Consider the following 288,358-nt stretch of genomic DNA (forward strand, 5'->3'; position numbering starts at 1 on the left):
CTTAGCATTTTGCAGAATGGAGAAAAGAAGCCCTTGGGGAAAAAAGTCTCTAAATTGTGTTTTTTTTCTTCTAAAATACAGGAATATGAACAGGAATTTATAACCTTGAGTATTTACATAAATGCTCTGTCGATTGGCTATGACAAAGTCTTTTCCTAACTGGTTTGTATTAGGCAATGTGATAGGAATGTCTTATCAGAGTCCTCATAAATAAATTTCTTTGCTCATAAATCTCTGCTTTTCTAATTTTCTTTAGCAGATTGAGAAACCGCTTTCTCTTCTGTACATTCTTTCCTAAATGGGAACCCTGTGGATCATTCAGATCTACCCTCTTTTTATCAAACAGAAATGTAAAATCACAGTGCTTTCAACCTTAAACCCAATTGGAGCTATTCAACTAGAGTAGCCCCAATGCTGCAATGGGAATTACATAAGTATTGATTTAGCATTGAGCAGTTGATTCAGAGTCTGCCTTAATTAGAATTGGACCTGGGATGTAACAAATGCTTATAGCTAAATGCAAAATTGTATAGAAAGACCAATTGCTCAATTAGTTTCAATGCTATAATGGGATTTGCATGTGTGTTGTCTCACCATTTAGCAGTTGATTCTGAAAGTCTATCCAGTTCAGATTATTCACTGGACATAACAATTGCCTATATCTCAATGAAACATTTTGTAGAAAGACTGTATTCGATACTGGAAGAGAAGAGTATAAACATTAATATAGCCTTTACAAAGAAAGAAACCCCCAATGTAAACTGAAGAAATTACAGTCAGTTCTCTGCATTCTGAATTCACAAATTCAACCATCCATGGTTTAAAAAATATTTTTAAAGAATCCAAAAATAAAACTTTTTTGCTATTTTATGTAAGAGATATAATTTTTCTATGCCATTGTACATGATGGGAGTTGAGTGTCCATGGATTTTGATATCCACAACACTTCGACTTCACTTAACGCATGGAGCCTCGCCGGAAATAGATTGACGTTGTGTGATGGGAGCCGGTGGGCTCTGGGCCTTAAGTGAAGTCGAAGTGTCATAGGACAAGCAATTTTGCCCATCTGATGAGGTCACAAGTTTCATTTGTAATAAAAACATACGTAATTCAATTCCGCCCATATGAAATCATGTTTCTTCATCAAAACAGGTAAAGTAAACCCCCCTGATCTGACCTTGATGGTTCTCAAAGCTATAAAAAGAACTATTTATTAAATCCCCGGGATCAGTGATATAACACTATCGCTATGCCTAATTACTAGGCTCTGGTGTGATATTACCTTCACAAGTTAGTTAGTCATACTTTTTAAATGTAGCCTTTCTGGCTGGTCTATTAACATGAAAGATGCATCATACCCAGAACATAAGAACTTAATCTTCAGTGACACAGATTGTTATTTTCATTTTTAAACACTTTGTTTTTTCTATAAATCTCTGCTAGCATTGAGATGCTCAAATGATTGTCTAGAATGGGTTTTGGATATGCTGTTGTACAGAAACATATGACCCCATATCATAACTGCTTCATTAGATAACTATAGACAACAGAAAATTCATGAATATTCTTAGCATACAAAGATTATAAAAAAAGGTGGGGAACTTAAGGGAGTCAAGGAGTTGTGTTGGTCTCTGCAAAATTCCATAGAGCCAGCGTCCTCCTCCACCCCATTCCTTCCTATATTACTCATAAAACACACCTCCAGCACTTCTACTACAATGCAACAAAAAAGTAGTCAGTGTCCCTCAACCCACATTTTCTTTTATGATTGGCTGCAATTCCCCAGAAACATGGTATACAATGTTCATTCATCCTATTTGCAGGTGGGATACAGACACATGAGCTGTAAATACAAAAATATTGAAAGGACATGTTTCTCAAGTGATAATTACTGTACATCCTGTGTTGGTTGAAATAGCCACTGCAGATCGGTTTTCTCATGGCCTTTATATCATATGAATGATGGCAACAACAGTCACAATGGGATACAAAGAGTCTATAATGTGTTAGAAGCCACTCAAACAGTGAATGAAATTCAATGAAACATATGGATGAGTGGATGGAGTAATTTAATGAAGCTAGATGCAAAAGAGGCAGAGGCAGAGTATAGAGAGGTAGGCATCAGTAAATGAACTTAGTTTAGATCATAATGGTTACATTTTAACGGGATCAGTAGATATAAAGTGCCCATGGGTGAGCACAACAAGCATATGCAGACAGAAATTGATAGCTAGGATATGTGTATTATGTGTCTTCAAGTAACCTGCTGACCTTTGGCAATCCCATAATTCATCTGGCAATTGATAGGGTCACCATAAATGTACAAGCAATTTGAAAGCACACACACTCCATCAGGATTGTTTCTCAGGGAGCTTCCAGACAGCCTTATAATCTGGGACAAATAAGTGGGGCAAAAAATTACGATACCTGACAGAAAGTCGAAACACTGAGTTGTCAGTCCCAATAAATGACCCCCCGGCACATATGTTTGTAGCGGATTTTAGAAATCTGCAAGATTTATGGGGGACATCCACTGGAAGTTTATTTTTAATTTTTTTAATTGACGCTCTGAGATGTGCTGGACCTCATAAGCACTGATGTGGATATCTGAATGAGCATATATGTAAATTTCTTGCCATTATCTCTCTTCACCCTCCTGTTTTACTTTTTTCCTCTTGAATATTATTATTATTGACACAACGACATTGTATGACACACCAAACAAGATAGATATGCTGGATTTCGTATCACAAAATCACAAGTTGAACATTTCCCAAGTGTTTAGGACTGTGTGATGTATTTTCGGATGATGCACGCAGATACCAATAAAGTGGCCTTTTGCAGTTGGCAGATCATAATTTTGTCAATGTCTATTATTTCCAAATGCGGGCTGAGATCTTTTGGCACGGCACCCAATGTACCTATCACCACCGGGACCACCTGTACTGGTTTCTGCCAGAGTCTTTGAAGTTCGATCTTGAGGTCCTGATAGCGGCTTGAGTTTTTCCTGTTGTTTTTCGTCAATGCGACTGTCACCTGGGATGGCAACATCAATGATCCAAACCTTTTTCTTTTCCACAACTGTGATGTCTGGTGTGTTGTTTTCCAGAACTTTGTCAGTTTGGATCCGGAAGTCCCACAATATCTTTGCGTGTTCATTTTCCACGACCTTTGCAGGTTTGTGATCCCACCAGTTCTTTACTGCTGGGAGGTGGTACTTGAGGCATAAGTTCCAATGAATCATTTGAGCCACAGAGTTGTGCCTCTGTTTGTAGTCTGTCTGTGCGATTTTCTTACAGCAGCTGAGGATATGATCAATCAGCTTCCTTGCACAGTCTGCATTTTGGGTCATCAGCTGTTTTTTCAATCTTGGCCTTAATTGCCTTTTTTTCTGATGGCTTGCTCCTGGGCTGCAAGGATCAGGCCTTCAAAAGATTTTTAGAAGGAAAGACTATTTCAACGTGAGGGTTTCAATTTGACTATTATAAATTTTAATTTTCACCACTTTTTTAACTTCCTTCTGTAAAAAAAAGTCATGATGAAGAAAAAAAAAAAGAACTACAGTTCACAATTGCTGGTGGCTTGTGAACAGGTTGTGAAACAGTGAAAATAAGCAGATAATTCAGGTGTATTTCAAGGGATTCTGGACGTTGTTCAAAATAGAAAACTGAACATATTTATGGAGAAATTGTTATATTCCTGGGAATATCTGAATAAGCATGGAGATCTCTGGGATATCTTACTGGAGTGCTTTACTGGAAAAGCAGGGAGCTAGACTGTTTAAATTGATGACCTCTGGAACAATAGATAGTATAATTAGAACAGGATGGACTCAACACTGGTATTTTCATTAAGACATCCTAGTCTATTTAATTGTAGAAATGCTCTGACTCACTGCCTGCATATTATAATTTATTATGCTTTATTTTATTTAATAAAAGAACATTCCTAAAATAAAAAAGTGATACAACAGACCATAGGATAATTCTGCCTGAAATGCAGACATTTATATTCTACCATCTAAGGAAATACATTAAAAATATTCTTAATGTACTAAAAAGCAAAAATATACTATTCTAGGAGTAAGAACATGATTTATTACTAGCCTTAATGAAATATAGACTTATCATAAATGCACATTATATTATTCTTCTATATCTCTCTGCTAACCAAATGATGACATACTGCTTGGAAATCCTGACTATTAGTATTTCTACTACCGTACTATTATTATTATTATTTTATTTTCCAACTGTTGTACTGGAACAACAATGATTGTTTAGTTTAACTATAACAGTTTTTGGCAATTCTTTGTTAGAACATTACCAATGTCAGCTGCCTCTAACCTAGCGATTTTATTCGAAGTGTTTAATGCCAGTGCTAATGCTTTTTGCTTTTGCTTTTTGGTGTGTTTCTTTGCCAAGTACTTTTGCATTTTTATATCGCCAATTGTTCAGATTTTTTTTCTTTTTTATATAAATATGGACATTTTAGCTTTGTTTTTGGTTTTTGGTTTTTTCTCTCTCTCTCTTTTTGATCCTTTTTAAATCTCAGTTTTCCTACTTTCTATGCAATCAAATGTTCTCACTCTTTCGATGCTAATTTACTCTATCTTATAAGGTAAAACTTCAATAAAAATATATTTAAAAAATTAAAAAATAAAGAGCCAAATGAAAAAGTCATTTAAAGATAACTTTAAAAAGTACTTGGGAAAATGTTACTAGGTATGTTAATAGCATGACTACATCCCACTCATACTACCTTTGGAAATGTAATTTACTTACACTATTATTGCAGAAAGAAAAGACAGCCTCACTGCAGGTAATTATGAAAAATAATAATAATAATAATAATAATAATAATAATAATAATAATAATAATAATACCCCACTTTATCTCTCCTGCAGGAGACTCAAAGTGGCTCAATATAAAAACATCAGCATATAATTTAAAATATACAAATATGCAAACCTGTTTCTCTTTGGAGTCACTTGCCTGCCATGCTGGGGCCCACTGTGTAAATTCAAGCTCTGTTTAATGTCAAAAATATGAGAACAAAGGAATAGTTGCAGAGAGTTCTCATGGGAACTGCTTTCCAATTCTGCATCCATTGTGTCACTGTCACGTATTTTCCTTGACTGAAGGAATATACAGTGGTGTGAATATGCACATTTTTGGACTAAAACCAGATTGTAAATGCACCTTTTTAACACGTGTTGTTCAGCTGTTAAAACAATCCAGTGTGCATTTTCAGCAAATATCATTAAGCCACCCCCCACCCTTTTTATTCTGGTTTCCTTGCATTTTAGGACATGTATAGAAGGGCCCTCAGTTACTCACATGAATACAAGACACCCTGGATAAATTCACTAGGCTCTTTAAAATATATCTCTATATCTATTTGTCTTCTCATATTGTAGTAGGAAACATCTAGCCTTTTAGACATTGGTAGGCCAGTCAGCATTGTTAAAGTAAAGAATGCTGGAAGTTGCAGTTCAGCATCACTGGAAGTCAAATGATTTACTCTCATTCTAATGAGCAATGAACACATATGAATATTTTGGATGTGAGGGTGATCTGGCTGCGACATCTGTCACCCCATTGATCGCCAGGGTTGATTCGGCTGATCTGGCTGGCTAGGCGGGTGTCCCCTTCCTCCCTCACCGCTCCATGTGCATCCCTCCCAAAGCTACGCGCTCGGTGGAAGAGGACGACGTCCCAGGTATAGAAGGAGTGTACTTGCAAGGCCCTAAAGTTGACAAACAAGATTATAAGTATCGGGCGTTCGCAGACGACGTGATATGCATTATAGAAAATCCAATCCAGAATATTAAAAATTGGCTTTCGAAAATTGAAGATTATGGAAAGGTGGCCGGCCTTAGAATCAACACAAAGAAAACAATGATCCTTACCAAAAATATGTCAAAAAAGAAACAGAAAGAGCTATACGATATCTCAGGGTTAAAAACAGTGTCCAAATTAAAATACTTAGGGATCTGGCTATCAGCGAAAAATAATCAATTATTAGATTTAAATTACATTGAGAAATGGAAAGAAATTCGAAGGGATCTGGAAAAATGGAAAAATCTAAATGTCTCTCTAATGGGAAGAATAGCAATAATTAAGATGAATGTCCTGCCAAAGTTACTTTACCTATTCCAAAACCTACCAATTATAAGGAGTCCCAAGATATTCAAAGATTGGCAAAAAGACATTACAAAATTTATTTGGAGAGGCAAAAAACCCAGGATCAAATTTAGCACAATGATTGCACCGAAAACGCAGGGAGGTTTTGGCCTCCCGAATCTAAAACTTTACCATGATGCTAGTGCTCTTCTTTGGATAAAAGAGTGGATCAAATTGGGAAAAAATAAAATTTTGAATTTGGAAGGCCATGAATTAAAGAAAGGTTGGCATGGATATTTATGGTATGGTAAAATGAAAATTGACAAACAATTTGGCAACCACTTTATTAGATCTGTTTTATTGAGAACATGGGAAAAATATAAACCCCGCTTCTACACTAAAACACCACTATGGCTATCCCCGATTGAAGCTGATCATAGAAGGCTATTAGGTTGGCGGACTTGGCCGACCTATAGCCAATTGTTAATTATGGCAAAGGATAAATCCAACCCCCCCAAAGTAAAAGAATTAGCTGAAATACAAAAACTGAACAAAAATGTGTCCTGGTACCAATTTTTCCAAATTAATGAGGCATATAAAAGAGACAAAATAGTCGGATTTGATCAAGAACAAGGTTTTTGGGATAAACTTATCCACGTGGAGAGGAAGAATATATCCATACTGTATAATAAACTACTGTCCTGGGAAATTGAAACAGATTTAATAACTAATTCTATGATATTATGGGCCAGGAACATAAACAGACCCATTCAATTGTGCGAATGGGAGTCGATTTGGAATAAAAAAATAAAATATACGTACTCAGTAGATATGAAAGAAAATTGGCTTAAGCTTATTCATAGATGGTACTTAACACCTAAGAAAATAGGGCATATGTATAAGGACGCAAATAATAAATGCTGGAGGTGTAAAGCCCAAATAGGATCCTATTTCCACATGTGGTGGAAGTGTAGGAAACTAGATAATTTTTGGACTACAATCCTGGAAGAGAGTAATGACATATTAAAGACGAAATTTGTGAAAAGGCCGGAACTACTTTTGCTAGGTTTATATGACCCCGAGGACAGAATCGACACTAATACCGACAAACTTTTCACCTTTTTCATCACCGCAGCAAGGCTCCTGATTGCAAGACTCTGGAAGTCAACGCAAGTACCGTCAAAAGAACAGTGGCTGGAAAAAGTGATGGAAATCAAGAATATGGACCAACTATCCTTCTGGATCAAAAGAAATAATGGCACCCCACTAAAGGCTACTGACTGGTCTAATTTTGAGGAATACTTAAAGAGAAAACTACAAAAGAATTAAGGACTGAAGTAATGGACTTAGTGAGCATAATTGGAAGTCGAAATATCACCTCCCCATCCCCCCTCTGCCCAACCCCCCTACCCCCCCCTTTTTTTTTTTTTAATGTCCCACATCCCCCCCCCTTTTTTTCCTGATTGCACCCTTACCCCAATCTGTGTATGTGTCACCACAAACCCCACCCCTACCCCTATAGTTAATTCTTGTTTGTCTGTGTACCTCGTGTTGAAAGAAATCTCAATAAAAAGTACTTGCAAAAAAAAGGAGTGTACCGAGGTCTCCAGTCTTCGGTCCCGGGTATACGATAGCTGCGCTCCCCTGTTAGAACCTCCAAACAAGCTCAAGGTCCATTTGTAGGAGAACGTAGGGTAGTCATAGGAATATTTCAAAAGAATTTTTAACTTCACATGTTAATGTATTTTAAAAACATCTTCAATCCTGCAATAGCCATGTATAAATATGTGAGGGGAAGTCATAGGGATGAGGAAGTAGGCTTGTTTTCTGCTGCCCTGGAGACTAGGATGCAGAACAATGACTTCAAACTACAGGAAAGGAGATTCTATCTGAACAGTAGGAAGAACTTCCTCACTGTGAGAGAGAGCTGTTCAGCAGTGGAACTCTCTGCCCCAGTGTGTGGTAGAGTCTCCTTCTTTGGAGGCTTTTAATCAGAGGCTGGATGGCCATCTGTGGGAGGTGCTTTGAATGAGATTTTCCTGCTTCTTGGCAGGGGGTTGGATTGGATGGCCCATCAAGGTCTCTTCCAACTCTATGATTCTATGATTCTATAATACACAATTGTTTAGCATCAATTTCAGTAGGCTCCACATAGTTTAGCATTGGGCTTATGCACTAGTGAACAAAAGAAATAAAAAGGACAAAATTTTTAGCAATGCTATTTTATAGTTCTGGCATATGCATTATCTGCTATCACCTGTTCTTGCTTTTAGCCAAATCCCACTCTCCTCCTCCAATGTGCTTACTCCAGTCTCACACTACTCTCCTTCTTTTATCCAGTCTTCTTTTGAATGCAAGTCCATCCTGCAAATTTCTCCATACCCCCTAATAATTCTTGGCATCAACACAAGTTACTATGGCTTGCTGTCCATACACACTAAATCTGCATACACAAATCCAGCTTTTATTTTTAAATTCCAAAAAGCAAATCTCGATTTTGCTATTCTATATAGGGGACACCACAGTATATAATGAAACTTGAGTATTCATTGGATTTTGGTATCCATGGGGGAACCTGGAACCAAACCCTAGTGGATGTTAGGGCCCTACTGCATTATAAAAATCTTCATACTATTTCACTTCAATATCATTTTACATATTGGTGTTGTTGGGGAGGATAGGAACCATACTGCATATGAATTCAGTCCCTTTTTTTTGTGCCACAGCTCTGCTGAAAATGGCTGCAATTGGCCATATTCAGGGATATGTCAGTATAGTTGAAAGCTATCTCCTTACTGTTGGTTGCATTGAGGTTGCAATTAAGAGGATTAAAACCCCATCCCGCACCCATATTAAAACTCTTAACTGGAACCCTCAAATGTTTTTTTTTAAAAAACAAGCAAAATTGCTGGAGGGAAGGAGTATGGTATTCCAGCGGAGTTTTTCCAGCAGTCTTGTAGATAAGATACAATCAGGGGTGTTGAGGCTCCTTTCTGGCACTGATCACAGCAGAAGTCTGGCAGGTACATGAAATATGTTTAAACTTTTTTCCTTTGACATCTAGCTACCTCCTGCTCCAAATTCATTGCCGAAGAGCAATCATGAGTGCTAAATATGACTGAAGGAGTGGACCCTGATAAATTAACACAGGCAAGCTGCAGGTTTCAGGAATCTGGGTTGATGGTCTAGACATTTTGCAGGCCCCTGTTATCAGTTATCTAGAAAGTTGTATTTTCTTTATCTGTAGTAGAGCTGTGAAAATAAATGAGTAAATCCCAACAGCCACTCAACAGAGATTCATTTCAGCACTTCATTCTTGATGAATGTAAGGAATGTCCAAATAAACTATAGCTTTTAGTAGTTTATGCCCAAATACACTCCAGCCTCCAGTAGTGGAGAAAGGTTATTCTAGGTTCCCAGCTTTTTTGCTTCTTGTGTTCTACCAGAAACTCAGTCAGAAGAAAGCTTAATCCAGTTAAAAACTCCTTAGGAAAAGGAAATGCACATTGCCTCCAGCTTGTCGATAATTTTGAAACCAACACTATTGGGCTATTCAAAAAGAAAGATGCTTCAGAACATTTCCAGTCCAAGCTTCTTCAGGGAATTCCAGAACAACATGTCTCGTTACAACCACAAGTGTGCAGCATGTCAGTGTCCAGCCAAAAATGCAACTGAAGGATAAATTACATGGGGCTGAGAACTGTGTTTGCAATTGCCATCATGAGACATGAGTGGGGAGGTAGGACCCAACCCTCTCTTCTGGAGGAAACAGTTCTGAGCTGCAAAAAGATTGCTCCCAATATGTCTCTCTACTAAGGCATCAGATAATGCAAGGACAACCTGATATAAATTCATAGACTTAAGCACTGGGATGGCAGGAAGATTTTCTTTCCCTTTCACAATACAGTGTTCTCTCACTTATCGCGGGGGTTATGTTCCAGGACCATCCGCAATAAGTGAAAATCTGTGAAGTAGGGATGCTATATTTGTATTGTTTACAATCTCACTGGCGAGTAGCATCTCTGTTTCCTCCTCGCCTCTCAAGCATGCCTTGTGTTGTGAATGAGTCTTCTGAGGCTGTGAGTGATAATGGAGGGATCAGGAGAGGAAGGAAGAACCCTCGCGAGGAGGGCTCGCTGGAAGATTTATACAGGAAGAGAATCAGGGAGATTGATGAGGAGTCTTCCAAGGAAGATTCATGTGGGGACTTGGGAGGGGATCTTGAGCTGGAAATGGATGCTGAGGAACCAGTGGTGACGGAGGAAGTTGGCATAGATTGGGCACAGGCTCCGGAGGATCTTGGGGAGGAATCTGGGTCCATGGATGCTGTAAATGCTGGAGAGGCTTGGGTATCTTCAGAAGCAGATCCCACATGGTCTGCCTGGAGGAATGAGGGTAGTTCCACAGGTGTGGATAGAGTTGGGTGTGGGCAGGATGATCTTGATTCTGATGAGAAGTTTGGGACTCCTGATCCAAGGGCGTTGGCTGTTTGGAGCTCAGATTCTGATGAGGAGTTTGGGACACCTGATCCTAGGGCATTAGAGGTTTGGACACCCAAGGAAACCTAACTAAATTGGGGATGTTTGGTCATTATGCTTTGCATGTGGCAAGGTGTTGCTGGGCGCCATTGGGTTTCCTGTACGTGATTCTGAAGACTGGCTTGGGAACAGCAACAGATCTGCTGTTCGCCTCCGTTGTCTTGGCTCTTTGTGCCATTTCATGACGTGGACCTTCTTGTGATGACTTTACCCTTTGGACCTTGGACTGGAACTCAACTCGTCTTATCTCTTCGCTCCCAAACTCGGCTTGGTGTCATTCCCGTCTCTGTGGCTGTCTACTGTTGCTGACTACTGGCTTTGTTTCCGACCCTGACGCGTTCTCCTTATCCCGACTTCGTTACAGCGTTCTGCTCCTTTAATTCCTGGCTCGGCGTTTGTCTCTGCAGCGGTTTGCCGCTAACTCTACAGTGTTTTCCAGTTTCGCTTGTTTTTGCCGCTCACAGCAAAGAGATTTTTAGCCCGGTTTGGGTTTTTGTTTCAGTTTGGAATCGCTGTTGTACTTCTGGGTTTTGGGAAAGTTTTTGGGGCTTCATAACTGTTTGCTTTTGTTTGTTTTGTCATTTTAAGCCCGTTTTGAGCTTTTGGGCTGAGTTCAAGTACTCTGTTAAATCCGGATTATATCTCTGGTTAATCCGGATTATATACCAATTAATGCTTTTGGCGTTTTTCCTGCTTTGACTGCCTAATAACACTGGAGATTAAGTGTTTCAAGTTTCTGTTAATTTACTGAACTATTTTTGGACTATTACTTTAGTAAACTATATTTTGGCTCTCAGTTGGCGTCTGACCTTTAACACCTTGTGAGGCGAAAACAAAGCTGCTTCAGTCTCCTTTTCTCTCCCTTTGGCTACTCTTTCTTTCCTTCCTTAGGAAGGAAGTAGAAAGAGGGATTTATAATATTATTTTATGATTTATACTATTATTTTAGTGTTTATTAAAAAACCGCAAAACAGAGAATCCACGAAAAGTGAACCATGAAGTAGCGATGGCTTTATTGAAACTCCAGTTTCAGAGGAAGGCCTTTAATATATTGATTTGTATTTTCAGCAGATAAAGATTGTATCTATTGTATTCTCTTTAAGAGACAAACCATCTTGAGCAGGCCATGCAAGTGATCTGGAATAAACTGGGTTTTTTTGGGTGGTTTTTTTTTGCAAACTGTATTTATTAATTGTATATAGTACTACTCACTTACTTACTTTGGCAATCCCTCGTTGTCCAAATATGACCTTCTAAACATAGGATCTTGGTGGTGGGTCCATAGGTGATTAGACAGCGTGGCCAGTGCAGCGGATTTGATGGCAGAGAATCATCGCTTCAGTGCTGGTGGTCTTTGCAGGATTTTTTGGAGGCTGATCAAATTATTTCAGGAGTTGAGTGTGACATCTATTGAGACAGTCCACGTTTCACAGACGTATAATAGGGGTGGGAGAACAATGGCTTTATAAACAAGCACCTTGGTATCCGTACGGATGTCCCGATCCTCAAACACTCTCTGCTTCATTCAGAAAAATGCTGCACTTACAGAGCTCAGGCGGTGTTTTTCCAGAAATTAAACTGTTTAAGCAGAACCATGAGGAAATCAGTCTGGTTCTGAATTGTGGCCAACTAGGAATTATTGATATCTGTGAAATTTTTTCTTCTTCAAAAATTGCCAAGAAAACTGTAAGTTTTGAATTTTGAAGGCACAAGTGGGAACTCTCTCAAAGCAGCTTACAACACAATGTTGTAAAAATAAACCAGAAAAAAGAATGAAATATAATTCCCAAGTGTAATTAATTGAAGTCTACAATCAAGACAAAAAAAATAATACTGTACCAAAGTTTAATGTGCCTTTGCATTAAGTTGAAGAGCTAATGGCAGTTTCCTGCATAGCTTTTTATTGCCAAGAATGTAGGCAGGGACATTGCTACAAAATGGTAAAATCAAGGTTGGCTTTTGGATTTTTTTAAACTGGAAGGTGGTTGGACCCATGGATACAGAATCCATGGATACGAATGTTTGCCTGAGCATGTATCTCTCCATGGGTGTGTTTACACGTGTGTATGAATGAAAAAGGATGAAGAAACAGCTGGTCTCATCTCAGAGGAGGGAGGAAAATGTGGTGTTCTGCAAAAGGGAATGCACTCTGTGTTGTTGAAGGCTTTCATGGCCGGAATAACTGTGTTGTTGAGAGTTTTCTGGCCTGTCTGGCCATGTTCCAGAAGCATTCTCTCCTGACATTTCACCCACATCTGTGGCAGGCATTCTCAGAAGTTGTGAGGTTTGTTAGAAACTAGGCAAGTGGGGTTTATATATCTGTTAAAAGTCCAGGGTGCGAGAAAGGACTCTTGTCTGTCATACATGTGTGTATGAATGAAGAAGGATGAAGAAACAGCTGTTCTCATCTCAGAGGAGGGAGGAAAATGTGGTGTTCTGCAAAAGGGAATGCACTCTGTGTTGTTGAAGGCTTTCATGGCCAGAATCACTGGGTTGCTGTGAGTCTTTCGGGCTATATGGCCATGTTCCAGAAACTTTCTCTCCTGACGTTTCGCCCACATCTGTGGCAGGCATCCTCAGAGGTTGTGAGGATGCCTCCCACAGATATGGGCAAAACGTCAGGAGGGAAAGCTTTTGGAACATGGCCAACAGCCTGAAAGACTCACAGCAACCCAGAACTCTTGTTTGTTTCAGGCAAGTGTGAATGTTGCACTTGATCACCTTGATTAGCATTGAATGGCTTTTCAGCTTCAAAGCTTGGCTGCTTTCTGCTTGAGGGAATCCTTTGATGGGAAGTGTTAGCTGGCTCTGATTGATTTATGTCTGGAATTTCCCTGTCTTCTGAGTGTTGTTCTTTATTTACTGTTCTGATTTTAGAGATGTTTTAAATACTAGTAGCCAAATTTTGTTCATTTTCGTGGTTTCCTCCTTTCTGTTGAAATTGTCCACATGCTTGTGGATTTCAGTGGCTTCTGTGTAGTCTGACATGTTGGTTTTTAGAGTGGTCCAGCATTTCTGTGTTCTCAAATAATATGCTGTGTCCAGGTTGGTTCAAGTGCTCTGCTATGCTTGACTTCTCTGGTTCAGTTAGTCTGCAGTGCCTTCCATGTTCCTTGATTCGTGTTTAATGGTCCCTATGTAGACTTGTCCACAGCTGCATAGTATACGGCTGTGGACAATGATCTTTCAGCTTCAAAGCTTGGTTGCTTCCTGCCTGAGGGAATCCTTTGTTGGAAGGTGATTGGCTGGCCCTGATTTTTTCTTGTCTGGAGTTCCCCTGTTTTAAGAGTGTTGTTCTTTATTTACTTTCCAGATTTTAAAGTTTTTCTTAATACTGGTCGCCAGATTTTGTTTGTTTTCATGGTTTTCTACTTTCTGTTGAAATTGTTCACATGCTTGTGGATTTCAATGGCTTCTCTGTGTATTCTGCCAGGCAGAATGCAACAAGGCTTTGAAGTTGCAAGGCTATTCACTAATCAGGGTGGCCAATTGCAACATTCACTCTTGCCTCAGAGTTCTTTCTCCCACCCTGGACATTCCACGGATATATTAGCCCCAATTGCCTAGTTTCCAACAAACCTCACAACCTCTGAGGATACCTGCCAGAGATGTGGGCGAAACATCAGGAGAAAATTTTTCTGGAACATGGGCCGGAAAACTCACAGCAAACCAGGAATGAACTCTTGTCTTCCTTCCCTTGGAAGCCCAAGGCCGCTGCATTTTCCTCTTGGTACAATATCCACCAAGTATACACTTTCAGCGCCTTCCAAGGAAGGAGCGCTTTGGAAGGGACGCAAAGGAGCCACTTCTGCCCTTTTACTGACAGAAGACTCAACAAATCGCCACAGCTGGCCCCATCCATCCAAGCCGCCTCTTCCGGAAGCCCCGCCCCGTTCCCCGGAAGTGGGCTAGAAGGTCGAGCCGGCTAAGATGGCGGCGCCCAAGCGGGCGCGTTGAGGGAAGGAAGGGCAAGTGCGGCGGCAGGCCTCGGTCTCCGCCGCGAACCGAGCCGGTGAGTCCCTGCTCCTTCGGGCTTCTCCGGGGAGGCGCAGACGGAGAGCCGGGCGGAAAGCGGAGGAGGCTGCCTTCGTGCCCGCCACTGTGTGGAACGCTTGAAGGACAGCCCAGGGGATCTTCCTCTGCTTCTGCTTCACGGGCTCGTCGTCGTGCGAGTAAAAAGGGATGAGGCGAAGAAGACGTTGAAATAAGTGACCGCTTCAACGCGAGCGTATGCTACCAGCGGACTGGCCTTCACTCAGACATGTCAGGCAGGGAATTCCTCCTTCGGGTGCAGCACCTCTCCTAGGTAACGGCCTGTGCGCCTTCAAGCCGCCTGGGGATTTACAGCGACCCCCAAGTCCTGAGGGCTTGAGCACACTAGAGTTTGGATCCACTTAAAATCCACTTTAAGAAGGGGCCTTTAAACAGCCCAGCCAGACAGGTCCTGGGCCTCACTAAACTACAAACCCCAGAATTCTGCAGGAGGCAGAAACGGGATTTAAAGGCTCACTCTGCTAAGGTTCCAAGACCAGAGGAAATCTGGTGCCTATAGGGTGCAGTATTTAGGCATATCTGTAGGTCATGGTGTGAGGAATAATTGCATATGTTATATAAGGTTCCACGATCATAATGTATTTTATCTCTACACTGAATTTTTCCTCTTCTGCCCCTTCTGTTTTTCTCTTTTGTGGAGGTTGAAAAGTGCAGTTAGCAAGTTGGCATTCAAAGGGATCTTGTGGCACCTTTGACGCTCAGAGAAAGAAGTTAGTAGCACCAACTTTCATGGACATAAGACTATAGGCCAGGCATGGGCAAATTTTTTTGCCTTGTGGCTGTGTTGTGAGCCTGGACAGGAGGGCTGGGAGGGAGAGGGGCTGTTTGCATGCAGGGCAAGATGGGCCTGCAAGTGGTAGAGAGAGGGAGGGGCCAGGGCGGGGCCTGGGTTATCCTCAGGTTGCCCTCCTATGCACAGCGACTGCCCCAGTCCTCCTCCCCTGGTCCTCGGGCTGTCCTCTTGGCATTATGCCAGGAGAAGGATGAGACATGTGGCAACTGAGAGTGCTCCAGAAGGCTCTCAGCCACTACGTGCCTTCCTTGAGCTGTCCTCCTGGCATAAGGATGGGGCTTCTCGCATGGCGGCTAAAATCGCTCCAAAGGGCTCTCAACTGCTGCGTGCCTTCCTCTCCTGTCTTTTTGGCATTAGGATGCAGTGGGCTACTGTGTCCTTATGCCAAGAGGATAGGGAAAAGGAGGAGGGCCTGAGTAAGCTCCCAGGAGGCCGCATCCGGCCACAGGCCTTAGTTTGCCCATGCCTGCTATAGGCGGTTCCCAAGTTACAAACAAAATAGGTTCTGTAGGTTTGCTCTTAAGTTGAATTTGTATGTATGTTGGAACAGGTTCATTTTAAGTAACTCCAGCCACTTTAAAACCTAGAAAACATACAAGCATTAAATTAGAATTAAACATTGAAACTATTAAAATAGCAAGTTATTGGAAAAGGGAAGTAAATATACAAATTAAAGAATGGTGAAAGGAATTATGGAAACTGGCAATAAATGATAAGTTGACATGTACGGTAAGTTAAAGGTTAAGAAAGGAATATGGAGTAAAAATGATTTTGATTATATCTGGGGAAAATGTATCGAAAGAGGATTTAAAAAGAAGGATGGAAAGTTACCTCCACAAGAAGAAATTAAATTTTGGACAGATAATATAAAAAGAAGTGGCTCAGGGGGAGGGGGGCATGGAGGTGAATCATAGAAATGCATAGTGATAAGAGTGACATTTACAGTAGATCTAATGAGATTAGTGGGGAAAAGATTGAGTGTCTTGGATATTATATGTTTGCTGTATTATAAAGGTATTTATTTTATGAAAATAAAAAATAAAAGAAACTATTAAAAATAAACAGTTAAAACCATTGGAACCAATTAATAACCAATTCAGATAGCTAAAACACTCAATGTTATAGAATCATGGAAGTTGTAGTTTTACAAGGTCTTTAGTCTTTCCGAATATAGCTGGTGCCTCACCAAGCTACAGTTATTAGGATTCAAAAGCATTGAGCCATGGATGTTAACGTGGAGTCAAACTGTATTCATTCTATTGTGTAGATGCACCCTATGTGGAATTTTAAAGGAAAAATTGGAGTTGGATCTGGCAGTGTATAGGAAGCCATTGTTTAGTGGCTTTCCATGTAGAAGATCATACATACGTTCAGTCCCTGACATTTCCAGTTACAGTAAAGAGATCAATAGTTTGGTTGTCAGTAATTTAATTGGACTGAAGAACGTGGAAGCCGGATTGTGAGAGGTTTTGCAAAAAAGGGTGTTAATAAAAAAACTGGCATACTCCACGATTTCACAGAAACAGGACAGAAGGAAAATTGCCCTCATATAATCCAGTATTGCTGTCAAACCTCTACCCTAGCACAGGAGTCCTCTAACTATTTAAGCAGAGGAATGGTTCACGGTTCCTCAGACTGTTGGGGAGCCGGACTATAGTTTGAAGAGAAAAACCCCAATGAATCCCTATGCACACTGCACATATCTTATTTGTAGTGCAAAAAAACATGATAGAACAATATAATATTTAAAATGAAAACAATTTTATTCAATATAATCTTAATAGTAATTCAGTGGGAAGACTGGGCCTGCTTTTGGCTAATGAGATAGTCAAGTTAATTAGGATTGTTGTTGTGTGCCTTCCAAGTCATTACAAATTTAGGACAGCCCCAAGTCTAAAGTTTAGATCTTGAAGGGTCACAACCAGCCCACAGGCCTTTGTTTGGGGACCCCTGCTCTAATAATTCTGAATAGAATTGTCCTTGTTGAGCATCGCATTTGTTAATGATTATCAGTTCTTTTTGTCTCTTTAGGAAGAGAATAGAAAAATATTAGCAGTCATAACATTTACCATTAATCACGGTCCTATCAATGCTGGTGTTTTGTGCTATGTGGGACTGTGGGGTGGGAATGAGAAAAAAGACAGAGCTAGGGAGGGGTTGCAGAGGTGGGCAGAACCACCAAAACCATTTTCAAATTTTTTTGCAGTAATTCAAAATAAGAGATCATAGTAATGTAAACACACATAGTTGGAAGGGGTCACAAAGGCCATCTAGTTCAATCTCTTCATAGTTGTGAATGAGGCAGGACACTCACAACTAAAACATCCCTCACCCCACAAGATTCTGTTTAAAAACACATATGCTAAAATAACTTAAAATACTTTGAAACAATTTTGACCTCATTTTAAAAAAGAATCTTCAACTATTTTTCCTCAGAATATGCTTTGGACTAACATGAAAAAAGGAAATAAGGAGAACATTCAGTTGGAAGGAATATCACAGGGCATCTAGTTCAATAACCAGCTGTAATGCAGAAAATCCATAGCAAAAATAATTCTTTGTGTTCCAACAATGCAACTGAAGTTATGAAGTGAAATCAATAAAGGTGCATACTTTAATATTAAATGTGTTAATTACTCCCCACTTTTATGCTGGCTATCTTTTAAAAACCTATATATGGGAGTGTCTGTAGAGAGTCTATTCCTTCTCCTCTGGGGAGTAACATTTTATCCATAAATGGAGTTCTTAGACCCCATCTACACTGACCATTTAATGTAGTTCAAAGCTAGCCTCAAACTGTCATGGCCAGACAACAAACTCCCACAAAAGCATGTTAAAAAAACCTTAATGTCCATCAGTTCTCTGTAATTTGGGTCATCATCTCCTGGTCTCAACTGGTTCCAGGATTTCCTATATAATCACCTGCACAGCTCTTCAATAATTGATTTCAAACTTCATTAAATGGTCAGTGTAGATCAGGCATGGGCAGACTTTCTAACTTGGGGGCTGCATGACGGGCCAGAGCAAGGTGGGTGGGTCAGGAGGGAGGGGGTTCTCCCCAAGTCCCCTTCCTGCTCTTTCTTCCCCTTCCCCTTCTCTTTTGGAGGCAGAAAGTGAAGGAAAGACAGGAAATGTTTGGATCCCAAAAGGGTTGGTCTTTGTCAGGATGAGATGATGGACAGGAGAGAAAAGTGCATCCATGAGACCCCGTATTGCCTATTCCTAATATAGAATCCTAGAGCTGGAAGAGACCCCCAGGGGCTATCCAGTCCAACCCCCTGCCATCCAGGAAGGCACAGTCAAACCTCTCTGGATAGACAGCCTCTGCGGAAAAGCCTCCTGAGAAGTAGACTCTGGGGCAGCCTATACCACTCTCCAGCAAGTTCTTCCTAATCTTTTCAATCAAATCTCTTTCCCTGCCATTTGAAACCATTTCTTCCTTGTGCATTGGTCTCTAGAACAGCAGAAAGTCAGTTTTGTCCCTCCCTCCCTCCTCCTCAATAGGGCACCCTTTGAAATCTTGAACCATGGTTCTCATGTTCCCTCTCAACCATCTCTTCTCCCAGCAGAACATCCCCCTGGAGGACAGGAGGAAGGAAAAAGAGAAGGAAGGAAGAAAAGGAGGAAAAGAAGGGTGGAAGGGAATGGAGGGGCGGGAGGGAGGAAAGAGGGAAGGAAGGAAAGACAAAAGGAAAGGAAGGAAGGGAGAAAAGGAAGGAGGGAGCAAAGAGGGAAGGAATGAAGGAAGAAAGGGTAGAAGGGAATGGAAGGAGGGAGGGAGGAAAGAGGGAAGGAAGGAAAGACAAAAGGGTGGAAGGGAAGGATGGAAGGAAAAAGGGAGGGAAGGAAAGAAGGGAAGGATGAAAGGAGGAAGAAAAGAGGGGAAGGATAGGATAGCATAGGATGGTGAGAGAGAAGAGGGCCTGGACTCCACCTGAGCTGTCAGGTGAGCCTGGGATTGGGCCTGTTCAGCCTTTGATTGTCCCTCCACCTGACCTATTAGAGGAATCTGGATTGGGGCCTAGTAGGATTCCCATGCAGCCAGAGTTGGATGAAGCTGCTGTTCCTGGCCAGCCGGTTTGTCCCTGAGGATTCTGGGAACAAGTATACAGTGGTTTCAAGCAGGCAGCTTGAACTGCATTCCTTGGGAGAGTCAAGGTTGAACTATCCCTTGCTAGATGGGCATTTCAGTGGTGATAAGACTAATGAAGTTGACAGAAAGAAAGCTATATGTCAACAGAGACAAGAAAGGGGTTTTTTGAGCAGAAACATAAGGCTGTTAATGATAAAAGGTTTTGAGCAAACTTCCCACGGAAAGCGGCCTTGATTTCAGCTTTAAGAGAGATTTTCAGAGGTGATAACTTTGCTCATCGAGTGTGGTTCCTGTTCATGGACTCATAGGATCTTGTTTCATATTCCTGTGGATTTTCATGCCAAATTCCTGTAGTCTTGTATCTTGAGTTTTGTTCCAGTCCTTTTGGATTATCCAGTCATTGTTCCTGAAAGTTTTGCAGTTTGGATTCCTTGTTCCAGTCAAAGACCCTGTTATTTGTTCAAATTCTGATCCTGTTCCTTGGCCTAATTTTGATACCTTGTTGAAGTTTATTTTTGTGTTTTATTTTCATGGACCCTTGCTTCAAAACTCTCAAGTATCTTGTACTTGGTGGACTAAAACCTTGTTTCATTAACTTTGATTTGCTATTGCTTAAATATATTCTTCAATAAGAAACTTGCTTTGTTTATCGTCTGGGACTCCAGCATGGTTTTGAGGTGTCTCTGCAGTCTAAGGGTGCAACAGGACCTGAGAAAAGAGCCCAAGGGGCCGCATGCGGCCCCCGGACCTGGGTTTACCCATACCTGGCATAGATGGAGTCATTGGTTATCCTTTCTGTCCTGTTCCCCAACTATTTGGTTTACAGTTCAGTTTTAGCTGTATTTGGGCTTGGAAATGTCTTGCATGTTTCTGTTACTCAAGTTCCATTTACACTGTTAAATGAATACAGTTCGATAATACTTGAACTGCCATGGCTCAGTGTTGAGGAATCAAGTGTTTTTTTCTGGCTAGGACATGGAAGCATTTTGTGAGTTCTGCCTCACTGGGAAATGGAAACCAGTTGACCTAATAAAAAAGCACCTCATTTGCAAAAGTAAACAAGATTGGAGTCAGTGAGATATAGGAAAATGCAGACAATCAGATGACTCTTTCACTAAGAAAGTAACAAGATACTGAGTTGAGATTCAATATATTAGAATTTAGGTTGCATGAAATTTAGAGACACTAACCTCTGTAATAATTATTTGCAAACATTGTTTTTTCCTAGATTACCCCTTAAATTTTCTTGGCTTAATGATTCATTTCCTACGGAAATATACCACCTAGCAATTGCTAGGTCAAGTTTGGCAACTCTAGTGATATCAAAAAAAACTTTTGGGTCCTGGAAGGTATGAAACACCTTTTCAGTATAATGTCTCTCCTGCTCTCTTTATTTTATGCATGTTTTCTTCAAAACAGGCGAGGCACACACATATTCATTTCACCATATTCCTGAAATTAAAGTTATAATACTGAAAAAAATAACATAGAATCATAGAATTGTAGAGTTGGAAGAGTCCTCATGGGCCATCCAGTCCAACCCCCTGCAAGAAGCAGGAAAATCTCATTCAAAGCATCCCCGACAGATGGCCATCCAGCCTCTGCTTAAAAGCCTCCAAAGAAGGAGTCTCCACCATAGTCTGGGACAGAGAGTTCCACTGCCGAACAGCTCTCACAGTCTTCCTGCTGTTCAGATGGAATCTCTTTTCCTGTAGTTTGAAGCCATTGTTCTGCGTCCTAATCTCCAGGGCAGCAGCAAACAAGCTTGCTCCCTTCTCCCTATGACTTCCCCTTACATATTTGTATATGGCTATCATGTCTCCTCTCAGCCTTCTCTTCTGCAGGCTAAACATACCCAGCTCTTTAAGCCGCTCCTCATAGGGTTTGTTCTCCAGATCCTTGATCATTTTGTCACCCTCCTCTGGATGCTTTCCAGCTTGACAACATCTCCCTTCAACTGTGGTGCCCAGAATTGGACACAGTATTCCAGGTTGGCCTGACCAAGGCAGAATAGAGGGGGAGCATGACTTCCTTGGATCTAGACGCTATACTCCTATTTATGCAGGCCAGAATCCCATTGGCTTTTTTCGCCGCCGCATCACATTGTAGGCTCATGTTTAACTTGTTGTCCACGAGGACTCCAAGATCTTTTTCACACGTACTGCTGTCTAGCCAGGCATCGTCCCCCATTCTGTATCTTTGCATTTCATTTTTTTCTGCTAAAGTGAAGTATCTTGCATTTGTCCCTGTTGAACTTGTTAGTTTCGGCCCATCTCTCTAATCTGTTAAGATCATTTTGAATTCTGCTCCTGTCTTCTGGAGTGTTAGCTATCCCTCCCAGTTTGGTGTCGTCTGCAAACTTGATGATTGTGCCTTCTAACCCTTCGTCTAAGTCGTTAATAAAGATGTTGAACTGAACCGGGCCCAGGACGGAACCATGCTGCACTCCACTCGTGACTTCTTTCCAAGATGAAGAAGATGCATTGGTGAGCACCCTTTGGGTTCGTTCACTTAACCAATTACAGATCCACCTAACTGTAGTTTTGCCTAGCCCACATTTGACTAGCTTGTTTGTCAGAAGGTCATGGGGGACCTTGTCGAAGGCCTTACTGAAATCCAGATAGGCTACATCCACCACATTCCCTGTATCTACCCAGCTTGTAACTTTATCAAAAAAAGAGATCAAATTAGTCTGGCATGATTTGTTTTTGGTAAATCCGTGTTGATGACCGCATTTGTTTCTAAGTGTTTGCAGACCACTTCTTTAATGATCTTTTCCAGAATCTTGCCTGGTATCGACGTGAGGCTAACCGGACGGTAATTGTTTGGGTCGTCCTTTTTTCCCTTTTTGAAGATAGGGACCACATTCGCCCTCCTCCAATCTGCTGTGACTTCTCCCGTTCTCCAAGAACTCTCAAAAATGATTGCTAGTGGTTCCGAAATAACTTCCGCTAGTTCCTTCAATGCTCTTGGGTGTAATTGATCCAGCCCTGGAGACTTGAATTAATTTAGAGCAGCCAGGTATTCCTGGATGACTTCTTTCCCTATTTGGGGTTGGATTTTTCCCAATCCTTCATCCACTCCATCTTGCTGAGGTTGAGGCTGGCTTTCCTTTTGTGAGAAGACTGAGGCAAAGAAGGCATTAAATAATTCTGCCTTTTCCCTATCCCCTCTCAGAATTTCCCCATCTTCTCCTCGCAGAGGCCCTATCGCCTCCTTGTTCTTCCTTTTCCTACCGACGTAAGCAAAGAAGCCCTTTTTATTGTTTTTAATGTCTCTGGCAAGCCTGAGCTCGTTTTGCGCTTTAGCCTTGCGAACCTTTTCCCTACAGGAGTTGGCTATTCGTTTGAATTCTTCTTTGACGATTTCTCTCTTTTTCCACTTCTTGTTCATGTCTTTTTTGAGTCTTAGACCAGTTAGAAGTTCTTTGGACATCCATTCTGGCTTCTTTGCACTAGTCATATTTTTTTTATTCTTTGTTGGCACTGTTTGCATTTGCACCTTGAATATTTCACTTTTGAAAAACTCCCATCCATCCTTGACTCCCTTGTCTTTTAATATTGGCGTCCATGGAATGCCACTCAGTATTTCCTTCATTTTTTGGAAGTCAGTTCTCCTAAAGTCCAGAATGCGGGTTTGACTTTTTTTCGTTTCGGCCTTCCTTTGTATTGTAAACTGCAGGAGCACATGGTCACTTGCCCCTAAGGATCCAACCACTTCAACTGCATTGATCTGGTCCTCTGCGTTTGTTAGGATGAGGTCAAGAGTAGCCGATCCCCTTGTTGCCTCTTCTACCTTCTGGACCATAAAATTGTCTGCAAGGCAAGTGAGGAATTTGTTGGACTTTGTACTCTTGGCCGAGTTTGTTTTCCAGCAGATAATCAGGATAGTTGAAATCACCCATGACTACTAAATCTCTTCTTTGTGCCTGTTTGGTCAGCTGCTGACAGAACGCTTCATCAAGTTCTTCATCCTCCTTCGGAGGTCTGTAGTAGACACCCACGACGAGATCATTTTGAGTCCCGGTTCCCTTGATTCTTATCCAGATGTTTTCAAGTTGGTTTCCCGGATTGCCGTCTTGCATCTCTTCTGCAACGTAAATGTTTTTGACATATAGGGCTACTCCCCCTCCTTTCCCCTTTGTTCTGTTTCTGTGAAAAAGGTTATAACCTCAATGGCTATATTCCAGTGATGGGTGTCATCCCACCATGTTTCAGTGATGCCTATGACATGATGCCTGAAAGTTGTGGAGTTTGTCTTGTGTATTCCCCATGCTCTGTGCATTAGTGTAAAGACATGTAAGCCCCTGGGAGCTTCCCCTGAGCTGTTCCTTTGGGATTATTGTGTTCTTGGTAATTGGTTCTTGTTGTGTTTGTGCAACCTTCCATGTAGCCTTATGGCGATTCACTGTGGTCATGGGTAAAATACTGTTTGCAAGGCTATTGTCCCCCTCCCCCGGCTGACCTTGTTTAAAGTGCGCCTGATGAAGTTTGCTGGTCTGTGAGCAAAAAGGTGTTTTCCTACTTGTGTGAGATGCACCCCATCCCTTGCCAGTAGGCCTTCCTCCTCGAAAAGCAGGCCATGGTCAAGGAAGCCAAAACGTTCCTCCTGAAACCATTTTCTGAGCCAGTTATTGACCTGTACTATTTTTCTGGCCCTTGCAGGGCCACATCGTACAACAGAAGAGAAGGGATGAAAAGACCACATGTACATTACTTTGTTTTAGCTTTGTTCCACGAGCTTGAAAACCATTTGTGATCTTTTGAAAGGTATGCCTAGCCATATCTTTGGTTCCTACATGAATCATCATGAGGGGGGGGAGGGTGATGGGGCTTTAGGAGCCTGGTGAGCCTCTGAGTAACATGGTGTATTTTTGCCCCCGGGAGGCAGCATGTTTCTCGAGCCATCCCATCCTGTCTGGAAATGATGGCTTCTGTTCCTTTAAGGAGGGAGTCGCCTACTACCAAGACCTGTTTCCTTTGAGGACTGACAGGGTCTCTTTTGTGCAAGATAGTGTGTAGGTCTGCTGAAAAGTGTTCCTGTTGAAGTGGGTTGTGTAGGTGTAAAGTGTTGTCCTTCTTCTCAACTTCCCCAGTGCATTCGTCAATGACAATTCATTGAGATGCATCAAAGAGCCCATCCCTCTCCCAAGGATGTTCCTGTTGCTCCTGGTCTACGATTGGGGATGGAACATCTGCATGATTGTGTAAGTGTGAATGTGTCACGACCCAGGCTGCAGAGCACCAATAACCATACACAGAGGCCAGAATCTATCTAATATCTTTATTAAGGAAATATGTAAAGTCAATAAAAGTAAATGTAGAATATAGTTCAGAAGAAGACCTTTCAGGAAAGGTCAAATATAGAACAGGAAAACAATGTCCAATATGAAATAGTAAGGTCCAAAGTTGTAATCCAGTAACCGAAACACTCACTTGCCAAGCAAAGTGAGGGGAGATGACAAGGTCCTTTAGTCCATGAAACTTAGGCAAGGCAAGGAAATAACTTGATTCTTGGTACACAAAGCTTGATTCAAGGCAACAAGGAACGTGGAGCAAGGACAGGATCCGTGGTAAATTCGTGGTGAGGTCCAAAAACAAGGCAAGGTCCGTGGAGCAAGGCAAGGTCCTGGGAAACAAGGCAGGGCTGGAAACAGGAACAAGAACTCGACCGCGGGAGTAGCGTAGTCCACACACAACCTACTCCCGTAGCTGACGAATTGACTCCGCAAGACTCCTTCGTGGGCAAAACACCTAAGTAGGGTCTCGGTTTCCCGCCAAGAGCAGATTCTCTGGGGAACCAGAAGCGAAAGCCATTCTCTGGGTCCAGATGCATGACTCCCTAAAGTTTCTCATGGAAAGCAGGCTAATCAACCATTTGTTTGGCCGCGATTCTCAGGCTTCTGCGATTAGCCTGTTGAGCTCCTCTCTGTTGTTGACAATAATCACGGCGAGAAAAAGGGGGAGATTTTGGCTCAGGGCTTGTTTGGCAAACTTCTGGAAGGCAAATCTCCTGCAGGTGCAAGGGTTCCAGTTCTGGCTGAGAAAGTTCCAATTCTGACTGAAACGGAGGAAAACCTAAGTTTTCCTCCTCATCTGTCACAACAGTGTTAGGGACGGGACTACATGGCCCATGAGACATCACAGAATGTGGTAATGCATTGTCCCCATCAGGGCAATCCCCCACGCATTGATCAAGAGTGGCCCACTGAGCGGTATCTAAGTAACTGTGGTCCTCCAAAAGATGTGTTTCCTGATCAGATGTTAGTGGTGTAAGAATTTAGAATTTGTTGTGTAAGTCAAGCTGAGCAGAAGAATTCTGTGGAGGCTGCCTGGTCCTTTGTCTCTTTCTACGAGTGACCTCCTTCCAAGCCTGAGGGTTGCCTATATTTGAGTTGATCTCCCCATATAGTTCCTTATCATGGTAGTGTTGGTGTGATGCAGGTGGCGTATCTAGAACAGTGTGTTGTGCCATGTCCAAGAAGAGCTCGAGTTCCTGAATGTCCTTAAGGGTCTTAATACGGTCCTCGAGTTGTTGGATTCTCTGTTCCATCAGAATCATCTGTTTACACTTGGTGCAGATGTAGTTGAATAGTTGTTGTGCAAAGAAGCGAAACATGCAACAACTTGTGCATGCGATGGCACGTTTTTGCTTTTGTTCCATCTCTTGGTGAGTGAAGTTACCAAGCAGGATCCTTATAGTGTGCGTTATTGGCAGACTGCTATCCACCTCCCTGTGTATGTGTTTTTAATGTGGTTTTTTTAATTGATTGTACTGTAACTGTGTTAGTGTAGGCGTGGTTTCACGCGCGCCTCCTCACTTCTGTGTGAACCCACTGCCACTTGAGTTCAGCCTCTTGCTCAGAAAGCTTCAACAGGAAGGCAGCAATCAGTCAAAACAATAGCCTTTCAAAACAATAGCAGAGCAGCAAAGAGTCAAGCACACGGCTTCCTAATGGAGTCTCAGAAAAGAGTCAATCACACAGCTTCCCAGTGCAATCCAAGGAAAGAGTCAACACAAACTAAGCTTTTAAATGCAATCTCAGACAGGGCCTACCTAAAGCAAGGAGCAAAGCAAAGCATCCTTTCTGAAGAATGTAGAGAAAAGTTTAAAAGCCCAATCCTATGCCAAGTTAGATGTGTTAAATTTATAGGCCTGGATACATAAAACCTGATAGGCTTTGGTTTATTGGAAATGGATGCAGTTGATAAACCTAGGCATTTGCTTGTGAAGATGGAACTTTCTTTTTTAAAAATCACAATTAGAATCTACTAGCCTGTTGTTTTGTTGTTGAAACTATTACTGTTTGCACTAACCACCTGGGGCCTACTTGATTTAAAGGGTAATGTGTGTCTCTTGCAGTACCATAATTAATGTTTGATTTAGAAAGAAGTTGACTTCAAATCTATAACTAAATTCATAGTTGTGGTGCTTGAAAATGCTAAAGAAATAGCCATTGGGATAGAATCTATAACAATAAAAGTGAATATGTGGGTCTGTCAGGGCCATAGCTGCAAAGCAATGAAATGAAGGCATCTGAAACCTGGTACTGATACTAGAGATGTGGTATCTGGGGGTTTGATTTATAAAGCACACAAATTAATGTGTGCAGATAGATCTGGAGTCTCCATCACTATCTTTATTCATTTAAGTTTTCATTCCAACACATAGATTTGCAGTGCATATAGTCGAAGCAGTAAGGAGTAGTCCAAGCAACACTGCCCTGTTTCTGCCCTCATAACATATTGTAAAAATGCATCATGATAGGGGAGCATGGCCAGTTTTGCCACTCGGGTATTATAAGGACTACTTTAACCTGTGAGTATTTGGGTACTTTGACAAGTATTAAAAATAAAGTGCATATTTTCTTTAGTTGACATTGCCACTTCAAACATCAGATGTCAACTCCTGCAAATATTTTAGCTAAAATTTATTGATGATTGAAGAGGAATAAAAATATTTTCCCACTATTACCGCTTTTATGAATGCTTAGAATGTCAATTTCCCTGAACTTGTTTTTGTTCTGATTACAAGCCAAAGGTGTTGCTAGCTTTTTAGTACCTAAAAAGTTTTATTAGTTAAATAATTTGTGTTCTTTTGAGGTAATATGATAGCTCATGTTAAAACTAATGCATATTTATAGTTTCTGAGCAACTTACACCAAGAAGCAAACATTCTTCTTAAATAGGTGAATGGCTTGTTCTAGAGATAGAAACTCCTTTTTAGTGTGGGTTTAATACAATTATGGTGTATCGACTTGAACAACTGAAGCACGTAGACCAGACTCATAAATATTGCTTGGGTGTTTTTCTTTATTGTCATGAGACTTTTTACTGTGACAATTAAAAATGAAGTTTTATGGCTGTCTTATATTATAGCTAGTAGTTTTTAAGATCAGTAATAAACATACATTGCAGCTGGTGCAAAAGAAATACCCTCAACAACTTTCCTAATGCAAATGTTCAACTCTGGTGCTACTTTTATGAGCAATACCTAGTTTTAAGTAAATATTCCATCTTGTTGCTATTCGTCTAGTTATAAACAGTTTTATAGCCAATGGCAGTAGCAAGAGTGGAAAAGATTAGATTGATGGGTTGTTTGAAAGGAAAAACTGAATGATTTTCCTTTGGATTTTGCAATATGTTGACTACATTTCTTCCTTATGCTTTCTCCTGCTTTCTGTCATTCTTTTGCTGGTGAAATTAGGAATGTACTAGCATTGCTTCTAATGATTATAGTAAATTTGGCTACTTTTTTTCATTTGTAGGAATAGCTTCCTAATACCACAAAGAAAAAAAGCCATGCAGCAAGTGCCATGCAAGTTTGCGTGCTTCTTAAGAGCCACCAAAGGAAAGAGGGTTACATTTCAGCAGTTAAACTTCCTCAAGCGTATGGTAAGTGAGTCTAGCATATATATATGCTGTACCAGAAGATAGTGTGGTCAGAGTATCCTTTAACCTAAATACTTGGAACCTGAAGTGGATTTTGGAAATTTTTGAATTTGGAATGCCTGCATACACATACATAATGAGATATCATGTTAATGGAAAGAAAGTCTAAACAAAAAATTCATTTATGTTTCCTGTGTACCTTATACACATAGCCTGAAGATAATTTTATACAGTATTTTAAATAATTTTATGCATGAACCAGAAACGCCAGAAGGCACTATCTCAGTCATGAGTGTGGAAAATTTTGGATTTTTAAATTTCAAAGGATCCATTAGGGTGGACTTGATCACATCTGCCCACAGATCTGTATGTTACAAGCTGAAAATCGCATCAAGGGTATAACCTGCCAAATGAGTTTGTCCTGAAACCAGTTGAGATAGGCCCATGTTTGTCATGAATATCATGAACTTCCAAGCTATACCTGACAAACAGGTCTCCAGTGGTATGCTGAAGTTACGCAGAAGCAAAAGTCTGGGTGACTCCAACTATACCTCTGAGCCAAGTTCCGTGAACTTGGCCAGGGAGTCTTTTAGGCAGCGGGGTGAACAGTACAGTGAATCCCTAGTCTATCACTGGTTTTCAGACTTGAGTGCACACCCTCAATGTGATTCAGCTCCCTAGTAGGTTGTCTGGCCAGGTTAAGATGCCCTTTATAGACCACAGCTACCTCCCCCAACGTTCCCTTAACTGCGCACTGATACAGTACCCGGCTGGGAGGGCCTGGGCTCAGGTTGGAGCACTATCATCTCCTAGCCAAGTTTCAGTGGGGCATGCCAGGCCAGCTCCCTCATCTATATATATAAAAAGGTAAAGTTATTTGGGCCATGACTATAACAACACAACTTTATGCCCCAGATCCACCAAACTTGACAACACAATGCAAAAGCCTTGCCTCAAGGTTCGTACCACCAAAAAATAAATAAATCTGGAACCAAATCCAGCCCCCAAAAAAGCCCAAAAAAGCCCAAAAACCTCAAAAATTGAACAGCGCCTGCGCCAGACACAACATGGCGTGCGCTCAACACACACACCACCCTTCACCCTCAACGGCCATCCCTCCATTCCCGCCGCCGGCGCCATTGACCTCAATACCCCCAAACTTGCCTGCCAGAGGAAACAAAAAAACGCAGTCGTGAGGAAAGGCACTGGCTCCTCTGGCCTGGTTTCACGAGGAGGACTCAATTGCCAATGGCCTGGCCCTTCCCACCATGGTCTGGCCCTTCCTGCTGCTGCCAAGCCCTTCCCACCGCGGCCTAGCCCTTTTTGCCGCGCCCTGGGCCTTGCCACTGCGGCCTGGGCCTTGCTGCCATGCACCCCGCGTGGCCTGGCCCCACCCCCTACCTTTGCCCCGCAAAAACATAAATAAAAATAACAAAATACACAAATAAAAAAATACCACTACAATTTAGAAACCACACCACCACACTTCTCCACACCAACGCATAAAGAACAACATTTTCAAAACAGGTCTACCACCGATACAAAACAATCAGTCCCACTTAACACCTCACAACAAAGGATTACCCCAGGCAGGAATCAGCCAGGCTTCGAGCATACAAAGCATGACACAATCAGTGCCACCTAACACCACCCAACAAAGGATTCCACCAGGCAGGAATCAACCACGGTTTGGAGCTACAAGAGACGAAACAATCAGGGCCAGCTAACACCTCCAAACACATGAATTCCCCAGGCACAGAGCACCCAGGCTTTCAGATTACAACGCTATTTAATACAAATCAAAAGGACTAATAACACCATTCAGACCTGCCGCACCGACACTATTCATTGCAATCCAGGTCACCAAGCAAGGACTTCCAGAACAACAAAACGGCCAGGCTTTCAGGAACCAAGGCTATTCACTGCTATTCCACCTAGCCAACAAATCACTCCAATGAGCCACAGCAACGCGTGGCTGGGAAAAGCTAGTCTTTGATAAGATCATAGATGATATGAGTCTTATTTTTCACTGACCTGGCATTACGTAAGAGCAAGGTGAGATTTCGTGCGCTGTCTGGCTCACTCTCCAAGTTCTTCAGGCTGGCAGGGTGCCTGGAAGGTGAGATAAGTACAATACAGTCTCACTTATCCAACATAAACGGGCTGGCAGAATGTTGGATAAGTGAAAATGTTGGATAATAAGGAGGAATTAAGGAAAAGCCTATTAGACATCAAATTACATTATGATTTTACATATTAAGCACCAAAACATCATGTCTTACAAGAAATAGACAAAAAAAGCAGTTCAATACACTGTAACGTTATGTAGTAATTACTGTATTTATCAATTTAGCATCAAAACATTTCAATGTATTGAAAACATTGACAACAAAAACATTGACTACTAAAAGGCAAACTGCGTTGGATAATACAGAACGTTGGATAAGCAAGACTCTACTGTATTAAACACCTTTTTCTCTTTCCTGCCATCACCATATCTCCCTCAGCCCTGTATGACTTGTATTGCCACTCTAGGTTCTATTTACATTGAATTTAAAAATAATAATAAAAGGCAAAAGAGGCGTAAAAATAAAAACACAAAAGACAAATTATGTGACATTAATTTAACAACACTTAACATGTAGTTGTAAAGAACCGTGTTCACTGTGCTGGTGCAGCTGGTCTCAGGCAGAGGTTCTTATAGTCCTGAAGGCAGGCAGCAGGAATGCTGGTGTAGATGTTTTTACCATACATGACTCAAATGTAGCTGGCAAGCTTTAACGGGATCATTATTTGTTATATATTTATTATAGCTTCTGTTATTATGTTGCTTTTTTTGGCTTTGGCTAAGGTATTGTGAATGGAATCAGTATGCATTCCTTCATATTTTTTATTTCATCTTAAAACATCAAATTGTAAGATATTTCTTCACGAATATTATATAGTATAAATGTGTTAAAATAGTTTCAAAAATGAAACCAGTGTCTGGATTTTATTGAGTAGTACCATTTAAATTAGTCTTTATATCAGGTTTATATCATTATAACATCTGAAGAGCTTCTCAATACACATTCCTGCTTAAAAAGAATGGTTTTAAAAAGAATCAGAATCAATGTTAATTAGGAGTAATGGCAACTCTAATAGAAAACATCTGAAGAGTATCATCGATCTGTGTTTTCTTTATTTGTTGTTTTCAATAGCTATATTTTTCACAGGTTTGATTTTTTAAAACTTTTCTGTAATTTTAGCTATATTTCTTTTATCTGTTGCAAGTCACCTTGAATGTCACATTGGGAAACCACCATGATATAAATATAGTTATAAATAATATCACAATTATATGAGAAAAGACTGATGTGATATGAAGACTGATTGCAAATAATACTAGTGCGGGAATTCATTAATTTAAGTGGGATTTCACTTAAAATAGTCATAGTTATTCTATTATTTCTCCTCCTCTCCCAGTATGTAATAGAACATAACAAAGCACTCTGTCAGCGAGCAAAACTGAAGCCGGAATCAACAGCGCCTCCTTACTTTGAAGGCCAACATTCAGTTCCAGAAAAGACGGTTAACCATGCGGTGAGATCGGTTTCTCCTCTTCTTCCCCCTTTATCTGAGAAACCAACAGTGAATGAATCTGAAGCATTGCCCATGGCAATTCCAAATAGTACAGAAAAAACAGTTGTGTCCATTTCTCAGGAAGAAAAACAATGGAAAGAGATGAAACTACAGTTGGATACTTTACCAGGCGTTTTGGCACGTTTGTCCAAAATCAAACTTACAGGTATTATTAGGTTTTCGATTTTCTCCCTCCAAATTAAGTTTACAAGTTTCATATGTCTGTTCTGCCTTTTAATACTGTTTTGATTTTTTTATGGATTTCCATTTTTACTAGTTTTCTTAGTTCATTGGGGTTACTTTTTCTAAGTATGTTTGGGATTTCTTTAGCCCTAAAGTCATTTGCCAGGATTAGCTTGTTACATTGATAAGTGTAGTGATAGAAAATCATTTTTGATATTTGGGGAAAAGGACTTATCTCCAGGAAATTCACACTTAAACATACCAACAAACTGCTTTCACTTCATATAGAATACCAGTGTACAAATTTATATTTGTATATAGTATACATGGATCTTTAACATGCATTAATTAATGAGTAATAAAGGGATCCTTTTATGCATTTAATTTGGGTTGGTAAGGTGCAGGCTGCACAGATTCTTTGTCCTATTTAAATTGCACCTTCCTTGTCCAACTTTCTCCTTAGCTGTTATTTCCCTTTAGTTGTTCTCTTCTGCCTGTTATTTCTAGCAGGTATGTGGTTAGGAGGTAGGAGGGCAGCAGAAGAACAAGGTGGTAAAGCCTATCAGATGTATCTTGCCCGGCACCTTCCAAGCTCTGGGTTTGAGGGAATCTACAAGCTGAAATCTGGCAGCCTGACATGTGATATTTCAGTCCATAATTTCATTAGTGAGTGGAAGGATGTGGCGTATAGATAAGACATCTATTAAAGTTAATTAAATAAATATAGTACAAGAGGATGAGTGGGTCTAGATTCCAGGTCAGTCTGAGAAGATTGTTGGTCGAGATGCAAATTCCAACACTTGTTGAATGACCGACTGAAAATGAAATAAAACAATAATGATTTAAACTTAAGAATTCAGTAAGTTAAATAGACAGTACTTTACCCTGGAAAAATGTTTTGAACACCAATTACTTTGCAAAGTCTATGCTTCTCAAAAAGAGAGTTCAACAGCATCCCTTTATAAAAACAAAGAAGAAATAGTGTGTTTACTTTGGTATGATTGTATACTTTCTCTGCTGTTCATATATCCTGTGAGATGACTATATACTGTTCCTTTAATTTATTTCTTACTCATTTTTCTTCTGTCACAGTTATTTTTAAGCATTTTCCCCTCATTCCAAACTATCAACATGTGCATCTTTGGTCCATGTTTGTTCATTGATAAAGTAGTCACTTGAAAAAGAAAAGTGGGGTCATGAAAGTGTATATTATCACACACACACACACACACACACCCATCTTTTCCTGTTAGTTTAGAGGAGTGTACAGTAATTAGAAAGATAATCCATCATTATAATAGTTCTCAGTGTTTCCCGCAATTCAGAACTTGTGTAAACAAATTCCTAGTAGTGGCTAAATAATCCAGTCATGCTTAGGCGCACTAGGATAAAGCAGGTTCAGAGGTGAGGAATAGAGCATCACAAATGCAATATGTAAAATGTGGGTCTCCAGTAACATTATCTTGCCCTGAAGCACTTCCCCATGTTCTGTCGTAACTCTAGCCTTCAACAGGTTTAAGAGAAAAGTCTATATTGAGACCCCTTTATAGTAGTCCAATCTAAAAAGCATGTGTGGACCTTTGAGGCTGAATTTGAGATAGGCCCTTAAAACGTTAAACAAAAAACATAATGCTGAGACGACATTCTTGACAACAAGAACTTTGTTTTATGAGTGTGGGATACTGGACAAAGTTAATTTCAGTTCAATAAATGAGAATGTGCTACCGCTTCTTTTAATGGGAACTTGATAAGTTGCAATGAAATGAGGGGCTGAAATTAATCTGGAGAAATCAATGGAGACTTTAATTAGAACACTGTCTTTAGTGTGCTAGAATTTCTTTTGAGGGTCATTGTAATGATAATGTTATACAGATTGCTCCTCCCCTCCCCTCCTATAAATGAGCTTGTGTTCTGCTATAATAAATGAGTTTAAAGTATTCTTTCTGATAAGTTTAATTAAACTTTCTTACCAGAATGTTAAAGACATTTGCCCTTGCTAATGGAACCCTAACCTGTCTAACTAATGGAAAGGGATCTTGTAGCACCTTGGAGAGTAATTGAGAGAACAAATTTGGTAGCATAAACTTTCTTAGACTTCGGCCCTATCTACACTAACCATTTAATGTTGTTCGAAGCTAGCATCAATCTGTGGCAGCCAGACAAGAAAATTCCACAAAAATGCACTAAAGAAGACCCTGAATGCACATTGGTGCTCTGTGGTTTGTGTCATCACCATCCAGATCTCATACTGGTTCCATGGTTTCCTATGTAATCATATGCGGAGCGAGACTATTAATACTGCATTAGATGGCCAGTGTAATCCCTAATAATAATAATAATAATAATAATAATAATAATATACTTTTATTTCTTACTTGCCTCTCCTTATGGCTCGAGGCGGGTCAGAGCACAGTCAAAATACACACACATTGCAAACATTCTATAAACATATTAAAATGTAGTTCTTTAAAATCTGTAAATCTGCTTCCTCAGATTTGATCTACGAAAGCTTATTCTGTTAACTTTTCTTTCAGTCTATAGGGTGCTATAATACCCCTTTACATACTGTCTTTTATTTCTAACTAATTAAAAATCAAGAAGGAAGGTTGGAAAATTTATAGTATATATTTTACTACGTGCTTTCTTCAATATCAACCTTCAACATTTATGTATCATACTTTCATTTGTCATAAGGATAAAAAGGTGAACAAGAAAGTTGTAAAAGCAGCATGGGCATGCTGCTAGCTTTGGTCTTTAATTTTAGGAGGTGAACCTCATTGTCCAGAAAAGATTGTTAATTCATATTATGTGAATTGTCAAATTCGTATAGTCACATGTCAGTAGAATATCTGTAATTGCCCATAGAAACAGTCTCTAGACCCAGATTGAATTGGAGGAGGGTTTTTATACCATCATCTTCATATTTTAAGTAGAATATATTGGGAGTGGCTATCTACTCTTCATTTTTTTACTGTTTCCACAAAGAGAAGTGGTGGTAGAGAGCTGTGGATTTGTGACCAATTTGCCATTTTAACTTTGTAATTAATATGTAGTTGTTACAATTACAAAATTATACATATTCATTACCCTGAATGTTGAAATATCTTTTTTTTATTGCAGCCCTGGTTGTAAGCACTGCCTCAGCTGGATTTGCAATGGCACCAGTGCCCTTTGACCTAACCTGTTTCCTGCTTGCCTCCCTTGGAACAGGACTGTCTTCATGTGCTGCTAATGCCATCAACCAGGTTGGTGTTTTATCATTAGTGTCTCCTCAAACATTAGTGTCATATAAAAAACTAGCTGTATCCGGCCATGCGTTGCTGTGGTTTCTAGGAATGCTTTGTTGGCCAGGTGGAATAGCAGTGAATAGCCTTGCAGCCTCAAAGCCTGGCTGTTTTCTTCTTATGGGAATCCTTGTTTGGTTAGCTGGAATACAAAGGAATAGGCTTGCTGCTTGGAAGGCTGGGTACTAGAATTGTAGTGAATAGACTCACTACTTCAAAGCCTGGCTGCTTGCTACCTAGGGGAATCTTTGTTTGGTCAGCTTCAATAGTACAGTGTAGTATCGCTGCTTCAAAGCCTGGCCGCCTTCTGCCAAGGTTAATCCTTTGTTGGTCTGGTTGAATTGCACTAAATAGCCTTGCAGCTTCAATGCCTGGCTGTGTTATGCTTAGGGAAATCCTTGTTTCGCGAGCTGGAGTAGCACCCTCAATCAAAGAGCTGCTTTGAAGCCTGGCTACTTCCTTTGCAGGGAAATGCTTGTTTGGCCAGCTTGAATTGCACTGAATAGTCTTGCAGCTTAGAAGCCTGGCCGCTTTCTACATAGGTCATCCTTGCTAGGCCAGGTTGAATGGGATGGAGAAGCCTCGTGGCTTCAAAGCCTGGGGGTTTTCTGCCTAGGGGAAATCTTGGTTGGCCAGGTTGAATAATACTGAATTAGCCTTCTGCTTGCAAGCCTGGCGGCTTTCTATCTTGTGGAATCCTTGGTTGACCAGGTTGAATAGCAGTGAGTAGTCTCGGTGTGGTAAGTATGAATGCTGCAGTTAATAATCTTGATTAGCATTTAATGGCTTTGCAGTTTCAATGCCTGGCTGCTTCCTTCCTGTGGGAATCCTTTGTTGGGAGGTTTTAGCTGACTCTGATTGTTTCCTTTCTAGAAATTCCATTTTCCCTGTTTTCAGAGTGATGCTCTTTATTTACTGTCCTGATTTCAGAGATTATATTGTTCTGTATTATTATATACACAGTAATCTATATATAAAAGAGTAATGGAATCCTGGCGACCGCCAAAACAACAAAACTAAACACTCCACAACCTCGAAAATTGACAACACAACCCATCATCCACGCCTCTAGGTTGATACAACAAAAAGAAAAGAAAAATAAAGTCCTAATTAGAGGGAGAGGAATAATTGTTTTTATCCAATTGCTGCCAGTTAGAAGGCTAAGCTCTGCCCACTTGGTCTCCTAGCAACCCACTCAGCCCAGGGGACAGGCAGAGTTAGGCCTCTTCCTCACTGCCTATAAAATACAGATTATCAGATTTTAACAGGATTAGATGGCAGTGTAGACTCAAGGCCCTTCCACACAGCTATATAACCCTATATATAAGCTATATAATATACATCTTATATTATCTTATATTATCTGCTTTAACTGGATTATCTGGACTCCACACCTTTACCCTTTACCTTAACTACCACCAATTCCTCAATACTTTATTTCCTATACCACCAGACTTCGCCACAGCAACGCGTGGCCGGGCACAGCTAGTTATTATATATTATATTTATAATCTTATATTACCTGCTTAGAATTGGGTTATATGAGGCCCCTTCTACACAGCTGTATAAAATCCACACTGAACTGGATTATATGACAGTGTGGGCTCAAGATAATCCAGTTCAGAGCTGATACTGTGGATTATGTGCCTTGGCATTCTGGGTTTATTTATTTTGTGTCAAAAACATTGCACAACAAATACATTTCAAAATGATGGGGGGGAAAAGGAAATCACAAGCAACTAAATAGTTTTGGACCAAAAGCGGGCAACAGCAACCGCATTGTCCGTAGCTTTAAACAACTCCTCCTCCGTACATGAGGCAGGGCATTGTGGGCAAGCATACATATGCGGAGTTGTTTGTTCTGCTCCACAGTCACACAAGGTGGAGGATTCCTCCAGGTAGTGCCACCTTGCCAAGTTGTCTTTTGATCTTCCCACTCCGCTTCTCAGTCTGTTTAGGGACTTCCAAGTTGCCCATTCTTGGTTTGCCCCTGGAGGAAGACCCTCGTGGGGAGTCATCCAGTTAGAATTGCCAGGTTTAGCTGCCCAGAGGGACATCCTTGCTGCTGTTGGAGGAACATCAAGAGGAGTGGTGGTTCTCATGAAGCCCTTCCTTGATTTGAGTCTGGTGGGAGGAGGCTGATAGTCATGCAGTGGGTGGCTTTTACAATGTTCGACCTTTTTTCTCTCGCAGTTAGCAGCAACTTCCCATCGCACGTCAGGAGGGGCAATGCCAGCTAACTTGTAGAGTTTATCAACACGTGTAGGTTTAAGGCATCCTGTGATGATTCTGCATGTTTCATTCAGTGCTATGTCCACCTGCTTCGCATGGGCAGACTTGTGCCAAACAGGACAGGCTGCAGTTGAGAAAGACAAGGCCAAGGCTGATGTTCTTATTACTTGTGGGTCTGCACCCCATGCGCTGCCAGTCAGTTTCCTCAGGAGGTTGTTGCGTGCAGCTACTTTGTGCTTGGTGTTCATGCAGTTCTGGGTTATATAGCTGTATGGAAGGGCCTTGTGTCTACACTGCCATATAATTCAGTTCAAATCAGATAATCAGTATTTTATAGGCAGTGTGGATGAGGCCTAAGTGAACTTTGCACCATTGTGGTTGAGGGGATTGCTAGGAAACGAAGTGGGCCTAAAGGCAGTGGGGCCTACCTTTCTGACTGACAGCCGGGGGAGAACAGCTCTTCCTCATCCTCTGTAATTTGGACTATTTTTCAAGGTTTTTTTAATTGAAAAACATAGACTGAATGACTATGTCTTTTGTGGCCAAATTTGGTGTGATTTGGTTCAGTGGTTTTGTTGTTTACTTCATGGGAAAAACGCACGTTACATTTATATATATATACTAGCTGTGCCCGGCCACGCGTTGCTGTGGCAAAGTGGTGGTGGTATTGGTTAAAAATTGTTGTGTAATTTTTATTTGACGTTATTTGCAATTTTTTATTAATTTTATTGTAAGTTATATTTTTAATTATTATATTTTATTATTTTCTTGTATTATTTTTAGTTATTTTCTGTTATTATAGTATTTTATTGTATTAATTTTTTAGTGTTTTTTATTATTTTTTATTGGGTTGCTAGGAGACCAAGTTGGAGGAGCTTAGCCTTCTAACTGGCAGCAATTGGATAAAAGCAATTATTCTCTCTCTCTAATTAGGACTTTATTTTTCTTTTCTTTTTGTTGTATCAACCTAGAGGCGTGGATGATGGGTTGTGTTGTCAAATTTCGAGGTTGGGGGGCCTGTAGTTTTGTTGTTTTGTGGGTCGCCGTGATGCCATCACTCTTTTATATATATAGACTAGCTGTGCCCGGCCACGCATTGCTGTGGCAAAGTGGTGGTGGTATTGGTTAAAAATAGTTGTGGAATTTTTATTTGATGTTATTTGTATTTTTAAATTAATTTTTATGTTTTTTATTTATTATATTTTATTATTTTCTTTTATTATTTTTAGTTATTTTGTGTTATTATAGTATTTTATTGTATTAATGTTTTAGTGTTTTTAATTATTTTTAGTGTTTTTAATTATTTTTATTGTATTATTTGTATGTATTTTATTTTTTATTATTTTATTATTATTTGTTTGTATTATTATTTGTATGTATTATATCTTATTATTTGATTATATTATTTTTATTTATGTTTGTTTAATAGTATTATGGTATTTATTTTTTATGTTTTTTTTGTATTTATTTTATTATTTTTGTTTGTCTTTGTATTGGGTTGCTCTGAGTTCTGTGGTCTGACTGGTCATGTTCGAAATGTATTCTCTCCTGATGTTTCGCCTGCATGTATGGCAGGTATCCTGAGAGGTTGTGAAATGTGTTGTAACGAAAGTAAGTGGGATTTATATATCTGTGGAATGGCCAGGGTGGAAGAAAGAACTGTTGTCTGCTTTAGGCAAGTGTGAATATTGGAATTGGCACTGAATAGCCTTGTAGCTTCAAAGCCTGGATGGTTCCTGCCTGCCTGGAATGAACAAAATGTGGTTCCCAGTATTAAAAAAAATCTGTGAAATCAGGACAGTTAACTAAAGAACAGCACTGAGCAATCAGGGAATTGCAGAAATGATGTACTGAGGGCCAGCTAACATTTCCCAACAAAGGATTCCTCTCCGAAGCAAGAAGTAGGCAGGCCTTGAAGGTGCAAGGGCATTCAATGGCAATCAAGGTGGCCAAGTGGAACATTCACAGTCGCCTGAAACAGATAAGAGTTGTCCCATCCTGGATATTACTGCTGAGATAGAAATAAACATCCCACTTGTGTGTTTTCAAACAGATCTCATAATCTCTGAGGATGCCTGGCATAGACATGGATGGCCGTTTGGCAGCAGATAGGGTCGTGAGGGAATGTGATGTTTAATAGGCTTTTCCTGAATCTCTTCTTATCCAACATATTCACTTATGCAACGTTATGCCAGCCTGTTTATGTTGGATAAGTGAGACTCTACTATATATTAATAATCTTATATTATCTGCTTAGAACTGGATTATATGAGGCCCCTTCTACACAGCTGTATAAAATGCACACTGAAGTGGATTATATGGCAGTGTGGACTCAAGATAATCAAGTTCAAAGCAGATAATATAAGGTTATAAATGGGTTATATAGCTGTGTGGAAATGTACTTGAGTGTACACTGCCATATAATCCAGTTCAAATCAGATAATCTGTGGAAGAGGCCTAAGTAAGGCCTAACTGTGCCTGTCCCCTGGGCTGAGTGGGTTGCTAGGAGACCAAGTGGGCGGAGCTTAGCCTTCTGACTGTCTGCAATTGGATAAAAACATTCCTTTTCTTCTAATTAGGACTTTTTCTTTTCTTTTTGTTGTCGGCACCTAGGGGCAAGGATTTTGGGTCGTGTTGCCAAGTTTCGTGTGTTTGGGTCATGTAGTTGCGTTGTTGTCCATTTTGCCAGTTTTTTCGGTTTTGTGGCTCCGGATTGTGTTTTTGTGGTGTGATTGTGTTGTAAGAACCGTGAGGCAAGGCTTTTGCGTTGTGTTGCCAAGTTTCATATTTCTGGGGCGTTTAGTTGTGTTGTTATAGTCACAGAACAAACAACTTTACCCTTTTATATATATAGCTAGATAACAACAACAACAACTGTCTGTGTTTCGTGATAAATCAGGAAATGGGCACATAGCTTAGCATGTTTGTGTGGGAATTGGAGTTGAATTAGCATTCAGACCTTGTCATAGTTGTATAAGGTGTACACTTGAAAATACACTTCAGACTTCCGGTGTGTGGAATATGGCGGGGAGTCGGGTCCTTCGAGCTCTTCGGTAAGGACCAGCCTAAGAACAGCGGTTGGGTAGAGCTTTGGCTCCCTCTCCTTTGTGGATCGATACAAGGAGACAGCGTATCCCACGGCACCCCCCGAAGGTCTACAGTGGGGTTCCCCCCTCAAGGGAGATCCTCCAGTAAGACCCGGGACTAGGGAGCCACAGGGAAAGGCGAACCGCGATTAGGCGAGCCGGCTTGCACCTTGTGAAGGGCGGCGCGGTACTCTCCCCAGCCTCACACACATCAAAACTTAAGAATTGGAGAAGAGAGAAAGAGAGACTAGAGGAAGAAGGAACTGCACTGACGGGTAAGAAACATCGTTTGACTATACTACATTACATTATTTGGAAATAAAACTAATGAGACTAAATCTGGAGCATTGAGGAAGAAAGAGAAAATAAGAAATAAGAAAATAGGAGTGGCGGGAATGCCGGAGGCTCGTTGGGGATAGAGGAGCAAGAGAAAAAGAAGAAAGAGGTCTAACAACTCAATTAAAGAGAATCCTGGACTTGGGAAAGAAACATTTTAATAATAACAGGACAATAAAGAATAAGTACCCGAGTTGAGAAAGAGTTGGCTGGGCGGTTTAAAGCCTAACTTAAAAGTTTGGAGCAACTAACGGTTGAAGGTATCTAAATTATTAAATTATTTGTAAAGACACTAAAAACCGGAGGATCAATAACTTTATAAAACAGACAAAATATACAAAATATACAAAGGGAAAGAGAACGAAAATGGCGACGACAACCCACTGACCTTGGAAACGCTGTTCCTGGAAAGATAAGATAAGGAGAGACTCGGAGGGAGGGTTTGTCGAACGGCGGCTTGGAAAGTGGAGAAAAGACAAAGAGACGAGAGAGGGAGGAGTACTGTTACACCCCGCGAGGGGAGGAGAAGAGCGAGAGGACTGGAGGAAAACGGAAACAGAAAGGAAAGATAGGAAGGCAACCCCCCGGAGGAAGGATTGTGTGGTCAGAAACAAACAACAATAAAGACAATAACATTACAACTAAACAGAGCAAAGAATCAGGAAGTTTGTTGAAGTGAGGGAAAGGAAGAGCAGCAAAGGAAAGACTAACAAACTCCCAGAGAGGGGAGAGGGGGCTGTGATAAAGAACGGAGGAGGCAAAGCCAGGGCTGCGAGAAGGTGCAGAGGTCGTTGCATCTGTCATCCCCAGGGAATCAGACTAGAGAGGGGAGAGGCAGTAAAACATTTATCTTAAGGAGATAATTCTGGAAAGCAATTTATTGGAGAAGTTAAATAAAGTTCAAATAAAGTTTCAAATAAAGTTCAAATAAAGTTTCAAATAAAGAGATCCAGACTCCTGAATCTACTGAGAAGGCAAATTAAATCAAAGAGAAAATGGCATATAAATTAAGAGACAGAGACAATAAAGAACCTAAGTTACAGCAAAAAAGGTCATCCATTTCGGAGGAGCCTAGCATAAGAGACATGACGGATTCAATTCTGAAAGAACTGCAGAGAATGCAAGAGAAGCAGGACGCCTATCAAAAGTTAGCACAAGAACAAATGTTAGATTTTAAGAAGGAAATCAAAGAAGAGTTAAGAACAATGAAGCAGGAAATAGGGACAATAAATCAAGAATTAAAAGATTTAAAACAAGAGAAGGCTGAAATCAGAAACTCACAGGACAAATTACGTAAGGAAGTACAACAGTTGGATTCGGAGACGGGCAAAATCAAATCAAGACAAGAACAGTTTGAGGCAAAAGAGCTAGAATACCAACTAAGATTTCGCAACGTTTGGGAGGAGGGGAAGGAAAATATAAGAAGAATCATAATTGAAATCATAGCAAACATCCTAAATTGTTCAACGGACGAAGCGGAAGATAGAACGGATAGAATCTATAGAATAAATACAAATTATGCAAAAAAGAACAAGACACCAAGAGACGTAATAGTGAACTTCACAAAAAAGATATACAGGGATGAAATTTTAAAAATAAATAACATGAAATTAACATCCTTCAAAGGAGAGAAAATAGTGATTTTGAAAGAATATCCGACGGAGACCCTCAACAGAAGAAGAAAATATCAATTCCTAGCAGATGAATTAAAAAAGCATAAAATAAGATTCAGATGGGAAAAGACAGAGGGGTTAATGACCACATATAAGGGAGAGAAATATTGGATTACATCAGAGGCGAAAGCAAAAAACTTTTATAAAAAATTGAAGAAAGAATTAGAAGAGGAAGAGAAATCGGAGGAAGAGGAATACTCAAAAAACTTTAGACCTTGTACAGAGATATTTAAAAAGAAGACAGACGACCAATACTTCCCAGAACACCGCACTAATGTAAAGAAAGACCAAACTACTCAGGAGGAGGAGGAGGAGGAAGGCAGGACAGAAGAAGAGGATTTAGAGGAGGAGGATAACCATATAACACTCTCTGAAAAGGAAGAAGAGACAATGGAAGGTGGAAAAAGAGAAGAAATACTATGAGAAGACACCTAAAGATTTATTGTTGTAATGTGAATGGACTAAACTCCCCCCAAAAAAGAAATAAAATTTATAACCCCCTTAAAAAATCAGATTATGACATAATATCTTTCCAGGAGACACATATAAGGCGGGACCAAGCAGAACTTCTATCGCAACCAAAATTAGGTAAGGAATTTTATTCTTCAGACATACAAAAAAAAAGAGGAGTAGTAACTTATGTTAGCCCCAAATTAGAAGCTCAACAATCTTTTAAAGATACGGAGGGTAGAATACTGGGAATTATTATTAACACTGAAAATTTAAGAATATTAGTGATAAATATTTACGCTCCAAATGAGCCTAAATCCAAATTTGTGAAAAAACTGAAGGAATTAATACAAGATAAGGAATTTGACAAGATAATTTTAATGGGAGATTTCAATGGGGTGATGAACTGTGAAATTGATAGAAATCCGGGGAGAAACAGCAGGGACAAGAAATTTAAAGGACTCTTATCAAAGGACTTCAGAAATTTTAAAGAAGAGTACGATTTAGATGATGTGTGGAGGACACACCATGGTGAGGAAAAAGATTATACCTTCTACTCAGCAAAAAATAAAAGCTGGTCCCGCATAGATATGGTATGGACCTCCAAATCCCTTTCCCCCCTAGTTCAAAATATTAAGATACTACCAAGGACAGATACAGATCATAACCCCATAGAGGTAATATTAAATAAGAAGGAAAAACACTGGAGATGGAAATTGGACAGTAACCTTCTGAAAAGGAAAGAAGATATAGAAAAAAATAGGGCTCTTCTGGAAGAATTTTTTAAAATAAATGATAACCAAGAAACACCCCTCCACATGGTATGGGATGCCAGCAAGGCTACTATGAGAGGCTACCTAATAGAACAGGGAATTTGGAAAAAAAGAGAAAAACAAAAACAAATTAAAATAATAATGGAAGAAATAGCAAAAATTGAAAAAGAACTTAAAAGGAAACCTAGGGACTCAAACTTGTTGCTAAGATTAGAGATGACACAAAAAAAGAGAGAATACTTTGAATTAGAAGAGAGAGCCAAGCAAATGAACTACATTAAACAGACCCATTTTGAATCGGCAAACAAACCAGGTAGATGGCTATCTAGGAAATTAAGGAAAAGGAAAGAAGCAACATACATAAAAAGAATAAAAACAGGGGGAAAATACCATTATCTGGAGGAAGATATCTTAAAACAATTTGCACAATACTATAAACTATTATATGGGAAAGACCCGATAGAAAAAGAAAAGATAACCGGTTATCTAGGGAAGTTAAAATTACAAAAAATCACAGAAAAGGAGAGAGAAGATCTCAATAAAGAAATTTCTAAAAAAGAAATTCAAGCAGCAATTAGGAAACTAGACAGCTCAAAATCGCCAGGCCCAGATGGCCTGACGGCAATTTACTATAAGGTATTCGAGGGAGAGTTAACACCATATCTGCTCAAAATAATGAATGAAATAAGAGAAAAAGGAAAGATGCCAAACTCATGGAAGGAGGCCCTGATCACCGTAATACATAAGGAAAACTCTGACCCAGAAGATATAAAAAATTATAGACCTATATCGTTATTGAATGTAGATTACAAAATTTTTTCCAATATAATTGCAGAAAGATTAAAAATATTTTTAAAAAAATGGATAAAGGAAGAGCAATCCGGCTTCCTACCAAATAGAAACATCAAAGATAATATAAGACTAGTAGTAGATTTATTAGAATATTATGAATCTCAAAATCAACAGGAGATATTACTCCTGGCCGTGGACGCCGAGAAGGCTTTCGACAGGGTAAACTGGGACTATTTTAAATTGTTAATACAAGAACTCGATATGGGCTATCACCTTCAAAACTCAATTGAGGCCATATATCAGAGACAAAAAGCAAAAATCATGGTAAACGGGAAGGTAACAGAAGAGTTGGAAATTGGAAAGGGAACACGGCAGGGGTGTCCCCTGTCGCCCCTAATCTTTATAATGACCCTAGAGACCCTATTAATTAATATAAGATCGAATGAGGAACTACAAGGAACAACCATCCAAGGAGTACAATATAAGATACAAGCATACGCAGACGACATTATTTGTTTTATAGGAGACCCAGCAAAGAAGGGAGAAAAATGGATTTCGATTATCAAAGAATATGGAGAAGTCGCAGGCTTAATGATTAACATGAATAAAACAAAGGCCCTGGCAAAAAATATTAATAAGGCAAAACAGAAGTTGATATCAGAAAAATTAGGCATTGAAATAACACCCAAAATTAAATACCTGGGAATATACATCTCTTCAAAAAACTCCCAATTATTAAAAAACAATTACGAAAAAACCTGGAAAAATATAAAAATGGATTTAGAAAATTGGAATAACTTAAAAATCTCCCTAATGGGTAGAATTTCAGCGGTAAAAATGAGTATCCTACCGAAAATGTTATTTCTATTCCAATGTCTGCCTATATTAAGAAGCCAGAAAATTTTTACAACATGGAATAAAGATTTGAGTAGATTTATTTGGCAGGGTAAAAAACCCCGAATAAAAAGGATTAATTTAATTGACGATAAAAGAAGAGGCGGCTTCGCAATGCCTGATTTGAAGACTTATTACGAAGCTTGCAACCTAATTTGGATAAAGGATTGGATACAACTGGAAAATAAAAGAATTCTGACAGTAGAGGGTTTTGATTTAAGAGTAGGCTGGCATTCATATTTATGGTATGACAAAATTAAAATAGAAAAAAACTTTGGCAATCATTTTATTAGATCGACACTTATAAAAACGTGGGATAAATATAAATTAAGAATGTACAATAAAACCCCGATATGGATTTCACCCATAGAGGCAGTCCAGAGAAGACTCCTAGGTTGGTCACAATGGCCTAATTACGAAACATTAATAAAATTACATGGATCGGAGCTTAGATTAAAATCCCAGGAGGAATTGAAAGCAGAAAATTTAAATATAACATGGTTACAATATGGCCAACTGAAGGAATATTATAAAAAAGACAAAGTGAAAGGATTTATGGGGAAAAATAATCTATGGGATAGAATTTTATTTACAACAGGCCGCCTAATTTCAAAAATTTATAGGATATTACTGGAATGGAATACAGAGATAGAACACGTAAAAAACAATATGAGTAAATGGGCCAAAGATATAGGAAGACCCATTCAAATGGAGGAGTGGGAAGCGTGCTGGGGAAGGAAACTAAAATATACCTACGCATATCAATTAAAAGAGAACTGGATGAAGATGTTCTACCGATGGTACCTCACCCCTAAAAAATTAGGAATAATTAACAAAACTAAGAATGGTAAGTGCTGGAAATGTGGAGTAAAAGAAGGAACATTCATCCATACATGGTGGGAATGCAAAAAAGCGAGAGAATACTGGTCTAAAATACATGAAATTATACAAAAAATGATGAATACTAAAATTAGGAAAACTCCAGAACTCTACCTATTAGGAATATTCAATGAACCCCGAAACCCAAATGAGGAAAAATTAATGATATACTTAACCACCTCGGCTAGATTAACATACGCTAGATATTGGCGACAAGAAACAATCCCTAAGAATGAGGAATGGTTAATCAAAGTGGTGGAAATAAAAAATATGGATAGATTGACTTACTTAATGGCAAGGAATCAGGGCAGATCAAGGAAAGAAACGGACTGGCGAGGAATAGAAAAATATCTAGAGGCCAATCTGACTACAAAAAAGAGCTCTAAACAAACGAATAATTAAAAGATTATATAAGAACTAAATAAGTACATATTTATATATACATAGGTAAATATACAAGGAATTAAAATGAATAAATAAGGGTACAAATAAACAAAAGAAATGGATATAGATTAAAGATTTACCAAAAAGAGATAGGAATTATTAGATTTGAAAATAAACTAGGAACTCGGCACCCCACCCAGTGAGGTGGAAACCAAAGCACCAACAGCAAAGAAGCAAGTGAAGAGAAGATGGATGAGTTTTCAAAAGGAGAAAAGAAGCTTTACCGTCGGGAGCAGTGGAAGTCGACTCCCCCCCCCTCACTCCCTATCCCCCCCCATTCCCCCCCCCCAACTGTGTGTATTTATTCGTTTTTTTTTTTTTTTTACTACCACTATTTATTAAACTCACGTTTTTTTTTTGTTTTGTTTTTCTTTTGTTTTTTTTTTTGTTTGTTTTTTTTTTTTCTTTTTCCCTCTATGTATATGGTGTTTTCTTTCCTTTCATGTACATGTGCAAAACTCAATAAAAATATTTTTAAAACAAAAATAAAACGAAAATACACTTCAGGCCTTTTTCTGAATAGCCTTACATTTCCTGTGCTACATTGGCTGAATTACTGTTCCATGTACGGTGTTCACAACGTAATGTAATGTCACTATAACTTATACCCATATCTCCTGATTTCAGTAGTAGCTGAAGAAGGCTTAAAATCACAAAGCATCAAATGTACACTTTTTCCTCAGGAAATGTCATAAAGCTATGTATGCACAAACTCATGCAAAAAAACCCCCAAAGAGTTTTGATACTAAATGTTTAAAATAGAAGTAGTTTACTCATTGTTAACTTTTGTTAGGACCCCAACATTATTGTTGTTGCATTGCATTGTGGGGTTTTTTGAATGGCAGGCAGCTTCCCAGAATTAGCTGTTGGGGCAACAACTAATGAGTCCAACATTATTGGCCTCATTCAAATATAACAGTACAAAACAACAGTATATAGTTTTGTGAATTCCATATGAGCTTCATGTTGCGCTTACCTCCTTTAGTGCAGTCAGAAGAAGAAAATCAGAAGCAGTCTCTTCAGTCTTTAACTAAATATAGCTTACAGTTCAATCTAAAGCCAGATAAACTTTAGTTAATCTTAATTAGATTTTGTGAAGCTGTCTTGTTGTAATATACCATAATTAAAGTTTAGTATAGTTAGGATTGCATCAAAGTGTTAAATTGTAGTTGATTGAAATCAGAAATGAAAGTTTAATGTATTCTTCTTGTGATCATGCTGGGGAGCAGCCGGGTGAATTTGCAAACTTGAGTTCTGCACAAATTCTCTGATATAAAGGGAAAACAGTTTATCAGAGTGTACAGGTTATGTCACTTTGTGCAGATTGCTATGACTTGTGGTTTTAATTATTAGTATTGTGTCCTTTTGCGACATACCGTTTATAGTCAGGAACATTATGTCTTCTTGAAAAGCTCAACTTCAGCTAAGGGCAAATGAGGTTATAATATAGAACTGTGTGATTGAATAGATAATGCAGAGAACTGCAGGGCAGTTTCTGATGATCAAGTATCAGTTGCATATTTGTGACAAGAACAGTTGAAGCTCGGTCAGTAGTGAACTATATTTTTCTAAAATGAGAGAATATTTAATATTCCAATCAGCTTTCAAAATCTCTGGTTTCTTTGTCCACAGATTCAACCAGCCATGGCTCGTTTTTATTTATTTTTTTAATTTTTGCCATACACTGGGCACACTAGACTATATACTCTGCCTCCCAGCATTTGACAGCACCTCAGACTCTCTCAGCCTTTTATAGAAGAGATGCCATTTTATTATGCCTTTGCACATAATGGAACTTAAACATTCATGGGTTTTGATATATACAAGATGTTCTGGAATCAAACACCAGCTGATACAGAAGGTCTACTGTACTTCATGAGTTTCATTTTTACTGTAAAGCATTTGTGGCATCAGGAATTCTGCATCTTTTTTATGGCTGTTTTATATGTGTCTTCAAATTGACTTGGCTTTTGGTAACCATATCCTAGTGTTTTCTTGGCAAGATTTGCTTAAAGGCGTTTTGCTCTTGCCTTCTGATGCTAAGGGAGGGTGATTGGGCCAAGCCATCACATGAGTCCCCGTGATGAACAAGGTTCAGGCCCCTTCTATACTGCCATATAATCCAGATTATCAAAGCAGATAATCCACATTATCTGCTTTGAACTGGATTATATGAGTCTACGCTGCCGTATAATCCAGTTCAAAGCAGATAATCTGGGTTTTATGTAGCAGTCTAGTAGGGGCCTCAGAGTCCTAGTTCAAAGCTCAGCCTCTATGCCTTAATGCCTCTTGAACAGTCTGTTGATGGTGAAGTAGAGAGAGATGTACCTCTGTTATATAGGATTTACTGAAAATCAACAGCATCAATACCGTAGCCCCTTCCCCCCAGCAATTGTAAGGAATAGTGTTTCTGGTACTGGAGACAATATGTAGCCATTTTTAGTAACCATTGAGTTTCATATTATAGATTTACAGCCCTCCGTATCCATGGACTGCACCCACAGATTCAATCATCCATGGCTTGAAAATATTTTTTTAAATCCCAAAAAGAAATTCTGATTTTTTTGCATGTTACATAAGGGACACCATTTTATTACATCATTGTATATAATGGGACTTAAACATCCATTGATTTTGGTATCTACAGGGGGTCCTGGAAACAAATTCCACTAGTTAGTAAGGGTCCATTGTAATATGTGTCTATGTAATGCAGGGGTGGGACTTCTGCAGTTCTCCCCTTGTTTTTGGATTGTATATCACATTAGGTTGATTTGATAGTCGTTGTAGATTCACAACATCTAGAGGAATATGAGATTTCTGTCCCTGGTGTTATATAAAGTAGTTTTTCTTGATCATGTGCATCAGGAAAAAAAATCTAAATGATAAATTATCTATACTTGAATTTTATAGGACCCCACACACACAGAAATTGGAAATGAAAATTGAAATCTTGCCGCATAAAAATTTGTCTCCCATAGGCAGTCCATTTTTTGTTTAGTTGCAATCATTTTTTCAACCTGCTTTTAGTTTAGTTAAATGCACATTTATATTTGTAAATCTGTTCTCTGAAAATCAAGGTTTTGTAGTATGCTGTCAGATCTTTATGTGGAAAAATATCATTTGTTAAGAGTTCAGAAATGTTAACCTTTGATTTATGACACTGCCATGCAGATAAAACTTGTAATATTGTTTACAACAAGATCCACAACATTGAAATGTTAAAAGATTGCTTGTACTTCTTAAGTCATGTGTATTCTTCTAAGGCTGTGAAATGGTTCAAAGAGGGAGAAGGTTGTAAAGATGAAAGCAGGGTGTTTTAGAATGGTTTCAATTTAGAAGTTGAAAGATAAACTGACAAGGTTGGGTTTGACTGATAGTACCTTGAAAAAGGAGCAGATGGCATTGTGTATCTCATGCTGAACATATAAAACCTACAGTGGAAATGAAAGAAATCTTTGTTACACAGGTAAGAAGGGTTGGTTGGATTGTTCATTTTGGAATTCATTTTATGATGTTTGTCCGACTAGTTGATCATGTTGAATATCTGTCACATCTGGGCTTTTTGCATTGCATTAAAGAATATTGGTTAGTTTTTCTATATCATACAATATTGTCTTTTAACTACAAAGTCAGAGGAAGGATTGGATATGGTTACTTTCATGGAGGATTCCAAGTTCTTCTACATTGCATAAGTAAGAGTCATATTTAGTCGCACCAAGGATCTGTCTAATCTAATATCCTATCTAGACAGTTGCACATCCCTACTTAAAACATTTGATTATTTTGTTGCTTTGCTCTAACTCTTAGTTCTCAAATATCTTTTCTGATATGTAGCGACTTGAACAGTGTATTCCATTAGTACACTGTATATTGGATTTCCCATTTTATTCAGGTATGATTACATCAGAGATTTGGAAATGTATTATGACAGTGGCAGTTTTATTTCTAGTTCTTTCCAGTTCTTTCATGGATGCAGATTGCCTCTAGACAAGCAATGCCACAAAGAGGTGATTCAGAGGGTGGTGCTCATTCTTGGTTTTGCCTCTGACCACCTGGCTGATAGGGGCTAGGAAAAATGAGAGAGAGTTATATGTGCATGGTATGGTTTTGGTTTCCTATTGGAAAAGGGCCAGCAGAGCACGAGACTAGTGAAAACTGAAGGAGCCTCTTACTGGATTTCATCTTTATCAGTCCATACCAGCTGAAGTGTTGGAAAGTACAGTCTACACAGCTAAACACATTGTATTAATCAGGAAGGAATGGATCACTCTGTTGCTTTCTGTCTTCAAGAAGTCATGGGAGGAGATTTTCCTTCACTGTCACCTGTTTTTTGCTTTCTGAATAAAATAAAATAAAATAAATCCACCTTGCAATTCCCAAAATTAAAGGGATCCTTCAATGTGAGAGTTTTTGGGTGATATTTTGCTCCCTGCCACCAAATGGATAAAGGGTTTTCTTGACCCTGGTGAAAGTAATCATGAATGTCGCATGAGGAGACAGTACACTTGACTTCTGTATAGCACACTTCAAGATTAGCACCTGATGCATCTCTGCCTGTCTTTCTCTGAAGTTTTCTTTTGTTTTGACTGAGTAGACAGCCTGCAGCAGGCAGTGCTTCCTTTCATCTTTCTCTGATGATCAAAAGATTGCCAAGTGATGGTTATTAAAACCTGGTGTTTAAGCTTTGTCAGTGCAAAGCTGTCAGTGTAGGAGGCAGCCAATGATGTAATTTACAGTACATAATAAATATCTGGATAGTACAACACTGGAAGTCTATCTTCCTACTCAGAAATGTTCTGATATATGTTGCTTTGATATTTTAACTGCTTGGCAACCTTCATTAGTGGTTACTGTGAGTATTATAAGTTATGGTTGGTAGGATGATTCATAATTGTAACTCCCCTAGATCAAATGAACACAAGAAATCCTTAATATTGAGGAGGAATGGCTCAGCCAAAGATGGTATATTTCATGAGAAGTGAAAATGATGAGCACTTAGAGACCCAATCTCCAGAAGAACAATGAATTTTAAACACAGAGGTCATCTTTCCAAAGCATAAATTATTTGACCCCTGACTGAAACTTGATAAAGGATCTTCAGTAGAATGTTATAAATTATTGTTTGCTGTTGGTGTCTTATATTATAACCATAACCAATGGTGAATATGCTACATAAGAAATCACAAAGGTGGGAGACACTTTGTAACACATGGACTGTGTTCATACATTATACTCTGAATTAAATGTCTCAATATGACTAATTTTAAAATGTCTTTTTTTTAGCTTGGAGACAAATAAAAGAAAGTTACAGTTCATTCTCTATTTCAGAATTGACTTTAGTTGCTCTTGTCGTGTTTGTAAAAGTGAAATGCAACAGTGTGGAGCAATGTTCAGCTTCTATTTGGCTCCCAAAGTTCATCTTGCAACCCTGTGTCTCCCAGATTTATTTTTAAGCAAGTTTTGAGCCTTTATTGTAAGTAATAATTTTGAATGCAGAATATGAGAAGACTCACTGCCAAAGAAATTGTCCTGCCCTATAATATGTAAAATACATTACCCTTTTTTGTAATGTGTTCAATTAATTAAGAACATTCCTGGGCCAAATGTCATAGTTCAGGTACAGATTCATCATTTTTTATTTGTACGAAGAACTTTGAAGCTCTTATTAAAGCTTGCCTGGGATCTGATGGAGAGTTTCCTGGTATTTTTGGGCGAATAAAGCAGGACTGTATCGAAGTTCTCTCTCTATTATTTATTTCGATAGTAGTCTGTAAAATTGCTCCATGGGGCCCATATGCAGACGGGAGATATGGTGTTATGTCAGGATAAAAACAGTTTATGAGAGCTTCATGCAGAAGTCCTTTAAAAGTTTGGCCCAGGACAACCTCTTTTATTGGTTTAAAAACTTGTAGTTGGTGGGTGAGTATAGTACTTGTTGTTTCTGATATAAGGATACCCACTTAAAACTGAATTTGGATATTGTGAGGAAAAAATAAATACAAAATTGTCCTTTTTTTTTTTTTTTTACTAAATAGCCTTAAATAATTTGGTAGTGTCAGAACATTTATGCTTTTTTGCCCAGTAAGTACTGGAAGAAGTTAATCCTTAAATTGCCTCTTTGCATCCCCTGCTTCATTTTTCTTAAATTTTAATACTCCACTTCATTCTAATACTAAAGACATTTCTTCACTATACCTCTATCTTCCTGTACAGTAATTATCTATATCCCATCCTAAATAATAGATTTCTAATTTCCCCAAAAATTGTATGGGAAGTACCATGTTGATATAATACAGATAGGTTTCTCATTGTCTCGTCATTGTTTCTAGAACTTTCACTGTAAATCATGATTATTCTTAGGTGTTTAGGATAACAAAATTAGGAGGAATAGCTGATACTCCAGAAGATAGGATCAGAATTAAAAATGACCTCAACAGATTAGAGAACTGGGACAAAATTAACAAAATAATTTTCAACAAGGGAGGAAGGAACAAGCTTGTTTTCTACTGCCCTGGAGACTAGGATGTGGAGCAATGGCTTCAAACTACAGAAAAGGAGATTCTATCTGACTGTGACAACTGTTCGGCAGTGGAACTCTCTTCCCGGAGTGTGGTGGAGACTCCTTCTTTGGAGGCTTTTAAGCAGAGGCTGGATGGCCATCTGTCGGGGGTGCTTTGAATGCGATTTTCTTGCTTCTTGGCAGGGAGTTGGACCGGATGGCCCAAGAGGTCTCTTCCAACTCTATGATTTTAAGGATAAATGTAGGACACTATACTTACACATAAAAATGAAATGCACAGAGACAGGATGGATGACATCTGGCTCAGCAAAAGATCTTGGAGTATTAGTGGACAACAAGTTGAACATGAGCCAATAGTGTGATGCAGCACCTAAAAAAGCAAATGGGAGTTTGGGCTGCATCAAAAGGAGTAGTGAGTCTAGACTAGTGGTTCCCAACCTTTGGTCCTCCAGGTGTTTTGGACTTCAACTCCTAGAAATTCAACTAGTTTATCAGCTGTTAGGAATTGTGGGAGCTGAAGTCCAAAACACCTGGAGGATCAAAGGTTAGGAACCACTGATCCTAGAGCAAGGAACGTAATGGTGCCCCTCTAATCTGCTTTGGATAGAAGTTACTTGGAATACTATGTCCAGTTCTGGGCACTACAATTAAAGAGAAATATTGATAAGCTGGAGGGTGTCCAGAGGACAACTAAAATGATCAAAGGTATTGAGACCATACCCTATGAAGAGTGTCTTAAAAAGCTGGGTATATTTAGCTTGCAGAAGAGAAGGTTGAGAGGAGACATGATAGCCATGTATAAATATGTGAAAGGAAGTCATATGGAAGAGCGAGCAGGCTTGTTTTCTGTTTCCCTGGAAACTAGGACTCGGAGCAGTGGGTTCAAATGACAGGAAAGGAGATTTCATCTGATCATTAGAAATAATTTCCTGACTGTAAAAGTGGAACTCTGCCTTGGAGTGTCATGGAAACTCCTTCCTTGGAAACTTAAACAGAGGCTGGATGGCCATCTGCCGGGGCTGCTTTGATTGTGTTTTTCCTGCATTGCAGGGGGTTGGACTAGATGGCCCATGGGCTCTCTTACAACTCTATTATTCCATGATTCCATATGCCAAGGAACTAGAACTATATTTGTGTCCAATAATTGCAACTGTTGTTTACTCTCCAGGAAACCTGATGCAGACCAACAGTGAGTTTACAAACTCATTCTGGTCCACAGATTACCACACTGAGTAGCAGCTTTTCCTTCTATTGTTTTCTCAAAATAACTTGCTTCTTGAGTTTCTGGTTGTGCAAGTTAGCAGGATCAAATATTTAAAAATTAATTTGTAAAATTGATGTCATATCATGATTGAAATAAGTAAACAGAAGTAAATATGATATTACCTTTTATTTTTGAAAAAATTGGAACAGATTCACATTATGCCAAATCTCTGGGATGCATGTGGGGAATTTCCTTTACCTGGGGCAGGGGTTTTTTTCATCTGTTTTTTTCATCCAGTCTGTTCACATAAAACTCATCTACCTCAGCTGCAACAACTTCAGTGATTTAGAAAGCTGTCTAATTTTGTTGTAGAGATTCATAAGGTGATGACTATTGCATTAGCAGTGTCCCAACAGGCTAAAGGCTTTATTGCAAAGAGCAGTTCAGCATAGTTTGTGTACCAGATCTATATTGCTAGTAGCTCTGAATACACAACAGAAGCACAATCCTAAAGTATTCTAGTAGACTGCATTCTAAATTAGATTGCAGGAAAGATCAGCTATATTCTATCTAGATATGTGTGCTGTGGGAAGTTAGGTAGTCAATTTACCAGACTTTAGAAAATATGGGAGGTTGAGAGGAGAAAATACAATTTGCCTTTATGATTGATCTCCAGGAAAACTTCAGTTGTTGTGCTCTCTTTAGATGCAGTGCCAGATTTCCCCTGGAGGCGCTGATGGTTGAAAGAACAAAGACATATAAAAAGGATGCAATGATGGAATGTGGCGATAGCATCAGACAAAGAGAAAACTTAGTACTTAATAAAATTAATCTCCCTGTGTAATCTGCTGTGGCACAACATTCCAAAACACGCTTATCTCTTAGAAACACAAGAGTGATTAGGTTTCATTTTAGAGGTTTACAGGATCTAAATACATGACTGAACTGTTTTAAATTAAGAATAGGTCTTGCATGGCAGCAAAATATAAAAATGGGATCTTAAGTTTTGAACATATTTTTACAAAGCTGCTTATGTTTGGCACGGCATCTTTCCAAATAACCTCAGAAGGGACACTTCTGTGGAGACTTTTACCTTAAATCTTGAAAATCTTGTTTAACTTGAACATTCCTTGGGACTGAGAGTATTGTGAAGAATTTGTAGTGGTGATTACGTTCCAGCTGAGCATCTTGCAAAAAGAAAGGAAAGAGAGGGCACTTTTTGCTTATCCTACTGTGGTATAGCTACAATGGTTTCCCATATTGTTCTAGAAGCTCCCCAGTTCTCAAGAGTAGACTTTGAGGAGGCTAGAGAAGGAGGGGAAATAACAGTACAAATAATGCTACTTTTTTCATCCAGTGGGAGCATCCCTAAACATTCATCATATACATTTTCTCATGTGTGCCTTAATACCTGATTTTTGTGTCTTTTAAAAACTGCTATTCAGTTGCAAAAAAGTACTTAATAATAAGCTAAACGTACCTGCCCATAACACCTCACATAGAGAGAGCACACTGTAGTAAACAGGAGTCTTCATTGCTAAACATTTATCCAGAGAACTCATGCATTAGCTGTGTTCTCAGCTAATAAATGATTTCTCTGGATAAATGACCAAATCATATTTCAGTCATCACCATTGTCAGCAACTGAAAGGGAATGTGGATGTGCTTTCACATTAAATAAGTGCTCTAATGTTGCAGATCAGGGATTAAAATTGGTGCCTACCTCTTTTGTAGTTGCCATCATTTTGCTGACATTGTAATGAATTGCATATAAATATATCAATCTGTTTTCGTTTGTATTGATTTAGCAATAGAAGTTGGTGTTTGTTTGGAAGCAATATGCAGTCTTGAATTACTACTTTCTCTTCTGCCTGATACTTAAAATATATGTTGATATTGTCAAAATAAATGGCAACCCATTTCAGACAGGGGTCATCCCTGAACAGCCATGGATTCAAGTAATCCTTTTTTTAAAAGTGTTTTCAAACTCCAGACTGATCTTTTACAAGGTACATTAGCAGCCTTAGAAAGTAAGTCCTCTGTTTATTACAAAGTGTGGGAGACAAAACAGTTTCTTGAAAGTGCTTTCTTTTATCAAAATATTTGAGAAATGGTTTTGCCCAGTCAAACTAAGCTCATAAGAGGAGAGGGCAGGGAGGGAACATATACACAAACTAAGCATCTGCCCTATTTAACTTGGCACATTGTGACAGGTACAGTTTGATTCTCTGGGAATTTATATCAAAATTTTGAAAAATCCTAAGACAATTGAAGTGTGATAAGTGGAGGGCAGTTCACTTAATCCCGACTGTCTCCACTCTGACATTAAGAGGACTTTTTCCGTTGTAATCAAGTGAAGTTTGCTTATGAATAAAGCCAGTCATGTCTGCTGCTGCAGCACATGTCTGAAGAATAAAACATTTCTTACATGACTGTTCTTAGGGGTTTTGCTTAAGATCACTTGTGTTGGCCTTTACTTTTTAATTAGCTCCCCATTCATTTAAAAATGTGTGTAGTGCAGTCTTAGAGGAATTACTCTGAAAAATTGCTAAATATACTTGTATCTGATATGTAAAGAGATCCAGGGTGCTGTAGTTACTTGAGCAATGGACTAGGCTTCTAGGTGAACTGAGTTCAAATTCACTGAATGATCATGGGCAAGTCACACTGTGTGCTTCAAAAGAAGGCAAATACTGTCAAGCAAATCCTATGGTAGGTTTGCCTTAGGGTTGCTGTAAGTCAGAAAGGGCTTGAAGGCACATAGCAAGAGCAGGATGAATAAAGATGTATAATTGTGCAAAAAATTAGTAGGTCTCAGCATTACCTATGCTGATAATGTGAATAGTCTGTGTGTGAGCTGGAAAGTTTTAATGTTATTGTATCTATGCTTTTCTTCACACACAAAAATGTGTTTCTGAGAGAAACGTACTCCTGACATGCAGCATTTTATCTTTAGTACACCGTTTCAGAAACGGATATGTGTTCTATGGAATCTAGAAATTTTCAAAGATAGATTTAAAATGGCCTCCTGACACAGTAAATTTGGGTGCCCATGTTGGCGATCCCTCCGGTCTAAAGGTGGTGCTGCTGAACACCAGGTTTGTTAATGGAAAAGCGGCGATCATCCAGGATCTTATCCTGGATGAGCGGGCAGACCTGGCGTTCATAACGGAGACCTGGCTGGACGAGGCTGGGGGGGCCAATCTCACCCAGCTTTGTCCGCCAGGGTATACCGTGCATCACCAACCAAGATCCAGAGGGAGGGGAGGAGGGGTTGCAGTGGTCTATAAGGAGTCAATCCCCCTGACCAGGTGCCCCATCCTGCAGTCTACCTTGTTTGAGTGTGCTCATCTGAGGATAGGTGACCGGGACAGAATAGGGATTCTGTTAGTGTACCGACCACCCCACTGCACTACAGTCTCCTTGCCTGAGCTAGCGGGGGTGGTCTCCGGCCTAGCATTGGAGTCCCAACGGCTCATTGTGCTGGGGGACTTCAATGTCCATGCCGAGACCACTCTTTCTGGGGTGGCTCAGGACTTCATGGCCACCATGGCAACCATGGGGGCTGTCCCAACTAGTATCTGGCCCTACCCACAGAGCAGGGCACACACTTGACTTGGTTTTCTGCCAGGGATGGGAGGAAGGTGGCGGTGTGGAGGAGCTCACCATCACTCCGTTGCCATGGACCGACCATCACCTGGTCAGGTTTAGACTTACTGCGCCCTCCAACCTCTGCAGGGGTGGAGGACCTACAAAAATGGGCCGCCCCAGGAGGCTTATGGATCCGGATGGATTCCTGACAGCTCTTGGGGAGTTTCCCGCCACCTTGGCTGGTGATTCTGTCAATGTTCTGGTCAAACTCTGGAACAAGGAGGTGACTAGGGCAATAGACACGATCGCTCTGGAACGTCCCCTCTCGAGTACCCGAGCTAAACCATCTCCTTGGTTTACTGAGGAGTTGGCAGCGATGAAGCAAAAGAAGAGGGGACTAGAGGGTGTGTGGTGTTCGAAGCCGAGCGAGCCAAACCGAACACGGCTATGTCTCTATCTCAGGGCATATGCCGTGGCAATAGATGCTGCAAAGAATGTTTTCTTTGCAGCTAATATTGCGTCCACAAAGAACCGTCCGACGGAGCTGTTCCGAATTGTCAGAGGTTTGTTATATCCCGTCCCTCAAGACGGGATCCCTGACAACTCGGCAGCCCGCTGTGAAGCATTTGCTCGATTCTTTGCGGACAAAATCACTTTGATCCGTTCTGGCTTTGACACCATATTAACGGCAGTCTCCGAGGATGTAGCACAATCACCTGCTTGTCCTATTTTGATGGATTTGTTCCAATTGGTTCAGCCTGAGGACGTGGAGAAGGTGCTTGGAGAGGTGAGGGCTACCACATGTATCCTAGACCCCTGCCCATCCTGGCTGGTGAGAGAAGCCAGAGGGAGATTGGCCGAGTGGGTGAAGGTGGTGGTGAATGCCTCCCTTCGGGAAGGCATATTTCCAGCGAGCCTTAAATTGGCTGTGATCAAACCGCTGTTGAAGAAGCCATCACTGGACCCCACTCAATTGGAGAACTATCAGCCTATTTCCAATCTCCCCTTTTTGGGCAAGGTCGTGGAACGTGTGGTGGCTGCACAACTCCAGGCATTATTGGTAGATACCGATTTTCTGGATCCGGCGCAGTCTGGCTTCAGGCCGGGTCATGGTACCGAGACAGCCTTGGTCGCCTTAGTCGATGATCTACACCAGGAACTGGACAGGGGGAGTGTGTCCCTGCTGGTTCTGCTGGACCTCTCAGCGGCCTTTGATACCGTTGACCACGGTATCCTTCTGGGGCGCCTCGCCGGGATGGGGCTCAGAGGTACTGTTTTGCAGTGGCTCCGGTCCTTCCTGGAGGGGCGTTCCCAGATGGTGTCTTTGGGGGACACCTGCTCGGCCCCACAACCACTGACCGCAGGGTTCAGTACTGTCCCTCATGTTGTTTAACATTTACATGAAGCCGCTGGGAGAGATCATCTGGAGTTTCGGTGTCATCTATATGCAGATGATGTCCAGCTCTGTCACTCCTTTCCACCTGTCACTAAGGAGGCTGTTCAGGTCCTGAACCGGTGTCTGGCCGCTGTGTCGGACTGGATGAGGGCTAACAAATTGAAAGCCATAAGAAATAAGATACAAATGTTATATAGTATATAGGATGGAAATGGATAAAGATATAAAGATTGTCTCATAAAGAAACGAATATGTAAAAAGAAAACAATCCTCGTGTTGGTGGTGGGAATTGTAAACGTTTTGTATGTCTACAGTATGTATTTTTTGTGTTTTAAAAAATAATTTTTTAAAATAAAAATAAATAAATAAATAAAAATAATCCTGTGATTACTTAATTATTCATGCTAATTTGATCATCAGTTATGTTCTTAAAATTATAAATGTGATGGAACTAAATATTTCATTTATGTTTGTATTTTGGGAGGGAAAGCCCAATAAGTTACAGATGTTTGTTTACATTTATTGGGTACCCTTGAGAACAGGGAGCTCTTTTTCCTAAAATGCTGTGATCTATGACACTATAACACATAGCTTCTCTTTATGAAACTTAAGTCTATTCAACACTAGCATCTTCAAAGACAATAAAAATTCCAGCCTGTGTTTATCTATTCCCATGTGAAGAGTAACTGTACCATATATTGTATCATTCCATGGGAAATTCTTTGGCTTAATAGTTTCATTTATACACAGTTGTCCGAGGTCAATTTTCTATTTTGCAGTTGTCAAACAGCTGCCAAATTAAGTGGTTATACTACAAAATTCATTTACATTTTATGCCATTCTTAGGGTGTCTGCTTCATATCTTAATATAACTAATGATTTAGCTGCAGATTTCAGTCCTTCTTCTCTACTTGTTTCCCACAGATGTTCTCACCCCCCTTGTTCTTAAAATGCTTAAAAAGCAACTTTATTTGTCTTTCAGTGTTTTCTTTAAAATGTTGTCATTATTGAAAATAATAGTAGCTTCTCAACAGAAAACAAAAATGAACAGGAGTAGCTGTGATTAATTTTGTAATGTTTTAATACAGCAATTTTTAAAAGACAAATTATATTCCGTTTATGTAGGCAACCACAATAAAAGTGTATGGGAGAAAGTTAACATCAGTGAAACACCCACAATTTCTTTAGTTTGATAATTGATCACTATAATTATTACATATTTAGTCTTTTACTTTTTACATGACTTGATAAGCTTCTTTTATGGAAAGCACACGCATGAAATGTTTTTTTCCTTAAAGAACCTCTGCAAATCAAGGCACCCTTTTATTGCTAGAGTTTCAAAGAGTTGTATTTTATTAAAGGAATATACATTAAAGTAGATTTTATTTGTGGTTTTGTAGTACAATATTTTAGTGCACATTTATATGTATGAGTGAAATATTCAGGGTTTAAAAAAAGAAATGACATGATGATGATGATATAACTTTATTTCTAATCTGCCCTCTTTCCCCCAGTGGACTAAGGGCTGCTTCCATAAACAAAAATGGCAAACATTTAATGCCATGTACAGTATAAAGTGTGAACATTTAAGGATACATTTAAAATGGAATTAAACATGATGTACAAAGTAGTCAAATAGCCTGAGGTTGCCATATACTTTATATACAGTAAATTCCTTAGATACAGGTAGGGACCCTTGGGTATTAGATGGATACTCTGGTATTCAGTAGTTCTCTGTAGGGGAAGCAAAATGGATACATTTACAAGCTTTGCCATTTGGTATAATGCAGAGTCTTAAAAGGTTCCTTTAAAAGTGTACGTAGTCCTAAATTATAGTCACTAAGAGAAGTTTCTCCACTGTACATCATGCCAAAATATCCTTCTGCAGCACTCATTCCCCAATCAAGTCAGAATTTATAATTTGATTTAAAAATTCCAGATCTGTACCTGAATTAGATTAATAAATGCTGCTTATGAGAGTGTAAAGTTGTTGTTTTTTTAAAGAGAATAATTTGAAAAGCCCACTAATATTACTGTATTTAATTTACCTTAGGTAAAAGAAAATATCACTTCTAGATACTACACTTTTCTAGGCAATGATTGGTGTTCTGAGCTGATGGATTCAGCATTGGAATTGCAATAAAATGTAAGTCAAGGTGAAATTGGATGCAGGCTGGGGGGGCAGATAAAACTAAGTGAAAATTAATGGCTGATGTAAAAGTTATCAGTAATGACATCGTCATTTCTTAGCAGTCTTTTAGTAAACCATATTTTTCTTTACCAGATGTGTCATAAAGCATCTAAATCTAAGGGTAAATCATCTGTTTGACTTTGAGTCCATTTGTATTGATATCAAAAGTGACTGAAATGTGATGTCCTCTTCTGTTTTAGTTTGTGATGTTCAAGAAGAATAAAGGTGTGTTTGCTTAACCTAGACAAAGCTTTGAATGTTGTGGTTGAATTCTAATTGACAAATAGTGTGTAATAGTTGTCTTTTGGGGGAAAGAGACAAATATACGTTTTATCTTCCTCATTTTTAATTGACTTTTAGCTTCCATCAAATTAATATTCTACCCGTATTTACTTGAATGTAGTGCACAATCGATTGGATTTCTATCAATTTTTGTGCCTATTCCCACCAGGGTGCAAGCAGAAGTGATTCCACATGCAGCTTTGGCTTGGTGGTGGTTGGAGGTTGGGGCGCTGCTTCTCCTTTGCCTCTCAGCTGACAAGAGACAAGAGAGAAGCCAGCTGGGAAGGGAGGGGGGCTTTCTGTGCTTTTCCCAGCTGGAGAAGTGACAGAAAGCCGGAGTTGGAAGGGAGGGGGCTTTCTCACACTTCCCCAGTTGGGAGAAGAGTCAGGATGCTGGGGTAAGGGAGGGGGGCTTTTTGGTGCTTCCTGGTTGGGAGGAGCATCAAAGCACCAGGGACAGGGAACTGGGCTTTCTGCTGCTTCTCCCAGTTGGGAGGAGAAGCCAGCTGGGATGGAAGTAGTCCTCTCCCCTCCCCCAGTATTGAGACTGGCGAACTTGCCAGCTTTGGCTTGGTGGAGGGGTGTGGTATCACAGCTGGTCTCATTCAGAGCCTGAATAAGGCCAGTTGGGAATCCCTCTTTGGCATGCAATTAGAATGCACCATCGAATCTAATGCACATCCCAATTTTAGGAAGGCCATTTCACCAAAAAAAAAGGTGTGCATTACATTCGAGTAAGTATAGTAATTCCTCAGATAATTATTCCTTTACTATGTGGGCTGTGCTGTGTATGTCTTCCTCATCGTTTGACTTCCATTGCTACTCTTTGTGGTATTGTTTTTCTGGTGCAATGATAAAAAATGTGTACCGTACAGTATTCCACATGAAGTTGCTCCAGAGATTTGTACAAAGCCAGTACACTATTGGTAGTTTACTTTCAATTCTTCTGCTGATCCCAACCTGGAATGTACCTTTTCACATCTTTTATTCATTGAGCTGATGATTTCATTGAGTCATCCACCGGAGTCATATATCACTTTATCTTGGTGCTTTGCTTTTATTTGGCTTTCTATATAGATGTCATTTTTTTCTTCAGAAATATGTCCTTTTAGGAAAATGAAATAAAAAGTGAATATTTGAAACAATAGGGTTATATATACTATACTTCTTTCCTAACCTTAAAGATGTAAAGGAGAAATAGGTGAGTTATGCTGCAATTGTACTTGATTGTTTGATACTGACCTGTATTATGTTAGTACCACTCTATGGTTAGAATACATAGGGCTTACCACTGAATTATAGACATGCTTTTAATGCCTATTTAAGAAATTAAAAGTACTGGAATTTTAGCTTTATGTAGTATTGATTCACCACCACTGTCCAACAGGACCATTGTTCTTATAGCTTATATAGAGTGTTTTTTGCAGATGCACCCATCCACTTGTATCAAGATTACTAATGCATTGGGGATGTGTAGTGAACCTTACCTATTAGGCCTGGGATGAAGCCTTGGTGGCAGTGAGTGAGGCAGCCTCCATTTTGTTGAGGAAGGCCAGGCAGCCATCTTGAGTGTGGTTAGAAAGGGGGAGGAGCTTAGAGAGAGATTCTTAGGATTGGCCAACCAGAGCAGATGAGAGGAGCCAAGTCTGAGAGTGCAGGAAAAAAAAGAGCTCCAGGCAGTTCTGGTTTGAGGTTTGAAGAAGAGAGTTCTGTTTGAAGAGAGCAGTTTGGTTTTGGAGTTGGGAGAGTGTGTGTGAGAGAGAACTGAAAGCTGTGGAAACTGACAGGCTAAGTCAGGCAGCTTGGATCTCTTGACTCTCACTATTGGGCTGGTTAATAGAAGGACTCTAGGTTAGAGTTAATTAACAACCCAGGGGAACTCATGTCTATTCTCAGCAAATAGAGCGAAGGTTTTTGTGACCAATAGATAGATTGGTTGGTTGGAACTGTTTGAAACTAAGTGAAGTAACCTGAAACATACAACTAAGCTAAGCTGAAGAACGTCTGTAACCAATTACGCTTATGAACCTTTCTGAAGTAATCATTTACCTGTTTTTAAGAAAATAAATGTTATTCTATTTTCAACTTTCAAGAGCCTCCACAGTGTATATTTTCCATCAAGAAGTCTTAATAAAAGTTCCAGCAATACAACAATAAAATACCACAGGAAAGCCTCATAGTGAACATCAGTTTGGGAGCCTGGGGCGAAAACGGTGTGGGCAGAAAATGGAATGAAGTTTGCCTCAGACACATTTAACAACAAAAATCCTAAAGACATTTTAGGTTGGTGGCGGCTACCATTTAAAAAGAAATTCTGTTATAATTAGTCTCTCAGCCTAGCCTCCCCGCTTTGCTCATTTCCTTTATATTGGTGGCGGAGGTGGGATATTATAAAAAGATTTCCCCCCTTGCTATCGTTTCCTGTTATAGGGTGGCATCCAGAAAAACAGACTCCCCCTCATTTCACCAAAGAAATCAGCTTATTTGTTCTAAGTAGAGGGTTTTTTTTTACTTTTCATGTTCTCAATGTTTAGTTAGTAATGTATACACTTGCACCAAGAAATTAGATGAGACTACAAAGTCACAAAGCTTTTATAAAGAATAGTCTTTTTCTGTTATTAACATGAGGCCTGCAACTGAAACCATATGCTAATATGCGTTAGGTAGTCTGGCCTCACATTATGTTTTTTTTTTCCTGGTGAGGCATGGCCCTTCTGAAGTTCTCCTGATATAAGAAGGTTTGAGTCCTTTGTCATGTCCCAGATGGATTCTGGTCACTGATCCCGATTCATTTGAAAGGGCCAGGTCAGGTGCAGCCTAAACCAGCCATTTAGTATACTTTATTTAACTCTGTCTGTACTGATTTTGTTAAAGAAAAATAATAAAACCTCATATTTATATCACTATGACCAAAACATAAAATACCTCTGAAATTTAAGCATCCCAAAATAAACCAGTGGGCTCCATCTACCATTAGCATTAAATGGGGTTACTCTGGGTAGGACTAAAATTGGATTCAGCCCAATGAAAGCAGGAATTAAACAGCAACCGGAAGCCAACCAATTACCGTTTTACTCATTATTCAACTCAAAAGGTCAAAATTACCTGGCATCAAAACAATCATGACAATGTTGAGCAATTGGGAAGCCACTGTCTGGTCCCTTCAGTAACTGAACATTCTCTGCCCCACATTCTCAATCTTTCAATGTCAGATGCTTTATTTACTAGGATTGTATCTGTTTTGTTAGGTTACAGGTTAAACAACAATGTGCAGGATGCTTTTTATTTCTTCATTACAGCCTGATAAAATATCAATTATTTAGATGTTATGTTTTATACTACAGTAGAGTCTCATTTATCCAACATAAACGGGCCGGCAGAATGTTGGATAAGCGAATATGTTGAATAATAAGGAGGGATTAAGGAAAAGCCTATGAAACATCAAATTAGGTTATGATTTTACAAATTAAGCACCAAAACATCATGTTATACAATAAATTTGACAGAAAAAGTAGTTCAATACTCAGTAATGCTATGTAGTAATTACTGTATTTACGAATTTAGCACCAAGTATCATGATGTATTGAAAACATTGACTACAAAAATGCGTTGGATAATCCAGAACGTTGGATAAGCGAATGTTGGATAAGTGAGATTCTACTGTATATGTTTTGCCTATCTTTATGCTGCATCCTAGTGCATGTTTCCTTTTCCTGTATTTAGCAAGTAACATTTCCATCACATCTAGATGAGAAATAGAGGGGGGAAGGAAATCTGAGTTGGAACAAAGTATCTGAAATGTTAATTCAATAATTGGACCTCTCAGAAAGCTGTGTGGGGTGAAATAACTGGATTTATGATTAACTGAAATTAAGCCTAATAGCAGGCATTTTATTTACTTACATATATTACCTGGCAGTGGAAAGGCTGCAAATACATAAAACAAGACTGATAAAGCACAGTTTTACGCAGATCATAAAGTTAATTATACAAATTTGTAGTAAAGGGTCTAAATTAAGAAATGTTGTTTTTATGGTATATTAGGTGGAATTATTTTAATGTAAATGGTTTATCCCAATGAAACTGTGAAATTGATACATAAATCTGCTCAGTTCCAGTGATAAGCATTTGAAATGCAATCTGCAGGGCTTAATGTCCATAGGTCCGCATGCTCATTTTTTGCAGTGAGATCTAGGTGCTACTAATACTGCAACAACAGGTGCCTGTAATTTAACTGCAAAGCTAGTCAAAACATCTTTAATCTGTCCACAATAAATTGAAACATGTGGGTCTATGGCATGAATTTTCAAGGAAGTATCTTTTTCTGATTCCAGATTTTATTTCTCATAGTAGGGAGTTTACAGAATAAATATAATTTTTGCATCTATTCTTGTCTTTGTCTCACATTACAGAAACAAAATAAGGACAAGAAAGCCGGTTCTTTTATCTTGCCTTTTTTCTCTGTCTATTGGTAGTTTGAGTGGACCAGTTATTCTACTGTTGGACATAGCAGAAGTAAAATAACCTTGTAGAAGAGGGAAACAACACTAGACTTCTTTAATGCTATATTCTGGTTGTCCCAAGCCCAGTGTCTTTTAGCATTATTCAGCTCAACTTTGGTCAACAAAATATCATGAAGGTGGAAAAAGTGCAGCAGCATGCAGGCGTTATGTTGGAATGCCTTGAAGAATGCATAAGGGAATAAGGGAGTAAAACTATACTCTCGAAATCAGAGCAGCAGGCCAGTCCTGGGGCATTCCCTCCAAGCCTCCAACAGATAAAATTCAGTAAGCAGGAAAGTATGTTGCCCTGAATTTCAATGTGAGTAGATAATGCCTTTTTTCTTTCATAGATCTATCTAGTCCTTTGAATTAATTTAAATTGCTTTTCATTGTTGTGAAATAAACAGTTGTGGAATGTGCAGAACACTGATATATATTGAAGGTTGCTTTCATGGAAATTTTTATCCTAATTCATAACAGCAGGTAAGTTGCTTTTTGCTTCCTAATTTAGTACTTTCCGGGAGGAAGGAGCTATAGTTGTTTCATGACTAGTATTTGTAATTCAGTAATTTCACATTGACTGTGATTGTAGTTTATTTAATTTAGAGGTAAATCGAAGTTATGTTTAGCAGAAATCTGCTATCCTTCCCGTTAGCAGAGCATGTGTACATATATTCCTTTGAGCTTGAATGCGGCATGATTCCAGCCTTAAATGGTCAACAGTATTCAGTATTCAACAGTCTGTCGTGCTATGAGCTCTTATTAGTTGACAAAGGGGGAAAATGTTATTGCATGTGGCTGCCCAACTGGGTGGTCTTCCAGGGACTGTAATCAACGCACAGTCCTTCTCATCAATGTGCAGTTCCACACTGCAAATTTATCTTATCGTGTGGTAACAGCAAGGGTTTATTCTAAGAATGGTGAGGAAGCCTCTGCAGATGATTTTTCAAAAACATGCAGACTAAATTACATTTAGAAGTGGGTTTCTTTGTGGCAAAGCAGCTGTGAAATTTTTCTTGCTGTTTAGTTGTAGCGTTGGTTTAGGGTTTTTTGTTATTATTATTGAGTAGAAAAATAAAACAAGCAGCATCATTATTTCTCCAATAATTTTTTGTTGGAGGAGAAGGAGGAGCTATTACAGCCAAACTGAGTCTTTCAGAACCTAAATAGCCTTTTAAACTGGATTTATTGCAAACAAAACCATGTTTAAAATGTTTACTTTGATAGACATTTAAAACTACTTTGGTCATAGGCAGACTTTGAAATTGCTGCATCCTGTTCGGAAAATTGTGACAGCATCCAGGCGCTATTTCATCTGCTGCTGAGATAAATGGTTTTGAAATACGGTTATAAATGTCTCGCAAATGTGACTGCTTGGTCTGCCTGAACATAAAAATGCATATTTTAACAAGGAAATTGCAAATTAGCTTGTCACATAGGGTATAATATTATAAACAATATTAACCTAATTATTAAGGAAACTGTTTTCTAAGGTTTCATTATAGGAATGTTCTGGAATGTCAAGCATAGGGAGATCCTTTTTCCCTTTCCTCTCTTCCCCCCTCCTTCTTTTTCCTTAGTGAAAATGAAGAATAACCCTTAAACAGTACCAGCAGAGCATATGTGCTCATAGTGACCTGTTTCTTTTATGGCATTTGTGAGAAGCCTCCACTTTTAGTATGCAGGCACCGGGAAGACTTCAGAATTAATGTTCTGGGTATCAGAAGACATCCCACCCCACTTTCAGTTTTTAAAATACACGTCAACACTTAAGTTGGGTAGACAGCAGCACTAATCATATTAAGCACAGTCTCCGAACTCACAGGGAATGCATAATTAACACATTGTTTTAGAGGTGCTCGTTTACTGGTCAAGGGCAAGCAGTCTGTCCAAAACTCCCCCGAAGAGTAAAGAGGAGAGAGCCAATGCGCTGTTCACTGTGACACTGCCATTCCCTCTGCCCACTAAATCTTGTTTGTTACACCTCTACCATGAGCCAAAAAACATCGAGCAATTTCCATTAAAGTGTTTGCCACGTAGAGTGCAGTAAATGCTAATTCACTGTCAATTAGAAAAATGCTTCTAAATGGGGGAAGGGGGTGTAGTTAAAAAGAGGCACTTCTGTTGATTCATGGCTGGGCCGCCTTCCCCCCCCCCCCCCCCCCCAAATTCCCTGTTCCTTCGTCCTCTGCACTGTGGGCTCCTTTCAACACATTCTGTTTATTATTTTAAAGCAGTTTAGCTTGGATCCACTTTGCTCTACCTTTTTATTTTATTTCAAGTGCAGTCTTCTTTATTTAACTCCCTTTACTGATGCACTTACAAAATCCACTTTAATTTCCTTGAGTCTTAACATTGAAAAGGTTCAGTGTGAATTTATACTGTGTTGGCATTCAAGAAAGCAAGTGACCATCTGAATTATGTTTAGTTTTTTCTCTCTGCATTTTAGTTGCACACAGTGAGAGCAATGGTGCACATTATACTGATAAGAAGTGGCTGAGACTGGCTTTATCTCACCTTTAAATTGAGTTATGGGAACTGTGATTTTGACTTTCTTTCTAGTATAATTACAATGGCTGCAAAGCCTGCAACCAGAAAGGACTGTTTGGCTCATTGATTTTACTAAGGGATGTCTAACTCTCATTTTAAAATCAGAGAAACTCATCGATGCTAACTTTGAAGCTGAATAATATCTTCAAATTTTTAGGACCATTTTGTATAGGTGTTTTAAATTGAACAATCTCAAGAAAATAAAGACATAATATTGTAACCAAAGGTGGAAATTGTACATAAATGTCTTGTATCAAAGCTCTTATTGGTCCACTGATAGGCTCATGCACATTTCCATGTACTTGAATTTTAACATAAAGCTTTGCACGTCTAATAGGGGAGCAGATGTATTTTATTATGCAGCTCTGCTGTGACTGGAGGAGCTTGGTGTGTATATTAGTTTTTTAAGTTATCGGATATCGTGGAATAGCAGTATTTTTTGCCATGTACCAGGGACCAGCACTATATTTGTGCTACAATTGTTCCTTTCATTCATGGAAACATTTCAGGCACTGGCAGTTGATGGCATGGACCGGCATTGATCCACAGTCACCACTTTGAGCAGTAGTGGATTTGCATCCTTGTATATGAAGGAGCTTTTAGGGCTGAAAAAGCAAAGCTATCTCCATGCTAGCTTCCCTATGCATATTACATAACACTCTGCATTTTAACAGCATTAAAGCATATTCTGAGTAATGTTTATTCAATGATATACTTTATAGCAGCCATATAAATTGTCTAATGTGATTATTCTCCTTTTTCAGAGCAAAGTTAGATACTGTATCTATAGTCAAACTATAAACTGGCTATAGACACTTAGTGAGTACATGACTAAGATGAGGGTTGAATCTGCTTCTGTTTCTCCCCACTCCCTTATGTTGTACCCGCATAAACTCAGTAGCAACACATGCAGTGATATATAATACAGTTTTGTAATGTTTTCATAATAGATCATCATGACAGTGATACTGCATTGAATTAGAACATGACTTCAATTCTATATGTTTCCCCTTGGTGCCATATCTGTATATGGATTGTTTATATATGACTGAACATAGGTTGCATTTACTACTTCTCATTACTAGTCAGTGTTTCTTTTCCAGAGTGTCAAAACGGCATGTGTTCTTAAGAACCATACTAAATATATTTTTCTGTGTGTTTATTCCAGTTAAATGTCTAATAGAGGTATTGCATCTTCAGCACTGTGTGAGGTTTTAAATCAGACAAGCAAACCACAAAGATAAAAAGACTGCTGCCTGAACCTCTGCACTTACTGGATGCAAATCAGACTGTCAACCCCCTCCCGTTTTGGTGAATAAACTTCAAAGCCTTGTTGTCAAAAGAGTTTAAAGTTAAAACTTACAGGGTGGCATATGCATAGATTGAAAAATAATTAGTCTTCTCAGCACTAAGAAGCCTTCTTTCTCTCCTCAGTGGTGCACAAACTGTGTAGTTTGTGGGCATACAAAAATTGAGCTGAGTAATGTTCTTGTGAGCAAAGGGTAATCTGAAAGCATCTCTTCAGGCTTGTTGTATGTTGAACAGAAAAAATGAAATAAACTAAATGTACATCACATATAGGCAGCCTAATGGGAACAGTTTCATTGCTACATCCGAAGCAGCACTCCAAGCTTTCTAGTTGCAAGCTGGGTCCTATCAGTATTAAAAGTTTCTTAAGGTTGTACTGTACTGTCAGGACCCAGGCTGCAGAGCACCAATAACCTTACACAGAGGCCGGAATCTATCTAATATCTTTATTATAGAAATATATAAAGTCAATAAAAACAAGTGAAGAATAAAGTTCAGAAGTAGACCTTTCAGATGAGGTCAAATATAGTCCAGAAATGTATTGTCCAATATAAGATATTAGAGTTCAAAGTTTTAATCCACTTGACCGAAACACACACTTTGCCAAGCAAAGTGTGGGGAAATGACAGAGTCTTTAAAGTCCAAGTAGCTTGACAACAAGGCTGGAAAATAAACTTGATTCTTGGCTAGATCAAAGACTTGAACGAGGCAAACATGAAGCATGAACAAAGTCCAAGGAAGTCCGTGAAACAAGGCAAGGCTGGAAACTTGATCCGGGAAACAAGGAACTGGGGTTACGAAGTCCACACACGATCTCTCTCCTCAAGCTGAACAATTGACTCCGCAAGGTTCCCCTTGCGGCAAAACCCCTATATAGGGTCTTGTTTTCCCGCCAACAGAACACTTTCCCTGGAGAACAAGAAGCGAAACCCAACTCTGTCCAGATGCATGACTCCTTAGAATTTCCCAAGGGAAGCAGACCTAATCAGCTAATTGTTTGGCTGCGATTCTGAGACTCCGGCGATTTGCCTCCCTGACTCCTCTATCTCTATTATAATTGTCCTTTCGGGGAAATGGGGGAGAATTCTGCCCAAGGCTTGTTTGGTTAACTTCCTGAGGACAAACATCCTCCATGTGGAGAGGCTCCGATTCAAGCAGAACCGGTGGAAATCCCATGTTTTCCTCCTCGTCTGCCACAATAGTACTAGGAACGGGACTACAAGGCCCATGAGACATCACATGTACCTAGCTCTGGCCCTTTAGAACATTGGGTAATAAATACAATTGTGGCCAAAGTGAAGCTTCTTTTTTTGCTTAAGGAATTAACATGTCCTCCTTCAGAAACAAAAAATCTCCTAAGAGCTTTTATAAGAATTTGAAATACAGAAAAGTAACTACAGTAAAATCAAGTAAAAAGAGCAGCAGAACAAATAAAATTACAACTTAAAAAAGATTGATAGGTCTAAAGTCTTGGTAATGTTTCCCCAAAAAGGCTTCATCTGGTATCAAAAAGCAAAGTAATTTGGAATATCATGTCAGACTACACAGAGAAGCCATTGAAATCCACAGGCATGTGGATAACTTCAACAGAAAGGAAGAAATCATGAAAATGGACAAAATCTGGCTACCAGTATTAAAAAACTCTAAAATCAAAACATTGGATGGGAACCAACACTCTGAGGGCAGAGCACAGCTAATGACTAACAAAGGATGCCCCCAGGCAAGAGACAAAAACCTTTCCAATGCTAATTAGGGTGATTAACTGAAACATAAATGCTGGCTTCCCAGTGACAAAGGACTCTTGCCACACCCTGGACTCTACACAGATATATATTCTTTCCTTTCCTTACTTAGTTTATCCATACCTCACAACCTCTGAGGATGCCATAGATGTGGGCGAAACGTCAGGAGAGAATACTTCTGGAACATGGCCACACAGCCCGAAAGACATACAACAACCCTCTAATTTGGAATAGCTTTGTTTCGACTTCCCAGTTGAGATGTGAATTGCAACAGTTGAGGACCCTCAACTGTATAAAACCCAAAATGAAAATACAAATATTGATATGGATGCATATGGAATTGTCCTTCATATGGCCACATTGGGCACATTTCTAACAGTATTCAACAGCTATATATGACAAGATGCGGTGTTTCTTATTCCTATCAATTAAACTTTCATTTATCAATTGAGCATTAGTCATGCACACAAAACAATGTAAATGCCAAACTTTATCTTTCTTGTTACCTTTTCTAAAGAGAATGATTTAATGAGTGGATTATTTTCATACTCAAGAGTTGCTTCCTTTATTAATATGAATTCAGAAACTTGTTCCCTTCATTTGAGTACTCTGTTTGCAGTTTGTTCCTGGAATTATATATCAGAAAGCATCCTTAGAGGTGAACAAATTTTTATGCTATAGCATTGCTATCAGAATTTTCTATCTAGATTCAATTTTTTTTAAAAAAATAACAAACATTCTCACTTGGCTAAATATCAACATTTCAAACCTCATAATTCCTCAGTGCTGACAGACTTCTCTCCATTCTTCTTGTTGTATCTCAGTTGTACTTTAACAACTTAGGCATGAAAGAAAAATTTGATAAGCCAATTTGTAACTGAAAGATTGAGAATCTCTTTTCTTGAGAGTCTACAAGTTTCTATTTTGTTTCTACCGAAATTGGAAGTAAGTATTTTATAGTGTTTCTAACAAGATTTAAAACTTTTTTCTGTAGAATTTCTGGGTAGATTCCAACACTTCCATAATCCAAAATGGCAGTCATGGCAGTGCACTAAATCTCCGGGTTCTTCAAATATCTAAATTCATGGGCATTCCTATTCCTGTTTTAGAACATATCTTGGTGCTGTGCATGCTTCTCCACCAGTAAATCTAGACTGCAACCTTTGAACAGGACAATTCTCTAAGTAACGTTTTGCATGATCTTGGGATTGTTGATCATTCTGTTTTAACCTGGAGTCCTCAAGATGCATTTGAGTTGGAAACTAGATATGGAATGTCTGTTTTTAATGGTCTGATTTGAAATGATTCTTATCTTCCAATGTCTCTAAGCAGACATATCAACTTATGTGGTCTTTTTTTTTGTTTGAAAGATGTACCTATTAATATACCAGATATGATGGTAATGTTATCAAATATTTGTCATAGTTTTCTAAAAAAGTAATCTCTTGAGTAGAACATGAAGGTTGGCACTTGCAATTGAACCAGTCAAAATATTCTAAATATTTAATTGTAGGGCTTAGAACTCCATATGCCTTCAAAGAAAAAAGGAAACATATATCCATCCACTAACTGTTAATTACTTCCTTTTTTTCAAGCTTTTCTGTTTCTGTAGACTAAATTCCCTGTTGTCCTTGTCTTGAAAATAATATAGGAGATAATGTGATTTTTAAAAGACACCACAGTGAACAGCAGTGTTCTAACTGAAATCTTGAGAGCAGGCAAAGAAATCCCTAATTGGGTTTTTGGTTTGAATTACCTTAGTTGATTCATTTTAGACAAGTTCTACAAACTTACATTTCTCCAGAATATGAAAGAGAGCAATTTTGTGCACAAATCCAACTGGTTACAGTGAAGCGTGGATGAATGTATTTTTATGATATAGCATACCATTAATGTTCAAGGTCCTTTTATAGTTGTAGAGCAACATATATAAGTTACTGATATAATTAGTGCATTTTTATACTAGTAACATCCTTGTTGTGAGCCAGCATGACTTGAGTGTTGGACTATAACTCTGAAAACGTGTTCAGATTCCTACTAGGTCATGGAAACTCACTGGGTGACACTCTCAGCTCAGAGGAGGACAAGAACAGCCTATGACAGGTTCATCTTACAATTACCATAAATCAGAAATTACTTGAAGCCGGAGCCCCCGGTGGCGTAGTGGATTAAGCCTTGTGACCTGAAGGTTGGGTTGCTGATCTGAAAGCTGCCAGGTTTGAACCCCACCCAGGGAGAGCGCGGATGAGCTCCCTCTATCAACTCCAGCTCCATGCGGGGACATGAGAGAAGCTTCCCACAAGGATGATAAAAACATCAAAACAACTGGGCGTACCCTGGGCATTGTCCTTTCAGACGGCCAATTCTCTCACACCAGAAACGATTTGCAGTTTCTCAAGTCGCTCCTGACACGAAAAAAACAAAAAACTTGAAGCCAACGGAGACAAAAGGCACTGTAGAATGGGGCATGCTCTGGTTAGTACTTGGATAGGCAACTGAACATACTGGAATGGTTTGGGGGAATGACTCAACATGATGGAAGTTGTAGTTGACCCTGTATCAAAACAGAGTACTGTGGCCCCCACCAGCAATGTACCTGGACCAAATTTGGCACACAGAACCCCCATGACCAATGAAAAATACTCGAGAGGTTTGGGAGGAATTGACCTTGATTTATAGGAGTTGTAGCACACATCCAGAGAGCACTGTGAACTCAAAGAACAATAGATCTGGACCAAAATTGGCACATATACTCAAATTTGAATACTGGTGGGTTTGGGGTGGGGGATTGTCCTTAATATTTCAGAGTTGTAGGTACTGGGATTTAAAGTTTACCTGCAATCAAAGAACACTCTGAACCCCACCCAACATGGACCTGGACCTAACTTGGCACACAGAACCCCCATGACCAACAAAAAATACTGGAGGGCTTTGGGGGAAAATCACCTTGATTTGGGGAAGTTGTTGTTCACCTACATCCAGAGAGCACTGTGAACTCAAACAACGATGGACCTGGATCAAACTTGGCACACAGAACCACCATGACCAACTGAATATATTTGCAAGGTTTGGGAGGAACTGATCTTCATTTCTGGGAGTTGTCATTCACTGACATCCAGAGATGTTGTAGCCATCACTGATGATGGATCTGGACAAAGCAAGTTCCAGTGAAGCTGTTTAGATTTACATCTGAGTAGACATGCATAGGATTGCACCATATCTTCAGCACAACTCTGACAAATTCACTGAATGAAATTTATCTTTCTTCCATTTTCTGTAGTATCTATTCCATGCAAGCCCAACTTCTATTCAGCAAAGAAATGTGTGTAGAAAGCGTTAATATATTTTTAAACTTAATTTCTTAGAAAATAAATTTTGTCATTGTGTTAGATACATCTTTGAATAAAGCTGGGTCTATATTGCTAAAATAAATCATATACTGCACTTGTTTTACAGTATATGTCCTGAGTTAATCAGATTAATTGATTTTCAGCAATTTTGACACCATGTATGTGTTCATTTTTCATTGATGGGTTTCATTTCTTTGCCTTGTAAACAGTAATGTGTATCAGCCTCCCAAATGAGTGAAAATACAGTATTTGGCTTTTCATCATGATGAACAGAGATGAAAATTCACATCTCTCTGAACTTGCCAGTTGCTTCTGTTTTTTTAAAAAAAGGTATTTTGCCTATATCAATAAATCAAATCAAGGTGAAAAAATATAATATACTTTTAGGCAATGGCATCCTTATTAGATATGCATGTTTATCACCACAGTGGGAGGTGAGCATCATACCTAATAACATGTATGATATAATAAACACTGTTGTCATCTTAGCCTATTTTCTTGTGGAAAATTTATGTGATTGTAATCTAATTTCTTATGTATCTATATATATAAAAGAGTGATGGCATCACGGCGACCCACAAAACAACAAAACTACAGGCCCCCCAACCTTGAAATTTGACAACACAACCCATCATCCACGCCTCTAGGTTGATACAACAAAAAGAAAAGAAAAATAAAGTCCTAATTAGAGAGAGAGGAATAATTGCTTTTATCCAATTGCTGCCAGTTAGAAGGCTAAGCTCCTCCAACTTGGTCTCCTAGCAACCAAATAAAATAAAATAAAAAACACTAAAAAATTATTACAATAAAATACTATAATAACAGAAAATAACTAAAATAATACAAGAAAATAATAAAATATAATAAATAAAAATATAACTTACAATAAAATTAATTTAAAAAATGCAAATAATGTCAAGTAAAAATTACACAACAATTTTTAACCAATACCACCACCACTTTGCCACAGCAACGCGTGGCCGGGCACAGCTAGTCTTATATATTTCTTGTTTGTTCATTCGAGCAATAGTATTTAACTACTTTCCATTCAGTTTCAATTGATGTGTCTTATGTGGAATTTTTGTTAATGAAAAATCAAACATTTTGTGAGCCACCATAATTTTACAGAAGTTCCAGTATTACATACAACCCAATTCTAGCAAGCTTTTTTGGAATTTTTCCCTACTGAGCAAATTATTAAGAGAACTGTTCTTATGAGTTATAGACGTTAGAGTTTAGAAATGACTGAATAAAATATCCTAAGACATTTATTGTGAGATGAAATGTGAATGTAAAACTTTTGAAAAACTAAAATTGGCCACAATTGTGTGTGTGGTGTGTGTTTGTGCTGGGATTTTTTCCCCTTGGAAAATGTTTCTCATATATAAATAATTCTTCAGGGACAATGTCCTATTTTCTGAGACTTATTTTCTGGGTCAGTCAGTGAGATAAAATGAATTATTGCCAGTTTTCAAGCAGCAAAACTGGATACAAAAATAGAAAATGTTATTTGCTTGTTTCTTAAGTTTACAGTTGAAATGTTTTGTATGATACTCAAACTTAAAATGTGCACATACATTGTTCCATCTCTTTTTTCATGCCTTCTAGTATGTGTCTAGTGATGCTGCTGTTGTGGTAATAGTTGCCTTTATTGCTAGATTTTGGCATAGAAATTTGTGACAAAGCAGAGAGAATGATTTTTTTACAGAATATATATATATATATATATATATATATATATATATATATATATATCATATTTAAAAACCTTTTTATGTTTTAAAATTTAGATGCATTAAATATTTTTGTTGATATGACAAACAATTTAATTGATAAGAATAAAAAGAGTTCAGGCAGAAATTTAGTCTGTTCTTTTTCCAGTATTTTCACTCTCAATTCTTAAAGGTATTTTTCGGGAAAGTAAAATAATTTTTTCCGCTATACTTTTCCTTTTTCTTCAACCTATGATAACTGTTAGTATTTAATCACTTATACATTACACCCCCTCGGACTTTAACGCTTTCATTGCATTTTGGTGGGGAAGAACTATGTGAGACATGTAGTTCAGTTTACAATTTATATTTCTTGTTTATCCTAAAATCTTTTATTTTTCTGTGGCATGTTTTCTGTTTGTATATAGCATGTAAGAAACTAAGAAACATTGTGGGAGAAAAATGTGGATCTTTCATTAAAAATATTTAAGTATTGATATTATAAAGGTCCATGACCTAGTGAGCTCTTATATGCCACTTACCAAATATTTTCCAAGGAGTAGAAATAAAAAAAAGCAAGGTGGGTTTCTAAACTTTATAAACAGTGTTTTTGTATCTATTCTTGAATTTCCCTTGCTTGCTATTAAGAGTTGGAACTGTCACTGTTCCACAATCCAAGAAGCACTCTCTGTGGCTTCTCCTGATATTAGCCATTTTAATTATACAATTACCATCACTCTTTTTAAGAAAGTGAGATTTTTCTTTTGTGTTGTTTTAATTCATAAGCACAAATGTTAGTTTCTTTCTTTTGTTACCTGTTTAGATCTACCTTTTACTTGCCCCTTTATATTGTTTTTATGTTAAGTATCTGATACTTTTTTTGCAGATGGCATTCCAATCTGTATTGTCCTTTTTAAGATTATAATTCTTTCTTTCTTTTACACCCATGCACATATGTTTGTGTGTATCCATATGCATATACACAACATCTCCATTTTGAAAACAGGAAAATGGTATTTGCATTCAGTGTTTTTGTTACCTTTCTCTTTAACTTTTACTTCTTTCCCCGTGACCTTATAGCACTTTTAACTACCTCTTGTTTACAAAACTCACTTAGTGCACTTTTGCCCAGTTCATTTTTATGATTCTATTGCTGTGTTTTAACTTGTGTTTTACTAATGTTTGTTATTTTACTTTTATATAAATTTTTAATTTTTATTTGTGTGTGGTTTCTGTTATTTGATGTTGTTTTATGTTTGTTATTGTATTTGCCCAGGCTTTGGCCCCATGTAAGCCGCCCCGAGTCCCCCTTCGGAGATGGAGGCGGGGTATAAAAATAAAATTATTATTATTATTATACTTATAATTTTTAGGCAGTGCAATTTGTGTGTTGCAATTTTAGTATGTTTCTAGGAATTATTCCTATCCTGGATTACAAGCTCATTTATATGGATTTTTGATTATATGCTTAAGGTTGGGAAAAACATACTTCAATTGCCCTGTGTTCTGTGTTGATGAATTCTTAGCTGAACAATATATAGGCAGTCCCCAAGTTATGAACAAGATAGAATCTGTAGTTTTATTTCTAAGTTGAATTTGTATGCAATTCAGAACAGGTACATAGATTTTCTTTTAGTGTAATTCCAGCCATATGTATAAAGCTTCAGTGGAGACACCTTTCTCTCTGATAACTCTTTCATGAGTGAGTTTCCCTTCCAAGAGGTAGATTTGTCTTACTTCCTGCTATCTCTCCCCCATTCTTCACTATGAGTCGTTTGTAAGTTGGATGTTTGTAACTCAGGCACTGACTGTATATCTTTGCTTATTCATACTTAGTTGTGATATATATATCTAGGCATACATGTGTGATGTAGTAATAATTGACTTAGTATTTGTATGTTATTTACAAGGGAAGAGAACGTATACCAATCAAAAGTTTTCAGCGGACTAATCCATGAATCTCCATCTAGTATGTGAACTAACAAGTCTATCCTATAGTTTCTTCATTTGATAGTGACAGACAGGCTACTGGTGGTGATCTCAGCAGTTGGCAGGATCAGAGGGAAATTACAGAGACCTCAGGTACAGCTGCTGAAAGATGTCAGAATCTTTCCTTGTTTCCGTCTTAGATGATCCTCCATGATAGTGTCCCTTCATAGCTGGATACCTTTCAGAGCCCCAACATGTGCTCTCCTAGAGTTTCTGAGCAGAATCATGTAATGTTTTCTCTGGCAGCATGGCCAAGATTTTGAACCTTTTCTGCTTCACATGGAAACATCTGTGCTTTCATTCCTTCAGCACTCTGAACCTTTCCTCCTTGGATGTCCCTTACATTTATCCAAATGTTCTAGGGATACTTTCCCAGTTGCTTCCTTTGTGGGTTTCTATAGTCTTACTTTTTCTTGAAAGTGTCAGTCTGGTTTAATAAATAGCATTGTTTCCTTTTCTAGCAAACCATACTGCTTGTCCATTAGATTCATATTAACAATAACAAAAATTAAAAGTAGCGCTCTTGCAGTTGAAACTTGTTTTGTGTTCCATTCGATTTTTTTGACCTAGTCTGACAGTGCCATAAAAAACATTAAACAAACAATCCAATTAAAACATTTAGAACTGTTAAAAGTATCCAAATTATAATAAAAATAAAAATACAGTAAAAGATCTTTCTGCCACCACCAGTTAAATGTTGAAGGCCCACTTGAATAAAACGGTTTTTCTTTGCCAGCAAAAAGAGAGCAGAGAGGGGAGCAACCAAACCTCCCATGGGAGTGGATACTTTATTCCAAGGGAAGACTTTGAGAAGTCTGTCTCCCGTGTCTTCACTAAGGGAACCTGTGGTAGTAGTGGGACTCGGGGGAAAGCCCTTCTCCGGAGATTGTGAGGTATGGAGTGGCATAGTCTTCTAGGTATTCTGGAGCTAAATCATATAGCACTTTGTAGGTCATAACTAGCACTTTGAACTTGTCTGGAAACAAACTGGTGCCTATTAAGCCTATTTCAAAATCAGAATTTCATGTTTCTCAGTAGTACATAATTTCCATGAGTTATTATTGCAGTTTCTCTCCCCCAGTCCACCTCTTCTACTTTCATTGATCCATATAACTTACAAACAACTAATCTTTAGCCTTACATTTCTATTTGAAGGACGTACCTGCATAATCTGGTTATAAATGTGACTAGGAAAGGCTAGAATTCAAGCTGAAGGATACACATTGGAGTTACAATATATAGCATTCAGTTCACATATGTTCAGGGTGCACAGGAAATTGAAATATACAAAAGTTCAGACCCCTTCAATACCTCTTCTTATGAACAAATCCCCCAACACACTAAATTCCCATAAAGCACATGCCAGTTGCCTCTCTTGCCTCCTTTGGAGGTAAGCAAGTATTTCTAATGTAGTGTTTTGCTTCCCTCTGTGCTGCAAAGTGGTAATATATTTGTTGATGACAAAACCAACAGGTGCCAGGGCTGTTGGGTACTGAAGCTGTTTGGCTCACTGCCTGCAGTCACACAGTAGATATATTGTATGTCAGTAGGTTTGTGTGTGTTTCCATGTCCTTTTGAGGGATGGGATAACTTAGTTGAAATACATACTTAAACTCCTGGGGGATTAGATGTGTTTCCTTTGCTTTACAGTTCAGAATTTTACAGTTTCTTTGTTTGGGGGGTTCTCAGATTGCTTAATGATTTGTTCTCCCCTCATTTTTTGCCCAGATGTGTATAATAGCTGCATTCGAACCTTACTAGGTTTGCCAATTTTATTACTTAACATATGGTATATCCCTTTATTTTTGTCTACTATGTCATTCCTTTGCTTTAAGGGCCAGTACAGCATGCTGGGAGTTTTGCTTTAACAATGGGATTTCTAGAATTTGACATATAATCTTTTTGTTGTGATTTAAGGTGACAAAGGTCCTACTTCGTTTTAATGGTGATTTAAAAAATACATTAATGAAAATGTTATTTACAGACACTTATATTTTTCCCTACACTTATGACTGCATTATGATTTTCCAGATGTGATGACAAAAACCTGTGAATTTAATGTAACTGACCGTTATTGCCTTCACTGACTGCAGTCCATGAATAAATCTTTAGTTGGGTGACTGGTGTTCATATGACCATTTCTAATGCATAAGCAAATACAGTAGAGTCTCGCTTATCCAACATAAACGGGCCGTGAGAACGTTGTATAAGCGAATATGTTGGATAATAAGGAGAGATTAAGGAGAAGCCTATTAAACATCAAATTAGGTTATGATTTTACAAATTAAGCACCAAAACATCATGTTTAACAACAAATTTGACAGAAAAAGTAGTTCAATACGCAGTAATGCTATGTAGTAATTACTGTATTTACGAATTTAGTACCAAAATATCATGATGTATTGAAAACATTGACTACAAAAATGCATTGGATAATCCAGAACGTTGGATAAGCGAGTGTTGGATAAGTGAGACTCTACTGTACCTGAATTTGTTTTGACGCTCTCCATGGTGCAGTGATTTCACAGCATAATGCTGGCACTTCTCCAGGCTAACTGCCTCCTTGGACTTTGGTCATCCAGATGTAACTACCACCATCACTTCAGCCATGATTCAAACTATCCAAAGTGTCCAATTTAAGGAAACTCTGTGGAAATCAATCTTATTTGTTTTGTTCCAGTTATATTACTGGAATTGCATTTCATATCAAGACTTCTACAGACACGCTTCAAAAATGTGTGCTGCCCTTACAAGCTCCTTTTTATTGTTGATAGCAATGATGACTGCCACACAGTCTTCACAAAACCATAGTGTCATAGGGCTGGAAGGGGACTCATGGGCCATTGGGTCCCACTTCCTGCTCATGGAAATATCTCCAACTGAAGTATCTACAACAGGTAGCTGACTGCTCTCTTTTTCCAGATATCTAGTGAAGGAATTGGTTCCATTGTCAAATTCCACTCTAAGGAATTGGTTCCATTGTCGAATTGCTGTGAAGTGTTCAAGATATGTTCAGATGAAACCTTAGTATCCATTAACACCCTGAATAGTCATATGTTCTCCCTAACATCTATAAATATGAAATGTTTCTTTTATAGGTGAGTTAGCCTTGTACGATGTGACTATTGTTCCTTCTCTTCTATTTTCATTATGCAACACAGGCGTATGCTGCTAAATCAGCACATTAGTTTTAAGTAAATACACTTTCAAAGATCTTACAGCCTTAAAGACTCCAAGCAACATTAAGTAGAAGAAAACCTTTATTTTGAAATAAATCTCTTAAACAGGCCACCATTAACTGCACAGGGCATTCTGAATGACTGCCTGTGTTCCCGAATTTAGCATTGTAATTGAAACCTATTAGTTTGCTGCCCTTAATCAGATTAAAAATAGAGTTTTTGTTTTGTTACTGGATTCATTTTATCAGCATTAGTCAGGATCTTAATGTGATTGGTATTCTCTGCACTGGAAACATAAAAGGGTTTTAAATGTGCTTGGAGTGCTAGGCATTGTTCATCATATATTTCTTTTTCTTCTCTTGGGATTTTAGCATTCAGAGACTTTGATTCATCCTAGCTGAAAAATAATTGAAGCCTTTCAAACTCCCCAAACTATTGGTTAGGGATTACCTCCTTTACCACTTTGGCTTCAATACTGATTTGCCCTTTCAGGAAAGGAAGGGCTCCCTTATAGGTTTTCATTGATGGAAGGGGAAAAGTGAGAGGGTTTCCACCCATGTCCTTCCCAACTCCAGTCCCCTAGCACCACTCTTGTGATACTGGTTTTTATTATGCAAACATCTTTTAGGGAAGGCTTTCTTTTTTTAAAAAAAAAAAATTAGTTGCATTTATATCACACCTTTCCTCCTCCATTGAGATAAAGGTGGCACATATGACTGCTCCTTCTTCCATATATCCTCTCTTCAAGTCTAAAAACTAAATGAGGCTGATAGAGTGAGTGACTGGGCTCAGCTTATCAGGTGAATTTCATTGCTCAGTGGGACTCGGAAGTTCTGTCTCCCACATTGTTCCCGGTTCCCCCATTTTCTACATTAGATATGCTGAAAATTACCTTTGTATTACTTTCCCATCTTAAAATGCTGTCTTTCCTAAGTGGTTCACAAGAATATATCCAGTCATTTCCATATAAAGACGAGCAATCCTTTACTGGGGGGGGGGGGGGGGTGCCCAAATTCAGTACTGCAAATACTTAATGAAAAGTGCACAATGCATGGGCCTGAATTAAGACATAGTGCAAACATTAGCCAAATGTGGAAACCTATGGGGTTGGGAGACTTCTGGGGGACCATTGGGTAAAGACAATTTCTCCATATTTTTGGCACTCTTTGGGGAACTTCAAGGGCAGGAGGGGGCTTTTTTTCAGCAAGAAGCAATGTAAAGGTAATTTTTGATAGAAAAAAGCCTCCTAATGGGCCTAAAATGTCTCAGAGATGGCCAAAAACATAATGAAATTGTCCTCAACCTCTAGACAGTTTGTGAGCATTGGGGTAAAAATCCCTATTTAAAGAGTGTTTTGGAGTTCTGTAAACAGAGCATTGGCATCTTCACTTTACCCAGCCCTGACCTCAGCTTTGTTAGGTTTAAGAAGACCCATACTATTACCAAAAAAAACCCCAATGTGTTTTTTATAGTAGTCATGTAGAATATTAATTTTGGGGGATTTTTATTAGTGCCTCAGAATCAGAGGTCCCAGACGCACTGCCAGTGAGATGGTTTTGGAGTTCCCCTGTTTCAAAACTTATTTGCCTTGGGAAGTGTTCTCTTGATATATAGAGATTGTATATATTCTTTCAAGTAACAAGACCAAAGAGGATGCAAAGAACCAGTTACTAAGTTTTTCTTTGTTTTAAAAACTCATTGTGCCATTCTTCATTTAACACTTAATACAAGTAATCTTGGAGCACTTATGCAAGACATAGAGAAGTGTTTTTGATTTTAGTAGCCATCTTCTTAAAACAGAAAAAATATTAAAAACATTTTACTTGAGGAAAGAACCAACATATGTTATAAATGTGTGCTTTTGCTCTGCCCCATCTGATGAAAGTGCCTTCTGTGCTTTGTGTATCCATGTATAGTCTCCGCATTTTACTTCTCGTGCCATTGATACCTTTTTAGAAAATTATGGGGATTTATTCTTTCCTGTGATTTTATATAGGCCATATTCTTTGTGTTTGGCAAGTTGTGTTTGAGATGCTTGGAGTTAAATTTTAATTGAATTCAATTACGTTTAAATTAAGAGTTCCGCATGATTTTGCAGAGATACTGCCTATTGTAATGTTTCACTTCAACTTATCAGCTTATCTCTGACTTTTAGAGATCTGCCCAAAAACTGTCTGCTTGTCTACTAATTGGCATAACAGCTCTTCTATCAAAAGGGAATAGACAAAGATACCTAGGGTTGTCAGGGTTTAGAAAATATCAATGGAATCCAACAACTAAAAGGGATAGAGATCTGGGGAATGGGCTTTGAGTTATAAGTCAGTGGTAAAATAAATGTATGGAGCATTTACGCTTTATGTTGAAGCATAAAGATTATTCCTGCTCATTCTGATTTGTTACATTAATGCAAATTTTAATTTGTTTCTATTTCTGCTTTGTATCATCCAACTGCTTCAGGACAGTTAATAAATATAGAAACAAAGTGCGGAAACGCCCACAATTATCATTAAAGAGAAGCAAACCAGCCAAAATGGTGTCAATCTCTTAAAATGCAAGTGGAATAACCCTTATTTGAAATACTTGGGACCAGAAGTATTTTGTGTTTCAGATTTCTTTTGGATTTTAGAATACAGTAGAGTTTCACTTATCCAAGCTAAATGGGCCGGCAGAACAAGCGAATATCTTGGATAATAAGGAGGGATTAAGGAAAAGCCTATTAAACATCAAATTAGGTTATGATTTTACAAATTAAGCACCAAAACATCATGTTATACAACAAATTTGACAGAAAAAAGTAGTTCAATACACAGTAATGTTACGCTGTAATTACTGTATTTATGAATTTAGCACCAAAATATCATGATATATTGAAAACATTGACTACAAAAATGCCTTGGATAATCCAGAACCTTCGATAAGCGAGTCTTGGATAAGTGAGACTCTATTGTACTTCCATATAATGAGAAATATTAGAGATTGGACCAAAGTCTAAATATAACATTAATTTATATACATGTGACGGCGCGAGTGGCGCCATCTATATGTCAAACTATAAGTTTCAAGATCTGAATTGTTGTATCATGCCTGATTTTGCCCTTACCCTGTAAATGTATTTGGATTGGTTATTTATATCTGTCAATCAGTGTTGTTTGTACCTGTTATATTGCTCACTCAGCAAAACTGTTTGGCTCCACCTCTTCCTGGAGTAGGACTGTGTTTCCTCCTTTTCATTCCACCAGCAAGTTCTCTTATCGGATGGACGTGAAAGAGAGGCTTGGCTCAAAAAGCCCTTCAAAAGTTACCTCTCAGCACCAATTCTGAGGTTCTTACCTTGGGACTCACACCTCATGTTCAGGGCCAACCTGAATAACGTTGAGGAGTCTCAAGCGCCTTCACATCAGTCCTTTGGCAACAGAGGAAGACTCTTGTCTTCAGATATAGGTCATTGGACTGAGGCTGAGTTTGCTCCGGCATTCACAGCCAGAGAAAGAGGGATCTGGACAAGCTTCATGGACTTAAACAACCAAAGACTGTAATGTATATTTTCTTTTACCCCCTTTGTGAAGAATAAACCCAGTTTATGAGTTAACTACAGTGTTTTGGTCCTTGGGAGTTCCAGTTTCCCTAAAGGAGGGCAAGAAGCAATCCCCTGGGGAAAGATGTCACGTCCATGCCTCTTTCACTAAGAGTACAGCCCCAGGCGCGACGGCACAATACATTTTTCACACATAGCCTAGAGGTAATTTTAAACTAAATATTTTTAAATAATTTTATGTATCAGAAAGCAAAGGTGTCACCATGTCAGCCATTTGTGTGGATGCTTTTGGAGTGTTTTGTATTTTGAGACTCTGAATATTTGACCTGTATTAGAATAAGTAAGTAATATGGTATAAGAGCCAGTAACAGAAATTAGTAATCAGTCAGGCCATACACACACACACACACACACACACACACACACACATATATACACACACAGAGCGAGTTAAGGACTGATGCTTGCTGGAGGAGGAAGATAATATCTTTGCATCCAGATCCTACTAATGAAGATACCAGGTGGTCCTCTCCTAAGAGGATTTTCCATAGACAGAGGAGACTGCTGATATGGCTCTTGAATTGATTTCCTCCCTTACTAACCTTATATAGCTGGGTTGCCATTTCTTTAATATGCTACCTATTCACCAAGCAGGTTTGCCTGATACTGTACGGAGGAAAGGGTGTACCCTGTATCCCCTGCAGAATGCTGTTTAAAGGGGGCCCAAGTGAAAATAGTGTCTCTACCTTGAAGTTTCTTCAGTATGGCTTATTACACAGGTGAAACTGGGCACAGTATGACAAATGCCACATTTCAGCTGAAGTTTTACTGCAGTTAGATGACATATAAACAGTTTGAATACGTTAAACATGTAAGGCTTGAGATTTTGGGAGAAATCATAAAACTCCACCTTATATTTATTGTGGAACATGAAACAAACCACATTTGTATTTTCCCCTAAGATACAGATTTCTGTTGGGAGAGCTTTTTTTCAAAGTGGTGTTCTTTTTCTACTCCTTTTTAAAAAGTGCTTTTTAATTGTCAAAGAATTTGCTTTTCTTCCCAAGTCACACAAACTTAAAATAAATAATGTCTGGAATATATTCAGATGATAAAATTCTGGGCAATATCACAGAAGGAAAAAATGTAATAACTGAAATATCATGCCATTTTAGTATGCTATTGCACACAATAGAACTTGAGCATCCACAGATTTTGGACTCTATGAAGGAGTCCTGGAACCAAGCTCCAGCAAATACCATTTTTGAAAAGACATGTATATATGTAATACTAACATGTCTTTACTGCTGTTCAGTTAAAAATGTCCATAAGTGATTACCAACACTAATTAAATGATAAATGTATCCATAAAAATGTTGCAATATGTGAAAAAAGCAATAGCAAGGGGGAAAGGTCTGTGAGGCTAAAGTCATCAGAGGTTATGTATGTCATGTGGCCCCAATTTTGGTTTTAAGGCTGCAAAATATGTTAAATATAAATTTAGATGTGAATTTATCAGGAAGTTAAGTATTCTCCGTTCAAGACAGCACAAACAAAAGTTCATTTGTAACTGCTTACACTTTTCCCATTTCCTGTAATTCATTTAAGAAAAGTCATATATATGTAATACAATGGAAGATTTTATTTTGCCAGAGATGTGAAATGAATAGCAGTGCTTAGAAAAAGTAAATTACTGCATTTCATGCATTGCATACATACTACTTTCGCCATTTTGCATCTTTTAAAGCAAAAGGCAGTATGCAAATATAATAATAATAAATTTTAATCAAAGTTTTGTTGTTTTGTATTAAGAAACTAGCTGTGCCCGGCCACGCATTGCTGTGGTGAAGTATGGTGGTATGGGAAATAAAGTATTGAGGAATTGGTGGTAGTTAGGTTAAAGGGTAAAGGTTTTCCCCTGACATTAAGTTGAGTCATGTCTGACTCTGGGGGTTGGTGATCATCTTCATTTCAAGGCCGAAGAGCTAGCGTTGTCCGTAGGCTCCTCCAAGGTCATGTGGCATGGCTGCATAGAGCGCCATTACCTTCCTACCAGAGCAGTACCTATTCATCTACTCTTATTTGGATGTTTTTGAACTTTAGGGTTGGCAGAAGCTGGGGATAACAGTGGGGGGCTCTGTCTGCTCCCCCAGTTCAAACCTGCGACCTTTCGATGCAGAGGTTCAGCAGCTCAGCGCTTTAACACGCTGCGCCATCAGGGGATATTATTTCCTCAAGCTTGTGAATATACAGTATTTCTGATTGTTTTATTTTGTCTGTTGGAGGCAAGTATGAATGCTGCAATTAGGGAAAATGATTAGCATGTAATGGCATTGCAGCTTTAAAGCCTGGCTGTTTCCTCCCTGAGTGAATTTTTTCTTGGGAGGTGTTAGTTGGCCCTGATTGTTTCCTGTCTGGATTTCCCTTGTTTTTAGAGTGGTGTTGTTTGCGATATTTTATGTGCTTCTACTGTCTGTGGCCCTCAGAAAACAGGATTTGCCAGACTTTGGTGGTGGAAATACTTTGTTGGGAGGTGTTAGCTGGCCCTGATTGTTTCCTGTGTGGAATTCCCCTGTTGTTCTTTATTTAGTGTTCTGATTTTAGAGCGTGTATTATTCTGTTTTATTATACTACAGTAATTTTTATATATTCTGATTTTAGTGTGTTTGAATACTTGGAGCCAGATGGTATTCATTTTCACGGTTCACAGCAACACAATAATAATAATAATAATAATAATAATAATAATAATAATAATAATAATAATAATACAGTAGAGTCTCACTTATCCAAGCTAAACGGGCCGGCAGAAGCGTGGATAAGCGAATATCTTGCATAATAAGGAGGGATTAAGAAAAAACCTATTAAACATCAAATTAGGTTATGATTTTACAAATTAAACACCAAAACTTCATGTTATACAACAAATTTGACATAAAAAGTAGTTCAATACGCAGTAATGTTATGTTGTAATTACTGTATTTACGAATTTAGCACCAGAATATCACAATTATCCAGAGGCTTGGAATCGCGAGGCTTGGATAGGTGAGACTCTACTGTAGTAGTAGTAGTAATAATAATAATAATAATAATAATAATAATAATAATAATAATAATGACTTTGGTAATACACACTGCTTCACCCCCTTCTCAGCTTCCTTTCTGGAAGAATCCTTTTTTGGGAGGTGTTAGCTGGCCCTGATTGTTTCCTTTGTGGAATTCTCAATTTCCCTGCTTTCAGAGTGTTGCTCTTTATTTACTGTCCTGGTTTTAGAGATTATATTGTTCTGTATTATTCTACCACAGTAATTATTTCATATTACAGTAGAATCTCACTTATCCAACATTTGCTTATCCAATGTTCTGGATTATCCAACGCTGTCTGCCTTTTAGTAGTCAATGTTTTTGTAGTCAGTGTAATCAGCCAGGCTTTAAAGCTGCAAGGCCATTCATTGTGATATTTTGGTGGTAAATTTGTAAATACAGTAATTACTACATAGCATTACTGCGCATGGAACTACTTTTTCTGTCTAATTTGTTGTATAAGATGATGTTTTGGTGTTTAGTTTGTATAATGATTACCTAATTTGATGTTTAATTGGCTTTTTCTGAATCCCTTGTTATTATCCAACATATTCACTTATCCAACGTTCTGCCGGCCTGTTTATGTTGGATAAGTGAGACTGTACTGTATATTTATAATCTTATATTATCTGATTAGAACTGGATTATATGAGGCCCCTTCTACACAGCTGGATAAAATGCACACTGAAGTGGATTATATGGCATTTCAAATCCAGTTCAAAGTAGATAATATAAGATTATAAATGGGTTATATAGCTGTGTGGAAGGGCCTTGAGTCTTCACTGCCATATAATCCAGTTAAAATCAGATAATCTGTATTTTATAGGCAGTGTGGAAGAGGCCTTAGTGAGGCATAACTCTGCCTGTCCCCTGGGCTGAATGGGTTGCTAGGAGACCAAGTGGGCGGAGCTTAGCCTTGTAACTGGCAGCAATTGGATAAAAACAATTATTCATCTCCCTCTAATTAGGACTTTATTTTTCTTTTCTTTTTGTTGTATCAACCTAGAGGCGTCGATGATGGGTTGTGTTGTCAAATTTCGAGGTTGGGGGGCCTTTAGTTTTGTTGTTTTGTCGGTCGCCGGGATTCCATCACTCTTTTATATATATAGATCTGCATATAAAATTATTAGTAAGGTTTCCAGAACCTTTTTTAATGTATCAATATGAAGATTTTTTTTACAATCACAAAATGTATCAGGAAAAGGGACAAAGTATATGGATTGAAGTGTATAGTTGAAATAATTGTACTAATTAACTAAAGGGGGATGTGAAGTAAATGACAGTGGGAGGTTTCAAATGCTAGTACAAGTACAGTGCAGAGAGCAAGGATATATTTTTCTGCTTGTGACGCTGGCAAAGTCACAAGCTCTTAGGTTGAGACAATTTTGATCTGAAACTGTATAGCTCTTCAATTCATCACAGGAGGAATGCATTTCTGTCTTTGTTTCTACCCACTACCCCAGTGTACATGATACATGCCATTTCTGGTTGAGAAGGATTCATAAAATGGTACTTTTCTTCATAAAGTCTGGTCCCCAGATTTTCCACATGTAACTCAATGCAGTGGAGCCCCTTCATGAAGCAAGCCTCATAAATAAGTCACCATATGTGTTTCCATAATTCGACTTGTGACTTGAAGGCACATGCACAGACACATATTTTTGCTGTGTAGAAGAGTAAAAGGGAAGCTGTAAAATGAATCTGAAAAGGAAGACTGAGCTCCAAGGATTTTGTTAGGCTCGTACAAATGGTTATGTTAACAAAAATATTTTTTAAACCTTGCTGTTTCAGTAGGATAAAATTCGATTTGACCTTAGTTTCAATAGCAAATGGCCATAAATCTTATAGGAGTTTATGCTATTCTTATGAAAATAATTTTGTTTTTGCTTTGGATCTCTCACTACTCAATTTACATCCATGTGTGCTGGTATTATCACTTTTGTTTAGCAGTGTCAGAGGTATCTTCTACAAATAAAAAGATCTTCTTGGGTTATTTCCTAAAGTGTATTAATAATTTCCGCTTTCTTATAAGTGTGCACACATTCACATATATCAACTTTCATTCTTCAGAAATCTCCACATAGATTACTTTGATGACTGATAGTAAAGTCTCTAAGTATTCTTCTTCCATTGGAATTAGGGACTAAAGCTAGAAGACAGGTGGGTCATTAAGGCTATGTCTGTAGTTGTGGCATGGAAAAGGAATCTTTGGACTCATAAGCCGACTTCAGTCATTACCTGAACACACTCTTACATTGTGCAGGGGAGGGGCACAGCTGCACATACAAGCCCCATCTCGACAACCTGCACCTACCAATCCCTACCTCCACATTCCTTGGTCTACACAAAGAGTAATAACACTTGAGTTTTCATAAATGGCACAAATGGTCTTTAAAGGACTTGCTCACTGATACGTCCAGTGGCTACAAGATAGAGGTTCAGCCACCAGGAATCACTTATGTCTTATTATCACAGAGAGGTTGCATCACTTCCTTGACAATGTGACTTTGGAAACGGTCCAAAACTAACAGAGCTGACTGTTTCCATAGTGTACCTGGTCTTCTGTTCCACACAGCTGTAACCCAATCCACAATGAGTTCTAAGTCCAACAGTTTTCCTGAACCTGTACATGAAACCCATGGGGAAATTGTACTCCCTTGCTCATAATTTTCCTCTTTAAAATGATGTAAGGCAGTAACTTCCTTCCATCAGCTGTAATGTCAAGCATTACGGTGTACCACAATCTCTCATGACCATTGGTTCTCATGGTGACACAAGATGACCCTTTTGGTACAATAGTGCTGTTGCAGAGCATGCCAAAGAACACAGCAGTCTGGTCAGCATTACCACTTTGAGAAAGGGGGTATGGCATTTTCTTACGCATATGCAAGACAAATTGTTGAAAGGTTTCCACCTTCTCGGTGTAATCAGGTGGTAGCTTTTGGCATAGTGTGCTTTGCATAGACAGGTCATGTCATTGCATGAATCTTGTAACCGAATCACAATTTGTCTTAAGCTGAGTTGGGAAAATATTGTGTTTGTGGGCTACCTCCTGTGTTTTCATCTGCAACAAGGATCTCAAGGATACACTGCAGCCTTTGCCACGCATCTCTATCACATATGCAAACATTTCATTGTCAATTTCTGGAAACTTGCCTGTTTTGGGACCTCTAAGTGCACACCTAGTAAGGGTGGTTTTCTCTAGCTTGTCTTTAACTTTCCGCCAGTCATACACCAACTTCTCATTCACAGAATACTACCTTCATACAACTGTTTGCCAGCTCCTCAGCAAAGCAATGACTTTCAGCTTGAACCCTGCTGAATAACTTCTATATTTACCCCAATTTATAGTCAGTTCAGCAGCTCTGATGAGAACACAGTGTGGAGAAAGGCTGCTTCTGCAATGTAAACACTCCCCAGTGTGCCCTCCATGTGTCTTTCTACTCTGCCCTGAAGACCTTTGCTACTTGCCAGCCCCTTTTAGCAAGGGCGCATCACTCACCTACCCATCTGTCCGCCCAAAGATCCACTTGTCCATTCACAAATGCATGCACTCGCCCTTCACTTGGACAATTATGCACTCCCCATCCCCTTCCAGAAATGGCACTTGAAGGGGAAAGGGGGTGGGAATCAGGTGGATGATCATTCGAGTGAGTGCATGCATATGTGGACAAGTGGATACTCAGGTGGGCAGATGGATGGGCAAGTGAGTGAAGTGGGCAAGAGGACGAGCAGATGGATGGGCATGCAAGTGAGTGCATGGATGCCAGCAGCAAAGATCAAGGGTAAATCAAGCAGCAAAGATCAAGGTAAATCAAGGGTGTGACTATTATGTGAGGGATTTGAAAATACCAAAAATGGGAACCAAAAATACGAGCACAACTATTATGCAATGAATATGGTATAGACATTTGGTTAACTTTTGTTAAAGTTTAGGATTGATGAGGTTGCTTTCCTCTCAGTACTTAGATTTTCCTGTCGTTGTTATACTCAAATATTATTGTATGTAAAAAAAAATATTGTAGACTAAGAATTCAGGACCTCACTTGCAGAGGGCCAGGGCCAGGATGTATAGGGGGTGGGACCAGGATGTGTGGTCTCAAACCCTTACATAGTTCTTGTTCTCATGCATTGAGGCAAATGCCTGAACAAGGCTCTCGTTCTCTCTGAATCAAGCCAGAATTCACTAGCCAAAAAATAGCTTCCAAAAAGTGCTTTTTTCCTCTATAGATAGATAGATAGATAGATAGCCCTCTTATGTGTCACAGAAATCATTACAGTGAGAAGCCTTCTCTGTTCGGGTACCTTCCCTTTAGATGTTGCTGTTGTTTAAATGCATTGTAACCTATTGATTTTACACAATTCCATATACTGTATGTACATTACTTTAAATTGTTTTGAACTGTTTTGACTAGTTTTTAATATTCCCTTTTTAACTTATAATTTTAAATATGTTTATAAGCTTTCAAAATAATTATTATTACTTATTTTGGTCAAGTTAATTCTGTTGCCACCTTGTGATTATTATATAAGGAGGGCTTAAATACTTTTGAATTAGAATTATTAGGTTGAAGAAAATTCTTGGAGTTATAGTCATTTAAGACATTTTCCTTAATATAATAATTCTGTTTTAATTATCTTTTCTCTCTCAACATTCTTCTAATGAAAATCCATGAATCCCAGCAACATTCTTTATAAGTATTTTCTGAAAACATTGGCCTCTTCCATACAGCTGGATTATAGATTGAACTGGATTATATGGCAGTGTGGATCAGATAATCCAGTTCAAAGCAGATATTGTGGATTATCTGCCTTGATATTCTGGGTTATATGGCTGTGTGGAAGGGCCAATTGAAACTTTCTTTCTTGCATTGTATTTACTAACCAGGAACCTGTGCCAAATCTCAAAGTCAAATTTGTTATTCTTGGTGGTTTCTAAATTGAAAAGTAATGGGTTGTTGACTCTTGTGTTTGGAAATATGGATCTGGAGACACTTATTTGCCTTTCTTCCTTTTAATTATTTTTCTGAGATTGATAGGTATCTGTTATCTTGCTACTTAATCTTCTGATTTGGGATATTCAAGCAGCATTGGTACTACAAACTCTTCTTGGCAGCTTTCTGGAGATGGATGACACTGCCTCAGCAACAGGTTTGAATGCTTGTGTTAACTAATGTGTCTCTGTGAAGCTGTCAACTTGCAGTGCTGGAATGATGGAGAGGATGGAAAGGTGAGCCCTATTTGTTTAATTTAGTTGTCTTCTTAATGACTTTTGGCTATATGGTTCAGTTATCTGCTGGTTACCTGACCGAGGCCTTTTTTTTTTTTACAGTAACCCTGTTCAATGGATAGTGCAGGTACAATGTGGAGTCTTTATATTAAAATATTATAGAAAATAGTTCAGATTTTTCTTTAGGTACTGCTTTAGCGGCATAAAATTTATCTGTTATAACAGTTGCTTATTTAATCATTATCCTGGATAAATGTATGAATGTATAGCTGGAGGGTCTGTACCTGGCAAGAAATTGGACTCTGTTGCCCATGATGCCTCTTCCAGGTTTTTTATTCCATGACTTTATGACATTTCACCAATGAGAGATCACTGCCTGTTTACAACTCACCACTACAATACTAATTTCTCTTCTCGATTCCCTCCCCTTTCCTTTGACTGTTATTTGTCAACCTGATTGCAAACTACCTCCCTTTTAAATTATTGTTTTAAAAGCAGTGAGGTGCTTAGGGCTGAGGGTAACGTGGTCTTACAAGATAACCTAAAAACCAAGGGTGCATGGAAACCCTGTTGTCATTTAGTAGCAATATATACAAAACACACACTTTAAAATATTGTAAACATTTTTTATCCCTAACTGTGCTGAGATTATTCAATCAAATTCAGCAGCAGAAACACAAGGGTTAGTACTTTTGTGCTCTTCTGATACCTGTGTTTGGAAAATAAGATTTCAGTACCATCTCTGCAAAGATGTAATGTTAATTAGTATCTTCTGTTGCTCCCCTTTAAACTAAAGATGAGATATGCCTTTGATGTAAACTCCTTGGAGAGGGAATTTTTTATTTAAAAAGGAGATGATTAACACACCATTGATAATGATGTCACTTTTGAAGCATAGCTTCTCAGACTATAAAAAACTAAACAGCTTAATTCTAAGGACTGCAAATGCCTGAAGGAAGAAAATGTGAAAACGTTTAGATCTTGCTTTATAGTAGAAATGGGGGAAACTTCATTCAGAAATGCACATCATACTTTTTGAATCCCATCTGAATAGTGAGGGAAAGTTGTTAAAATAATATCATCCATTAAACTGTGGATTGCATATGATAGCATCTGCCAAGTTGCCATATGTTAAAAATGCGATTTGAAACTCTCCTAATGATATCAGTTATTAAATATTTTAAGGGGAGAGGCCTTGCAGTCTGCTTTTATTGTTATTTTTAAGAGGTAGAGATTGTTGTAAATCAAATTTATTTTTCCTGCTACGTTTTGCTTTAGAACTGTTGGACCGTATTTCCGCTCTCTCCTTGCTTTGAGGTGCACTAAATATTAATAAATGCCAGTATCGCTTTACACCTTGGTTTATATTTCAAGCTTTTTATTGCTTGAATTACAGTAATCTCTCAGGGAGTATGTAGCTTTTCATTACTTGGTTTTCAATAGTTAACATGTTGTTTGGCAGATAAACACAGACTGAGTTCATGTTCAGTGGTTTGAATGGATACATTTAGAAAAATTAGATGTACAAAAAGATGTTGGTCAATGCAAATTATTTTCTCCTAGTCATTAATTTCATCCCAGGCAAGAGCATAGTCTAATTACAACACAGGAAAAGGATATAATCTCTTATAAATGTATAAATTGATGGCTGCTAATTTAGTTTGTTGAGACGAGTAACAATAAAATATTATTTAAATATCAGGTTAATCATTGTCAGGGCATTTCCTTGGAAATCCCAATTTGTGTGAACAGTAATTGAGAGCCCAACATACTTAAAGTGGCGGAGAGTATCAGTTCTGTGTAGATGTAACAAGAATACATTTGCATGTTAATATAGTTGAGTGCTTTTTGCTGATTGATATTGTAGCATCTGACAGGAAATAAGCTGTGGTGAATTAATGTTCTTCATATTTTAATTACACTAAGCTGATAAGAATCTGGATGAACAATAATGAACCAAATCTTGAAATAGAATATGGAGAAAAAGTAAATTAACAAGGCAATCAATTGACTGTGTATTTGGATGTTAGCCCCTTGACTTCAGTAGGACTTACAGGGAGTTGATTATAGGATTGCAGATTTAGTTTCCTTCCCCATAAAAAGAGTGCCATGGTAAATTTGCATTGGGAACTGATTTGACAGTGAAGTGTAAAGAAAAAAAAATGTATTAAACATTATTGCATTATAAAATAGGGATATAACTATAAGTATTGGTATGCAAGATTTTTTATTGTTGTTCCTGTAAATCATTTTTGACATATGATGACACTAAGGTGAAACTATTACAGGGTTTTTTTGTTAACTATGTCCAGAGGGAGTAGAGCTAGGATTGTAGCCCAGTCCTCATGCCACTACACCAATCAGACTCTTTGTAATAAGTAATGGGTAATAATATTCATGTTAAAGGAGAGGGCATTTTCTGGACTCTCAGTAACCATCTTGAGAGGGTTTTTTCTTTCCTCAGAAAATCTCTTGGAAATTTAAAGCTAACTCATCCTAACTGCTATACCAGCGCAAAGTAACAATTGTATTAAGCATGCCTTTTTTTGTTTCAAGCCATTGTTGTCTCAGATAACCTTGGATATGTAGAGGTTTATTTTTTCCAGTCACTTTAATTGGATTCTGCCAATGGACTTTTAGCACACTTCTCAAATGAGCAAATGTGTTTTGTACATTACTGTAAGAAACAATATGGAATAGTAAAGTAACAGGTTTGGAAAAAATTACATTTATACATACAGTAGAGTCTCACTTATCCAACATAAACGGGCTGGCAGAATGTTGGATAAGCGAATATGTTGGATAATAAGGAGGGATCAAGGAAAAGTCTATTAAACATCAAATTAGGTTATGATTTTACAAATTAAGCACCAAAACATCATGTTATACAACAAATTTGTCAGAAAAAGTAGTTCAATACGCAGTAATGCTATGTAGTAATTACTTTATTTACAAATTTAGCACCAAAATATCACGATGTATTGAAAACATTGACTACAAAAATGTGTTGGATAATCCAGAACGTTGGATAAGCGAATGTTGGATAAGTGAGACTCTACTGTATCTTGTAACCTTTTGTGAGTGTGTGATCAGCTCTCACTACTCCAGATTCACCTAACTTAAATATAGGTTGTGAACATATCACTTCAGATCTTTAAGTAAGCTAGTATTATGCATATAACACATTGTTTATGTAAAACATGGTTTTAAGGAAGCTGTTGTTCTATATGAAATGTAACATGTTTTCTGGTGTTAATGACCTGAAATTGAAACAGATTTTACTGGATTGTTACCATTCAATGCTCGCAAGATACTTAACACTGTGAAGGTGTTGTATGTTGTAGCACAAAGGTTAACTAAACAAAAAGCAAAGTGAAACGTATTGGTGATTCAGGTTTTTATCTTTTTGAGTCAATACATAGTGGAAGCATCTTGGCAACAATTACAGTAAGAAGTCTTGGATAAATTTCTCTCCGAGCGCTGCAACTTTTGTTCATTATTTATGGCACTATTACTTATGGTAGGTTGTTGGGGACTCTTGGTTGATAGCAATTGTTGAAGTCCTGCTGCAGGTTGTCAATTGAGTTGGTTGATCCCTTTTAAAATGAGGATGGGATTGATACCCGAGAAGATGTATGTGGTCAATACCATTTACTCCATCCTGGTGCTTTACCAATAGTTACCTTAAGGTTGATTAAAAGATACTTAGGAATGAGCAGTAATTGGCTGCCTCAAATGAGGGGTTAGAAACCCAGAGGAATGCAACATACTATATGATTGTCCTGTATCATAATGGTTATATTAGCTTTTTCTCTGTGTTTTTTAATGAATGGATATTTCACTTTGGATATTTTATTTTGTGATTTTAAACAAAAGCTCTGCTGGACCTAAAATTACCCAAAGGAGTCTTAAAACATAGTGAAATTTCTCAATTGAGACAACAAAAACAACATTTAACTCAGTATTTCATGGTGTCAATAGGTGTAATATATCTGTGTGACAATCATTCCCTTATGTTTTATTTAGCTTCTGCAGATTTTAGAAAAGAGCTGTGTAAGGCAGCTCTTACCTCTTATTGTTTTGAATTAAGTACAACCTCCACTTTTGATAGACTACAAGAGTGACCTCTCCAAGAGTGGCCAATGCTACTATTACAGCAGCTTAAACAGTATATACTTCTTCCTTGTCATGAGCGTTAATTGCAAGACTCTGTTGAATTCTAGCCATATCAGTTTGACATTTCTGAGTTGTTGAAGCAATCATCAGCTTGTCTGTCTGCCTTATGGCTTGGTATGTCTCTGATCATTGCAAGATGCTACTGAATGTTGAGCAATCTTCCACAGAGACTGTTCAGCAAAAGTGGTCTCAAGTGATTGCACCTTCCTTCTTTATACTTCCAATGAAGTGCTTTGGAAGGAAATTATCTCCAAAGGATTGGTATCCTTGCTATGTTGCAGAGCTGAAAAATAATGCCTCTGTATACAATTGTTTTGACTTGTACAGCCAGATATCCTATTTAAAACAATATCATGTTTGTTCTATGAGATTATCCCGAGACTATGCTTTATTCTATTTCCTGCAGACCTCTGCAATTTAAATATGCTCAGCACACTTTATAAATAAACCATACAAGTCAGGACTTCTAACAGGGATCCATTTTCCTGCTAAAGGAGAATTGCATCTGCATTGGCCCCACTCTTTACTATCTCCCAACTTTATATAAAAGATACTGTTTGCCACTGATGTGTATTTTGTTGTCAATTGTTGCACATGTTATTGAACTGACTTAATATCTCTTAATGCAAACAAGTGACACATAATTTGACATTTCAATCTGATACAGAAATATGGAGCAAGAGCAGTGACAGACCTTGTGACAAGTTCAGATGGTAGGAATTTAAAGCTTTCACTGCTTCTGATTTCACCATTGGCAAAACAGCAGCATGAATTGAACTCGAGCTGAGATGACAGTGAATACTATTAAGTTTCTGGGACAGAAAAAAGTGTTAATTAAAGCCTTTGAACTTTTCAGTTATTTGTACATGGGAGCATTTCCTTCTGAACTGACAGCATCGAACACTTTTTGTGCATGATACTGTCTTCAGGATGCAACTAGTTGAGCCTGAGCTACTACAAGTTAACCATGTAGCCTTGTGTTATAATGGAGCATGGTAAGAGATGTCAATTTTTGCTGTTGTTGTTTTTAATTTGACACTGATTTGAAGTAGAAAATGTGTAAGTTGAAAATGAAATTCATGAGACAAGATACTTTTGAGTTGCTTGAAAGATTCAAAGAGAACAGCTTCTTTCATTTGTTCTGATTAATGTTCACATCTTCAAGACAGGCAGGTATTATGTTCCCTTTTTGAAATCAAAATACCTCCTTTCCCCACCCCTACCTTCCAAAGGTTGCAAAGCATTTCCTTTGTTGAAATTGGGTAGGGTATTTTTAGACTTGCTCTTATTCTATACTTTCTCTGATACAGAGAAATACACTGACAATATTATTCTTTTTAGAACAATGAAATCAGACCATTTTCCCAAAAACTCAATTCAGTATCTCCTCCCACCTAATCATCACCTAGGGCCCTTCCACACAGCTATATAACCCAGAATACCAAGGCAGAAAATCCACAATATCTGCTTTGAACTGGGTTATTTGAGGCCCCTTTCACACAGCTGAATAAAATCCCACATTGTCTGCTTTGAACTGGAATATATGGTAGTGTGGACTCAGATAACCCAGGATTTTCTGCCTTGATAATTCTGGGTTATATGACTGTGTGGAAGGGCCCTGAATCCACACATATATTCCAGTTCAAAGCAGATAATGTGAGATTTTATTCAGCTGTGTGGAAGGGGCCCCAGTAGTCAAGTAGCATTGAGCGAGATCAGCGCTTATTGAATTGCTTTGAAAGTTCCAACCTGCACATATTTTCTTTAGAAATATCACATGTGTGTATACTTCAAGGCTGCTGATCCTGCCTTTTGAGTGTGGACAGTGCAATTTTGGCTACATGAGAAACAAAACTCACAGCCCAAATTCTAGAAACAGTGAATGACGATGGTTTTGTATGTAGAAACAGAAGCATATGATTATTTTTCCATAAGAAGATCAATTAATAAAAGTAATAAAGTTGCTGAAATTGACAAATTAACTAGAAAAAAATTAAGTAGCTTTAACATGATTGGAATTACTCATTATTTACTTTCTTTTTTATTTTTATTTTGCAGAATTATTAAGAAAAATTAGATGTAAAGAGAAAGGAGATAAATTAATATGGGGAATTGTGTCCATAGCTCTTTATAGAGGAAATATTACACTTTAGCACCTCTTGCCATTAGTTGGATAGTTGGCAGTCACTATTGTTTGCGTCTTTTGTTTCTTTTGTTTTCTGTTTTTGTTAGGTTTTTTTGTACTTGGGTGTTATTGGTTTTTGTCTTGTAATTCTGCTTTGTAATTTTGTTTTGTGCTTGCATTTATTTATTTACTTATTTTTAAAACGATAAAGAAATGAAAGAAATCTGCTGGAGGATTCCAATTCAAAGATTCTGATTTTATAATGTATGCTTATTTCTGCCTTGTCCCTTCTGCAGGAACCAAGCTGATTCACATCTTTTTTTAAAGAAATCAAAGAATCTAAGTTTATACAATTACAGTAATTAAAATATTTAAGTGAACCATCACATTACTACAAAGAAAAAGTTTAACTCAGGCTGAATTTACACTGCCATGCAATGCAGTTTAGAACTGCATTTTATGATCAGCGTAGACGCATATAATGCAGATCCAGACTGCATTAAATGGAAGTGTAGATCAAGCCAAAATTGTGAAGTTTTACAAAATGAGGAAATACATACATTTAAATCTATAAACGTATACACCTAAAGTAAATTAATAAAATATGCACTTTTATTTTAGTGTATTGCTTTCAGCAGGAACACTGGAGTCAATGACATAATTTCAGTTTAGAAACTGCAATTTCTAGAGATTAAATATTTCAGCAGCGATTTCAATCCCCATCTATGCTTCATAGGTTTTATTTTCAACAAGAACTATTACTGCAGTTTATTAAATAATGGCTTTTTCTTTTATTGTCAAGATTCTACTAAAAGGCATCTTTAGTATTAGTCAGAAGTCAAGAATAAGAAGTGTGGACCTTTTGCCCTCTAGCTTTCACTAATTAGAAGTGAATAATAGCCAGTTGTACACAACAGGGCAAACAAACAGCATACTGAAATTTGAATGACCTTCAGCTGTTCTGAAGAAGACTGCCAGCATCCCTGCAAATTTGCATTATCACTAGTTTCTGCTTAGTGTTTCTGGTAACAAATTTCCAAGGACAGCCATGAGCTGCACCCTCCTTTCCTCTCCCTGAGTAGTTTCACATTTATATATAGAAAAAACTTTCCTACTATGGAAGGTAAGTGAAATGTGTGTGCATTTCATTGCAAGGGACAAAAGCTCATAGCATTAATATTCAGGGAGGCAGAGTCAGCATGACTACATAGACTGGAAGATATACATGTCATACGCAACATTCAACTATGGAATCTTCCTAAACAGATTTTTTCCTTTTCTATCTACTCTTCCATGTCTTCTGATGCCTTGAAATTTAATTTTTGCCTGATTACCAGTTGGCTAGCTAAATTAACTTAGTTCTCACATTGGAATCAAGATTAAAGAAACAGCATCCAACTGTCCAACAAATTTTCATATTTTGTTTGCTTCTAAGGCTGCCTTATACAGAAATTGAGTTTCTTCTTACTGTTTTTTCAAAGCAATTCTTGTTTCTGTTTAACAGCTAGTTGATAAGAAAAGATTATTAAAACACTAGCTTTTTAAAGGCACCACATATTGTAAGCTGCAGTCAAGAACCACTATTATATGTCATTTCTTGATGCTTCAAAACATGAATTTGTTACATACGGTTTCCAACAGTTTCCAATAACTGTTCATCCTTTCCACTTGTTTTCTTTCCCTCCTATCTTCCTGCTATTTCTGTCATTCATTTTATGTTATATACTTCTTTTCTTCAAGGGACTTTTTGAACTGTTGGAGATCTCAATGCTATAAGTAGGTCTTAATTTACTCAACTATCTGAAGGTGATAATACTTATTGTGAATCTCATTCTTCTTCTTTTTTCAACAGTTCTGCTATAGTTGGGACTGTCCAATAGCATTCAGACCTTAGAGTTGGAGAAGGTGGCGAGACCCACTTTAGTGTATAACTGGACTGTCATCCATCATTTAGCAGTTCCTGAACTAGATCACTTTTTAACTTGTTACCTAAATATGCTTGATATTCAATTTTGTATCTGCATGGTGAAATTTCACATTTTCAAACACTTTTAATGCCTTGGTAAACATAACAAGTGAAGGCCAGTGCAAAGAAAACTGATGAGAAACATATGATTCTTCATAACACTAAACAGTAATATGACAGCTGATCTCACACTTTTAAGACCACATAATATAATTACTTTGTCATTTCGATGAAAGCTTTGTAAAGGGAATGATCTGTAACAGAAATGAACCACAAAGTCCTATTTAATGTGGTTTTTCTCAACATCGTGTTTTAAATATTTACTTCTCGTGATTTAAAATGTTATTTATGGTCTCCAGATCACTGCCAAGTTATGTCACTTGATGGTGTTTTGTTGCTGTAGATTTAACCCTGAGTTTGTCCTAGTGTCTAGATTGAAAAAATGCAGTGAATCCTGCCTTAGCCAAATGAAATGATGCATTCAGACTTCCCAGGGAAATGGCCTCTTGTGAGCAGCTAAAATATTTATCTATCCAGGTTTCGTCTTACTGAATTTGTTGTTAGCTAAAACAAGCAAAACTCTACAGGCTGTAATGAGATAATCTAAAACTGGTCTTAACCCCCTGCTTGGATCTGCAGATTGAATGATATTTGAAATACATTTTAAAGGGAAATGAGATTCCCTCTACCCCTTGAACATCTAGGGAGAAATATGGAAAGTTTGATAACTGATGTCCTGCTGACATATTTGCATCTAAAGTGGTCATGTTAACTGTTTTTCTTAGACACACTATTTCTAACATAATATATTTATAATATTTAAGGGATCATAAAATGGTAATTTCTATTTAAAAAATAACAAATAACAATGCTTTCATCTGTAGACCATTTCTCCCTCTACTTCTGCTTCAGGTTCTGTACTCATCTAGAGAAAATGTAGCAATGGAATTAAACAATCCAAAGGAATGTGTTGTAATAAATCTCTCTACTGCATATTTAAATTAACCAGCAGTATCATGAGGCCAAATGACATACAGTGTCTTAGTTCTCTTCAGTTATGTAGTATATATTTCTTGAATATTTATATATATATTTTAAACTAGAGAAGCTGTTTTTTCCAACAGCCCATACATTGCATCCATTTCTGGTGTTGCCATTAGCAGTCTAGCAAGCTTGCCATCTTTTCTTACTTATACTTGTCTGTTCTTCAGTGTTCATCCTGATCTTTCCTGAAGCAGTCCTCCTGTAGCCCCCATGTACAACCTAAACATCTCTATTTCTGGAGCAGGAGTGTTGACAGAACGGGAATACTTAGAGAAACTTGCAAGCCTGAGATACATACAGCTTAAGGTTAATGTGCAAGCAAGGTTACTCTTGTATGCCCTTCTTTGATCTTCATAGCAGTGCAAGCCTATTCCCAGGAGTATCTGCAGGAGTGCCTGATAAACTGCAGTGTTCTCTTGATAGAAATCCTTGGAGTTGAGGTAAACGACAGCCCTGTAGAGCACTGGGGGTATGATGTCCAACTCACACTAGGAAGTTTTCCCAATTTGCTTCAGACAAGATTGAGTGACTCCTTTGGCAGGTATTATAAATTGTGAAGGCCAATAAGCAGCTGTGTAAGAGAGATGATGGAGTTCCAACACCCCCTGCAAGCCTCTTTCCCATTCTGTAAGCGATCACTGTTTGAATTTGCCTCACCATACTCAGAATAGTATAACAACCATGGCAAAACTGCATTGTTTGCTTTGAAATGAAAGCAAAGAATAAGTCATTTATGCAGGCTGCATCTTTTTAAGTATTTGATTATTCTTTATAAGCATCTTTTTAGTTGGATTATGTGAATGTTTGACCATCTGTGCTCTTAATGTTTGTAACCACAAATAATCTATAAAGATTATTTATAATAAGATTTGCAAATTGCTAAAGTTACAAAACGTTCTACTAAAGCTACATTCATGGTTATTAATGGATTTAACATGTAGTATTCAATAATAATCTGAATAATGCATTTCTTGGGTTGTTGTTCTATATATTTCAGTATGCTAGGTTATCTACTGACCTCATTTTGTTGCAATGGGAGTAGAAAGAGCACCACAAAACTTTGCTTCAATGAGTTTTCTTTTTCTCTCTTACACTCTGGTGTGGGGCCCTATTGAACAGTGATGGCTTGGACACGATGGCTGTGTGACTGGGGAGTGAACTCAAATCAAGTTGGAAGGAATTTTGTAACACCAGAGCTTCTGCTGGAACATGATTTTCAGCTATTCTCACCTCCTACTACAGCACAGACTCTTTTCTCCAAGACAGACCCACATTGCTCTGTTGTCCTTAACAACACATTTTGTAATTAGAAAGTATCTGCTGAAGTTTACTCCCATAGTAAAATCCACAGATGCTTAACTCCTGTTATGTACAGCGGTATATTAAAATTGAGTCCCTTACATGAAATATTAACAAGCAAGGTTTGCATTTTGGATATATAAGTCATGGGCCCAGTATTTGTGTCACCCATTTATTTCGTGTTTCCGTTTCATACCGTCTGTTGCACCCTAAGGCAGCGTGAGCACTGGAAACCAAACAGAGACCAATAATCATATAATATCTTTATTAAAACAATTATAAATTCAGGAAAGAATAAGTGGAAAGGATGAGTGAGCAATAGTCCTTTATGATATGGTATGAATTAGTCCAAAGAGTTGAAGAAATATGTCCGATATTATTGTCCAAAGTCCAGAAACCGAACCACGCTCAAAACTGTTGGAAAGTTCTTGAGCGGGGAAACAACAAGAAAGCAGGAGTGAATAACAAGGTCCAAAGTCACTAGGAAGTTTTTGATATCAAGGCAGGCAGAAGATGAAGCTAAAAGCAATCTGGATTCAGGAACAAGGCAAGGACGTGAATTTACTCCGGATTAAATCGGGAGTCACGGCTCGGCTTGGCCGCCAGGAACAGGAGACTTGGCTTGGTGAAATCAGGGGACTGGAATCGGTGAAGTGTTCTCAGAAGTCGCTACGTTGACACCACGAATTGTTCACAGTGTAAGACACTTTTATGGAACTTAGATCTAATCACAGTAAAGGGAAACCAACTCCCCAAAGGTTCCCAAGGGAATCTCCTATCCAGTATCCCCTCTAGATGCCAATCGTTTACTCCTTCGAAGTTCCTGTTTCTCTGATATCTGGCGATGCAAAAACTCCCTTCTGTTAAAGGATACATTCCCTGGGGAACTCGGGACATCTGGTTCTACCACGGGAGTAATGTTTTCAGTATCTCTCCCAATTAAGGAAGCATCGGAGCTATCCACAGCTGGGGTCTGTAATTGAAAGGAGCTCGTAGAACTGGGTAAAAGGTCAGAATAAGCTTCATCCTGGTCCAAGTTCATTTCTGAATCAGGTTCAGAACCCAAAGGTGGCTGGGGTATAACACCATCCATTTGGATGGCATGAAATGGTATACCGCCTGTGTTGCAGAAATATCAGTGAAACGAAAGGAAAGTGGGAACGGTAACCATATGGTCACCTGATTTTCATCCCATTGGCATCAGTGGACGGGATTCCCATGCTCCCCTTCCCCTCAGTTTTAGGGCTAGAGGGTCTCACCATTTAACTGATCCTCAGGCTCTCTCCAGTATTCATTTGAGTTGTTTGGGTTGGTGGGATAAATTCCTGTCTCTGAATCCAGATAGGCAAAATGCAGTCTGTGGCTCATTGATTATGTTTTGCAGCCCTTGGCTCTTCTTCAGGCTCCATTATCTTTTTAAATGGGTAGCAAGGCCTCCCTGTACTTTTCAACACACAGTAACTTGGAAAGAGACTCTCTTTAAGAGCGTGTGTGTGTGGCCTGCAGGCCCAAAACGCCCGTGAGTGCCAAGGCTTGCAGCTGAGAGCCAAGTAGAGCGCACAGCATCTCTTACTAGGCGCTCGGCTACAAGCCTTGGCAGTCACGGGCTCTTTGGGCCTGCAGGCCACACACACACACACACTCAAAGAGCCTGTGACTGCCAGGGCTAGCAGCTGAGTGCCTAGAAAGAGGTGCTGTGCATTCCACTCAGCACGCAGCTGCAAGCCCTGGCAGTCATAGACTCTGGGCCTGCAGGCCACACACACACGCTCTTAAAGAGAGTCTCTTTTCAAGTTACTGTGTGTTGACAAGTACAGGGGGGCCTTGCTACCCATTTAAAAAGATAATGGAGCCTGAAGAAGAGGCAAGGGTTGCAAAAAACAGCATCAATGTGGCACAGACTGCATTTTGCCTATCTGGATTCAGAGACAGGGGTTTATCCCACCAACCCTAACAAAAAAGAATGCTGGAGAGAGCCTGAGTATCAGTGAAATGGTGAGACCCACTATCCCTAAAACTTGAGGGGAAGGGGAGAGTGGAAAGCCTTCCCATGTTAGCCAATGGAATGAAAATTTTTGTTCTTTCGAACAAAAGAACAAAACAGCTCATTTGAAAAGGCCCCGTTTTCTAAAGCAGTGCTTGAAAACTAAAACGGGATCATATGAATGAAACAAACAGAAACAGATAGTGATTCTATACAAAAGCACCAGACTAAGATAGATAGATAGATAGATAGATAGATAGATAGATAGATAGATAGATAGATAGATAGGGACAATTGAATCCATGCATGCAGAATCCATGAATTTGGAGGACCAACTATATTGTACATAGCAAAGGCTGTGTGGGGATACTTGAAACCAGTAGCTAACATCATGGCATGAAAAGTTCTTTTTGAATAGCTCCTTAGCTGCATACAGTGAAAACATGCTCTTTCTTTTTCATGTTTTAGACTTCATAGACTGTGACTCTACTTTGTTTTGGATCTTCAGTTACTTGTTGATCACCAGGTTACTCTAGAAACTTACATAAAGTATTTGATTCCGTACAAAGGTTTTATTCCTTGGTTAAACTAATTCCTAACTCTTGAAACACCTGATTTGACTTAATAGTACACAATTCCACATCACTTCTTCCTGAAGTGCTATCAGTATTTTTTAACATAAACATAGTAGCATTTGTCAAAGTTGATTAATTCATAGGTGGGTCATGGGCCTTCAAAGATCATTAAGCAAAAAGACTGTTTGCAACATTAATCTTTAACACTGGGAGAATATGTTTAGCAAGGATTATGTGTACAGAGCTTTTTAAAATGGTGTCAAAATGAAGAAGATTGTTGCTTTCATACTGCATATGCATCTACAAAGCACTGTCAAACTTGTCAAAGCTAGAACTTGAAAGGGTGGCCTGTACTTCAAATGATTGACTGTAGTAGGCTTGTTTAAATTATTTTTGTCCTACAGGTAGTTCTCCTCTTGCTTTAAGGAAATGCCAAAAGTTTTTATCTAGACTTTCAAAGTGAACATAAAATTCAGTTTGCTCTTTCAGTTGCACTTTGGAATCTCCTTAGATGAAGACCAAAGCGCATGCAAAAACAGTCAATCTGTTCTGCAGTTCAGACAGTCTCTGGCATCTCTTAAAGTAATCTTTTCTTTCTTCTTCTCTATTCCCTAGTTCTTTGAGGTTCCATTTGACTCAAATATGAACAGGACAAAAAACAGACCGCTGGTTCGAGGACAAATCAGGTAAGGCTACACACACCTGCTCTCTAGCGTAAGGAATCACATTGCTCCTTTCATATATTCACCTAGTCTTTGCCTTTTTCTTGTGTTTTGATAAACAAATACGTTATTCTATGAAAAACAAAAGCACTGGAAAAGGAGACAATTAGCTAGTGTCTGTCTCTGTCCAGCTGTGTTGTGTGCATACTGACGGGTCTCAAAGTGTATAATCCACATAGAAAATGTATTAGCTTGCCCCTCATATCAAGATCAGAAGACATTGTGCAAGGTTCTTAAAAGATATTGAAATTAGGCATTACAAATTTCCCAGAAAACTGAATACATACAATAGTTTTAGACACAAGCTGCATATCCTCACTATATTTTGAAAGTACTTTAACCATTCTTGACGGGAGCAGCAAAAATGATTAACATCTGAAAAGATCCATATTAGCCATCTCTCCTAAGGCCCTTCCATATCTATATACGTATATAAAAATGTAATGTTTGTTTTACTATGTAGTAAACAAAAAACCTCTGAACCAAATCACACCAAATTTGGCCACAAAAGACATAGTCATCCAAAATATGTCTTTCAATAAAAAAAACCTAGAAAAATAGTCCAAATTACAGATGAGGAAGAGCCCTTCTCCCCCTAACTGTCAGTTAGAAAGGTAGGCTCTGCTGCCTTTAGCCGCCCCGCCCCCGCTGCCTTTAGGCCCTACCCCCTTCATATCCTAGCAACTCCCTCAGCCAAAATGGTGCCCAGGACACAGGCAGATTGCACTTAGGCCTGATCCACATCTCTATATATAAAAGGGTAATGAAATTTCGGCCTAGGACAAAACAATAAAACTAAACACCCCACAACCTCGAAAATTGACAGCACAACCCCTCATCCACGCCTCTACGTTCATACAACAATAAGAAAAGAAAAATAAAGTCCTAATTAGAGGAAGAGGAATAATTGGTTTTTATCCAATTGCTGCCAGTTACAAGGCTAAGCTCCACCCACTTGGTCTCCTAGCAACCCACTCAGCCCAGGGGACAGGCAGAGTTATGCCTCACTTCCACACTGCCTATAAAATACAGATTATCAGATTTTAACTGGATTATATGGCAGTGTAGACTCAAGGCCCTTCCACACAGCTATATAATCTTATATTATCTGCTTTGAACTGGATTATCTCGAGTCCACACTGCCATATAATCCACTTCAGTGTGCATTTTATCCAGCTGTGTAGAAGGGGCCTCATATAATCCAGTTGTAAGCAGATAATATAAGATTATAAATATACACTAGAGTCTCACTTATCCAACATAAACAGGCTGGCAGAACTTTGGATAAGAGAATATGTTGGATAATAACAAGGGATTCAGAAAAAAAAAACGATTAAACATCAAATTAGGTAATCATTATACAAATTAAGCACCAAAACATCATCTTATACAACAAATTTGACAGAAAAAGTAGTTCCAGGTGCAGTAATGCTATGTAGTAATTACTGTATTTACAAATTTACCACCAAAATATCACAATGAATTTAAAACATTGACTACAAAAACACTGACTACTAAAAGACAGACTGTGTTGGATAATCCAGAACATTGGATAAGCGAATGTTGGATAAGTGAGATTTTACTGTAATATGAAATAATTACTGTGGTAGAATAATACAGAAAAATATAATCTCTAAAACCAGGACAGTAAATAAAGGGCAACACTCTGAAAGCATGGAAATTGGGAATTCCAGAAGGAAAAAAATCAGGGCCAGCTAAAACCTCCCAAGAAAGGATTCTTCCAGAAAGGAAACGGAGAAGGGGGTGAAGCAGTATTACCAAAGTCATTATTATTACTATCATCATTATTATTACTATCATTGTGTTGCTGTGAACTGTGAAAATGAATACAATCTGGCTCCAACTATTCAAAAACACTAAAATCAGAATATATAAAAATTACTATGGTATAATAAAACAGAACATTACACGCTCTAAAATCACAACACTAAATAAAGAACAACACTCTGAAAACAGGAATTCCACGCAGGAAACAATCAGGGCCAGCTAACACCTCCCAACAAAGTCTTCCCATCACCAAAGTCTGGCAAATCCTCTGTTTTCTGAGGGCCAGAGACAGTAAAAGCACATAAAATATCGCAAAGAACACCACTCTTAAAACAAGGGAATTCCACACAGGAAACAATCAGGGCCATCTAACACCTCCCAACAAAAAATTCACTCAGGGAGGAAGCAGCCAGGCTTTAAAGCTGCAATGCCATTACATGCTAATCATTTTGCCTAATTGCAGCATTCATGCTTGCCTCCAACAGACAAAAAAATAAGAAATATTGTATATTCACAAGCTTTAGGAAATAATATCCCCTGATGGCACAGCGTGTTAAACCGCTGAGCTGCTGAACTTCTGGACCGAAAGGTCGCAGGTTTGAATTGGGGGAGTGGAGAGAGCCCCCACTGTTATCCCCAGCTTCTGCCAACCCTAAAGTTCAAAAACATCCAAATAAGAGTAGATGAATAGGTACTGCTCTGGCGGGAAGGTAATGGCGCTCCATGCAGTCATGCCACATGCCCTTGGAGGAGTCTACGGATAACGCCAACTCTTCAGCTTACAAATGGAGATGAGCACCAACCCCCAGAGTCAGACACGACTGGACTTAATGTCAGGGGAAAACCTTTACCCTTTACCTTAACTACCACTAATTCCTCAATACTTTTATTTCCCATACCACCATACTTCACCACAGCAACACGTGGCCAGGCACAGCTAATTGCCTATAAAATACAGTATTTAGACCAGTATTTGAAGCAGCGATACTACTCTCTACTACTGAAGCTGACTAACCAAAGATTCCCCTAGGTAGCAAGCAGCCAGGCTTTGAAGCAGCGAGGCTATTCATTGCAATTCTAGCAGTCCAAAAAACCATTCCCCAAGAATGCAAGTACCCAGGCTTCCTAGCAGCAACCCTATTCCATTGCATTCCAGCTCACCAAACAACGACTCCCATAAGAAGAAAACGGCCAGGCTTTGAGGCTTCAAGGCTATTCACTGCTATTCCACCTGCCAACAAATTATTCCCATAAGCCACAGCAACACGTGGCTGGGCAAAGCTAGTCTATATATTAAAAAAATGTAATGTGCATGTTATTATGGAGAAATAACAAAACCACCGAACCAAATCACACCAAATTTGGCCACAAAAGACATAGTCATCCAAAATATGTCTTTCAAACAAAAAAACCCAGGAAAATAAGGACGAGGAAGATCTGTTTTTTCCCCTTGCTGCCAGTTAGAAGGGTAGGCCCCACCCATTTTGTCTCCTAGCAACCCCCTCGGCCAAGGGACAGCAAGGATTCAATTAGGCCTCATCCACACTGCCTATAAAATACAGATTATCTGATTTGAACTGGATTATATGGCAGCGTAGACTCAAGGCCCTTCCACACAGCTATATTACCTAGAATGCCAAGGTAGATTATCCATAGTATCTGATTTGAACTGGATTATCTTGAGTCCACACTGCCATATAATCCAGTTCAGTGTGGATTTTATACAGTTGTGTAGAAGGGACCTCATTTATTTATTTATTTATTTACAATACAGTGTTTATATTCTTCCCTTCTCACTCTGAAGGGGACTCAGGGCGGATCATAATGTACACATACAAGGCAAACATTCAATGCCATATGAACATATAGACAGAGACAGACACAGAGGCAATTTAACCTTCTCCATCTTCCAGCTTACTGAGGGTGTGCTCAATTCCAGCCACAGGGGCAGCAGCTGCTTCATCATTCACTGTGGCACGAGTCCTTGGATACTTCCTCATTCCAAACGCTGCTGGCCGATTTTTATGGTGTCGTAAATTAGTTAAATTAGCCTTCTCGCATAAGCGGACCTAAATTCTTACTTGATAGATGCAACTATCTTTCGGTTGCTTAGGTCAACAACGAGCAGGGCTATTTTTTTAATGGTCGGGTGCTCACTCCAACCGGGCTGGCTTCGAACTCATGACCTCTTGGTCATAGTGATTTATTGCAGCTGGCTACTAAACCAGCTGCACCACAGCCCTATAATATAATCCAGTTCTAAGCAGATAATATAAGATTATAAATATAATATATAATAAGTACTGTGTATAATAATATACAATATAATCTCTAAAATCAGGACAGTAAATAAAGAGCAACACTCTGAAAACAGGGGAATTCCAGACAGGAAACAACCAGGGCCAGCTAACACCTCCCAACAAGGATTCCCCCAGGCAGGAAGCAGCCAGGCTTTGAAGCTGCAAGACAATTAAATGCTAAGAAGACTAACTGCAGCATTCATACTTGCTGCACTGAGGCTATTCATTGCTATTCAACCTGGCCAACCAAGAATTCCACAAGGTAGAAAGCGGCCAGGCTTGCAAGCAGCAAACCTGTTCAGCCTGGCCAACCAAGATTTCCCCTAGATAGAAAATCCTCAGGTTTGAAGCCACAAGGCTACTCTGTCTCATTCAACCTGCCCAAGGAAGGATGCCCCTATATATAAAGCAGCTAGGCTTTGAAGGAGCAAGGCTATTCAGTGCCATTCAAATTGGCCAAAAAATTTTTCCCCAGAACGCAAGTACCCAGCCTTCCAAGCAGCAAGCCTATTCCATTGTATTCCAGCTCACCAAACAAGGATTCGCATAAGAAGAAAATGGCCAGGCTTTGAGGCTGCAAGGCTATTTACTGTTATTCCACCTGGTCAACAAATGATTCCCATAAGCCACAGCAACGCGTGGCCAGGCACAGTGTAGCCATATAACACAAAACTTCAAGGAAGATAATCCATTATATCTGCTTTGAACTGGGTTATCTGAGTCCACACTGCAGTATAATCCAGTTCGATGTGGATTTTATACAGCTGTGTGGAAGAGGCCCTAGATGCCAAAAGTTGATGGGAGAGATGAAACATACCATTTTTGTTATACAGTATATTGAGGGCAGTTTCCCATCATTATTCATTACTACTGATCTGTATGGAGTAATACTGGTTGCAAAGGGTTTACCGAAGGTTTGCTCACTAAAATTTGAAGGCCCAGAAGTAAAAAGAGAAACATTGAAAGTGGAAGACCATTTTTTCTGAAGACTTCCCCCCCCCCCAAAAAAAAAATGGAAATTACAACAAAAAGAGAGGTCTCACTAGCTATCTGATGAGATGTCTCATGACCAGGATAACATTGTAGACATAATCTGAATGCTATGATCCACATTGCCTAAAAGGCTCCAGACTATTTTTTTTAAAAAAAAATCTCCAGAAAAGGAGATTCTTACCATCAAAAATTATTCCTTATATTTTTGTGGATCTCCTTTCCTGTAGTCCATTGTTGTATTTTACCTTGGACAATGTATGACCCTGGTCAGAAGACCCCTAACCTAACAAAATGGTTTTCAGTTCCAAAAGAATACCAAAAGAACTGAGCATAGTTCAGTTCCAGTATCTAAAGAATTGGCATTATTGTCTAAAAAAAAATTGATTTCAGGAAAAAATTGTCAAAACCTTTCCTCCCTTCCTTCCTGCAATAAAGGTATCACTTAAAAACCAGGCCTGGAATGTTTTCCAGTTCTCCAAACCTGACTTTGGATGTGAATAGGGGCTGCAGTGGAGAGGAGATCTATCAGCTTCATGGTTCCACTAGATTTAATATTTGTGCTATTCCACTGTTGGATCTCCATTGTATCCTTCACAGTCACTAGATTCCATATCCTGTGTATTTCTGGAGACAGTTGCTCATCTCTCAGTCCCAATAATGAGTTATTAGTGGTTCCATGCATTTTTATGTGAGTCTCTTTCAAAACAATTTGTAATCAAACACATTTTGATATTGTCTAAGGTTATAATATTATTAGTAAAATATTGTAAAGTAATTCTTATTTGTGCATTCCTACAGAAATGCCATTCAGTTCTGCGTTTTGGTGGGCATGATAATGCCTACATTTCCTGGTGATATGCTTTTTGAGCAGAATAGAAACACGCTTTGGCTTCTGCTGACATATCAAGATTGCTTTGCTTAGTCTTGTAAAAGCTTTTCTATCACTTCTAGACAAAGGATAACATAATATTGTAACTTGACTGTTAGGGGATTAAACTACTATTACAATCCTGGCACTCTAGCAGATTCCGAAATTCATGTTACATAAAGTCTTGTTCAAGTGAGAATAATACTTATTTAAGGGAGGCTAATACAAACAATAGAGGTGGGTGGCTGATATTTGATTTCCCCCCCCCCCCTACCTGTTTCTTTGAAGAAAGTGTACCTTTGCTGAGATCTTGCTTCACATTGCTCATTTTCCAGTAAGAAACTAACATAGCAATGTTAAGTGTAGTGACACAGTTACTGAGAGTTAATAACTTGTATGTTGTGAAGGAAATGGCAAGAACAGTAAAGAGAACTTACATACTACAAAAATACTGCATTCAGAAGTTGACAGATAAATGGGAATTGCCCTTATTAATACAGCAATATATGTGTGGTGAGCAGAGTAAGGAGGCTCTCTTTCCAGTAGAGGAGGCTTAGTTCCCCCTTCATTTGTTAACTCAGGTCAGATTTGATATACCAACATTTATAGAAAGGTCACTTCTTAGTTTGTCAGTGTAAACTCTCAAGAGAACCTCAGATCATGATGTGGACAAAGTACATGGCCCGCTTCATTGTGTTGTCTGAAAGGGTGAAGAGGTTTACCCCAAAATAGTATTACTCCTAGAAAGCAAGGTCATTCACACAATTTGGCTTGTTATTGGAAAAGAAGCTGCAGCAAACTCACCCAAGATCCTTGGGAGGTGCTCCTTCTGTCAAATGTTGAAACAAGTTTTTGCCCATCATCCCTGCCCCCCCCCCCCCCCCCGAAAACATACATACACATCCTGTTAATACCTTATTTATTCTACCACTTGTCACATTTGATGATAGAGCTATTTCTCCTTTTTGTTTTTAGCATTCCCTTTCTCTACTTTAAATAGAGCCTCTGATCTTTTGATTGAATTTGCTACTGCATGGTCTTATTTTTTATTAGATGGTGTAGGGAGAATGTTGCTAAATGTTACATATGTACTTATCCTTTCATTCCGGGCAAATCATTGCAAGCTCATCTTGTATTTTTCCCTTATGGTAAATTGTGAAGAGGAAGCAAACCCTTGATGATGCTTTACAGAAAGAATGCTTAAACATGTGTCGCCTTTTATGCATGCTCTCTGTTCATTGTATACATACAAATAAAAAGCCAGAGTCCCATGGGGCTCCTGTTTGAACAGAAACTTAAAGTAACCTTGATTTCTGTTTGTATGTCTGTTCAGTTTCTTAAAGGATTGGATTCCAGTTTATGGGTGGGGGGTGGAGAGCATTATACCTTATTGGCAAACTGTAAACTAAAGCCCTTATTCATAAAGTATTCAACAAACAATTTTCAGATAGCATTTCCATGATTTGTGCCAAGGATTATTTATAACAAAATTATGTTTTCCCTTAGGCATCTGTGAACAGTTGGTCCTATTTATTTCTGTGTTTTATCCATCATCTTTGAAGGATTGGGGGGGGGGGGGGAGTGATGGATGAAATTACATCAAAATTGAAACAAAATAGTAAAGTAAGCCCTGCGGGTGAGCTCACTCTCATTGTAAATAGAGTACTTTGCTAAACTTGTTCAGATTTGTTCGGTAACATGGTGCTAATTACAGATTTCTAAGTTCAGTTAATTTTTTTAAAAAAAAAAACATAAGCGGGAATGTTCTAATGAGAACATCTGTTGAGCACACAATGAGCCAAAAGGAGGGACTAAGCATGTAGTGAAATGGGAGTGCACTCTAGTCTTTAAAATTGATGATGTCATTGTGTTTAAACTCCGCCTCATTTCTCATCCCCAAATAAAATTAAGGCTTCTATCCCTGCCGCCCCCAATGCTCCAACCTTAACAAGTTATATTCCTGGCAGCTCCTTACTTACCAGGTGTTGTGACTCAGCAAGAGCCTCAGAGCGAAGGGGATGATGGTGATGAGGATTTTGGGATTCAAGATGGGTTTCAGGGTGATTCTGACTATGTGGGGAATGATGGGATTCAGACACAGTCAGGTTCAGAGATGCAGCCTGTTGTTGAAGAGAATCGGATGCAGCCTGTCACTGATGAAAACCAAGGAAGCATTCCCATGGGAAATAATGAGGATGATGTATCTCAGGTTCAGGTGCAAGATAACGTTAACGAAGGCACCAACCTTGAATGCCAGGCCGAGGCCGAGTGTGAGGCCCCATTGCTTTCTTGAGCTTCTCATTTACAGTTTAAAGGAATGCTGTATTGAAGCCTTAGATTAGCTAATAAGGAATCATAGAATCATAGAATAGTAGAGTTGGAAGAGACCTCAAGGGCCATCTAGTCCAACCCCCCGCTAAGAAGCAGGAAATCGCATTCAAAGCACCCCCGACAGATGGCCATCCAGCCTCTGCTTAAAAGCCTCCAAAGAAGGAGCCTCCACCACGGCCCGGGGGAGAGAGTTCCACTGCCGAACAGCCCTCACAGTGAGGAAGTTCTTCCTGATGTTCAGGTGGAATCTCCTTTCCTGTAGTTTGAAGCCATTGTTCCGTGTCCTAGTCTGCAGGGCAGCAGAAAATAAGCTTGCTTATTTTCTGGAGGAGGAGGCTAGTGAAGGAAAAAAGAATGCTTTCATGATTTGCTTTTAAAAACAGTTTACTGAGAGGCAACTCTTTGTCAAAGCAAATCATCGCATCATCAGAGAACTTGGTCTGTGTCTCCGTGCTGTTTTTGCCTTGGATGTATTCTTGTTCCTGGATCTTTGTAAGTCATTGAATGGACTACTGTTTTTGTCTATGAAGTTTGGGATTTGGATTTCTGGACTCTATTTTGCAACTATTATTGGAACTGTATTTTTGCCTGCTTTGCTACAATTTATATATACTGCTTTTGCTTAATAAACTACAAAAGACTATCATCTGTGTGCTGCTTGGTGTCTACAGCAAGGTGAAGCTATTCTGAGTTGCGACACCAGGAGGAAAATACTTGCACCTATCATATAGGCTTCCAAAGAAAATACAGAAGATACTCTATCTGAACCTTAGTTTTCACTCATATGAACACATATGAACACAAGTTGATTTAGATGTGTCAATATACATGTGTTTGCATGCAAGCTAGGATGTGTGCTTCCACATATTTCATTTATTTTCTGTAAAAGACGTGTGTGTCCACAGAAAGTTTTAATTTAGTCGTTGATAGGATATTTTAAAAAGATGGACTCAAATTGATATTGAGGTATCTCTGCAACCACAAACTACCCATGAATGAAACACCTTGTAAGGTGGGGCAAAGAGTTTCAAATGATTGCTGCTTAGATGCCTCTTCCTGCACACTGACAGCCCCTATCCTAAGACATTCGCAAGAAGACAACTCCGGAATACAAGGAATGTTGTCTTCTGCAGTTCAGCACGACTGAATCTGTAATTGCCATGCAGCATGTGTTTCATTGGAATTTTGGTTAGTAAAACTTGATGACTTATTAAACTGTAATTCTTTGTGTACTTGTAACATGTTGCATGAAATATACCACCTTGAAATTAGGTCCATCATTTTGAAACACCTGTAGATTATCAGTGCAGATGACAAAAATGGCTTAATTTCAAGTCATTGATTATACAGTTTTCCAAAAGCTTACATTCTTAAGTCACACCTCTAATTAGGGAATCAATTTGATCAAAATTACATTAAGTAAACTTTAAACTTTTTATTTTTATTCCTTACTCTCCTTTCCTTGTCCTTCCTAGCTGTTGTGGAGGCCTCAAGGCAATCAGTCAACAATCTATCTATCTGCCTGTCAACAGTCAACTTAATGGGTTTTTAAGTGTCACTTAATCTTGAATGATGTTGGCTAAGCTCTTATAGACTTCAAACCAGACATTAAGGGGAATTATTTCTTCAGCTGGCCAAAACAACATACAGCAAGATACAACCTTTTACACATTTCCCCCCCATGTTGTTTAAACCTTTTTTTCTCTTCTGCTTCAATCTCTTCAATGGTCATACTGAAGGCTAGTCAAAACAGAACATACATGGGTAAATTGTGTTTTAAAAACTGTAGTCTTGCATTCTGGGAATCATTCCAGAAACGTTTGGACATGTACAAGGGTTCTGTGTGTCTTCAAAGTATTAATGTTTTTTCTTTGTGGTACTGTTGACTCTCCTTGAATTTAATTCCGATTTAGTCTATTCCCATCCTTTTATTGTAATTCATTGTGCAATAAATCTAAGCACCTACTTACAGAAGAAATACTCTTTGATGTTGTACTAATTTTACGTAGCTTCTACTGAACTGAAGAAATTATTGTCAGCAAAACTGCTAACTAAAAACGCATGGATACCCAGACAACCTCCTGGCTTCCTTCTCATGTATCTTTTGCTACTGTTTTCAAGTGAATAGATGATGGGCCCTTTGCTATATTGGGCCCTTTTGTCCTAAGTTCACTTCCTCCAGGCATTCCTCTTTGTTCTTCTGTCAATCCATTTAAGAGATTCCTGAAGAACTTGTTAATTTTCCAGATGTTTTTAGCAATCCCCTATTGACTTCCTTTTCGCCCATTTACCCTTCCTCCAGTTGTCAAAATGTATTTTGCTTGAATCTGTATAGGATTTTATTAGTACATATCGAGTTCCTGTGCTCATGTGTGCTCTCTCTTTCTTTCTTTCTTTCTTTCTTTCTTTCTTTCTTTCTTTCTTTCTTTCTTTCTTTCTTTCTACAGCCCCCCTCCGCAGAAGGTAATTTAACATAGTAAGCCGTAATATTTTAAAATCTTAACATTGTAATAATTTGATTATTCCATTTCAGCAGGTTACACATGTTTGATTGAGCGTATACAGTTCATGTGTTGACATCAGCAATAAGATGTTACAATAGCTTTTTAGATTTTAATTAATAAAAAGCAAAATATGTAAGCACAAAAGCTGGTACAACCACCCAGTCTACATACCTTTGCTCTGACATTTTCCAGGATGTCCAGTCTGCCATGTCAGAAATGAGCTCTGCTGTCTCCCAGGGCTAGATGTCACCATTGAAAAAGAACGTAGATGTGCTGGAAGGGTCAAAATTGCTATAAAAATGAAAGGCCAACATGGCAAATCATATAAAGACAGACTGAATTTAAAGTATTGTGCACATTTAAGATTGAGTATTAGGTTTGTGTAGACATCACAGCCAAAATGAATTAAAAACACCAGAATCCATCTTGGAAGCTTCACAGGGTCATCCCTGATTAATACTTGAATGGGAGACCTCCAATGAATACCAGGTGCTTTAGGCTATATTTCAGAGGAAGGAACTGGCAAAAGCCAGCTCTGAATATTCCTTGCTTAAGAAAACCCTGTGAAATTCATGAGGTCGACTCGACATAAGTCTAGAGATGACATGAAGGCACATGCAGAGGGAAAGAGATTTAAGAGATAGTGCCCATTGTTGCAACATTCTGTTAAGAGACATTGGAAATTATTCTCAGAAAGTGTCATGGTACCTGAATGCTCTCACCTGCTGCCCTGTCCCTTTAAGGTTCTAAGTGGGCGAAGCTTACCTTCAGCTCTTGCTAGCTTTGAAATGGTAGTCATTTTTTGTCAGGATTTGTCAGTTAGTGTTTAGCATTTGAAGGAAGCATTGAAAGGTTGAAGGTGTATAGAAATTCACGTCATGTCAGAACTGCATTAAAAAGCCAAATAATACAGTAATATATAAAGTCACTAGCTGTGCCCGGCCACGCATTGCTGTGGCATTGTCTGGTGGTGTCTGTATTTTATAGGCAGTGTAGAAGAGGCCTAAGTGAGGCCTAACTTTGCCTGTCCCCTGGGCTGAGTGGGTTGCTAGGAGACCAAGTGGGCAGAGCTTAGCCTTCTAACTGGCAGCAATTGGATAAAAACAATTATTCCTCTCCCTCTAATTAGGACTTTATTTTTCTTTTCTTTTTGTTGTATCAACCTAGAGGCATGGATGAGGGGTTGTGCTGTCAATTTTTGAGGTTGTGCAGTGTTTAGTTTTGTTGTTTTGTCGGTCACCAGGATTCCATCACTCTTTTATATATATAGATGTCCACATTGTATTAAAGTCAGTGCAAAGATACATAGAATCCAGTCATGTCGGAACTTTATACTGTGTGGCAATAACCATCCAGAACTGCATAGACTTCAAATGTTGCCTTTCCTCACAGAGACTTTATAGTGGCAACCAAGAGGAAACAACAACTTTATTTTTGTACCCTGCCTCCATCTCCCCGAAGGGACTGGGGGCGGCTAACATTACAATTACAATAAAACAAAATAAAATACATAAAAGCCTGTAATGGAAAACCTTATTTTAATGGGGATTTTTGTCTATGTTATGAATGTTGGTTTAATGGTAAAGGTAGGCAGGAGTCAGCTACTTCTGATTGGTTGTGCGTCGCCATGGTAACGTAGCTACTGCTGTAGAAATCTAACTATTTGGAAAGGCTAGCAAGAAAGGGGCGGAGCTAGCTGAAAGGATAAAGGAGGGAACATTTTAAAGGTTAGCTCAGTTGAGGTTCTAGCTAGAGAGATAGAAAGAAGACTTCTGCAAGTTGAGCTTCTAGCTAGGGAGCTAGTAGGAAGATTTCTGTGTATGAGTTGCTAGCTAGGGAGCTAGAAGAAAGACGTCTGTATTTGAGTTTTCTAGCCTGTGAGCTAGAAGGAAGATGTATGTGTTCACGTTTGTGGCTTCTAATGTTATAGTGAAGTAATAAGAGACTAATTTAAGTCTGGTTCTCAGTTAGGTAAAACTGGGAGGGAAAAGGAGTCTGTTGAGACTAGGTTTCAGTCAGTTTGACTTTATGAAGAGTAACTTTGAGTTTTAAGTGCCCAGTCAAAAAGGCTGTGGAGAAATATATATTTCTGAAAGGAAAGATAGTGCCTCAACAAGTTAAACTAAGTTTAAGTGTTTGGAAAGTTATATATCTATCAACAGCTTTGTGTAACCAAGTGAGTGCAAGACAATATGTTATAACATCCAAGTGGAACTGAAGTAAAGAACCTTTGTAACAAGATACGCTTTATGTGCCAAAGAACTTATAAATAAACATTTCTTTGTTTTCAATAAAGATAGTGTCCTTGAGTTGTGAACTGCACTACACAGAGTCTGCGTGGATTCATCCCTCACTCTCCCCTCAGTACCACATTGCCTCATATGTGTGCACGCAGGTGCTTATGTGTTTATTGCTGGCAGTGGTTGGGATCCTGAAATAAGGATCGCCCCCTGCCTTATTGAGAAGTTCACGGGTGCCTAGTGTATTACATATAAAATGGTAGAACTGAGACAAAGGGTAATGAAATTCCCTCCCTGTCAGAAAAGTTTGGTGCCTCTGGTGTGTGTATGTGAGGGTGCGTTTTACATATAATGGTGGCAGCGGTGGGATAAAAAGATTTCCCCCCTGCCTATTTGAGAAGCCTCTCTTCTGCATCGGGTGTGAAGAGACCTTTACAAGGCCACATGACATCATCAAGTAAAAATGCTTACACAGTAACATAGTAAAACAATAAAATAGTAACCATAGCATTAAATATAAAAACAGTACAAGAATTAAATGAGGGCAAACTGGGCCAAAGTGCAAGGAGTGAAAATTATAAAATCCATGGGTGAGGTAGATAGATAAAGTGCTGCATTTAGTGAGAGATTCAGGGTGGGATAGACAATGAGGTTATTCTCACCTGAGGGACGAAATAAAGTGCATCAGAAAAACAATTAAATCAACATAAAATTCACCTCTATTTACAATATGCTCTTAAGATTTTAACTCTGAGCAGACAGCCGATTTATTTATTTATTTATTTCAATTATTTATACCCTGCCCTTCTCACCCGAGGAGACTCAGGGCGGCTTACAAGTGGCAATTGATGCCGTTACACCATTATACAATGAACTAAAATGTTAAAACAGTCATAAAATACAATATACAAAGTTTAAAACAATGCAAAGTGCTTATGCCATTCATCCACCAGACCTTATATAAGAGCCTTAATTTAGATGTTACACTGAGTGTCATCAATGTTCTGTACCATTTCAGTATTTGAGTTTTCCCCAAATCATCATTGCAGTTGAGAAAACAGTTTAAAAATTATGTTAGATTTCACAAAACCATAGTTCACTGGGAAAACAAAATCACTTTGAAACTATTTAGCCTGTCATATAACTGTGCCCATCACAACCTACTGTTTATTGTTTCTTTAAGGAGATGTGATGTGCATATTTTATTAGAAAGATGCTTACTAGTTGTGATTTATTTCTTCCTTGTCAAGAGGGCATGCTAGCTAGAGAGCATCTGCAGTCACTTTTATGTTCAACAGTTGCAACTGACCATAATCATATGAATCCAGTCCTAATTAAATTTAAGAAGCATGTCACTGAGTTGACGTTTGAGAATTGTATTTATGATTATTTCATTGCCCATCTTAAGTGTGATCATGGTTAGGGATCTTGTGATACAGAAAGTCAAAGTTCAGAGGTCCCTCAGCACATTGTTCAAATCAAGAGTTTTAATGCACACAATATTCTTCAGCAACAACAAAAGTGGTAATTTACTTTAAGACTCTTCATCCAGAATATTTAACATTTATATACACGTCTTTCTAAAGGCACTGAAGCTATCTGCCTTTTGCATTTCAGATTCTGTTTTGATAATCTTACTGGATTGGATCCATATGGTTAAATCTGGATTGTATTCATTTACTTTGAAATCAGAATTCCACATAGTGCTATCAAGGTTGTGAGTAGCCAGTATCCAGTGGTGAGCATGTGCTGGAACCAGCTTCATCTCATACCCTCAATAACTAAAGACTTATCAGAAAGACTTTCTGTGGACATTGGCTTCTGCCATTAACAACCAGATGCAGGGAGCAGACCCAACTACTAAATTTAAAGGCATTGGGACAGTCTTGAGGTGAATCTACACTGTAGAATTAATGCAGTTTAACTCAACTTTAACTCAATGCATATATGCTGTGTCATCCTGGGATTGTAGTTTGGGGGAGGAACCAGCATTCTTTGGCAAAGAAGGCTAAAGATCTTATAAAACTACAACTTCCATGTTTCAATAGTACTGGACCATGGCAGTTCAACCTGGGCCCTGAGTTATTAAAACTCAACTTGATCCACAGAAGATTTTTAGCTGTTGCTTTTTTCCTACATCTTTATTGCTGAATTAGAAATGTTGCAGGGAACTAGTTTAGAAATGAGAACACTGATACTTTTGTTTTATGTCTTGTTGAAAGGAACGAAGGTGTTTCTGATGTGTGGTTGAAATCATATCTGTAGAGAGATACGTAGCACCACAGTGTTGAATGTTTATCCTAAAAGCATGTAACTGTTAGTATGAAAGCAGGTGTATACTGTCCCACTGAGTCAGTTTCTTTCATGCATTTTTCTCTGAAGAGTGGGAAGCTGAGTCCTGTAAACAAGACATTCTGAAAAGAGAGCTTTTTATTTTCTCGTATCCCAATTATTCATTGAAGCGTTGCCCTTACATTTTAGGCAGCAGGACACTCGTTCACTCCCCTGTTTCAGATAGTTCAATTTCAGCCAATGAAGGAAAAATCCTTAGGACTAAATTATGGTGTAAAGAGAATAAAAACCACTTCAAAGAAATGATACCGTGTTTACTATCTTGCTTCTTCCAAAGGGAATAGTTACAGCAGTGACTAGGTATCTAGATGCAGCATTGATTACTTATTCCGTTTTGACAGGATTTTTCTGTTTTTAACAACCAATCATTCACACTGTTTCTGAGCTCAAGATATGGATACAGCTTGCATGGTGCATTCAGTATTATTTCATTTTCTCTGGGGTCTATAGAAGTCACTGGCTATTCAGTTTGCTGCTTCAGTTAGTTGTGCTCTCCAGGAAAAAAGCCACATCAGCTTGTTGGGGACATTCCTTTATAAGCAGTTGCGTTTGTTAAATAGAAATCCTGCAGCAACATTTGACCCCTTATGCTTTGTTGCTTTTCAATTCAGCTGTGAGGCCTTTGCAAAGGAATTATTTATCAGGGCCTTTAATTGCATGTGGGACAGTTGATAAATTTGAGTGCATTGTGCATCTCATCATGTTAGGAAACATCCCAGATGCTCTTATGTAAGCCAGGAGTCATGGTGCATTTGAGTAAATAGCTCTCCATCTGCTTCTGAAGACCACTGCTGAGTGGCGATATGCACTCCTAATGGAGTTGTCTTAGCCTCCTGTGTCAGCTGCACAGTAGGGAGCAGGGGTGGGTTCCTTTGAAGGAGCGCAGCGATTTTATCCTATAATCCTTCTCATTATGAACTCTAATATGAACAGACCTTTGGGGATACTCCATTTATGCTGATTCCACTTTTTAGAGGAAAAAAATGGCAACTTCTCTAGGGTTTTTTTTTTCAAGACTAGAAGAGGTGGATGGGGAAGTAGATTTCTAGACCTTCATCTGTTGTGACATACAACTAAAATAATGTAACATTTGTTAATTGATGAAAATACCTTATTTGATTTTTATTGAAGCTGTTTCCAAATATTATTTGGCTGAAATTGAGAGAATGAAGAGGAGCTCAGAAATAGAAAGTTTTGATAAAACAGTAGGCTCTGAGTACCAAATAATTGGAGAGTGTCGACAAATAGACAGTCTGTTTTTATCCACGAGTTACTACAATATTTTTAGAAGAAAAGAAATGCTCTCATAATTACACATGTTCACTACCACCACCACCTCCACTTCATATGACTGTTTTGTTTTTTTACAGGTATTATGTATGGGCAAGTCAATACCAGGAAATGGTCCTGTGAGTTGTGAAACACATACGTAATGCTGGCTGGTGTTTTAGAACTCAGGAAAGCTTGGCATTTCAGGGATTGACAATACCTAGAGTGTATTCTGAGTGACTTATTGTGGCTTCTAAGTGGAGAGTCCCACTAGAGCATGGAACAAAGCTGTAAAAGTAGTTATGTGGGCAGCTTTCTATGGGCCACAATGTACCAGTGGCAAAATGAAAGACTGAGAAGTACACCTGAGGATGTATTTTCAGTGAATGAAGTGGTGTTATGTCTGTAGTGCAGTTCTAGTGCATCTTTTCTAGTAGTGGTACATCTGCTGTTTTGTCTTTATGGACTCTGTTGAATGTATTTAGATTAGTGTTTGTAAATTTGGTCTTAAAACAACCCAAACCCACAGCACTCAGTTCTGTTTTTAATCATGTGGTACCTGATCTTACTTAACTACAGCAGCCCATTATTCAACATGTGCCAAGTAGTTTTAGAAATGACACCACTCAGCAAGTCCATTACCAAACTACCCAAGATAGTAAACGACTTGTACCTTGAATTCTGTTTACAGTAAGTCATATAAAAAGTGCATTTCTTCTATAAATGGCTGAGTTTATGAGTCCTTTAAACAAAGGACAGCTTATATATTATCAACTTGGCGAGTCAGATACCAGGGCTTACATTTTAATTAGGCATTTCTAGCATAGCCTTTGCTGCACAGTTTGCATTCCAGAGGCTAAGATACACAAAGAACCCTCTCACACATTTTATTGGAATCTACTTGATAAAGTCACAGTGAATATTGTGCCTATAAATCCTGCTGAAAAGGGGACTTGGGCTTTTTCCTGTCTATGTAGTGGAGTTGGCATATTAATTATTTACTAGTTCACCTTCATTCTGCATTTCTAATGATCTGATCAGCTCAAGAATTTTGTATGCAAAACTTTAAGAGACCATGTACCTAGCTGTGAACCCAAAGATTGCAATATGCTGGTATCAGTCACCTTTCACTAAAATAAGAGTGATGTACGCTGGCACCAGTGTCACCTAAATGGAGAAAGTGCAGGGTAAGGGGATTTCAACATCCTGACCTTTATAGGAAAGGGGCATGAATATAGCCTCAAATAATATGCACTCGGTTATTGATATTTTATACCTCTCTTCCATCATATTGCTTAGTAGGTTACTACACTCCCAAATAGTGGTGTAGTAAAATCTCACACATCTAGCAGTCTAATCAACCACTGATGGCCAAATGATATTTCAGCATATTGTGAATTTTGTTATGTGCTGAAGTTTGGTTCCAGGATTTCCTGTGAATACCAAATACATGGATGCTCAAGTCATATTATGTGTAAAAGTATAGTAAAATAGTGTCCCTTATATTTAAAAGACAAACTTAAGATTTGCCTTTTTGGAATGCTTGAAACTGTGGATGCAGAATCCATGGATACCGAAGGCCGACTTTATTAAATAAAAAAGATACTTCTACTGCTTTAGTTTTCTTGTCCCTCACCAATGACTTAAAACGATCACAAGAAAAAAGCAAGATGCAGAAATGGCATAATAAAGGAATGGAAAGCAAAATATGATTTTTTTGTGTTCCACTGGGCCATATGACCTCACCTCTGTATCTATGCAATAAAGGTGACACAACATACCAGCAAGAAGAGAGTGGCCTTTAAAACATTTGAGATTTCCACCATTAGGCTTACTATACATTATAATACTTGGAGTCTACAAATGATAAAGCTTTGAAATTCTGGGATATGAGTGGTATATAGATATTGGCAAATAAACAAATAATGCACTATAATTGTTGTCAAGCAATTTACAAAACTGTACATTTTAATTATTTCATCACATAATTGATACATATGCTGTGCAAACACATTTTCCGTCATTCAAAAGAACTTCTTCTTTCCCTAAAGTCCAATCTACACATCTCTGAATTTTGGGGAGTGAGGGATCTACAAATATCTAGGGTAGAATTGAGGAAACAGCATGAAAGGTGTCACGACAGAGAATCTATTTTACTTATAAATACAATTCCTTTGGTGCAAGATGGCAGCTGAATACTGAGACTTTAAAAGCAAGAACAATAATTTTGATCATCTTGTTTTAAAAACAGATTCAAACTGAGAACAGCTTGAACATTTTTAAAAGAGAAAATTGTCTAGAGAGGACAAAGTATATCTTAGACTCTCACTATGGCATTTTTATTCTAAATCAAATTCTACCTTTAATCTCTTACAGTAGCTACACATTTGCAAAGAAATAAATATTGGCTGGGGTACAATATTGCATAGCTGTGTGAATCAATTTCCTTTCTAACCAGGGAAATGGTACAGTGCATAACAACTCAACTTCACTGTCAGGGGAGCATATATGCTGTAGTTTAAGAATGTAATTGATACTCCATTTTAACTAAATTGGAGGAAATTAGCATCTCCAGATTCAAACTAAACCAAGCTGCAGTGTTCCATGTCCTTCCCCCCTGAACTAGTGGATGCAGCATCATCATAAGCTATTCAGTATGGCTTAAAATAGTCACTCGTCTTCCTAAAATGGATTTCAGTTTAACTATTGCTAACATTTGACAGCAAGAAGGCCAGTGTGGTGTAGTAGTTTGAGTGTTGGACTAAGCTCTATGAGGCCAGGGTTGAAATCCTATGATTTTGGCCATGTCACATTCAGTCTCATATGAAGTCAATGGCAAATCTACTCTGAAGATAGGATCACCTTGAGTCAAAAGTGACATGATAGTACACAACAAGAAGCTGGGTTTGAATTTTTTTACTAGACTAGCTTAGGTACCCGACAAAGCCTGGGTTAGGTTATTTGTGATACTATTTAATAGAAAATAGCATTGTTTGTTTTTGGAAACTGCCCTCACAGAACACTTCTGCTTTCTTTCCTTAACCTAACAACTCCAAGCTCCACATTATCTAAGGCCTTGGGAATGAAAGATGAGGAAGGAACATTTTTGGTACAGTTCAGACGGTTCTGGTCCAGGCTATTTGGCTGGCTGCATCCCCATGTACGAACCTGCCCAGGCGCAGAGATCTTCAGGAGAAGTCCTTTTCTCAGTCCCACCTCCATCTCAAGCTCAAGCCCTAGACTCTGGAACTCCCTGCCCAGGGAAGCCAGAATGGCCACCTCCCTGCTGTCCTTCCGGTGGCAGGCTAAAACCTTGCTTTTCAGGCAGGCTTTTAAAGATGATGGTGTTTGAGACCACCAAGGGCTGCTGTGCCTTTGTGATGTGATTTTGTATGCTTTTATGGTTTTAACCTGGATTGATTTAATGTTAATGTTGTTTAATACTGTTTTCACATTTGTATATTTGAAGTTGTACTGAAATGCTTTTAGTTGTGAGCTGCTTTGTCTCCATATAGAGAGAAAAAGTGAGATATAAATATAATAATAGTGATGATGATGATAATGATAGGTACTGAAAAAGCAGCATTTGCTACCTTTACCCTTGATCATTATTATTAATCACTTGGGGTGCTAGAAAAAAAACTGGTCTTCCATTTGTAAGAGGCACCTTACAAGAAGGTATCAGTAGGCTTGAAAGAATCCCAACATTTGCATGAGCTAGAAACAAAAGCTCTATGGCAGAGGTTGATGATACATAGTCTGTACGTCACTTGAATCTCTGTGACAATTAAAAATGATTTATTTCTTTGATGAAAACAAGATATGTGGGGTAGTCACATCTTGTTTTCCAAAACTAGTATTACACCTGGACACCTGAAAGTGCTCTGACACTTGAGCAAATCCATGCTACATTTTGTTCCAGGTCCTGTTAATTAGAATATAATATAGAATGCAAACTTCACCACATTGTTAACCAACATAAGAGACATTTCTACTAACTACCTATGGAGTTTATATGTACAGTAGAGTCTCACTTATCCAACATAAACGGGCCGGCAGAATGTTGGATAAGCGAATATGTTGGATAATAAGGAGAGATTAAGGAGAAGCCTATTAAACATCAAATTAGGTTATGATTTTACAAATTAAGCACCAAAAACAACATGTTATACAACAAATTTGACAGAAAAAGTAGTTCAATGTGCAGTAATGTGTCATAGTAATTACTGTATTTACGAATTTAGCACCAAAATATCACGATGTATTGAAAACATTGACTACAAAAATGCGTTGGATAATCCAGAACGTTGGATAAGCGAGTGTTGGATAAGTGAGACTCTACTGTATTAAAGGTGCTCAGAAAACTATTACTCATTAATATAAAACCACGTGTACATTTCTTTATATCAAAATGTCACTTAGGACAGTGTAATGAACTAGTTACCATTGGTTGCCATTGGTATCTTTCCACCAAAGTAGTACACTGATGACTACTCTGAAAGTATTTATGATTCTATAAAGTAAAGACAACATTGCTTAAAGTGTGGGAGGTGGGAGTTTCAAGCATGCTTCCCTATATCTCTGTCAGGTTGTTGAGGTAAAAATTAAGACCATCTTTGGGTTTTTACTGACAAATGTTGGTTTCCATTTAGACAAAAAGGGGTATTAGCAGCTCAAGGATGCTTCCTTTCTAAGTCTGGACACTTCAAAGGTTTCTCTGGTTTTCAGACAATTGCCCTTGTTAAATCTCTTTATCAGGAGATAAAATATTCTGATGACCTTCAGTATCTTAAATGCTTTTAAAAGCAAAGAGCATTTGTTACTTAGCTATGGTAATTTAGGAGCTCGCTTTACCCCTCCTATAGTCAGTCCTCTGTTCAGCTATTAAGATGTGTGTAATCATCAGTAATTTTGCTGCATTTTTCTATTTAAGTAGCTGATCACCAACTTAAACCTTTACTACAACCCTATGTATTTGCAGAAAAGCAAAGACCATAGTTATTAAGTGAAAATGTAATGCTTCGGTATTCTCCGATCTAATTGAATGCTGTTGCCCAACTCATAGCTGCTCCCTTTTATATAACCAACTTTTAAAATTTGTGTTCATGTAGTAACTTACTGCAAACAGTTCTATAGACTGTTTTGATCATTTAACCCTATAATATCAAGGCTCACTTCATACTGAATCAAAATCATTTCTAAAACCTTTGCAGGTTTGCAGTGAGGCATTTGTCACTTGATCATTGTAAAATAGTTGATGGTGTAAAAACCTAGGAAAGGATTAAAATGTTGTCAAAAAAGAGATTGGAATTAAAAGTGGAAGACATGATATATCATTATTCTTTTATAATAATAATAATGATAATGATAATGATAATAATAATAACAACAACAACAACAACAACAACTTTATTTTTGTATCCCGCCACCATCTCCCCGAAGGGACTCGGGGCGGCTAACACGGGGCCAAGCCCAAAAGACATAATGTAAACAAATTAAAATATAAAACAAGACAATAAAAACAGGTAACAAGCAATATAAAACACAAATGAATTCAGGCACAATTTTAACAAATACATAAAACAAGATAAAAAGTTTTAAAACATTATCAGCTTCAACCACCAAAGGTCAAGGAGAGTAAAGGGGGTCAGAGTAAAGTGCATAATAACAAGGTTATCTCCTAAAGTGCCTGCCCGGGGGATCCAAGGTTTCCTGAGATGACATTAGGGGTAGGATGGGGTAGGGTCGGAGATAAAATGCAGAGCAGCAGCATGGTTGTCATGGTTTTCCCAACATGTAATTTTGCATGCTGTCTTGTTCTACATTTGTGGTACTTTCACAGATCATGTAGGCATTCTAGTTTACTTCCTCCATAGTAATTTTCAAGGAGGCAAATAAAATACAGATATTTTAGTTCCCCCTTCTTCTCATACTTCCAGGTGGTGGCTTGGGATCAATGACAAAATAGCTGAGATGTAAAATATGTTTTAAATGTCAACTGTCAGGTGCCATATCTTATCATGAGGATCTGAGCATGACTGGGGGGAGGAGATTTTTTTAAAATAAAGCCTCCATGAAAATACCAATACGTAACTACCATAAATGGGACACAATAATGGCTTCCTACAATAGGAAAGTTTGTCTGGGAGAAGTCAGTCCCTCTCCCATATAGCAGGTAACTGTGACATCTGAGACCATACTTAGACCAGAAACACTAAGAAGGGGTTGGCAGTCATTATTTTGAAAAAAAATTAAAAACTGTTTTGCACTAGTATTTTTAATATGAATGCTTATTTTGTCATTGTGAAAGTTGTGTACTAGAAATGGCCTTAGCTGCAATAAGCCATCTTGACTCCCATGTTGAGACAGAGGGGAGGTGTGGGGGAAAAAAAATAAGCTGGTAACCAAAACTTTTGGTTTTTTCCAGATCCTTATGTCCAGAGAACATCAGAAGGATTCACAAATTACAACAGCAACTCTATGCATTCAGTACTTGCTTTGCTTCTTCTGTGTCTTGAGATCAAATATTCCAGCTCAGTTGTTTAGCCTCATATGTTTAGGCATCTTATTCTTCTTGACTTTGCCCTAGTTGTTGCATCAAGGAAAAATAATTTAAAAATATTTGAAGTCCAGTAAGGATGGAGATATTGTTAAGTTAGTTATGTTAATGTGGAGATGAAGTTAAACAATTCACAGGAAAGGACTGAGAGACTTCCTTGCTTTTTGTCCTTTGCTTTAAGGACAGCTCCATCTCTCAGGCTTCAGGCATGAGTGGTGGAGAGGAACCCCGTCTCCTGATGACTCTGGATTGATGGAAAGAGGCTGAGTTCTCAATTAAAGCAGTAATTTAGTCTTGCATTTCAATTTCTAAACCAAACAGCCTCCAGTCCTTTTCAATAGTCATGAACGTTTTTGCATGAGTGAGTGAGGGAATAAGTGAATCTGCATATTAGTGTTTTTTCCTCCTTCAGTAATGCCCAGTTTGTTTGTTTAGATGAGTGGCCTTTTACTTCATTACACTTTTAGTTAATGTAAACCTGTATGTTTGTAAGAGCAGATCCCATCATCAGTTTTCTGATGGTTCATAAATACTTGAAAGCCAGGCAAAGTTGGTGTGAACAAAAAACTGCAGGACACCAGCTTTCTTGCTTTTTAAGGCTGTAATTGATATTGCTTCAGTGTTTTGCTATTAAGGAAGCAGAAGGTAGATCTACCATAAATCTGTAATGCTCATATGTAGAGCTGTGCTTTTCTTTTAATTAGAAGATAGATCTCATTAGACACGAAGGAAACTTCTGATTAAAACCAGTAATTGAATGTAAAAACATATTTGCCCTTGCTATTTAAGCATTTTGTAGGTCACAAATGTCATATATACCTTCATTAAATGAAAGGCATGATACATGATTTTATTACTCCTATGATATAAAGTTTTACGTCTGTTTGTAAATAACTATGCCACACAAAGCTGCACTGTGCATTTTTTTATAATTCTGACATGAAATTATAGCAAAAATGTGTTTGTGAGTTAGAGAGAGAGTTTTATTTTGGTCCCATTTTTGAAGAAAAATATTCTGTGAAACAGCTAGTGATATGGGAGATGTTTTAATTATCATTCCACTTTTATTGTCACTATTACGGAATTATTCATCTTATTTGAAAACACTAGAGGACATGGTTTGCATTATAGTGCAAGTGAATACAAGTTACCAACATATTGTGTCAGAAAAGTAAGAAAGTTTCTTTATTGTATGTTGGGAGATGGCAAAGCAAGTGAACTATTTTGTGATTGCTTTTGATCCAATTTCTGTTGCTTTAGAGTGGAGATTGGACTTTTCTCATACTGCTGTCGCATTTTAACATTATATTCTGGTTATTTACAAAGGTAGATGTCTGATCTGGCTGTTTTAGTTCGTCATCTGATTAGAACATTCTACAACCAGCCTTCCCGTCTAGACCTAGGCATTTAGATTTAGTTAGTTACTCCTCATACCTTCCAGATGTTCCAGATGCTGATGTTTGGGGATAGCTGCTCCTCAAAAGAGAAGCTGTTATGTCACATCCCACAAGGTGCCATTCTATCCCCAATGCTTTTTAATATTTACATGAAACAGCTGAGACAGATTGTTTGTAGGCATGGGGTGGGGTGTTATCAGTATGCTGATGACACCCACATATATTTCTCCCTTCCTTCAAAAACAGCTTCTTCTGTGTGGTCCCTGTCAAATGCATACATATGGGTTTTCTGCGCCTGCACAGACCAGTTCAGAATTCTCTAGAAGCTCTCAGAGATACAATTTTGGCGGAGGCCCCGCCCATTCTCCCCACGTAGTATATATGGCCAGTGGGAGGGGCCGGCGCTCCAGTTCCTTTTTTCTACCGCGTTAGACAGCTGGAAATCTCTAGTTCTCCTTGTTAGCTCTCCTTAGCTTTCTGTAGCCTTGACCACGGACTTCTGACTATCCTTTTGTGTGTCATTTTTCTGGACTTTCTTGATCTACGGCTGACTTCGGACTGCGTTCATTAGTAAATCAGGCCAGTTTCTCCCCTCAGTTTTGATATGGCTGCCCTTTTTAAAAAATGCACCAATGTGGGGGTGTCAGACCCCTGGCAGCTGGGCACCAAGAACCATACACGGAGGCCAATCTCTATCTAATACCTTTATTAAGGAAATATATAAAAGCAATAAAAACAAGTGGAGAATATAGTCCAGAAGCAGACCTTCCAAATGAGGTCAAATATAGTCCAAAAATGTATTGTCCAATAAATGATATTAGAGTTCAAAGTTCTTAATCCAATACCGAAACACACACTAATGCCAAGCAATAGTGTGGGGAAATGTCAGAGTCTTAGAAGTCCAATGAAGCTTGACAACAAGGCTGGAAATAGACTTGGTTCTTTGACAAGGTCCGTGACTAGAAACAAGGCAAACAGTGAATCTTGGAACAAGGTCCGTGGATAACAGCAAAGCAAGGCAGTACTTGAATTCTTGATCCGGGAAGCAAGGAACTGGGGTTACGAAGTCCACACACGATCTCACTCCTGAAGCAGCTCTGTTGACTCCGCAAAGAATCTCCCTCGTCAAACACCTATATTGGGTCTCGTTTTCCCGCCAACAATCTCTTTCCCTAGAGAACGAGAAGCGAAACCCAACTCTGTCCAGATGCAAGACTCCTTAGAATTTCCCAAGGGAAGCAGGCCTAATCAGCCTGTTGTTTGGCAGCGATCCGTAAACTCCTGCGATTTGCTTCTCTGACTCCTCTGTCTCTAGAGTAAGATTCCCTCCTGGGAAACGGAGGCGAGGAATGCCCAAGGTCTGTTTTACTGAATTCTTGGGGACAAACATCAACATCCGGCAGGTGAAAGGACTCCGGCTCTTGTTGAACCGGCAAAAACCCCATGTTTTCATCTTCCTCTGCCACGATAGCACTAGGAACAGGACTACAAGGCCCATGAGGCATCACAGGGGGGAAGCTCCCTGATACGGATGGACACTCAATGTGTGCCTGGGAGAAGGTCATGCAGCCCGTTCGTGTTCGACTGCCAGGCCTTTACACCACAGGTCCGAAAGAACCGCGAAACCCGCCTAAAGGCTCTCCTGTATGAACAGGCACTTTTACCACCCCAGCCGCAAAAAAAGAGCGTCTTCAGAGCCTCCTGCCCAGCTCCCGCCGGCGGGACGCATGGCCACACCAACCCCCTCCCTGCCTGGGAACTTACTTTGGATGAGTCCTCTGAGGCCCGACCCCCACCGGCGAAGAAGCCAAAAGTTAAAAAATTGAAAGCTCTCCCAGGAGGAAAGGCCGTTAAAAAGGATGGGCCAATGGCAAAACGTGATGCTGAGGCACTCGCTGCTCAAACGTCTTCTTCTTTCTCCCTGGGATTGAGCGTGGCAGCTGGATACAGCCTTCTCAGTGACCAGGCGCTGCCGCCAGATCTTTCTCAGTTGCCCACAGAACCAGAAGGAGATGGCCCCTCCCCCATCTGCGCCTCCCCCGTCATCGGGAGGAGACTGGGCGAGTGGAGAAAGAGCTCTGGCGGTCACACCTCCCATGCCGGTCTTGGACAGGGAGGACAGGGGCTGGGTACCCTGCTGCGCTGGCTCTGGGTGCGTCCTCGGCACCGGCTTCAGGGCCCTCGGTACGGGGAGAGGGTTCTCGTCATCGAGGCCGATCTTCCTCAAGGAGGAGCCGTCTGCGCCACTCCCGAAGGAGGTGCTACTGTTCCCCCTCCTCGGAGTCGTGAAGTTCTGAATCAGGGGATGACAGACATGACTCTCGGTCCCGGGGCTCTCACGGTTCCAGATCTCCCTCCCCTTATTATTTTCATGGTGACCCTATTTATACCCGGGACTATTTTTGCTTCATCTCACACTGCTACAGGCGCCAACGCAACTCCCCCAGAGACCACTCACGCATGCCATATGTTAATGGTGATCGGGCGCTGACTGCCCCTGCAGCTGCTTCGTTGCTTCCCACCACGGGTTCAACGGCACTCCCCACAAGTCAATCTGCTCCAACATCAGGGACCCCAATGGCCCTAACTACCCAACCAGCCGCAATTTAGCCAGTCCCTACTTTTCAGCCGGCACAGGGGCCAGACAATGTGGAAGATGCTATGAACTCTGATTCCAGCTCAGTGGTTGAAGCAGCTGATCCACAACCATCCATTGGAAGTTCCTGAAGTTGACTGTGATTCCCCAGAGGAAGTACAGGGGTACTCTTCTTTGATTTCTCGCCTGGCTAAGGGACTTAATCTACCCACGTGACAGCATCTGTCCATTGTTGATGACCCAGTTTTTCCCCACGAACAACAGCAAGCTCCTGTTAGAACACAATTACCCCTTCTGCCTTACCTGCTTCGCCTCTTGAAATCACCTGACCTGGCTCCGTCCTTGATACCAGCCATTTCAAAGAAAGCTGTTAATCTCTATCACATTGATCTGACCTCTGCGGAATGGTTGGAGAAACAACTTAAATCGAACTCTGTGGTAGTAGACGTCTCTCAACCACGTCCATCCCAAAGATCCCAAGCTACCCCAGCGGACAGGGAGGGGAAAAAGATAGACGCCATGGTTCGCCAGGCCTATACTTCTGCTGGCCTTTTTGCCCGAATGGCTCATTATGGGGCTTACATGGGAGCCTACCAGAACTATCTCTGGAATAAAATCGCCCCTCTTCTGGAACACCTGCCTACTGAAGAGTTGCATTTAGCTAGGGCCTTCAAGCAGGAAGCGTGCCAGCTGGCTGATCTGCAGAAAGAGCTCGCCAAACATATGGCGGATTCAGCCGGGAAACTGTTCACCAATGCTGTTGCGTTCCGACGCCACACATGGCTGCGCTCTTCCGGATTATCTTCTACCGCACGTGCAGTAGAAGACCTGCCTCTAGACGAGTCTGGACTCCAACCTTGAACGCACACATCAGATGCGCCAAACGGCACACAGATTTGGATTGCCGACTCAACCATCTACTTACCCACGACAACGATGGGCTTCATACCTACCGATCCAACATAGGTGCCCTTGTCCGGCCCCCTCGGGATTGAGGCCTCGTATCCCGACACAATCAGCCTCCTCGAGGAGGACAACCTCATCATCAAGACGTCGCCCTCAGGGTAGGGCCAGACAAGCTTACGCACCTAGACGGCGTGTTTAGCCATCACTGCTTGTGATGTCTCAGGCACCTTTGGCCCCTGATCCCGCAGCCATTGCTGATCAAACTGAAGAGAATTTGGGTTTTTCCCACCTCAGCAAGATTCAATCCCTTTCCAGATGTCTCTGTTGACATTGCCGAGCCAGAGCCAATTAGGAATGCCCTTGAAATGTTGCCAGCTCTTCCCAGATCTCTGGAGAGTTTAGAATTTGATAGAAGGGCTACTTTCCAAACAGATCACTCTCGAAGACAAAGTTTAAGGAGAAGTGTGAGATTAGCAGAGCGAGGAGATTGTGGCTAAGCCAGTTATCTTGGGAAGAATTGGGGAGGCAGGCATCTGGCGTCTCATTGTTAGCAGCTCGTTTCTCTTGGGAAGAATTGGGGAGTCACGCACCTGCTTTGGGGGAGCTCTTGGACTTCAATAAAAGTTCTGTGCAGAGAATCTCTGTTGCGGTGTCAGCTGAACTTCTTGTTGAAGAATACATCGTCTCTTGATCCTGAGCTTCCAAGCGGCCTGCTGGTGAGCTTACTCTCGAGTAGACCGGGCGTTGTGTCTTGTCCCTTGCCAAGTTTGGACTGCGTTTCAGATCCGTCACGAACAGCCTTAGCCTTGCCTTGAAACCTTGTTTTGGACTATTACTTCAAGTACTTTTCTGAGGAACTTTGCTCCTTTCCCCACTCAAACTTCCAATAAGTTTGCGTGTGTTTCGGTTATTGGATTTTGGACTTTGGACTCTAATATTGGACATAAAACTTTCATTCTTTGGACTAATTCTGATCTTTCCAAAAAGGTCAACTGCTTGACTATCTATTCTGCTTATTTTTGTTTGAAACTTTTATTGCTTTAATAAAGATATTAGATTGTTTATTGGCCTCCGTGTTGGTTCCCAGTGTTCGCGCTGCCTAAGGGTGTTACACTGCTCTGGGTTGTATTCAATTCCCCCGTTGGGAAAACCATATTCTCCCCTGTTTATAGTTGATGAAAGTTACTTGGCTCATTGTACCAAATCTTCAGTACTACCCTCAGTTCCAACCATCTGCCCGCATTCCTTTAGAGACTGTCTGGCCCCGTTCCTGAATGCCTGGTCTCAAATTACCTCAGACAGATGGGTGTTAGATATTGTTCATAGGGGTTACATGATCGAGTTCAAAGCTTTGCCACCAACAGGTCACGTTCGAACAACACCCCCTTCCCCTCTGCTACTAGAAGAAATACGATCCCTTCTAACTAAGGGTGCGATTCAACGTCTGAGGGATGGATGTCTCCACAAATGCTTCTTCTCAAAGTATTTCTTGGTTCCAAAGAGGGATGGGGGCCTCCGCCCTATCCTAGACTTACAGGGATTAAATTTCTTCATCAAACCCCGTAAATTCGGGATGGTTACGCTCCCCATCATTCTTTCATTGCTACAGAAAGGAGCATGGTTTGCTACTGTGGACCTCAAAGACTCCCATTTCCATGTTGAATTCGGCGTTCTCACCGTCGCTTCCTCAGCTTTAAGGTTGGCCATTGTTGTTACTGTTTAATGTTCTCCCATTTGGCCTCTCAACTGCACCTAGAGTTTTTACTAAGTGCGTGGCCGTTGTCGCAGCCTATCTCAGACAATAGGGTGTGATCATTTACTCTTATATTGATGACTGGCTTCTTGTTGCACAGTCTAAGGCAGCATTGCTAGACAATATTCATGTCATGTTATCTCTTCTGCAGGACCTCGGCCTGGTTATTAATTGATAAAAATCCTTTTTGCTGCCTTCCCAATCCATTCTCTTTATTGGCGCCCTTATCGATTCCTCTGCGGAAGAGCTTTTCTTCCAAATGACCGCTTTGCGGAGCTGAGGTTGGCCGTCCTAAGAGTTCTTACCCCTCACAGCGTAAGCGCTCGTCTCATTCAGACCTTATTGGGACACATGGCTTCGACAACGTCCGTAACGCCGTATGCAAGGCTTCACGTGCGCCCTCTTCAGGGCTGGTTTCTATCAGCCTTCGACCCCCTTTGTGACAGCCCGGAGTCGACCTTGTTCATCCCCAGCTCAATTCGCAACTCCCTCCATTGGTGGATATCCAGGGCCAATGTCCAGAAGGGAATGCCCTTTCGACCACTGACTCCCTCATTAACTCTGACAATGGACTCCTCCCTGCTGGGATGGGGGGCCCATCTTGGCACCCTCAAAATTCAAAGACCATGGTCCACGACCGAGAAGAGACATCACATCAACTTGCTGGAAATGTTGGCTGTTCTGAAAGCGCTTCGGGCCTTCAAGTCCTCTCTTTGGAGTTGTGTGGTCCGAGTACTCACAGACAACAACACCACACAATTTTACATCAACAAGCAGGGGGGCACTCGCTCGCGAAAACTCATCAATCTGTCCATGCGAATCTGGCACTGGGGCCTTCCCCACAACATCCATTTACTGGCCATTTATCTCCCCAGGAAGGAAAACGAACTAGCAGACACCTTGAGCAGGACCCCGAACTCCTGTCACAAGTCACAAGTGGAGAGTCAAACCCCGAGTGCTATCATCAATCTTCATTCTCTGGGGCCGTCCCAGGGTGGACTTGTTCGCCACACCCAGCAACACCCAAGGTGGCCTCTTCTGTGCCCGCCTTCCCAAGGACCTGGGAGGGGGTTGCCTGGCGGACGTCTTTCTGTACACTTGGACCCCCGGCCTCCTATATGCCTTCCCTCCGATCCCTCTGATACCCCGAACGTTGTTCAAGATACTGGACAACAAGGCGGACTGTATATTGCTGATGCCTTGGTGGCCAAGACAGCCATGGTTCAGGCTTCAGATGTCAGAGTGTGAGTTTCAGCACCTTCAATACACGCTGGACATACTCACCACACAGAATGGCCTTGTTCGTCACCCAGACACGGAATCCCTCTGCCTGACAGCCTGGAGAATTCGTCCGTTCCAACCCTTGCCTGTGAAGGCAATCATAGCTGCGGCTCACAAAGACTCCATAAAAAGATCTTCACCCACCCACCCGACCACCAGCTCCTGCATGGAGTCTAGAATTGGTGCTATCCCAACTATCTAAGGCCCCCTTTGAGCCTATGGCGTCGATTGACCTCCAACACCCTACATGGAAAACTGCATTTCTGTCACCACAGCAAGATGGGCAAGTGAACTGTGTGCTCTAAGGGTTGACAAACCATACTTATGCCTTCATAAGGATAACGTGGTCCTCCGAACTGACATTGTCTTCCCCCCCAAGATAGTGTCTACCTTTCACTTATCACAAGACGTTATCCTTCCGGCTTTTTTCCCTAACCCGACTACATCACTTGAGTTTTCCCTCCATGCCTTGGACACAAGGAGGACCCTTGCTTTTTATGTAGATAGGACATGTCTCCACCGAAAGTCGCCGCATCTCTTCTTAAAGTATAGGAAAGATGCCCTAGGCTTACCGGTGACACCTCAATGTTTATCCTCCTGGATTGTGGTGACAATTCGACTAGCTTACCAACTTGTAGGTCACAGCCCTCCAGTGATGTTGAAAGACCATTCCACCAGGGCGGTGTCAACAACTCATGCCTTCATGAGGGGCGTTCCATTGGAGGATGTATGCCGTGCAGCAACCTGGGCAACGCCCATGACCTTCGTCTCTAATTGCAAGCTGGACGTCCTGTCTAGGAGAGATGCTGCCTTCAAAAGGGCCATGCTGTCATCGTGCCTGGCATCACGCCCACCTAACCTGGTTGGTAGCTTGCTAGTCACCCATATGTGTGCATTTAACAGGGACCATGCAGAAGAAGTATGGGTTGCTTACCTGTAACCATGTTTCTTCAAGTGGTCACCTGTCAAATCCACACATCCCCACCCGTCCTCCCCGCAGCATGTCATGCCTCAGTTTCGAGCTGCCTCTCCTGGCCAGGAACTGGGGCGCCAGCCCCTCCTGCTAGCCATATATACTACACTAGCTGTGCCCGGCCACGCGTTGCTGTGGCAAAGTATGGTGGTATGGGAAATAAAGTATTGAGGAATTGGTGATAGTTATGGTAAAGGGTAAAGGTTTTCCCTTGGCATTAAGTCCAGTCGTGTCTGACTCTGGGGATTGGTGCTCATCTTGAGTCTACACTGCCATATAATCCAGTTGAAATCAGATAATCTGTATTTTATACCGTGTTTCCCCGAAAATAAGACAGTGTCTTATATTAATTTTTGCTCCCAAAGATGCGCTAGGTCTTATTTTCAAAGGATGTCTTATTTTTCCATGAAGAAGAATTCACATTTATTGTTGAACAAAAAAAGCCCCCATTTATTATATACTGTACAGTAGTTGTCATCACAACCAGACAAACTGTGAGTCCTATCAAGAATTTCTTGTTACTACCACTATTTCTATGTACAACACTCTATGGTACTTACATTTACCGATCCTGCATGTTCTGGTGTTCTGTTCGTTGGGCATGCTTCCAAACAAAAACCTTGCTAGGTCTTAACTTTTGGGGGAGGCCTTATATTTAGTAATTCAGAAAAACCTCTACTAGGCCTTATTTTCTGGGGATGTCTTATTTTAGGGGAAACAGGGTAGGCAGTGTGGCCCTGGGCTGAGTGGGTTGCTAGGAGACCAAGTGGGTAGAGCTTAGCCTTCTAACTGGCAGCAATTGGATAAAAACAATTATTCCTCTCCCTCTAATTAGGACTTTATATTTCTTTTCTTTTTGTTGTATGAACGTAGAGGCATGGATGAGGGGTTGTGCTGGCAAGTTTAGTGTTTCTGGGATGTGTAGTTTTGTTGTTTTGTCCTAGGCCGAAATTTCATTACCCTTTTATATATATAGATGGGGAGAATGGGCGGGGCCTCCACCAAAATTATATCTCTGAAAGCTTCTAGAGAATTCTGAACTGGTCTGTGCAGGTGCAGGAAAACCTATATGTGTGGATTTGACAGGTGACCACTCGAAGAAACATGGTTACAGGTAAGCAACCCATACTTCAGCTAAGGTTACTGTATCTCCTCTGAATAAATGCCTGGAGGAGGTAATCAAGACAAAACAGAGGTGCTTGCCATCAAGGGTCCTTATCTGGGGATAAAAGTGTCAGCCAGTTCTGGGTGGAGTTACACTCCCCCTGAAAGACTGTGTTTGCAGCTTAGGAGTGCTCCTGGATCCATCTCTCCAAATCTCAGTCCAGATATATGCAATGGTAGTGCATGCACTAGTAACCTCAAGGTTGGACTTCTGTAATGCGCTTTACATTGAACTATCTTTGGACCAAGTTCAGAAACTCGTTGGTTCAAAATATGGTAGCAGGATTTGGTTACAGGAACATCCAAGAGTGAAATACACCCACTGGGTGCTAATTAGTTTCCAGGCAAAGTACAATGTGTTGGTTTTGACGTTTAAAGCCCTACATAATTTTAAGTGCAGGTTACCTAAAGGACTCCTGTACAATCCGTCCCAAACACTTAGGTTCTCTGAGGGGTGTCTACTCCAAATAGCCGGAGTAGACACTGTTACCCAGGTGACCTTTTCATCAGCCGCCCCAAGATTGTGGGATGACTTGCTAGAAGAGCTCTGAAAGCTAGATCAGCTATCGGAATTTGAAACATATCTGAAGACTTACCTCTTCCAGCAGAATTACCCGTTCTAATCACAAATTTTAAACTGGTATCTTGTATTTAATCTTTGTTCTGTGTATTTTAATATGTATTTTGTAGAAATCTGTATTGATATGTGTATTTTACATAATGTTTTTAGATGATTGTGTGTTTTAGCAATGTTGTAACCCACCTTGAGCCATGAGGAGAGGCAGCTAATTGAAAAAAATAGGTTAATACTTTGTTCGAATGGACCTACAAGCTGCAAATCTTTCCAGTGGCATTAGGGGCTCTATATTTCGTTTGTGTATCTTTGTAATGGCTTTCTTAGAGGTTTTGCCATTTCTAATCAATGTAGTGTTGATACGTTTTTAAAAACCTGCGATGGCTCTTTTTGTTACAATAAGCTGTTTTAACAGTGTTGAATGTAGATGAAATTCCTGACTCAAGGAGCAATGTTAAGATTAATCTAAGACATCAATCTCACCTGTACTGCCTTAGTATCATCTGCCTGTCACCACAGTACATTATAAAGATAATAATTTTACAATGTTCTCATAAGCAGCAGCAAAGAAATTTTGGCTTTGGGGAAAATAATAAGTGTAGAATTACTAATATACATGAAACAAAGGGGGAAAGACCCAACAAACCAGTTATTTTGGAGCGCTTGCCTGTCATTCCCAGATGTTAACCCCAAAATTTGAAATGTAGTCCATGTCGTTATTTCATTTCATGATTATAAATTATTCATGTCATTGTTGGTGTGGGCCTTGAATTCTTTTCCAGTTTATAGCAGTCCTTTGGCAAACCTATCATGATACTTTGGTGGGAAATTTATTGAGGGGGGGGTGCTTTCTGATAAGAATGTGGCTTACTATGATCACCCAGTGGGTTTCTGTGGCTGAAAAGGGATTCAAAACCTTGATCTCCAGGGTTATAGCCAGGCAATTTTTTGTCTCATTGTTTCTATAGAGTTACAGTGATAAAAGGACAAACAGAAGATCTGTATCTTAAGTTGAAATAGCTATACTAAAGTGGAAACGTGAAAAAATGTGAAATGGCAAAGCTTAGTGGTAACACATTTTGTGATATACCTTGCCTTTCCAGATATTTATTAATCGATATGAAATGAAATTAAGTGACATTAATACGTTTTCCAAGTATCCTCTCCTCAACATCAGCTTTTTAAAGTGTGAATGGGACTTTGTGGAGCCCCTGCAGTTGGAAATGGTCCATATTATGGTACTTCTTTGCTTCAACTGCACTAGCAGAAACAGTTCTCTCTAAAGGCAACCACTTAAGACTGCAGAGCAAGGTTCAGCTGTTCATCTTTGCTTTGCTTTTAAAAATGAGGCGAACATAGCTTGGCATATGCTATGTTTTGACCAGCCATTAGCTTAGTGAAGAGCTCAAGCACAGACATTATGGGAAAACACATTTAAATAGCCTGTTCTTTTAAATACTGGTAATACTATTTTCTGTTTTCACCAGGAAGGCAATATGTGGCCTTGGGCACTCTGGGGGCAAATGGAGGTAGCTCAGAGGAGTACCAGATACAAGCAGCTTTGCATGTTTGCTTCGTTTGTGTCTATAAGTTGACTTTGATTCCCTTTTGTCTTAAAGCCACAGTTCTTAGTGTATACGGAATATATCCTATCCGTGCCTCATCGGAGTGCTCCCATAGCTTCTAATTACACCTTTGTTGTAACGGGTGATTTTAGCAGCAGACAGAATACACCAGCTGGATCATCAGGTCTGGGGCTATGTCTGCAGACAGAAAGATCTGCTTGCACCTTGTCAACAGTGCAGATGTTATGCTGAGAGAAATGGAACATATTGTACCCTGTGGAGTTTGTCACTGTCACACAAGTAGTTTACAATGTGATGGTGTTGAATTTCTAAGATGAAACTCACTTCTTCTTTTTCTGTCCTATAGACATTGAATACGTTCGGTGATACCAAGAATTAGTAAATATGAGCCAGGACTCTTACAGCCAACTAGTTGTGTTTGCTTCAGAATAATCTTATATTACCATAACCCGAAAATACGGGTTTTCCTATGACATACAGTTAGTTCTTCATTGAAGTGACATTTTGAAGTGTGAAAAGGCAATTAATTTCATTCCTTCATTCATTAGGCGATCCTTCGTCTGAGTATGATGGCCTTCCAAGTGTAGTGTCTTGGCAATGGATACGTAGGTGACTGTAGAGCCTTATTCTTGGCCCACATGTTCTTCCACAGTGAGGGCATCAATTTCCTGGTGGAAGGCGATCCCAGTCAAGATTGGCTTGATGCACCTTATGTTTCTCCCTTTCGCCCTCCATTCTTGCCTCTTCAAATTCCGCAACATTGCTGTCACAGCTGACCTCCAACTAGAGCACTCAAGGGCCTAAAAGGGCTGATGAGTCATGAATACAGCTGCCTCAGACCTTGAGGTAGAATGACTGAATCCATATCCACCACCCATGTGCCAGTCTGTGACTAGGGGCTTCCAGATTTCACAGTCCTGCCCCCATCCTGCACTCGCTGATCTCTGAGGGACTTTTTGGTTTGGTTTGGTTTTTCTTGGAAGACACCTGTGCCTGAGTTTTTTTTTAATGTGTGGAGGTTGGTGTACAGCCAGTCAACACACAGTCTTCACAGAGTGAGGTACACATCCAGTGGCATGGTTAACGTGATGACGGTGGCTTCTCGATCTGTTTCAGCCTTCTGCCTTCACAGCCGTTTTTAAAAAACATTTTTAAATTGTAAATAGTGCTACGTGAAATTATACAAACGTTCAGAACAATTTCCATTAGTAACACTTGTTTACATTCTTTCTCCTTTTTCTCCCTCCCTCTCTCCCCTCCCCTCCTCTCCCCTCCCCAGGAACAGTTTACAAATTTTCTATATTTATTACAATTGTTCAATCATGAGAATAATCTTGTTTAATTCCTTATATTTGTCTTTCCCCTTTATTCTGTAAATTAAGTCTTTCCACTTTGCCTCCCATGTCTTTCTGATTTGGCCTTTTTTATAGTAACTTTTCCTTTCGTTAATGTAGTCTTGGAGGAAATAGTCTGCTAAATATTTATACCATGTTTTAATGTCCCATTTCTTTTGGTCCTTCCAGCCTAAGGCGACTGAGGCTTTAATTGCATCTAACATATAATTTATTAATTGTTCCCATTTTTTCGTCCCCCCTTCACCTTCAATTTTCTGGAGGAAAAATTGTCTCTTGTTCCAATCTATTTTTATTTCTAATAGCTCCTCCATTTCTTTCTTTATTATTTTGTGGAACTTTTGTATTTTTTCACAATCCCACCACATGTGGGTGTATGTTCCAGTTTTCCTGCAGTTGTGCCAACATTGTTTTGGAGAGGTTCTGGTTATATGGGCTAGTTGCACAGGCGTTCTTTATCCATTTTGTCTGGATTTTGCGTTGCATTTCCTTTATCTTTAAATGTTTTATTTTATTAATTGAATTTATCCAATTTTCTATTTCTCTCTCATTACAACTTAGTTCCTCCTTCCAGATTTCTGTCAAGGTATTTTTTATATATTGTATAGTTTTCCTGTGATTATTTTGTAAATGTATCCCATGGTTCCTTTATCTTTATCTACTTTCCAATTTATTATTTTATCAAGATCTGTCTCTGGGATTTCCTTGCTCTTCCATTCTGTTAACTTTTTAGATAACCCTCTCCATAATAACCAATTTCCGTGACCGCACTTATCTTTTAGCTCCTCCCATTGCATTATTGTTCCGTCGGGTTTTAGTATGTCCTGGATCTTTGTTATGCCGTGTTGTTCCAATTTCTTTAACATGTTCTGGTATAACTGGGGGTTTCTATTCTCTATGGAACCTATTGGGAGTTTGTCTATTTTATTTATTGGAAGTTTGTTTTGCCACTTTCCCCAACATTCCATTGTTGAGGTCAGTGGGCCCCTTTTATATTTTTTAGGTCTTTTTCCCCAATTTTCCCTATCAAACATGATCCGTGCTCCCATCCATTTATTAGTTTCTCTAATCTGACCCATCTTTTGGGCTCACCAATATCCAATTCAAGTAACCTGGCCAATTGTCAGGCTTCAAAATAGTTTTGTAGGCAAGGAGCTCCCCAGCCTCCATTTTCTTGTCGAGTAAAATATACTGTGTTAGCAATTCTATTCTTACTGGCACCTACTATCCATTTTTTAATTGAATTGTACCATTTTTTAATTATTTTAGGTGGAATGCTAAATGGGAGAGTCTGAAATAAGTATAAAAATTTGGGTAATATCATCATTTTATATGCTTTCAACCTTGTTGTAATGTCCCAATTCCATTTTTTCCAATAATTAATTTGTTTACTTACTTTTTCCATAATGGATTATAATTTATCTGAATTATATTGTTTAAATTTTTAGGTATGTAAATGCCAAGGTATTTTTACTTCTTTCCCCCCAGTTTCACCCCTAGAATAGATTGGACTTCTTTTAACTCCTTCCAGTTCAGGTTTTTATGTAAAATTTCTGATTTTTCAATATTAATAGTTAGGCCTGAGATCTTTTCAATTTTTTTATTACTTTTGTTACTGCCTTTATGGAGTCTTCCATAGTGCCTATTAGGACTATGGCGTCGTCTGCGTATAAATTAATTTTTATTTCTTCTCTATTTATCTTATACCCTTTTATACTTTTATCTGATCTAATTAGGTTGGCTAGAGGTTCTATTGCTAGGGCGAATAGTAGTGGGGAGAGAGGGCAACCTTGTTTGGTTCCACTTTTCATTTCAATAATTCTTGAGTTTGTTCCATTTACTATTACTTCAGCTTGATTTTCTTTGTATAATTCTCTAATTACTCCACATATCTTTTTTCCTAAATTGCACTCCTCACATAATTTGGCCAAGTAATTGTGATTTATTGTATCAAATGCTTTGTAGATGTCTAGTTTTATTAAAAGTAATTTTGTTTTCTCTCTTGTTGCATGGTCAATTACATTTACAATGTTTCTGATTGGGTCGGCAATCATTCTTTTTTTGATAAACCCGTACTGATCTTCCCCAATTAAAGTGGGCATTATCTCTTTCAAACTATTTGCTATAATTTTTGTGAATATTTTATAGTCCACATTACTTAACGTGATAGGCCTATATGAATTGGGGTCAGTTTCCTCCTTATTTGGTTTCAAAATTGTTTTAATTTCTGATTTTTCCATGTCTCTGGAATTATTTTATTTTCCATAATTTTATTATATAAGATTTGTAAATTAGGAATAACTTCCTTTTGAAAAATGTTATAGAAATTTGTAGTGAGCCCGTCGGGTCCTGGTGATGAGTTAATTTTTAGGTTTTTAATTACCTCCTCTATTTCGTTACTAGTTATATTTGAATCCAATGCTGCTTGCGAAAGACGTCGTTGTAACCTGTATCATGCTATATTCTGCCTGATCCGCCATTGAGGTCTTTGGGTCTTCGGGTCTTTGGATTGTTCTTGTTCTGAATCTTAATAATAATAATAATAATAATAATAATAATAATAATAATAATAATAATAATAATTTTATTTGTATCCCGCCTCCATCTCCCCCGGAGGGGATTCGGGGTGGCTCAGATCTTCCCCTGCTGCCCCTCCTGGGAGTGCATGACTCCAGTGATTACACCCGCAGTTTCATTGGAACAGGCAAGCCCCCTCACCATGACAAGGTGACAATCCATCAAGGGGGGGGCAATTAATTAATTTTATGCAATGGTGAAGGAGAGCTGGAGAATCATTTTGAAGTCATATTGCTGCATCAAAAAGTACAATAAACAATGCCTGAGCTGAGAAACAGTGGTTTCCTAATGCATTGTTTCACCATAACAGAACATGCTACATGTATGTCTTGTTAGTTGTATACAGTGTAGACTTTTTTGTCATCATTTAGGTCAGAAAAACCGTTATTCAAGTTTGTGTTTTGATGTTTTTTGCGTATAACATTATGTCGTACCACAAGCTTCTGGAAGAAAGCTGCTTTGTCTTTGCTATACTGTTTGTGTTTCTATAAAATACATTAAGCAAGCAAGAAAGCTCCTAGAGCCTCATTAAGTTTCCAGCTGGGTGGGTGTCCAGTCTAATTGTCATGGTTCATTACCTAATGTTACTAAGCTCTAAAGATAATCTCTGAGAGCAGTATGCTACTGAATCCTAACTCACATTTTGATGTTTACCTTTAGCAAAGCATGTTAGAATTCATATTTTGCAAGTGCAGTAAAAATGGGAGCTTCATGGTAGCTTTGCAAAAAGAGATATCTCCCTTTATAGGCAGCATTAGTGTCAGTTGACAACAATATGTTCATTTTAATTCCATCTCTTGTGGACAATTTGCTTTATCATTTGTAGGTCCCAAGTTTCCACCTAAGATTTAAAAAATCACAGAAACTAGAGTGATCTTGAGTCTGGGAGTACCAGTTGTAGCTTACTTTCATGTTCTATCATGCCTCCCAAGTTCGCAAGGCAGTATGTATGGAATTATCCAATATTGTCCTCTTAGTATCTTTACTGTGAGTAACTTAGGTTAGAATTTTCCTAGGACTATCCAATATGCAGCAATTTGAACCCTAAATCTCTGATCCAAGTCCTACTTACTTACTATACCATGCTGCGTTTAGCACATTGTTGAATGCTACAAATATTTCCCATAACTTTATAACTTAGCATCCCAGCAGTCTTTCGCTGTTGACAATACTAACATACTCTTTGAAATGGCACCAGCTTTGTGGTGGACCAAAGTCATTCTCTCGCCCATAAGCATCCAGAACTATGAACTGCCAATATATTCCCTCCTCAGGCTCTTACAACTTTTCTGGAATGTGAACATATCTGAGACACATGTGTGGATGAGGCCAGACATTTCCAGTGAGCCATCGGAAAGCAAATGCAGCAAACTTGTTAGTATTACTTATGTAGTAAGCAGCAGCAAAGAGTGGCTAGCTTCTTACAGATGATTTGGCGTCTGTTATGCTAGGCATTAGGGACACTTGAAATTATTGATACTCAGCGGCTTTCCAAAAGCCCCAGTGCAATGCAAGATAGTGTCTTCCCACAACACTTCTGTCTTTGCCAGACAAATTAAGAGAAGACTCAAGTAGTTTTTCCCCCATTTGACTTGGTGTGAAAAAGCCTGGAGCCAATAAAAACATTTCTAGTCACTGATGATAGCATCACTTGTGCTTCTTTATTTTTTCATATTTAAGCTATTCATCTTTTTAAAAAAGAGTAATGATATTTTGGGTGTATTTGTCTTATGCTTGATGGCTTCCAGGAATATTAAAGCAGGGGTAGACAAATTGTGGCCGTGAGGCTTCCAGGGATGTTTTTGGCACTCAGTACCTTCAGAATGACTTTTTTCTTACCAAAAAAGAGGGCGAATGATCATACCTGGAACCTTCCAGGTGCAACAGTAGTTCTTGTGAATATGTTGCAAGGCCTTCTTGACATTAAGTACACATTTTTGAAAAGCAGTCATGAACTTCTGATCATTTTGGTTTCTATGTTTTATTTTTGGTAGTCCATGCTGTCCTTGTGATGTTCTTAAGGTATCAATAGGAACCCTAGACCTGCCACAGTTGCTCAAGTTAAGATTTATAGTTCAAAACTTTGGGTATGGCCGTAGATAACTTTTTCTATCCTGTATGTATCCTCTGGACCTAAACAAACAGTGGTCCTGATCTGTGACACTACTATACTAGCACACAGGCCAAGACTTTGCTTGATACTATGAAACTCTTCGGAATTGGGATAATGGTGTTTTTTCTTAATAATCCAATGGTTTCAGATCATCATCAGTTGTCTTTGTAATATGTGACCTTTTGAGCCATTTTACCACATGAATATTGAAAGGAGGAGAAAAAATCACCATATAGTTGACCCACATCATAAATAACAATACACTCGTATTATTATTAATAATACATAAATAATAATATACTGGTAGGGCAATTGAGAGAAGGGCTTTAAAAACTTGTGTTGGTGTTTTCTTTTGCAGTTCTGTTTATTTAATCAGTGTTATAACAACTACTATTTAATGCTTATGCAACAGAAAATTGGTAAAACCACCTTGAAGCAGTATCCCAACTGTCCAGCTCTCTCTTCTTCCCTAGCTAAATTCCTTAGTCCATTCAGTGGAGGGAAAGAGACCCTACCTTTACTATTCGTATAGATCTTGGAGGCAACCCAACTCCCAACTGAGAGAAAAGGTACTGGGTGACCTTCATTTGGAAATGCTTGTTGTTGTGATAAAGTTGTACCACATAATAAAACTCTTATCACTTGGTAGTTAACATTGTTATGTGAATTTATGGCCAGATATTGTATGTTCACTATTTGGATGAGCTCTTTGCAAGCTGCATATAGTCATACAAACAACTTTCTTAGCTCAGAGGCTTGTAAGAAAAAATATGATTAACATTTCATTCTACCAAATTAATTCAGCAAAATCTACAATTGGGTTTGTAAAGCTGGTAAAATCATGTTCCAGCTTATCAAATTGTTGGCTTGGTCCATTTAATTAAAATTTAAATTGAAGGCAGACATTTATTCCTTCTCAGCACTCTAACAAGATCTGTGAACATCCAAGCTTAGGCTTATTTTGCAATTCTATATAAAGCATTATAAGGTGATTGGTCTGTGGAGCTATAAAAACCCACACCAAACATTTAGATGTTTTATTAAAAAATAGTTTCTTCCCTACTGTCAAGAATTGATACAGCCAAAACTGGAACATTAGAGAAATCCATAGTTTAAGCTTATAGGATTTAGATACATTAATTCTGTTTCATCACAGCAGTTCATTCTGAATACAGATGTCTGTGCAATGCATCACATACTATAATTAAAATTGGGATGATGTATGGGTAGATTTCCTTCACCAATAAAAACTATGTTGTAAACAAGGCTATGTCTTAGAATGCGTGCGTTTCTGAATGAACAGTTAACTTTGATACATTTAATGTGTATTGTACATGTTACCACCTTCCATCCCTACAGTTTCTCAACCACCCTCTTTCCCCACAGCAGCAGAAGCTAAAAGTCAGAAGATAAATGAGATGAGTCCAGTGTGGACTTTACAGTACTTTTCCCCCTTCTAATAATTAGTTACTGCCTGAATACAGGAACCCAAAAGCCTTAGGCATTTATGCTATATGGCAAAATATAACAGTCGAACCCTAATGACATCTTCACTCTCTCTTTTTTTTTTTTTTTCTTAATAGTCCTCTACTTGCTGTCTCCTTTGCCATCTCCTGTGCAGTACCAGGAATAGCCTTGCTGACTCTTGGTGTAAATCCTCTTACTGGAGCTCTGGGAGCCCTCAACATTGCCCTGTACACATGCTGTTACACACCACTGAAGAGAATTAGCATTGTCAACACATGGATCGGAGCTGTGGTTGGTGCCATACCCCCAATCATGGGATGGACAGCAGCCACCGGCAGTCTGGATGCAGGTGAGCGTAACATCCAAGTCCATTTGGTCAGGAAGATCATTGATCCTTGAACTTATATTAATGCATTTATTGTAAAGGTGTTTGTGGCAGGTATAATTTTATTTATTTAAAGAATTATACATTTTTCAAGCATTTACTCATGTAAATAAATATGCATAGTAATTTGTTTTACCATTCTTGGGAGATAGGCTGCAATCATTTCTTACTGTCAATACTTCTGAGAAATAGTATCTCTTTTAACATTCTTTCGGGATTTGTTTTCTCTTGTGATTTTTTCTTTCTATGGTTCTGGAAGCAAGAGTGAGACATAGCTTACTCTGAAATTGTGATTTTTTTTTCCGTGATAGATAGAAGAGAAGGATCTGAATCGATGGATGACGTAGTTATGTTTAGAAGATAGGTTTAGATTTATTAGGCATGGGGCAACATTTGGGATCAGCCAAACTTGTACAAAAGGGATGATCTACACTTGAACTAAAGTGGATCATGCTGTTTGTGTTACAGATTTGATTACATGCAATGCACATATTTTTCTATCTGCCTCTTACTCACTCAATCATTAGTATACATGCATTCATTAAAGCTGTTGAAGCATCTTTCAGAATATGTTAGTAATTTTTATCTGATAGAGATAATATACACAATTATTAAAAACTGTTGTTTGCTATCAAATTGACTTCAGCCCATGGTAACTTTTAAGAGACCTAGTCATCAATAGCCCTGTTCATATCTTATAGTCTTGGAACCATAGCTTTCTTGACACAATCCATCTGTAATGTGGCATTCTTGATTTATTTGTATATAATTTCATTTACTTAATTTGTAATGATGGGTTATTTTTAAAACAGCTTTTCAGCCCATTGTATTCTTTTGAAGAAGCAGCAGGAATTTCCTAATTTTTTCACATAAAAGTCTCATCCATATTCCTATTTGGCAAGGTGTTAGAGGACAAGAAACATTTGCTAAACATCTTGTCTCCATTTGATTGATCAATTAATTGAAGTCTTCCTTAACACTTTCTGTAGGGATACGGATAGTTTTTCCTCTGCACTTGAACAGTCTTCCATGTCCTCTAAGCTATGTATTGGGAATCCTGTAATATTTCATAATTAATTGAGTAACCTGGCTTCAGGTGACAGAAGAAAAAGAAAGAATTTGCACTATTACTCGAACAAGTAGCAGATAACTGGGAAGAACATCTTAAGGAGGTTACTGAAAAGTAAGCTTTTTCTTATAAGGAAGGAACCTATAAATATCACAGACACACACACAGCATGATGATGAAGCTGTTCAATTTGGGCAAATCACCATTTCTTTTGGGCAATGTTTTACTCTCAACACTCCCTCCTACTTCCACAAGCTGGAACGGGATGGGTGGGGAACAGTCGGCCAGAGTCACCAGTGTGGTTGGAGCATGTTTATTTGATCAGCTCCTGCCTTGAGTGTTCACCACAACTTGAAAACTGTCTCATAGACAGAAAATCCTGAAAAGATTCTGAGTCGTGAAACAAAATATGAATCTCTTCCGTTCATGGTGGGTGGATTCAACTGGTCATGTTTCAGTTGATGGTGTGCGGAGTCGTTTTTTTCATGAATGGTTATAATAGAAATCACAGCAGCATTCTGAAGCTAATATTAGTCACCTGTAAGTTTCTGTTTTAAAAACTAATTCTGTCAGCAGTTTCCATGACTGAGACATGCAGGACTAAGTGAAGGTAAGGAGAAATATTCTTATGAAAAGTTAGTTTGTGTGTATAATCCTCGCTAGTCATGCAGTTCAGTTTCCCGTCAGCTTATGTCTACTAGTGTTTCACGGATGTATTCTTTCTGTTCTAAATTGGATTTGTTTCTCTTGTCAAAAGGGTAGGACATCCTGGAAATGCATTTTTAAAATGGAAGCTATTTTAATTTGTACAGAGATTTGGAAGCTGTCATAAATCACAAGGTATAGAGGAAGACAGTTAAAAAACACAAGAAGCAAATACTATCCAGTTATAATAATTCATAATTTTCTCTTACATAGGCAACCTATGCATAGGTTATAGTACATGTCATCTTAAATGAATTCAGAACAATCAAGTACAGTTTTGAAATCTCCAGACACTTTGATCTCACCCGCAATTATTTTATTTTTGCTTTTCAAAAAGAAAATATTTAACATGAGAGGAAATAAAGAATTTATGAGAAATGCCTAAAGAAAAATGCATTTTATCATTGTTACAGAGAGCGAGGTTAAACATCTCATTTGCTTCCAACAGCTTCTGGTATTCTGACAGCATACAGTTGTATAGATGTCTCTAAGCAAAGAGAGAGATAATGACAATAAGAACTGATTTAGAAACATAACTAGGTTTGTCTGGAATATTAGTATGCAAAAGGTTGAGCCTTAGAGAGTAATTGAGATAATGAAGTTAGTTGCATTAGTTTTTGTAGACTAAGTGTACTTCCTCTGATGTAATGCATTTGAGAAATTAGTCTGCAAAAGCTTATGCTACCAACTTGGCTCTCTGAGTTAGTCTCTAAAGTGCTACACGATCTCTTTGCAGTAATATTTACTGCAGCCTTGGTCGCCTTAGTGGATGTTCTGCATAGGGAACTTGACAAGGGGAGTGTGTCCCTGTTGGTTCTCCTGGACCTCTCAGCGGTCTTCGATACCATTGACCATGGTATCCTTCTGGGATGCCTTGAGGGAATGTGCTTGGAGGTACTGTTCTGCAGCGGCTCTGTCCTTCCTGGAGGATTGTTCCCATAAGGTGTTGTTGAGGGACACCTGCTTGTCCCCGCAGACTTTGTCCTGTGGGGTCTCACAGGATTCAGTATTGTCCCCCATGTTGTTTAACATCTACATGAAACCGCTGGGAGAGATCATCGGGAGTTTTGGAGTTTGATATCATCTGTACATAGATGATGTTCAACTCTACTACTCCTTTCCACCTACTGCTAAGTAGGCTATTCAGGACCTGAACCAGTGCTTGGCAGCTGTTAACGATCTGGGTGAGGGCGAACAAATTAAAATTGAATCCAGACAAAACAGAGGTACTTCTGGACAGTCGTAAGGCCGAATAGGGGGTAGGGTTACAGCCTGTGCTGGGTGGGGTTACACTCCCCCTGAAGACACAGGTTCACAACTTGGGTGTTCTCCTGGACTCATTGCTGAGCCTGGAACCCCAGGTTTTGGCAGTAGCTAGAGGGGCTTTTGCACAATTAAAGCTTGTGCACCAGTTGCGTCCGTACCTTGGGAAGTCAAACTTGGCCACGGTAGTCCACACTCTGGTTACATCCTGAATAGACTACTGCAATGCGCTCTACGCTGGGTTGCCTTTGAAGACTGTTCAGAAGCTCCAAGTGGTCCAACGGGGGGCAGCCAGATTACTCACCAGAGTGAGGTACAGGAAGCATACAACCCCTCTGTTACGCCAGCTCCACTGACTGCCAGTCTGCTACTGAGCACAATTCAAAGTGCTGGCTTTAGCCTATAAAGCCCTAAACAGTTCCAGCCCAGCTTACCTGTCCAAACAGATCCCCCTCGATGAACCATCTCAGAGGTTAAGATCATCCGGGGAGGCCCTGTTCTCGGTAGCTCCTCCTTCACAGGCATGACTGGTGGGGACGAGAGGCAGGGCTTTGTCAGTGGTTGCCCCTCATCTATGGAACTCCCTCCCCAACAAAATCAAACCAGCCCCCTCTCTCCTGACCTTTAGGAAAAAACTTAAGATGTGGCTTTGGGACCAAGCTTTTGACAAGTAATTGGAGCAGTGAAATATCTATGAGTCAAAGTGATTGACAAATGGAACGGCCCAAGATTATGATTTGGATGGCATGATTTTAATTGTTGTTTTAATCATTTATTTTAATTGTTTGGTTTGTAATGGTAACTGTTACTTTAATATATATATGTGTATGGCATCAAATTGCTGCCTATTGTAAGGCTGTCTTGAGTCCCCTCTGGGATGAGAAAGGTGGGGTATAAATATGGTAAATAAATAAATATAGGAAATGTTTTAGGAGAGAGAGAGAAAGACTGTGAAGATCATGCTTGCTGATAAGCATCCTGAAAATGCATTATTGAAACAAAATTTGAATTTAGAACACTTTCTGGCTAATTTACTCACATTTAAGTTGCTTTACTCACATTTAAGGGAAACTGGTCAGAGAAAGTAAGAGAAGTTGATCAGAAATCAAGTGATCGGGTCACAATTAGGTAATAGATGGAGATGCCACCAGAAAAACAATGTGCGTTTCTGTCAGCTAGAGTAAAGAAGCTACAACATACAAGTGTGATGGAATGATGTACATATATTCCATCATATTATTATATGACTGTATTTAAAATGTTAATTTTCAAAATCATATACTCTTATTACAGTTGTTATCAACAAAAGGAAACAAAATTAACCTATTTTTTTTCGTATCAGGAGCAACCTGAGTTGCTTCTGGTGTGAGAGAATTGGCCGTCTGCAAGGATTTGCCCAGGGGACGCCCGGATGTTTTTGATGTTTTTACCATCCTTGTGGAAGGCTTTTCCCATGTCCCCACATGGAGCTGGAGCTGATAGAGGGAGCTCATCCGTGCTCTCCCCGGGTGGGATTCGAATTTGGCAGCCTTCAGGTCAGCAACCCAACCTTCAAGTCACAAGGCATTAATCCACTAGGCCACGGGGGCTCCTGCATGAACCCATATGGAATAATGTCATAACTTTATTATGGAGAAGCTGACTCAGCCTCTTGCAATTTGTGATTCAAACTAGAATCTGTTTTAATAGACCTGAAGAAGTGAGTAAATTGTTACTGGTCAACCATTATTCCTTCTAGCCAGATGTACAGTACAACACTAACCCAGTACTGCTATAGGCTTGAGAAAGGAATAAGATTAGTTTAAAAATATATAAAGAACTATATTAATAAAAATACAGATTACACAAAAGGAAAGCTATTTTGTAAAGAGAGTTTTTTTGCTTTGTTTTGTAGACTCATTTTCTATATAGTTTAGCCTAGAAAGCTGCTTCTACAGAAGGAGATTGCTGTTTTTTTATCCTGGAACAAACATTAGGGGAAAAAACATTTAAAAAATAAACAAAAGTAAACAGCAGAAAAAGTCTATCCATAAAATGTTTGAAACAGTAGTAATTCCCAGTTAATTCGGTATCCTGTATCAGCATGTTTCTTATGGGCTGCTTGAGGGTCTTTGCCAGTAGATATCTATAGATATTTTTCCCTCTGTTGTATAATGGACTTAGATTTTGAAGTATCAGCAGCCTAAATTTCTACTTTAACAGCTAGTGCAAACTCAACAATAAACTCTGTGATTTTGAAAGTGCTCCTGAGTGAAAACAGTGGACAAAAATAGAACTATTGGAACTGTTTGGGATCCAAAAAAAGGAAATTCAGAGTGGCTTAGTCTGAGCACCCAGTGATAAGATACTCACACAATTGCATGTAATCTGCAAATCATCCACTTACCTCATATATGAAGCTGTATACCATAAAATACCAAAAGATTTCATACAAGGTAATACATAGCTCTGTATGTTGTGTCCCTACTTGTCATGGAGGTTTTGCCTCCTACTGCCAGCAGAGCTAGGTTCATTTACAGAAATAATTTTCATAAACAGTTCAAGTCATAGAATCATAGAATCGTAGAGTTGGAAGAGACCTCATGGGCCATCCAGTCCAGCTCCCTGCCAAGAAGCAGGAAATCGCATTCAGAGCACCCCCGACAGATGGCCATCCAGCCTCTGTTTAAAAGCCTCCAAAGAAGGAGCCTCCACTACAGTCCGGGGGAGAGAGTTCCACTGCCGAACAGCTCTCACAGTGAGGAAGTTCTTCCTGATGTTCAGGTGGAATCTCCTTTCCTGTAGTTTGAAGCCATTGTTCCGTGTCCTAGTCTGCAGGGCAGCAGAAAACAAGCTTCCTCCCTCCTCCCTATGACTTCCCCTCACATATTTGTACATGGCTATCATGTCTCCTCTTAGCCTTCTCTTCTGCAGGCTAAACATGCCCAGTTCTTTAAGCCTCTCCTCATAGGGCTTGTTCTCCAGACCTTTGATCATTTTAGTTGCCCTTCTCTGGACGCTTTCCAGCTTGTCAACATCTCCCTTCAACTGCGGTGCCCAGAATTGGATACAGTATTCCAGGTGTGGTCTGACCAAGGCAGAATAGAGGGGGAGCATAACTTCCCTCATGTGACTCTTCAGTTAACAGTGAATGTTTAAAGAACATTTATAAATATGTTGACACTCATATTTTGGGGGAAATGCATTTTAGTACCTGTATAGTTTTAAATACTTTAACAATTTTAATGCAATAAAATTAATACATTTTTAGATGTATGGTAGGTGTATTTTAAATAGTAGGTAGGAAATCAACCTCAGTCAGTCATGGAAAGTCATATCTCTGAAAAGGAAGTTAAGTATTCATGGTGACCCTAACATTCTTTGTCATTAAGCCATGCTGTTTTTGAAGTAAGTGCATAAATAGAAGACGACAATAATTTTGAATTAAAAAACTAAATGTTCACTAATAAAAATGAAGTTTGTGGATTATGAGGGCTATGGTGAAGCGACTATAAGAAAACCTCATGTTCTTAGCCAGTATGGAATCACTGGAGCGTTTTCCCCCCCACTGTTATCTTCCCAACTCTGCCCAGTAGTGTCCCTCTGCTAGAAGAACAGATACCATGGGTAGGATAGGTTCATACTTCCTGCTGTATCTTCTTCTCTGCAAAAAAATCTTCTCTAAAGAGTGGGGTATCATCTGAATCAATTGAGGGGAAGATACCAGTTTCATTATATGTGATGTTGGGCATTTTAAAAACCATTTGTGTTAACATTTTCCATTCCTTGAGAACAAGTACAGGAGATTTGAGGTATAGAAATCAATTCTGTTTTTGAGAAATATTATATTTCAATAATGCCCAGAATTAACTGCTCTTGTAATTCACCTCACAGTATTAGTTATTCCTAATGAAAAGGTTTCCAGCTGTGTACTATTAAGATTGTGCTTCAGAGGAAATAATTAGCCTGTAGCCTAACACTGAGTAGCTGAAACGAAATCTTAGGAATCAGAATGTCATTTCAAACAGTGAAAAAATCTACATTTCTTCTAATTACAGCAGGGAGGCAGACTTGAAAATTCAGTGACAATTTTTCAGGAGACCCTTCCTGAATAAAAGTAAATTTAGACATGTTTTAAACAAATACTATATTTTTTCCTATTCATCACAATTATCAACAGTTACATACATTTTTCTTTTTTCCCATGTTTTTACAATTCTAATTTTTTTCTCTGGCACTTTGCAAACTGCTAAATTCTATACCAAAACCCCTTCCTTCCCCCAAAAATGCAAATAAGCATATTATTTATATTGATCTGTTTTGGCTGAGTTACTTCATTTGAGTAGTTTTATTAGAAGAAGTATTTTCTTCTTTGACTTTAGGATCTTTGTGTGCATTATCATTGGTTGCAGCCTGTAGCTATGACTTGTCTCTTGTGGAAAATTTTAAGTTCCGGATCAAATTTTATTATTTTAATCCCACAGTTATCTGAACCAGCAGTTTTCCCTTATGTCATTTTAATGAATTTATTGTAAGAGTGGGTCCAACACATTATAATGAGGATCAAGTCAGTTAAGACTAACTTTATTCCCATTTATTTCATTATACTCAACTGGATAAGATCTATTAAATACAACTGAACCAAAAAGCCCCAGTGACAAACTAATATGGGATCATCCACTGCTTGGCATTGCACAGTGATGACCACCATTGGGAAAACATGACTTCTTAGGTAGTATGCTTTACTACATGATCAGTGGGATTATTGTCAGTTTGTAATTCTATGTAGCAATATCTCTTACTCATCCTTTATTACCTTAGATCCATCAGGAAGACGTACAATTACAAATAATGAGGTTAATATTTTAAGGAAAAAAGCAATAACTGTAACCATAATTGCCCAAACTTGCCTTGTTGATGTCACAATTTCTTCTGAAGGTAGTAGATCCATGTATCCTTGGAAAATAGTGTCTAGCTCCCAAATTCTGAAATGCTCTCTCGGGATTGTAGACATAGCAACTCTGGGAGAATGCATTCAATTCCAAACCACCCAGTTTACTAAAAGTGACAATCAGAGGCCTTTGCCATAATATGCTTTATCAGTTAAGGGGATTTACTCTGGGTAGGTGGTGGTGGCAGAGCAGATAACAGCCTTGCAAATGTAGCAGACATTAGAGACCCACAATGGCCTGGAGCCATTGGTATTACTGCTCCCAAGAATGTTTATCTCAAGAGACTGTTTAGTTTATCTCAGATGCCCCACTTCTGCCTTCTGTTTTACTGAAATACATCTTGTCCTGGTTTTCATTCATTTTCTGAAAATTTAAATAATTCCTGGGGCTATGGAATTTATAGACAGCCTGTGTATGGTACCAATGGTAATCAGGCTGAGGCTTATTTTCAGATTGCCTAGACTTTGTAATTCAAATTGGGTTGGGAGGTAGACATTAATTATGTCAGCCAACATCTATTTCCAACGGGGGATTTTAAACTGGGCAGTTCTTATCAGCGAGTGACATTTGGCAGATGGATGGTTTTAACAACAAAACAGCTAAAGGAGAGGGGAGAGACAATTGCACATGGCCCTCCTCTTTTGTACAGCCCTTGTCTGCCCGGAAGGAGAGTCATAAAGAGTGGACCTCACTTTGTTCTGAATCAATGGTACTGGACTTCCTTGTCCTTCAAATGTTTTTTTATTAATTAGATCATGCTTTAAATAGCCTACAGGCAAAATGTGTAACTGAGTGGTTTCAAAGAAGAGAACAAATCCCCTCTGCCTGCGGAGAAATTTTCCCAGTTATGGAGAAATGAGTAGAGGTTTGAGCTGAGATGGAATTTAACCAAACATTGAGACTTTTCTTCCTCGTCAAGAAGGTGATGGCCCAAGAAGTCTCTTGCTCAGTATGGAAGAAGGGCAGATATATCATTGACGCAGACGACTAGGACACACAAAGGCAGAGGACCATAGTGCGTCATGTAATTAATATGAAGACAGATGGGCAGTGCTAATAGGCAGCTGTTTTAAATTTAAAGTCAGTCGATTATTTTCGCTGTTGCCCACCCTTCTTTCTCTTCAGACACAAAAGCAATAGTCTTTCTGCCACTGGGGCATTTGAGCGACTGATGCAATCACCCTCAAAGCTCAGTCAATAAATGTATTGTCATCTACACTGTACACAGCTGTGTTAAGTTCCTGGTGCTTTCAGCTTCTAAAGAAAGAATATTCAACTCCCCATATGGGACAGCTGCTCCAGTTTGCCCCATCTCCTATATCAGGGTCACAAAATACCCAGTAGGGGGCACCAGAGTGATAGCAAGACAGGTGAGTAGGCTTAAACTAGGGATGGTGGAAAGGTCATTAGATTCTCAGCGAACTGCAAATACTCACTTTCTGAGCCCACACATAATTAGACTTCAAAAGCCATATGAAATATATGCGAGTTCCTTCCCTGTGCCATGGATAATTCTCAATCCAGTGTAGAAATGAGAGAGAGCAGATTGAGAAGTAGGAAAATGAGAGCCTGAGAAAAACCAAACTCGATGCGAGTCACCCATTAGAGCCATTTCAGTGGTTTCAAAACTGGATTCTAGGATTGTTTTAGACTGCCTGTTTTAGATTGTTTTAAGGAGTATTTTAATGTGTTTAAACATGTTTTTGTCTTTAATTAGTTACGAAAGCTGAAATTAACTTCAGTTACATTATGTTAATTAAAATAATGTTGCTCTGCCATATTGCAGTCAAACAGTTTGATTTCTACTTGTGATACAACGTCCTTTCTCTTGTGTCATTATTGAACATTCTGGCTCTGGTTTTACCTGCCTCGACCTTATTCTCACCACATTTCTCGTCATCCTTTGTCCCTTTCACATTTAAGAAGAACTTTCAAGTCCTACTCCTGGATTCCACATTAACCCTTGTCACCTTGTCATCCACACTCACATTGTTTCTCTCCCTGCTATTTCCCTGCTCAGACCCTTTGCTCTTTCATTTTCAGTCTTACACATTGTAAATTCTCCTCTCTAAAAGGACTACATCCTGCCTCCCTCATTCTCCCATTCCAGAAAGTGTCTCCAGAACATCTGATGAGTCCAATTAGCTTCTCAGAGCTGAGACACATCCTTATTTTTCTTACTTTGTAACAAACCATACTTGTTGATGTTATTGTTAATGTTAAAAATGTGGATGTGAATTTAAACCATGGCTTATTTGAAACGGTTTGAGGTTGTCATGGCCAGATCATTGTCCGATTCATAGACTTCATATTTTTTACTGTGCTTTGAGAGCGGAAGATTTGTCATACTATTTTCAATAATAATAGACACTATTGCTACCAAAGACACCAGCAGTATATGGCTTCTGTGTAGGAGGTAATTTACATAGCCCAAAGGGACTCATTTACCACTAGTGCATGTCAAGGCTCAAGAAAAGGAAGAAGCTAATCCTCAGAAACAAGAGAGGTAGGAGGGGAGGAAGTATCTATTCCACAGAACAGAACTTGTACTCACCCTTTATATCCAAGGGGTTGTGTGTGTGTGTGCATGTCTGTCAGCTTGGGGTGACCCCATACCTTTAATAGAATTTTCTTAGGCAAGGAATATTAAGATGTGATTCTGCCAGTTCCTTCCTCCAAAATGTAGCCTACAGCATCAAGTTCAGGCTGGATTTGTTACCTTTAGGGTATTTATCCAAGGTAGAATGGCTTAAATAGCATTTTCAATTCTCCAGTTCATATATTTCCAGGGGAAAAACAATTTCAATTGGCTGTTGTGACAAATAAAATAATAACACATCAGAAAATAAGATCCAGTTTTAAGAAGCAAGCGCATTGGGAAATACTTGTTAAAATGGAAGAAAATAGGAAGAGGGAAGTCACACACTGTAGGTTGGTTGCTTCAGTCAAAGAAGCTATGATCCTGAATGTTTAAGGCACTGAATATCTAGGGATCCTGAAGGTGTCTCATATCAAAGTTGTCTGAACTGGAAAGAACAACAGGGTTTGCCTATGTCTGTATTACATTCAGACATCAGATGGTGATAAAGGGCACATCATACAACTGATATTTTAAATTATTGTTACTTCTGTTGTAAAATTTAATTTTACTTTATTGGTTAAAATTATTTTTCACCATCTCCCTTTGTTTGTCCCATAACAAAATTTTAACTACAGTGGTATGGAGTCAGCCAAAATGCATTTGATGTATTGGAATGTTTGGTCTTACTGCATGTATTTTAAGACAGCCTAGTAACTGGGACTCTTTAACTACATATTTTGGAGATTTTACATATCTCTCTTTTCATTGCAGCTAAAGTTTCGGAGCCCCCAATGGTGCAATGGATTAAACCCTTGTGCCAGCAGGACTGCTAACTGACAGGTCAGCAGTTCGAATTTGAGGAGAGCGGGTGCACTCCCTCTGTCAACTCCAGCTCCCCATGCAGGCACATGAAAGAAGCCTCCCACAAGGATGGTAAAACATCAAACATCCAGGCATCCCCTGGGCAACATCCTTGTAGACGGCCAATTCTCTCACACCAGAAGCGACTTGCAGTTTCTCAAGTCACCCTTGACAAGACAGAAAAAAAGCTAAACTTTCTTAAATTCAATGAGGGCAGGTAGTGTGTTTTTCCTGGATCAGGTTTTGCTGATGAACACATTCAGAGGCTGGAAACATTATTTTTAGGCGATGATAAGGTTCAGTTATACTTCCCCTCATTTTTCCGGATTGGGCATGGAATAGCTATAACTACATAACTGCCAATAGTGTTTATCCAAAGGCAAATGGGTGCAGCTGGATTTACTCTTGTTTTCTAGCCCTAATCTCCCACATCTGGACCAATGGTGAGTAATTTGTTCTAGCATCTTTTTAGCTAAGCAGGACTGGTTTTTTACCAAACCAAAATAGAAGAAAACAATCTCACACACCATTCTAAGTGCACACCATTAACTGCTAAATGCAGACTTCGGAAATCTTTGCAACTTCTTACATACGCTTAAATCTTCAATTTGTTTCAGTGAGAGAGAGAATCTGATGCTTCTCTATCCCTACCTCCTCATAGTGTGTCAGTCAGCTACCAGAATCTGGAAATAATTTAAAATTGCTTCGCATTATTCAAGGCAGAAGAATTACCAAAATTGTGCTTTAAGCAAAACAGCATTCTTGGGTTGCCAAGGCAGTAAACAATGACTTTAGGAAATGCAGCAAGACTTCAACATCTGTTTTGGAGCTGATACTTTAACCAGTCTGTTTATTTTACATGCCTAGTTGGCCATCTCTCTCCCACACATACGAAGCCAAAACCTAAGACAATGAAAGAGGCAGCACGCGTGTTTGAAGCCCTAGCTTCCTTTCTGTACTAGTTTTTAATATAAAGTGCCTTGGGCTTAAGTCTGAATTTGTGAATGATAACACAGTTGACCAAATATGCTACTATTACAAGACTTTGCATCTACCCAGGCAGTCATGGGTGGAAAATAACTTCATTGTGCTACTAGGACATACATCAGCCCAGAATCTCTGGTCTCCTTAGGTTTAATTAAATTTGCCTTAACTTGAGGAAATGAAGCATCCTAAGGAACTGCCTTCAGAAAGAGAAGCAGAGATTTACACTATTGTTACTGAAGCATCATCAAACTTGGCAGCACAACAAATGTCCAACTTCAGTTTCCACTGAATCCCAGAAACTCCCCATGAGTTCTTAGAAAAGGGCACTACTATATATGTAGACGTGTAAAGGAATAGTGGGTCACTCTGTATCCCTGCAAGGAGTAATAGCTGCTCTTTTGAATGAGCCCAGTTACACAGAACCAGTGACGAATGTGAGCAGGAGGGCCACAGGATAAGCTGAACGAGGATTCAGATGCTCTAAAAAGGAAAATTCTCAGCTTGGACAGCAAGAAACAAAGCCACGTCTGTTAACACTCTAATTCTAGGAAAATTTGTAGAATATGATATTGTATGAATAGGTAATATTTTAATAGGGAGTGAATACTCTCAGGGCAACAGATCCTGTCTGGTTTTGGAAGCAAAGCATAGTTTGGCCTGGTTAATATTTGAATGGGAATACCAGGTGCTGTAGGAGGTATTTCAGAGGGAGACAATGACAAATTTACTTCTGAGTGTTCTATTCATAAGAAAATCTTATGAAATATATGAAGTTTCCATAAATCAACATGCAACTGGATGGTACCTGCACACACATTATTGTTAACCAACATCCATTATCTCAGAGCCCGACAACAATATGCATGAGTTTCTGATTCATTTTTTTAGGAAGCCATCAAAATATTATAGTTGACAGATTTTAGGAGTAGCTATGGCATCTTGTTCTTTTGCTATTCCAAATGTCCATTGTTCTGTGGGCAAAGCAATCTTTAAAAATTTTACAGTAATAAATCATAATATTGTCGAAGGCTTTCATGGCCGGAATCACTGGGTTGTTCTGAGTTTTCCGGGCTGTATGGCCATTTTCCAGAAGCATTCTCTCCTGACATTTCGCCCACATCTATGGCAGGCAACCTCTGAGGATGTCTGCCATAGATATGGATGAAATGTCAGGAAAGAATGCTTCTGGAACATGGCCATAAATTCCGGAAAACTCAGAACAACCCAGTGATATTCTTGTAACAAAATCATTTCAGAAACTGGATTTTTCAAAAGTAGGAAGATTTTTGAGTCTTATGTGGTCCTTTAAAAGTCCCTAATAAAAGAGAATAAAGTTTTCAGAAAGGACTAATCAGTATCTTTGCTACATTTTAGTGCTACAGGAGCCAATTTTGTATCATTGACTTTGAAAAGTGGGTATTCTAGACTGCAATTATGAGGAAATGCTCCATAATTATCTTGGCAATTATGCCTCTTAGATCTTTGGCCTCTTATTGTGGTTCCCTTTTTTCCTTTAATTCATGCTTTTGCATCAACATTGAGGAGGTGTACAGTGACAGGTAACTCACAAATAAAATAAATAAACCCTGAATGTGAAAGGGCTGCATTAGTTTTCATCCTGATCTGTACAGGATTGAATTGTCAATTGCCAGCTAACACCAGTGAACACTTTCATCCTTCTATAGATTTAAATTACCAGTATATCTGTTCCTTTTCTCCATCATATACATGCCCCACATGTAGAGTGAATTCTATGGGCCACATGAGAAAAGTGTCGAAACAAGAAAACCCAAAGAACAGATCTGAATAGAAAAACCAAAGGAAGAAGTGTATCTGACCATTATATGCTGTGCGGAATGTTCTTTTCTTATTAAGTAGCTTAAGAACTTGCAGTTTCTCAAGTTGCTCCTGACACAGAAAAAAAGTTTAAGAGCTTGTTTATTTTTGTATTAAATAATTATATAAATAATTATTCATAATGGTATCTTGCAATAATGATAATTTTAAAAGCTAAAGTAGGACTTTGTCCCAAAGCAGTCATTCTTTTACTGGCCGAAACAGTGGTTCCCTCTGAAGATAGTAATTTCTTTCTACAGTAATACAGTCATATAAGTGGAAGTATGGAAATTCAAAAGCAAATCACAGTTTAGACAAGGCATATGTTTAAATTGTGTATGTGTCCCCCAAAATGGACTAGGACCAAAGGGCCTGAAAATTGAGTAAAAAAAACCACATCCTTGCATCAGTGACTGAGGCCCCTTCTACACTGTCATCATACCCCAGGATCTGATCCCAGGTTATCTACTTTGAACTAGATTATATGAGTCTCTACTGCCATATAATCTGGAATAAGAAAATAATCTGGGATCAGATTCTGGCGTATAAGAATAGTGTAGAAGAGGCCTGAGTACCCCAAATAAGCCTTTTCAGTTCTGAGCCACCTGCAAATACTGCCTACATATTTTCTGTTAATATAACTAAGTGCTACAAGTATGATTTGGCTTTAAAACAAAAATAAAAGATGAAATGCATCAGCACCTGTCACCAAATTTGATAGTGTGTATGGTACAATGGCCTGACATTTTGTAATTCGCCTGTCTAAATCAGTATTCTCAGTTCATATGGAGGACCAAGTAAACTGTTCCTCATAGCTTCATCAAGCATACTTTTCACTGCCTTGGGGCAAGTTTGATTATATTAATGAGATTTCTGCACCTGCAAGTGATTTACTGAGCATGTGAAATGAACAAACAACAACCTCAGCCAATTTATCCACATTTCCATTTATGTGGTCCTAGAAGAAACTCTTTAATGCCTCCATTTCTCTTGTTTTGCAGGTGCATTGCTGCTGGGAGGGATTCTCTACTCCTGGCAGTTTCCCCATTTCAATGCACTGAGCTGGGGCCTTCGTGAAGATTACTCCCGGGGTGGCTACTGCATGATGTCCGTCACTCACCCAGCAATGTGTCGGAGAGTGGCTCTGCGTCACTGTTTGGCCTTAATTGGACTCTCGTCGCTGGCTCCCTTCTTAGATGTCACTACATGGACCTTCCCCATAATCTCTCTCCCTATCAACCTTTACATTTCCTATCTTGGCTTCCGTTTCTACAGAGACGCTGATCGTAGCAGTTCCCGGAAGTTGTTTTTTTGCAGCCTCTGGCACTTACCATTGCTACTTTTACTCATGCTCACATGCAAGAAATCTTGGTATGAAAAGAAAGATAAAAAAGAACCTATCCACTGAGAACTTACTATGCTGAAAAAGTAATATTGTCTTTATGATAACTAGTTTCAGAAACTCCATTTCAGAATAATGTATTTCAGTTACACAAGGTGAGGAGGTTTATATTGATATGTTCAGATAATATTTTAGGTCCAATGAACACACGATGTGATTGTTTTCAAATTAAATGATTTCATTTGAGGAGATAAAATACGGCTTGTAGGTTTCATTTTTGTGATGTGATATCCTTACAATGAGCTTGACCCAGTTACAAGCACATAGCCTAAGCTGGTTTCGTCAACCACTTCTCTTCAGGAGGTACAAGTTGCCACTGCTTTTTACTTTTTAAAAGAAAATGTCAATCATCATTGCCTATTAATAATCACCTCTAAAACTGATGTCTGAAAGCAACAAATTCCTACTGGATGGTCAGCAGACTGTGCAACTCTTTAAGCATTGCTAGTGAACCTTAGTAATATTTTTAGCCTCACCTACATATTATCTAGTCATTCCTTCCTCCTGATGCAATGTGACAATCCCCACAGTGGTATCCATAATTCAGACTACTGTTCACCATGCCATAGAATTATAAAAAACAGAAGCTCCTTGGAAAGGTTTCACATAGGGCTGGCTATTCCCTAAGTGGAGGATTGCAGTGCCTATATAAATGAATGAGACTTAAGCTGTGGCATAAGGCCACCCAAGAAAGGGAAACAGAGAAGCGTGGTGGTTATGAGAGTAATCTGTCAAGTCTTGCTTCTGCCGAAGAAAGCTGGAGGGCAAAGCCTTCTTTCTGTCAACACACATAACAGGGTTCTTGGAAGACAGGATCAGCAGAGTGTTGTCCTTCAGATGTTGAAGCTTCCTACGCTTTTCTCCATTGACTATGCTGTCAAGAGGCTGCAGTCCAACAATATCTTGAGGGCCACATTTTCTGTGTTGAAAGGATTGCAAGAGGGAGGACTGCATATGAAGTCCATTACACAGTCTAAAGGAGAGATAAGAAACCTCAGGCTCTCCAGGCACTGTTGATCATCAACTCTGTCAGTCCTATCCCTATTTTTTGCACCATGAGTTATAGTTCAGTAGTTCCTGGAAGGCCACAGGTTCCTCTTCCTCCTCCTTGACCTAAATAAATGTGTGGAATCTACCACAACATCCATTCAATGTTTTGGTTTTTAGCTTTCATCAGTCAATCCCAGTATGACCAATAGTAAATTGTTAATAGGGTTCTCATTCAAAACATCTGCTCTTGGGGCAGTCTCCCCACAATGAGCTAAAAGTGAAATGGATAGTATTGTGGTTCATGTGTCTGTATAAAATCATATTTGCCAGTGTTTTTTATGTTACCCGCACTGATCATGCAGGTTCTTCTCAACTCTTTTATTTATTACTCAGGCTCCATCTAATTAATGATTCAGAAACTAAGGGAATGAAATCAGATCCAGAATCCATCCCTTTAGCTTGCATGTATGAGATATTTGTATCAACATGAAAAGAACATCAATGGAAGCTCAGAGCAATGTATCAGTTAACTTGAACATTCTACTGTTCAAGCTGGAAGTGAATCATGGTTTCCTTCCACAAAAGCAGTAATTACCTACCAACGATGGTGGCAAAGAATCCACTATTGACTATAGAATTCAAATCTACAATATTTCTAAATATGAAAACAGACTTCCCTTTCTTTTTTGTCTCTTTGAAATGATCCTAGAAATCTTGAGAAACTATGAAACCAAAAAAATAATGCATTGTAAGATAAGCTATTCATTCATAAAGAATGAAGAACAGAAACTGACAAACTCCTGTCAAAGGCAACTTGCTTCTCCCTTCTCTTTTTCATGTTCTCCAGTACGAAGCCTTCTTGCTTCATGTTAACATGTGTCCTTCTCTTCTTAGATATGATCAAGATTTCAGGGTGCAGGGCAAATGGAAATGCCATGGCAAATTAAAAAAACTCAAGACCCATCCTGAAGCATCCTTGTCTGTTGCATTTGCTCCTTTCATTTGGTCTTGAAATAACAATTTTAACTGATTTCCTTTTAATATGTGTTTGTATGCCAGTTGAGATCATACTCTTTGGTGCTCCTATATCTCCGGAGATTATGGACAGCTTTTCAATTCATTGGACCCTTGATATCTGCTGGGCTTTGGCTCCACGACCCTCATGAATATCAAAATCCATGGATGCCCAAGTCTTCTTACATGCAATGGCATAATAAAATGGTGTTCCTTATATCAAATGATAAAATCAAGATTTGCTTTTTGGATTTGGGGTGTGGGGAGGGTAGAATATTTTCAAGCCATGGATGATGGAATCCATGGATACAGAATTTGTTAATAACTGCCTTCTAATAGGGAACGTGCATGTGTGTGTGTGTGTGTGTGTATATATATATACACACACACACACTACAAACAAGAACAGTAGATCCAAAGAGGTAATGTAAATCAGGGCTTCTTTTCTACTCATGATCTCTTTTAGATTGAGAAATATTTACATGACCACAGACATAAAATAGGGACAAAAATCAAACAAGTCAGCATTTCCAAGACTTGCCAAACAGTCGGATTCCACATTTTATGAAGTACAACTGAAGCGTTCACTGAAGCAGAGTTCACTGTAAACACTGCACAGCAGATTCATGTAAATGTTTAAAACTGTTACTAGATTATATTATTATTATGTTTGTTTATATCCTGCTTTTTCTCTCCATACAGAGACTCAAGGTGGCTCACAAGTAAAAACATCGCAATTACAACTTCAAATATACAAATATACAAGTATTAAAACTATTAAACATCATTAAAAACATAAAATTACAGCAGCTCCTTACGATCTTAATAACCTTCTTTAAAAGCCTGCCTGAATAAAAAGGTTTTAGCCTGCCACCTGAAGGACAGCAAGGTGGGGGCCATTCTGGCTTCCCTGGGAAGAAGGGAATTCCAAAATTGAGAGGCAACCATTGAGAAGAAAGGCCCTCTCTCTCGTTCGCACCAACCGGGCTTGAGATGGAGTTGGGATCGAGAGAAGGGCCTCTCCTGAAGATCTCTGGGCCTGGGCAGGTTTGTACAAGGGGATGCAGTTGATCAAATAGCCTGGACCTGAACCATCTAGGACTTTCAAGGTTTGAATTGTGCCTAGTAATAGACTGGCAGCCAGTGGAGCTGCTGCAACGGGGGATTGTCCGCTCCCTGTAGCCGGCCCCAGTGAGCAACCTGGCTGCAGCTCTTTGGACCAGCTGAAGTTTCTGAACGCTCTTCAGAGGCAGCCCCACTTAGAACACGTTATAGTAATTCAGGATGTTACAGACAGGATGTAAGTAAGGCAAGTACTCCTATGGTTTTAGCCTGGTCTCAGTGATCTGGTCTGACATGCTTTTAGTGTTTTCATGGTCACAGAGTCCTGATATGAACAATAGGAAAAGTGGCTCTCCTTTCAATTAGAGTGTGGAAAGTATTCCCTATAGCACATTTTAATGTGATCTGCAAATTATGCAGAAGAACCATCAGATGAATATAAAGGGCCCACTTTTTTGGCCTCTCCAACCATAACTGATTTCCTAAGCACCCTAGTAATGTTAGTAAGTAGAGTTAGAAACAAGGCACACCACTTATTGTCAGAGCATGCAGAAAGTCCCAGAATCTTTCTTTGGCATCTTAACCAAGGGCTAAAAATGGCACCTCCCTGGGACCCTGGAATAATAGTGGGACCTAATGGAGTGACTCAGTGACATGCAGTTTCCTCCTTTCCAATGAGAGAATGTGCTACATGTTGCAGTAATTAAAAAAAAACTAAAATAAGAAAAAGGAAGGAGTGGGTTGAGAATTAATGTATGCCTTACTTTAATATTGGCACTTTAATAACAATGTCATATAAGCTGCCCACACCATTGTAACCAATAATTGAACGTATTTGTGTTCATTTGTTGGACCAAACAACAGCCGTTTGACAAGTTTGAGACCAACCACTTGACATAATTATCATTATATGCAGTACATTATACATTGGTGTGGATTTGATTGCCAAGAACCAAGCCCAATAATTCATTTGAAGGACATATCAAATAGACAAAACAGTTGCTCAAGACATTTCTTATGCATGTTTTATTTTAAGATGCAGGTATGTCAGGAAAAGCTAACATTAGTTTTTAATGGTCTGGGGGCTTCACATCTTTTCTTTTCCAGACCTTCATTCTCTCTCTCTCTCTCTAGGATGAAGAGAATGCATTTTCAGCAGACGACACGAAGCATGCACAAAACTCCCATCACTTCCCTCTAGAAGAGTTAATTGCTACAAGAGGAGATCAAAACCAAGTGATCTGGATTTAGTTAACTTGAGAGCAACGGGATATTATGTATTATAGTTGAAAATAATAAAATGAAATTCAGCAGAGCAAAGCATTAAGTATGACACATTGGGGGGAAAAGAACACAAATGTATAATTACCAAACTGGGGAGACAATTGTCTGGGCTCTGGAACAACCAGGAAGGAATTAGTGTTTACAGAACATATCTGAAGCTGAGCCAGCAATGTAGGGTTTCTTATAATACAAGAGACACTATTTGATGTTGCAGGAACAGCATCTGTGCCTGCCAGGCAGGAGGGGATAATAGTGCTGTTTTGTTTGGCGCTGGTTGAGTCTCAAGTGTAGTATTGTGTCCAGTTGCAGTCACCACATTTGGAGAAAGATTGCACTCAACAGAAATGTATCACGAGGAGAGCAACCAAGCTGACATTTTGAAATGCATGACACATAAGGCAAAATTGAAGAAACTGAAGCCGAGGGAAACAAAGGAGGATAGCTAGGATTACGATACATCCTGCTCTTCCCAGAAATGTCCTCTTTTTCAGAGCTAAAACTCCTGTCTGGAGGGCTTTTTAAAAATGTACATGTTCTCCAGACCTTTGGAATTTAGAAAAAGTAGCCCTTGTAATTCTAATTATTACATATCTACAGGACAAAATGAAATGTCATAAATACTGTAACTTAACTACACAGGTACACAAGAATTTCCAGAGTGAGGAAGAATTGCAACAAGGACCTCATTTCTGCCTATCATAGGATGGGAATATGAATCAGCCGCTTCCTGAGAGAGGAGGGAATGGCTGCCTCATATCTGTGAAGTGAAAGACGTTCATGGTCCCTATGTGGCTTTTAAACTAATAAATACACGAGGATTATGCATACTAAGTAGTTATGAATGGATAACTCGAGATTAGACTCAAAACTTTCCAACAGAATTTTGGTCATCCAAGATGGTAACTTATGGATTTAACGTCATCACTCTGAGCCAATTAGAAGGGTGAAAATAGCAGCACTGGCAAAGAAGGAGTGACTGAATTATATGGAATATTTGTAGGCTTTTACTCTCTACTCCAAAATACTCAGATGTTTATCTCCCTTTCTCCACTCCGCTCTGAAGATTGTGTCTGTTTTCCCTCTCATGATCCACAGCTTTTGGGTTTCCTGGTCAGTCTTCCTTGCTCTTTTCTGGCTTCACAGGGTTGGTGTAGTAGCCTGCAGTAACAGAATAGTGGATAGGCAGGCAGAAAATGAGTTTCTAATACCAAATTAGGATATTGTTCAGGTATTGTTTCTTTCTTGGAAGAAACCAATTATCTGGATCCATATCAATCTGGTTTCAGACCTGGTTATGGAACTGAAATGGCATTGGTTGCCTTGATAGATGATCTACGAAGAGAGTTAGACAGGGGCAGTGTGATCCTGTTAGTTCTCCTGGACCTCTCAGTGGTGTTTGATACCATCAACCATGGTATCCTTTTGGGTCATCTTGCTGGGATGAGATTAGGAGGCACTGTTGTACAGTGGTTCTATCCTTCCTAGAGGATCATACCCAGAAGGTGGTCCTGGGTAACTCCTATTCAACCCCCTGGCCATTGGCCTGTGGGGTCCCTCTGAGATGTATTCTGTCACCCATGCTATTTAACATTTACATGAAACCTCTGGGAGAGATCATCCAGAGTTTTTGGAGTTCAGTGCCATGTTTTGTGCAGATTACACCCAACTCTATTACTCCTTTCCACCAAAAAGCCAAAGATGCCGTTCTGATCCTGAACCAGTTCCTGTCAGCTGTGATGGACTGAATGAGGGTGAATAGATCGAAACTAAATCCTGACAAGACAGAGTTATTCTTGGTCAGTCATAAGGCAGACCAGGCTATAGGGATACAACCTGTGCTGAATGGGGTTACGCTCCCCCTGAAAACACAGGTTCATAGTCTGGGAGTGATCCTAGATTCATTGCTGACCCTGGAGCCTCAGGTGTCAGTGGTGACCAGGATGCCTTCGCACAATTAAAGCTTGTGTGCCAGCTGCGCACATACCTTGAGACACTAGATCTGGCTACAATAGTACATGCCTTAGTTACATCTCGATTGGACTACTGTAACGTGCTCTACATGGGGCTGCTTTTAAAGAGCACTCAGAAGCTTCAACTGGTTCAGAGATCAGCAGCCAGCTTACTAACTGGAGCACTATACAGGAAGAGAACAACCATGTTATGGCAGCTCCACTGGCTTCCAGTTTGCTACTGGGAAAAATTGAAAGTGCTGGTTGTTACCTTTAAAGCCCTAAATAGTTGGGTCCAGACTACCTGAGCAACTGCCTCTCCTCGTATGAGCCTGCCCAGATGCTGCCATCATCAGGGCAGGCCCTCCTCTCAATCTCACTCCCGCCTGAAACACAACTGGTGGGGACAAGAGAGAGGGCCTTCTCTGCAGTTGTGCCATCTCTGTAACTCTCTCCCAAAGGAAATTAGAATGGCCCCTTTATTGCCCTCTTTCAAAAAGCTATTAAAAACTCACCTATGCTCCTAGGCATTTGAAGAGCTTAACTTCTGAAGTTCTGGCTTGTTAAATAAGGACTGTTTTACCAGATATGGCTTTTAATTATGGATGTGGCTTTTAACTTTGGACATGATTTTTAACCTTGTTTTATTGTTTTAAGGTGGTTCGTGTAATTGTGTTTTATTGACTTTATGATGATTTAGCAGCTTGGTAAAATGGGAAGACATGGAAATAGTAGTTCCACATAGAAGTTGTGGAATCTCCAAGACTTTGAAGGTGACGTGGTTTGTAACACTGGCATGTTACATTGTCTACACTCCTCTATGGGGAAAGAATGCAGACATCACTAGGCTTTGAAATCAAAATGCACTTGCTTTGTTGCCACTCAGTGATAGCTGGAAGAAAAATATCTGTATAAAAGATAGAGATCAACAAATGGGGCAAACCTATGGCAGTCTGTCTAGAAATATGTCCTTAGTGCATTTCACTGCATGTATGTGTCTCAGGTTAGAGTGCATAGGGCTCTCATCTTTGAGATTTTTAGCAAGTGTCTGTTGGTTGGCTGTTTTTGAGTGGAGGGAAATGCCAGCAGTGCAGGGGAGGGGTTTGAGACAAGAGCTTGAAGCAAAGGAGCCTCCATTGAGAGCTGTGAATGGATTCCCTGGACCACTTCAAAAGACTGTGGCAATGTGTCCGCTGGGTCCAGCTTATTCAAGGGGCACTACAGGAGATGTGAAAACATCTGCTCAAGTCAGGCTGGGGCCTTTTCAGTCCTGTTTCCCCCCTTGCTAATAATTGTCTGTGTTCTGTCATCTAGAAAGGGGACTTTTGTTTGTTGTCTCCCAGGTATTCTAATGCTAATTTGTTTAGTTAAAAGGAGAGGAGGCTAAACAGATGTGAGCCATTTGGTTAGGTTGTAGTTCATTTGTTAGGAAGTGCAAAGGCTTCTTGGGAGGATATTAAATATTACCTTAGCTATTCATGGACACTTCATATTTCAAGAGAGGAAGGGCAGCAGGGATTGCGCTCCATAAATCATACTCTTTTAAAAAAAAATAACAGAGAGAGAGGGAGAAGGCCAAACATTTGATAAATCTGTGTCATTATGCCTGCAGATCAAAGGGCTTTACATATGTATTTATGCAAGTGGCAACCTAGGAGACAATAATAACAAACATAGATCTCTGACAGCTTTGCAAAAAATAAAAATTAGCCTGTTCTGATCTGTAATTATCTGAGAAATGTGCCAGGCAGGAGGTTGCTGGCTGTGGAGGCTTTAAAGTTGTTTATACCAAAGGGATGAAACACTGTTCATTTTGTCCCCGGTGACAAATTCCCAACCCCAGAAGGGCTGACGCTGGTTAACATTGCTAAGCAGAGTTGTACTCTGTTCTTTGGCTGTGAATATATTACATTCATATTTAGCCCACTTGGAAAAGTTTCTTCTTTGCTCTACAATTTCCAGAATTCCACAAATGGCAAAACAGGGGATTCTGGGAGTTGTGTTACAGAAAAGGTAACTTGTCTAAACCTTGGTATTAAGACAAGTGATAAATAGGGACAACCTATTGATAGCCTCATGTATTACATAAAGAATGGCATTTGGTGCCCTTCACATAATATATTTTTGTGTATTTTGGAACCCTATCTAATGTTTTTACCTGAGATGAATACTGTCTTAGGCTCCCAGATGAAGCAGCATTGATTTGCTCTGGACGACCTAGAATATGCCTAGAGAAGTGTTCACTCAAGCATGGTTCTATGTTACATTTCAGATGAAACTTTGTAGGGGAAATTGACTATAGACTGATGCTGGAGGCCTACACAGAACATTTCTCTAGGTGTTTTCTAGGTCATCCAGAACAATTTTATAGAGCTCTTCACATATAAATGTGTTCTATGAGCTCATAATAAGAAGTCCTAGTGCAGTTCACAATATGTTCCTAGAACATTTCCAAATATAAGCTCTTTGGGACAAAATCCAATATATGTGTGCCTAAGTGCTCTCTGTTGGACTTAGTTATTCTTTTTCAGCAAACATGCCTAAAAGCCAGCTGCAAGGCTCTCCCTTATACTTTGAGTGAATGCTTATAATGTGGGATAGGAATCAGAAGAGAGTAGTTTAAAAATCAAATGTATTTTATGGCCCGTGTTAGCATTTCAAGCTGTTTCAAGCAAAACCAAACATTTTGGGTTGTGAAAATATCTCATATTATGCCTGTGGAACGCCAGCTTGATCCTATTATAGCACAATCCTATGCATATTTATTCTGACATAAATCCCTCCACATTACAGTATCCCTCCACATTTATGGGTGCTGGGAGTGCCAGGTCCCCAAAGAACAGAACAACTGTGAATATAAATGACAATTACATTTTTTGTCAGTGGTTCAAATCCGGGGAGTGGAGTGAGCTCCTGCTGTCAGCTTCAGCTTCTGCCAAACTAGCAGTTCAAAAGCATGTAAATGTGAGTAGATCAATAGGTAACACTCCACCGGGAAGGTAATAGTGCTCCATGCAGTCATGCTGGCCACATGGCCTTGGAGGTGTCTACGGACAACACCGGCTCTTCAGCTTAGAAATGGAGATGAGCACCAACCCCCAGAGTTGGACATGACTGAACTTAATGTCAGAGGAAAACTTTACCTTTACCTTACATTTTTTTAATTCTCTTGGCATTTGTAGGTCCTCTACTACAATTCTATGGTCACTTTCTGCTGGAAGTGCTCTCTTGAGGCCTTTGCAGGTGCCCTAATACAATTCCACGATCAACTTACACTGGAGGTTGACCAAAGAACTGCACTGGAGGGCCTATAAATGCCAAGGGAGAACATATACATGTAGAGTAGCAGTGGAAGTGGCAGCAATGACAGAAAGCCAATCCGCAAATGTGAAAAGGATTAATGCATTTCTTTCTTAGATGTTTGCATGTTTACTAGGGTGCTAGTCTACTAGATTCATCTTGTCCAAATTACCTTAAGGCAACATCAGTTTTCAAAGGGATGAGATGCCCCACTGTGTCCACTTATCTGGAGGTAAGCCCCACTAAATTCAGTGGGAATTTCTTCTGAGCAGAGCATTTCTGTGCATGCACTCTGACTCCCTAATAAGAGACTGGTGCTTTATAATCACATTCTTTGTATACTTTGCAGAAATCCTATTGACTTTGGTTTGTCTGCTCTTAAACAAATGGTTTGTGAATATGGGTGAGATCATTGATTTGATTAAACCAAACTACATGAAAAATTCACAAAAGATTTTTGTTCATTCTGCCCTTCTGGCTTGAAAGAGTGCATTTGCCCTCGAAGACAAATAGAAATGAAAGGCCATTTATTTTATATTATTTAGACTTTCTTGCCATAAGGTCTTCCACATTTCACCCAAGCACAATTGTTCTCTATGTCCTCTTCTTCCCCACAACTGTTTTAAACAGTCCAGCCATTTGATTTCAACCCTTTCCCCAGGGCAACGTCCACACTCCATCCATCTCACTAAAGAACTTTCCTTGACAATGCAGCCAGAGTTTTTCCTTTCCTCAGTTCTGTCACATCACTCCTACTCATCTCTCCTTGGAGCACTCAAAACATTCCCCGTCTCCCACACCATGGAAGCTCAATGGCCTCAAGCCAAAAAAGAATGGTGCTTGCAGATAAAAATATTCAGCTCTTAGGGAAGGTCAGGGCAGGAGAGGGAAAAAAAACCCCAAAGCACTTCCGGTTTCTTGGAAGATGAGATGGAACTGGCTGGGTGTTTATGAGAAAGGAAGGACATGCCTGAAACCCACTCAACCAATGAAACCCAAAGGAGAGTGTTGTGTTACATCATTGAAATGATTCCTTTTTTAGTAAAGATGGCAACATTTCAAAAACAGAGTTAAGAGTTGATTTACATATTTTAGCAAAAATGCAAGGCTTGCTAGAAAAGGCTCCAAAGAGAGCGTTGCATTGGTAAAACGAATACAAACTTACAGCAACTTACAACTTGAACCTCTGGTATGGAACACTCAGACTGAGATATTGATAAGAATCGCCCCTGGTGGCGCAGTGGGTTAAACTCTTGTGCTGGCAGGACTGATGACTTGAAGGGTTAGGTTGCCTGTTCGAATGCAACCTGCCGATAGCATGGATGAGCTCTCTCTATCAGCTCCAGGTGCTAATGGCTAGATTTCAGAGGAAAGCAATGGAAAAGCACATCTGAGCATTCTTTACCCTAGAAAACCATGTAAAATGAATGGGGTTACTATAAGTAAATGAGTAATTTGAAGGCAGACATAGGCCCCACCTACTCCTCCATATAATGTAACTTGAATTTGCATTATAGTGTAAACTCACATAGTGCAGTTCAGTGCAGTTAAACTGTCATATACTGTATGAGACTGCACTGTCCATATAATGCAGATTCAAACTGCATTATATGGCAGTGTAGATGGAGCCACACACACACGCACACATGAGTCTTGCATCTTAATTTAAATTTGGGTTGTTATATGGAATTGTATGCAAACAATAGAATCTAGTACTACAATTGTATCAGGAGTAGTGTTATTTTTAAACTCTCCCTCATGGAGGAGGGCCTTTTCTATAGAGAAAGACTTGTCACAAGTTTTTGCTGAATTCATCCCTCCTTCCCACATTCATTTTGTTTCACAAATGCTGGCACGAGGTTGTTTCTTTCTTTTTTAAATGGAGTGTAATATATTATTGTCCAGCAGAACTCCATTCTGATGGGTGGACATAACTAGTCCTTGTTGTTGCTGATGAAAAAGCAGGATTCTCTAGCATTGAACCATAGCAGTTCAACGGATGTCAAACTGCATTCACTGTGCAGCCTAGGGAGGGGATCAGAAGATGCTGCTAACCTGGGCGCCATGTGAGAAGGATGGAGAGATGCCAGTCCAAGGGGACTCTGGTTTCCCCCGTGTTCCTTCTTGTGCATCTTTACACTACATAACTCAGACATGGGCAAACTTTGGCCCTCCAGGTGTTTTAGACTTCAACTCCCACAATTGCTAACAGCCAAAGTTTGCTTATGCCTGATACACCATAGAACTGACTCCATCAAACTGTAGTTTGGCAAACATCAGCACTCTTTGGCAGATCTTAGAGCAATACAACACCCAGATCCCTACTTAGCTTCCAAGATGAAACAGAATCAGATACCCATTTAACAAAAAAAAGGTTTCTGAAACAATTGGTAATTTCCTAGGTGTTTCCTCCTGCCAGGGTCCTGAAATGTGTCAACACAGCCAGGGAAATCATGTACATCTTCTTATGTTTGGTCTGTTAACACTACCCTGACCCCCACCCCATTTGAGATGTGTATCTGTGCCTTAAAGTCACCTGTCGAGTTATGGTGACCCCCATAAATCTTGTAGGGTTTTCTTAGGCAAGAAATCCCCAGAGGTGGCACGGCCAGTTCTTTCCTCTGAAATAGAGCCAACAGCACCTGGCATTTCTTGGAGGTTTGCTTTATTAGTGTTTGGTTTGTGCTGGCAAAATAAAAGAGAAGGGCTTTGGAAACTGCTTCCCCGGGCCTAAATGACCTCTTACTGCTGGTCCACTGGCCAAAAATTTCCCCAGACACCCTTTCTGTGCTGTTCCCTATATTTCAGAGGAAGAAACTGGCAAAACTATCTCTGAGTATTCCTTGCTTGAGAAAATGCTATGAAATGAATGGGGTCACCATGAGACTTGATGGAAACTACAATGCTCCTCCAATGTATCCATTGTTAGCTGCCCTCAAATTGACTCGTGGCAGCCTTCTAAATGGGTGACCTCCCAAGTCCCCACATTGCCAACAGCCCAACTCAATGCTCCCTTGACTAAGTCCATCCACCTGGAATGGGGTCCTCCTCTTTTCCTACTGCCTTTGACCTTCCTCAAAACATTCTTCTCTTTTCTAGTGAGTCATGTTTTCTCATAATATGTCCAAAGTAAGGTGGTTTCAGTTGAGACATCTTCAGTAAACATGCCTTGGGTGTTCTGCGCTCTCGTGCTCTATTTCAGGGATCCCAAACAAAGGCCTGTGGGCTAAATGTGCCCCCCCCCCCACTCTAAAGTTTAAACTTAGGGTCGCCCAAAGTCTGAAATGACTTGAAGGCACATAACAACAATCCCAATTACTATCTCATCAGCCAAAACCAGATTCACTCTTCCTATTTAAATACAGGCAAGTATGTTGCTTAAAATTGTTCTTGATTTTAAATATTGTATTGTTCTTGTGTTTTGTTTTGTTTTTTTGCACTACAAGTAAGGTATTGCAGTAGGACAGTATAGTTTTTTCAAACTATAGTCCTGCCCCCCCCCCCCCCCCCCGCAACAGCCTGAGAGACAGTGACCCGTCCACTGTTTAAAAGGTTTAAGGAGCACTGCTCTATGTTTTCCTATTTTCCTCCAGTGAAGGGGTAGTGGTTCTCCCACAATCCCTTAAACATTGGCCTGGCTGGGTGGAGGCTAATATGAATCGGAGTCCAGAAAGGTGGGCATGTCATCCCTTCTCTGGGCCAAACCAGAGCTCCTGGTGGCACAGTGGGTTAAATGGCTGAACTGCTGAACTTGCTGACCAAAAGGTCCACAGTTCGAATCCGAGGATCGGGGTGAGCTTCCGCTGTTAGCCCCAGATACTGCCAACCTAGCAGTTTAAAAAGATGCAAATGTGAGTAGATCAATAGGTACCGCTCTAGTGGGGAGGTAATAGCAGTCCATGCAGTCATGCTGGCCACATGACCTTGGAGGTATTTACGGACTTGGAGGTATCTACAGACAACGTGGGAGATGAGCACCAATCCCCAGAGTCCGACAAGACTAATGTCAGGAGAAAACCTTTACCTTTTACCTAAGGTGGGGATGTCACTCCTTCTCTAACTCCACTCTTCCAGACTCGCTGGGGTGTACTCACAGGGAAGATTTGACTTTCAAAGAAAAACGTGGAGGACAGGTGTCAAGGTATTTCCCACTACCTCTCCAGCCCCTTCCCTCTCTCTCCTTCCCTCCCCTCTCTCTTTCACCCACAATGGAAGGAAGCCTTCCATTTCCAACTCTTCTTTAGAAATCCCATGAAATCCAGCTCCACCCTTTTTCAGCCTTGATCCTTTAGGTTAAGGGCATTTCCCTATGTGGACCACTATCATGTCAGACTACACAGAGAAGCCAGTGAAATCCACAAGCATGTGGACAATTTCAACAGAAAGGAGGAAACCATGAAAATGAGCAAAATCTGACTACCAGTATTTTTTTTTAAAAAAAAACCTCTAAAATCAGGACAGTAAATAAAGAACATTTATTTATTTATTTACCATATTTATATCCCACCTTTCTCTACCCCAAGGGGAACTCAAGGAGGCTTAACAAACGGCACTTGCATAGTGCCTTGGACACAAAAACAGAATGCTCAGATGTGCTGGATTTCCCTTTCGATTCTGGCACAATGATAGGGAGATCTCACCCGGCCTAAAGAGATCTGCCAGGATTGCTGTGAAAGTCACGAAGGGAATGAGAAACAAGTGGAGGTCCCCTCTGTCCCTCCTTGGGCTCTTCGTCCTTCTTTCTTGGGATCGGGGGAAAAAGGGAGCCTGGGCTTGACTTCCTTAGCCTTCGGAGGCGAAGGGCACAGGCAAAGCCTAGTCTCTCAGAAGTGGGTCCCTGCCCCCCTCCTTCCCAATGGCATTGACTCCCGAATCGGCATATTTCAGAGTGACCATTGAGAGCAAGACCCTAGGTTTATTTTATTTGTAGAAATAATTAATTCAATAAACTAATTGCTGGGTTGCTGTGAGTTTTCCGGGCTGTATGGCCATGTTCCAGATTCATTCTCTCCTGACGTTTCTCCCACATCTGTGGCTGGCATCCTCAGAGGTTGTGAGGTATACCCGAAACTAGGCAAGTGGGGTTTATATATCTGTGGAATAATGTCCAAGGTGGGAGAAAGAACTCTTGTCTCTTGGAGGCAAGTGTGAATGTTACAATTAATCACTCTGATTAGCATCGAATGGCTTTGCAGCTTCAAAGCCTGGCTGCTTCCTGCCTGGGGAATCCTTTGTTGGGAGGTGTTAAGCTAGCACTGATTGTTTCATGTCTAGAATTCCCTTATTTTCTGAGAGTTGTTCTTTATTTACTGTCCTGGTTTTAGAGTTTTTAAATACTGGTAGCCAGTTTGTGTTCATTCTGTTGAACTTGTCCATATGCTTGTGTATTTCAATGGCTTCTGTGTATGGCCTGACATCGTGGTTGTGAGAGTGGTCCAGCATTTCTGCGTTCTCAGATAATCTGCTGTGTCCAGGTTGGTTCCTCAAGTGCTCTGCTCTGGCTGACTTTTCTGCTTGAGTGAGTCTGCAGTGCCTTTCATGCTCCTTGATTCGTGTCTGGGCACTGCTGCTGCCTTTGGTGGTCCCGTGTAGACTTGTCCACATCTGAATGGTATACGGTAGACTCCTGCGGAGTCCTTTGCTGAAGTAACGTTTGTTGGATTTTCTTCGTGGGTCTGTAGATAGTTTGTAGGTTGTGTTTCTTCATCAGCTTCCCTAAATCATCTTCAGCATGTTCTTTGGGAAGGCTAGGCTCTGCTATTGTTCCATGCAAAAAAGTTGGCAAGTTTCCTACAAGAGTTTTTTTTTCGAAGTCCAGATTTATTGCAAATTTTCTTTCTTTGGGTAGGGCGGGCGAGAGGAAAGGAGAAATCAAACCCATCTTGAGCCAAATTATAGACAGAGAAAGATTCTTCTTTTTTAAAAGTTCTATTAAAATGCCAAGCTGCTCTTCAGGCTCGTTTCCCTTTCCTGGCTGCCTCTTCCTATGAAAGAAAAAAAGTTTGTCTCTAGTTTTCAAAACTTCACAGACGCTTCCAAACACGGAGGTTTCTGCCATTTCCCCCACTTCGTTGAATTCCAATAAAATAATGCTTAAGTTTCGCCGTGATAATAATAAGAGGGAGGGCGAAACCATGAAAACAAACAAAATCTGACTACCAGTATTTAAAAAACCTTCTAAAATCAGGGCAGTAAATAAGGAACAACACTCTGAAAACAGAGGAATTCCAGACAGGAAACAATCAGGGCCAGCTAACACCTCCCAACAAAGGATTCCCCCAGGAAGGAAGCAGCCAGGCCTTGACGCTGAAAGGCTATTAAATGCTAATCAAGGTGGCCAATTGAAACATTCACACCTGCCTCAGACAAGAGTTCTTTCTCCCACCCTGGAGTTTTCACAGATATATAAACCCCACTTGACTAGTTTCCAACAAACCTCACAACCTCTGAGGATGCCTGCCATAGATGTGGGTGAAACGTCAGCAGAGAATGCTTCTGGAACATGGCCATACAGCGCGGAAAACTCCCAGCAACCTGGAAGGGGGAAGGTTATTTCATGATCATTATTAGTCATGCCGACTACATGACCTTGGAGGTGTCTACGGACAACGCCGTCTTCGGCTTAGAAATGGAGATGAGCACCACCCCACAGAGTCCGACAGACTAGACCTAACGTCAGGGGAAAACTTTTACCTTTACCCATTTAGTGGGTTAGTGATCGATTTTAGATTATTGCCTGACGCATTTAATCTTAGCGTCTCTTTATGGCTGTGGGATGTCAAGCCTATCGCAGAACTCCGTAAACCTCAGGTGTAATTTTATTTTGGCTCCTCTTAGGGCTTGTTGTGATGCTTCGTGCCGCTTGGGAAAAAACAATCCCGAAAAAAAGTCTTTTGCGTCGCGCGTTTGACATCCCTTGCAAAAGCGATATACAAATAAGACCCAGCAAGATAACGACGATCGTGGCTTATCTCTCTCCGCCTCGCATTGATTTCAGTCAGAAGCGGAAGGAAGAGCGAATCCCATGAAAAATCACTGGCGTTTGATTCTGTAGAACTAATTAAGGCCGTTTTGCATCACTTGAGCAGCCAGGGTTCAATGCTATGGGCTCGTGGGAGTTGTAGTTTGGCGAGGCAACAACCCTCTTGGGCAGAGAAGGCGGAAGACAACGACATCTCCAGTCGCGATTCCATAGCGTTGAGCCGCGGTTCTTGAAGCGGCGTCAAACTGAGTTAATTCTATAGTGCAGCCGCGCTCGCTGACAAAACCCAGCTTTCAACGGGTGTAGATCCAGGTCCAACGAAATGAAATACTGTACTTTTAACCCTGAAGATTAATTTAAAAAATAACAGAAAGGAGGGAACCATGAAAATGAACAAAATCTGGATACCAGTATTAAAAAAAAACTCTAAAATCAGCACAGTAAATAAAGAACACTCAGAAAACATGGGAATTCCAGACATGATACAATCAGGGCCAGCTAATACCTCCCCAGCCCGGAAGCAGCCAGGCCTTGAAGCTGCAAGGCTATTCATTGCTAATCAAGGTGATCAGTTGCAACACTCAAACAGACACGAGTTCTTTCTCCCACCCTGGACTTCCCACAAACATATAAGCCTCCCTTGCCTAGTTTTCAACAGATCTCACAACCTCCGAGGATGCCTGTCATAGATGTGGGCGAAACGTCAGGAGAGAATGCTGCTGGAACATGGAAAACTCACAGCAACCCCCAAAAAATAATTGTTTGAAAAATATTGTGTTTTTTTAAATCTAAAATTTTAATTATGGCTATTTAATTATATGTATGTGTGTGTTTTAAAAAAATTAAACTCCACCTTTCAGTAAGCCGCCTTGGGTCCCAATCCGAGAGAAAGGAGACATAGACAGGAAATAAATACATGCAAATGCACAAGCCCCGGGAGTTTAAAGGCGATAGCTCTCGAAATCACGGTCCGTTCCCCTCCAAGCACAGCTCAGACCCCACCAACTCCTTCCCGACTCCTTTGTACTCCTGATCTGATCCGATTTGTGCTCCTGATCCGCAGAGAGGGGCGCCTCTCCCCAAATGTCGGTGGAAAGGAAAGACAATGACTCGGCGTGGAAGTTGCCCACAGGAAGCCCTCATTCAAGAACCTAGTCCACATGAGTCCGAGAGAAAGTCCGCCTTTGCGCCCAGAGCACCCAAGGCTGGATCTTCACATCCAACGCAGTTCAAGCTGTAGTCTATGGCAGTGCAGATCCAGCCCGAGTGGGGTTTCCCTGCCCGGTTTCCACCCAAGTTTCAAAAACTCCCGCACACCTTTAAACACACCAGTTGCAGAGCTTAAGTGTCACCTAAACCCTTAAGTGCACTGCCGAATGGATGCAATTTGACCCCATTTGAATTGCCACGGCTCAATGCTATGGAATCCCAGGAGTTGTAGTTCCACAAGGTCTGTCCCCTTCTCTGCCAAACTACAGCTCCCAGGACTCCATTGCCTTGAGCCATTATCTTGTGTTGTACAGTGTACCTTCCTATCTCTTGTTGTCGAAGAATTTCATGGCCGGAATCACTGGGTTGCTGTGTGTTTTCCGGTCTGTATGTATAGCCTTGTTCCAGAAGCATTCTCTCCTGACGTTTTGCCCACATCTATGGCAGGCATCCTCAGAGGTTGTGAGGTCTGTTAGAAACTAGGCAAGGAAGGCAAGAAATGAATATTCCACAGATATATAAACCCCGCTTGCCTAGTTTCCAACAGACCTCTCCACCTCTGAGGATGGCTCCCATAGATGTGGGCGAAACTTTAGGAGAGAATGCTTCTGGAATATGGCTATACAGCCCGGAAAACTCACAGCAAACCGATGAAAGGAGTCTTCTCGCAGTCCACGTTTCCCGTGTTTTGCTTAAGTAGAGTGGGGTCTGATCTACACTGCTCAATATCTCAGGATCTGATCCTAGATTATCTGCTTTGAACTGGATAATACGAGTCTACACTGCCAAATAATCTGGGCTAGACAAATAACCTGGGATCGGATCCTGGGCTGTGTGGAAGGGGCCTGGGAGGCTGTGGGAGGGAAAACCCAAGGCGTTGACTCCCCCGAGTCAAGCCATCCCTCCATAGAGCAACCCAGAACTCACCTCTTTGCGCCTCGAAAGTAATAAGTGATGTTTCAGAGGTGAGGGAGGAAACTCAGCCCGCATCTACACTGGCCCTTTAGCGCCCTTCCTAGCGGCTGCCTGGAATCAAACTTCCACAAAAGTGCAGGAAAGAGAGCCGGCCTTCATGCGCCTCAGTGCTCTGGGGTTTCAAACCCGTCCCAGGATTTCCTATCTGTTCTCATCGATCGGCACAGCGGAGCCACTTTCTTCCACGCCGCTTTGAAACGGCATGAAATGGTCAATATAGCTACTAGGGCCCTGAGAGGACCTGGGCAATGATTTGAAAGGAAAGCATGGAAGCAGGGGCGCCAAGAAGCACAACGAGAAGAGAAGGGAAGACACTGGCTTCGCAGGAGACGAGGAGAAGCGAGGAAGAGCCAGGGACGTTTCCCCCGCCCTCCTCCATCCACGCAGCCGAGACGAACAAGGAGCCGCTTTCCTTCACGTCGGCGTCGGAGGAGCTCCGATTTTTGTCCTTCCGACATTGTTGATGCTTAAGGTGACATCCCCAGGAGGAACCCTGATTCACTTGAAACTTGGGGGGAAGATGTGGTTGGTCTTGGCGTCCCAGGAGCCCCAGGAACGGGAGTGGGCGCCTCCACCAACTGTCAGCCACGGAGCTCTGTGCCCGTTCCACCCGTGCGCCTTTTCCACCCGTGCGCCCTGTCCACCCGTGCGCCCTTTCTGCCGTGCCAAAGGGTCTCAGTCTGCGGCTGGTTGGCTGGTTGGCTGGCTGGCTGGGGTCAAGGGAGAGGCCTCAGGCGGGGAGGAGGAGCAGCCAGGAGGGGGCGCAGGACCCCGGGCAGCCAAGCGCGGGCACCTCTAGGCTGCAGATTGAATGCAGTTTGAAGCCGCTTTCCTTACCACGGCTCAGTACGATTGAATCCTAGGGATTGTACAAAGCTAAAGAGTGCTGGTGTGGTGTCTCACCAAACGCCAACTCCCAGGATTTCCTAATAATAATAAAATTTTATTTATATACCGCCCAGTCTCCTCAGGAGGACTCAGGGCGGCTTCCAACATAAAGCAAACATATAACATGGCCCCAGAGCAGTTCAAGTGCCGTCAAATTGCGTTCATTATGGGCTGTGAGTTCTCCGGGCTGTATGGCCATGTTCCAGAAGCATTCCCTCCTGATTGTTCACCCACATCTATGGGAGGTATCCTCAGAGGTCGTGAGGTCTGATGGAAACTAGGCAAGAGGGGTTTATATATCTGTGGAAGGTCCAGGGTGGGAGAAAGAACGCTTGTCTGTTGGAGGAAAGTGCGAATGTAGCAATTGGCCACCTTGATTAGCATTGAATAGCCTTGCAACTTCAACCCCTGGCTTCTTCCTGCCTGGGGAAATCCTTTGTTGGGAGGTGTTAGCTGGCCCTGATTGTTTTCTGTCTGGAATTCCCCTGTTTTCAGTGTTGTTCTATATTTATTGCCTGATTTTAGAGTTTTATTAAATCCTGATAGTCAGATTTTGTTCCTTTTCATAGTTTCCTTCTTTCTGTTGAAATTGCCTACATGCTTGTGCATTTCAATGGGTTCTCCGTGTAGCCTGACATGGTGGTTGTCGGAGTGGCCCAACACGGTAGTTGTTAGAGTGGTCCAGTAAATAAAGTACGAACACTCTGAAAGCAGGGGAATTCCAGACATGAAATAATCAGGGCTAGCTAACACCTCCCAATTCCCCCAGGCAGGAAAGCAGCCAGGCCTTGAAACTGCAAGGCCATTCAATACTAATCAAGGTAATTAATTGCAACATTCACAATTGCCTCCAGCAGACAAGAGTTCTTTCTCCCACCCTGGGCTTTCCACAGATATATAAATCCCACTTGACTAGCTTACAACAGAACTCATAACCTCTGAGGATGCCGGCCACAGATGCAGGCAAAACGTCAGGCGGGAATGCTTCTGGAAACAAGCCATACAGCCGGGAAAACTCAGAGCAACCCAGTGATCCCGGCCATGCCATGAAAGCCTTCGGGAAGGCATTGCGTTTATGCTACAGTTCAGAGAAGCGGTAGGAAGGGCAGGGCGAGGGAAGCGCGAAGCCGCCGGATTTGCCGGGCCCAGCCCCCGCCCCTCCCTCCGCCCCGCCTCACCTTTCCCTCTCCTCTTCCTCACGGGCCCCTTTCACGGCTCATTAGCCAATGAGAAGGTCTAACCGCCTCCCGCAGTTCCCGGCTCCTCGCCATTGGTCGGCTGAGAGGAACACAAAGGGGGGCTGATTAGCATGCGGCGGGCGGCGCTTATAGGCTCAGAGGGGTGCCACTCAGGCGCGCCTCTCTCCCCGCCCCCTCGCGGCGCTCCGGCTTGGCTGGACGAGGTCCTGAGCCCTCATTCGCGCCCGACGAGGCTCCGGAGCGGATGGCGCTGCTGCCGCGCTGCTGAGGCAAAGGACGAGCCCGCCCGCCCGCCGGCCGCGCAATGGTGACCATGGTGCCCGGGCTGCTGCCTCTGCCCCGCCTATGGGCCTGATCGGCCGCCGCCTGCTCTTCCTCCCCGATGCCCCCAGCGCCCTCGCCTCGCCACCGGGGCGACGGAGGCTCCTCTGGCCGCCGCTGCTGCTCTTCGCCATGCTCGCCCTCTGGCTCTGCATGGTCTACTCCTGCGCCGCCGCCACCACGGGCTCCTGCGCCCCCGCCGCCTCTTCCTCCGCCGCCTCGTCGCCGCACCCCAAGCTGCTCCTGCTCCGGACCAAGAACCCGCCGCCGCCGCCGCTGAGCCCCGGCGACGAGGAGGACGAGGAGGGCGGCGAGGAGGAGGAGGGCATCCTGGACGGCGCCGGTCCCGGGCCCTCCTCCTCCGCCCTCTCCAGCTTCCTCAACGGCTCCGGGACTAAGCGGCTGCCGCAGGCCGTGATCATCGGGGTGAAGAAAGGCGGGACGCGGGCGCTGCTCGAGTTCCTCCGGGTCCACCCCGACGTGCGCGCCGTGGGCGCCGAGCCCCACTTCTTCGACCGCAACTACGAGCGCGGACTCGCCTGGTACAGGTATGGGGAACCGGGGCACAGGGAGGCCTTCGGGAGACCATAGAGCCCTAGAGTTGGAAGAGGCCTCGTGGACCATCCAGTCCCACCCCCTGCCAAAAAGCAGGAAAATCGCATTCAAAGCATCCCCGACAGATGGCCATCCAGCCTCTGCTTAAAAGCTTCCAGTGAAGGAGCCTCCACCACAGTCGGGGGCAGAGAGTTCCATTGCTGAACAGCTCTCACGGTTAGGAAGTTTTTCCTAAGGTTCAGGTGGAATCTCCTTTCTTTCCTGTAGTTTGAAGCCCTTGTTCCGCATCCTAGTCTCCAGGGCAGCAGAAAACAAGCAGCCTGCTCCCTGCTCCCTTGGACTTCCCCGCACATATTTATTTATACATAGCCCTCATCATGTCTCCTCCCAGCCTTCTCTTCTGCAGGCTAAACATGCCCAGCTCTTTCAGCCACTTCTCATAGGGTTTGTTCTCCAGTCCCTTGATCTTTTTAGTCGCCCTCCTCTGGACACATTCCAGCGTAGAGTCAGAACTGGACACAGTGTGATTCCAGGTGTGCTCTGACCAAGGCAGAATAGAGGGGGAGCACGACTTCCCCGGATCTAGACACTAGACTCCTATTGATGCAGGCCAAAATCCCATTGGCTTTTTAGCCTCCGCATGACCTTGTTGGCTCATGTTTAACTTGTTGTCCACGAGGACTCCAAGATCTTTTTCACACCTACTGCTACCACGTCAGTAGTTTCAATCCAGCACTGGTGAGAGCATGAACTTCCATTCCAGCAAGTGCTCTGGGGTTGGTGTGCCTCCTCTCCGGACCTCCAACGGGGTTCAGGGTTTCCTAGAGAAGCATCTGCTCTACGAAAGCGCTCTCCTCGGTCCGGCTTGAAATTGCATGAGATGGGCAAGGGAGACGGGCCCGCCTTAGTCCGCCCAGCCCCGTTCCCCGGCCCTTGTGGCTGAGGGCGAGTGAGTGGCGGCGCCTTCAAGGAGCGGGCAGGGGGCAACGCTCTCCTCTCGCCCTCTTCCTTCAAGCCGAGCCTTGAAACTGCCTCCTTTCCTCCCTGGGGCGCTGGTTCTGCAGGGAAGGGGAAGGAAGCGCGGCGGAGAGCGGGCTTCCCCGTGTTGAGGCGGAATGAGCCCCAACCCCGTGGTCCCAGGGGGGAGAGAGCTTACGGAGGTCATGGGCCTCTCCTCCACCCCCTCCGCCCCGTTTGCCCCTCCGTGAGGTTCCCGGACCCTTTCTGGGAGGACTCGGAAAGAGACCCTTCCTTTCACTTTCCAGGGAACGGCAGAATCCAGGCCCTTTATCTCCCCCGCCCTTTTTTATCGTGTCCTAAGCGACTTGAGAACATACTGCAAGTTGCTTCTGGTGTGAGAGAACTGGCCGTCTACAGAGAGGTTGCCCTGATGTTTTACTTACTGGGAGCCTCCTCTTATGTCCCCCAAGCTAGAGCTGACAGACGGGAGCTCACCCCCTCTCGCGGATTCGAACCACCAACCTTCAGGTCAGCAGTTCACATGGTTGTTGTTTTTTTTTACCCCATTGGCCTCTCTCTCTTTCTCTCTCTCTTTCTCTCTCTCTCTCACCAACTCCGCCCCCATCCACACTGACCATTTAATACCGTTCTGAAGCTGCGGGGCTCAGGAGGCAAACAATCTCCATGAAAGCGTGCGAAGGGCAGCCCTGGGGGTGCTTTAGGATCTGAGGGTTGTGCATTCACCACCACACTGGTTTCCGGGATTTCCTCCTTTCCCCCATCCCGGTGCGGGCAGTGTCTGTGGCGCGGAAGGGAGTCTTTCGCAAGCCCGCTTTTTCCCGGGAAAGAGCCAAGGCTTCGAGCCTGCCTTTCGAAGTATCCTCAGACCAGGCGCGCACCTCAGAGCGAGCGAGCGAATGAGAGAGAGAGCCTGGAGCGTGCTCTGCGGGCAGGCCTTTGGATGCTGCCCTCAGGCCTGCCCTACCCCGCGACCTATCTCGCTCAAAGACTCCCAAAGGGCCCGGCGTGCAGTGTGCGTGCGTGTGTGTTTATTTCTGTGGGCTCTAGTACCACATTGGAAGCCCCCCCCCGGTCTCCCTTTAGGCTGGAGCTTCGCCCCTTCGTCGCTGCTCCCTTTCCCCCGCAGGACTTCCCTTCTCAGCCAAAATCAGGGAAGGAGCGCGGGGAGAAAGAAGAAAGAAAGGCCGGAGTCCAGAATAGGAAGAGAGTTTTGAATCCGGCATAGGAATGAGCACCGGGGGATTGATGCCCTTCTCAAGAGGAGGAGAAGGCAGGTTTCTCTTCCGACAGAAACCGTGGGAGGAAAAAGGATCTGCGCATTTCCGAGGGCTTGGTCTTGCAAACCCTGGAAGATGAATAAAAGCTGCTCTTGGGTTGCTGGGGTTTTTCTGGGCTGTATGGCCAGGGCCATAGCCAGAATTTTGTTCGGGGGGGGGGGGGGGTTGAAACTTTTTCAGCGAATCATGAAGAGTAGTTCCATAATGCAAAATAATTTAGAAATCAGGCTCCATCAATAAACTTCAGTGGACACTCATGAGGGTTTGGTTAATCAGTTAAAATTCATGAGTAAACGAAGTTTTTTTAAAAACCCGAAAATTTTCGGGGGGGGGGGGAGGAGGAATTGAACCCCTTAACCCCCCCCCCCTTGGCTACAGTCCTGTATATGGCCATGTTCCAGAAGCATTCTCTCCTGATGGTTCGCCCACATCTATGGCAGGCAAGTGGGGTTTATATATCTGTGGAAGGTCCAGGGTGGGAGAAACAACTCTTGTCTGTTTGAGGCAAGTGTGAATGTAGCAATTGGCCACCTTCATTAACATTGAACGGCCTTGCAGATTCAAAGCCTGGCTGCATCCTGCCTGAGGTAATCCTTTGAATCTGCAAGGCCATTCAGTGCTAATCAAGGTGATCAGCTGCAACATTCACACTTGCCTCCAACAGACAAGAGTTCTTTCTCCCACCATGGACTTTCCACAGATATATAAGCCTCCCTTGCCTAGTTTCCAGTATACCTCACAACTTCTGAGGATACCTGCTATAGATGTGGACAAAACATCAGGAGAAAATGCTTTTGGAACATGGCCATACAGCCCCAAAAACTCAGAGCAGCCCAGTGGTTCTGGCCATGAAAGCCTTTGACAACACAAAGCTGCTGTTCTTGGGGAGGGGGTGGAAAGTGAAGCAGGCATGGTGAGCTTCCATCGCAAAAGGATGGAAAGGGAGAAAAGGGGGCACAAACTCCAGGTTGACCAAGCAGGGTCGACCCCGAGTGCGGCTGTGTACACAGACTATGGTTCAGCAGATAACCCCCGAAGCATGATGCCCGACTGGCCAGTTGTAGGACATCTCATTGGTTTAAAACAGGGAGAGGTTGGCCAGCAGTTTATTTGTTCTAGGTGGATTGCGAAAGCAAGCACATTTTCAGCTGGGCACCCTCAATCCCCTGAAGTTTGCACAACTTTGATGAAATGTGGGCAGGAGAAAAAGTGCAGAAAACCTGCTCCTTGCCTCATCTTCAGACCTGTATATCAAATACAGAAGCCCCCACAATTGACTCGTTAGAGTGGCAACATGTAGTGACAACAATTAAAAATCGTGCCTAGTGATCTATTAATTTCTTTTTAAAAAATATAGAAAGTCATTTGTTTCCTGCCTTCAGTAAGATAATCTTTATCTGCCCCTTGAAGCAAAACTGATAACCAAGTACTCGGGGATGGCTTTTTTTCCCTTTTTTCCCATTAAATCTAAGTAAGCAGGACATTCCCATTTCAGTCCAAGAAAATCAGGCTCCTTCTTTGTAGATCTGCCTTGTCCTTGGCTCCTTTTGAGACCTTTTATAACTCCCACCTTCAGGGGCTGCTGCTCCAAAGTCTGAGTCTATGAATGATGCTGCTGCTAATTCTGGTAGGCGGCAGCAAGGAGCTGGGATCTCTTGTTATTGAGATCTGGCTCCTCAGAATGAAAGACATATCTCTAAGAGAGATGGTTTTAAACAGATCCTCCCTAAACTGCAACTTGTAGCTAATGAGCAGAGCTGTCAGGAAGATGAGAACCATTAAACTTTGCTGAAGGGTGAACTTAGGAAACTTTCCAGCTCATTTCTAAGAGAGGGGTGGATGGAACAGGAACTTACTTTTTGAAAACTTCTCATTTAAAACTTCCGCTGTCTAGCCCAAATTGAGATTAACTGCAAATCTGGCACTTTCTGGTTCTTGTTCTAATATACCTTTATAATCAGAATCTCTGAAAAGTTGTCTCCGTATCAACAGGCATTTGGATATAGAGTTCTCTGAAGTCTGAAACTAATTTTCTAAAAACATGGATGGGGTGTGGATGAGAAGTGAGTGATCTGCCTCAAGTTTTTTGCCATTCCCGCACTACATTTACAACTCTTCTAAAGCACTTTGAATAGTTCAAAGGCACAGTTTAAAGTAATGTTTTAATGCTACTGAAGTTCAGCTTCACAGGACTTTGAGGGATGTGTGTTGCTACATTTCACAAGGCTGTGACATAGGGTAATGCCCGTGGCAGTATTTTTTTGGGGAAAAAAGCTTTTTGATCCAAAATGAATTTCCAAACTTCATAGGCTTAGTATGCATTGTCAGTCCAATTTATTTAAGAACTTCAAAAAAGTTGTGGTTTCTTGTTGTGTAAACACAGATGATATATTAGAGTTAGTTATTTAAGCTGAAAAAAATCAATGTTCTGAAGAACTGAATGATATAGATTTACTAGGAGTTGATGGAAGCTTAGTTCTAGAAACACGCTGACTACAGAGAATAGCTATAGAAAAGGGATGTGATTTACAGGGATGCTATTTTTTGTTTCTTGGTGATGCTTAGAATTATGGGCATCAATCTCATTCCTTTGCCCTTAGTGTCTGGCACATTTCCTTTATGTATGTTTCATATATGTGGCATAGTTGCCTTCCTACATACAAGTAATATGCATTTTACCATCTTTCCACCCTTTCTCCCTGTTTCTGCTCAGTTGTTTTTTAGTAGCAGCAGTGTTCTAAAAGCAATGGCAAGGAAAAGAGGTTTATATTCAGGAACCAAACTTTGCTTGTTGCTGCCAGCTGGAGCCATCTTTTCTTAAACAAAGGAGCCAACAGAATGAAATATTGTTACAAGTGCTTTCCTTGATAATGGGTTCTAATTGATAGGAATGGAACTGTTTCCCAGACCAGTTAAGACCTAACTGCATTCTTCTTCTCAGTCCCACTGCAAAGAAAGTCAAGCTGATGCTTTTTCCAGAGGGAAAACTTTGATAAGAGAAATCAGTGCTCAGTTGTGCCAGAAAAAATATTTTTCTCTCTGTGTTTGTGTGTGCGTAAAATAAACACAACTGAGGTATCTGATCCTAGGAATGGGGGACAGGGACAGATTGAATAACACTGTATGAATAAAGATAATCTACAGAGAGGTATCCAGTAGCATTTTCATCTAAATTCACTTGACCATTTTGACTGCAGCACTGTCTCTAGCCACAGTTTTTTTTAAATGCTAAATAAATCTCTCAATCTAAAATTAATTGGATTATCTGAAAAAGTAAAACCCTTCCCAAACTGTTTTAAGATGAAGTACTGCAATTTGCCGATTAAGTCTAAATTTGGATACATAATTCTGAAAGAGCTGTTGGACTTGGGTGTTAGTCTCAATGAAACAAGTCTAAACTGTCAAACGTAATTAATTCAGGGACTATGACTCATGTGCGACAGCTATGATATGTAAATAGAGCAGACTTGGTGAATTCTGAAACTGACATGAGATGGTGACTGGCAGATTAATGATTTCAGGTTTAAAATGCTTACTTTTAAAAGTTGCAATCAATTACATGTGTATTCTGGTTGCAGTCAGCCTTCCTTTCCTGTGGAAGGATTTTGAGAGTTGACTTGTTATACAACTACAGTTTCTAACTATTTGGATTTCTCCTGTCAATATAATGAATGGGCAGAAAGAGTTTGAAGGTACTCACAGCGAAGTCCTGCTGGAGTTATGTGGGACTTCTCACTCGTGCATAGACAGCAGTTTTTACTTTCTGTTTAAAAAATGCCAAGTTTTTGAAATACTTAGCTACATAATTCTGAGAGGATTTTTATAGTGCCAAAGAGAAGCTAATGTTTGGATTTCATAAACAATTAGTATATTACTGACTTATACAACAACTTTAAATGGCTGTTACTGTATGTGTATGTTCCTCAAGTTGTTTGCCTGTTTACGGGATCCTCATGAATTTTTTATCAGACTGATAATTAAAATGTTGTATATAACATTGAGAGGAACTGGATGCCCCTCCACTGAAAACTGGACTTGCTTAGAACTGATATTTTAGATTAGAGATTTTAGATTATTTTAGATTGGGCTATTGTTAAGAGACTGGCTCAGTATAGCCAAGTAATTTGATTATCTGGGTTACGGAAAACTGAACTAATAGAAAAATCTTGTTTCTTTAGGCATGAAAACACGAGAGAAGTTAGACACTCAAGTTCTAAACAACCTAAACAATCAGCTAACCGAAAAGATCATTTTTATGCATATGCTATTTATATGCAAATACGATTAACACTGGGATATCAGTGTAGGGCATTATATTTGAAGCAAAAAACTCATTCTGAAAAAATGATCACGAGGTAGAGGAAGAATCTTTTTCCATGAAGCTAATCTCTGATGTGCGATGATTCTCCCTGCTTTCATTGATATTGAGAAACATTCTTGTTTCATCAAGAATTGTGCTGTTTTTAGGCATGTCTAAAATTAATTTTTAAAATGAGGTTGATCACTATCAGCATACAACTAACTTTTATTTAAAACTTTAACATTCATTAAGTTTGATTATGTTTGCTGTCTTAGTCAAACAATCTTCAGAAATTCAAGGATTTTTTTTAAAAAAGTTATCCAGTGGGCAGTTTTGCTTCCTCTAAAAATTAATGACACGCAACTGCTCTGTTAGCAATCCCAACTCAAGTAACAAATATTAATGTGACATTTGTGTAGTGGGCAGCTCTTAAGGATTTTGGTTCATGTTAATTGTAAAGTTAATATTGCCATTATTAATGTTACTCTTCAAAGAAAAGTTGTCTTTTTGAAGCAAGCAAGCAAAATTTGATTGAAAAAGCAATTAGCTTATGAACACAAATATCTATTTAAATCTAGCCATTGAATGATAAATGCATTTTCTTATGATCAACACTGCTACTCCTCCTAAATGTAGATTAACAAGAAATTTTAGGTAACTCTGGTCCTTCTTTTTTCTCAATCTGAAAAAGTAGGTGAGCAGTTCAAAACTTGCAAGTGTGCCTCCAGCAAGCATTAAAAGTTTCATCATACTTGCAATATGCATTGTAAAAAAGAGACTGTTATATTGCTAAAGAGCTGTTTAGTGAGATGATTTTAAAACATCTTGAGCTCTGCTTAAATTAGATGGCAAAATGGTTAATTAATTCTTTCCATGTAAAGGACTGGTAAACAATTAATTGCAAATGGGATGCCTAGATACATTAAGTGGAACAAGTTGATATTTAAGGGAATGCTTTGCTTAAGGGATTAGATGTCTTGTACAGCCTCACTCACACTTATATTTTAGTGATGATTCACTAGAGTAAAATGTCATTTCATAATTAATGTTTTTAATAGTTGAGGCCAACACAGCAAATACAGACTTAAGTTTTCCTCCTGGAACTTACTGGCTTCTGTGAAACTAATAATTATAAAATTATATGTCTGGGTCTCTACAGAAAATCTACTTCAAAAGTAAAGGCGAGGGGAAATCGTAGCACATTGGGGAATCCAACCCAAATTGTTTCAGAAAGCAAAGTAATATGGCATGATCTGTGAAGAGAGTCTTGTGGAGTTCTAACACATCTTGGAATGAAACTGCTGCAATGCACCACAACACAGATTTAGTTGTCATTTGTAGTTGTGTACCTTCAATGTGTTTCAGATTTGTAGCAACCCTATTATCATGGTGTTTGCTTGGTAAGATTTGTTCAGAACAGAATCAGAAATCCTCTGAAGATGCCAGCTACAGATGCAGGTGAAACATCATGAGAAAATGCTGCTAGAATACAGCCATACGGCTACACAATACCCCAGAATTGTCTTTGCCTTCCTTTGATACTAAGAGAATGTTACTTCCCATGGCCAAGTGGGGAATGGGAACCCTGGTCTCCAGAGTTATAGTCCAGCATGCAAACTGCTATGCCACATTGGCTCTCACCATAGATATATTTAAAAGTATTTTTTATGTTAGTGAGATTTATCCTGCAATCTTAGGTTGTGATATTTGGGAGCAGGTCCCATTGAGCATTCATGTAGAGGGCTGTACTGTGGACTGTACCCATGCAGCATGTATGTTCTGTGTTTAAGTCCCACTATGTCCACATGGGAATAAATTCAGATACACATTCACTGTTTTGCAGTTAAAGTATACCAAAACCAGGCAGCTTGATCCAACAGCCAAGTCCAACTACGTATATTGCTTTTAACTGAAGCCAGTTTGTAACTTTTGAAGCCAATGTGATTTCAGAAATCACATTTGAAATCTGATTCAGAACCTAATCTAGCTTCAATATTTGGCATTGAAAGATATTTTTGCAAATACTGTGTGAAAAAAGGACTGCCTATCTCAAAAGGTTATAAACATTATTACAGCTCTCTTGAACTGCATCTGTATCATAAGGCTAAGGTTTGGCATTTGAGTAATTATGTTGCACAGAAAAAATGCAGCTTGATGCCTTTTTGTTGTGTTACTCAAATCTGCCTAGAATAATTTTTATTTTCCATAGTGAAATATGGAACATATTCTGGAGGAGCAACTATATATAAAAGAATGATGCTGAAAAAAATTCACTTGAATTATGAAAAAGCAGGATGATTATATTTAAATGGCAGATTTGCCTGAATATTTTCTTCACTTCACTGCTTTGCATACATCATTATTATTTTTCTGTTTATTTGAGTGCAAAGGGAAGGGAAGGCACACATCTACAGAAATAACTCTTTAACCTACACTTTCTGTTTAGTAGCTTTGAATGGAAAGGTTTCATTGAAATGGAAAAGAAACTAGAGCCAACTATTAAGGCCAAGCATTTTTTCAAGCAAAGGGTTCATGATATTTTTCCTTTCGCATCTCCTCTGGAATCACTCTGCTGAAAAACAAAATCAGAGAATACAGCCCTTCCATAATCTAGTTTCAATACAGTGATCACAGTTTTAAATTTTCCAAATAGTTCTCATGGCACTTTCTATCTTGACTGTTCCTGCTACATTACTGTGGTATAATTATGGGGAGATGGTAGTGGATGTTGAAAGGTTTTCAAGACATTTAAGACCTGGTTAGCTTCTTAAACTTTTGAGCACAAACTTCTTGCAAAGGGGAACATTTAACAGGAAAAGAATTCTTAGACTCTGTTGCATTTTGTTTGTGTGTACACACACACACACACACACACACTTGCTTTACTAATTAATGGCTGTTTATAGTTGTGATTTCTATGATTTGACTATTGTGTTTCTTTATATGACTTGTGAATCTGGAGCTTTCTTCCAATAGAAATGGCTATCTGTGACAATATTGCCTAAAAAAGAGAGCTCTGGGCTTTTGTGAGTAACAAAAAGAAGCTTTGTTGTCTGAGAGCTCCCAAATAGTAAAATAATAAGTGCTCTGGTTATCTTGTGCAATGTTAAATACTTAAATGGAATACTGCCTATATTCTAGCAAATTATGCTTGTTGTAACAAATTGCCCGCACAGCTCCCACATTAATCCACAGGTCTTTGGGTGTGAATGCAAATACTTGCCATTGTTTTCTGTGTCAGATTTTTGCTAAAGCTGTGACTGGAGTTGCAGTTGAGAAAAACACCTGATGTACTAAACAAGATTCTTTGATAGGAGGAAATACTTTTTATGTATAAACTGCCCTCTCCTCTCCTGATTTCATATATAAGCAGCTTATAGCTTTTAGACTAAGGAGTTCAGGGTCAGCTTCTCCAACTTCCCCTTTTTGCCTCTGGCCAAATACATTTCGTAGAGAAAAACCCCCTTCTCACATTTCTGATATTAATAGTAGAGAGGAACAACAATAAAGTATGGTGTTTTCAAAAATCTCAAAAGTCTCAAGCTATTACCACTATGCTTTATTATTGCTCTTCTCTATTGCAGAGTTGAAGCAAGATGAGCCCAAGACATTTTGTTTCTGAGCAAATGCCTCACCTCGCCATGTTGATAATACTTCCTGTGTATATGTGCCTTCGAGACACTTGTCAGTTTATGGTGATCCATGGTTATTACTGGGTTTTCTTGAGGAAGGACTACTCAGAGATGGTTTTGCCAGTTCCTCCCTACAGTACCTGGTATTTTTGGTGGTCTCCTCTCCTAATACTAAACAGGGATGATCCTGCTTAGCATCCAGGATAAAATGATGTCAGGTGCCCTTAGGATATTAAGACTATGGATTAAGACCATCTAGTATTCTCAAGTATTGGGGCATTCAGGGCAGAAAAATCTCACAGTAGCCAATCCCATTTCCTGGCAGTAAATATAATTATAATAATGAATTTTCTGCCCTTTCATGATCCCCTCCAAATGTGTCTGCCTCATTCTGCTCAATGGTGAAACTGGCCAGTGTTTGTGCCCCATGTCCATACTGTTTTGGGAAGTTTGATAGCCATAAAGCATTTCAGCTCTACAATGTTGGGCTGCAATTAATGAGGAGCTAGACTGCTAAGATGTGAACACGTCAGACTGGCTGACTTTGAAACCTAGCAACTTTAGCCTATTCTGGATTTATTGCTCAGATAGTGTAGGGATAGTGAGTCAATATAGTGAGCCAAATAATATTTGAGAAACATTTGAATTGTGTTTTGAAGCCGTATATTTCGTAGGAGAAGTGCAGAAAAGAACATGGGATAACCTATAGTACCATTTTCAGGAGGAAAAAACACACTCATTGAAAATACCAGCCAGAGTCTTATGTCTTTAAAAAATAATAAAGTAAAATAACAATCCCTTTAAATTAACATTCCCAGTTTTATTCAACTCTGTTGCCTGAAACAAATCCTAGAGAAAGTTTTCTGTTTGATTTCATGCTACATCAGCTTCAGGGGCTCTTCACTTCTACTTCAGAACATACTTATACCCTCTTGAATGAATGGACCTCTCTTCGGAGACATGAACCTAACACAATTCAAGATGGGGTCTCTCTTTCCTTTTTTCATCGGCTCTGTAAGACACAAAATGCCTTCCTCTTCGATTTCAAGCAAGTCCCAAATCACAATATCTTAGTCATAGCATAGTGTTCTGAAGAAAATGGGCCCCCAGAGATGGGGACGGGCTCTTGTGATCTATCAGCAAGGCCCTTGTGCTTCTGTGGGAGTGTTCCTTCAGATTGCAGCTAGAGCCGTTGAGTTGTTCAAACAGATGGCAAAGATTATTCATGTTGCTGAGATTTCAGTGCACTACTGTTTCAAGCACGTCTCCTGATATGGTGCAAGTGATGCGTTCTTCCCAGCACGCCACTGACAGGAACTGCTTTGTCTTCCCTGATCAGGTTTCATAGCCTCACCTGTTGACTTGCTGATTCCACCCCCCTCCACCCCACCCATCGAAGTTGGGCATGCGCTGGAGTGGATATATTTTGCTGGTGAATCCGCCGTTAGTTCTGAATTGTAGAAAGATGTCATGGCACTCAGTGGAGCTGAATATTGCTGAATAATGAGAAACAGCCATTCCTATGAGGCCTATTCAAACAAGTGAAATCCTTTGGACAACTTCATTTACTGGATTGATTACATTTAAGTGTGTACTTTATATGTGACTTTTCTGACAACATATGCTCCAATATGGCCTTCACCATAAGTTCTGATATTGTGTATTCACATTCTATTCTTAACGTACTTCACATTAGAATAGGACTTCACCACTGGCCTGCTCAGTATCTGTGTAGAGTCCATGGTATTATATGCATCTTATTAAAATTGTTACACCGTTGTCTAGGAATTACTTTTGTAGGAAGTGACTCGATGGCAAGTCTCTTTGTCCATGTGACTGTGCTTGAAAGGCACATTGTGATGGTGCCACATTTGTGTGTGAGGGCATCTCAGAGTATAAGGGGCAACTTCCATTGAAAATCTGGGAATGAGAACAAGCATGGGCTGTAGTGGTTTGAGTGGTTAGACTAGGACTTTGGGGGCTAGGACTCAAACTCCACTCAGCCAGGGAAACCCACTGTTACCGTCTCAGCCTGAATGAAAAGCAATGGCCAACTTCTTGCAAATTAATCTTACTGTGAAAACTTCATAATAGCTTCACTTTAGGGCTTCCATAAGTCAGAAATATTTTGCGGATACATCACCACAACATTCAGGAGATATTCATGAAACATCTGTCTTGCAGCCCAGCCTGTATCTGGTGAAGGACATTAAGTCCTGACTTGCTTGGGTCCTAGAACTCATGTTCTCTGGCCTGTGCTAGTTGGTGTTAAAAGGCAGAACAAATGCCATTCCTCCAAGGTCCTTGCCCTTTTGTCAAGAGGATTTGTAATCAGTAGGTTAAAGGGATAATAAATAGGCCAGAGCTCTACCAGATTGTTAGCCATATGGCCGCTATGCACAACAAATACCAGGTCCCATTCATTCCTGTTGCCTAATTACAGGGTTGGAAAGCCACCAAGGCTATTGGCTGCTACCTGTTGTCATTGCATAGTGTCTGTAATGATTGAAGAGCTCTGGTGTGTCCTGTTGCCATGCTCAGTGCCCAGTTTTGCAGGATCTGAAAGAAGCAATACTTGACTCTGTTCCCAGGGTTTAATGCATTGTAGCTGGCTTTCATTGCTGCTCATCATATGCAGTATTATGTTACCTATAGGCTCATTAAGAAATGGAAAAAATAACTTTTTTTTGGTAACCCACAAAATTGGCAAGTGCAGTATTCAAGTATTTGAAATTGCTTGCCAGGTCTAGCTTTTCAGTAAAAATTCGGAGGCTCTGTTTTGAAATCTCTTGTCTGCCCAGCAGCCTCATGTAAATTGAAAGATCAGGCTTGTTTGGTCTGAATTAGTCACTGGCCTCTACTTAACACATTTATGTGAATTGATTTAAAAGGCTGTTTTCTGTTTACAGCTGTCTGTTTGGGCAGGACCAGTCACTCTGGCTTCACTTTGGGGGAAAAGAGCAGCCAGTCCAAACAAAATCCATTGTTGTGTCTGTGTTATGCTATTATTTTATATTATGTTTATATTGTAATATTATGTCCATAAAGTAAAGGTACAGGTTTCCCCTGATGTTAAGTCCAGTCATGACCGACTCTGGGGGTTGGTGCTCATCTCCATTTCTAGGCCAAAGAGCTGGCGTTGTCCATAGACATCTCCAAGGTCTGTATGGAGCGCTGTTACCGTCCCGCATATTTTTTTCGAACTGCTAGGTTGGCAGGAGCTGGGGCTAACAACAGGCGCTCATTCCGCTCCTGGGATTTGAACCTGGGACCTTTTGGCCCGCAAGTTCAGCAGCTCAGCGCTTTAACACACTGTGCCATCAGGGGCCCATTATGTCCACATAATATATTTATTAAACCCATTTTAAATGTTGAGGCAATATGTACTGGGCACTTAAAATGTTTTGGTATAATCTCTTAAGTACTATTTATCATCACTCATGCCAATGAATATTCTAATTGACTAACTGCATCCTTCTGGGATCCAAAGCAAATTTATTGGAAGTACTGTTTGTTTATTTTTAATTCATCTTGCTGTATCATATATATTATAAAGTAATTCATTCATTTGTGTGTGTGAATGTTTGCGTGTGTCTATATATACACGTAGATATATTTTAGATTTGGATAGTGAACTCTTTCTCTAATATATATACACAATTCAGAAATGTCTGAAAACAGTGCTGCAAGGTTTTTTCATGTACCGTATGATATATGCAATTTCACTTATCCATGGTTTCACTTATCCTGTTATGTACTTAGGGCCTACACCCTGTTTTCGGTTGCTCTGTCATTTTTCCCATTGGAAATAATAGGGTTTGCTATTTTTTGCAGTTTCATGTATCTATTTAAAATCCATGAACATATCTTCTGTGCATATGAGGGTCATAGTGTGTATGTGTATGCATGCACACAGAAAGCTGAAAAAACATTGTTTTCGGATGTTTCTGAGTGAAGATACACCCTTGCATTAATATCACTTAATGGCAAATTTAATTTTTTGTTCTGTAAAGGTGGATGGCAAAGTCCAGTAAGTTGTCTCACTATTATAATTGTGTCAAGCAGAATGTACAGTACGAGTTGATCAGCATCTAATATAGTATCTGCTTTACTGGACATCAATGAGTTAGTGAGGGAATAGTGAGGGGATCCTTCCCTCTTTTCCTTCTCCTCTAAGAACTATTTATAAACTTATTCTGAAACAAAGTTAAACTGCAGTGTTTTCAAGAATCCAATGGAGACACACACACACACACACACACACATATAGCCAGTGTTCTTAAGGAGCCAATGGACACATAAATAACCAGTTTATATTGCATGGAGCTGTTAACCCTTTCCTGTCTCCTGATTTGGTTCTTCAGTAGGTAAGATCAAGCCGTGTCTGCTACTATAGTTGCTTAAACATTGCTGCTTATCAGCAGTTCTTTTCATGTCACCTGAAAAGCTGCATCAGATCGTCTCCATTCATTCTTCAGTATACTTAGATAGGTAACCTGCTTGCAGGCAGGTAGATGGAAGGAAGAGCACAATAATCAAGTGAATGTTTTGCATGCCAGATGTCCTTGGTTCAGTTTCCAGATAGGGCTAGAAAGGCACCAAAGGACCACTGGCTGTTAGTGCCTGATCAATCAACGATTCAACTTTCTGGTAAATTATTTTAGTTATTTACACTACCTATCCCTTATGTCAGTTTACTACTGCTAGTACTTAACGCTGTACTTCCAGTGGGTCAGAATTCCCAGGAAATGCTAATTGCTTTGTATAATGGCTGGATACTACGGACAGCTGGCTTCTTATATGTAGTTTGTAAAACAATCAAACAAGCAAATGTATAAGAAATAGACATATAGTACACAACTGCATCCTTTGAGACAAGACAAGAGATCTGTATGTGTGAACAGTGAAGTAGTATTTTTCAGGTGGTAGATTTTGGCATAGGTTTAAGGGGTAGTAAACTACCAGTGTTATTATTACGTGTTGAACATCCCTCCTCTGAAATTCTTGAGAAGTGTTCCATATTTTGGATTTTTTTGTACTTTGGAATACTTACATATACATAATGAAATACCATGACAATGGGACTGAAGTCCAAACACAAAATTTATGTATGTTTCCATATACACCAGAAGGTAATTTTATACACAGTATTTTAATAATTTTGTGTGTGAAGCAAAGTTTGTGTACATTGAACTGTCAGAAAACAACGTTCTTGCTATCTAGGCCACTCATGTGGACAGTTCTGGATTTTAAAATTTCAGATAAGGAATACTTAGTCTATTCTAGTAGGGGAAATGATAGTTAACATTTCTGCTTCAGGCCACCCAATAGCTCAGAGCAGTTTCTTTTGCTTGATGTGCAATCCTGCCTCCTTGCTGAGTTATATTTTGAGAGAAGGATAAAAAACAACAACAGGATGTGAAATTAAAATAGGATGAGAAAACAAGTTAGGGAATTGTGGCCATTTGTATGGTACTGTGACTTACACGAATACATGTAAATGACAGCTATTGTATTAGGTACAGTGTCTGCAGGCAAAATCTAGGCAAGGTTACTCCAGTATTTACAGCAAAGTATCTTTCAGTAAGCTGTATTGAGCGCAGGCCAAATCCCTTCTCCTTTCACTTCCTGTTATCTCTGCTGCAAGACAAAATCTCCTAGCAAGTAAAGATTCTGTGCTTCTGGTAGTACTATATCTGGGGATAATACATCTGCAGTGTTGGGTTTCCTGAGATACAGAATGTTCCTCCCAATTCTGCATTCTTTGGTTCTTGTAAATATGCGTGCCCTGGTCTACAGGGCAAGAGCAAGGCAAGGTCCATAGAGCACTTAGTTTGGAGAATAGATGGTAGCTGCTGGGCTTGAAGAAAGAACAACAGTTTTTTGGGATACTCAGATATCTTCTACAGAAGTTGCACCCTCTTATGGTCATAGTGAAGAAAGTACCCACATAGCAGTTAATAACTAAACTTACTATTGCTTCAAGCATTGCTTCAGGAGACAGGATGGAGCAAACCAACAGAGGTATAATTGGCATACTGACCGTCTAATGTGCTGAAACCAGCTTGTTACATCTTTGACCTAGATCTCTTTGAGTCAATTCTGATTTATTTCCATTTTTAAGTCTTCCTTCAGCTAATGAGCTTAACTGTCATCTGCATGGTGTTTGGCAAGAAGGTGAGGAGGGTAAAGACTAGTCAGAAAGGAGGATCAAGCTTTCATAAAGTGGGATAGTAGGCTAGTATTTCACCTCAGGCCTTGATGCAAACTGATAGGGGCAGGGAACTCTGTCATCCTGCAAGATTGATAATGATCTTTGATGATGTCCTCCTGTGACCTTTGAGTTTACAGGTGAGTTAGGAAGTTTTCTGCAAGTGCTTTTGTGGTTGCAGAATTTGTTTCAGGTTACTGTTTAAAGGATTGGTGATGTTGGTATCTCTGTGCTGCAGCAAAAGAGGACAAAATGCACCCAACTCTTCCTTTATTGGCTTAATATCTTTGATTGTTTTTATCTTATGCAGCAAAGTCACAGAGATGGCACAAGTTGGTCGTATGTGAATGTGCAAAGAAAAGGAGTAAAATTTTTTGATCTGTTGTGAAAATGCAAGATATGGATAATAAATCCAAGGACTAACTCTTCTAACAGTCTATAACCATTGGATTTGAGGCAGAAGACATGTCTGCATGCACAACTGATCCAGCAATCCTTAAAGGCAGTTTGTTTGCTTGGGGGAAGTGGGTGAGTTGCAGGCTTATTTCTGCGGATGTTTTCCACCAGCTCCCACCTATTTCTTATTGTATTAGTGCCAAAAGCCAACCAACCAAATCCCAACAGTTCTAAGATCTAGTTACAACAGATCTTCGAAAACAGTCTTCCTGCATCTGGCTTGGAGATATATTTAGTATGTGCTTCTTAATGCTGTGTCACTCTTCTCTTCTGTTACTGGGCAGTTATTGTGACTTCATTGCTTCTGTTCTTTCTTAAAAGCAGCTGTGGTGATCTGGAGGTCCTGAAATTCAAACTTGGAATATTATCAGTGACTTTCTAGTCATTAAAACAAGAATTCCGCTTTCTTGTTTCAATTACTTTGCCCTTTGAAATAGAAGATCTGGCCACAAAAAGAAGCGATAGGTTAAGCATTCCTGTCTCTTCTAAAGAGAGCAGTCAACTGTGGGGTGAAATATTTTACTGTTGTTTCATCTGAAGGAGCTATGTGCTATAAAGTGATGTGGCATTTCCTTGAGTCTTCACCTCACCCATGTAAGATGTTGTATGAACTCTGAGCTATGTTTGGTGCCAAGTGTACCAACTTCCACTGAGTGCATGTTCAAAGTAGCATGCAACAGTTTCATAGTGGCCCGAGGAGCAGCCAAAGCATCTGAATAAATGACTAACTCCAGCTACATTGGCTTGCCTAGCATTTATAATAACATGTTGCTGTGCAGGAGTTAGCCTCTGAACTTGGAGGATTACGATTATGAGAGGCATGCACAGGAGGGAGGCTGCGATTGGATTTCAGGTCCTCTTCCTGTTACTCCAAAGAGCAATTGCCAGCTTGTAAGTGACAGCTTCCGGTAAGCCAGGAGGAAGCAGTGAACATATCCTGAAGGTAATAGCCAGTTTCTTACTAATGGTGGCCGGAGGGGAGCCTTCCTTAATTATAACCTTGCTTCTGTCCCTGTCAAATTACTGAGCTGGAAATGTAGAGTCTTTCATTAAAACTTATCTGTGTAATTAGAAATTATATATACCTACAGCAGAGAGCACCTTCATGCCTCAGTCACTCTTTGAAAGATATCCCGATACTATCTGACTGCTTAAGTCTGAGGTATGAAATGTAACATGAGTCTTTCTCTTTCCACAAAGAGAATCCAGTGTGTTTCCTTTCCTGCCCACTCAAGTTCAACTTCCAGAGTCTCAAAACCTTTTCCATCCACCCACAGTGTGTATTGCTTTTCTCTAGGCAGATGTTTTAGTTTGCATTCACCGCTCTGTTTCTCAGACCTGAGAGAGAGTTTTAAACGAGAACAGTTCTCTGTAGTTCTCAATCTTTGGTCTTCCAGGTCTAAACCACAAATCCCAGTAGTCTCAACCATCATAGCAATTGTCAGAGAATTAGAGTCCAAAACATCTCCACCTAAAAGGTCCAGAACCACTGGTTTATACAAGCAACAGTTAAGTAAAAATCAGCTTCCTCTGAAACCAGAGTTTATTCATTTATACGCTACTTTTCTCATAATAATGGGATCAAAGGCAGTGAATCAGTTGCATTGGCTTAGCTAGTCCTGTATGCAAATAGTTAGCATTTTAGAAGTACAATAACTGTCAAGCTAAAGTGTATTCCCAGAAGTGTGCACCAACATTTTCCTCCAGCAATGTACATAATTTTGCATACTACTTAAAGGCAAAGGAAAATATATAGCACTTTTTTTTACAGGCAAGCAAGTCAAAATCCATCACAAATCTACATCTTTTAAAATCATGAACAAATCAGCAGTTACTAAGACTCATCCATCTTTCCATTTGCATCCTTATATTGGGATTGTACTGGGTTATATTTGGTCTCTTATCTGCATTATATTTGTAAACTGTCATGGCATCCAGAGGAGGGGAAGGGGGATGTACCCAAACAGTCTTTAAGCATGTATTTTAAATGCGTGTTCTTTGTTTATTTTAATACATATTTTATAGAAATACGTTTTAACATGTAGCTTTTATAGAAATATGTTTTAATATGTGTATCTGTATTTTGCAATGTCTATGTGTTTTAGTTATTCTGTAACCCACCTCAAGCCTGGAGGAGAGGCGAGTAAGAAATAAAATTATTATTATTATTATTATTATTATTATTATTATTATTATTATTATTATTATTATTAAAATGATTAACTCAGGAATGGGTATTACATGGACTATATACAACACCAGGTTTTTTTTACAACCCCCACATAGAATCATAGAATAATAAAGTTGGAAGAGACCACATGGGCCATCAAGTCCAACCCCTTGCTATACAGGAAAAGCACAATCATGGGACATTATTGTTCCCAAACAGCAAAATGCATTCATCCAGGCGAAGGGCTCTATCACACCACAGTGCTATAGCGATGTTAATCCAGCCGGACAACTCTTGCACCTCACTAAACTACAAATCCCTTAATTCTGCAGAATGTTGCTATGGCAATTACAATTGTATAATAGCAGTGTAATTGTGTAGTTTGACATTGTAATGTTGCTAAAGTACCTAGCCTCATCTTAAATGCAGCACTAGGAAGGAATCTTCCTTAGGTGAAATTCCTTCTAGCTCTAGATTGAAATAAGATTGTGCCTTGTGATGGGGCATTAGCATCCCATTAACCCCATGAAAGTTAACATGGGGAGGAAAGGTTTGTTTCCTGCTCAGCTTCAGCTTGATTTGTGCCCCTCTGTTCTCTTTGCACCAGCAGCACACCAGGGCATTTGATCCTGTCCCCTGACTTCAGCTTCATTCACATCAGTCTTCTCACCTGTGCAGAGGACAGTTGTAAGAGCCCCTGCCTTTGTTCACAATTCCTTTGTAAGCATTAGATTTCTCTCCAAGCATGCCTTGGAGCTGACGTTCTCGCTTGATGGCCAGGCTAATTCAATTTCAGATGCAATGTTTTTCTATCTCTATGACTAATCGCCAATCCAATAATGGGAGATTGGAGAAGGCAATCCCATTTGTATTAAAATGCATTTAAGGCTCAGTGTGCAGAGAGGATCAACAGTGTATTAATTTGCTTGACCTCTTTATTCCAGCATGAAGCAAATTATTGTGCAGCACGCATTGTCTGGGTCACCTTCTGCCTTAATGGTAGCTTTAAAGAGTGACCTTTTCAACTTTGGACATGTTGTTGTTGTTGGACATGTTGTTGTTGCCTCTTATGGACAGGAGGCATGGTTACGAAGATGCGTCTCACACCTTGTCCATGTGATGACAGACCTCTCCTGTTGAGTTAGTAAATAAACACCCTAATCCTTTGTTCCCCTACTCCTAAACTTCAGTCCTAAGCAAACATTTAGTTGAATAAAACCTACTGAACACAATGTGGCTTAGCTTCCAAATAAATATACACTAGCTCATGTCACATACCATATTATGACAACAAAATCCCAGTTTCTACCACATCTTTACCCAACTAAAAGTTGGGGAAACATCTCAAGTTTTAAAATACACGCAAACTTGTTAAGTTAGACGATGAGATATGAGGAGAAACTGGAGTGGGTGAAATAAATATTGTAACAAACAAGACTTGCAAATTCTTAGATGTGTGTTGCTCATTTTTGTTAAAAGGTTAAGACAAGAGAGATGCTGACTGAACAGACCAATAGATAATGTTGCTCTTTCCTTGCATAACTCTTCACACTTCTGTTCTGTCATTTGACCATCTCTGGCCTACTTGAGTCCCACAATCCTTGCTTTTTGTCTCTCTGGACAAAAAGTCCCAATATTTCAAGAGCTTATGTTATAAGAGGAACAGCATCTTCCCTGTGACAGCAGTATAGTATTTAATTCTTCCCAATGTAGGTGAGCTTTCACCTTGTCCTATCTATTGCATGTCATGCTCAGAGGCTATGCCTGAGGTTGGCATGGACAGAAGAAGCTGGAGAGGATGTAATCCAAAAGACTTGTTTCTTACATCTTAGATGCTGGAGAGCTTTAATTTGACAGCCACTGCTGCTCTTTTGTAAAGGTCAACCTTGACACTTGCATGACATGCTCAGGTGCCCAATGGTCTTAATATGAATGATCTAATCTGCAATGCATACTTTGCAAGATACCTTTCAGTCAGTGCAATTATCCCCACCTCTTGCGGATGGCAGAAATGATCTGAGTTTGAGAAGGTGCAGCTTCCCTAAGGCAACCTTGTGGGTTCATGGTAGAGGCAAAAGGCAAAAGGCAAAAGGGAGGTTTGTAGCTTGGGGCCACTTTACACCATGCAATTATTGTATCAGGGTTGCAATTAACTACACTGGCAACTTTCAGTGGAATCCCGGGGCTTGCTGTATTTTGAATTCTCAAACTGCCCTAATACCTTATCAAACCACTACAGTGTTCCCTCACTACTTCGCGGTTCGCTTTTTGTGGATTCGCTGTTTTGCAGTTTTTAATAAACTCTAAAATAATATTATAAATCATAAAAAATTACAATTTACAGCCTAAGGAGGGGAGGAAGGAGAAGCCGAAGGGAGAGAAAAGAAACCCAAATAGCAATGGGAGGAAAAGGAGCTGATGTATCAATACAAGATTGGTTGATAAAGACTTAAAATAGTGTATAACTACTAAAATAAATATATAGCGTCCCTACTTCATGGATTTTCACTTATTGCGGGTGGTCCTGGAACCTAACCCCTGCGATAAGTGAGGGAATACTGTATTACTACTAGTAGTACTACTTCCTCTTCTTCTTTTTACTACCTTTATTAATATCCTGCCTTTCTCCCCATGGGAATTTAAGGCAGTAAGCATCTATCCTCACTAAACAGTCTAAAAAGAGCAATACAAAAGTTTAAAAAACAATTTAATGGTAAAAACAGATTTTAAATACAGCAACTACACTAAAATGACCTTTAAAACTTATCCCCACCCCCCGAACCTCCGTTTTCAGGGGAAGTGTAACCTCATCGAACACAGGATGACTCCCTATTCCCAGATCTGCCTTACAACTAACTAGGAGGACCTCTGTCTTGCCTGGATTAAGCTTCAGTTTGTTTTTTCTCATCTAGTCCATTACAGCTGCCAGGCACTGGTTTAGCACAGGAACAGCTTCCTTGGAATTAGATGAAAAGGAGTGATAGTGTTTGGTGTCATCTGCATATAGATGGCACTGCATTCCAAAACTCCAGATGACCTTTTCCAACTGTTTCATGTATATGTTGTCAAAGGCTTTCATGGCTGGGATCACAAGATTGTTGTATGTATTCCGGGCTGTATGGCCATGTTCCAGAAGTATTATCTCCTGACGTTTTGCCCACATCTATGTCAGGCATCCTCAGAGGTTGTGAGGCATGGAGAAACTGTATATGTTGAACAGCATGGGGGGGACGACAACACAGAGCCCTGAGGGACCCCACAGGCCAAGGAGTTGAACTGAAGTCCCCCAGCACCACCTTCTGAGAATGTCTCTCCAGGAAGGAATGTAGCCACTGAAGAACAGTACCTCCAAGCCCCATCCCAGAAAGACAGCTTAGAAGGATACCATGGTCAATGGTATCTAAATCTACTAAAAGGTTCAGGAGAACCAACAGGGACACACTTCCCCTGTCCAGTTCTCTGCATAGGTCATCCACCAAGGAGACCAAAGCTGCCTTTGTCCCATAACCAGGCCTGAAACCAGACTGAAATGGATCTAGATAATCGTCATCATCCAGGAACTCTTGGAGTTGTGGAGCCACTTCATGCTCCAGAATCTTGCCTAAAAATTGGAGGTTGGAGACATGCTGACTAGGGGATTCTGTGAAATGTAGTACCCAAAGTAATTTTTCACTATTTGTAGGGGACAGAGGTAGGGATAGAGGAGTGTTTCCTTCTGGATAAAGGACTACTGACTTTTTTGTGATAAGAAGTATTGCAACCAATATTTCCGACAGGCAGCGGGGTCATGCAAAGGTATCACTTTTCATTTGAGCAGCTACATGGGCAGGCTGAAGATAATTTTAAGTTGAAAATAATTTCTTCATCAACTCTTTTTATATCTATTTATTAAGAATGGTGCCAATAAGAGCGTAGTCTAGATGAAGGGCAGAAAAGACAAATTGGAATTGACTATAGCTAGCAGCAGAGAGAGGATATGCTGAGTCAGATGGGTTACTGCTTACGAATGTTCTGGAAGTTGAGCACTCAATCTTCTGAATGTGGAATCTTCTGTGGAATGGGAATTTTCAGTCTGACTGCTGATGATGCAAATGCAGTTTTCCTAGAGGCCATGCTTGTCAAAAAATTGAAACAAAATCCAGCCTCAGGGCGTTTCTTAAAGAATCACTGTCCCTGTCAAGAAGCCCACCTCCCTTTTCTAAGTTACCCTGTTTGACCTTTCCCAGTTCCCCCAAGGTGGCAAGCCTCTTACACAGGGAGAAGTCAATGAAAAGGCTTTTAAGCGGCTGCTCATTGAGTGTTTGGTCCAGTGGACCAAGACACTGTTGGATAAATAGAACAGTTTCTTGCACATTGAAAGCCTACATTTCCTTTTGTCTGCTTTGCCACCGGACCAGTGTTAGTGCTTCCCGTGTGGGCAGGCCACAAACAAAAAGCTGCTAGCAGCCTGTCACATGGATTCCACCAGGTAGCCAGTCCCGTTCTGGCCCTTTAATCTCCTACAATGCTGCAAGTGGCCTCTCTGCAGTAGTGTGGCTTTTGTGCTGTTGAACAGCTACCTCCCTCATCTCACCCAGGCTGAGAAAAGGGGGATGGCTCTTGCTGAGGGGGCACAGAACCTGATTGTGAAGAGCTGCTATAGTGGCAATGAATTGCGGGTGAAAAAGTTGACAAGGTGGCTGACTCTTATAGGCCCAATACATGAATACAGCCCACAGGAGTTGAACAGCATGGCCCCGGGAAAATGGAATCTCTTGCTGGAGAAGGTAACAAAGGTAGATCTTTCCAACAAGAACTCCTGTGCCCACCCCTCCTGTGTTCTGGCCTCTCATGGGAAACTAGATTTTCTACATGCTCCTTGTTTGTTTTCTTCTCTTGAAGTAGAAATTGAGAGAGTGCCCAGATTCTTCTCATAAAAGTATCAAACACCAAATACTGTCCAAAAATGGGGATTGACAAAGGGAGCAGTGTATCCCCCAAGCTATTCACCTCCAAGTCTTCTGTATGGACAAGCAGACACTTCTAACTCTGTTGACAAAGGTCTTCAGTCCACAATGTGTTGGGCCTATGAGTAGTTCCAAGCCTTGATTTGCTTCATACTTTAGTTTTTACTCTATACTTCACACGTTATTCTATGGTTCATGAAAATAGCATTTGATATCATTTGACAAATTGCTAATTGGGCCATTGCATTAATTGTCCACATTGGACTCTGACAAGGAAATGGCAAAAGTTGTGGATACCTCTTGCTTATCTCAAGTTAGAGGTCCACAACGCTTTCTGCCAAGAGCTGGTTATTCAGTTTAGAGCAATGACTTTATTCAGCTGTATCTAAAAGCCAATTTAGTGACCTGCTTACATTTTCTGTGTAGTTACAGGGCAGTTATTTGAAAGCAGTTACGTTTGCTAAGATTCAAACAAACTTTCAAGCAATGCCTTGCCTAAAAGAATAGGGAGCCACTGGGGCTCAGTCACAACTGCCTTCTCTCCATTTGCTCGTCCACATGTTTGTCAAGGTTTCAGCACTGAAACATTCTACTCATTTTGACTTTCCATTCAATACAATCATGTGACTTGCTGTCTTCACACCATGAGGCTGTGATGTTGAAAAAGGGAGACTTACTTCCATGATACCAAAGAACCTTTGGTGAAAGAGAATTCCTCCAAACAGGAAGTCAAATGAACCCCATCAATTTTTAGTCCCATGTTAGGGTCTGCAAAGGGAGATGTGGATTTTTGAGACTAATTTGTAGCTCTCTTCTGTGGGAATTTAAACCATGCCCAATTGTGCTGGGCAACAGAAGATTAGATTATTTCTAATCCTTTGCATATTTCAGTGTATTGATGGACCTGGATTCTTTGGATATGAATATTTATTAGCAGGTACAAATGAGAAGTCTGAATAGTTGTTAGCCCTTCTTATTGAAAAAAGTGGGGAAATGGTGCAGAGCAAGAATGAGGGTGTGAAGGCATATCTGTTTTGCAGTTGTTGACTTTGTAAATTGGCACTCTGAACACTACAGCTGCATCCTCCACTCCACAGTGTCAGGAATTATAATCTGTTGAAGATACTGGGAGTATATCTGGGATATCCCACTTCCCCTCACAATACAAAAATACTCCCTTGAGCTGAGATTTTATGAGCATTTTAAAATCATAGCAGTGGGTCAATCAACAATGTGTGCTTCATTTCCAGGAGACTGGGCTATGTTCTCCAACAAAGAAGTTTGGAATAACCAGTCCAAACATACTCTATGTTGAAACACGCCCCCCCCCCCCCGCCGCCGCCAATACACACACATTTCAGATAGATCTATCTTAAAATTTGTAGTGTGTGCTTTGGAAGCTTAGTTTCAATATGTATCTCCTGTTTTTGCCTATGGACAAATCCTCCTATAGGGATACATTTGGGGTTTATAGCAGGATTTCATTTTGCTCCCTTCTCTTCAGGACAGGAGGACTGTCTTTTTATCCAGCTTTGAATTTTCTGCCATTCTCTGTCTACTGCCTGTTAAGCCTGTTCTTTTTGAATGGTCAGAGAGTTAAATTCATAACAGGGGCGATTAAGCTAATTTGGCTACATGGAAATGAGGTCTAATTAATCATGATGTTCAGACTTCTCCTGCTTTTTGGAGCTGCTTCTAATTTTACATTCCTCCTTGGCCACTTGAAAAGCTTCTGTGTTAATCTTAACTTCTTTGAAGCAGCTCTTATTGAATTTAAATGTATTCACTCACCCATGATTGCCGCCGAAAAGCCCTTGTCTGTGCTGGCAATCCATGCAGGGTGGGGGTGGATGGGGAGTGTTGTATGAACGGGAGCAATTACAACAGGATCAGCAGACTGGGAGAGGAGTTTCAGTTGAGCTCCCCTCCTCCACCCATAGATAGGTGTCAATCATACATGGCTGAATCTGCATGGAAAAGAGAGGACAGGGCTGTCAGAGGTTCCCATTTACGGGCACAACTGGGGCATGAGTCCTGCAAACTCAACATTTCACTGGTGGAACCACAGTCTCCACCACAGCTGGGGGTTTCATGTAGGCCATTATAATAGGTACAGACTTGCTTTCGCTTAGACTTTTCATTTAAATGATTTGTGGGTTACTTCTTTAATAGCCTGTACATGCAAAGTATAAAAGTTGCTGATGCCTGTGTTTCTTTCTTTCTTTTTTTCTCCCTTTTTTGAACTCTTAAATGGAGAGAAACTGATGAATAATGCAACTTCAGGGAGCAAAGGGATTAATGAATGCTCAGCCCATTTGGTCAGATGGAGCCAGAGTCCTCATGCCATCCCTCTGCCAAATGCAAAGATTAAAGAGGTCACTCAAGCTGCTGTAAGCTTTGTTCCAGGTCCTGTGGACTTCCATGTCATCAAATAGAAAGAAATAGATTGGCGGTGGAGATTCCTGTGTTTTCCATCCTAGAATATGGCTACAGTTGCTTGTCAAACTTGCGGAGAATGTCTTGTGAGAGATGGTGGAAAGCATGGATTAAGTAACTAACGAAGAACAGAAAAATAAGCCCTTTTTAAAAGGCCTTTTGTGTGAAACATAGCTAGACACTTAGGTTTTTCCACCCCAACCTCCAAATTGGCTCTACTTGTTCTGAGTCATCTTATTTCCAATAAACCTTTTTTTTTTCCTTTTTCATCCCTTGACGTGACCAATGCACACACACCCTATGCAGGAAATGGCTACAGATTACTCCATTTACCCCTCTGGCCCAGCCATGTGAAATGAGTCCCTGATAATGATGAGAGAATGTCTAAAGCAACAGCTCCATAAACACAAGTGAGCTTTTAATCTAACCACTATCCCATCACTGGCTGCTTATTTTCCATTCCTTCCCACCAACCTCTTTCCCTTTGTTTCCTTTAAGTGGGGCTGCTTTAGAGGAACCCCACAGAGATTTAAAAAGAGGGCCAGGGTGAAGCAGAGGAAGTCAGATATACACTGTCTCCTGGGGAAATGGAAGTGCGCAGGAAAACTAGACAGTGCTGCGGTTCTCCCTTCAGCAAGATATTCTTCTGCTGGTGGGGAACAACATGCCTTATTGAAAGGACAACTTAAAAATAAGAAGAATCCTGTGGGATCTGGCAAAGTGGCCACCTGGTTTGCGTTCTCTTCCTACCCAGCTAACTAGATGTCCCTGGAAATCTGACAAGTGAAGCATGTTTACAATGACACACTATTGCATTTCCCCTCTGCATTACTTATTGAAACCATATTATTTGGTTATCATCAGAGCAGTTTCTGAAAGTGTCTTTTCCCTCTCCAAGAGCACTGTTGAACATCACTATGTTGCGTTTTAATAGGTAAAAACAAATGACGTGTAAGAAGAGCCATGTTAGCAGGAGCATGGGCTTCTAAATGCACATGCCTAGTGCATGGTGTAGCAATCTTGCAGAATTAATTGATAACCTAACAAATTATTCTGTCTTTCTCCCAACATGGGAAAACATAATTTAAACAAGTTTTAAATAGGGTTGTTGTGTGCTTTCTGGGCTGTATGGCCATGTTCCAGAAGTATTCTTCTGGAACATGCCCATACATACCAGAAAACACACAACAACCCTGTGATTCCGGACACGAAAGCCTTTGACAACACAAGTTTTTAATAAAAAAAGAAGCTGAAACAATTTTAAAAGCTATCATGTTAAATATAAAAATATAAACTCATTAAACATAATTCTTGATTTGGATGGTGGTTGGATGGAAGTTGACTGGGCACATTAGGGATTCAACTCAATTCCTAGAAGGAAGAAGTGATATAAATACAATATATTTATTTTATATAATATAATACAATATATAAATACAATATACAAATACATCACATCTCCAGGCTATGACTAAGGTTGTGTGACTGCCAATTGATACTTCGTATACCATGGTGTACATACTGCAATACATACAATGCCTCATAAAATAGGGAAGGGCCTCAGTTCTCAGGGATACAGCAGCTGATACCTCTCTCTAAAGAATACATCCCTTCTGAATAATCTTCCTCATCTCTAAAGGCTTTTCACACTAATGCAAATCTGACAAGTGAATGCTACCTTCTCTAAAGATAACTTGTTATCTGCTGGCACTGTTATTTGAGTCTTAGGGATCTCTCATGGTATGAAAAGAAGATTAAAAGCCAGGGAGAAGAGATATGCTAGGAAAATGCTATTCTGTAAAGCTGTTTTTGGCCCTGTGAAATGGAGTCAAACATTACCTATAGCTTTCAAAAGTTATGAGGGTAAAAAAGGTAAAAGGTTAAAGGCTAGAAAGGTGGACTAGAGCAAGAGAATTCTCCCAGACATTTCATTCTCCATTTAGTGGACATTTATGAAGCCCAGGCTATGTTGCAGAAACAGGTCCTTCAAATGTACTAATTGTTTTAAAAGAGAATTCCATGGCTTATCAGGCTCTTAGTATGATGTAATGAGACTCTTCAAAACTATGAATTCTCATTTCATCTTCTCAAATTATATTTCTTATTTCTCTTACAATCTTATTGTTGGGGTGTGCAATTTTCAAACAATAGGGAAAAGGATTGATATACTGTATGTATAAGCTAAAATCTGGCTTTTGGATATTTGTTTTCCAGCATTTACTACTTTCAAGGTTTCTTCTACTTCAAAGGCCAGTTGGCCATTGGTGACACCTCTGGCATTCAGTTATCTGTTCTAGTGAAATGTTGAGATGTTTTGCTCAGCAGCATGGTAATATTTTCAGGTTTCAAGAATTCTGAATTGCTTTGTTGAGCATCCGAAGACTGCAGTAAACTACATCTGCCATAATAAATAAGATATAAAACATGAGAATTGTTATCCCCCCCCCCCCCTCGCAAAGCTACTCAGCATGGTAACAACAAGAAGTGCAATTTCATACATGGTCATTTTTATTGCACTTTTAGTAATTTCAATCAAGTATTTCCCCTTCAAAAGTCTAATCCTTCTGCCTCTTCCCTTGCTTCCACTTTTCAAATTGCATCTTGCTTAAAAAGAGACCCTCTGCAAAGCTCTGTTTTTTGTTACAGAGTATAATGATCTTCAATTTTATCCACTTCCCCAATTCAACCAGAATTCTGAAGAATTTCAGGATTTTACCCAGAATATTACATAGCTAAGCACTTGTGAATTTTTTTGGTCAAAACTCTTAATTCCATATCAATTGGAGCCAGATTTTGCAAAACTGAAGTTATAATGTCATCTGTTCAGCTGGTAGAAGAACAAGTCTCTATTATCATTTTGGTAGGAACCAAAGTAATTGCTGGGCTGCAGTGAAAATAATAAGCAAATGTTGAACTGTTGGAGGCTAGTAAAGAAAGTTCCAGATCAGCCATTGACTCAGTAGGGTGAGGGAAGAATAGGGATCAGCTTCATGAAGTGGCCACGAAAGTAAATGTTTAATACTTCTATAAGTAAAAAAGCATTTTGCAAAACAAGGGAAAGCTGAGAAAGCTCTAGGTTTCCGCCTTGGCTATTGAAAGGGAACTATTGCTGTGTGACTGTGAGCAGGCTGCTCAGTTTCCTCATTGGCTGGATCTATATCCCAGGATCTGAGCCTAGGTTATCTTCTTTGAACTGGATTATATGCATCTAAACTGTCTGATAATCTGGAATAAACAGACAATCTAGGATCAGATTCTGTGATATAGGGTAGTGTAGAACCAGACCTAGTTAGGCTTTGCCTGGCTTTCTTGTATTGTGGGGAAATTACATTCAGGCTACTGAAATCCTATGACTGGTCACAGGTGGGAGGAAGGACCTTAGAAATAACTGTTTTACAAGTGAGGTCCACCATTAAAATGACAACAATACCAGGAATGGTATGCGCACCAAGAAGTCCTCCATGTAGATGTTCTGCTGCCGGTAGGAGGAGCAAATGAAACTGGTTGGTTGGTGTCTATTAGGTTTTGCCATAGAAATCCAGGATCATATGTTGCTTTGTTTCCCTGATGTTTGTGTGCATTTGTCTTCAAATTGCCCATTGGCTTATAGCAACATTTAAACAAGTTGGTTTGCCAATTCCTTTTCTCAAAAATTTAGCCTGATACGATACTCCAAGAAAATTAGCTCTGAAATAGACCAGCACAGGACTTGGCATACTTGTTTCCTCCCCATTAGAGCTGCTAAGAAGGGGAAACACTCACTTATCCAACATTCTGGATTATCCAACACATTTTTGTAGTCAATGTTTTCAATACATTGTGATATTTTGGTGCTAAATTTGTAAATACAGTAATTACTACATAGCATTACTGCATATTGAACTACTTTTTCTGTCAAATTTGTTGTATAACATGATGTTTTGGTGTTTAATTTGTAAAATCATAACCTAATTTGATGTTTAATAGGTTTTTCCTTAATCCTTCCTTATTATCCAACATATTCACTTATCCAACGTTCTTCCAACCCATTTATGTTGGATAAGTGAGATTCTACTGTATCTGAAATGGCAAGTGATAGCACCCTACCTAAGCAGATGTGCGAGAATCATGAATGCAGAAACAACACCTTTCCCAGCAGAGCAGTTCCAGCTTTTAATTCCTGAAACACATTTTATTTCATTCCAGTTATTTCGGCTCCTGTTGTCCTTGCTTAAAAGTGAGTGCACAGCAGCTGCTTGCAAATTAAAATGGCTGGCTTCAAGCAGCAGGGAAATGGAGTAAATCCTGAGACAGTAGAAGGGAAAGCTTTAAGAGTCAGAGTTTTGTAAGACCTGTTGTTTTCTCTGCCAAACACTTGGGCGTATTCTGAGATAGTCTTTCCCCCATTCTGTTTCTCTGTTGAGGAATCAAACCATTCTCATCTCTCTGTCCTTCATCTTTACCTGTCTGCATTTCAGTGGCCCACACCACTATACTATGACTGATGTATCATTCCTAACTCCATTTTGAGTAGACTTTCTTGAGGAGAGGGCTTCCTACTGAGAGCACAACCTTGAAACAATATTTTAAAACTGTCACCCAAACTTTACACATTTTTTGCTATAAAAATGGAGGGGTACAAGAAGCTGGAGGAAGTCAGTGGTGTTTTCAGTGGTGGTAGCAGACTCATTTAATAAAACATACGACCTATGGATGGCACTGTTCCCACTCCTGCTGTGTATCTAGGATCTTCTATAAGAAATCTGGGATTACCAATGCCAAATTGAGGCATGGGTCTTCTGTCAGACCTGCTTCTGGGACTGCCTTTGCAAGCTCATGACCACCTCTCAACCTGTGCCTGCCATTTTGTTGTTGAGAAGTCTGATATAGAAATAATATGTAAACCACTTCTGCACCCCTTTTTCTTCTTCTCCCCCACAACTGCCCCATTAATAAGAACCCCTCTCTCAATTTTCTTTATTGAGAAGTGTCAACAGATTAGTGGAGAATCCCTGTGTGCAGACAAAAAGCTGCTACAAAAGGCATTAGGCTTTCAACTATTGGATTACCACGTGGCCACCTGTCAACTGACTCTGTAAATGTATCTCTCTTTGAACTGGTTTTCACATTACAAGTCTGCGAGGTGAGGCGCGCTTGTTGCTAAATGACTATTTCAGCTTCCTGCTTTCAGGGGGTTTTTGGGGTGGGGGCTAAAGGACTTCAGAGGGAGGATTAGAACTGTTTGAACAAGAACTTTAATGTAATAAAGTCTTAAATGGTTAGTGGGCAAAGCAGGCCAATCCATCTGCAGACTAAGTAGATTGCTTTATCTACACAAGGCATCTCATGGAAGAAATATTGACAAAGGTCTTGTGGCCAATTTATTTCTCTTGGACCAAGATGTTTCAAGAATAGAATTCCATTGCCATTTGAATGCATGTGTCCAATGGTCATGTATTTTCTCCAACTAATACTATATAACAAAATTTGAAAAAAAAGTTCCCTGTTTGAAAGGTTTAATGCCTGTTTAATTATGCAGTACTTTATTTTAAAGTAGTTGTTATACTCGGGAAACTTCATTTTTGTGGCTGCCACAAACTATGTTGAATTGGTTGAGATTCTATGAGATTTATTGAAAAACTATAGCAAAATGTGCTGAAGGTTGTCCCACAAAAACAGTTTTTGTAGTCAATACATTTTTTTCCATGTTTTTATGATAGAATCAATTAAGAAATAACATTTATAACCCAGAAACAAACATTGTGTTCCACAGTGTAATTAGAGAATGGCTAAGATTGTCATACTTGTTTTTCTGAAAAGGTTTCCACAATTCCTTTTGGAAACAGCTTGATTCACCTACTTCTTTTTGATGCCTCCCAGATCTTTTGGGCTATAACTCTCACCAACCCCAGTCAGAATAGTCATTGGTCAAGATTATGGGAACTGCAGTCCACAGTAGCAAGCTGGAAAAACAATGATTAAGTAAACACTAATAAGCTTCACGCTAAAGATATACATCTTCATAAATTTCACTCCTACAGAAAATTCTACATTTTAAACATTTTTCTACACTGCTGCAAGAAATCTGATGAAAACTATAGTTTTTGAATATTAAAAATTAAGAATATTAACAGTTCAGAATTTACATTGAGCAAAAAAGGCACCTGCTTTCTTTATGCTGAGAATGGCATCATCTTGACAGAAAATACATTTTCCACTGAAAATTACATATCTGGTCAGAGAATGCTATATTATGTGTAGGAAACTTGTCTTCAATGCAGATAGGATATTTAATGTGGGGTTTCTGCAGCGGTAACTGGTTTTCTGTGCAGAAAATATCAGGTTCATCACATGCACATAAAAATCCTGAATGTATTTTTTCCACATAGAAAATATCCTGAACTATGAAGATCCTTGTCCTTTTGAGATTCTTCTCATCAGGACTCCCCAGCACCTAAGGATCCTTTTTTATATCTGTTTCTGAATATTTTCAAATACTCTTTCTCTTCTTACTTTCTTCTTCCTTTTCGCCTTTGCAGAAGCGGGTAAGATCAAGCATTTTACTTTAGAACAAGCTTATGTATATTAAGTGGCTTATTCTAAATCTCCCTGCTCTTTTCCCTCTTCTTTTTCTTTCTCCATGCCATGGCTATCATAGAAGAACCACTTATTTGTAGAAGATTGCATTAAATTAAGCTGAGGACCATAGCATGCCCAACAAACTCAGATGCCAATGTGATAAGTACTAAATACAACATGTATGAATTTTGTTGGACAAAGTTCTGATCAAGTCCTTTGCTTGAACAGCTTTCCTGATTGGAATCCATAGTGATGATCACATGTTTCTAAATGATAAGTTGGCTTTTTTTAAATAATGTTTTTTTCCTAGGAAATCTTTAATTCCACTCCTCATCTTATATCTGTTTTTATCTACCATTTAAGATTCAATAGCCTCATACATTTGAGTTGGGATGTCCATTTTCAAGATCAACATGCTACAGTGGCATCCTTTTTAATATAGTTTAGCTTCATTTGCAAAATATTTCTGTTTTGCAAAGGGGTCATACTTTAATACCTAACAAAGCAGATAAGGATCTCTAATAGAGTAAAGCAAGGGTGCATATTTGCACCTATTTTATTCAAGCTTTATATTAACTCATTAATTGGAAATATCAAAAAAGACGATGCACATCCACCTAATCTTGCAAACTTGCCGCTCCCTATTTTTGTATATGCAGATGATACAGTGCTACTTTCTCTCTCTTGTGTGGGATTAAGATAGCTACTAAGAACCCCGGAATCATATTGTAAAACTGACACTCAATTACTCCAAATCTAAAGTGATAGTATTCACTAAGAAAAAAGTGAGATACAAATGACGGATTGGCAATCAGTCTATTGAACAAGTTACATTTGAACATGTCAAATAAAATAATGATGATGATGATGACGACGATGATGATGATGATAATAATAATAATAATAATAATAATAATAATAATGTCCTCTTACAATGCCACTCTATAAGGATATTCAGTCTGTTTTAATTACTCCCATTGTACAGAAGATGGCTGGCAGAAATGAAGAATATTATTTAAAACATCTTATAGAGGATAAGGATCCATTAATCACTTAAGTGGCTAAGTTTTGTATGGCAGCTATAAATGGATGATTTTAGCAGATAAAGATTTAACTTATTCATTTTATTATCCATTTTATTATTAGCTACAGAGAGCGGTCAACCCTCCTGTTTAAGCAGCTCCACTGGCTACTGATAAGTTTCCGGGCCCAATTCAAGGTGCAGGTTATCACCTACAAAGCCCTAAATGGTTCGAGACCTGATTATTTCTGCAATCGCCTCCTCCCCTATGAACCCACATAGGGCCTCCTCCCCTATGAACCTAAGATCTTCTGGAAGGCTCTTCTCTCGCTCCCACCTCCGTCTCAAGCACGGTTGGTGGGGATGAAAGAGAGGGCCTTCTCGGTAGTGGCTCCCCAACTCTGGAACTCGATCCCCAGGGAGATTAGACTGGCTCCTTTGTTGTCCACCTTCCACCAGAGTCTAAGAACATGGATGTTCCGGTGCACTTTTGAGTGAAGAGGCCACCAGCCATGTATCTTGTTTTCAAATGGGACTGCAGTTTAATATGCCCCCACCCCATTTTATAGGTTCCTTGTCCTCCCCCACCTGTCTTTATTTTACTCATGGTCTTTACTCAGAGTTTTGCACTAATCACCCTCTGTACATAACAGTTGATGTCTTGGTTTTAATAATTGTCATGTTATGTTGTTTTATAACTATGTTATTATATTGTGTTTTAAATGTATGGACTGCTTTTCTTATGTAAGCCACCCGAGATGGAGGCAGGGTACAAAAATAAAGTTGTTGTTATTATTATTATTATTATTATTATTATTATTATTATTATTATTATCCACACCCACAGATTTTATAAACATATGAAGCCATGTAGATCAACTCTATATTATGGACTTTATGCTTTTAATATTGTGAATTTCTGGTCTTAATTTGAATACCTTTAAAAAACCCCTCTATTTTTAATGTTTTAAAGTTTTACACACCTGGCCTGTGACCGTAATAATAATAAAATTTATTCATTCATACTTTAGCTGCATTATATGAGTCTACACTGACCATATAATGCAGTTTCAAATTACATTATATGGCAGTGTAGATAAAGCCTTAGGCATGCCTGCTGAGAATCCAAGGAGGTCTTCTTAGTGGCTCACTCCAGATTGTTGAACTCTCTCGCTTACTCATACAGAACCTTTTTTATTTAGACAGGCTCTTGACAATTGACTAATTGCTGTGCCAGTTAATGGTGTGTGTGGTACACTTCTGTTATCATTGTTATAATTTTCTGATATCGGTGACAAGGGAAGAAATAACAAAATACAACATTGTAGAAATGGCACTCTTTGTAAAAGAATCATATGAATATTTGATATAAGGATGAACTTTTAGTAGATTATTTGAATAGACAATAATTATAGAAATCAGTATTCATGTTTTTAAAAAATTAAATTGACCTTTAAAATTATTGTTACTTTTAACGCTTCAAAACAGTGTTAAATTGGTGATATTTTTTAAAAGGATAATTTATTTAACTGTCATATATGATCATTTTTATCTGTATTTTGTTCAGTTTATATTGTGAGCTGCCTTGGGGCCCATATTGGGGGAAAGGTGGGGTCTGTATAAAATAATGCTGTCTTTCCACCAGGCTGAGCAGATTGTCTGGCATTGTCAGTTCTGAGAACAACTGAAGCTAGTTGTAGTCTATCCCTTCTGTTTTCTAACCAGTCGTCCTCCTGCTTTTCTCTTTTACCAGGGAGCTGATGCCACGAACTCTTGATGGGCAGATCACCATGGAGAAAACACCCAGCTATTTTGTCACAAAGGAAGCACCCGCTCGCATCTCTGCCATGTCCAAGGACACCAAGCTCATTGTGGTGGTGAGAGATCCCGTTACCAGAGCCATTTCTGACTACACGCAGACACTGTCCAAGAAACCCGACATCCCCACCTTTGAGAGCCTGACCTTCAAAAACAGGACTACAGGCCTTATTGATACCTCCTGGAGTGCCATCCAAATTGGCATTTATGCCAAGCACCTGGAAAATTGGCTCCTATATTTCCCCATTGGGCAAATCCTTTTTGTCAGTGGGGAGAGACTGATCAGTGACCCAGCTGGTGAGTTGGGTCGCGTCCAAGACTTCCTGGGTCTCAAGAGGATCATCACGGACAAACACTTCTACTTCAACAAGACCAAGGGTTTCCCTTGCTTGAAGAAAGCTGAAGGCAGCAGCAAGCCCCACTGCCTGGGCAAAACGAAAGGGCGGACCCACCCCAGCATCGACCAGAAGGTGGTCCAGCGGCTGAGGGAGTTCTATAGGCCCTTCAACATGAAGTTCTACCAGATGACGGGACATGACTTTGGCTGGGATTGATTGCTAATGCAGAAGCATGTGTCAGAGTTAATCCCACCACCCAGCTTGCTTCTCCCTATATCTGTAGATAGGTCTATATGTAAAATGTACAGAAATCTATTTTATAATAATTTATTTTTAATTCATAAGCAATTAATTCACTAAGCTGCCTAACCACACTATAGTCCATAGCTGTGTTTTGTTTTGTTTTTAACATTCCACAGTGTTATTCTATATTCTAGCTCCTTTGGTTGCCTGGTTTGTTTTGTAGTGGAAAGTGCTTCCCAGGAGACATTTTGGATCGTAAAAGGGGAGAAAAGCAGATGGATGAGGGAGAATTGAGAAAAGCACAATCTTTTTTTCCTTTCTGATACGGGTACTAGGCATGTATAATAGTTTTGTGCAAGGCCCTTCAAGCCGCATCTCCTGTCTCTTTGTAGATCAAGCCATTTGTAATTCAATTTTTGTTGATTATGAATCACAGATTTTGCAAATGGTTTTATGAATTCAGGCCTGGAGCCTGCCTTTTAGGCCATAATATAAAATTTGCTACTCTCCAGCCATATTGCTGCTATTTGTTTCCAGGTCCATTGGCTTTGGTGTATATAGAGGTCTCCCTTGTTCCTTATAGAGCGGGTGTAGGTCACAGATGTTCTTGGATCGCAGCTCCCATCAGCTACAGCTAGCACAGTCAATGGTAAGACAAAGTTTGGAAGGAATAAATTACAACTGCCATGGTTATTGGTAATAGGTTCCTTTGGGTGCATGTGTGTTGGTTTAACAAGGGCCTAAGGCAATTATATTTTTAAAATAACATAAAAAGTGGGAAGAAAGTTGCTTTCCTGGTTCAATGAGTAGCATTTTTTACTATAAGATATGTCTTTTTAATGAGAGGAGACATGATAGCCATGTATAAATATGTGAGGGGAAGTCATAGGGAGGAAGGAGCAGGCTTGTTTTCTGCTGCCCTGCAGACTAGGACACGAAACAATGGCTTCAAACTGCAGGAAAGAAAGGAGATTCCACCTGAACATTAGGAAGAACTTCCTCACTGTGAGAGCTGTTCAGCAGTGGAACTCTCTGCCCCGGAGGGTGGTGGAGGCTCCTTCTCTGGAGGCTTTTAAGCAGAGGCTGGATGGCCATCTGTCAGGGGTGCTTTGAATGTCATCTTCCTGCTTCTGGAAAGGAGTTGGACCGTAATGGCCTGTGACGTCTCTTCCAACTCTATGATTCTATTATGCTATGATTCTATAACACTTTAGAGACATTTTGACATGATAATCACCTGATTTCTTAAAAAGGAACAGGGATTTAAAAAATGACAAGAGGTACAACAAGCAACATACTATGTTCTTTCTTATCTATTACAACAGGTAGAATTCATGTATAGTATTTATTATGGCCAAAAACCTGTCCATAAAAAAAACAGAAGTTGCAAGCAAAAAAAAAAGGGGGGGGGGGAAGAGGGGGGGAAAGTATACCGTGTCATATAAAACTTAGGTAATGTAATAATAATAATAACTTTATTTTTGTATACCGCCTCTATCTCCCCCAACGGGGACTCGGAGCGGCTCACATGGGAACCAGGCCCAATGAATACATTTAACATCATAGAGTCATCAATTATACAGCAACATCATAATAAAAACAATTTAAACAGGTCATGATTAAAAAAATAATTAAAACACAAAATAATTAACAGTCAACAGAAATACTTCAGAAAATATCAACATTTAATTATTTTAAGCAGTCTTAGTAACAAATAATTCTGGAAAGTAACTTTCCGAGCTGTAGGTGAGAAAAAAAAAGGGATTTGGTGTCCAAGAACTTCTGGAAACCTATACCTTATCCAATCTTGTTCTAGCTACTAGCTAGAATTAGATGATTTGGATGTCTATAGTATCCCTTCTCTTTTTAAAGCAGATTCCCTGGGCTGAGAACTATGCATGTTTTGTCCAGTTTTAACTCTTTCATATTGAAAAAAGGGAAATGACTAACTGGAACAAATCAAATTGCGCATATTTTTTCCAGGGTTTTTTTTGGAGCTAGAGTCTCAAGCGATGTTGTCCGAACCTGCAGAATATATCCCTCTGTTGCCTCTAATTTCAGCAAACACTAATGTTATTAGATGAGAAAAGCCAGTGTACATGGCACATTTTTGCAGTTTGGTTTGATAGTGCCTCTTTCACACATATAGTTCCCAACAAATAATTTTGAACTAAAGTCCAAAGCAAAGCACTGCAAATTAATCCTTGGAGCTGAGCTGAAAAGTTTTTCTTTGGCAAAGTATATAGAATCATATATGCAAGTGTCCATGTGAAACCTATTAGGAAGGGCAGTAGAAATGAAGTTGTGCCACCTATCTGAATCTCACCAAAGAATTTCACAACCTGCAATGGGGGATTACTGCCAGTGCAGCCATTTCATAACAGACTGGGATGGTTGATTGTGTCTGGTTAATGCTGGGTGAATTGAAGCAGATCTGCGTCTCATCATTTTGTAGTGAAACATCACAGGCAAGTCCAAGGACATGCCCTAGAGAGTCATGGCAAATTCTTAGAAAACAGAATTCCTAGCAAACAGGCATGAATTGAACAACCTGACTGGAGCCTAGAAAATTATTTAACAATAATCAGATGCTGAAAGCTATTATAATTCAGTAGTTGTTGGATGAAGGTCTAAATCCAAGAAAAAACCCCCCACCATTCTACAACAGCTCACTTCTTTAAGTTTCCTGTTGTATCTCTTCTTCAAAATAATTTTCTGTGCTCTGTCTGGGCAAAATGGCAAATTTGTCCAGAGAGATAGTTTCCCCTAGTGACTCAGGGCCTATACTGACTAGAAACCAGGAATTTGCCAGAAATCACTCCTGGGTATCCACATGATGTTTAGAAGCTTTGAGCAAAACGCCTTTGCAAAAATTGGGGAATGCTTTGGAGTTTCCCAAAAACTCCAGAGTATCTCTACACTTAGAGCTTCTCAAAGAGCATGCTGAGGGATGATCTATATGGTCACCTATATCAAGGGAAGCCATTTGAGGAATTGTGACTTAGATCTTACATAGACAAAAAAGAGTGCATCATGCTTCACCCAGGTCAATCCATATCTTCTTTGGCAGTTGTCAAGCCGCATGAGAAGCTGTTGCTGCTTACTGGTAGGGAGGGAAAGGAGGAAGAGGCAAGTCAGCCAAGGTACATTTGCATCTGAAGCATGTCCTTCCTTTTCTTATTTTTAGAGCCTAATCTAGCTGCTCACGAATGGCCACTCTACTCTTCTCTGATAAGAGTAAGCAGCAGTCCTTTCCAGGGCTTGACAGCTAAGCCTTCATCTATATGCACGTTGCAGATGGGGAGCAAAGATTGCCCACTTTTGTCTGCTTGGTATTAAAAATGCACCCTCCAGTTTGACTGTCTTTGGACCTATGATTACCCAAAGTAAGAAATTAGGAAACAAGCAGTTTGAGCCATACACTTTCCTACAGGCCAATATACAGCATGTGACATTGTTTCTCACCATATTCTCAGGCACCATTTGGATTCTACTTTACTTATTCAATGAACATGTTCCTGTTTGGTGCCATGCAATGGTATTTCCTTGAAAAATCTGTTGGTTTGCTATTTCTCATTTGGTCTATGTCTCCCCCTGCCACACCATACATTTCCTTTGGAAAGCCTTTCCCTTTGTTTTGCTTGTTGCACTTCAGAACTTTGTGCTTGGATCTATTTATTTCTCCTCTGAGCAGATGTGTATCCAGATGCCTTTCTCAACCGCACAGTTCACATTTTCTTTATAAAATAGGCCCTGTATCTACAAGGGCCTCTGAATGGTTTTTGTGAAATAAAAGTAATAGTATGCTATTAACCCACTGTTAAAATATTTTAAGTAAACTGCTAATCCTGCTTGAGTGGCCCATACAAGGGAAACTTTATGAAGCAAATTAATTTTTTAAAAAGCCTTACCTAAACATTATGATAACCAGTATGGCCACCATACTGTACTGTACCGTATGGCACTTGAACTGCTGACATGAGCCTAAAGACAATGTCATCACCATTTTTTTTCCAAGAACGTACACAATCAAAACTCATAGGTGTGGTTAGAACTTTTTTATGTTGTAACATTAATTTATGGCTGAGTTCCATTCAGCAGTGCAGTATGTTCAGGTATTAGCAATTTTTTTGTGTTTGTTGTAACATGGTACATCTTAGACTAGTATACTTGTAAAGGAAAAATGGCAAGCAAAAACTGTAAATTGATTATTTTGTGGTATGTACAACACAAATTAATTTTACACAGAGGTTTCTAGGAAAATGGAATTCTGATTCATACTATTTCTTTGGAGAAATAAAATATATTTTACCAAATTTTAGAAGCAGTTTTATTTCCTCTTCAGTGTGTGGGTAAAGAAAGAGTGTGTCTCTCCTGGACTGTGACTGGTCTTTGGAATCACTTCCACTGTAGAAGGTGGTATTGTATCCCAGGGAAAGAAAGAAATTGTCATTGTGAAAAGTGACATTGATGAAGAGTAGGTGATGTGGGGTAGGCTAGATGGCAGCCCCCCCCCCCCCCCGGACCATGCACTACCAAAAATACCTGCCTCCCAACCACTTGTGGTCTTGAAAAATTGGCTTGATCTGATATGAAATTTAATCCAGCAAATCCAGAGGATGCCAAGATTTTGCTCTGCTATGTTTATAGACAAGAGTTGTGGGTACTTCTATACATTCACATTTTATCATCCCCCCTCTCGTTGTCTCTTGTCTTCTTAAACCTTCTTTCCTTGTCTCAGCTCATAATCTCTCAGCCCATAACCTTCCCTCTCCTCCCACCTAATTTTCTTCATTTTCTGTCCATCCAATTTCATATCTTCTTCTCAAAGACTGCATGTTGTACCTGCTCTTCCCTCCCTCTGTTCTGTTCATTACTGCCTTTCACACATTGTGCCACAAAAGCTACTGATTCCCACAATTTCAAAATTTAAGACTGTGGAGACAGAAAAAACAAGGTATCAAACAAAAATAATAACATCAATGTTGTTCCTAGAAAAATTGTCTTTAAAAAGATTATTTTATGTTCTGGTTTAAGGATTGCTTGTTTTTGAAAAGGCCCTTATATAATTAACATCAACACATCAATATATTGTATGCATAACTTGTATGCAGAATACAACATGTGACCTTGCGGGGCTTGATGAATCAAAGGCTGGAATTAAAGCTGCTGGAAGAAACATTAACAACCTTAGATATGCAGATGATACCATTTTGATTGCTGAAAGCGAGGAGGAGCTGAGGAGCCTTATCACCAAGATGAAAGAAGAAAGTGAAAAAGCTGGGTTAAACATCAAGAAAACCAAGATGATGGCAACCAGACAGGTTGATAACTGGCAAATAGAAGGAGAAAATGTGGAGGCTGTGCACCAGAAACAAGGCTTAATCTATTACAGAACAGATTTAGAACAGGAAATGGCAGAACCTCACTAATAGTGATCAGAAACAGCTCCAAACTAAGCCCACTTAGATATATCATCACTGCAGAACAACCCATTGTTGACAATAATGCTGCTTTCTCAAGGGCTTTGGTGAAAAGGTTTTCACTTGCCTGCAGCCAGCCTTCCAATCTCAGTTACTTACCTACAGAAGGATGGATAACAGGGATGGGAGAGACATGTATAAGACCTTATCACAAACTCAGATGCCAGTTCAGCCACACATATACTTTAGAAATATCAGCACAGGACATAATCATAACATCGCAATATTGGAAGTACTTTCATGTGTTCATTCTTTGATTTATGTCATTCTCTGCTAACAATGCCCTTCTGCGCTCTGCAATGGGCAGACAGGTCAATCTCTGCATCAGAGGATAAATGGATATAAATCAGACTTTAGGAATGGGGATACATGAAAGCTAGTTGCAGAACACTTCAATCTTCCTGAGCATTTCATCTTGAACCTTGGAACAACAGTCCTTGAACAATAACAATAAAATACCAAGACGACTTGAAAAGAGAAACAGAAGAATTGGACTATACCCACAAAGCCCAGTTCATCTACAGTGGTTTGAATAGAGACAATGTTTTTCTGGCACACTACACATATTATAAAACAGTCTCATAAAAGGTCTATAGTTCAGTTTATCACACCTTTCTGATTTTTAGCCAGCATCACACTATACTCAAATAACTCCTTCCACCACTCAAATGTTTATCTACTTAGCTTTAGGTACCATCTTTCCTTCTGGCTTTGTTCCCCAACAAACACTATTAGAACTAAACCTGTCACACATCATCATATACTAAATGCTTGCATTTCTATGGCTAGCCACATGCGCTGTCTGCCTATAGGGATAGGTTCCTGAGCATGTCACTCCATGCATCTAATGAAGTAGATTTAGAACCTCATCACATGGAGGTCCTTGATGCAGGGAATCCATATGGCAGGACAGCAAATTGTGGGGCAGCGGGACAAATACATCACCCAGAGCCCCACATCACCCGCACCACCCACTTGACCACCACATGCCAGAAAGCATACCCGCGCTGCCCCCAGCATTTTCAATCTGAACACAGGTTGTCTCCCATGTTCAGAGTTTCGCATCCTAGAGTGTGTCAATCCATTAGCCTGAAGTTTGCTATTTAAAAAATAAATGTAGGCTAGAAATGCCATTACTAATTGTGTCATCATCATGGAAAAAGAGGTTGTAATGGTAGAGTGAGATTAACCATGTGCCCATGGGGGTATGTAGCATGTCCTCATACATGCATCTTCACACTCATAGGAACTGTATTAGTAGATAGCAGGCTGCCCAGTGCAAAAAAGAAGTGAGCAAGTTTAGTTGCAGTGAGACTAATGTCTCCTAATTAGTACTGAATTTCTGTCCATCACAGGAATAAAGTGCTGACATACACTTGCAGGCAAAAAATAAAAATAGTGCACATTTTCTGACAGCATTATTTATTTATGTATGTATGTATTTATTTATTTAATTTATATACCGCTCTTCTCTCCCAGGCGGATCCAGAGCGGTCTTACACAATGACAGAATTGGATGCCACATATAATACAAAATGTAGTAAAACCAACAGTCGTAAAACACAATTAAAAGCTGATATTCACATCCAATTAAAATAATAAAAACCATATGACCATTACAACAGGGACAGTAGAATTGAGCCAAAGTCAGAGCCAGTCCGCGTTCAACTTTACATTAATCCAAAGAATCCATTAGGTCATATCAAGCCATATCCCAGGATGGGCCAAAGGCTAGGTCCCACAGCCAGGTCTTCAGCTGCTTCCTAAAAGACATGAGTGAGGGGGCTTCTCTAATCTCTCTTGGCAAGGAGTTCCACAGTCGCAGAGCCACCACCGAAAAACCCTGTCTCTTGTCCCCGCCAACCGTGCCTGTGACAGTGGCGGGACCGAGAGCAGGGCCTCACTTGAAGATCTTAATCTGCACAACGGCTCGTGGGGGAGATACGTTCGGAGAGGTAAGTTGGACCAGAGCTGTTTAAGGTTTTGTAGGCCAAAGCCAGCACTTTGAATTGTTCCCTGAAGCTAACAGTGGAGCTGCTTCAACAGAGGAGTTGTATGCTCCCTGAATGGCACTCCAGTTAGTAACCTGCCTGTGGAACGTTGGACTAGTTCCAGCTTCCGAGCAGTCTTTATAGTCAGTATCTGTCTATACCTCCCTCTACCAATAATGACACTAGCTTCTTGAATATTCTTTTACACTACACAATTATAGTGCTATGATACAATTTTATCTGCCATGGTTGTATTCTATGGAAGCCAGAAATCTGCAATTTAAATCAGCTCATTTATAACTGAAGAACAGTTGTATGGATACTCCAAACTGCCAAAAAGCAAATAGGTTCAAGACCAAATCAAACCTCGACTCTTCTTGGCAGCCAAGATGACTAAACTGAGACTATTATACTTTGGATATAGCATGAGAAGACATGATTCACGAGAAAAGATAATAATGCTCAAAAAGGTGGAAGGCAGTAGGAAAAGAGGAAGATCCAGATGGATAGACTCAATTAAGCTATGGGTGCACTGAGTCTACAGTATCTGAGCACGGCTGTTGATGTCAGGATGACTTGGGGGATCTTATTCATGAGGTTGACATAAGGCAAAGTTGACCTGGTGACAGTCAATAACAAATTTACAATTCTTGGCCAAAGAGCTCCAGTGCACCATCAAATTACAAACCACAGGAATCTGTAGACCATTACTATAACAATTAAAATGGAATCATAGTGACAGGTCCCACAGTTTTATTACATTCAAGAACTCTTACAAATAGTAACATATTTATTTTGTATCAAAAAATATAAGGTGCCAAAGAGTTGCTAGAGTGCACACTAGGGTTGTCCAAATATTCGTTATGTTTCTCGTTTCGTAATTATTTCGGATTGTTCTCGTTTTTTGAAACGAGTATTGAAACGTTTTCCCTGGGTGCAACTGGCAATGTAATTCGAACCATCATTGGCCCATTCTCTAATTGTTTCTTAAAATTTTCGTTAATTTTTTTCCTTCCAAATTTTTTTTTATATTTTTAAAAAATTATTATTTATTTATTTTTTTGTTTCTGCAACCTAACATGAATGGGAGCCTAGCGCAGCCTAACATGGCTGCTCCCTGGCCAATCAGAGTCTTCCACGATGGCTGCCAAAGGTGGGGGCTAGCGTCCTCCGTGTCCACGTGGAGGATCTCTATGAAAATCCCCAACCGCAGCTGACCCAAGCCATTCTGGGTTGGGATACCGAGGAGAGAGGGTGTTTGGCGCGCGCTGGGAAGCTGCTGCTTGCTTGTTTGGGGGAGAGAGGGCTAACTGGGGGTAGAGTGTTTCTGTTGTTGCTGGTTCGATATTGTGTTTTTTGGGGGGGAAATTGGCTGGGGGCTTGGGGCAGAGTCCTTGCTGTGGCTGGCTTTAGGGAACTTTTTTTTCCAAAGGACGTCTGCGTTCCTGCAAGTGCATTGCTTCCCTCCCGCTCCATTTGTAATCCCAAGCCCCCGGGCTGAGTGTTATTGCAGCAATCACAAAGACACACATTGTTTTCAAACCTAAAGGGTACATTGGAAGAAATAGTTTCCAAAGGACGTGGGGCACCCGCCAAGGCATTGCTTCCCTCATGCTCCATTTCTATTCCCAAGCCTTGGGCTGAGTTTTATTTCTGCAATCACAAAGTCAGACATTGATTTGATTCAATAGAGGGTCCACAGCAATTTATAGTTTCCAAAGGACGTTGCCAATCCTGTCAAGGCATTGCTTGGCGTGTGCTGCATTTCTAATCCAAAGTCCTCAGCCAGAGTTTCATTTTTGCAATCACAAGGTCAGCCAGTGGCACCATTGATCAAAAGGTTCAAAGGCAATTTATAGTTTCCAAAGGACGTTGCCAATCCTGTCAAGGCATTGCTTGGTGTGTGCTGCATTTCTAATCCAAAGTCTACACAAGTAGAAGAGGGACTTTTACAGTGATAAGAACCCAATTGAACAGGAAATAAGACTTTCAAACCAGGAACAGGTTTCTTCAAATATTGAAAAATAGTGTATTATAAAAAGTTATGAAAATTCGCCAAAAATCATAGGAGACAGGAAACATTCTGCAATTTGTTGAGCAAAGAGTGTGGAATGTGTTCTCCCACTGTACCAAATTTGATGAGAATAGCTCAAGAAATGAGGGTGGGAGACCCCCAGAAAAGTCCCCCCCCGGTTTCCTGTTTTTTGGCGATTGCGCATACGCGTCCGCCATTTTAGAAACATTACGAATTTTCGGAAATATCCGAAAATTTTGGGTGAAACATTAAGAAATAATTTCTACATCGAAGAGCCGGCACCCCCTACTTTAGAAACGAGAATTGAAACATTTTTTCCATCGATCGGACAAGCCTAGTGCACACTATAGTCACCTAGTAGTGTGACAAGCAATCCTGGCTGAATGTGTTGCCGAAGGCTTTCATGGCTGGAATCACAGGGTTGCTGTGAGTTTTGCAGACTGTATGGCCATGTTCCAGAAGTATTCTCTCCTGAGGTTTTGCCCACATCTATGGCAGACATCTTCAGAAGTTGTGAGGTATCCTGGCTGAAATGTCCTCTTCTGTACAACCATTATAGCTACAGGTGCTCTATTCCTTTTTCAATCTGGCAAACCTAGGACATATAATTTCTTTATTTCCAGCTGGGAAGAGACTTCATCACCAGCCCTAACAGTAATACAACTTCTACCCAACTATTAAAGACACAAGAGAGCTTTTAAAAAGAGATTTTTACCATGAAAACCTCAAAAGAGAATGAGCAGACAACTCAGCTCGACTAGAAATGACATAGAGACATTCTCATACCGACTTGTAAAAATGTAATACACTAAAAAGGGGTAATATAGTGTGCATATTTGTTAAGATGTGTGTCATCAACTGATAAACAGACATATGTATGAAGGCCTGATCCCTATATTAGCTGTGATATACCTTGAAAACAACTGCTAAAAATGTGAAGAGCATCCAGCCCCCTATAAAAGATTAAATCAAATCTTTGAATTATATGTGTGTATTTTTTTTTAAATGACATGAGTGAAGAGCTATAGTTGCTTGCTTTGACATCTGGGATACTTAGCTCAGAATTTATGTGTCAAAAGCTTAAAAGCTTAACCTAAGCAACTTTTAAAAAAGCACTATATTTCCAACTAATTAAGTCATGTCAGCCAAATATGATTTATTTACTGCCATCAGTCATGTCTACAGCAGAATTATCTCATTTTTTGATTTCTAATGACTTTCCCTCCCATCATTAATCTGGCTGTGAATTATTTTTAATATATCTTTTTGGCATGAAAGCAAATCAAAGCAATTTCTTCAAAAAATTAGCTCAAGATAATTCTGTAGTTTAACTGAATGATGGGAGTCAAAGTCTAGCTTTATTCCTGTTTTAACACAGCATGCATTTCCTCCATCGGGATTTAGCCTAGTCAGTTTCCTTGAAGCCTGTCCATGCTAAATACCACACGAGGTATAGAGGAAACCAATAATACCCAACTTTATTTCTGGGTTTCCCATTTCTTTTCGTTTCTGGTTTTGTAAGCATCTGTTTGAGATATATATAGATATAGATATATAAATATATGGAAGCTTTATTAGGGGCATAGTGCGCTCCCTATAGCTAGCAATCATGGATTCTATTATGGAAAACCCAGAAATAAAGTTGGGTATTATGGGTTTCCATTGGCTCTTGATACGTTTCTGGTCCCAATTCAAAGTGCAGGTTATTACCTACAAAGCCCTAAAAGTTGTTGTATGTCTTTCGGGCTGTGTGGCCATGTTCCAGAATGCTTCTGGAACATGGCCACACAGCCCGAAAGACATACAACAACCCTGTGATCCCGGCCATGAAAGCCTTCGACAACACAAAGCCCTAAAAGGTTCGGGTCCTGCTTGTCTTCGTGACTACACCCCCCACCCGCATGAACAGGTGAGGGCCCTGAGATCTGCCAGGGAGGCCCTTCTTTCAGTCCCACCTTCGTCTCAAGCAAGGTTGGTGGGGATGAAGGAAAGGGCCTTCTCGGTGGTGGCCCTCCGGCATTGGAATATCCTCCCCAGGGATATTAGGCAAGCCCCCACATTGTCCTCCTTCCATATGGACCTGAAGACCTGGTTGTTCCAACAAGCTTTTGAGAACGACTAGTCCCTACTCGATCTACAAATTTGTTATGCAGCCTTGTCCTTTATCCCATGCCCTTGGTTACAGCGCTGCACTTATTCCCATTCCCTTGCCCTGTTGTTTACAGCCTGGCCATGTTTATATTGCTTCCGTCATTGCCGGATGAGTGCTGTTTTATTCTGAGTTTTATGTTGTTGTTTCCCCACGGGGAGATAGTAGCAGGATACAATAATAAAGTTATTGTTATTATTACTATTATTATTGTAACTCTGGCATTCAATATGCATCTTTTCAGCTGAGGCTCTTATATGATTCCTTTCTGGTTTAAAACTTCTTCTGATGTCTTGGATACAATATGCAGTCTGATTTATGACTGAACCAAGATATAGAAAATCATTAAAATGCCATTGGCTTAATTACCCACTTAAAATTATATGAATTTGCTGTGGTCATTGCTTTTATGTTCTTAATTTTGGTTTCCTAATCCTTCTTTTGACTAACATGGTTATGTCTTTGAATTAAAAAGAAGTTGTAATACTTTGGCTATATCATGAGAAGACATGCCACATTAGAAAAGACAATATTGTTTTGCAAGATGGAAGGCAGAAGAGAAAGAGGAAACCACATCGCAGATGGATAGACTCAGTCAAGGAAGCCCCATCTGCCCTGAATCTGCAAGACCCAAACAAGGCAGTTGATGACAGGATGACTTGGACGTCTCTCATTTATAGTGCTGCCATAAGTAGAAGTTTATTTGACAGCAATCATCAATTATCACCACCATCATCTTTATTGATATCCAAACTTTCTCCAAGATTGAGAGTCAAAATGGCTTCCTAATTAAAATGATTATAATACAATACAAAACATAAAAAATGAACATTAAAATAGAGCTAAATTATTAACCATATTAAAACAATACAACATACTATTTACAGTTTTTTTAAAAAAAAATGTAAACAGCACAATTTAAAACCATACAGCACTCTTTGATAGCCCTTTTCTTACAAGCCAGCAGTCTGAATATAAAAATTTTTCATCTGTAGACATCAGCTGTTCTAGCTTTTCTAGGAAGGTAGTTCTGAAGCCTAAGGGCAGATAATGAAAAAAAAATCTAATCTCATGTTCCCACAAATTAGGCCTGTAAAGGTGGTGAGTCTGAAAGAAGGGACTCTCCTGACAATCTCAGTATCTTGGCAGGTTAATAGCGGGCTAAGCAGCTCAGCTTGTTGAGAGCCCAGACAATAGTTTGAAAAAACCATGAACGCATTCCTATGCACACTGCATATGTCTTATTCATAGTGCAAAAAATAAAAGAACAATACAATATATAAAACAGAGAACAAATTTAAACTACCTTATGGGAAGTGTGGTTTGGAAGGGGTGTGTGGCATTCAGCCAAATGGGTGGTAATGATAATAATAATAATAATAATAATAATAATAATAATAATAATAATAATTTATTTCTTATAACTCGCCTCCATCTCCCCAAAGGGACTAAGGGTGGCTTACATGGGGATAAAGCCTAGAGAACAAGAAGTTCAATATAGAATTAAAATAGAATTCAAAATACAAAAATAAAATGCATAACAGAACAAATAATTAAAAACATCTTCAAATACATCACACAACATCATCATCACAGGACAAAATGGGACTATTCAAATTGCACAGGAAGGCCAGGCTTGTGCAAAATGCAGATAAATAGAACCAGAAGTTGGGTAAAGTGCTGGAATCAAACAAGAGCAAATTAGGTGATAGTGCAAGCTTATTTAATCAAAAGTGCATTGAAACATCCGTGTTTTCAAGTCTTTATGGAATGTGGTCAGGGTGGGAGCTAATCTGATTTCCCTGGGGAGAGCGTTCCAGAACCCAGGGGTCCACCACCGAGAAGGCCCTCTCTTTCGTCCCCACCAACCACGCTTGTGATGGTGGCGGGAGCGAGAGAAGGGCCTTCCCAACAGATCTCAGAGCCTGCGCTGGTTCGTAGGGAAAGAGACGATATGAAGATAAGTAGGACCCAAATCGTTTAGGGCTTTGTAGGTCATGACCTGAACTTTGAATTAGGACCGGAAACCTATCGGCAGCCAGTAGAGCTGCTTCAGGAGTGGCATACGTGCCCTGTAACAACCTGCTGGGTTGGGGAAATTCTTATAACACTTAGCAAGGGATATGCATCCTAAGTTGGCGCTGGTGTTTGCAAGCATTGCTTCACTCTCACTGCACTTGGCTTGTTGCTTTTTGACCATCACTCAACATCTTCCATTTCAGAGCCATTAACTCAACGTTTCAGCTGCAATATTCCATTTGTTTCAGCCATTGGCTAGTAGAAAGTAAAATTAGTACAAACATCAGCTTAACTATTACAATTGAAATCAGAAGAAATCGACTATTCTTGAAGCCATTAATTCTTGTCTATGGTTAATTGTCCACCTCTCTACAGCTGAAATACACCACATGCACTGAGGTGAAAGTGGCCTAAAGGGATGTGCTAATTCATTGCAGCACGGATCCCAGACAGGCTGTTTTGAGCTTTGCAAATGAAGAAAGCAGTTGAGTCTTGTCTACAGTTACAGTAGAGTCTCACTTATCCAACATAAATGGGCCAGCAGAACATTGGATAAGCAAATATGTTGGATAATAAGGAGGGATTAAGGAAAAGCCTATTAAACATCAAATTAGGTTATGATTTTACAAATTAAGCACCAAAAAATCATGTTATACAATAAATTTGACAGAAAAAGTAGTTCAATACACAGTAATGCTATGTAGTAATTACTGTATTTACAAATTTAGCACCAAAATATCACGGTGTATTGAAAACATTGACTACAAAAATGTGTTGGATAATCCAGAATGTTGGATAAGCGAGACTCTACTGTACCTATTTTTGAAGTTTTCTTTGTGCATGTGAACTCACTATAATATAACACTGCATGGAGAGGAAGCTTTATTTTGTGAATGGAAAAAACAATGGAGATTAAGTACAGCCCTCCAGTTCTGACATTTGTGAAAGATGCTTGTGAATGAGATAATAATAATAATGTAATATAATTCAATTTTAAAAGCTCTACATGACTGTAAACCCCCGAATAGTGTCAAAATGACTAGCTGGCACTTATAACAATGCAGCAGAAGACAATTCTCTAGAAGACAAGACTATGATTCTCCAAGACAGAGCCTTCATGAGGCTTTCTCTTGGAGAATGAGAGAGGGGTGGTCTGGGGTGAGGAAGGCAAAAGCCCTTTCCGCCAAAGGACTACCAATGCTATTTGAATGTTGCAGCCCTCTATTATCTCCATATGAAGCATATTTCTTTCTCACTTACCTAGGGGCAGGCATTTCTAAAAGCTTAATTGCAGGTACTTTGTTAATTGATGACATTTTTAACAGAGTGTTGGCCTGCAAACCTGCTGCACAGTGTGGTTAACTGGTTATTAAGGCCTTCAAGTATCTTTGCATAGATCACATTTAAGTTACATTTTTACTGCCAAGTGGTGTTCTTGATGTTTAATTTACATGAACCTGGAAGACTTTAATCCAAGGAAACTACAGGAGCTCACTTTGAATGATATAGTTGCAGTTTTCAGCAGCTTCAAATTCAGTTGAAAGCCAACATGGCTGTGTGACAGGGATGTCAGAAGAGGCTTTGGAAAGCCAAGGGTTCAAATCCCTACTTGGCGATGCAGTTCACTGGATTTAGGACCAATTATGCTTATCTCAGCCTAGCTTCTAGATAGCATGGCCTGGTTTCCCAAGAAAAAAACCCCAGAGAGAGATATATATAAAGAGAGAGGGGGGGATAGGGAATTGCATAAAATTACATTTGCTAATTTGTGTGTGTAGATAAAAACATAGAAACAAACACTGCATTTTCAAAAGAAATACAATGTATGTCACAATATGGTTGCAGTTTATGATCAGGTGACCTTCTTGGAGTCCTTCATTTCTATCACTTGGTTTTGTGTTTTTTTTTCTTTTTGTTTTTTTTTTTGTTTTTTTGTGATTCCAGCACAACTGCCATGGCAAAATTTCATGGAATTCTGGGATTGATAACTAAAGAAGAGACCTCTAGCACCCTCAACCAGACTACAAAGATCTGCTGCCTCCCAGCAGACAACAAAGATCCAATTGGATGTAGCCAGGAAAAGTGGAAGCTTATCTATATATATATAAAAGAGTGATGGAATTTGGGCACCGAGCAAAACAACAAAACTAAACACCCTCCAAACTCCAAATTTGACAGCAGAATCCATTATCCACGCCTCCAGGTTGAAACAACAAAACATCGGGTCAGAACCTCCACAGGATCCACTCACCCCACACTCCTCCAAAACAAGGGCGGGAGAGGGAATGCCCAGCTTTGCCTTTCCCCTCTCTCTGTGACCCCTCCTTCCATGATGTCACTCCCCGGCCAGCCGATAACGGCTGTTCTCCGCGCGCGCCCTGCTTGCAAGCCCCGCCCCCCTGGGAGCCGGAGCCACAGCTTCTCCTTCTGGCTGCCTCCTTCCCCTCACTCGCCGCCATCATCATGATCTCTCACCAGAGCACCCTCCTCAGCTCCTAAATTCAGACAGGAAAAAAAAATCAATTTTTTGATCCTGCAGCGAAAAGATCCAGGAAAAACCAGCCCACTGGCTGCAATGGGGACCCATGAGCCTCCCCTTTCCATCATTGTTAGGGCATCAGACTTAAGAAATCACCTTTTGTGGGATCCTTTCTCCTTATATCCTTTAATAAGACCTGGATTAAAGGCATCAGACTTAAGAAACTAACCTTTTCTGGGATTGTTTGCCCTCAACACGCTTTTAATGAAGTTGGGTTAAGGGAAGCACCCTTTTTGAACAGTTATTTCAATGGGAACCACACCACCTGAAGGAGCATTAGCCATTCTTTTAAAAAGACATAAATTACCTCCTTATTTTATGGGGGTTTTAGAAACAGTAAGATAGTTCCTCTACCCCACATTTGAAGCTTATCTCATGTGAAGGACACCATCGGTGGCAGTTTCTTAAGTGTGTAGAAAGTAAAGTGCTTATTTATTGCTATTTGAGTCAAAAAGCAAGCCAAGCAATGCAGAGCTGTGAGCTGCAATGAGAATTTAGATCACTAATCTGTCTCTCTCAGAAGCCTTCTTGAAACAGAAAAATGGAAGCCCAGTTTGGCTAAAAGACACATCATGGCTTTTTTCTGTTCTGATTGGCTCAACAGACAGGGCTGACAGGAAACCCTATGTAGGCATGCGGCTGCCTCTGTGTGATCCACATGTAGCCTAAAGAAACAGAAAGCAGTAGTTTTCAGCAGCCATGTGGTCTGTTCTGGCCTGCGAAAAAATGGTGGCAGAGCCTGTGCCGTTATGGCTGTCCAAAAGGGCGAAAACAGCCGGAGCTGTTTTTTTTGAAAAATTAATCCATGCACAACCCTATCCCTAATGGCAACTTGCATTTCCTTCTGTTGGACTTGGGCTGGAGTATCTTCAAATAGAGGATTACCCTCCATAAAGCAGGACACATATCTATACACAAGGTTGTACCAAATGTATTATGTGTGGGAGGCAACCCACGAACACTTCCTGAGATCTTTGGAAAAAAGATGGATAAAATTGTAATTACCGTAATAGTAATCATTCACCATCTCCTCCTGCAGCATATTTTGGTTTTTCTTTCAAAGGGTGTGGGAACAAATATGCTTTCAATGTGTTTCTACAACTGCTGCCTCAAGATTTTCTAGTTCTTACATGATTTTTCCCTTTATGAAGATATTTATTTATTTATTTGCCATATTATACCCCACTTTTCTCAACCTCGAAGGGGACCCAAGGCAGCTTTACATATAGGCAACAATTTGATGCCTTAAGAACAATGTACAATTAAAATAAACATATTAAATAGAATTTAAAACACATGAAAACACTTAAAACCATTACTTTCACTATTAATCACACTACCTGCAATGAGTTCAAGGTAACACATATGGCTTTTCTTCTCTCCATGATTCTATGATTCAGTATACCCTCACAATAACCTGGCAGAGTACACCAGATAGGGAAAGAGTGGCTCAGTGTAGTCTTCATCAATGTTTCAGCCCAACACTCTAACCAAGACAACATAGCAGAGGCTGGATGGCCATCTGTCGGGGGTGCTTTGAATGCGATTTCCTGCTTCTTGGCAGGGGGTTGGACTGGATGGCCCATGAGGTCTCTTCTAACTCTATGATTCTATGATTCTATGGTGGCTTCCATGTGCTAGTGGCAGTGAGATTCTGCTACAAAAGAAGGCAAGTTTTGTTTAGAAGGCAAGTTTTGGGTTAGATTAGGTATCTTATCTAGATCAGGAACATGTAATCTGACTGGTAGCAGCTTTTTTAAAAGTCTCTTTCTACTGAAGCTGCTGAGATTGGTTTTGGTGCCAATTTTATACAAAACACTACATAGTCAGCCACTGAATTATGGTACTATCTCTGGGAGCTGGATCTCACGTGACTTTTCTTTTTTAGTCGCAAGTTTTAACTTCCTCCAAATCTGATCCTCTGCCTATCTAACTATCTATCTATCTATCATCTATCAGTCATCTATCTTGCTTGATCAAGGCCCTACCTGCTTTGCCACCTCTTATGACTTTATATCACAGGTGAGCTACTTCCTCAAGTTATATAGGCCATTTGGAAACCGTATAATGGACCAGAGGGCTGCGGCTAATTTACATTTTTATGTACATATAATTTGGATGAATGTGTTGGGTACTAAACCATAGCTAATGAACATGAAGCATTTCTCTGCTGATGCAACAGAAGCCATGAATCTTTTGACTCAAAGCCTTCTGGGTGCTGCTTCATCTTCATAATACAGCTTCTGACAACGATGTCTTCCAGACTCCAGATCTGTCTCAAATAAGCCATTATTTACTATCCCCCAACATTTAATGCAGTGAAAACAGTTTCTCAAACAACAAGCAAGAGAGCCCTAGATGCAAAGTTTTGAAAATGTGCACAGGCAACCTGTTTTGTTTGCCTTTAGTTTTCTGATCCTTGCCCAAGCTAATTTTAGATTCTCTCTCACAGTATGATTTTAATATGTGTATAAAACTATGAAGACTACAGACTTTCTTAACCTTTACGCTTTTGCCATCTGCTACCCATAAACTGTATGTTCTACTATCTCTGATTTACATTATGAATGGATTGGCAATACTTTATACATGCTGCTTTCCTCCTTCGGCATCCCCTTTGCATTCTAGCCACCATCCCAGTTTGCACCACGGTTTCTGCAAAAATCCCCTCCATTCTTTTGAGAAAACATGAAAGATGTTTTTTTCAGTAAAACTGATTGAATTTTTGAAGGAGCATAAACATTAGTGGCAGTAAGTTTCTGGTGGCAATGGAGGATAAGTTTCTGTTGGGTTTTTAGAGGGGCAATGCTCCCCTACTTAACATGGAGAATCCACTTGCCTTTCCATGAGAGACACAGTAAGTAAAAACCTCATCCGACAGAGGTCCTCAAGCTGGGAGGAAGCAGTGGCATCTGTGGGGCAGTGGGGCAAATATGATGGGCAGCGGAGGAAACAATTGCTCCACCTTCCATTGCCCGCATCGCCCTCTTCCCCATCCCACTGGGGGAAGCATTACCACCTAGCTTCTTCCCATGCTTTCCCTGGCTTGTCCTATGAGAATACAGGAAACCTCTCATGTTCTCAGGGCTCTGTCATAGGACACTATCAGGATTCTGGGAGGATGGTGCCCTGTTGGAAGTAGCTGTGTGTTGTCTGATGGGATCTGGCAGCTTCCATCCTGCTAGCATCCTGGAAGCATTCAAGCATGCTGAAAAAGTCAACTGTGATGAGATTGTTAGTCTACATAGACCCTGTCATAGATCATGCACATGTCTGTTAGCATGATTTCATGACTGGAGTACAACAAGAAAGAGAAATCATGTTGAGAAAAGAGGTTTATGAAGCATGATTTTTGCTTTCCCAGGAGACGTACTCTTTTTCTTGACATTTTTACCACCAGCTAAAGGATCACATCTTCAAAATGCTTACTGTTGCTAAACACAAGTCTTAAGGTACACAGAAGTGTCATTTCCTTCATCAGACCAGCCTTTCAATTGCCTGAACAGTTATTCTTAGAGAAACCTGTAATAAAAAACAAGGTTGGAGAGTTCATCCTAACATAACAGCAATTGACCCAGAGAGCAAGTATTGGATAAATAATAAATGGGAATAATAAAGTATCAATGTGTGGTATCTGTAACTGACATCTGTTTTTCCACTGGCCTTCAGCCATACTGCTACGGGCTGCAGTTCCGTAAGTGACGCAAGGTCAGCCCGGGTCAATGTTTGGATGGGGAGAAAGAGGCAGATTCTCAACATCTGGGAGCTCTTTGTTACCTGCTGAAGTCGAGTGAAACAGAAGTGATAAGCATGGTATAAACTTTACAAATTGCAAAGGTTTGAAAGATTAGAAGCTGCAGTCTAGAGATAAAACTTGCCTTGAGTGATATACATTACTGGGAATCCAGTCTGTTCAGATAACATTTTGTGAAACTGAAGTTACATACTTCAATATATTTATGGGGTGACAAATTGCAGAAGGTTATGTGTGCTTTGTGAAAGTGGGTATGTGAAATGCAAAACAAAATCCAGTCTGCAGGAATCTTGTGTACAAATGTGCTATTTTAATATCCTACAATAAAAAACAGGCTTTAAAAATAAACCCAGCTGATGCCGCATGATAAGAAATGTCAAGGATAGGAAGAAATGCAAAATATAAAGGAAGCTTAATGAATGAGACATTGCTGTTTGTATGGTTTGAAAAAAATTACTTGCTGCATTGTTCATTACTAACAATTTACTTGTATTACTGTGCCACTGGAAAATACAGGATTGAGATATTTCACCTTGAAAGTTTTGGAGAAAATATGAAAGTCACTGCAAAGCAATCCTTCTTGGCTACAGCACATAGAGGCCACTCATGTGACCCTTTTCCTGTCCTTCACATTACTCAGAAGGAAACAGCACACACAGTCACACATGCAAAGAGAAAAAGAGGAATAACTGATAGGCAGAAAAACCATCACATTCAGATAAAAAGTAGTAAATTACACACATGACAATTACAGGAATCGAAAGGTTCCTCTGTTCTAGTGCATTACTGCAACAAGTAAGTAGATACCAAAGTAATACACCAGCAAAAAATGGTAACTCCTAGCTATGAGTAAAGGTAAATGTAACCCAGTGTCAGTTGACAAGACTGCGAAGTAGGTGCATCTCACACCTTCAGATGCCATTTGGATGGCACTTTTAACCACTATGTCCCACTGTTTCTTGATGCTGCATGTTGAACAACAGTTTCCATCAATAGACTGTTCAAACATTGTTGACCTTCAGGTATCTACAACTTCTGTTGGGGAGACCCTCTGGACTACAAGCTGGTCATGGCCAATGGGGCCAATACATAGGGCCAGTCCTGCGACAAAACAGGGTGAAGTGTCCTGTTTCAGTTTTGTGTCTGAATGGTGCTGCAACAATAGGAAAGGTTTTACTTTTACTGTGTGGGAGAGCAAGATGCATCGTCCAGTCTCTGCTCAGGTAGCAAAATGTTTTAGGTCAGCACTGCTATTATATCAAACCAATACCCATCTGCACCCCCTATGTTTTTTGTTTGTTAGGAGAAGTGGTTCTATCTAGTTAGCTCCATAGAATCACAGACTTGGAAGAGGCCACAAGGGTCATCCAGTCCAATCCCCACCTTGTTCTTTACTGGCTAGAATTTAGAGATCATGAGCGTCTATCTGGCTTTTTTGATGTTTTATTTTGTTCTGTTCCTAACAATTTAAACATGTAAAATAATTATATGTTTCAAAACAATTGTCTGAGCTCATGATTTTCTGATCAAACAAATGCAAAGCAATTACCTGTAACAATTATCAGAGTGAGCAATTCTCTCTACAACCCATGGCAATAAAATTTCTGAATAAGTTTTGTAGAGCATGAAAACAGAAATCTTTTCTTGGACCCTGTGTGAACATTGTAAAAGGAAAGGATGTGGAAGAGAGTCTGAAGGCACATTTTATTCTATGCCAGCTTTACTTCACTTTTTAGGCCGACTGAAGGCTAGTGTGTGAAAAAAAGTCTCAGGAGAAAGCATCCATCTATATAGTGGAAATATTTGTTGTTCACAACAATGTGTCTGTAAAGATCTGCAAAGATCTGCAAACAGGCTAAAAGAAGAAGTGGACCAATTAGGAGAATTGACATGAGAGGTGTCCAGGTCTTATAGTCACAGGAGTGCCTGAATCAAAAATGACAGTATGAATGTTTACTTAGGAGCCAGGCAGCTAATGAACACTTTTTAGTCTTGTCACTGATGCTGAAAGTTAGCAGAGAAGAGATCTAGTTTCCACATAAACAGGATCTTACACCATCTGTTCCTTGCACAGAATGGGAAGTAGCCATTATCCAGTGACTGCATGCAACCTGAAAGAAACTGATGAATGGGAGGAGGAACCTTTGACCTCCAGGTCACTTAGGTTTTTGGCTATGTGGAAGCCAAAATGCAAAACTTGGGTTGTTAACAGGGGGCTCCCTCTTTAAGATGTGCTAGCCACCTCCAGAACAGGGAACAGGATGACTTCCCTGCCCCCCCCCCCCCTTCACTATACAACCATGGAATTGGTGAACTGGAAGGAATTTCAAGGGTCATCTTGTGCAACCCTCTTACCATGTAGGCACCCACAGCTAAAGCATCAAATGAAGTCCAGCATATTCCCTTCCCATTGCTTTTCAGAGATAGAAACATATTATCTTTTGTTTTGTGGTTTCAGTAGAGAAACTCATACACAGCAGCTCAACATTTTCCACTGTATTTATGGAAATAAGAATTGGACCAATGTTTTTCCCATGATCCCATGACACAATTATGATGTCATGATTCAACTTCAACTGCTATGAAAACACATATGGAACCCATGCTTTGCATTGGGACTGAGCTTGAGTGCCTCACTAAATTGTTAAACCCAAAACTCCATAGAATGTTGTCATGGCAGTTAGAGTGGATTCATACCATTGTGTAGTGTGAAAGGAGCACAAGAAATTCTGCAACAGTTTCTCAGTAATGGCAGCAGCAGCAGCAACTGTACTGGTAATCTGGCTACCTTTTTGCATTCACTATGGAACATCAGTGATGTTCTGAGCATGGAAGGTAATGGTGTTGATGAAAAAAGGAAACGGAGAATGTTTCATAAAGAAATAGTCTTTGGATTTCATCCCATGGAATAAGTAAAGCATACTACTACTACTACTATTTATTTATTTATTTATTTATTTACAGTATTTATATTCCACCCTTCTCACCCCGAAGGGGACTCAGGGCGGATCACATTATATACATATAGGGCAAACATTCAATGCCCATAAACACATTGAACCGAGACAGAGACAGACGCAGAGGCAATTTAACCTTCTCCTGAGGGGATGTTCGATTCTGGCCACAGGGGGGAGCAGCTGCTTCATCATCCACTCTGACCGCACTTCCTCATTCCAAGTCGTAAATTAGTTAAACTTGCCTCCCCACTTTTATAAGTGGTACCTTATTTCCTACTTGATAGATGCAACTATCGTTCAGGTTGCTAGGTCAGCAACGAGCAGGTGCTATTTTTTATTTTTAATTGACAGGTGCTCACCCCGCCACGGGCTGGCCTTGAACTCATGACCTCAAGGTCAGAGTGATTTATTGCAGCAGGCTGCTCACCAGCCTGAACCATAGCCCGGCCACTACTACTACTACTACTACTTATTATTATTATTATTATTATTATTATTATTATTATTATTATTATTATTATTTTATTGTATGACACAGCAAACAAGATAGATATTATGCTGGATTTTGTTTTACAAAATCACAAGTCGAACACTTCCCAAGTGTCTAGGACTGTGTGATGTATTTTTAGATAATGCGTGCAGATCCCAGTAGGGTGGCCTTTTGCAGTTGGTAGATCGTAATTTTGTCAATGTCTATTGTTTCCAAATGCCGGCTGAGATCTTTTGGCACGGCACCCAGTGTGCCGATCACCACCGGGACCACCTGCACTCGTTTCTGCCAGAGTCTTTGAAGTTCAATCTTGAGGTCCTGATAGCGGCTGAGTTTTTCCTGTTGTTTTTTGTCAATGTGACTGTCACCTGGGATGGCGACATCAATGATCCAAACCTTTTTCTTTTCCACAACTGTGATGTCTGGTGTGTTGTGTTCCAGAACTTTGTCAGTCTGGATTTTGAAGTCCCACAGTATCTTTGCATGCTCATTTTCCAGTACTTTTGCAGGTTTGTGATCCCACCAATTCTTTGCTGCTGGCAGGTGGTACTTGAGGCATAAGTTCCAATGAATCATTTGGGCCACGTAGTTGTGCCTCTGTCTGTAGTCTATCTGTGCAATTTTCTTACAGCAGCTGAGGAGATGATCAATGGTTTCGTCGGTTTCCTTGCACAGTCTGCATTTTGGGTCATCAGCTGATTTTTCAATCTTGGCCTTAATTGCATTTGTTCTGATGGCTTGCTCCTGGGTTGCAAGGATCAGGCCTTCTGTCTCCTTCTTCAGGGTCCCATTTGTGAGCCAGAGCCAGGTCTTCTCCTTATCAGCTTTTCCTTCAATTTTGTCAAGGAACTTTCCATGCAATGTTTTGTTGTGCCAGCTGTCAGCTCTAGTTTGTAGTGCGGTTTTCTTGTACTGGTTTTTTGTCTGCTGTGCTTTGAGGAGTTTCTGATTTTTTACTTCAATCAGAGCAGGTTCTTCACTTTGCTTTACATATTCTGCCAGGGCATGTTCTTCTTCTTTGACTGCTTGTTTTACTTGTAAGAGTCCTTTGCCCCCTGATCTTCTAGGCAGATATAGCCGGTCAACATCACTATTATTATTATTATTATTATTATTATTATTATTATTATTATTATTATTATTATTGTATGACACAGCAAACAAGATAGATATGCTGGATTTCGTTTCACAAAATCACAAGTCGAACACTTCCCAAGTGTCTAGGACTGCGTGATGTATTTTCGGATGATGCATGCAGATCCCAGTAGGGTGGCCTTTTGCAGTTGGCAGATCGTGATTTTGGCAATGTCTATTGTTTCCAAATGCCGGCTGAGATCTTTTGGCACGGCACCCAATGTACCGATCACCACCGGGACCACCTGCACTGGTTTCTGCCAGAATCTTTGCTCAATGGTTTCGTCGGTTTCCTTGCACAGTCTGCATTTTGGGCCTTCAGCTGATTTTTCGATCTTGGCCTTAATTGCATTTGTTCTGATGGCTTGCTCCTGGGCTACAAGGATCAGGCCTTCTGTCTCCTTCTTCAGGTCCCATTCGTGAGCCATAGCCAGGTCTTCTCCTTATCAGCTTTTCCTTCAATTTTGTCAAGGAGCTTTCCATGCAATGTTTTGTTGTGCCAGCTGTGAGCTCTAGTTCGTAGTGTGGTTTTCTTGTACTGGTTTTTTGTCTGCTGTGCTTTGAGGAGTTTCTGATTTTTGACTTCAATCAAAGCAGGTTCTTCACTTTGCTTTACATATTCTGCCAGGGCATGTTCTTCTTCTTCGACTGCTTGTTTTACTTGTGAGAGTCCTCTGCCCCCTGATCTTCTAGGCAGATATAGCTGGTCAACATCACTGAGAGGGCGCAGTGAATGATGAATGGTCATGAGTTTTCTTGTTTTTCTGTCCAAATTGTCCAGTTCCGCCTGTGTCCAGTTTATAATACCAGCAGTATATCTTATGACAGGTATGGCCCAGGTGTTTATGGCCTTGATGGTGTTGCCTCCATTGAGCTTGCTTTTGATAATTTTTCTGACCCTTTGTGTGTATTCTTTACTGACCACAGTCTTCACATGTTCATGCTTGATGTTGTCCAGCTGTAATATGCCCAGATATTTATAGGCCTCTGGCTGGTGACACTTTATTGTTTGGCCATTAGGCATATTTATGCCCTCACTTTCAATGATTTTCCCCTTCTTCAATGCCACTGTCGAACATTTGTCCAAACCAAACTCCATGCTGATATCAGTGCTAAAAATTCGGACAGTGTTAGTCAGAGACTGGATTTCAGTTTCCGTTTTCCCATACAGCTTCAGGTCATCCATGTACATCGGATGTGAAATTTTGTGAGAATTCTTAGATGTTTGATAGCCGAGATTTGTTTTTTGTAAGATTGTTGACAGAGGGATCATGGCAATAATGAAAAGCAGAGGGGACAATGAGTCTCCCTGGAAAATTCCTCTCCTGATGTTGACAAGTCCATAGCTTTCATTTCCAACAAACAGTTCAGTTTTCCAGTGCTCCATCATGTTTTCAATGAAGGTGCCAACATTTTTACTAATCCCGATGGCGTCCAGGCACTTGATGATCCAGCTGTGTGGGAGTGAGTCAAAGGCCTTTTTGTAGTCAATCCACGTCATGTGAAGATTAGCTTTTCGGCTTTTACAGTTCTCCAGAATCATTTTGTCAAACAATAACTGGTCTTTTGTGCCCCTGCTTTTCCGTTTGTTGCCTTTCTGTTCATCTGGCAAGATGTTTTTTTCTTCAAGATAGTCTTGTTGTTGTTGTTGTTGTTGTTATTTGTTATGCACCTCTCTTCAAGGCTTGAAACAGGGTGCAACATGGTTAATACAGATAAAATATAATAATATTAAAATGGATATTTTTACATGCACATAACAAAGAAAGACAGTCATACTAATAAAATGTAGATTAAAATCCACAGTTTAGAATTGACTGGGTAGGTTTGCAGGAAAAGCCTTGCAGTTGTGTCTTGAATTCTGACAGCTGATTTTCCTGTCAAATCTCTTCCAGTAGATCATTCCACAGTCTTGGGGTGGCCAATGAAAAGGTCATCTGGGTAATGATTGCCAGTCAGATTCTTGTTGGTTGAAGTCAGTCAAAGGACCTCAGTGTTTGAAGTGGATTGTGTGGGAGAAGGTGATCCTGTTGATGACCTGGACCCAAACCATGCAGGGCTTTAAAGGTCAAAAACAACACTTTGCCCATTAACTAACTGACAGCCAGTAGAGTGACTTTAGTATGGGTGTAGTATGCTCATTCCTAGATGTTCCAGTAACTAGTCTGGCTGCTGTGTTTTGAACTAATTGAAGGTTCCAAACTTGGTACGGAGGTAGCCCAATGTAAAGCACATTCTAGGGAGGGGTGCAGTTGGCGTATCATCTGAATCTGATAATAAGCACTTCGAACTATTCCATCTATTTGGGCTGACATTTTGAGAAACTGATCCAGGAGGACTGCCAAGGTGTGAAGATAGTCTTTCAGGGGGAGGGTGGCTATGATATAAAAAGATAAGATCCCCAGGGCTAAAGATATATAACTGAATACCAAAGTCATGATGATCCATGCTATAATATTTCCAGTTTAAATATGTGGTTATGAAAGTGGAATAATGAAAAAGGTGGACTTGAAAAGAATAACCTCATTTGAAATATGGTGCTAGAAAAAAGTTCTACAGATATCATGGACTGTCATACAGACCAATAAATGTGTATGAGAGCAAATCAAACCTGAACTCTCCCTAGATGTCAAAATGGCTCAACTGAGACCATTGTACTTTGGATACATCATGAAATGGATAATGCAATCATGCTCAGTGAAGGGAAGGCAGTGGGACAAAAGGAAGACCACATTACACATGGCTTAATTCATGCAAGGGAGCACGGGCTAGTTTCGATTAGGGCCATTGATGACCAGAGTTCATGGCACCATTGCATATTGAAGCTGACTAACTGGCACACAATAAGATGTGCGGTGACTAAAAAGTTTTCTCCTTTTGGATTTCACCTGACCTCTTATCTAACCAGGAAGAGATAAGTCTGCAAATACATAATGTGTTATAAGCTGCTAGTTACCACATTGACTTGAGCTCTCTTACAAGGCCACTTGTAGGTTCTTGAGAGTTTCCCGCTTCACTTGTATAGAAGAATTGTCATGATGCAATACATTTAATAGGTTTTCACATTTGCTGAGAATATTTAAGACTTTATCTGGATGTTTTAATTTCACTTCGCTGTATGAATCAGTCTTTGTATTTAGCGTGCTTCATTCTTGCATAATTAATACTCTGCAAAAATGGATATGCATTATCCACTTGGAGATTCTTTTGAGTATACTTTGTTGAAATGTATGGGAATCACATGAATCTTGTAAATCCCATTTTCTATCTTTCAAGCAATCAAGATTCTGAAGCATAAGGGTGATAAATAGCAAAAGATGTAGGGGAAAATTTCCTCTTTAATTAGAGGTGTTACTCTTATTTTACACTGGGGACATCTCTAATGGAATTGAATGTCCCAAAGTGCAGGAATTGGAACCCATCTATGAAAATAAAATAAATGTATGTCATAGGTTTGGTAAAAAACATAAATGATCTGTGCTACTACAGTTTGTGATATCTACTATTGTTGATGACAGAGGTTTTAAATATGAGTATTTGGACATAATAATGTTTTGTAAATATCTTAATTAAGAATCCATCACATCTGGTAGAATAAATTTTGGCTTAGACGAAAGGGAAGGATTAGGATAAGATTTAGGGATATATTTAAACTGCAAACTGCATTTCAAGTTTAGAATGCTAAAAGGATTAAAGTCTAGCAACTGGCAAAGATGGAGCCATCTGACAGCTACTTAATTTAATGTACAGTACCATTAATTAACTCTTTGAGGAGTGTAATACACACAAAGAATAATGCCAACAGGAAAAGTGGTGGAACAGGCTTGATTTTCCAATGCTTTCTGAGTGGCACAACTGGTAACGATCCGAAAACATCTGAACACATTTCACAGATGGCCCACATTATGGTTTTGCATTGCAGGAGCCATCCTCACATGCAGATTGTGTATAAATACTGTGTGTGAAGGATTAATGGCAAACTATTAATGCATATTATTACTTCCAAGAGAGATGTGAAGGATTTAGGAGTCTGTTGGCAATATCACTATATTTCGAGGACATGCTGTTCTGTATAAATTTGCCTTCCCAGATGATGTTTTTGGCATGGTAGCTGACTTACTTCCATGCTATAGAGATACAACTCTGGAAACAGCCTTGAATAAAGCAGCACAAACTTTACATATCAGGTTGCAGAAGAAGGGACATGCAGTGTCTGGACTTTTAACAAGTACAAGAATTAAAACTCATTTGTGCTTTCTTTCAAATTAGAAACAGGCCAGAAGCAGATCAGAAACAGAACATTTGAGGATACCCAAGAGACAGAGTGGTATATTGGTTTAGGCAATGAACTATGACTCTAGAGGCAAGAGTTCAAATCCCCACTTGACCATGGGAACCCATTGGGTGTTGCACTCTTCCAGTAAACTGGAAACATGATAGGTTCACCATAGATTTTCTGTAAGTCAGAAACTACTTGAGGGCATGCCACAACAACAATGAAACCTTATCAAAGCTGTTGTAGTAATAATTTTACTCTATGGGATAGACTACTGCAAAGAAGCAAGAGCTCTTACAAAAAAGCCTCATTCATTACAAGTTGAGAATTCTTGATGCTGCATTTGTATTAACATACAGTCCTCATGAAGGCTTCCAGGGAGGTGAGGAAGATTGAAGGAAGCTGGGAAGACAATTTGGACCATCAACATTCAGATTTCACAGACAATTTGCCAATCAGATGTCTCATGTGTTCATTATTGCCTCTGGAAGCCTAGATAGGCATGTGTTCTCTTCCTTCTTATTCAAGATATAATATTCCAGAAATCTAGAATAAGAGCCTGTGCTTCTTGCTCCCATAAAATGACAGACCATGCTGAATTGCGGGTATACACCCTTTGGTGGGTTTTGTGTGTGGTGGAAACCAGGCCACAACTGGAAGGAATGACTGGTTGCCCATAGTTCATAGAGTACCTGGAAGCCTTATTTATATCTATGTTAGACCAAACTCAGACCTCAGAAAAAAATGAACTTGAAATGGAGCTGTCTGAACAGCCCAGTTCAGTCTATATCACCCTGGTGCCTTTCATATATGTTGGGCTACAATTCTTATTTTCTTCAACCACTTTGTGATCTCAAAGTACAAGTAATTTGATCTTTTATCAGAAGTTTTGGAAGGAATTCAGTTTTTTAAAACCTTTCTTGTAGTTTGATATTGATTACAAATGGGATGCTTTTCTTTCAATTGGAGGGGATTTCCCAGGTCTCCTCTAATATTTGACCAAATTTTAGAATCATTACTGTGTATGATTAGGCAAAATGTATCAATTTATGGGTTTATAGACAGAAATACAGGAAAGTTTTACAGTCTGATAATTGTTTGTTGTTTATTTCTAGGTCAAAATATTCCTTACCAGGCCTGATAAAAACCATTAGGATTTTTGGAACCGTTTCTGGTTATTCTGATTATCAGTTCTAAATCTATAGCAATGATGTTTGAGCTAATATTCCAGCTGAGTCTAGCTACTGATAGTTTTGCTGGTGTCTAAGAATAGATATTTGGGCATAGTGATTTTTCTCAGGATATTATTTAAATGTTTACAATGAATTATTCTACCTTGGTTGCTGAAACAGTACTGGATTTGGATAGGTAGGTATCACTTAAGTTTAGAGTAAGTTTAATATACTTAGTATGAAGGTTTCAGCATGAGTATAGTATGTGCTATCAGCTCTATTTCAGAGAACAGAATGGGTAAAGGGGAATCTGAATATTTCTTGCCTAGGAAAAACCTAGAAAAGCTATGGATTCCCATATGTCAGCAGGCAACTGGAATGCACATACACACAAAATGTTCTCCATACTATATCATTCTGTATTTTCCAGGTTTACTATCAAAAAATCAATACTATTTTTAGTAAATATGTATGGAGATTGTTACCTGGTTTTCATTTTTAGAGAGTAGATTAGATTTTCTAGATTTGACTTTGTATCATATGGTATATTTTCTTTTGCATACAAGTAATCAGCAAGCACGGCTTCATTCAGATATGGCAATCTTGGAATCAACATTCTTGGAACTTCTTTTGCATGGACTATCTGTTTTCATTCATTTAAGAATGAATTGATTGCTATAATGTTGGTTTAGCACCTAATATCTTGTCAATTACTTGATCCTTGTGGTAATGCTGAGCTAATCTGAAAATTGTGAGACAGACATTTCATAGAAGGATGGATTTATTGTGGGATTTATACTTTGGATCAATTGATAGGATCATACCAAGAAACCAGAAAACTACAGCAACAAGAACTACAACCTCATAAAACATTTGCCCCAACTAGAGCTACCTTGGGAAACTCAAAGCGAGAATGCTGGCTTGAAAATAAAAGGGTTTTTTAAAAAAAGAAAGAAATAACTTTTAAATGTTGTGCTCCTGTCCACATTGTGGCAAGCAAATTTAGAGCAGGCACTATAGATCCAAGAGAATATCTATCTGGCTGTTCTCCCTTTTTCTCAATGCTTTTCAAACTGTGTACAGCAAGGACAGTTCAGCAAGAGACAGCATTCAGTAGGAGGTAAGTTTGAACTTCTGTGTATTTCATCACTCAAAGAACAGCAAACAAACTTTCTTCAGTTCTTGATTCAAATAAAGGACTGTGAAGGATGATTCACAAATGGAACATATAACCCATTAATTTGTCTGTTTGTGGATGATGACATCATGTATATGTAATGACATACTGGGGTCATCCCTTGGTTTCCGATCTGGACTATGAAATCTTAGGATCTAAGATGTTTCTGACTTGGCAGTCCATACATTTTTTTGTCATAATGTTGCTTTTTTGTACCTCTGAAATATGAAACCTGAATCATGTCTCCATGAGTAATGCAGAGCTTTTAAGAAGACAGTGCTTCCAGGCTAACTAATATCTTTCATGTCTGTAAAGATAGTGTGCATGTAAGCACAGCATTAATGGGGAAAACCAAGAATGTTCCTGCTTGAATTCTCTTCCCATTAAATTACCAGCAGGGAGCTATACTGTAGACAGCATTGTTTAATGGAAACTTTACACAAATTACACATAGGCCTTTTGCTGAAGTGGGATTTCTAATTTAATTGGTTTTAACTACCGGGGGGGCAGGGTGTGTAGAGAGCTCCTCTGGATTTTGCCAGCAAGTAGCCCATCAAGAAACTCTGAGTCTGTGCAGAAATGCTCCTAGACTAATGGTTCTTCCTCAGCCTCTTTCTACAGAGAACAGTGTGGCTTAGTTATTACTGGAGCTGTAAATGATGTTAATAAAGTCTTCCAGGGGCGATAGGAGGGCAAGACATCCTCATAAAATGCTTGAATCTTAGCCTGTTTGGGGATTTCTCCCTCCTCTGTGGGAAGAGTGGAAACTGGCAAGAGTAATAAGAATAAAACAGGATCATGAGTACAAGCCAAACAAAACTAAAATGTGATCTTGTGCTAATAAGCAAACATTTACAAAGGATCTTTCAACAAAGCACAAGGACTGGAGGTAATTTACATTGAGCTGGACAGGGTTTATTTCTTGAACCAACTTGGAAGGGTCCACATACATGGTGAAATTGTCCCCATTCTCCTATAGCATGGGGCTCCTGTAGATGGTGTAAAGGAATTTCAAAATTTATAAAATGGAAAAGTAAATCATAAAATGATGCAGTGACATGGGAGGTGGGGGAACCAGCCCTCTCAGGTCTTGCAGGACCACTTCACTTTTGCAGTTGTCTATCTCTGGTTTAAAGCCACCTCATGTACAAAAATATTTTTCTACATTATCCCTAGTGTCTTGCCACTAAAACTTTGCCTCCTTGCCTGGAGTCCAAGAAACATGGCAATTCCCAAGACTTCAACTGCCATTTTGAGACATGGCAAACTGGCATTTTGAAACCTGATCGGGTTTTGCAGTCCTCTTCACCTGTCTCCTCTGGAGAAAGGCTGAAACTGAGCCACTATTCCAAATTCTGGAGAAAAAAAATATCTAATTATTATTTAGATTTGAAACACTTTGGCAAACATTTGGTATGAATTACCAATATTTCTACCTCTAGTACACATATTTTAAAAAGATGGAGCTAGAAAGGGAGAAAAAGAGAGAGAGAGAGTGAGTGAGAGAGAGATGCTTGTGATGGAACCTGTTAGAGCAGTGGTTTTCAACCTTCCTAATGCTGCGACCCCTTAACACAGTTCCTCATGTTGTGGTGACATCCAACCATAAAATTATTTTTGTTGCTACTTCATAACTGTAATTTTGCAACTGTTGTGAATCATAATGTCAATATCTGATATACAGGATGTATTTTCATTCCCTGGACCAAATTTGGCACAAAAACCTGATATGCCCAAATCTGAATACTTTTGATGGGATGATTCGCCGTCTGTTTACAAAAAGGAAGAGAAAGACAGGCAGAGAGCACTTTAGCCTTTAGCTGTTCTTGAGACCATCAGAAATATGTATTTTCTGATGGTCTTTGGTGACCTCTGTGACACCTCCTTCGCGACTCTCCAGGGTCCCAATCCCAATCAGAGTTAGCACAGTGTACTTGAACCATTTACTTGCATTTATAATGATTGTTTTTGTGAGAAGTTCTGCAGATCTTGTACTCTTTTTCCCATTCACTGCTGAATTCTGCATGAACCAATGAAAGCAATTAGAAAGAAGAACAAAAATGGTTGGAAAAGCAGCTTCACTCCATGCCATGTTTTTGTATGGAAGATGTTGTGGGACAGAGCCAGCCTGCCTTATCAGAACGGGATGGATGGATGTGTGCTGGGGGTTTTATATCCTGTTATCCCTAAGAAGTTTTTCAGTAGAATGAATGCCTTACAGCCCCTCTGGTGCTTCTTAATACAATGATTCATGTGGAATGTTTATGCTAGGAAAGATGCTGCCCTTTGATCCAGCCACAGCCAGTCCTAACAGTTGGAGGGAAAGCTTTCTTCCCCCTTTTCTAGAGCAGTGGTGGCAGTTGTTGCAGCCAGAGCCGGTCCTAGGTATTTTTCAAGTGTAGGCGAACAGAATTTTGGTGCCCCTCCCCCAAACCAATCACTGAAAAATAAGTGTTGGATAAGCGAAAATGTTTGATAATAAGGAGGGATTAAGGAAAAGCCTATTAAACATCAAATTACATTAAGATTTTACAAATTAAGCACTAAAACATCATGTTTTACAACAAATCAACAGAAAAAGCAGTTCAATACCTTGCGGAGACAGGCCGCAGGAGACAGGCAACTGCCTAGTTGGCCTGGTGGTTGAACCGTCTCTGGTGGCAGCACTCCTTTTCAAAAGCCCCTGGTGCTGAGGGTCCTGTAGAGGCATTTGGTGAGAAATGTGATTTGTTGTGAGTCTGCTGCAGATGGAAATATGTATGGGAGAATGACTGGCATTCCTTAGGAAGTCTCATGTTGCTTATCTTCTCACCTGCCATTGAGAATAATGCACTGAGATCAGCTGGTTCTTACTTCCCATCCACCCAGGTTCCTACATATGCAGGAAACTCTAAAATACTGTGCTTACCATCACATCTCCCAGAAACTTAGTGGTCATGGTGACATTAGGAAGTTTTAGTCCCCAAAAGGAACTTTTCCCCTAAGCTGTATGCCTGTGAATATAAGTCCTATATATTCTTCATGTTTACACAATTCTTGGTTGTGTGTGTGTGTGTGTAGATATGGTTAGAAATTGAACAGTAATCCATAGATGGGGCAGGAGCCTGAAAAAATAGTCTATAATGCCTTGGATTTTAAGTTAGGGTGATTCAAGCCAGTAAACTGGACTACTGCTACTTACTGCTTGTGTAATATGTGAAAGATACTTGGAGGCAGGCCTCTTCAAACATACTTGATTTTCAGAGTGTGTGAAGCAGCATCATGTGATTAAATGTCCTTTACTACCTTAACTGTGTAGGAAATTAACCCTTTGGTGTTAATTCCAGTTCCCCAATGTTACTTTGACTTCCAGTTTTACCAATGAATTAAATTGAGTCATTTTCATTTTTTTTAAATCCTTTGGGCCTCAGAGTAAATGGAAAGGTACTAATGTTTTATTCATTACAGTCTGTTTCCCTCGCTAATTTACTTACATTATTTACAGAACTGAAAAGTATTTTAGTAGGCTGGGCAGCAACCTTTCTCCTATTAAATGCTATTTTTAAACTGTTTCAAAGCCAACAATCTTTACTAGGATGGGGCAAGTTGAAGGGCCATTGCCATTTTATATTAGCTGCTAATGATCATATGCATAATAGCATAATATGCATAATAGCAACAATATTTTGTCCTCTCCTGAAAAACATCACCCCTAGCCAGTCCAGTTTTTCATTAGGTCATATACATTAAAGCTCATTTGGTACAGAACATTTCACTTTTGATCTCATGTTCACGTAGCCAACTGTGAGGCATTTAGAAGCAAAATCCCCTTTCATCTTTGCCTCATGTCACACAATCTTTTTCCTTGCCTATATCATATCAAAGAATTAGGAAGAGAAAGTTATATGCCATAGAATATGATGACCCTAGCAAGATTTGTTCAGAGAGATGTTGCCTTTAACTTCCTCTGGGGCTGAGAAAATGTGACTTGTTCAAGGTCATTCTGGTGGCTGAGCAGAGATCCAAACCCTGGTCTCCGCATTTACGATCTAATGCGTAAACCGCTGCACCATACAGACTCTCTTTATTAATCCTCTACCTTTGTCAAGAGTCAGACGCCAGTTACAAAACAGAGTTTATTCCGAAGATAAGCCAAAAAATAACATAAACACAGGAAATATCCTTGAAACACTTCACTTATCAGTGTTTTGAGAGTAGATTGGACAATAGTAACTCAAAAACGAGCCACGTTAATTTCCCATGCTGGCATTCAATAAAAAACTAAATAACGCTTCAATTCAGCTTTGGAAAACAAATAGAGTTAATTGCTGGAAAATAAACAAACTAGAAAAGCAGTAAAACTGCTTCCACAGTGCAGCTAAGCCGAGAGCCTCAAAGGGATGATGAATAGCCGTCGTCAGAAGAATCCAAGGTCAGGTCAGGAGGCAGCAGAAATTCCGAAAGACAAACCAGTAGTCAGAAGCCGGGAGAAGTAGTCAGTCAGAGGGCGAAGACAGAAGCCAGGTCAAATACCAATCCAGAGTCCGAAGAGGGTGCAGTCATCCAAACCAGGTCCACGAAAAGGCACAAAGATGGTATCAGCAGATCCGAATCACAGTCCAAGTCCAGTCTTCACGAAAGCACAGAGATCCCAATGGCGCCTCAGCAACACCTTGCCACATGCAAAGTGCAGTGGCCAAACATTCCCATTTTATTCCCCTTCCTCCTGGGTGACCAAACACTCACACCCAAACACCAGGTGTCCCAAATCTACTCAGAGTCTGAACTCCACACAGCTAGAGCTCGTGGATCTGGAGTACCTAGCAATTCGTCGGAGTCCCAATCATCCTGCCCACACTTAGCCCCACGAACACTTAAAGAACCATCCTCCCTTCTCCAAGCATCCCAATTGGGATCAGCTCCTGCAGAAACCCCAGGTTCAGAAGTATCCATAGACCCCAAATCCCCAGACATCTCAGGTGGCTGTGCCCATTCAGTGCCCGCTTCCCCAGCCACCACCTGTTCCTCAGCATCCATCTCCCCATCTGAATCTTCCTCAGAAGATTCCCCATATAGCTCTCTAAGTCGCTTCCTGCGCAACTCCTCCAGTGAACCCTCATCACGAGGGTTTTTTCTTCCTCTTCGAATTCCATCACCATCAACCATAATCCCCGAAGGCGCAGTCACAACAACCTTTCCTCCAGTATAGGATTTAGAGCGGCTTACAAGTTGAAAAAAGCATAGATAAAAAATTAAAAAACAACTAAAACATCATAAAAATAAAACTAACTAAAACCACGAACCACAATAATAAATGTTTTCCTTGAAAATAATTTCAAATGCCAGCTAGAATTAAAACATACTTATGTACTTGCTGAAAGATAGTAAGGAGGGTTCTTTGGGCGTAGCTGGTAGGGTAAGTTGTAGTACAGCCACAGGGTTGGAGGGCCACATCAGAATATATGCATGAAGGGGGCAAAATAAACCTCCTGCTGATGGCTTCCTCAACTCCATGATAAAAATATTCCCTGCTATTGAAGGGAAAATCCATGAATAGCAATCGATTATGCCATGTTCCCATCACTTGCCTGATGCGATAGGGCCATTCTGCTTCTGTGCTGGCACTGATGTGATGCCATGGGGTGGCATTCTCCATCTCCCCCACTCCCCCCTTCCCTCTCAGTATTATTGAAGCAAAACATCCTTGATTTTGATTATTTTTTTTTAAAAAAGATGGAATTGCAAAATTGGTTTTTCAAATTGTGGGTCAGCCACACCCAGCTTCCCAGCTGTATTTAGACACAATGTTGGTAGATGGACTCATTTGAAGAAGACCTTCACTGTAGCTATACACTGCTTCTGAGGGAGAAAGTTTAGGGCAATTGCTTTTGCCTACTGCTTTTTCAGAAGCCAAGGGGCTGTTCCTTGTCCTGCTGAGACTTGAGACTGTCTTGCCTGCAGAAGAGAGGGCTGGCTGGTCTTCAAGTATCTGACTAATAGGTTTCTACTGGTTCTCCTCCTCTTTGTGCTTTTTGTCTGGTGAAGAGTCGCAAATGTGGGTGGCAAAACTGTATAGAATGTAATCTGGCTCCACCATTGTATGTGCATCTATTCTATTCTACTCAAAATAAAACTGCTGCTTTCTATTGTGCACACATTTGACAAATTATGCTCATGTTTGCTTATCACATGTCTAAACAGGAGTTTACATGAGGTAGGTATTTTCTCACCTTTGAAGGGACTCCAGCAGGGTAGAGTTCTGTGTCAGGCTTCTAACAAAACTATTCAGAGATCAATGAGTAATAAAAATGATAGATATGGTGGAAAAGACTTGTAAAGTGATAGGTTCACAGAGATAATCCTTATTTACCTAGGATGTAGAGGGTGACATTTGCCTCACAGTAAGATGTGCCGTTATGTATTCCATTTAATTTGCCTTTATCTCTGGTGCTTTTGTGATAAAGCACAGTAGCCAATCTGGAACCAACCTTATCTATCAGGAGTTGGGATTTTACTCATTTCTGTCTTTATATTAATCAGGAATGAAAACATGAATCTTTCCTTTCAGGCATTGCTCAAGTAGAGATTACTCAATACTCAGCACCCTAATTCCAGGGCGATTACAATTTTATGCCTATATTACTAACTCTCCTCAATGCATGTTCCTTTAAATTTCCCCTGGGCATTTTGTTATATAGCAAAGCTTATGCATTTGTATGACAAAATGGAATTAAATGAAATGATTTGGAAAGAAGCACAGATTTTCCTATAAACCTATTTTTTTTTTTTTTAAAAAAAGGACCTGCCAGAAATGTGCCTGGCAAGAGGAAAAAATTCTATGATGGGGATGATTAAAAGATGCTGTCATAATGGAAGACATAATTTCAATCTTCGTGTGACCACATGATGAGAAAGTAACTAAAGATATCAAATTTTTCCATCTCATTGTAAACACATGGCCTTAGCTCTTGGATTTCTAGCTTGTGGGTTTTTCATCAAGCAGAAAGGAGCATGTTAATGTACGCACTACGCAGCCTATGTTAACTATCTCATCAATGGAGGTCTCCTTCACATGAATTATTTCAACCTGAATAGCTCCGCGAATATATTCATGGAAATAATACAATGATTAAATGCTAGTGGGTACTAATATTGCATTACTCTAATTATTAATTTGCTCTAAAGAAACTACTCCAAAATTAACCTTTAAACTAAGCCAATTAAAGACTGGGGCATTCCATCCCCTTTATAGCTTGATAGCTCCTTTTCCATAGAGTTTGCATGTCTGAAAACAAGGTAAATTCCTTCAGAAATAGATAAATCTTCAAATTGTCTATTTGCCACAAATTTTCAAAGTTGTGAGCATTAGAGAAAAAATGTAGCCAGGCTATGGCTGAAAACTGAGTCAGTGAACACCACTGAGAATTGACATGGTCAAGTTTTTGGAGTATCACACATTGCCCTGCTTTCAGTTTGCATAGAATAAATTACTACTTATGGAATTCTGCAGTAATGGTGTAATTCCATCAACATAACAATGGCAACACAGTAAAATGGGTTACATCTTTAGCAGTGTGTGCATGATGTTTCATTCTGTGTAATAGCCAATGTGCAAAAGTAGTTGCATTTTAGTGTATTATTCAAAGGATCACCACAGTAGCCTGAGAGTCCAGTGAGAAGGGCACTACTGTTCTTAATACATAACTGCTCTTCCTTGGTATCTTGTCAGAAATCCTCTTTCTTCTAACACTATAATTAGGTGCTGCTATATTGACTAATGTGAAATAATTTGTGCATTGATATATATGCACAGATTCCTCTTCAGAGTCTGCATAAATTTTACTACAGTGTTGAATACAGCAAGATAAATTGTTACGCAACTGCCAAAAATATGTATGTACTTACACAATAATTACCCTTGGGTAACTCAGTTCTTTAATTGTAAACTGAATGTGACCATCAGGCAAGAAATGAAAATGTATACCCACATCAAGGTTCCCAGGTGCCCTTTGTTATATAGCAATATTCTTTATTTGCGGGATGGAAAACTTTTTCTTTTATTTAGACTCAACAAGATGGCCCAAATTATGACTGTGGCCAGCAAACTAATTTTTACAGAGAAATACAAGTTAACTTATTAATACTTTGAGTTTGGTATTTAGGTAGAACACAAATTTGTTAATAGCTGTGTCCTGATTGTCAACTCTGTATATTATGAATTTTGACTACCCCTTATTGATGTTTTGAAAATCTGGAAAAACAAATCCGCATAGATAACTTACACTTACCTAAAAAAAATCAGTAGGATCCCAGTCATTACACTGTTTGTACAAATATACTACATAGTAGAGTAGGAAGAGAAAGCGAATGGGGACTGGCTTACATAGAATAAGTGAGATAAACAGCTTGATAGGTGCTATTCTATTTATGTTCTGCTTCTGGGCTTCTCATAGGCATCAGTAGCCACAGTGGCAAATCATACAAGCCTTTGGTTTGTTTCATATATTCTTCTGCATTTCATTTCTTATAAGAAAAGGGAAAGGGCTTTAAGAAAATCAGGGCACCTGTGTTCTCATTTCTCAACTCAATTGTGTTTCCTATCTTAAACAAGGTGCTTCAAACATGACCGTTTAGGAAATTGTATTCAGAAGGAAACCAAACTTGGGTGGCCCCAGATATGTCCAATCACATACACTGATACCTTGACTTACGAGCGGCCCAACTTGTGGTTTTTTTTTTTAGATACAAGCCATTGAAATACAAGCGAAGATCCCATTTAGGGCTCTGCAAAAAATCATGAGGGCCATAAACTGTGTTTCATAAAATTGTGACTTGATTTATGACCCCAAGGTCAACCCCTGTCAAACACAAATGAATCAAAACACCCTTCTCTGAGATTTTGTAAAGAATCTTTTTGTATGTCTTCTCTCTCTCTCCACCCACATCCCTCTTCATCCTTGTTTCTCACAGTGGAAGCAGGGCTGCTCTCCTTCGCCCTCTCCCACTCTCTGTTGGCCTACCCCTCACTGAGAGCCATGTAACTGGTGGTGGAGGAGGAGGCCCCGGCGAGGACTGTAAGCAGGCTCTGAGGTGAGCCTGCGATCTATGGCGGGGCCTCCTCTTCTGCCAGGTACATGGCTCACAGTGAGGGGGGGGGCAATGGAGAATGAGAGAGAGAGAGAGAGAGAGAGAGAGAGAGAGAAGCCTCCTCTTCAGCCAGACATAGGACAGGGCCCGCTTGTGTCAGAGGCCTTCAATGGGGCCTCCTCTCCCATCAGGCACACGGCTCACCCCAAGCCTAGCTCTTTCCTCACCTCCTGTCTGAGAGCATCAAGGCTCCTCCTGCCACAGGGGGGTTGTGGTGGTGGTGACAATGGGCTTAAGCAGAAATCGGGCCAGAGAGCAGAAAGAAGAGGAGGAAGAGAGGGGGCTTTTAGGTGACTCCCTCAAGCAAAAGAGAGGCAGTGACATTTGGAAGTTCAGAAAGGGGGTGAAGAGGGGAGTGTGCTCGTGACCGTGGGGGGGGGGACATGTGCATGAGGCAGCGGCACCTTCATCAACTGCCAGTGAGGAGGAGGAGGAGGGAGGAAGGGAGGGAGGTAACAAAAATTTTGGTGTGGTTTTTTTTGGGAGGCTGGAATGGATTAATAGCATTTCAATTCATTTCAATTAGGAAATTTGATTTGACATATGAGCAAAATGTGTTATGAGCTTGGTCACAGAATGAATTGAACTCATATGTCAAGGCATTATTGTATATTCATGACACATGGGAGCCGCCCTGAGTCCCCTGAGGGGTGAGAAGGGCGGGGTAGAAATGATGCAATAAATAAATAAATAAATAAATAATACTGAAGAGCATACATAATTCAGACATCAATAGTAGCTGACTACAAACTGAACGTACAACCATGGATCCAGTAACCAATATCAGTGGAGGAGAGCAGAACATCACCAATATCTCTTATTGTTTTACAATACAAGTCCTTAAATTGTAGCATGTGTTTGTGTATTTGAGGGTTGTATGTTATGCCAGTCTTACTGGATCAGCAATGTGAAAGGAAAGGAACTCTATTCTATGGTCTTGTAAATATACTTTTTTCTATTAAGGCTTATGTAGAGTTGCTACTCGGAGTTAGCAACATAAAAAACATTTTAGTGCAGAGATAGCTTCCAATAAGAAATACACGTTTGGGATAATATAAGATGAGGATTTGCTACTACTGGGTACAAGCCTAAAGGGATGGGGTGGGGGCAGAGATGGAGAGAGGGAGAGAATAGAGAAGAGGTATATGAAGGCTGTGAAGTCCAGCCTGAGAGGAAGCAACAGAGCAGGTACACAATACTATACAAAGGAGAAATGCACCAGGGAATCACAGCTGCCACTCTCTGCCAGAATATAGTCAGTTATGCAAACTTGATGTCGCTCTTTCATTGCCTGCTTAGCTTAGATGTAGTGTTTGCTTCTGCTTGTGGTAATGGCTTATTGAGAACTGAATTCCCTTTTCTTTGTAGAGCCTATCCAGGAAATCCTACAGCAAACAGAATCGTTTATTCATATACAATGCGGTCAGAGATGGCTTTCCCCCTCCTTACCCTTCAACACTAATTATAAACCAGTGCACCTGCAGATAAAGGAAATGCCATTAGTGCTGGGTTGGAATGTCTATGCATCACCGAAGGCCATCTTAGCCAGCAACCACAGAAAAGCACGATAATGTATTCCAAGTTTAAATCCACCATCAGATCATTCCAATTGCCCTTTCAGAATTTTATTGTGCTCCCACGATGTAATTTACTCGAGCCAAATTGTCATTTTTATTCCTAAATAGTAAACTGCTGCAGAGCTAAAGACAACTCTCCACGGGGTGACCTTGAAGTTCACACACCATTACTAGGGTCCTGTTTCAATTGTGCAAGAACACAGGGGCTGAATAATAAAATCATGACAGCCAGCCTAACTGAACCATGTAGAGACAAGGAAGAAGAATAACAGGCTTTCTCATTTGCAGTGATTATGAGAGGTACATTGCATTTCTATTGCATAGCCAAGTGACTAGAAAATGTGGCCATGTTGTCTTTAGGTAGAAATAATCTACAAAATGCCATCCAAGTCACCTGTAGGTCAGCCCCCAGCCATGGCATTTATATCTTTGATAACTTCAATGTATTCTAGCACTGGCACACCTACTCCTGAAACAATTTCTTTGGTGTCATTGGGCATACCACCAGCTATTTATTCTTCTAATGATAGTGGAGAGGTGGAAAGCTCTAAATAAACGGCATCAGTCTCTTTATTGGGTTATTCTCTACCAAGGAACTTTATATGCAGCCTCATCACACCAGAACATGAATCCACTGAAAATCCATTTTCTGCCTCCTGCAGAATTCTGAGGTTTGTAGTTTGGTGAGGCCCACGACCTGTCTGGCTGAGCTGTTTAAAGGCTCCTCCCTACAGCAGATTTCAGGTGGATCCAAACTCTAGTGTGATGTGGTCCATGATTACAAGGCACTGATAGAGCTGTGTTGGCTAACCTGGCTCCATGCTCCAGTGCACCACACATTTAGAGAAGGTCTAAAGAGGAGCTGGCTATATTTCTGGAGGATTTTCCATATGAAAGAAGTATTGAAAAAGGCTCCAGAGAAGTAGGAGATACTGGGGTGCAGCTCAGATCAGGGCTGGGCTATTGCAGTTCTTTTAGAACCTCTTGATGGACTGATAGAAGGCAAAAGCCACATGACAGAAAGGAAAACATATTTCTAAATGGAGGACACTGAGAGGTATAAGTCTGTTAGAAATAAATCAGGACTCAGTGGTGAATCTGTCTGAATGGAACCAACTTTGCTTCTGATGTTTATAAAATCAATAACTTTGTTTTTCCAGGCTTTTGGCAACAATCTTTTCATTGTTACTGATTTTTTTTAAAGCAGCACAATGAAAGTTTCTCTGGGCTGTGAATCTGCATTATGCTCAAGTTCACCTAGGTAAACAGAAGAATACAACTGACACATGAAACCACGATAAAGAAATAATCTGCCACTGTTTTCTTCAATCAAAGTGAAGAAGAAGAGTATCCAAGGAAAGTGGGTGATATCTGGGAGGAATAAGCTAGGAGGGCTTGTAAAAACTGCCTGTGTATGTAACATTCACTTTTGTTCTGAAACTGGAATCATAAAAAGAGAACTCAAAGCATGTTTCATTGCCATAGGATGAGCCTGGTTTTGCAAGTCAAATGACAGATAAACATATTAATGAATTGAACAGTGGCTCAGGGCTTAATTTTATCCCTCCTTCTCATGATTTAAGCAGACTTAAGGAAGACAGACAGTCACATGTATGCACTGCACAGATCATCCAGTATGTATCCATACTCATTCAAAAAGGAGAAACTTTTTTTTAAGTACAAGGGATAGACAGGGATCTCTTGCTGGTATTAGTAAAAGAAGAAATAATGAATTAGTTCCATAAATGATAATCTTCTGCTTCAAACTTGGAGATAACTGTTTGGTTTTATTATTATTTTGTTAAATGTATTGATAGCATTGTTTCTATTTCCCCCCAGTGAAGTCAAGATGGTGAGCACTCCTCCTGTTCACTTTATCCTCACAAAACCCAGGGGTGGGGAAGGGGAGTCTAATCTAAATTCACCCATGGAGCTCAGTAGAAACTAGAACTCAGATCTTTGGAGTTTGGTGGTGAATTAAAACAAACTGGTTTTGCTGTGCAATGCCTACACAAACACTTCAGGACCTGGTTTGAGGCTGGACAGTGGTCACAGCATCCACTAACTGTGGAGCAGAACCGAACCCAAGAATGTTTTTTTCTTAACCAGTACACTGAGATGAGCTAATGTGCATTACCATGTCAATTGGGAATTAGTGCTGGACTATGGCAGGGCAGAGGAAATGAGAACAAAGGGGTGGAGAGCAAGAGTCCCAAGGGAATGATGCGGTTTCCCTCCCAAGGGAGTGATAAATAATCTTCCAGCCAGTTGTGTTAGAGTGTTAAAAAACATTAGCCCTAGCGGTGTCCTGACAAATACTCTGCATTTTTCCATCCCAGTTTCAAGCCCTTCATGGGATATACTCTGGTCAGCTGCAACACATTATCTGACTTAAAAGGTAAAGGTAAAGGTTTCCCCTGGCGTTAAGTCCAGTCGTGTCCGACTCTGGGGGTTGGTGCTCATCTCCATTTCTAAGCCGAAGAGCCAGCGTTGTCCGTAGACACCTCCAAGATCATGTGGCTGGCATGACTGCATGGAACACTGTTACCTTCCCACCGGAGAGGTACCTATTGATCTACTCAAATTTGCATGTTTTCGAACTGCTAGGTTGGCAGAAGCTGGAGCTAAACAGCGGACGCTCTCTCCGCTCCCGGGATTTGAACCTGGGACCTTTCGGTCTGCAAGTTCAGAAACTGAGCGCTTTAACACACTGAGCCACCGGAGGCTCCATTAACTGACTTATTCCAGACTTTATTTTGAGGTTTTTTTGAACATTAGATTTTGGGTTTAATGTATACAACAATGTGTATTGGAGGTATGCCAGCTTTCGGGCAGCATTATATGTACTGTGTAGATGCAGCCTTGGTCCTCTAAAATGTCCCTGCCACTGGTTCACTCTTCTACCTGTTGCCTGTTACTGCCCGTGACAATGGAGTAGCCATTATGCATTGCATGAGCAGAGCAATATCAGTGCATGTGCATGTGCCTGTGTGCACTGCCTGCTAAAGTATGTGGTTTAAATTTACTATACCTCTGCCTGCTTAAGCATTCAGGAGCCTGTGATATGCTGAGAGAAAGTGACCAAATGAGACAGCCAGCCAGAGCAGACCAGATTGTGAACAAACATCATGCTCAAGGAAGCACTGCTGGCCAATAGCTCTGCCATGAGTGGAAGACATCTGGCAGTTCTGATTCTTAGTGGTGACAGACATAATGGGATGTACATCTCTCTTAGGCCCCTTCTACACTGCCATATAATACAGATTATTAAAACAATAGTCCACATTATCTGCTTTCAGATGGATTATGAGTCCACACTGCCATATAATCCAGTTCAAAGAAAATAATTTGGATTTTATATAGTGGTGTAGATTGGGCCTAAGGAGAATTGTCTCCTATCCTCTATAGCAGTGATTCCTAAACTTTGGTCCTCCAGGTTTGTTTGGACTTCAGTTCCATGAATTGCTCACTGTTGGCCAAAGCGGGGTGACTAGGAATTAAATTCCAAAACAACTGGTGGACCAATGTTTAGAAAACACTGTTCTATAAGAAAAGAAAGTAAGAATGGAAGTAATCAATTATGTTTTTAAGCTTGAGTAATGCATTTTATGGATTATTGTTAATGGTTTTAATCCATACAGCACTAATGCACATGAAGAACTTTTTAAACCATGCTTTTGTAGGCATTTGTTGTCTGGCCATTGCAGTTTAAAGCTAGCTTCAAAATGCACGAAATGGTCAATGTAGCTGGGGCCTGAGACCTCTATCTATGAGAGGTTTCCTGGCAGTGCACCACCTTGCCTAATGCCCACAATGTGATGTTTAGGAAAAGCTCTGGGTTCCTGTTTCTGCCCTCTGTGAGCCCATGGAGTTATAGAGGTGGAGCCATTTACTAATCTGGTGCTCAATATGCATAAAAATTCTTTATTGTGCACTGAGCAACAGACCCGTTTCTTCATATGACCATAGATAAGATGTCTTTGGCTATTGTCTCTAGTCAGTGTACAGCCCCTCTTCAGGGCATTTATACAAGACCTATATCCTTTCCAATATCTGTTCTTTCTCCTCTCTTCCAGCCATTCTTCATTCACTTCTCCAATCAGCACAGTACCACTGCCTGGTTTAATCCAACACTTCTTAGCCTGGAAGATTGAGGAATGTGGCTTTGGTTCCCCCTTCCACCATCTTGGTAGGGAAGGATATACACATGCACATACCCCCACACACATACAACTTTGCCTATCATGCTGTGAATCATGCAGAACAGGGCAGGTGCAGGGCAATGTTTCTGCATTTGCATGTCACCCACCACTTTTGTAGTTTATAGCATGCCCAGCTTTGGAAGTAACAAAGAGATCTGACCTTGCAAGCAGTTGAACCAGGAAGTTACTAAATAACTGCTCTGCCTCACCCTCCAAGGCTGTAAATTGTGCTGAAATAGAGGTTCTGCATTGGGCCAGACATATGCTACACTAGAGGCCTCCAAATGATTTCTGATTTGACTTGAACCAAGGAAAATACTTAATTTCAGGAAATGCTGGCTATTACTGCGCGACGTACAAAAGCCTTTCTGAATTATTATATCTGCGCAGTGTATGTGTATGTATATGTATGTGTCAAAACTCCCACCTTGTGTCCTACTTGCACTCATCTGTATCCAGCAGTGAAAAGACTTTTTGACAAAAGTATACACTACATTGTCATTTTTGCTAACTTTCCTTCCACACAGTTGGAAAATTTGGTTTCTACTGGCATCTCCCTGGCACAGATTGCTTGCAAAGTTGCTAGCTTTGTCAGAACAAGGAGTTTATTTATTTATTTACAGTATTTATATTCTGCCCTTCTCACCCTGAAGGGGACTCAGAGTGGATCACATTATATACATATAGGGCAAACATTCAATGCCCGAGACAGAGACAGAGACAGAGGCAATTTAACCTTCTCCTGAGGGGATGTTCGATTCTGGCCACGGGGGGAGCAGCTGCTTCATCATCCACCGTGACAGCACTTCCTCATTCCAACGTCGTATATTAGTTAAATTTGCCTCCCCACTTTTTAAGTGGTACCTTATTTCCTACTTGATAGATGCAACTATCTTTTGGGTTGCTAGGTCAGCAACGAGCAGGGGCTATTTTTCATTTTTTTAATTGATGGGTGCTCACCCCGCCATGGGCTGGCCTCAAACTCATGACCTCATGGTCAGAGTGATTTATTGCAGCAGGCTGCTGACCAGCCTGCACCACAGCCCAGCTGTAATAATTTGGAAGATTATTACTATATAATAATAATCTTTCATGCTCAGAGATTGAAGCAGCCAGTGATATCAATGTAAGAAGAATGGCCGATGAAGATGTGTGAATAAGCTGAGATGGATAAACTAACTATGGTAATTATAGAGATATCTTTGATAAATTTCAAGTAAGATCGGGACTCTTTTATTATCTTTTCACAACACCAATGGTGGCAAATGTCAACTGTAAGATTTATGGAGTGTTAATGAGAGTGTTACCATAAATAGAAGTGTATTTTATGTATCATCATCTAAAGGAGCAGAATAATAAGAGATATAAAAACCATCAGATAGTGAGTGTGAGTTTTTGTAGAATTATAAACTTGTCTGTTTGTTCGTGTAGTTTGTGTAGTTTGTGTATGTCTATGTAAATGTGTGTTTTGTTTATGTGGTTGTGTTAGGCTGACCAACTACAGCAGGCTGTTCATTCAGTGGACAGCCACTTTGGGTAGCTCAGGGATAGATTTTTCACAAGGTTGTGCAACAAAACCATGATAAATAACACACCACTACAAATCGTGATACTAGGTGAAGCTGCCTGTTGTGCAGTTTGCCTGAACCTATACTTCTTTATTTGAAAATAACCCACAATGAACAGCCAAATGGAAAATATAGCTAGAAACAGGCACCCAAAAATAAACACAAAAGACCCCTTTCTGAATGTTTTTCCATGATGTGACAACATTGTGGATGCCAACCCGTAAAACGCGAAAGAAAGTAAAATGCAAATGAAACTATTTGCCAACCTTTTAAAAAAGTGGGCAAATGTGTTTTCTGCACAATGTTTGCCTCAGGTCCAGCATAGGCCAGCCAGCAAGCCACAATATATTTTTATGTAAATAATTGCTTCTAATGTCTAGCCTCAGGTGATCTGCTTTTAAAAGCAATAGGTGTTCAGTCACTCGTCCTGCTAGGTTTCCCTCCCAGTTAGCAGCTGCAACCACATTTTCCATTCTTTCTGGAATGTCTGAACATCACTAATTGCACTCATTAAAATTAATTTTGTTGTAATTGTAGAACCTCACCCCCACCCACACAGTCCTTCTCCCTTTAATACTCCTGTGTTCGGCAAGGCAGTGTGAGGCTAATCACACTCTGATCAGTAAGAGTTGAACTGTAGGCAATGCATTGGAATTAACTGGCATTGTTAAAATCAAGGTAGAGATTAACAACAGCAAGTATAATCGGATCCCCTGTTTCTGGAAATATGGAATATTGTTGTACAAATCATAGAGAATTTCTTTACCTATACATTTGCTAAAGGAGTGAATGACAAGCAATGTCTGGACTAGCCCAAGAGACAAAGTGTCTACCTTTGAAAACTAATGTTGTGTCTCATGAAAGTACATCAGCCTTGCTAGTTAATAGATTTAATTCTAATCATATGCTGTTTGAGAAACATTTGTATGTTTTGTTTTTTTTTTGCTTCAGGCATCCAAAAAACTTGACGATCCTTCAATATTATGCATTATGGTAGGAGCAGGGGGAAAAGTTACAGAATCATTGAAGTGGACTTTATCCTTAACATTCATTTCAAAGCAAAAATTCTGCCACAGAATAGTAAGGTTACCTTAACAAAAATTACTTTATTTTCTTTTTCTTTTAAAAAGGTGTTTACATGTTCAATTGTTACAGTCAAAAGGTCAAAAACATTTCCAGGATTTCAACTTATCTTAATTCTCACATCACTATGAAATTTTGGGCACTGAGAATTAAAAAAGAAACTTTGAAGGTGTTTCAATACAACAGATCTCAACTCATTACACATTTTTCAACTGACTTTGCAGTGGAAACAAAGAAAATATACTGAGGCACTTTAGAGATTAAATATCTTAAGAAAAGCTGCTCTAAAGTCAGACTGTTTTGAAACAGCATTTCCCCAATTTTTTTTAAATTGCCTTTGCGGATGTCAGTTTTATGTCCTACATACTATTGCATAGACATTGGTCATTTGTCTTCTGTGTAGAAGGCAGTAGGATACTGCTGTCAAAGGTTGATGCATATCACATTTGAAGATGAACAGGTGTATGAACTGCTGATGTTGGACCTGACATTTGGCTGTGAAACAGTGTTGCCAGAGTGAACATGGTGACACAGATGGCCTTTGGCACTGCCACAGGGGTCTGCTGCTGTATATATATCTTCACTAAAAGATCTGGTGTTGCTGCTGAATCGCTTTTCAGACTGAATGCCTGCCTTTAAGTTACCACCTAAGGTCTATGTACAAAAAATGCCAGCATTTAGAATGGGCACTGATACTGTGGCTGAGCTGTTTTAGATGTGATGCTGTGGATATTTAATCAATATTTTCAATGTGAAAACGATGTAATCCATTGAAGCTGACACCAGAATTGGGCTCCCTAGGCTAAACTCCATTAAAAAACCTAAATTTAAATACAATTTAGGATTTTTCCATATTTATAACAACTATTTATTATTTATTTACTTGTCACATTTGTACCCCACCCTTCTCAGAACCGAGGGGCATGCAGAACAGCCTCACATATCGGCAACATTTCAATGCCTTAAAAAACATACAATTGGTAAAACATCTACATTAAAAACAGAGAATAAAAACATATATAAACAGTAGGCATATGCGATCCATGAAAAAAATGGTTCAAAACTTGCTTCTAAAGTAGGGGGTGCTGGCGCTTTGTTTCTGAAGCTACTTCTAAAATTTGGCCCAAAAAGTTTTGAAACTTAACGAATATTCGTAATTAATTTGTTAATGGCGGACGAGCATGTGCAGTAGCCAAAAACAGCTCCGGGGGAACTTTACAGGACTCTCCTGCCCTCATTTTTTGAGCTATCCTCTTCAAACTTGGTACAGTGGTAGAACATATTTAACACTGCTATCTCACCAAAATTCAGAACGTTTCCCTTATCCTCTGAGTTTTGGATAATTTTCATAGCTTATATAAAAAACAATTTTTTAATAATTGCAGAAATCTGTTCCTGGTGTGAAAGTGTTATTTCCTGTTTCTTTGGGTTGTCTTTACTTTGAAAGCCATTGTTATACTTCAGAAACTTTGTTTTTGTGGCTGAAATTCAGTGAAATTGGTGGACACAGTGTTCCAAGAAACCATATTGTGCTATCATAGCACCATGTCCCTTGCACAAAGACAAAGTACAGGCAGTGTAATAAAGTTTAGCCATGTTTCTATGACAGAACCAATTAGAAAATGACATTTATCACCCAGGAACAAAAATCATAGTATACCATCAAATCACTCCTGACAGAGGGCCATCAGCCTCTGAATAAAGAAATCTGTTCCTGGTTTGAAAGTGCTATTTCCTGTTTCATTGGCTTTTCTGGAGCTGCGAGTGTGTGATTTGCCCAAGTGGGTTTCCATGGCTGAGTGGGGAATCAAGCCACAATTGGAATCCAACCCTCAAACCTCTCCCTCCCTCCCTCTCTCCCTCCTTCTCCCTCTCCTTCCCCCCCTCTCTCTCTCGAAACTTTTCATACCTTCCAAGAATTCACATATGAAAGTTTGGTCAAGATGGTCAAGTGAGGACAAAAGGGGGTCGGGAATGTTAAGAGGAGAGAGAGCCTGGGACATCTGGGAATTGTAGTTTTAAAGCAGGCATAGTACTATTGGGGAATCTTCTGCTTCAGCCCAATGCTTTTTGGGAAATGTAGTTTCGTCTAGGCATATGGCTTCTCGCTTCCCCTTAAATAAATGGGGAAAATTCAGAGGCTCCGTTCTCCTCCATTTTTAAAGCTATTGGGATGAAATTTACCAGAATCGCAGAAAATATTTACCACTCTTTGCCTATCAAGCTTGATAATGTTTGACCCATCCACTGATATTTTAGGAATTTTCAAAGTTTTTTAAAACAACATTTTTTTAAAGGCTACAAGAACAATGGCCCCACCTCTCCCTCCCTCTTCTGTCATCCCTGATTGGCTGAGAGGCATGCCAACATGTTTGGCTTCACCTCTCAGTGGGGCTTGGTCACAGCTACATCCGAAGACATCCGAGACAGACAAAAAAAGGTGCCTTTTGATTCAAATTCTTAATATTAGGATGGCAGTGAGCAGGTGTGTTGGAACACACTTCAAAAGTGCTTTAGATCCAAATTTGATACAAATTTAACGGGCATACGAAAAATTCACCCAACCCTAATAAACAGTTACATCAATTATTAAAATCACATAATCCAAAGTTGTAATCTAGGGCAATTGAAATTGTCATTGCACAGATTCTGCATTCATTTATTGCACTGCAGTTATTCTCCAAAAGCTTGGTCCCATAGCCATGTTTTAACTTTCTTTCTGAAGATTAGATGGGAAGGAGCTGATCGAATATCACTGGGGAGGGATTTCCACAGCCAAGGGTTCACCACTGAGAAGGCCCTGTCTCTTGTCCCCACCAACCGTGCCTGTGACGGAGGTGGGACCGAGAGCAGGGCCTCCCCAGAAGATCTTAATCTCCATGTTGGTTCATAGAGGGCGATGCATTCAGAAAGGTAAGCTGGACTGGAACCGTATAGGGCTTTATAGGCTAAAGCCAGCACTTTGAATTGTGCTTGGTAGCAGACTTGGCTATTGCCAAGTACAGAGGGAAGAAAATACAAGATATCAGAATCCAAGATGCTTCTTCTCCTCCACTCATTAATCTGCCAGGATGAAGATGTAGCCCCTTCTTTGTAGAGTGTGCCCCTGGATAAGGATCAGTTCTGCAAACAGATGAAAGGCAAGTGGTAGTTCTCTTCCTCCCCTAATCATTGATGGTGAGCCTTTCCTTTGTGCTCTCGAGATCCATCGGTGCTTAGTGATATTACACCATCACGTGTAGGAGGTGGTGTATCTCCTCCTCCAACCAGGGTAATTCTAGATGTTTTAAACTACAATCTCCATCATTAAGTCTCATGTTATTGGGGGTCATGGGAACTGTGACTTTTGTCTAAAACATTGGGGGGAGGGAGGGTAATAAGTTTGGGAAATATTATGCAGAGGAAGGTGCTGAGCAGTAACTGTGGCAGTGAGAGTTTGTTGCTGAGTGTTCTATCGTGGTCAGATTCTGAGTGCTCAGAAGATAAGGAAGGGGATGCTGGGATAGATTCAGAGGGCCCAGAGGAGGAAGCAGCCTGGAGAGAGTTGTTTTGGAATCTTCTGGCAGTTCTCATGACACTGGAGAAAGCTACATCAGTTCTCATGAGAACCTGCCAGAAGTACAGGGTGAGAGAAATGTGGGAGACAAATGTTTGTCCAGCTCCAGGTGTTTGGAACTTCAGAGGCAGAGTGTACAACAAAGACAGAATCCCTTTTCCCAGGAAAAGCAGGTGTGTGTGGAATGATGTCATGGGAGACCTTTTAAAGTGTTTTCTGCTGGTACAATCCTTTGTGAGAGCAACTTTGTATTCAGGTGAACAGCTCTCGGTTCTTGGTCCTACGTTTTGGGAATTCATGTATTCAAGTTTCTAAGGTTGTTCTTGTTTCTAGTTCATGCATGGAATAGAGTGCCTGCATTGGATTCATGCCATCATGCAGTTAAACATCAAGAAAACCAAAATTATGGCAACTAGACCGATTGATAACTGGCAAATAGAGGGAGAAAACGTGGAGGTAGTGACAGACTTTATATTTCTAGGCGCGAAGATCAGTGCAGATACAGACTGCAGCCAGGAAATCAGAAGGCGTTTACTGCTTGGGAGGACATCACACTGGCAGCGAAGGCCCGCATAGCTAAAGCAATGGTATTCCCCATAGTAACCTATGGTTGCGAGCGCTGGACCATAAGAAAAGCTGAGCTAAGGAAGATAGATGCTTTTGAACTTTGGTGCTGGAGGAAAATCCTGAGAGTGCCTTGGACCGCAAGAAGACCCATCCAGTCCATCCTCCAGGAAATAATGCCCGGCTGCTCACTGGAGGGAAGGATATTAGAGGCAAAGATGAAGTATTTTGGCCACATCATGAGGAGACAGGAAAGTTTAGAGAAGAGAATGATGCTGGGGAAAATGGAAGGAAAAAGGAAGCGAGGCTGACCAAGGGTGAGATGGATGGATGGTATCCTTGAAGTGACTGGCTTGACCTTGAAGGAACTGGGCACGGCAACGGCCGACAGGGAGCTCTGGCGTGGACTGGTCCATGAGGTCACTAAGAGTCAGAAATGACTATGTGAATGAAGAAGAAGATCATGCTTATGGATATATCTGTGAATTGTCTCTTGAGACTGTATCTGAAAGGTTTTTGGACTCTTGGCTACCTTGGAAATAACTTTTGGAACTTTGATTCTCTTTTTTAGATTTGCTTATTTTTATATACTCTTCTCTAAATAGATTTTTACTGACTGGATTATCTGGACAGTGTGTGCTTTGTGGTTAAAGGGTGTTTCAGTGCAACACTAAGTATTAGAAACTGACTGCTCCATATGCTGTCAGTTGGGTTGGTCCTAGAATGGCTGAATTTCTAGGAAATTCTCTGGTCTTCCAGACAGTTCCTCATATCATCCAGACAGATTTTCATCTTGCAATGGTGATAGTTGCTACTATTTTTCATCAGTGATTGGCGAATCACAGCAGGAACACTTGTTCTTGTAGCATCTTCTTTGGTTCTGTTAGTATGGAAGAGAAAACGCACTTTATTATATGGCTTTCCAGCTTGCATTCTAGCCAAAAAACAGTGGCAATCATGATGACTTTGGATGGAACCAGATGAAGCTTACATCTGCCCACCACCTTTTCTCACTTGCTGAATTTAATAATAATAATAATAATAATAATAATAATAATAATAATAATAATAATAATAATACTTTATTTTTCTATCCTGCCACCATCTCCCTGAAGGAACTCGAATTTTATGGCATGAGGGGAATTCACAAGACTCAACTCATAATCCTCCCTGTTTTTCAGTTATTCCTCACTTCCCAGGAAAAACCCCTATCTAGAAACAAGTTATGAGATGTTTCCTTTTTCAGAAGCAATGGATGCCAAACAGCAGGCTAACAGCTGGGAAATGTGCCCTAAAGACAAACACACACCAACTATTCTAATTGAATCACATGGATATCCACACACATTTAGCAATGGCTGGTGGTTTCAATTACAAAGGGGAAGAGAATATGATCTGGGTTTCAGTCCAAATTTAAAGTAGCATTTCAAGGTCCTGAAACTAGTTTGCATGTAGGTTTCAGCATTTTGAATAGCTCTTTTAATGTTCAGACTAAAACCTACAGTAGATTCACTATGCCACCAGCCACATCTACCCTCATCAAATGGTAAGTGGAAGCTTTGTGCCACAGTGTGACAAGGCACTTGCCTAAAATAATTTTTAGGATCTGTGCCTGTTTTATTTAATTCTATAAGTTGGGAGCCTGTTTAAATTACTAATAGAGGTTCAAGAGGCACAACAATGGAATTACAATAAATAAAAACACAAAGAAAGATTCCTTCCCCAATTTACTTTCTCTTTCCTGTTATCAATTTTTGGTTTTAAATTCTTGTGGCCATCCAACAGCACTATGGGAATATTTCCTTAATTTTAAATGCCTTAACAATGTAATAGTAAAGTGCCTACTCCACTGCTTGATTCAGGTTCCATGCCAAGTTCCACCTACAGCTATAAACAACTTTCAATGTATACTTGACAGAGAATGTTGAATTTTCAGTTTTTTTCCCCATCACATTACACTGATTGAACACTGATCAACATGTACTCTCATCTTACACCATCATAGGGGAAGGAATTACTGTGAACCTAGCCCTTAGTGTCAAATAGATGGACAATTATTATGAAAGCAAGAAAATTTATTTTCTCTTGTGCAGATGTAACCAGGAATGGAATTAAAAATTATGGCTGGCTGCCATGGCAACAGAGCCCCAAGATTTGGCCTTGCAGAAGGGTGGGTTTGGATAGGCTTCCACAATAGGCCATTTCCTCCCACTGAAACAGGAGAAAGACCTGCCGTTCATAGTGGGGATAAAAATTTTATGAAGCTAAATCTAGGCTGTGTTTTAGTGTCAGTCAGCATTAACCCACAGCATGAACACATAAATAATTGAGACTTCAAAACCCCCAGTGCTCCAGATTAGAGGCATTGAGAGTTAGAGTTTTTTGGGCCCAGAGCAGCCTGGGTGAATTCTATACAAAGGTTTCCAAATCCTAGGGTTTCCTCACATGCGACACAGCAGGTCAGTTGGGAATCCCTCCCTCCCCCACTGCTTATGGCATCTTTCTCCATTTGAGTTGTGTTACAAACAGCCAAAGGGGACCCAACTGTACTTGGGAAGAACAGATAAGATGAGAGGGTAGGCAATTATTTTCTTAGGGATAGGCTATGTCAAAGAGGAATTTCTGAGCCAAAGAGAGTAACCAGGAAAAAATAATAATACAAAAGGAATGCTGGAGCTATGAGGTTTAGCTGAAAAACTATCCTGCTAGTGGTTCAGGACTGTTCTGAAGGGCTCAGGACTCTATTGGATGTCTTCGATGATTGGCTCTTCAAATGGTGGAAAATTAATTTGGAGAATTTAAAAGGTTGTTAATTAGACCACCAAAGCCTCTAGTAATTTCAGCTGGTTAAGGCTGGAGATCATAATAAATTGAATGGAATGACAGATTCCAAGAATATTAGGTGTAAACCATAGGATATATTGAAGTATCATGTGACAAAGTGAAGCTTGAAAACATTTCTCAGAAGGGAGTAATTTGCATCAGAGAAGGCTGGAAGGGGAAGAAGGGCTTGACTCTTTCCATACTAATCCATTTCCTATTTGGTACCATCTTTCCTATGACTTATTTTACTTTTACCAGTGATCTGGGCTAAGATTTTTCCAGGTCGGATGGAACTGAAGCCTCAGACTGGTGGGACGCTAAAGCAAGAGGTGACTTTCTATTTTCTCTTATCTTTTCCCTGATGCAAATCAGAGAGTAAGAACTGTTGAATCTGTTACTTGAGACTTTTGTTTAACATGCAGTGTGATCCTTATTGTTGATTTTCCCCCATAATAAATAGTTTTGTCCTCTACATTCTAGCTCCAAAAATATTTAAACGGGAGTAAAGATTTTTCATTGGGTCTCACTCTGTCTCTTCCGAGGTTCATAATCAGTAGTTTACTGTTAAAAACATAATCACTGGAGAGTACTGTTATGACATGTTCCAGTGGATTAAGTGTTAATTCAAATTAACTCACACTAAATGGTTGCTATTAGAAAGGTCAATTTTTTTCACAGTCTCTACATTAAATGGGACTAAATACTCTAAAGAGAAGTGGGGAACCTTGGAAGAAGCAGGTCCAATCTTGTATACACTGTACCAAACCAGACCCAGAGATACAGGATAATGAAAAATGAGAGTTTTTAGGAAATATGTTGAAAACTTGAGCTGCAGAAGTCTTTTTGCATTCAGTAAACTATTTTAAGAGGTGAATGAAGCATCAGTCAACACAGATAAATGATTTAGAATTTGCTAAAACTCTTGGTTTAAGTGTCTGACTGAGATTAGGAAAACAGAAGGGTTGTGTGCCTTCAAGTTGTTTCTGACTGATGCTGACCACTGGGAAAAGGATTTTCATTCCATTCTTTTAGCCCTTAAGGTACTGCTTTTCTCTGGAGAATATAATAGCCAAAGCATCATGCAGAACAAAGCTATATACAACAAGCACACATATATGAAATGACTGTGAAGACACTTGTCCTGAGACATAAAGGTAAGAGTCAGAAGACTAGAAGGCAATATGCTAGTGGTCCATTAGGTATATCTTGGCAAGTGCTTTCTCATCTGTGGCACTGTTTCAGGCCTCATCAACACCAAAGAACAATGACTAAGGTTAATGAACGGAATCATTAGCAAATTACAAATTTCCATTCATGTAAAAAATCTGAAGTCAGGATTTATTACTAATCACCTTTGGATGCCTGTTTTAATGCTACAGGGACAATTAACATGTTGTCGGATTCCCTCCCATCCTACCACACCCTGTTCATGCACCCCCATAAAATTAATCATTACTGAAACTGTGTCTATTGTAAATTGTGTGATACCATATCCAGGGAGGAAATCCCAGCATATATTAATCAGGAAAAAAGACATCATTTTTAATTTTAAGAGCAAGATTTAGAAATTGAATTTTAATAGAAATGTATCTACAGCAGAAGCCCAACCCATCATTTGAGTTTTGGAAATTATGCCTTAACCCTTAACTTTTGTGATGGCACCTTTATGTTTGTAAAAGATTACATGGAATAGCATAATTTGGATAAAAGGGTAGGTAGCCAGGAATGAGGCACATGGATTTTATTGAATCCTCTACTCACCACATTCATCTCTAAATTAATGTCCTGAGTCCATCTTATCAGTGGGTTATATATGGAAATTGGGTATGGGTTTTATGTTGGTCCTTACAAGAAGTATCCAAGGTGCTAAACCCCTGCTGTAGATTGTTCCTTCAGATGCTAACCCTCCCAGGAGCTTTTGAATGGTTGCTACTCCTGCAAAAGCAATAATTTGACTCCCAAGGTCTTATTCTAGGGAATGTGATGCCATTTTTGTCACTTGTTCCATCTGGCCATTTTATGCCTGTTTAGAACAGGAATAAACCCAGAAGCCACTTTCTGTTTACTTCCTTTCTTTTAAAAAACTTCTTTTGGATTCAAAATATCCCAGAAGTGGCCAAACATGTACAGAAATGCCCCCAGACTCCTAGTTGGGGATTTGGACATTTTTTTTTGGGGGGGGGGCAATTTTTTGTGTGATTTCAGGGCTACAATCTATAGCAGATTCATTGCTCTTGTGATAAATACTTATATATTTATTTTTATATACTCAATTCACAGCTGAAATTTAAAAATAAAAGGAAGAGATAAAAAGAAATAAACAGGGAAAAAAGGAGAAGGATACAAACCCATATTAAGACTAAAACTAAACTAAAGTAAGACTGTACTGTAAGACTAAACCATGATAGTAAACACAATCTAACTAATCACTGATTAAAATACAAAAGAGATTTGATCCTTTTCCATCCATCAAAATTGTAATGAAAAAGACAACATTGACAAAAAGAAATATATATTTTCATACTATTATGCAGATTCAACTAACTTGAACTTACTGGGATTGCTAGTATTCATAACCATGCCAGATTTCTTATTACTCAAAAGGTCTATAAACAGTTTCCAGTCTTTAAAGAAATCTTCAATTGGATAATCTTTAGTTATTTTGGCAATTTGGGCAAACTCAGCAACTTTAACAAGCCGTTCTTTTGTCCTTGGTGCTTTGGAACTGGATTGTGCTATTTTATCATCCTATGCTACTCTCCTCCCCCCAAATTTGATATACTACATACTTTCCAACATTTCATAGGTAAAAACTGGGACATGCATGATTAAGCCACAAGTGTGATAAAGATGGCAGAGAAGCTGCTTCAGAATCAGCTTGCCTTCTCCTTTTACACTGAAGAAACATGGCAGGGCAAGAAGCAAGACAGAAGCAAGACAGGGAAAATTCTTCCCTGGCAACTTTTGATATAAGCAGACGATGGAGAGGGAAAGTGGTAGAAGGAGAAAGAAAGAACATGAAGAAGTGGTATGGCAGAGAATTAATTGGGACTGTCCCATTTTTAATTGGGACAATTGGAGTATTTGTCTTTAACACATTCAGATATTCATCAAGAGTGGATTACAGAGAGAGGGCTGTCATTTACATGAACACCTATGTTGTTGCAGTTAAGGTAAAACAGCACATTCTAGAAAAGTGCCATATGGAAGATATATGCAATTCAATCTGCCATCATGAATGAATGAGTTTCCCTTCACCTCCTTTCATTTTGAAGCTAAAACATAACAGGGGGAGGCCTGTTACATTTATATCTAGCCAAACATTGAGGCTGCAAACTCAAGCAAGCGTATACACCAAGTGCATTGAGCCAGGTTGCAACGTCAAAGCAAGTGAATAAAGTCTAGACATGAGCTAGAGTATTATCTGATGGTAAACAAAACAGTGTTGTACTTTTTAGAGAAATGAATTTTCCATATGTGCCTTTCAATAATGAATTTGCCACTCATTTCATAAATGGCTAGTGGGCATCAATTTTTGAAAATTGTGTTCTGCATGAATATTTTCCTCTGCTGTCTGAAATATTTCATGCATGACTGTGCACAGCCTGCTGTTATGTTTAGGACCTGAACACTAGTGGGGACTGGGATGATATTATGAGGGCTTGATCCCCCCCCGCTCTTTTTTGGTTCTATACTTCTGTCTTGCTTCTTGCCCTGCCATGTTTCTTCAGTGTAAAAGGAGAAGGCAAGCTGATTCTGAACTATGCAGTGAGGACTTTCTGTTGTTCTGGACCAAAGTGTATATTTGACTTGGCAAATGCTGCTTCTGTGCAGATCTCTGAATATGTACTTATCCTGTTTGTTTTTCTTTGAAAATGAAATTCAAAAAACATCTCTTGAGACTTTGGTCTTAGGTCAGAAGAATCTGACTGTGAAAGTAAAGTGGTGCATACTATATGAGAGACGAAAGATGATCAGCCATATCCAGCTAGTCTGCCTGGAGGATATTGTTCTTACATTCCAGGAACTAGCTTCTTGATCATTGTAATCAGTAAAATTTGTATTACTTGACTGATTAGAGAGAAATTCACAAATTAGAGAAATTTTCACAGTGTCTTCTGGATGTATGTAGGATGCCAGCATTCATTGGCAGGCTATGAATGTTGGCAGAAATATGTGAAGAGGTGTGAACTAATTGTTCACAAATCCTGTACCTCTATCCTAAAGGAAGAAAACTGGCAGAGATAATTTTTTTGCCATGTGGAATTCTAACAGGAACAGGGGCGACAAAGCAAAGTTGAAGCTTTAGAACAGGCTGGAGAAGTATGAGGAAATAGTAGGACTGAAGGTTTAGTCCAAACCTGACACTGTCCAAATGTTTTGTTCTTCAGCTCCCATAATTATTGAACACTGGCTATACTGGATGGAGTTGATGGGAGATTGAATCTAATACATATAAAGGGCACCTTTTATCCACATCATTCTTAAATTCAGTCTATAATACAATCTTTCCAGCCTACAGAGTCATCCTACCTCTACCAATTTTAATTTGCCAGAAGAATTTACAAGGTTGAATTCCATTTTCTCTACATAATCTGCACTGTACTAAATTATCTGGAAGGGAAAACAAAGCTAGCAGAGGGAGCGGTGGCCCATGTGGTATACTCTAAAAGATGGGTTGTAGTGGCCACCACATTGTTTGCTTAGAAAGTTCCAAGAAGTGCATGGGATTCCTGTTAGTACCATTGGATTCCGTATGAGTTGGCAAATCACTCTTTGAGAAGCTGTTGGTAGCTTTATGATTTTAGGGCACAATTGTGGAAAGTCTAGTTTGAGGTGTGGAAGTTAGAATAACAGATTTATTAGAGACTACCAGGGCCATCTAGTCCAATCCCATTCTGCCATGCAAGAAAATACAATCAAAGCACTTCTGGTAGGTAGCCACCCAGTCTCTGTTCAAAAACTTTAGAAGAAAGAGACTCTGCCACATTCAAGGCAGCATATTCCACTGTCAAACAGTTATTACTGTCAGGATGTCTTTTCTAGTGTTAAGATGGAATTCCATTTCATATAGTTTGAATCCATTAATCCATGACCTAGTCTCTGGAGCAGCAGAAAACAAGCCTACACCATCATAGATACAATATCTTTTCAAATACTTTTAAATGTTCCTATCATGTATAATCTTAGCCTTCTCTTTTCCACACTAAACACATCCAGCCCCTTAAGCCACCCCTCATAGGGCTTGACTTCAAAGTTAATAGCTTTGTGGAGGTAATCTCTCCTCTTCTCCACTAGCAATCTAATTACAGTAGAGTCTCACTTATCCAACATAAACGGGCCAGCAGAATGTTGGATAAGCAAATATGTTGGATAATAAGGAGAGATTAAGAAAAAGCCTATTAAACATCAAAATAGGTTATGATTTTACAAATTAAGCACCAAAACATCATGTTATACAACAAATTTGACAGAAAAAGTAGTTCATTACACATTAATGCTATGTAATAATTACTGTATTTACGAATTTAGCACCAAAATATCACAATGCATTGAAAACATTGACTACAAAAATGCATTGGATAATCCAGAACGTTGGATAAGTGAGTGTTGGGTAAGTGAGACTCTACTGTATTGAGAATTTTTTCTGAACTAAGCAAAAGGTTATAGAAAAGGCACCTTGAAACATACTGAGCTAGCTTTTCCTAAACTAGAGACTCAGTCTCCTATCAGACATTGCAACTAATATAATTTCAAAGAAATGGAGAAGAAGAACTGATTTTCAAAAGGCACTAAATTTTATCACACACACACACACACAGATACAGTAGTGACCTTCTGGGTTCAATTCCCCCTCCTCCCCAGGGCACTTCCCTCTCTGTTTTGACACCATTTTTATTGGGGACAGCTTTGCTTGAAGTTCATGTTGAAAGATTGGATTGGATAGTGAATTGTTAATGCTGTAGTTTAGCATGAACTTAGGCTTGTTGCTTGCCAAAAATGCTGAAATGTACATTTCGAAGACAGGATGTTGCATCTTGTCAGTATAAACAGTCCATTGTTGAGAGTTCACAGTCAGGGGAAGGTAATGGAATCTCTCAAGTTAGTTCAGCATTAACATTCTCCATTTTAAAAGCCTTTCACCAGAACAAACCTTGTAAAATCATGAAATGAACAGTAATGAACAGGGGCATATATGAACAAAATGGATATATAAGATTATGCACAATAGGCCTGCCTATTGCACTAAATGGGTATATATGCATAATAATAGTAATTTTTCAGAGCAGATCATAATTGGCTGACTCATAAAGATCATCATTCTCTCAAGCATTTATTTATCACTATTCTTAAAATTTGTGAGTCACTTTGACCAGACTGATATGGGCACTCACAGTAAAATGTAATTGTTGGGCACATTGTTTACAATTAAAACATACAGCTTAAGAAAATAGGAGGAAAAATAAATAAGAAATGCAAAGAAGCTTAAGATTTGCTTAGTTGCCGCTCTGTGATTTCCTCCCTTCCTCTCTCCTCTCACCTTTCCCCTTTTCACTCCCACAGCTTTAAAGGCTAATGAGTTAAGAATTGCCCAGGGTGATAATGGGGCTGCTAAGTTTCTTTTAATGATTGGTATGGCTCTAAAAGAGCTAGGAACAAAACTAGAGCAGGCTCCTCAGGAGAGGGGTGTGCTCAGGCACAAAGCAAAGGAGAAAGAGAGGCTTGGGAGAAAGCCGCTGTTGCTTTCACACTGTTAGGTGTTTAAAGGAGGACAAGCCATGGACACAGATGACTAATTTTGGCTAATTGCAACTCGCATGGGTCAAGGCCCCAGAGGCCACGCTGCTGTTAGGTCAGGGCAACATCCATCACTGGCCTCTTCACTGAGCAGTGGATCTTCAGCAAGCCAGGAGGACAATGAGAGGTACAATGGGAGCCTAAGAGGGATTAACCCCCCTACAAGAAAATCTGATCTTCATAGGAGATAATTCCCTCATATGTAGCTCTCTTTCTGTCATGTAGGATGGCCTATTGAGGAGTTGCACTGGGGAAGAGAATAGCTAAGAAGGTCCTAGTCCTCCTTGGCTACATGGATCTTGTAGGCTCTGCTGGTATCACTTTCATGTTTCTCAGGCCAACAGAAGGAGAGAATTCTGCCATTGCTATTAGGAAATTAAACAAGAACTCTTCTTCCAGGTAGCTATTTC

At 39.8% G+C, this 288,358-nt stretch overlaps 2 protein-coding genes and 1 long non-coding RNA gene across 4 annotated transcripts; 2 read left to right on the plus strand and 1 right to left on the minus strand.

The window, feature by feature from the left end:
• The first annotated feature begins 14,531 nt into the window (after positions 1 to 14,531).
• LOC100555255 (protoheme IX farnesyltransferase, mitochondrial) lies at positions 14,532 to 167,556 on the plus strand. 2 transcript variants are annotated; one of them, XM_008104300.3, is made up of 7 exons: positions 14,532 to 14,676; positions 28,371 to 28,497; positions 31,960 to 32,281; positions 35,419 to 35,543; positions 108,291 to 108,361; positions 151,457 to 151,689; positions 166,960 to 167,556. In XM_008104300.3, the coding sequence occupies exons 2-7, from the start codon at positions 28,405 to 28,407 to the stop codon at positions 167,364 to 167,366; spliced, it is 1,251 nt and encodes a 416-aa protein (XP_008102507.1). In that variant the 5' UTR covers positions 14,532 to 14,676; positions 28,371 to 28,404; the 3' UTR covers positions 167,367 to 167,556. The 2 variants fall into 2 exon arrangements, with proteins under 2 accessions (XP_008102507.1, XP_008102506.1); XM_008104299.3 differs by having other exon boundaries at positions 14,557 to 14,970.
• Positions 153,880 to 155,607, minus strand: LOC134296270 (uncharacterized). The gene is made up of 2 exons (XR_010002912.1): positions 155,197 to 155,607; positions 153,880 to 153,986 (listed from the first exon to the last, which is right to left on the minus strand). It is a non-coding gene; the product is annotated as an uncharacterized LOC134296270 (long non-coding RNA).
• Positions 167,557 to 188,390: 20,834 nt separating the features above from the next.
• Positions 188,391 to 229,791, plus strand: LOC100555056 (heparan sulfate glucosamine 3-O-sulfotransferase 3B1). The gene is made up of 2 exons (XM_003217164.4): positions 188,391 to 189,081; positions 224,830 to 229,791. Exons 1-2 carry the CDS (start codon positions 188,558 to 188,560, stop codon positions 225,446 to 225,448), a joined length of 1,143 nt encoding a protein of 380 aa, XP_003217212.1. The 5' UTR covers positions 188,391 to 188,557; the 3' UTR covers positions 225,449 to 229,791.
• The last annotated feature ends 58,567 nt before the right edge of the window (positions 229,792 to 288,358 follow it).

Source organism: Anolis carolinensis, chromosome 2 (assembly GCF_035594765.1).
Source record: "Anolis carolinensis isolate JA03-04 chromosome 2, rAnoCar3.1.pri, whole genome shotgun sequence".
Lineage (NCBI taxonomy): Eukaryota > Metazoa > Chordata > Lepidosauria > Squamata > Dactyloidae > Anolis > Anolis carolinensis.

Coding starts and splice junctions, on each gene's coding strand:
- LOC100555255 (XM_008104300.3), top strand. CDS start 28,405: ATGCAGCAAGTGCCATGCAAGTTTGCGTGCTTCTTAAGAGCCACCAAA. Junction 108,362..151,456: donor CTGGTTCGAGGACAAATCAG/GTAAGGCTACAC, acceptor TTTTCTTAATAG/TCCTCTACTTGCTGTCTCCT. Junction 151,690..166,959: donor CACCGGCAGTCTGGATGCAG/GTGAGCGTAACA, acceptor CTTGTTTTGCAG/GTGCATTGCTGCTGGGAGGG.
- LOC100555056 (XM_003217164.4), top strand. CDS start 188,558: ATGGGCCTGATCGGCCGCCGCCTGCTCTTCCTCCCCGATGCCCCCAGC. Junction 189,082..224,829: donor CGCGGACTCGCCTGGTACAG/GTATGGGGAACC, acceptor CTCTTTTACCAG/GGAGCTGATGCCACGAACTC.